The 239,940-nt window shown below is 43.7% G+C and overlaps 4 protein-coding genes across 9 annotated transcripts; all 4 read right to left on the reverse strand.

Moving 5' to 3' along the window:
- Positions 1–18,796: 18,796 nt before the first annotated feature.
- On the reverse strand, positions 18,797–29,883 carry c1qtnf5 (C1q and TNF related 5). The gene is made up of 4 exons (XM_033049507.1): positions 29,871–29,883; positions 26,965–27,093; positions 23,450–23,684; positions 18,797–19,506 (listed from the first exon to the last, which is right to left on the reverse strand). The coding sequence occupies exons 2-4, from the start codon at positions 26,965–26,967 to the stop codon at positions 18,989–18,991; spliced, it is 756 nt and encodes a 251-aa protein (XP_032905398.1). The 5' UTR covers positions 26,968–27,093; positions 29,871–29,883; the 3' UTR covers positions 18,797–18,988.
- LOC116991164 (membrane frizzled-related protein) lies at positions 29,881–63,443 on the reverse strand. Its single transcript, XM_033049533.1, has 14 exons — positions 63,327–63,443; positions 61,987–62,100; positions 59,093–59,195; positions 56,747–56,875; positions 55,158–55,352; positions 54,233–54,461; positions 51,846–51,976; positions 43,310–43,432; positions 41,668–41,744; positions 38,104–38,252; positions 36,831–36,961; positions 35,096–35,230; positions 32,472–32,599; positions 29,881–30,575 (listed from the first exon to the last, which is right to left on the reverse strand). The coding sequence occupies exons 2-14, from the start codon at positions 62,047–62,049 to the stop codon at positions 30,348–30,350; spliced, it is 1,821 nt and encodes a 606-aa protein (XP_032905424.1). The 5' UTR covers positions 62,050–62,100; positions 63,327–63,443; the 3' UTR covers positions 29,881–30,347.
- Positions 63,444–69,958: 6,515 nt separating this feature from the next.
- usp2 (ubiquitin specific peptidase 2) lies at positions 69,959–185,331 on the reverse strand. Of its 6 annotated transcripts, none has more exons than XM_033049978.1 (13): positions 185,217–185,331; positions 141,589–142,328; positions 86,133–86,183; positions 84,138–84,261; positions 80,592–80,703; positions 80,312–80,422; positions 79,253–79,317; positions 78,318–78,421; positions 77,620–77,700; positions 75,566–75,644; positions 74,760–74,867; positions 74,075–74,195; positions 69,959–73,027 (listed from the first exon to the last, which is right to left on the reverse strand). In XM_033049978.1, the coding sequence occupies exons 2-13, from the start codon at positions 142,285–142,287 to the stop codon at positions 72,940–72,942; spliced, it is 1,743 nt and encodes a 580-aa protein (XP_032905869.1). In that variant the 5' UTR covers positions 142,288–142,328; positions 185,217–185,331; the 3' UTR covers positions 69,959–72,939. The 6 variants fall into 6 exon arrangements, with proteins under 6 accessions (XP_032905869.1, XP_032905867.1, XP_032905868.1 ...); XM_033049976.1 differs by lacking the exon at positions 185,217–185,331 and adding an exon at positions 173,998–174,142; XM_033049977.1 differs by lacking the exon at positions 185,217–185,331 and adding an exon at positions 171,699–172,003.
- A 15,102-nt stretch (positions 185,332–200,433) lies between these two features.
- On the reverse strand, positions 200,434–210,483 carry LOC116991145 (thy-1 membrane glycoprotein-like). The gene is made up of 4 exons (XM_033049511.1): positions 210,384–210,483; positions 206,015–206,091; positions 203,599–203,943; positions 200,434–201,230 (listed from the first exon to the last, which is right to left on the reverse strand). The coding sequence occupies exons 2-4, from the start codon at positions 206,046–206,048 to the stop codon at positions 201,109–201,111; spliced, it is 501 nt and encodes a 166-aa protein (XP_032905402.1). The 5' UTR covers positions 206,049–206,091; positions 210,384–210,483; the 3' UTR covers positions 200,434–201,108.
- Positions 210,484–239,940: the final 29,457 nt, after the last annotated feature.

A 239,940-nucleotide genomic window follows, 5' to 3' on the forward strand; every position in this document is an offset into this window, starting at 1 on the left:
CCAACTTGCCCACACCGGCCAACCTGTCTCAGCTACACTAATCCCTGTGTTTGGTTCACATTCCTCCAAACTTGTCCTATCCATGTATCTGTCTAACTGTTTCTTAAACGTTGGGATAGTCCCAGCCTCAACTACCTAGGGAATACCCTAAGCCTCTGTGGCTACTGCGTGGGTATTCCCCAAGCCCCTGGTTTCCTCCCACCACGATGTGTTAGCTAGTAGGTTAATCTGCTGCTGTAAATTATCTCTTGTGTGTGTGAGTGGTAGGAGATTCAGCACAGAGTCACATACATCAGCGATCATAGAAAAGTACAGCACAACACACCCTTCGGCCGCAATGTCAGAGCTGAACTTGATGCCAAGATAAACAAATCTCATCTGCCTGCACGCGAGTTGATGTGTAGATGGAAGATCCCTTGACTGGGAAATGAATGGAGGAAGGGGATTGCACTGAGAGGTAGCATAATACTGATGGGCTGAATGGCCTCCTACGTCCCACGGATATGTAAAGAGAGAAATCAAAGGAAAAACGGTGACTTTGAGGTTTGCTTCTGGAGACTTGATTGCACGATATCATGGAGAGATGGCGGCTGTTAACTGGTTCTCTGACTCTGGAGCAGAATTAGCCGACAGTTATACTGTGCAGTAAACAACGTTTATTTTGTCAGACACAACTATACAAAAATATACTTCGTCCTTGGCTTTTCTGTTTTCCTGTTATTACCATCGACTATACAGGTATTAATTATTTCATTAATCATAATATACTTTTTGTTTATGTTAATCTTATTCAACAACAGATGATTAACATGTCAAACATAATACAAGGGCATCTTGACATTATTCTGTTTCATCTTTCAAGCAGACCCCCACTACCCCCTCTCCGAGCCGATCAGAAGCCCCCATTTACTGCAACGTTTCTGCGCTGCTAGAGGCAGACGGCGCAGGTGGTCTACCCAACTATTGCTCTTGTGTTTACACAGTTAACTATTGTGATCCCGCATTCAGTAACTTTCCACTGAAAAACAGGCTTCCTTATCTATGCAGGAAGATTAGGGCGTCTCAGTGTAGACTTGAGTTTACAAGCTCTTCTTTGTGTTTAGCGAACTTGTTTTCTTAACGCTATTGGCCAACACCTGCACCAGGCCTGTTTAGCCTAGCTCTGAAGGGTACATTCACATGGCCGGAGCTGCAGCGAGCAACTCGCCAGCCTGGCAAATACTCGCCAGCCCGCAAACACTCACCAGCCCTGGCTCCCCGTCCACATCTGCCCCCGCAGCTGCTTCTGCTCCCATTCCTCCCTCCGCCCCGGCTCTCCAACACCCACAACCCAGGTTGCTCAGAGCACAGCAGCACCTCGTCCAAAGCCGGAGATATTAAAACATGTCTAGCTGCAGCCCCGCCCCCCCCCCCGGTTCCGCGGCCCATGTACCTCTCTCCTGCCGCTCGCCGACCTCGCTCATGTCAGCCACTTCCCGCAAATCCTTAAATTCGGACTGCCGCCGGGAGCAGGTCATGGCCTTACTTGCTGTGCTGTGTGACACTCATTCACTGCCCGTTCAGTGTCTTTCAATGTAAATTTGCATGGGGACATGCTTTGGAGGTGTGTGGCGGTTCAGTCAAGTGAGAATAACAGAGAATAAGTGTGCCGCTGTCTTGTCAACCGACGTGCACACAAGCAGTTGATATTAGTTTTGAAATTTTCGTTGATCATAGAATTTCTCACGACAGAGCGTGAGAAATTCTGTGATCAGCGTGAGAGCGTGAGAATTGGGCGAAATGCGTGAGTGTTGGTAACTCTGATATACAACAATGTTATCTAACCAGGAGCCAATGTGGGCCAAAGAGCACAATGCATTCTGGAAAAAAACCTTCGAGTTTCTACACACTTGTCGCCAAATTCTGCTGAAGCAGAGAACGTTGACCACAAGATCTCTATCACTCCTGCGAAACAGAGGTTGCTCAGTTCTATTTGAGGTTCTGCTTCCCACTCCCCAGTTTTATACAGCAATAAAACAGAAAATGCTGAAGGCACCTGGCAGCTTGCTGCTGTAACAAGATAGATAAATCTCTCCACTGATTGACCTGACTTCAACCTGGAAAAAGTTAACTTAAACTGATTTATGCTGCATTTTATAAGGCATGAGGGTGCTTTGCTCCCTGCTGATCCCAGTGATTGCACCTTTCATTCTCAGAGTCTGTGAATCATCTCTTCTCAAAAGGTGTTTTCTGCATCTCATTGAAAGTCAAACCTGTCCTCCCAATTCCTCCGCCTACGCCGCATCTGTTCCCAGGATGAGACGTTCCACACCAGGGCATCGTAAAATGTCCTCGCTCTTCAGGGAACGGGGATTCCCCTCCGCCACCATAGATGAGGCTCGCACCAGGGTCTCATCCATACCCCGCAACACTGCTCTCTCTCCCCATCCCCGCACTCGCAACTAGGGCAGAGTCCCCCTAGTCATCACCTTTCACCCCACCAGCCGGCAAATACAACAAATAATCCTCCGCCATTTCCGCCACCTCCAACGTGACCCCACCACTCGCCACATCTTCCCATCTCCCCCCATGTCTGCCTTCCGCAAAGACCGCTTCCTCCGCAACTCCCTTGTCAATTCTTCCCTTCCCTCCCATACCACCACCTCCCCGGGCACTTTCCGTTGCAACCGCAAGAAATGCAACACCTGTCCCTTCACCTCCCCGCTCGACTCCATTCAAGGACCTAAGCAGTCGTTCCAGGTGCGACAAAGGTTCACCTGTATCTCCTCCAACCTCATCTACTGCATCCGCTGCTCTAGATGTCAGCTGATTTACATCGGTGAGACTAAGCGGAGGTAGGGCAATCGTTTCGCCGAACACCTCCGCTCAGTCCGCAATAAACTACATGAACTCCCGGTGGCTCAGCACTTCAACTCCCCCTCCCATTCCCAATCCGACCTCTCTGTCCTGGGTCTCCTCCATTGCCAGAGTGAGCAACACCGGAAATTGGAGGAACAGCACCTCATATTTCGCCTGGGTTGCTTGCGTCCGGATGGCATGAACATTGAATTCTCCCAATTTTGCTAGCCGTTGCTGTCTCCTCCCCTTCCTTAACCCTCGAGCTGTCTCCACCCCCCCGCCCTCGGGCTCCTCCTCCTCCCTTTTTCCTTCCTTCTCTCCCCCCCACTCCCCATCAGTCTGAAAAAAGGTTTCGGCCCGAAACGTCGCCTATTTCCTTCGCTCCATAGATGCTGCTGCACCCGCTGAGTTTCTCCAGCATTTTTGTGTGCCTTCGATCTTCCAGCATTTGCAGTTCCTTCTTGAACACTTTGTCATCATCTTGTGGCTAAAGACAGAATAAACACTAGAATATCCTCCATCTACCAAATCTTTTCCATAGGTCATGTGTTTTTGAAGGCATGGACATACAGCATAAACATACCTGGGTAGGATAATATTTACAATGCCTGTAAATAGTTCCTTCTTTGTGCAGGTTGAGAGCATCTGAGAGACTTGTTAGGCCACTTCAGATTGATTGCACGTGTCAATGGATTTAGCCGCGTATTGATAAGAACAACAGACTTCCTAAAATTCAAAACTATTAATGAACAATTTTATCTTGTGCAATGGTAGCTATGGACTCACGGATTCAAAGTTCTTCAGTGGCCACAACCTAGGCTCTAATGCAGTAATATAATAACTGCATCCAGTTAGATAGAGCTCTAGGGGCTAGTGGAATCAAGGGGTATGGGGAGAAGGCAGGCACGGGTTATTGATTGAGGATGATCAGCCATGATCACAATGAATGGCGGTGCTGGCTCGAATGGCCTCCTCCTGCACTTATTTTCTATATTTCTATATTCCTCACCTGTATAGTGGTACAAGTAGATGGTTCATGCCAAATGTTTAGAACATTTGTAGAATCGTATTAGAGAAGTGCAGGCCTTTCAGTCCACAATGTCTCCACTGAGCATGATGCCTAGACCAACTCTTACCTGCTTGCACCTAATCCATGTTTGTGTGTCTGAAGACAATAGGTTTACAATCATGCACAACAGCTCAGGCTTGACAGTGTACTGTTGAATACTGATTGTTGGAGCTGGCTGCTGCGTTCTGTATATTAACGCATTGGCTAAACCTCACTGGGATTTGAATTGCAACGGGATATTCTGTGAAAGGTGTGGAAAATACAATTCTGCATTTTTATGTTTCTGCAAAGATAAATCCGTGACTAACTTGGAATACAACTTGAAGACATTAGTCATCACTGCTTGGCTGCGCACATGCCTGATCATTATTCCAATGAAATTCCAGTGAAAATGGCAAAAATCATTCCCAGAAATGAATGCCATTTATTAATGTAAGTTATTGGGGCAAATCCTCCAAAATTATGCAAGAACTCGGATAAGGACATGGATATTTTAAAAAGACAGATTTGCTGGCTGCAACGGAAAACCCCCCAATCCACAAAGAAAGAATCAGTTTCAAGTTTCAAACCTGTCTGGCCTGTGGACTTGGGCATCATACAACTATGCGAATGGTGTGGGCAGGAAAGGCTGAGACGGAGATAACGAGATTATCTTGGATACACAAAGGAAGGAACCAAGCCTCAGCAGACGGTGGTAAACAGGCCACCACAAGCACAATCACCATCTTGGATGACCCATCCATCGAGACAATAGGAGCCTATCCAGGCGATGGGATAACGATCAGGCTGAGGGATCATGACATCAGCAAACCCCTTATCATCGGAAGCCTATTGTTCATGCCAGATCGAAACTGGGAATCATCAAAAGAACCCTTTTATCCAGAGGACCACCTGGGGGTTTCAAAGGAATCTCAGGTAGAAAAACAGGAGTCAAGCCAGAACTCGCTCTCTTTCTGCTCTGCTGGACAGCTCGTGGGCCTGCATCGACCTAGCTGTAAGTATCCCGGTGACCTGGTGAAATTCCCGAAATAGGATAGTGGTTGAGAAGGGGAAAGGGAAAGGGGAGTAAAATTGTGTAAAGTAAGTTTCACGACGTGCCCGATAGTTTTCCGTCCATAGTCTTAGTTTAAAGCATAAGTTTAGCCACGTATTATGTAGTGTTGGTGAGATTCGATTTCTCATTGTTTAATAAAGCCTGTAAATTTTAGACTTGCTTTGAGTCCATCTTGGTTTCTGTTTTCTCTCATCAGCACACTCTGGTCAATTCAACCTTTTTATCATATCCCACCATTATTCCGAGGTCTAGAACCTAGGGGAATCCCTTTTGTTGTATTCTCTCTCTTGGAAACCGCTCGAGTGGAGTGGTGGCCGTTTGACCCTTCGACAAGGGAGAGAATAACTCGGGCAGTTGGGCCCGAAGTGGAGTAAAGGGAAACGCAAAACCCCTACAGAATGGCGACCGCGGCAGGACCTCGGTGGTTTGGGATATGTGATTTGCCAGAGGGGGTAAGAGAACGTAGCAAGATGGAGGAGAGAATCTCCTCTTATCTGTTTAAAAAGATCAATCTCACCAAACAATGGGTGATAGCATTGTTGACAGCACAGCAGCCTGCAGTAGCTGCTGCTCAATGGACGGAAAGCAAAGCGTATAATAAAGGGCAGGAAAAGGCAGTTTGGCTAGCGTGCCTATCACAGCAGGTAGCCAAAATGCAGAGACAGGTAGATAGACTGGAAGAGCAACTGAGAGAAGCTAGGGCCAGCGCTGAAGAAAGCGCTAGAGAAGGGGAAGGGCTATCTGAGGAATGCAGTAAAGCCAGGCAGTGTATCTTGCAGGCGAGGGAGTCCCACAGAAATGCCCAGGAATTCCTCCAATGCCAGGTGGTAGAGGCAAAGGAGAGGGAACGGAACGCCCAGGAACTCCTGGTTCAGAGTACACAGAAGTGCAGGGAACTGGAGGGAAAGTTCCAAGATATCCAAGCAGCATACAGGGTGGCCCGTAGCGAGCTAGGGGATAGTGATCACGGGCCTTGCTGGAGGAGACTCTGTCCAAGACTAGGGGACGGGTTCACCTGGTAGGACCAGGGGGGTCCCCCGGGGGCAGAGGGCTTCCCTCAGCAGATGATTCCCCAGGGGCAAAGGGGAATAGACCGCCTCTTGAGGCGCCGGGGATAGGTCCGGGTCGGCAGGTGGGGTTCGGGTTGTCCGGGGAGGGACAGGCCCAAGGAGGGGCGGGAGAGCATCAGTTAGCGGCTTCCGCGCCATGTGTAGCACACCACGAGGTGGTGGGATTACCGATCATGGTGGGAAAGCCGGGGGTAAATGGGCAACAGCCCTGGGTAGGGCAGATGTGCCCGGTACGGCAAAGGAAATATGGTCCCCCGGTAGGGCAGGCAGATAGGGGGCCCATAGAGAGTGATATCATCATTCCCCATGGGGCACATGTGCTGAGGGGGATGGTGGCTCACGTTCCCAAGTTAACCAGGGCGGGAGACCCGTCATTGCATTTTATGGAGGTGCAGCAGGCAGCCGACATAAACGATAGCGATGAGTTAGAACGGGTAAAGCTGCTACTGATGACCCTAGATTCATACCTATGCAAGGCGGTGACCTCCAGGGAAGGGGGAAGACCTGAAACATGGGTAGCGGCACAGACAGCGGTTCTGGAGGCCATGGGGTTGAATCAGGGTAGTCCTTTCACCAGGGTGGGGGAGACGAAGCAGCAGGTAGCTGAGTCCCCGGACATGTTCGCAGACAGGCTGTGGGCAGTGTATGAGGGAGCGTGTGGGATGTCTTTAGATAGGCAGAATTTAGATGAGAGAACAGCTCACTGGCTGAAGACTCTGGTGGCGAATTGCCTCCCGCGAGTTAGGGCAAAGGCCGAGCACTGGTTCGACCCAGCTGACCCAAACCTTAACGAGGCGGAGGTGATCAGGAAGCTCACCCTTGCATACTGCAATGGGGAGAGAAGTGAGGAGAAGCCCTTTAAGGGCAAGGTGCACAAAATAGTACCGGCACCCCCCAAAAGGAGGCAGTGGAAACAGGAAGGCAGCCAGACCTCTTCCGAGATGAGGCTGGTGTGCTACGGGTGTGGGAAGCCCGGGCACTACAAGAGGGAGTGCAGAAACCCAAGTAGAGCAGTGGGGGATAGGACCCCGGGAACAGCCGACCCAGCCCCGAAGGTAACAATAGATATAAAAGATCTATTGAACTATTTGCAGTCAAAGGCGGGAGGGTCCGGACAGGTAGCCATGGCAACAGGCCAGGGTGCGCCCGTATCCACGCCCCCGGCACCTTTATGACTGCCAGCGAAACAGCCCACATTCCTATGCCCGTTAGAGTGTGGCCCATGTGGGAGACCCTGGGTCAAGATGGAGGTCCAGGATGTGGTCGGGAGTTATCTGCTGGACATTGGTGCTTCCAGTAGCATTGTCCATACGGACAACCCCCGTACATCCCCTCTATCTAGTAGGGCGCCCTATAGTCCACGAGGCGAGGGAAATCAGTTGGCCAGAGAAGGAGCCAGGAGTGGGAAAGCATGGGACCCCTATGAGGAAGGACAGGTAGCTGCAGCCAGGAAACAGCCTCGAGAAAAGGAGAGTGCGGGAGTGGTTTTGGCCCTGGACCTGACCACGGTCCAGGCACAAGACCCTATTTTAAAGGCTGCCTCAGCAACCATTTGCAGGCAGGAGAAAATAGAGGGACTATATGGGGGTAAAGACATGTCAGTAAAGGAAGGCATGTTATTCAAGGGAGATAAGTGGGTAGTGCCTTCCCTGTACAGAAGGGAATTTTTAAAACTAGCCCATGAGGGTCCAGGGGCAGGTCACCCCGGGCCAGAGGCCACATGGCAGCGAGTAGAGATGGCAGGATGGTGGCCAGGGCTCAGGGAAGACGTTCGCGACCTTTGTGCAAGCTGTCTGGTTTGCGCAGCAAACAACCCAGACCCCCAGAAAAGGAAGGTTTCCATGGGACACATCAGGAGGGTGGAGGGGCCATGGCAGTCGATTCAAATCGACTACATCGGATCCCTTCCAACTGCTCAAGGGGGTTACAAGTACTGCTTAGTCCTTGTGGATGTGTTCTCAAAATGGGTAGAGGCCTCCCTTGCAGAGCAGCCACCGCTATGGGTACGGCAAAAATCCTGGTTAGGGAGGTGTTCACCAGGTGGGGACTCCCACAGTTCGTGGAGTCAGATCAGGGGAGCCATTTCACAGGACGGGTCATGCAGCCCACCCTTAGAATACTGGGCATCAAGGCCAAGTGGCATGTGGCCTACCACCCCCAGTCCTCAGGTCCGGTAAAGCGGTTGAACCGGACAATAAAGGAAAGGATAAGGAAGGAAACAGGGGACTCACCCAACCGGTGGGTGGAGGTTTTACCCCTGGTCCTTTTGGGGATTCGGGCCAGCCAGTCCAGGAGTACGGGGTACTCTCCCCATGAGCTGATGACGGGCCGGGTCATGAGAACGCCTATGCACGTTATGGTCCCAGCCCTAACAGAGGGACAGCTCAGGGAAGTGAACCAGGACAAGTTTGCCAAGAGGCTATTTGAACAACTTAGGCAGGTTCACTGGCAGGCAGCCAGAAACATGGGGGCCCAGCACCAAAGAAACAAGCTACTGCTGGAGCCTCGCAGGCATTGCGAGTGGGCAGTGGGAGACCAGGTAATGGTCAGGAGATATGCTAGGGAAGGGGTGTTTGAACCCTTGTATGCGGGCCCATACAACATAGTGGACAAAGCCAGTCCCATGGTGTATGCCATTCAGCTTCCCCGTAGAGTCAAATGGTTCCACATCAACCAGTGTAAATTGTTTGACCCCACAAGGGCAGGGAAAAGTAAGAAAGGGGTACATGTCAGAGAACAGGATCAGGAACAGACCCGGGTTAATGTGGAAACCGTAGGGGAGCCAGGCGAGTCCACAGGTAGTCAGCCTGAAGTAGCCGGCTGTGTTCCAGGGCAAGGACTGGAAGCAGCGGAGAAGGAGGCTGACTCCAGCCCTCCGCAGGCAGGTACCGTAGACTGCCTAAGAGAGGCAGAACTAGCAGAAGCAGAGGAGATGGAAGTATCACCTCTGGTGTGGGAACCCCCGGTCAGACGTAGGAGTGACAGGGTCACTAAACCCCCAGTAAGGTGGTCCCCATCCTTAAATAAACCTAGGGCTAGGGCCGGCCACAGGAGGGCCGGGAAGGAGAGTGGCCAAAACAGGGCACTACGGAGTGCGGCTGGAGGGTGCCCAGTCTCCACAGGGAACGTAGGGGTATCTCAAAACCCCGTAGTGCACAGGGAGGTGAGGGGCAGTCAGGCCCCTCGACAGGAGGAGTTCTGGCCTGCACGGGAGGGCCCAACAGAGGGATGGCCCCAGCGTGACGGGGACCAGTTATGAGTTGGCCACCCGGAGACGGGTGGCGTTGTATATAGCATTGGTTTGTGTGTAAGTAGATGTAGTTAGCGTAATTAGATATAGGGTTTTGTATAGCTACAGGGGAGTACAGGGACAGACAGTACGGGATCGAAGGGATGTGCTGTGGAAAAGTAAACCACAAGAGACAAAATCAAAACCCCAAATGCCATTTTAGGCGGAAAGCTTTGTGGAGGCAAGGAGGTGTTTTGCTTTGTTTTCCAGATGGGTAGCCCCGCCGTATGGATGATGGCAATGATGTGCCTCCGGATGTGCGTGGCGCGTCGCGGGAACACGGAGGAGTCCATCGTATATGGGTGCTCAGGGGACAGAGCACCCCTCGTGTCTACTGGGCAAGGAAACCTGGTAGCGGATAGCCAGGCCGGATACTCCCATGAGGGGAGATGGCCTGTGTGGCTGGGGTCGAACTCGACCAGGTTCTCCAGCCACAGGAGCTTCGCCTACGGGGAAGCATCCGTACCCTGTGCCGAGATACAGATGGCTACCGACCGGGTTAGGGTGACTGAGGGCAGGTGGGTGTGTTTAACCTGTAAGGGGGACGTTCCTTTGGGGAGATGGTGGTGGCTCAGGAAGCTGAGCTCGGACATGAGGGATCGATCCTCGGACTGGGAAAGACTGGACAATGATACCTACCGGACCATCACGGGGTCACCGGGAGGGATCACTGTATGTTGGGACAAATGGTGGGCCTATGACCAGGGGCTTTATTTATGTCTATGGGGGTCTGCCAAGGTGTGTCCGGTAGGGGCATCAATCACTTTCGTCAAGTGGTGGCAGGACCCCGGGAACGGGATAGATTGGGACCGCAGTGGGCAGGCATGTGTGGCCCCCAGGACTGGGATGACAGTAAAAGCCACCGAATTGCTGGTTCAGGTGAAGAAGCCCCTACCCACAGCCCAACCGATCGACCCTCACAACTGTCCAACCACCACCAAAGGGCCGGAGAATGGGTTAGCACTTGTCCCAACCAAAAGGGTGCTGTACCAGGGAGTGCATTACGCTGTGGCCTCAGTAGTATTAAATTTGACTGAAGTGCGGTTACCCGCATGGTGCCCCCGCGAGACGGAATTATTATATCAGGCCCTGCTAAAAGACATGTTCCAGAAATTCCACAACCTGGATTTTGGGGACATAGACATAGAAGAGATGTACCGCGGGGGAGGGGATTTCACTTTGGGGTCCGGTAGGCAAAGACGGGTTAACGACGGGTTCACAGCATTTAACACGGGGACGTCTATTATTAATAGCATGGACAACGTAAAACTGGCCCTGCAGATCAATCAGTTGAAGGGCCAGTTGCGAAAGGTTCTGGGGGAGGAAAATGCGGTGGTAGGATCGGGACTGCACGAAGAGAATCATAGCACAATTGGAGACACATGCAAAAACGATAAACGCTTTGATTAAAGAGGACCGGAATGCGTCCGATCAGGCTGCACAGAATGAGGTGTGTGGGCTGTATGGTGCGTGGTTGTTGGGGGAGGGGAGGAGCAACCTGGAAGACCTGAGGCAAGGTCGGGTCCCCTCCTGGATAAGCAACCAGCACCTAGCAGCGCTACACCCTTATAACAGCACTGTGAGTCCTTGTCAGCTTCGTGTGGCCTCCGAGGCCTACCCGGTACCGGTGGATTGCGGAAAATCCAATCACACCATAATGGGAGTGGTCGTAAGAATCCCGGTGATGGGAACCTCGGCACGACCAGCTCCTCTGTACCGAGTGGAGAACGTGGGAGTAGTTCGTGGGGGGGGTGCATATTCGCTACGGGAAGGTCCCGCCCTATGTCATAGTGAGGGAGCAAGCTGTGACAGGCATTGACCTTTTGGGTTGTCGGAGCCAGGGAGCACAGGTATTCCTGTGTCCCCAGCACATGGGCGCTGAGGCTAGGCCTCAGTGTGGGTTCAGGACTGTTGGGGCACAGCCTATAAACTGCACCATGGAGGCGATGGCGGCAGACCATGTCCCTCCACAGGTGGCGTATATAGGCAGTGGGACGTACTGTGTCACCACAAGTGCCCAGCGGTATCAGCACGGATCACAGCTGTGGTGCCCAATACCGCACAGCAGCTTCTGCTTTAAACCCAGGGCAGATGTCCATGTGGCACAGCAGCGAATATTACCCATCCCGGAACCTTCTTCGGTTCACCTCTCGGTACGAGAAAATGTAACTGACTTATTTAACTATGTTGCCCATTTTGGGTATGATATTCCCCCAGTGAATGAAAAAAATTAAAAGAATTGCTGGTGGCGGTCGAGTTGTCGCACAAACACTTCTTCTCCCTGGAACAAAAGACTCTGGATATCGCCAGGGAGATCGAAGAGATCAAGTCTCCACGTTGGTGGGACCTGGAGTCCTGGATCATAGTTCCAGCATGGGTCCGCATCGTGTCCCATGTTCTGATCATCTGCCAGATGATAATTGTGGTGTATTTGCTATGCATTCATTGCAAATTTAAAAGGCGGAGGAGGATGGCCAAATTACAACAGCTGGTAAATCGAGCCGCCCGACGTCACCGTAACGACACCCCATCACTGTAAAATGTCTGTACTCTAGTGCAATAGTTTTTGTACATATGTTGTAATCCCTGCATTTTCAGGGAATGGTCGTGAGGGTACTGTATGATTTGTGGGATTGATGTAAAGTAAAAGGTGTATAGTGTAAGTTAATGTGCTTCGAGGGCCTAGTTAGCAATTAAGGGGGCTTTCGGGGTACATAATTTCACCTTCTCACCAGGAGTGTTTACAGCTCTTGAGGCTGGAGGATTGCCCACTAACTTTGCCAATCGATACAGTCCGTGCAAGCCTGGACGTATCGTAGGGGCATGTAAGTTATTGGGGCAAATCCTCCAAAATAATGGAAGAACTCGGATAAGGACATGGATATTTTAAAAAGACAGATTTGCTGGCTGCAACGGAAAAACCCCCAATCCACAAAGAAAGAATCAGTTTCAAGTTTCAAACCTGTCTGGCCTGTGGACTTGGGCATCACACAACTAAGCGAATGGTGTGGGCAGGAAAGGCTGAGACGGAGATAACGAGATTATCTTGGATACACAAAGGAAGGAACCAAGCCTCAGCAGACGGTGGTAAACAGGCCAGCACAAGCACAATCACCATCTTGGATGACCCATCCATCGATCAATAGGAGCTCATCCAGGCGATGGGGTAACGATCAGGCTGAGGGATCATGACATCAGCAAACCCCTTATCATCGGAAGCCTATTGTTCATGCCAGATCGAAACTGGGAATCATCAAAAGAACCCTTTTATCCAGAGGACCACCTGGGGGTTTCAAAGGAAGCTCAGGTATAAAAGCCGGAGTCAAGCCAGAACTCGCTCTCTTTCTGCTCTGCTGGACAGCTCGTATGCCTGCATCGACCTAGCTGTGAGTATCCCGGTGACCTGGTGAAATTCCCGAAATAGGATAGTGGTTGAGAAGGGGAAAGGGAAAGGGGAGTAAAATTGTGTAAATTAAGTTTTACGACGTGCCCGATAGTTTTCCGTCCATAGTCTTAGTTTAAAGCATAAGTTTAGCCACGTATTATGTAGTGTTGGTGAGATTCGATTTCTCATTGTTTAATAAAGCCTGTAAATTTTAGACTTGCTTTGAGTCCATCTTGGTTTCTGTTTTCTCTCATCAGCACACTCTGGTCAATTCAACCTTTTTATCATATCCCACCATAATTCCGAGGTCTAGAACGTAGGGGAATCCCTTTTGTTGTATTCTCTCTCTTGGAAACCGCTCGAGTGGAGTGGTGGCCGTTTGACCCTCCGACAAGGGAGAGAATAACTCGGGCAGTTGGGCCCGAAGTGGAGTAAAGGGAAACGCAAAACCCCTACATTAAGGCACCTCTTTGCCACGCAAGCCCAAGAGCTGCTCTGCACAACACCGGCTGATGCTTCCAAGGCCGCCAGGGTCAAGACGAGATGGAGAGACCAGTGGAAGTCTAGGCTACACCATCCAGGCTACACCATTACATCAATGACCTCATGGACGTCCCTGGCCAGGACCCGCCCCGAAAGCAGTGGACAACCCTCAACCGCTTGAGGACAGGCGTCGGACGCAATGGAGTAGCGATGAAGAGGTGGGGCCTCGTGGACAGCGCCTCCTGCGAGTGTGGGGACCCAACACAGACAGTGGAGCACATCGTCACCAGTTGCCCCAATCACCAGCCACCGAATGGTGAATGAGGTCTGATTGACCTGGACGATGACACATTGGCCTGGCTCGACTCAACCTGGAGCTGCAGGTCTAAACGACACACGACAGAAGATGAATGCCATTTGGGATGTCATGCAAGATAGTTAGAAGTTAAAACCAAGAACTCTTCATTCATCCTGCTGTTTTTGATGTTGATTGACTCAAAGTTGGAACTTGGGATATTGCAACATAACAAGGTAAAGAGGTCGGAGCAACTCGACAACTGAACTCATGTAAAAATGTAATAGGTTCAGAGAGTAATACCATCCCTATGTCAACCATTCAGTAGCAATCTTTCCTAATTCCACTTATTAGCACAGGGCTATAAATTTGGCATTTCATGTGTTTGTCAGATGCTTCGTCAGTGTTGCGATATTACATAGTGCACCACTTTCACATTGTACAAGTATCCAACATCTGCAATCTCCTGTATCTTTAAGAATAAGATCTCTACCAAATGAATGATAGTCACTGCCCCAGGAAGCATTTAGAGTAGGTGCATTGAAAGGGTAAGGAGGATAAGTGCAAGGCTGGGAAGAAAAGGATGGGGGGCAGCTCAGGTAGAATTAAAGATAGTGTGGCTATTTAATTCACCCTCTTCAGTGCTCCATTTAGGATTACCACTATTCTTCATCACCAAGTATGTTATCTTCAGTCTCCAGATTTAGTCTTAATCTTACCACAAACTCCAGAGAGATACCTGGATAAGAATAATTGCAGAATATCTTGGAGTCAGCAGCAGCCTGTCTCCAAAAAGCATTCCATTGTACACGATGAAGCTATATTTTGTCCTGGAGCTCCCTCTCCTGGTTCACCGAGGTGGAGGCCCAGAACATTGAAAACGTATATCTAACACTTAAAGGGCTGCGTGTGTAGGAAGGAATTGCAGATGCTGGTTTAAACCGAAGAGTGACACAAACAGCTGGAGTAACTCAGCATGTCAGGCAGCATCTCTGGAGAAAAGGAATAGGTGACGTTTCGGGTCGAGACCCTTCTTCAGACTGAGAGTCAGGGGAAAGGGGAAAGGGAAACAAGAGACATGGACGATGATAGAGAGAGATAGAGGACAAATGCATTTATGTATCAATTTTCATTGCTTAGGATTCTGGGCCTGTGTAATGCATTTCCAGTTCTAGTCACCATTGTAATTCCTGTTGAATAAATCTTTTAAAACATCCAATCCAACGTTAAACTAACGGGCTAAAATCCAGCCCAAACAATCATATTTAATTCGTCAAGATACATCATATACCTGCTTTGAATGCATATAGTTGTTTAATTAGTCAGTTTAGGGAATTATTTTTTCTATATGTGTACACACACACACACACACACACACACACACACACACACACACACACACACACACACACACACACACACACACACACACACACACACACACACACACACACTCACAAACACACACACGTACACACACACACACACACACACACACTCTGAATATTTTTTTTCTCTCATTTATTATATGGTTTACAATGTTTACATATTCTGTTGTGCTGCTGCAAGTAAGAATTTCATTGTTCTATCTGGGACATATGGCAATAAAACACTCTCGACTCTCTCTCTCTCTCTTGACTCTTGATTCAATCTATGGATTTGAGCCCAGCAACAGTTAGGCTGTCGCCTATGTGAAATTACCAAGGAGGTCTGAAGACGAGTCCCGACCCAAAACATCACTGATTCATGTGCTCCAGTGATGCTGCCTGACTTACTGAGCTATTCTTATTTTGTAAACCTGCATCTGCAGTTCCTTGTGGCTCCATGTTTGTCCAAGCTCTCATTACACCTAATACCCTCTAATCAATGCAGCACGCTGGTAAATCTCTTCTGAACCCTCTCCAAAGCCGTCACATCCTTTCTGTAATAGGGCAAACCTGTTTTCATCAATGTTTTGTTGTTGATTAAAGAGTACCATGTTTACATATCTACTGTGCTGCTGCACACTAGAATCTCATTGTTCCTTTTAAGGCCACATGATAATAAAACACTCTTGACAAACTCGATGCCCTTATATTTATTTTATTCCACCTTTTAACTTTGAATCCCCGTCTACAGTATTAACCTTTCCCAAAGGCCTGTTTCCATGCTATCTTTCATTAAAACCTTAAGGTTCTTAGAAGGATCATTGGGGTAAATGCTTAGAGTCAGAGTTATACAGCATGGAAATGGGCCCTTCCACCCAACCTGTCCATGCTGCCCCATCTAATCCCGTCCCACCTGCTCGCATTTGGCCCATATTCCCTCTAAATCTTTCCTGCCCATGTCCCAGTCTCAATGTATTTTAAATGTTGTTACAATATCGGTCTCAACTACTATGGAATGTTTAACCCCCAAGAGGGTACACAACTAGGTGACATGGTCCCACAAGGCAAGGCCAGGCCAGATGTGCTTTGATAACCATCTTCACTGTCTACATTAAAATGTTACTAATCATGCTTTTCACATTCTCTTCTAAATCATTCATATAAAATACAAATAGCAATGGGCCCCGCACCAATCCACCAATTCCCTTTTTCCTTCCTTCTCCCCCCCACCCCCCATCAGTCTGAAGAAGGGTTTTGGCCCAAAACGTCGCCTATTTCCTTCGCTCCATAGATGCTGCTGCACCCGCTGAGTTTCTCCAGCATTTTTGTGTACCCTCCCGAGGCACATGGCTCCAGTCCGAAAAAGTCTATTACCATGCTCTGCTTTCATGCTATGCAGAGTGGTGCCAGAGCATCACGACTCTTTGCATGCCCGTCCCCAAAGGGAATCTGCTTCCTTTCATGAAGCCAATTGTGTATTCAAACAGCCAGCTCTCCCTGGATGCCATGCAATGTAACCTTCCAGAGCAGCTCACCATACAGAACCTTATCACAGGCCTTGCTGAAGTTCATATAGACTACAGCTTTGCCATTGTTAACCTTCATGGATACTTCTTCAAAAACACCACCAAATCCATGAGACACAATCTCCCATGACAAACCACCTTATCTATCCCTAATCAGCATCTATCTATCCAAACGCATATATCTCTTATTGCTCAAAGTCCTCTGCAGTAACTTACCTGGCACAGATGCTCAGCTCCCTGCTTTATATTTTCAGAGCTTTGCAATGAAGCCTTCAATGGAAGCACAACATTAGCCACAGGTCGGATAAGGTGGGCAAATGACAAGAGGAGAGAGGCTGGGGAAAGCTGAGATGGAAAGTGAAATCAGCAACAATTAGTTAATGAAGATGCTGAGGAGGAGGAGGGGGGGGGGGGGGGGGGAGGGGGGGGGGGGTAGATAGCTTGAAAAAATGCGGTTGGCCTATGAGGGATACAAAGGAGGTGATGATCTTGAAAGTGAAGGATGTAGAACAGTAAAGGGAATAAATGAAGTGTGACTGAACTGATATGGTACAGCAATACAACTGCTGATATAAATCAAACCACTGGGGGGAGCCCTACACTAAAGAGGATGCAACACCTGTCACTATACCTCCTCCCTCGACTCTGTCCAAGGACCCCGACAGTCCTTTCAGGTTAGGCAGAGGTTCACTTGCACGTCCTCCAACCTCACCTGCTGTATCCGTTGTTCAAGATGCGGACTCTTATACATCGGCGAGACCAAGTGCCAACTGAACGATCATTTCGCAGAACACCTTCGCTCAGCCTGCCTGAACCAACCTGATCTCCCGGTTGCTGGACACTTTCATTCTCCTTCCCATTCCGACACAGATCTTTCTGTCTTCGGTCTCCACCATTGTCAGAGTGAGGCTAAAGGCAAATTGGAGGAACAGCATCTCATATTTCGCTTGGGCAGCTTACAGTCCAGTGGAATGCATATTGATTTCTCTCACTTCAGGTAGCCCCGGCATTCCCCCTCTCTCCCTCTCTCTCTCTATCCCTCCCCCACCCAAGTCACACTAACTTCTCATTTTCATGCTACAAACAGCTTACAATGGCCTGGTTCCTTTATCATCGTTATGCATATCTTTCATTCATTGTTCTTTATCTCTCTACATCACCATCTATATCTCTCGTTTCCCTTATCCCTAACCAGTCCGAAGAAGGGTCTCGACCCGAAACGTCACCCATTCCTGCCGCCTGTCCCGCTGAGTTACTCCAGCATTTTGTGCCTATCTCCGGTTTAAACCAGCATCTGCAGTTCCTTCTTAGACTGAAGAGGTTTGGATCAGCCAGCTTTACTTTTGTGAAAACTTTCAAGTTTTTGCGTTTGAGAGTTCACAAGTTCTTTGACAATGATAACGTGGAACTGTAGTCATTTTCCCCACAGTGGTATCTGGACCAGTCAGTGCCTGAGGTGTTTGAGGCAGTTCGCCTTTGGATGTTCCTTTAGATCTTGCAAACACCTTCCAGTCATCATACTTGTTCATTCTCATTCCACTTTATCTGCACGTTATGTTCGCTCCTCACGACATTCTACTTTGCAAGGTTGGGTCGTTCACGATTGTGTTTTCCTGTGCCCGATTATAGTGGTCCTAGAATTATACAGAAGAGAAACGGACCCTTTGGCCCATTGAGTCTTTGTTGACCATTTATAACCCTACGACCACTAATCCCACTTTATTCTCCCACATTCCCATCAACTTTCCCCAGATTCGATCCATCACCTTGGAGACAATTTACAGTGTCCAATTAAACCTATCAACTGGAGATATTTGGAATGTGTGAGGAAGCCAGAGCGCCCAGAGGAAACCCACGCAATTACAGGGAGAGGAAGCAAACATCACACAGATAGCTCCAGAGGTCAGGACCGACTCCAGATCACTGGAGCTGCAAGGCAGCAGTACTACGAACTATACCACCCAAAGAGCATTTTCCTGACTGTATATCAAACCTGGATTGTGGTAATTGGGAGTGCTGAAACACTTCTTCTTGCCATGATATTCCCCATCATGAGCCCAATGTAGGCTCCAGCTTACGTTCCCCACTGAAGAAGTGCTAAGTGTTAGCAATATAATGCCCCTGTCCCACTTAAGAAACCTGAACAGAAACCTCTGAAGACTTTGCGCCCCACCCAAGGTTTCCGTGCGGTTCCCGGAGGTTCCCGGAGGTTTTTGTCAGTCTGCCTACCTGCTTCCACTACCTGCAACCTCCGGGAACCGCACGGAAACCTTGGGCGGGGCGCAAAGTCTCCAGAGGTTTCCGTTCAGGTCTCCTAAGTGGGACAGGGGTATAACTCTCCACATCTTGTCTTTGTACTGATATGGAGATGAACTGTGCAAGAATAACATTAGGACCAACAAATTGAGACAAGGAAGTAATTGAGAATAAACATTTCATTTTATAATCAGACATCAAGTCTGCTGTGCATTTTAGGCAAATTGGACAGGTGCTGATGCTCTGATCAGAGATACAGTACATCTCTAACGACAGTGTATCTAATTATAACGTTTAAAATTCAGTTTTGATGCAATAATCCATGCAAGGTGTAACAGCAAGCGAAGTGGTGGATATTAATACACTAAATGAGCATTTTTCCAGTCAGAATAGAGGAGAAACCCAATAAAGCTGCTGTCTGTCTTTGTGCTGGAGTAAATCCCGTTGTACTCTCCCACCACCACCTGCACCCACACCTGCTCCCCTGGGTTCAGGTGGGTGAGGGCTCCACCCGATAGCGAGACTGGCTTTGGCCAGTTGGCGAAGTACTGGAAAAACGAGGAGATGGTCACATTGTTCTTCATGATGTCAAACTGCAGGCTGGTTCGGAAAACAGTGGAGTGCACCACAAAGTAGTAGAGGCCAGGGATCTCACAGGTAAACTTCCCCGTGGCTGGGTTGTAGTGGTGCTGATCATTGTGCAGAACCACATCGAACTGGACCGGCTCGTCAGTCAGGGGGAAAATGTGCGTCTTGGAGCGTTTGGCGCTGAACGCGGAGTTGAAGCTGGGGGTGCCGGCTCCTTTCACTCCCTTCTCCCCAGGTATCCCATGTATCCCGTCATCACCCAGCTCCCCCTTTGGCCCAGTGTAGCCTGGAAAACAAAAGCATCAATTAGATTATTACAATCAAATTCTTTGGTTCAACCCATCCACCTTGGTGTCCCCATCATTAGGGAAGCGAAGGCCAGCCAACTGGGGATGAAAGCTACTACAATGTTCTATCTACCCATGTCCATATCTCTAAGTCCTCATTATTGATAGGTTTTTCACCTCTGATGCCATGCTGTAATAACCCTGCTCTTTTTCTGCAACATTGACACCTTCTCTAAGTGGCCAGCCAATACCTTAGAACAGAACATTTCCACACAAACAAATTAATCATTTGTTTCATTCATAATGGGAATAGTAAATCTATTGGATGTACCGAGAGCGTTTCATGTAAGGAACTAAGTGAAAAATTTTAGATTGCTGTCACTTTCCTCAGTGGATGAATATTGAAGGATAAGAATTAATTGGATTAGTTTCCCCCAGTAACTTGAGCAGTGGGTTTGTTCAACTGACAATGCCTGAAACTCAGCATTTACCACATTCATAACTTCAGGATCAAAACTACATTCATTTAAAATGCTCAGTGGCCACATTTTACCAATTCACGGAGCGTTGGGTTGCACAGAGCAGGAATTAAATAGATTGTGCTCCAAGTCAAGATAGAATTGATACAGTTGTCTTCAGTTGTCGCAGGCTCAGGTAGAAAGTAATTCAGGTGTACACATCTGTTAGATGTGGGCTGTAACTAGTTGTGGGGATGATGCAATTCAGTCAAATAGCATAAAGAAGAAACTGCAAATCAGCATTGCATCACTGTGTTTAACTCCAAAAGATGAATTAAATGTGCAATATGATGCTTTATAAGAAATGGGGCTGGGTAGCATCAGGATCCCTATATTCCTTTAAGAGCTCTGCTTTCTGTCAATCCAGGACTCCAATGCGTCTCCACTCCCTCCACCCCGCCAGCAGTAATAATGCCTTCAGCTGCCTGAGCCTCAGATTTGGAATTCTTTCTGAAACTCTCCTCTGTTAAAATGCTCTTTAAACATCAAACATTGATTGAACTTTTGGTCAGTTTTTACCATCTTCTAAAGAGAGAGAACATCAAATTTGGTTTTACAGTTTGCTGCTGCTGTTATGTGGCTTTAGGCATTTTATATAATTCAGGGCACCCAGCGTACAAATGCAAGCTATTGCTGTTGAATTGTTAACTTGGCTTTACAGGGACTGACTAGCTAGTTACGTTCCAGAAAACCATGTTCTTATTCCACCATCAGGGAAGCTGGTAGCTTGAGTCATCAAACATCAGATGCTTCAAAAACAGGAAAGGAAAAAAATCAGTTTTCTTATAATTAAAGTCTCAGGCTTTCGGTAGGCGGCGCGACTCTCGTCTGCAGCGGCCTCTGCAGTCCGTCTGCGTTTTTATTATTTTATGTCTATGTTTTAATGTAGTTTTTGTTATTTTGTTGGGGTATGTGTGTGGGGGGGTGGGGGTGGTGTGGGGGGGGGGGGGGGGGGGGGGGTTGGGGGGTTGGGGGTAACTTTTAAATCTCTCCCTGCACGGGAGACCCGGGTCTCCGTTGTCGTTGGGGCTGCAACGAGGAGCGGCCTCCAACAGGAAGACCGGGGGCTCTAGTGCCGACTACTCACCTCACCGTCGCGGAGCTGGCCGAGTCCAGAGCGGGTGGAGCTGTGGTGGACGCTGCTGCGACCCGACCCCCGGAGATTCGGTGGCTGCAACTGCGGGTTTGGCGGACGGCACCGGGAGCCCGCGGGTCCCTGGAGGGAGTCCGCTTTTCGGGGCTTCCGCAGCGGCGACTTCTCCCGCCCGAGTTGCGGGGTTGAAGAGCACCTGGAGCGGGGCCTTACATCACCGCCCCGCGCAGCTTGGAATGGCCGCGGGAGTTTGCGAGCGCACGCCGGGGGCTCTAACATCAAGAACCCGGTGTGCGACCTTGCATCACCCGGCGTGGCTTAATGGCCACGGGACAATTCGCCATCGCCCGCCGGGGGCTTTGACTATGACTCTGACATCGGGGGGGGGGGAGAGTGCAGTGGAGAGATAAGTTTTTTTGGCCTTCCATCACAGCGATGTGATGGATGTTTATGTAAATTATGTTGTGTCTTGGGTCTATTTGTTTGTAATGTATGGCTGCAGAAACGGCATTTCGTTTGGACCTCAAGGGGTCCAAATGACAATAAATTAAATTGTATTGTATATTGTAGGCTGTCTGTGTAAATGAGTTGCACACAAATCACAATGTCCAAGTAAAATTGTAGTTTTAGTTTCAGTTTTAGAGATACAACTTGGAAACAGCCCTTTCAGCCCGCCAAACCTGCACTGACCAATAATCCCTGTACATTAACACTATCCTACATGCAAGGGACAATTTACAACTTTTATCGAAGCCAATCAACCTACAAGTCTTTGGAGTGTGGGAAGAAACCGGAGCATCCAGGCAAAACCTACGTGGTCACGGGGAGAACGTACAATCTCCTTACAGCCAGCAGGGATAGCCAGGGTCAAACCCGGGTCTCTGGTGCTGTGAGGCAGCAACTCTACTGCTGGGCTACCATGCCACGCCTAGAATGTATTGGATCCTTTGAAAAACGATGGGATCGGGGAACAAATAAAGCAGTCCCTGAGGCTTTTTCCAACTTCCTTTCAAAAATAAAATAAAAAGTTAATCACTCCTGCCTGGCCCCTCACTCCTGCCGACCAAGTTTTAAACTTCCAGCTGGATTTAATTAAGAACAGTAATAAGCGATCAAACCCTGATGCAATGTGGGGGATGGAAATAAGGTGTTTTATTTACAGAAGCTAGCTTTGAACTTGTGTTATAAAGTTGATGCAATCTCTGTTAATCCACTGTAATACTTTAGCCGTCTCTAGCAGATGGCTTCAGATTACATTGACTTATATGAAGCAATGTGTAATGGTTCCACTAGTGGGAGAGTCTAGGACTAGAGGGCATAGCCTCAGAATTAAAGGATGTTCTTTTAGGAAGGAAACATGGAGACATTTCTTTAGTCAGAGGGTGGTGGATCTGTGGAATTCTTTGCCACAGAAGGCTGTGGAGGCCAAGTCAATGGATATTTTTAAGGCAGATAGATAGATTTTCCGGTTTAGTCGCGCTTGCCGCATGCAGGTCGCATGCTCATGGGACCGGCTCTTTAAGCTGATGCCACTGTCTGCGAATGCCAAGCGACCACATTGGAATGCCATGGAGAATGAGCACTGGCAATGCAACACGTCATAGGAAACATGTCTGACATGGGAAGGGAATATACTGGACCTTGTGTTGGGAAACGATTCTGACCAGGTGACTGGTGTTTCAGGAGAAGGCCAGTTGGGGAAAACAATCACCTCAATAAGTTTTGTGATTGTTTTGAATAGGGAGAAGGCTGAATCTTGCATGAAAGTACTGAATTGGAATAAGGCAAACTACAACATTATTAGACAAGAGCTTTGGAGAATATTGTTATTGGGCATGTCTACATCTGATGTGGGCAAAGACCAGTTGATTGAAATTCAGAACGAGCACTTTTTTCCAAGGATGGAAAAATGAAATACGAGAGGGCATACATAGCTTTAAGATGAGAGGGGGAAAGTTTAAAGTAGATGTGTGGGGCAACTTTGTTTTTGTTTTTTTTACACACAGATGGTGGTGAGTGCCATGCACACACAGTTGAAACATTTATGATAGTGGCATTTAAGACTCAATTGGATATGCGTATGGATATGGACTATGTGCAGGTACATACGAATGCTCTTGGCGTCATGTTTAGCAGAGACAGTGTGGACTGAAGAGCCTGTTCTTGTGCTGTAATGTTCTATGACAATCGTGAGTACTATCTTCATCCAAAGAATGCAACTACTCTGAATCTTGCTGTTCTAAAATTACTTTGTAACCTCATTGAAGGGATTGTTTGCTAATTGCACATCTTACTTTTTATATTGCAACCAGGAATGTTACTGAAGCTTACCTGTGTCACCTTTCCCTCCTGGTATTCCAGGCATTCCATCCCTCCCACTTCGCCCATCCCGACCTGCCATCCCTGAATGCCCATTCCGTCCTGGAGTCCCTGGAATTCCTGGCTGACCAGCACAAAATCCAGTAAGTACATTGTCTGCATTGTTGGGCGATGCACATGATAGCAAGCAGAACAGAAAGGACATGACCAGGGGAGTCATGTTGAGGCTTGTGGAGGAAGTCTGACCCTGTAGAGATAAAAGGAACTACATTTAGGCCTTGGCAAGTGTATCTCCCTGCTCCAGAGATCAAATTCAACACCTGAGAAAGGCTACAGTGCAATGTTATGGTCATAGTACAGTATACAACATGTCCTTCATCCCACCTTGCCCATGCTAACCTTTATCCCCATATACACTGATCCCATTTGCCTCCTGTAGGCCCATATCTTTGTATGCCTTCCCTATTTAAATACCTGTCTTAATGTCTCTTAAACTTAGTGATTGTATCCAACTCCATCACCTCCTCTGGCCATGAGTTTCAGATATCAATCGTTCTGCATTAAGAAAGCTTTCTCTTCACATTCCTTTAAAACTCCTTCCTCTTACCTTATGCCTCTTGTTTTTGATATGTCTACTATGTGAAATTATTCTACTTATCGATACCCCTTATAATGTTAAATACCTCAATCAGGACAGCCCTCAGCCTCCTTCACTCCAGGGTAAACAAGCATGGTCTATCCAGCCCCAGCCAGCCCCCCCCCCCCACCCCCATAACTAAAGTGCTCAATTCAGACATCTTGATGACTCTCCTCTACATTCTCTCCAGCACAACCACTTCCTATTGTGGTGACCAGAAATACACCCAATGTTCCACGTTTGATCAAACCAGTTTTTTTAAGTTGTAAGATAACAACCCTACTTTTCCATTCTATGCCTCAACCTATGAAGGCAAGCATGCTATTTGCCTCTTTCACCACTGTGAGTGTAACAGGTTTAAAAGCTTACACCCCAGCAGTATGAACATTGACTTCTCTAACTTCAAGTAGCCCTTGCTTTCCCTCTCTCTACACCCCCTTCCCAGTTCTCCTACCAGACTTACTGTCTCCGACTACATTTTATCTCTGTACCACCCACTCCGCTGACATCAGTCTGAAGAAGGGTCTCGATCCGAAACGTCGCCCATTCCTTCTCTCCAGAGATGCTGCCTGTCCCGCTGGGTTACTCCAGCATTTTGTGTCTATCTTTGACATTCTTTCATTATGTGAGTGGAATTGTCTTATTTAACAGATTGCTCCAAGCAGGTCAAGGGGAAATTTCATAAAGATGTTTAGAATCATTCCGAATTTTGTAAAAGCAACAAAAAAGAGCTTTCTCTGGCAGGAGGGTCAGTAACAGAGAACACCATTTAAGAAACCAGCAAAAGAAGTAAATGGATGATAAGATAAAAAAAAAATTTAATCTGTCAAGTTGTTATGATCTGCCATGCACTGCGTGAAAGGTTAGCGAAGCAGATTCAATGGTTACATTCAAAAGGAAAGTAGACAAAATAAATGCAGTATAATGGGAAAAGGGCTAGGGTGACATGTCTAGTGGATAGTTCTTTGAATAAGCCTCCTATCACCTAAGTGTGAGAATAATGTCTGTACTGTGTGATATTGCCTCTCTTTTAGAGCATTTTAAAACATGTTCCACAAAAATGCATCTTCACTTGCCCATTTCCCCCGAATTTTGGGAAACAGGGTAATATAATGAAGGGGTTGTCAGCGTGGTGTGGTATCGAGAGTGATGCTGCCATTTGCAATCTTTCCTTCTAATGATGTGAATCCCAATGCCTGTTCCTGCCTCTCTGCAATTCATTCCACCCTCAATGCTGCCTGACCCAAATCAATGCAGCCCTGCTCCCCATTCTGTGTTGCTGGAGTCAAACCCCTGAATGCTGCCAATTCTTATTCGATCTTATCACAACCCAATGTTCAGATTCAGATTCAGATTCAACTTTAATTGTCATTGTCAGTGTACAGTACAGAGACAACGAAATGCTGGTCCCAATTTATTGCTACAATGCTGCCAGTGTGAATTCCCTCACCTTACAACTCCAATTCGTCAATCCCTTTCAGCCCAACAATTTGACAATGTCAGTCACATTCACCCTGCCCAAGCACCCCCCAACAAATGAACGCCCTGTTCTGATGATAGACACAAAATGCTGGAGCAACTCAGCAGATCAGGCAGCATCTTTGGATGAAAAAAAGAATACTGGACGTTTCGAGACAGAACCCTTCTCCAGACTCCCCCTGTTCTGAGGTCCTGCTCTTGACAACATTGTCTCAACATTGTCCATCCTTCAAATCAGCAATGATCTGGCACCAGGCCAACCAGCGGCCAGCCTCTTCCCTCACCAATGGTCCTGTGGCCATTGACTTTGGTAGCTCAGCTTTGGAAAAGGAGGAGCAGGTAGCACACATCTGGCTGAGCAACTGTGCAAAACCCGGTTGATGTACACCAAGTACAACGTAGCTAGCCAGTGTACAGACCTTCATTGGCACGCTGCATCAGTGCCGTTCTAGTGCACACTTCAAATATCTAAATATATTGACTTCCACTGTCAGCAAACACGAAGGGTGAGGTGAGGAGGGGGCAGGTGGATTTGTGAAGAGTGAAAACTGGGAGACTGTTAACGCTCATCACGTGATTTAAGGAACCGTCTGCTTAAACTAGTAATGATCTTTGATTTATCTCATCGGACGGCGATCAAAGAATTAACAGTAGGTAAGACAGTTTTGGTATTGCAACAAGCTGCTGTTCATTGACCGGGGAGCATGGCAGGAATCTGAACCAGGAGTAAGTTGCAGGTTATGAGCCCTCTATTAAATGACTTGAAAGCACCGTCTAACTGTAAAGCCGAGGCTCCTTAATTAAAGGAAATGCAAGCTCAACTCTTATTATTTCTTGTACTGTTTATGAAATGTTTTGACCAAAGCAATCTCAATTCTGCTAATATAAACTCAAACCTGCCACAAAACAAACATGAAACATTCAACTGCCAAAGGGAAGTTCAGACAACCATTTTAAACACATGTAGTGGGAAATAACACACCCAAATAGATCATTCCAACAATGTGCAAAACATCCATCAACATTTTTTTGCCTTAGAAATTAATGTAAGTATAACCATTAAAATGTTCTTCATGACATCAACTCCCAATCCTTTTACTATTAAGTGAAACAAAAACCCATGTATTAAACTCTTTCCATATTCTCAAATGTTTATTACAAACTAAAATACTTCTCTGCAATGGGAGTCCATGTATGCAACAGTTAAAACTCTTCTCTAAACGCCGTCTAACTTCAGTATATCCACAAAAAATATTTTAACTCGAGCCACGGCCAACATCTGGGACACAATCCCCAACAGCTGGAGCATGTTAAGGAAGTGCTCGTATTGTTAATAAGATTTAAGTTCCATTCTTTCCAATGCCATGGAAATCAAAGAAACACCCTTTAAGTAATACGTTAAATAACTCACCATAAATGTGCACAGTTTTACTTCTGGAAGAAGTGTGAGAGAGTTGATAGTTCTTTAATACCCACAGCCGGTGTCAGTATGGTTCTTAGCCGTCTCAAAGTCTCCTGATCAGATGGCTTCTCCACTCGACTCAGTTCAAAGGGAATGAGTAAATTTCTGCTCATAGGCTCAGACTCCAGGAAATGGTTGATGTGCTCAGAGGCAGAGCCAGGAATAGCAAAGCAAAAAACAGTAGGTCAAGAAAAGACACAGGGGCTGAAAACAGACCGAATTGCACATTTAAATGTGGAATTGAATGAATAAAAACAAATCCATTCCCACAGGGCAGTTCCTCTTTCAACATTTTGTTTTAAGATAATGGGTATGAACTAAAACAGATAATCAAAGCTGTTATAATCACATAACATTCTAAACCTACTGCTCTTTGACTATTCAGTTCTAGCCAAGAATTAATAACATATTCGAAGTGAACATCGCAATCCAACATGGAGGAAATGTTCTATTGACAGAGATGTTGTATTTTAAATGTTAAGCTGGTTCTTTCACCCAGGACTTTCTAAGGAAGTTAAAAATATTATTTGAAGTTATTTCCTTGTCCTGGGATCAAGATTCCTTGCTTAATAATCAAATAATTTATCGTGCACAAGGTGCTGGTGAGTAAAGTGACAGGACACTACATAAATGCAAGACAAACACAGAAGATGCAGGAAACAGCAGGTCAGACAGCATCTGTGGAAAATTACAGAGTTAAGGTGACAGACTGAGGAGAGCTTTTGGTTTTGTTTCAGATTTCACCATCTGTAGTTTATTTTTATACAAATGCAAGAACTTTTCAAAATTCATTCTACTTATTAGACAGTACGAGAGGCATCAAATGTCTAAATGCAGCCGAAAGTAAAAATGACCAGTAACTGAAACCACGTAAAAATAAAATTCATTTCTGTACCCAAATTTCATCAGTTATTTGAATTGGCAAAATTATGCAACGCAGCTAGTTTTCACCATGTTCAAAGTGGATTTGTCTAGCTATCTTTCACTCCACCATTTTCCACATTTCTACTATTCCCTCCTGATGTTGCTGACTATAACATTACTGAAGCCAAGTTATTACTCTTCATGTACATTAGCTGACTCTATACACACTTTGCATCATACCCAAAACCTCACTGGTATGTGTTGGCTTGGTGCCATCTGCTGAACTGTGGGGGCGATTGGTTTGAAAGACACAATAGAGATGGTTTTTAAAGAAAGATGCCGTCTAGGAGACTATAGTGCTAGATTTGCACTCCATGAATGTTGAAACCATATGATATAATGGACATAGCTTGGTCAATGAGATGGATTTACAGGCATAATCAAATGTCTTAAGGGCCTGTCCCACCAGCATGCGACTGCATGCGGCGAGCGTGACCTAACGTGGTCGCTTGCGCCGTACGGCCTCGCGGGGCTGGTCCCACTTCGATCGCCGGAGCCGTATGGAGTTGTGCGGGGCTGGTCCCGACATCGCGCGGGGCTCCGAAAAACTGACACTGTCCAAAAATTCCGCGCGGCAACGGCCTGTTGGCTCGCAGCCGCATTGAGGCCGTACGCACCGTCTCAACGCCATACGCACCGTCTCGACGCCATACGCAGCGTCTTGATGCCATACACAGCGTCTTGATGGTGTACACCTAGCGTGTGGCGTTGTGCGATGACGTCACCACCCGGTGTGTCGTTGTGTGATGACGTAACCGCCCGATGCCGTGCGATGTCCAAATTCAGTCGGCCCGCCTCCTGCCCAGCTGACTGGTGAGTATGATGTCGGGACTAGCCCCGCGCAACTCCAGACGGCTCCGCGGTTGGAAGTGGGACCGGCCCCGCGAGGCTGTACGCCTCAAGCCACCACATTTCGTCGCGCTAGACGCATGCAATCACATGCTGGTGGGACAGGCCCTTTACTCTCAGTGAGTTGTGTGAACAGTTTATACAGAGACTATATTAAAAAAAACAGCACCCATTCACGAGGTAATTCCAAATTGATTCAATGCATGTCCTTGACGAATCAACGGGTTATTCAGTGTTGCACAGGGTGGAAGTTAACAAGATGTGAGCCTGCAATTGCTCCAAAGAAAAGGCTGCCCAAAGGTACGGAAGGAGTAGAAAGTATCCCGGAGAGAAAAGGTGCAGCAGTAATGTCCAGTAGCAGAGCGATACCAACTGGAAAACAAATTGACTTTTTTCCCCATTTACCCAACATTTATAAACCGTCTTCCATTAAATTTTAAACCAACCTAATACACTTTGGCACTTTTCAGTCAAATCCCCTCTGTATGTGATATGCATTCGCTCAGAGGCTACGGGGTATGCATAGTGATGACTAAAGCATATGATAGTATAGATCACGCACTCAACATCTGTAAGGCAAACATCCCCCGGCCCTGGTTCCATCAACAACAGTTCACAGCGCGACCCCAGAAAGTGTGGAACACTTCCCACTTCTCATGACCTGCCTCTGAGCAAAAGCAAACACCAGAAATAAAATTTGCACCATATTCTCCCAGTCTTTGGTCTATTGTCTATTGAAGAAATCAGACGTGGCACAAAACGTAATCAACAAATCAGCAGTGATCCCTGCGTTCCTCGCAGCATCTTAGACCTATTCTACTTTCCTGGTCTTCCTACCTCGGTCTCTCTATCCAGTCATGTTTACCCTTTTTTGATTAGGAAGGGTGTCAGATGTTATAGGGTGAAGGCAAGAGAATGGGATTGAGAATGAAAGCTACATTGATTGAATGGTGGAGTTGACTAGAAGGGTACAAATGGCCTAGTTCTGCTCCTAGAACATATGAATTTATAAGCCCCTCACCCCACAATACCACAACTTTCTTCTTTGATCTCCATGGGATCTACCGATGATGAAAGATCACAGAGCAAACGTCTTTGTGCATGTTAGAGTATCAGCGCCAGGGGAAGCCCGAGATTTGCATGAGTTTTTAAAACAATTTCCATCTCACGGACACATGTTGTGGTTATGAAGACACCATATTTCAGATAATAATTGGTTCTCTGCAAATTCTTTTGCTGTAGTTTGCCTTGCCTTGGAACAAACGTTGTTCCAATACAAGTGTTCACAGTAGCTGTGATATTCCAGACCTGCATCCACCCATCTCCAACTGCAAGACCAACTCAGCTCGTGAATGCCGACTTTGTCTCAGCAAAGAAGGAATGAAACTTCAGATTGGGGGTGGGGGGGGGGGGACTTAAAAAAATTGTCCAAGTTCAGCAAAGAAATACATAGTTAGCATTTGACAAAACTTGTTCATGCAGTCTCCCAAATGCTGCTGTTAGTGAGTTGCAATTAAAACAATTTCTCTTTCTGGGTCCAAGACAGATGTGGCCGTGGGTTAGATTGGTCCCACGCATTCAATGGGGTCATCAGAATCTGGAAAAATGTTACAGTTAAAAGGCCACATGATGCCCAGAGACTCGAGTGAATGTTGGCATTGTTTCTCAGTAGATAGGCAGAGAGACTGACAGGGTGGCATGACACCACCATCCCATGTGCATTTGGGCACAAAGATACTGCAAGTCAGCACGCGAAGATTCTCATAGCAAACCAAGCCCGTCAGGAGCTGTGGAAAGGAAAGAATAGGCTGTTAGTGTTGTAATATCCAAGTTACGAATGGTTGAAACTGGAACCTTGACTGGATCAAACACCCAACTAAGATCATAAGGGATAGAGGTAGAATTAGGCCATTTGGCCCATCAAGTCTACTCCACCATTCAATCATGGCTGATCTATCTATCTCTCCCTCCTAACCATTCTCATGCCTTCTCCCCAACTATAAAGATGATAAGAGTGGAAAGGATATGAGAGGCCAAGAACCAAACAGCAAGAAATAGTGACTTAGCTAGGTCATGTGTTCCCATAGGAAGGATTTAGATAAATATTTGTCGGGAGCAGGATCTCACTATCTCAGCAACTCCCCCGCAGAGAAATAAATCACTAGATCTAGTAACTTTAGAATAATCGTGCTTCACTGTTTGAAATTACTGTTCATCCCATCCCACCCCGGCCATCCCTCCTCCTCCCCGCACTCATTGGGCAGAAGATACAGAAGCTTGAAAGCTTGTACCACCAGACTCAGGAACAACTTCTTACCATTATCAGGCTTCTGAACTGTCCATTCATAAGCTAGGGTTCTGTTAATAGAAACATAGAAACATAGAAACATAGAAAATAGGTGCAGGAGTAGGCCATTCGGCCCTTCGAGCCTGCACCGCCATTCAATATGATCATGGCTGATCATCCAACTCAGTATCCTGTATCTACCTTCTCTCCATACCCCCTGATCCCTTTAACCACAAGGGCCACATCTAACTCCCTCTTAAATATAGCCAATGAACTGGCCTCAACTAATTCACCTCTCTCTCTCTCAATGCGGACATTATCTCTGGGCCTGATGTGTTACAACGCCGGGAACTGTATTCTGCACCTTCCCCTTTGCTCCACCAATTATACTTGAGTTTGTCGGACAGCATCTCTGGAGAAAAGCAATGGGTGACATTTCGGGTCACGACCTTTTGTGTCTATCTTCAGTTTAAACCAACATTTGCAGTTCCTTCCTACATACTTGAGTTTGACGATTGTATTTATGGATAATATCTGAACTGTTTGGAGTCCATGCAAAAAAATATTTTCATTGTACCTCATTGTAGTTACACATGACAATAATAAACCTAAACCAACAGATCCCTCAATCTCCATTTCTTCCTGTAATCTGCTCTTAATGAATACTTGATTCACCTCATGCATTTTAAAAACGTCTTATCCTGATCTCTGGCTCTTATCCTGTGTTTCCAAGTGGAATGATGCAACTAAACTTCTGAAACTCATGGCCAGGGTGGGATAACTGCCTCTGAAGAACAACAGCAGCCAAGAGACTAACTACAGAGAAGTGAAATGGAAGTGTTTACGAATGTCTTTTGCTATCAAGATGTAATTGTCCAGAGTTGTCCATGGCATTGAATCAGTATCGGGTAAGGCTGCAATAAACTGATTGAATACATTATAAATATTTTATATTTTTCTCAAGGTAATAAAACTGCAAGTTGGTATCACATTTGAATATTTCAACGTTCCTAGGTGTTTGCCAGAATGGAATCTCTCATTGCTCATAATGTGATGGAACTTCAGGATATTTCATAACTTATTTCTACTATTCACAAAATCAAAGCAGCCTGGCTTTTCATTTCCCCCTGATAAGACTTTTAGCGCACAGACAAATCTAATGCACAACACATGTTGTTTCTCTTCAAAGTGTCTTGGAAGCGATAGTTATCAAAACAGCATTACTGATCTATATCAAACTCAAAGTCCACTAACTCAATGCACTTAGTAAAACATTTCAAAGAACTGGGAACTGTGCATTTTGGCAGACTCCGATGCTTGGTTATTTTACATTGAGTATTCTGCTCAGCATCTCTTGTCATGTCATCAGTATAGTAGGGACAACGTGCTCTCTTACCTTGTAACCCTTCAGGGTAGAAATAGCACTTCTCTGATCTGGAATCTCAAGCCAGATATTGGGGAATGAAGTTTCATTATAACCGAGTCCTTGACACATCTCCACTTCAATTTTCTCACAGGCAGTTTCTAGAAAAGAGGAGAAAAATATTCAGGCCAGGTTCCAGAAAAATCCAATTTAAATGTAATGATGCAGATCCATAAGTTTCTGTAACCACCTTCCTTCATTACCATTGGGTCTATATACCTCCGAGTACTGTCATTGATGAGAAGATACCAAGTTCAGTGGCTAGGGTATAAGTGGATATTTCAACTCTAAAGCATCATCAGCATAGATAATGTAGAAACAAGGAACTGCAGATGCTAGTTTACAAAGGAAGACACAAAGTGCTGGAGTAGCTCAGTAGGTCAGGCAGCATCTCTGGAGAATATAGGTGCACTCATTAAACTACTCCGGCACTTTGTGTCCTAACTTCTAGATACAAAGGAATAAAATATAAGGTTTACCATTTATGTTCAAAACATAGACTTTGTTTTAAGAGGATATTTTATCGAAGGCCTTCAAAAATCATTAAAACCTCATGAAACTCAAAATGCACTGCAGGGTTAACCTTTTATCCATTTTACACTCTCTCCTGGATATACTTGTACCTTTTTGAGGCACAAGCTATTCCAAGATGGAAGCGTAATTCTTTTCATAGTCAACATCCGCATTCAACATTCGAGTTTAGATGGCGATATGAACAAAATTTTGTCCAATATTATTTTTTAACTAAATGCAGGTAGGTGGAGTAAGTGACAAAGGCTAAAGGTGAAAAGGAGACAAAGGGTTTCAGTTAAAGAGATGAATTCAATATACAGCCTTATGGTGCATGAGGACAGGGTGAGGGGAAAAAATGGGGACAAATGGATAATAAGGCACCTGGGGTAAGAAAGACAGGAAAAGGGCACAGTAACTAGTGGGGCAGAAGATAGTAGGGGAATGGATGTCCACCAGAGTGGGGAGGCAAAGGAAACAGAAAGGGGTAGGGACGTATTACTTGAAATTGGCGCATTCAATGTTCATGCCATTGTGTTGTAAGCTACCGAAGCAGAATACAAAGTGTTGTTCCTCCAGTTGGTGTGTGGCCTCACTGTTGTCTTCATTCAGCACGAGTTTACAAAATAAAACACTTAATTTCTGAAGACACTGATAAACATTTATGTTATGAAATACATTTTTAAATACAGAGGCAGAGAACACACCCTGCACTTGAAGTGACATTTAAAATGAATCTGCGCATGGTTTCAATGAGAGCGTAGTCAAGTCTCCTCGTACAACAGATGTGGGAACTAGTTAGTATTAATTAATCCAAGTCCAAGTCGTATAACCTTCTTTCGGGAAATATTTTGGGATAAACCAAATGAATAATTTGACTCATAGCATTGTGGTAAATGTCGCCTCACAGGAAAAATCAGCGGATGGGGATCTATGATACGCAAATCTTTCCATCACCAAGTTTATCCCTGCCTTATTCATGGGTTTCAAGCTTAGACTTTAAACTTTAGATATTAGAGATACAGTGCGGAAAGAGGGCCTTTGGCCTACCAGGTCCGCGCCGACCCACGATCAACCTGTACACAAGCACTATCTTACACACGAGGGACAATTTAGAACTTTAGAACCCAGTTAACTTTCAAAACAAGCCTGTATACCTTTGGAGTGAGGGATGAAATGGGATTATCTTGAGAAAACCCATGCTATCACAGGGGGAATGTACAAACTCCATACAGACATCGCCCGCAGTCAGCATTGAACCCTGGTCTCTGGCACTGCAAGGCCGCAACTCTACTGCTGCACCACTGTGCCGCTTGAATTAAAGTTTCATACTTTACTGTGACATCCCTCCAATCCCATCAATTATTTACTTCCTTGTAATCTATTTTTTTCTTTTGTGTCCTTTATCTTCTCACACCAATACCTGGAGTAATTTACAGTAGCCAATGAACCTACAGCGTGTCTTTGGGATGTGGAATGAAGCCAGATCACTGAGGAGAAGTCTGCATAGTTATAGGGAAAACAGCAAACAGCACACAGATAATACTGTCCACTGGAGCTGTGAGACAGTGCCTCCCTTGTTATATACAAATCAATTAGGATTAATGCCCAGAATGAGTCAATAATGCTGTCATTGCATTAAGTTGCTACCAGGAAGGTAAAAATGAATTACATGGACCGTAGTCTTCACTTGCCCAGCAGTAGGGTGGCACGGTGGCGCAGCAGTAGAGTTGCTGCCTTACAGCACCAGAGACTTGGGTTCGATCCTGACTACGGGTGCTGTCTGTACGGAGTTTGTATGTTCTTCCTGTGATCGCGTGGTTTTTCTCCAGGTGCTCCGGTTTCCTCCCACAAGCCAACGACGTAAAGGTTTGTAGGTTAATTGGCTTTGATAAGTAATCAAATTGTTCCTAATATGTAGGATAGTGTTAGTTTACGTGGTGATCACTGGTTGGTGTGGACATGGTGGGCCGAAGGGCCTGTTCCCGTGCTGTATCTCGAAAGTGTAAAGTCTTTAAAGTCTAAGGTACTCAGTATGCTGGCTCTTACATGTCATGGTTCCATTTAAAATCTCCACACGCACATACCATAAGGCAGATGTGTGACGTTAGTGCAGTTCATCTCATCGCTCCCATCTGAGCAGTCGTTCCAGCCATCACACACCCACTGCATCGCTTCACACTGCCCATTTATGCAGCTGAACTCATGAGGACTGCATGCCACTGAGAAAGAAGTACCAAGGAAGAATGGTCAGGCTAAGTGGTTTTAACACAGTCTGACATGGCAGTCTGACATAAGGGCAGCACGGTGGCACAGCAGTTGAGTTGCTGCCCTACAGCACCAGAGACCCGGGTTCGATCCTGACCTTGGGTGTTGTCTGTATGGAGTTTGTACCTTCTCCCTGTGACCTGCGTGGGTTTACTCCAGGTGCTCCGGTTACTTCCTACTCTCCAAAGACATACAGTTTTGTAGATTAATTGGCTTGGTACAATTGTAAATTGTCCCTAGTGTGTGTAGGAGAGTGTTAGTGAGCGGGGATTGCTTTTCGGCGTGATCTCAGTGGACCCAAAAGGGCCTGTTTCCGGACTGTATCTCTAAACTAAACATCCTGTGAGCTACTAGGCCCGGTGCTTACAACTCGATTTGTTCCCAAATATCACTAAAATATAAATAGAAAGTCCTGGAGTCAAGATGAAAAGGATTTGAGTCAACCAAAGTCATAGCAAATCACAGACACAAACAAATCTTTAGGATACATCACAAAAGGTTGATTCAAAAAAGAAAAGGGACTTGAATTTTACATTTTGTATTCTATTCCTTTGGCTCATTCAGCTTTGAAGCTACATATCATGTCATATCCACTACATTCCTAGTGGAAGTGTTCAGCTGATGTCTTGCCCACTCCCCCCATCTCTGAGAAAATGCAAACTGCCAAGCCTATATTAAAAGAAGGGTCTCAATCCGAAACGTCACCCATTCCTTCTCTTCAGAGATGCTGCCTGTCCCGCTGAGTTACTCCAGCTTTTAGTGTCTATCTTTGAGCCTATATTAAAAGTGTTCACACCTCAAAAGTACTTAATGACTGAAGAATTCAGGAACATCATGAGATGGTGAAATGCAAGGATGAAGGTTTATTTTATCAAACCTCGTTTTCTCTTTCTCCATTTCCAGTTCCCTCTTTTTCTTTCTTTAAAAATAAATGCTGATGGATATGCAAAGAAGGGCAATTTATAGAACGAAAAGGAAGACATCAACTCAACATTGAAACAACATGACATGAAATAATGATACGACATTGCAGTGTTAAAATTGCATTCAGAAATAGTAACGTTTGCCTTTACCTGAAGAAACTGAGGTGAAATGGTCGGTTAAGCTCATAGTCCCTCACAAAACGTTCACTGACCTTTACTTGTGACATGCAACGCACAACATAGAGTTGTGGACTCGGACATAAATCCTGGACTCGGAATTCTGCATTTTGGACTACAGGGGAATTGGGACCAGGCAGGAACATGGCTGTGAAGAACGTCAGCCATTATCTTACTCAATGATGGACCAGATTTTAGATTTGGTGGGACCCTCACCTGCTTCGGCGAAGTAATAAAGATCACTTCTATGGATGACCTCAATTACATATCAGCAGTGGTGCAGAACAAAGCATCCCGAGAGAAACTCAAACTCTTGTTTTCTTTCTCAGGAACGTTGCAGAGCCAAGGAAGAAAGCATATAAACCAAAGATATTAAATAGAAGTGATTAGTAAATAGGACCCCACAAGGTATGTTTTGGGTGCAAGAACAAGAAGATGTTGCAGTCTTTCTTACCCTTGCTTTTGTTGACAGCCTGATAGGTGGCAAAGAACCCCTCATCTGATTCACCCTCATCAGCTACAAATATAACCAACATCTCGTGTTGGGGGGAAATCAGTATTGGAGGCAGGGAGTCCCCACAGTATCTTCAAAAGAAAAAGACCAGTTAAACATTGAGGATTTTTAGTCCAATTTTTGCCCATATAATCTTATGTCGCTGAGAATTCTGAAACCAATAATGCTTCTCTCCACCAAACGACCACTTTTCTCTGTACCTCCTCCTCCTCACCTCACTGCCCCCACCCTCCTCCACGCCCCACCCAGACAAAGCAAGCGAGTATTAGGAGGCTCTGGGACTGCATAGACCTCACGTGTCATTCCGAGCATCGTTCCCACACCTCTTGGAATTAAAGCATTGTTCATGGAGGAGTGAAACAGATTATAATTCTAACTGTCCTACGATGTAAGAGATTGTGTTTCAAGTCAGCTGCGGAGAATCCATTCTCCATCTGAACATGGAGAATGTCTATGGGGGTGGATCCAAATGCTGCAAGATGCTGGTCATATTTGAGACGTAGATAAAGTGAACAGCCAGTCTTTCCCCCCCAGCGTGGAGCCGTATAGAATGAGAGGACATGGCAGTTAAGGTGAGGGGGGGAAACAAATACTGAAAAAGGACCAGGGGGCAACATTAAGAGGTTGGTACGTATGTGGAACAAGCTGCCACAGTGGAGAGGCAAGTATAATCATAACATTTCTAAGATACTTAGACAGGTACATGAATAGAAAGGTATGGTGGGATGTGGACCAGGTGCAGGCAAATGGGACAAGCTCAGTTAAAGCCCTGTCCCACGGTACGAGTTCATTCCAAGAGCTCTCCTGAGTTTGCCCTGATTCGAACTCTGAGATTTACGGTAAAAATCTTCACGAGTCTTCCCGTGCTTACCTGCCATTAACGAGTCTTCCCGAGTACGTGCCGTTAGCGTTACGAGCCGTTAAGAGACGTCCCCGAGCTCCGATGTACCGGCTACGTTCATTCTCCGTGCTTACCACGAGTTTGATTTTTTTTAAACTCGAGAGAGCTCTTGGAATGAACTCATACCGTGGGACATGGCTATTAGGCAATGTGGTTGGGGTGGACGAGTTGGGCTGGCGTGCCAGTTTTCCTGTTGCGTAGATGCATAACCTTCCCAAGTTGAGACTAGCTCTCGTGCCCAATGGTGACAGGTCACTATTGCACCACATCCCTCCTTTTAATTTAACCATGTAGGTATTTTGAAGATCTTACCTGCCCATGAGTGTGCTGGGACTGCTGCTGGCTTGGTCATGCACCTCCACAAAATCATATTGACAGTCTCCAGCAGACTCCAGGCTGAAGTTGTGAAACATCAACTGGACCACTTGACCCCAAGTTACCGAGATGTGCCACACACACATCTGTACATTGATAAAACAGAACAATTAACAAGCTTGGTTGTATTTAGGGCTAAACCATCAATTAATGTTGAATGTTGCAATTCAAGTCATCACTCCGCTTAGAAAGGGATGTGCTGTCCAGTTTAGTTTAGTTTAGAGTCACAGCGCGGAAACAGGCCCTTCGGCCCATCGAGTGCACACCAAACAGCGATCCCCGCCCACTTACACTATCCTACGCACACTAACATAGAAAATAGAAAATAGGTGCAGGAGGAAGCCATTCAGCCCTTCGAGCAGTACTAGGGACAATTTACATTTATACCAAGCCAATTTACCTACAACCTGTACCATCTTTGGAGGGTGGGATAACACCGAAGATCTCAGAGAAAACCCACGCAGGTCACCAGGAGAAAGTACAAACTCCGTACAGGCAAGCACCCGTAGTCAGGATCGAACCTGGGTCTCTGGCGCTGTAAGGCAGCAACTCTACCGCTACGCCACCGTGCCACCCACTGAGCTCAACCATGAAATATTTGATGATGTGGATTGACAAGGGAGTGTGGAAAGATATCTTACACTGAAAATTAGATTGCATGTTGTCATGTACAATCATAGGACCAGCACTCCAGAGATGCAAGTTCAAATCTCATTACAGGCTTTTAAAAATTAAGTCTCAGTGATGGTGAGAACTAAACTACAGGATTGTTTTTAAACTCCACCTGGTTCACTGAAAATCCATCCACTTCACCTATGCCTTTTAAACTCCCATCCCCTGGGTAGTGGACATCGCTGTCCATGGCCAAGAGTGGCTCAGTAGCCCAAACACTGCCACAATGACATCCATAAATCCTGACTTCAGGGCGCATTCCAACACCCAACTCATGCACGTAACTGCTCACAGTTGATCCTCAGCCAGACTCCAACATCTGTCAATGACCTCCCCCACAACTTTTATGTGCCCCTCTCGACTGCAACATCATAGACCGAGCTACAACCCCATACTTATTTGGTTACCCTTTTCAAAGTGCAAGGGCATCTGGTACATTTGGTCAATTGCACCTGATGTCTTGCATCTCACAACTACTGAATTACCAAGCAGCAAGCTCTCAGTTAAAACCAGTGTTGGCATGTGCAACAATAATTTAATGCACATTAGCAAGTTATAAGAGAATCACAGGCCCCACTATATATAGCACCACTATGGACTTCAGGACATCATAAAGCACTTCACAGCCAATGAAGTACTGCTGAAGTATTGTTACTGTTGTGATGTAGGACGTGTGGCACCCCATTTGTGCACAAGATCCTGCAAAACAGCAATGAGATCATTTAATGATCCCGATGTTGGGGGAGTCCAGAACCAGGGGCCACAGTTTAAGAATAAGGAGTAAGCCATTTAGAACAGAGACGGGGAAACACTTTTTCTCACAGAGAGTGGTGAGTCTGTGGAATTCTCTGCCTCAGAGGGCGGTGGAGGCAGGTTCTCTGGATGCTTTCAAGAGAGAGTTAGATAGGGCTCTTAAAAATAGCAGAGTCAGGGGATATGGGGAGAAGGCAGGAACGGGGTACTGATTGGGGATGATCAGCCATGATCACATTGAATGGCGGTGCTGGCTCGAAGGGCCGAATGGCCTACTCCTGCACCTATTGTCTATTAATGATGCCAATCTAGTTGTTGATATTGGCAGATTACCAATTGAACCTCATCCTATCCACCACCTCTCCTCCCACAATCACAGCTGCTCTTCAAATGTTCAACATTTCTTCAAAATGCTCTTCAAATGTTTTAAAATGTCTTCAAAATACTAGAGTGATCTATTATATTAATTTGAGGGACTGATACTGTAATCTAGGAAACCATTCCCGCAATGCAGTGCTGAGGTGCCATCCTGGTACAATCTTTGGGCTGGGATGAGCTCATTCTGTTTCTTGTGGTATAATTGCCCCAGTATCTTTTGGTCGATGATTTGGGCAGTACATTTCTTGTCCATATTTAGTCTAAAGCATCTCTGGGAATAAAGCGTTCCCTTGTGCTTCCTTGTCATACCCATCATATTTAAATAGCCTATCAACACTCACAACCAGGTCCACACAGTGGCTGCGTTTTGCCTGCAACCTTTAAACTTGGCTCGATAAAGAATGAGTGTCTTCAGAAGAGGAGGATTAACTCGGATGAAAATTAAATGGATGGGTACAAAGAATGAAGCAGCAAAACATGTGGGCATGGAGGAAATCAGATTATTTTTATCTTTCCAGTTAGTCAAAAATCAGAGTTTACCAGAAAGAGAAGCATTATCCCAACCACACACATACTAGACCAAACAGTGCATTAATCACACACACATGAACATCTGGAGAATGTTTCAGTAGCATACTCCATATGACAAATTGCCTTGGTATTTGCTTCTATCTAACACCTTGTGCCTTCTCCATCAAAGCTCAGTTGTTAAAGACATCTTGTAACAAGGTTATGCAGGCCACATTACCGCAGAATCAATCTTCAATCTGGGCCTCAACACACAACATCGATGAGACGAAGGTCCTTTACCAATCTACCTCTGCTACACCACCCTGCCTTGCAATAACAAAGGGTCTACAACAAGATTATGAAAAACACATTTTGGATTCCACCTTCCTCTGAGAGCATGACATGGCTATCCTTAATTGGACTTTACTGGACTTTATCTTGCATTAAATGTTATTCCCTTTCTCGTGTATATGTACACTGTGGATCTGCAGTTCCCATATGTGCATCGTGGGCTCAGATTCTGGATTGGAAACAAATCATCTTCAATCTGAGGGACTGCTTAAAAGGAAGGGGGGCTGTTGAGCAATGCTGTGATATTTTCAGCTGAAACATAGAAACATAGAAAATAGGTGCCGGAGTAGGCCATTCGGCCCTTCGAGCCTGCACCGCCATTCAATATGATCATGGCTGATCATCCAACTCAGTATCCTGTACCTGCTTTCTCTCCATACCCCCTGATCCCTTTAGCCACAAGGGCCACATCTAACTCCCTCTTAAATATAGCCAATGAATTGGTCTCAACTACATTCTGTGGCAGAGAATTCCAGAGATTCACCACTCTCTGTGTAAAAAATGTTTTTCTCATCTCAGTCCTAAAAGATTTCCCCCTTATACTTAAACTGTGACCCCTTGTTCTGGACTTCCCCAACATCGGGAACAATCTTCCTGCATCTAGCCTGCCCAACCCCTTAAGAATTTTTAAAGTTTCTATAAGATCCCCCCTCAATCTTCTAAATTCTAGCGAGTACAAGCCGAGTCTAGACAGTCTTTCTTCATATGAAAGTCCTGACATCCCATGAATCAGTCTGGTGAACCTTCTCTGTACTCCCTCTACGGCAAGAATGTCCTTCCTCAGATTAGAAGGATCAGTAAGATGGATGTGAGTTAATGTTTGACTTGGTTACATACCTGTCTGTGTGGATATTGCTCAGGGTGTTTGGGAGTGGCCAGAGATCCTTCCGAAGCAGTCAGAACCCCTCCGCAATCTAAACAAATCAATGGGATACAGCTAATAAATGATCAATTACATAACCCTCAGAATCACATCATGGTTTTATATAGTGAGAAATTGTTTATATATTTAAAATGAGCTGGATAGTGTGGATGTGGAGAGAATGTTTCCACTAGTGGGAGAGTCTAGGACCAGAGGTCATTGCCTCAGAATTAAAGGACGTTCCTTTAGGAAGGAATTGAGGAGGAATTTCTTTAGTCAGAGGGTGGTGAATCTGTGGAATTCATTGCCACAGATGGCTGCGGAGGCCAAGTCAATGGATATGTTTAAGGCGGAGATAGATAGAATGGGGTAAGGAGGGAGAGATGATCAGCCATGATTGAATGGCGGAGTAGACTTGATGGGCCAAATGGCCTAATTCTGGTCCTATCACTTACGAACTTATGAACTGCAACTTTGGATACATGAAATTAAAGAAATAGGTGGCCTGGTTCAACAATTTGAACGCCCAGGAGCGGAAAAGACTGCAAAAAGTTGTGACCACTGCCCAGTCCATCACCAGCTTTGACCTCCCCACCGTCGAAGGGATCTATCGAAGTCCCTGTCTCAAAAAGGCAGCCAACATCATCAAAGACCCACACCATCCTGGCCACACATTCATTTCACCATTGCCATCGGGAAGAAGGTACAGGAGCCTGAAAACTGTAACGTCCAGGTTCAGGAACAGCTTCTTCCCTACAGCTATTAAACACGACAACAAATAGGCTCTGAACTGCAACAGACTATCATTATTATTGCACTATATTTGTTATTTATTGAGATTGAGTATCTGCGCATGTGTGTACACACACTGAACTTTTTTTCTTCTCCCGTAATGTACTATGTTTACATATTCTGTTGTGCTGCAGCAAGCAAGAATGTCATTGTCCTATCCGGGACACATGACAATAAAACACTCTTGACTATTTAATTCAGTGATTCCATATAGTTATGGAGTTATCATTGGCCATGAATGAATCCAGACTACATGGAAACAACCAGTAACCCTCACCCTGTGATTCAGCACAGTTACATTGAGGAACCCGTAACATGTTGAAAAACATCCATTTTGCATTTCTGTGCCAACATTAATCTAATCAAGCAGTTTTAGACAATAGACAATAGGTGCATTCGACCCTTCGAGCCAGCACCGCAATTCAATGTGATCATGTCTGATCATACCCAATCAGTACCCCGTTCCTACCTTCTAGCCATATCCCCTGACTCCACTATCTTTAAGAGCCTATCAAGTTATCTTTTGAAAGTATCCAGCGAACCGGCCTCCACCGCCCTCTGAGGCTGAGAATTCCACAGACACACAACTCTCTGTGTGAAAAAGTGTTTCCTCGTCTCCGTTCTAAATGGCTTACACCTTATTCTTAAACTGTGGCCCCTGGTTCTGGACTCCCCCAATATCGGGAACATTTTAGGCAGGATGATCACAGTATTTTAGTGGCCTTGCAATTGATATTTTTCTGACACCAGTGTTTGAATATCTACCATGCCGTCTGTAGAGATTTATATCAGACGATGCGGTTTAATGAGGAGAAAGGTAGTTACCATGATGCTGAGCACAATTCACCTCATCGCTCCCGTCTAAGCAGTCATAGAAATTATTGCAATTAAAACTGGCAAAAAGACATCGGCCCCCATCGCACAGAAACTCATCCCAGGCACAGCTTTCTGAAAGAGAAGCGGAGACGTAATGGCAATTCTCAATTATCGTGCAGAGTTAATAAAAGCCGGGGAACTTTAGAAAAAAAAACACCAGGTAACTTTAGAAAAAACACAGGTAACTTTGGTAATAAACACAATGCAAAAACCTTTGTCACGAATGAAACAGAACAGACAATAGCACAGATTTATTGAGGCAATGCCAGGTTTGATCAGCTTTGCTGACATTTTCAAATAAGAAATTGGACAGCAAATGAGAAGATGTAATGGGGCAGATTTTTCACTGATCCAAATATGACTTGCTGCATGCACCAGACGACACCATTTGTTTCAGTCTGATCCTGGTGCAGACTTCCTTCTTGGTTCTTGGTTTCTTGGTCCTCCAAAATATTCCAAATGGAATTTAAACTGCCATAACTTCCATATGCTGCCTGACTCCCAGCATTGCAGGGTGGATGGGTGAAGCATAAATCAATTGGCTCTCAGAACAGTCACTATTGTCTGGGCTACTGAATCCTTCATCAATGCTGAATCAAATACATACAGTAAACTTGAAGCATTTTGGATTATTAACATATTGTTTCAAATATTAACAATATCAAAAAATATGTTTGTACATTTAATACATTAAAATCACACATTGGAAGATAGTTAAAAACAATTAATAACAAATTGAAAAGCATGTGGTAACAGTGAGGGACTCTGATTAGTTTAGTTTCGTTTAGAGATACAGCGCAAAAACAGGCCCTTCTGCCCACCGAGTCCGCACCGACCAGCGATCCCTGCACATTGCTACAATCCTATCCACACAAGGGACAATTTACATTTATACCAAGCCAGTTAACCTTCAAATCTGTACGTCTTTGGAGTATGGAAGAAAACCAAAGATCTCAGAGAAAACACACGCAGGTCACGGGGAGAACGTACAAACTCCGTACAGTCAGCACCTGTAGTCAGGATCGAACCCGGGTCTCCGGCGCTGGAGGCACTGTAAGGCAGCAACTCTACCGCTGCACCACTGATATGCCAAACAGTGATTCAGAATGGATACAATGAATAACCTCGAACCTCCTGGACAACCATTTATGTTATATATCAGACCAGTGATCACATGTTAAAACCTGTAACCAGAGGAAGAGTTGAGGTGCAAACCATAGGCACTTGAAGAAAAGCTAATTGAACACATGCAAAGGGAATTAAATATGTTGATACTGTTAGTTGAAGAGGGACAGGAAGAGATTCATAACACAAGCTGTTCGGCCTGTGCTGTACATGCAACGTAGTTAGTAAGTTATTTCTCGCGAGATGCAAGCTTTGTCCCACAGAAACATATCTGCTAAACTACAAATTAAGCAATGAACCATCAGGGCTGCCAGAACCATCTTGCAAAAGAAGATGTGGTCTCAGATCTGCATCAAAATTATATTACTGCGTGCTACTCATCTGTCTAAAGGGTGATTTTAACCTTGCATTTAAATGTAACCTTTAAATCCAAATCCTCTGGAGAACATTTGAGAATTTCCTTTCATTTCTTTCCAAAGCCAAATTCTGTTCACAGCCAAGCATCTTGGAAGAGGATTGAAAGTGTGAAGCGTTTCAATCAGGAGTAGATCAAGAAATGTTGCTTATTTCAGCAAGGATGAGGTGGAAATACAATTGTTTGGTATATCCAAATTGAGAGGAGTTGACAGGTAGATTTTACCCACCCTCTACTGAACCTTCCACCGCAGTACCTGCTCCTTCAGAATCATCTACTTCTTAGACAGTCCCTGTGGATTGAGGATGACCGGCTTTCAGTTTTGTAGCTGAGGTGGCTAATAAACCCAATATGGGAACTAGAGACTCTTCGGCAGATGGGGCAAGCGAGTAGGTGGGTAGTTTATGAGGTGGTGTGCCCTTTTATCATTTGTACTTAGCTTCTGTGCTCCCTGAAGTGTGCTCAAACTCATCAATGGTCACCAAGATGCAACTCTTTGGAGATAAGTCACTGCGGAGGCTGGAATCCTGAGCAAAAAATACCAAAGTGCTGGAGGAACTCGGTGGGTCAGGCAGCATCAGTGGAGGGAATGGACAAACACCCTATCGTGGCCATTCTGAAGAACAATTCTGATCCACAATCTCATCTGTCCATCTCCTCCACAGATGCTGCCTGATCCACTAAGCTCCTCCAAAAACATTGTTTTTTGCTGTAGCATTTGAGATGTTTCCCATGTTTGTCCTGAACCTTGATTGTCACATATCTTTCTCCAGCACAGCCTCTCCCCCACCCCACCACAGTTTACACAGGAGTTACCCCAAGCCTCAATTTCCACTCAATAAATACAGCTAACAATTAAATTGAGTTAAAAATCCAATGTAACGCCATCTCAGCCTTAATAAGGCAAAAAAAGTAAACTGCAGAAAAGTAATTGAAATCTCTGCAGCATTTGAGTCTCTCAAAATAATTCTCAGTATCTCCAGTTACAGCCTCGTTCTCTCCACACATCATGCCATAACCACGCCTCCCCTATCAGGGATCACCAAGTCAGAGCACCTACCTCTGTCTCCTCACTACTGCTTGCCAACGATATGTTTGTGTGGCATGTAATTCATGTGCAGACCTCCGTGGATGTCTCTACCAATTATTTAAGCCCACAGACTCTTGCTTTAGAACCGCTGGCATGTAAATACAACCTTAGGATCAGGAACCTTTGTGTTTGCAATGACTGGGGATTGCCAAAGACCCGGAACCCCCGTTAATCTTCATGTGATCCCAGGGGATCCAGGGTAAATCTGGAAAGTTTGCATCTTAACTTTAATTAAAAGTACGAGATGAGTCACTCCATTTGGCTTGTGACAAATGCGATTTCTGGAAGACATTGATTGTATCTCTTTGGCTCCTCCTGCAATCTCCAAGCCTCTATCAGAAAAACAATTAATCTTAGCGATACTCAAAACAGCTTGATTTCTGACATGTTGCGAAGTATTTCAAGGCTTCAGGAATGTGGGTATTATCCCTCAAAGATACCCCTTTCTAATGAAGAGCTCAACCCAGGGCTAATGGTGCAGTTCAAGGGAGATTTGTGGCTGCTTAAGAACTGATGATCTGCCTGTCACCTTATCCCACACTGTAGAGCTCAGGTATTCTGGGAATGTGCAGCAGTCTGGAGCTATTAAAACCACATGGCAACACAAAGAAAAACTAAGATTTTAACCCGGATTTTAACCCAATGGCTTGTCATAAACTCGTTGAAATCAAAATAGATACATAGAAACATAGAAAATAGGTGCAGGAGTAGGCCATTCCACCCTTCAAGCCAGCACCACCATTCAATATGATCATGGCTGATCATCCAAAATCAGTACCCCGTTCCTGTTTTCTCCCCATATCCCTTGCTTCCATTAACCCAAAGAGCTATATCTAACTCTCTCTTGAAAACGTCCAGTGAATTGGCCTCCACTGCCTTCTGTGGCAGAGAATTCCACAGATTCACAACTCTCGGGGTGACATTTTTTTTCCTCAGCGATAGAGTTGCTGCTTTACAGCGCCAGAGACCCGAGTTTGATCCTGACTATGGGTGTGAAGAAGGGTCTCGACCCAAAACGTCGCTTATTCCTTCTCTTCATAGATGCTGCCTCACCCTCTGAGTTTCTCCAGCATTCTTTGTCTACCCGACTACGGGTGCTGTCTATATGGAGTTTGTACGTTCTCCCCGTGACCGCGTGGGTTTTCTGCGGGTGTTCTGGTTTCCTCTGACATCCTAAAGACATGCATCTTTGTAGGATAATTGGCTTCTGGAAATTGTAATAGGATGGTGCTAGTGTATGTAGTGATCGGTGGTCGGTGCGGACTCGGTGGGCCAAAACATCAGTTTTGGTGGTCCACGCTGTACCCCCCAAAGTCCAAAGCTGTAAAGGGTAACCAACTGAGAAACAGGCGTAAATGGGTAAAGGAGATTAAAGAGAATGATGAGAAGAGCGGCAACTGGGTCATGATGGAGCAGTGGCTATGATGGAAGGAACAGCAGTTATCGGAGATGGGAGCGATTTTTACTGATGAACTCTTCAATTCTTTTCAGCTTCGAACTTATCCAACAGACTTTTTTACTTCTTTCAGTTTTACTTACTGCTGGATAAAATGTGGTTATATTCCATTCCATTCACTACTGAAAAGCCTTTCCCCTCCCAGTCCTTTTTGTGCAATATTCCAGCTTTTAAAACTTATTTTAGTGACCTCACTCAGCACTGTAATCCTTTAGGTAAACACAAAATGCTGGAGTAACTCAGCGGGTCAGACAGCATCTCTGGAGAGAAAGAGTGGGTGACGTTTCGGGTCGAGACCCTTCATCAGACTGATGCCAGGGGAGGGGGCGGGACAAAGATAGAATGTAATCCGTTATTTGTTTTTAAAAGTCCATCTCATTTTGTTGGCTGATGGTTCGTTTGTTGATGCTTTATCTCCCCTCATGAGCTTACTCATGCATGACTCACGCCAGGGAATTAACTACATCAGAAAATGTCTGCTGTAATACATTGGACTTGTGGTTAGTTTCACAAACTGGACAATTGCCTCTTCTCTCATTCGAAGTTTACATCATGGACTCATGAATAAAGCTTGCACTGCACCACTATTCCAACAAGCTTGTGGGGTGTTACTGCACAGATTAGATACAGGGATCAGCTCCTTTAACACTTTCCCATCAAACTTTCCCAGGGCAGGCACTAATTTGTTCAGCTTCACTGAGGTTAGATTTCTCTGCATGAGTATATACCTTTCTCGAGGAGCTGCCACCACAAACCTCCTGGCACAGCAGAGAACACATTCCTCATAAGAAAAATCACTAGGCTGCTAAGACCAAAACTAACAAGCGGCACTTCCTGAAAAACTGGGAACATTCCCAGTTAAACTATAGAGCTGAACCCGCCCTTCACTGCTCTGTTAACATTAATAAAACACTTGATGAAAAGATGAATATGATTGCACCATGTGTTTCCTGCAGTTACAGCGTGACTCTTCACATCAGCTGTTGCATTTCACCACAGCAGCAGAAACCAGAGCAATCCCAGTAGACAACAACACTAGCCGGTGATGGAGCAGTTGTGATAGATCACTCCCATCTCCCTGAAGGCAAAGTGCCTACATTTGTTGCAAAGGGTGCGGTCAGTATTAGGCCAGTAGGTCATGTGGGGAGAATGAAAGGCGCTTCATGTGTGTTTGGAAACACTGATATGGGAATGTAAAGAAGGTGGAAGAACTTTTCCTATAAAGACCATTTGGCCCATCATTCCTTATCGTGTTTAATGAAAAAGCCTGAAGTAAAGGTAGCAATGTTACAAAATTTTGAGATTTTAAAAATCAAGTCTGTAATTTATCCCATCAGATAAAGCATAAAAATAAGTTTAATTTGACACCTAATTCACTTTCATATCTCAAGTATTTAAAAAGTTATGGCCATTTTCATACTGGGAAATGAGCATCTTGTTCCCTATTGATTTTCTATGGACATAACAAAAAAGCTGTGATCGTGAACAGTCAAAAGCCCATAACTTTCTTAAAAATTAAGAGAACTGAATGAAATTTTCAGTTATCATAGATTGAAGCATTCTGAAACAAATATAAAATAATCTTACTTGGATGACCTGAAATTAAAGCATATAATTAGTTAGTTACCTAATTGTAGCTAATTTCAGACTTCAATTACTAGATCTAAACATCTATCCATTTCTTAATAAATGATTAACATTTTTAAATAGCCTAAATGTCCAAATAATATTCACAAATAATTCACAATAAAACATGATTTTTAAATCTCATTTACATTAATTTATAGGCCAAATGGAAGGAATTTAGTGTTTAATTGCTGTAAATAAATGTCCATTTAAATCAGCTTTCCAGTGGGTCCCTGTGGAACGCGCTGGTTTAGAACGTTCACATTGCGGTAGATTTGTGCCCCAAATGCCGAGAAAAATACTGCGCGATATAATGGGCCCAAATTGAGCTACTCGCAATATTAAACTTTGTATAAAGGGATCTTTAGAAGCCCTTTTTAATGTAAAAATATACAACCTAACTTCAGTTGACTGCTTTATGAGACGCTGCGGTTGCTGGCGGTCGCGGGTTTAGAGATTGATTTTTAAACTACTATAACTATTATTCAAGGCCTTTAAACCTAATAATAGCTTTTGCGACGGGGTCTTCCAGCGATTTTTCGTTTATAATTAACTAGGCTGAACATTTTCGATTGGAACAGCTTAGAGAAAATCGCGTTTTAAACCCGCCCCCTCTAAACGGCGCCAAAATCGCGCACACCCTCAGCAGCAGATCTTCAACGACGCTTCAGGTAGGCTTTGCAACATACCTAGTAAAGGCCCCTTCTTTCCCGCAAACCTCCACAAAATTTCCCCTTCATATATCAAATTTTAGTTGAGTCTTAGTTTAGAGATACAGCACGGAAACAGGCCCCTATGCCCCACCGAGTCTGCACCGACCAGCGATCCCCGCACATTAACACTATCCTACACACACTAGGGGACAATTTACATTTATACCAAGCCAATTAACCTACAAACGTGTACGTCTTTGGAGTGCGGGAGGAAACCGAAGATCTTGGAGAAAACCAGGGGGGGGGGGGGGGGGACGTACAAACTCCATACAGACAGCACCCATATTCAGGATCAAACCCGGGTCTCTGGCACTGAAGCTCTGTAGGCAGCAACTCTATCGCTGCGCCACTATGCCACCCAACTTTTTTTTTTCCTTGCACTACACTGTCAAGCTGATTGCTTGTTCAGTAACATTCTTCCTGTTAATGCCAAGGACTATTGCCAATACTTGCAGATCATAACGACTCTAACTAAAAACTTCTCGTTTTGTTATACTAATTATGTTAACATTATGCTCTCTGGTTATCCATGGAAACTAGTTTAACTTGCTTAATCCATCAATAATCTTAATAATTGACATCCCTATTAAATATTTTCTTCCACTGCCACGACAGCAGTGGACGCTGGACAAAGGACCGTTGTCAAGGTGGTGCGGATGGAGGAGAGGATTGGTGCCGCCAGGACAATAGGCCTTTAAGGGCAAGATAAGACTGCACTCTTAAGAGCTTTGAAACTTTGTAGGCACCAGAAATGTGGCGACTCTTTGTGTACTGTCTCGGTGATGTCTATTATTACACTACAATTGTACTTTTCTACTTATCTATGATTGTGCTAATCTATACTATTACTTTACTGGGTTGTATGCAAAACAAATAATTTCACTGTACATACGTACATAGGTACTGGTTGCAATAAAGTATCATCATCATCAAGTGAAAATATTCATAGATTCTCTATTCCCTCCTGTAGTTCAAGGCTGAATGATCTAGACCACATTGACGCAGGATGAATTTCTAAACATGGTGGTTGCCGGAGGTTGCAGGTAGTTGAAGGTCTTACTCCATCAGGTCTTACTTACCTACCACTACCTGCAACCTCCGGCAACCACCTTCAACTAGCATCGCAACCGGCTTCAACTAAAAAATTACCGATTTTTAAAACAGCAACCAGTTAGTCGCGGCCAGTTTTGAATTTTTTGAAATAATCGCCGGAACATAGAAGAAACGGAAACCACTTTCGATCAGATACTGACTAAAACCTCTGGGAACCTCCGGGAACCGCACGGAAACCTTGGGAGGGGCGCAAAGTCTCCAGAGGTTTCAGTTCAGGTTTCCTAAGTGGGACAGGGGCATAAGGCTGCAAACACCTCAGTTGTAATATCAACATGTTCCAGGACATCATTGTTCTTGTTCATAAGGTCATATGGTAATAAGTGATAGGAGCAGAATTAGGCCATTTGGCCCATCAAGTCTACTCCACCATTCAATCATGGCTGATCTATCTCTCTCTCCCAACCCCATTCTCCTCCCCGTAGCCCCTGACACCAGTACTAATCAATAATCTATCTATCTCTGCCTAAACAATATCCATTGACTTGGCCTCCACAGCCTTTTGCAGCAAAGATGAATTTATAGAATCTCTTACGATTCTTCTTTACCTTATCTGCCAAGGATATCCCAAGTCCCCATTTCACACTTCTGATTTCCTTAGTACCAGGTGCAGTCGTGGCAATTCTCAGCTCTGGGAGTGTAAAGCTGTAGCAACTAATAATTTCATTCTCTCAGCTCCGAGTGCATTTGACAATGAAAAAGTGCCCTTGCCCTTGGCACCCTTGTCGCGATTTCAACAGTGAGAACCAGCCTGAGTTATTCCAGCACTTTGTGTCTATCTTTGGTATAAATCAGCATCTGCAGTTCTGTGTTTCTACATTTTGTCAGCTCTACAATCAGTTGGTGACCAATCCTCTCCCTGTGATCATTATCCAGACGTTGTAGATGAATGAGACCCCAGCGCTGGTTCTACATACCCGCCCGAACCGTCTGCAATAGACACTACTTACTGTCACTTGGAGCGATCATCCAGTATCGCGCAATAAAACCCCGTCCCCCAACGCTAGCGTCCGATACGAAGGAAACTTTGAGCCGGCTGGTGTTGGTATTGACAGTAGGAGGCGCAACATTCCCGCACAACCTGTTCAAAGGCAAAGCAAAACGTTTGGAGATGAAATCCAAACCCCAGCATTGACCTTCTAATGTTTGACCCGGGATCCAATTCCCATCAATATGGTGAATTGCTCCCAGCGGAGCGACTATTCCTGACCTCCTGCTCATCTGCAACTTACAGACAAGAGCAACGACTGAAAAACAAGTTGCTTCACTCGCCAGCGATGAAATGAAATGAAAGGTCCCGTTCTTATCTCCTCTCTTTCCCCTGCCTACACCCACCTTCCCACACCCCCACTCCCTTCCCTTCCCCAACCCGTCACCCTGCTCCTTTCCCCGCCCTCCACCCCCCCCCCCCCCCCCCCCCAATTCCGTTTTACCCCCCATTACAATCTCCGGCTTTACATTCACCCCTCTCCTTATCTGACAGTCTTGTTTCATTTTCACCTCCAGCCTTTGTCACTTACTCCAATTGCCCACCAGGCTCCTCACCTGCATCCACCTATCACTTTACCCAAACTACACTACTCATTTCCACCTTTCTCCCCCACCTATGCCAATCAGTTTGATGAAGGATCCCGAATCGAAACGTCATCTGCCTCTTCCCTCCACAGATGCCGCACGACCCCCTCCAGTTCCTCCAGCACTTTGTTCTGCTCTTTCCCAATGGTATTTGGCAACTCAAAAGCTGATTATTCCCCCCCCTACCTTAACTCTGTGGCTAAAAGTCTCACGTCCACCTAGTGCTTCTCGGAACATCAAATTGTAATTGCACAAAACAACCCTATTCTGCTCTTAAAAGCTCACCCACACCTCTAATGATAACAAATCGCTGCCATCCAACAGTTCACAGGACAGAGAGTTGTAAATAGAAGTTCATGTGCATAAGTGATAGGGGAAGAATTAGGTAATTCAGCCCATCAATCCACTGCCATTCAATCATGGCTGATCTATCTTTCCCTCTCAACCCCATTCTCCTGCCTTCTCCCATTAACCTCCGACATCCATACTAATCAAGAACCTATCTATCTTTGTTGAGTTGGCCTCCACAGCCTTCTGTAGCAATGAATTCAACAGATTCACAATCCACTAACTAAAGAAATCCCTCCTCATCTCCTTCCTCAGGGAACCTCCTTTAATTTTGAGGCTCTGACCTCTGGGTACAGGTGATCGAGTTAGATTAGGTGCAAGAGGTCAATGTGGGGGGAAAGAGATCTCCGTCTAGACTCTACATCTGCTGACCCTTCAATGCCCAGGTGACACGGAGTACAATTAGAACCCAAAACTAGAAATAGTAGGAACACGTTGAGAAAAGCGTTGCAAAGGATGTTGATGAGGGGGTGCGAGAGTCACTAAAACACAAAGTGCTGGAGGAACTCAGTGGGTCAGACAGCATCTGTGGAAGGAATGGATAGGTGACGTTTCAGGTCAAGATCTTTCTTCAGACTGCTGGTGGTCGGGGGATCAAATACAACTCTACTTTGGTCTAGAGAAACAGCATTGAAACAGGCCCTTCGAGTAAACGTCAACCACTGATCACCCGTTCACACTAGTTATTCCATGTTATCCACTCCCTACACATTAAAGGCAATTTGCGGAGCTCAATTAGCCTACAAATCCGCACGTGTTTAGGATGTGGGAGGATACCTTTAGCACCCAGAGGAAACCTAGGCAGGAGAACGTGCAAACTCCACACAAACAGTACCTGAGGTCAGAATCGAACATGGGCCTGTGGTGCTGTCAGGCAGCAGCTCAACCAACTGCACCACTGCACCATCCAAATGCTAGTTTTAACACCCTGCCCAATTTAGCTCTCCTACGGAGTTAGTTCTAACATTAGCTATCAGCTTAATCCTCAGGGATCCTACACAACTGGCTCAGCTAATATCACAGCAACATAAGTTTAATAGTTTTACATCTTCCTTGGCCGACTGACCTCATTTTATATTTAAAAAACAAAATTACTCTTTGCACTCGGCAGATCAGACGGCATCTGTGGGAAAAGAAACAAATATCTTCACCAGAACTGGGGACAGAAAATAATCAAATTGCAGAGAAGTTGGACACAAAATGCTGGAGTAACTCAGCGGGTCAGGCAGCATCCCTGGAGAAAAGGAATAGGTGACGTTTCGGGTCGAGACCCTTCTTCAGACTTCAGTTTCAGACTTCATACTTCAGCATTTTGTGTCTGTATTTGGTATAAACCAGCATCTGCAGTTCCTACCTACACAAGTTGCAGAGAGTTAGGGAGAGGGACGGACAGGTGGAGGGAACATAGACTGACCTAGCTAACTGATGCGTGTCGAACCCGTTTCCCTCTTCTTCATGAAGATCCAGCCGGTCAAAGTGACAAGGTGAGTGCCCCTCGATGTTTAGGGAGTCGACTTTAAACTGGATCACGAGCCCCGGTTCTGCCAAGATCCACCAAATGCACATCAGGTTCGCTGGGTATTGTGCTGGGTAGCGAGGGGTGGAGAACGATCCCTCAGAGTTTCGAAAGACCCCACCACATGCTGCAATCAGAGACCACAAGAGTCAGCCCACCAAGTCACAGTCCGAAAGGCTATCTTCATTAGATCAGATTAGCTGCACGAAGGGTCTCGACCCGAAACGTTGCCTTTTTCCTTCACTCCATAGATGCTGCCTCACCCGCTGAGTTTCTCCAGCATTTTTGTCTAGCTGCACGTTAAGGCTGTTTTTCATACATTATTCATAAATAAAATTGGGAATTGATGGAGTCAAATTGAAAATCAGAAGGCTGTCTATTTTTAAGCAGGATGAAGAAAGATATCCCAGGATAACTGACCAGGAATGGCAAGATGGAGACAAAGTGCTGGAGTAACCCAGCGGACCAGGCAGCATTTCTGGAGAAAAAGGATGGATGACGTTTCGGGTCAGAACCCTTCTTCAGACTGAAAGATCTTTCTTTGTTCTTTCAATCTGAAGAAGAGTTCCGACCCGAAACGTCACCTATTCCTCTTTCTCAACAGATGCTGCCTGGCCCGCGGAGTTACTCCAGCTGCTTTATGTCAATCTAGAGTCAGGTTGATGGTGGGACAACCAAAGAATATAATGAAAAAAGACACAAAGTGCTGAAATATCTCAGTGAGTCAGGCAGCATCTCTGGAGAACATGGCTGTGTGACATTTGAATGGGTCCATTAGCCTGTTTTGTGTGACGGAATATTATACAGAGGTAGTAACACTCACATGGTGATGGCATTGATGTTCTGGATGGCGCAGTCGCTGCTGGAAAACCAGGAATGGCCGGGACAATGTTCTCGGAGCTAGAAGCAGTGGCAGAGGGAGAGGCTGTAAAGAGACTGATGGACGTCTTGTTCCCATTGTTGGGCACATTGACCACTTCCCCAGAATGATTATTGGTTGATTTCTGAATAACCAGTTCTACAGAAAGAAAGAAAAAACATTGGATGGTTTGGAGAAATGTCAAGTTTAGCAATTATTGTGAAAGGCATTTCATCCAAAGTTGTGTGGGGAATTTTTATAGACTGAGATCGGCAATGGTTGGAGCAGGTTAGACTTGCCCCTCTGCTTGGTCCCAGCTTCAGGTTGAGAAATCTGTAAGCAGTGGGGGGAAAACTAGAGGGAAAGGAGTGTTGTTGCTAAATTGTTACTGAACCTCTCAGAAACTAGGCTAAACGGCGAACAGCCAAGGCCTAATGATTGTACTTTTGACTATGGGATGGGCAATGGTAGGGCCAAGCCCCAACTTTGATACAATACACAAAATCAGACTGCACTTCTTGTACAATACACTGGATGTGCTGCAGTATTGGAATTGAGACCCATCTTTCCTCTCCGATAGATGAGAACAATTCCACATCAATGTCACGGAATTGTAGAGGAGTTCTCTCCAGAGACTAGGACAAAATATATCACTGCCAACATCTCAAGCTCTTAATGGGAACTTGCTCTGCCTCAATTGGGACTCATGCTACAGTAAACTAGTGACTACACTTGGCCTTAGGACATTGATGCTGGGTTGGTAGCACACCAGTGTTGTTAGTACTGATGATATACAACCAATTAATGATTGCTAATTCATTGGAGGTAAACTGCTGGTAGACTTCTGTAGTCAGTGGTCTGTAGATGATCATTACACACTTACTTTGATATATTTGTTGAAGCACGGTTTGGGAGATATATAATTTAGCATGCGGGTGGAGTGAGCGGAAATTAAAGTTCAGTTTAGTTTAGGTTTAGAGATACAGAACAGAAACAGGCCCTTCGGCCCACCGAGTCTACGCCGACCAGAGATCCCTGCACACTAACACTATCCTACACACCTGGGCCAATTTACAATTTTACCAAGACAATTAACCGACAAATCTGTATATCTCCGGAGTGTGGGAGGAAACCAGAGCTCATATAGGTCACGGGGAGAATGTACAAACTCTGTACAGTCAGCGCTTGCAGTCAGGATCGAAACTGGGTCTCTGGCGCTGTAAGGCAGCAACTTTATCACTGTGCCATGAGGCCGCCCGATATATATCCAGTTATACTGAATAAACCAATTAGCAACACTGTACAATCACCTTCAATTGAGTGACTGGTGGCAGCTGATGTTGCCCTCAATGTTCACAGGGAACATTCTAAAAGGATTATTTGCTTCTTTGTGAAATGGTGATACGTGTGTGATAGAAGTACATCTTCCTCAGAATTTTCCTCAGAAAAGTGTGATTACTGGAGGTAAGTTCATATCACTTCCTGAGGTCACAGCTCAGGGTAAAGATTGTACTACTTACTGCCATCTGCCCCGAATGGATTCAAATACTTACGAATGGTGAAAGTGATCAAACTCCCTCCGATAGTCACCGTCAAGATTACAGCCAATCCTATGGCTATGAGCCACATTGGACCTGGGCATGCACCAGCTCTTCCAATGAGTGTTTCCCAGGAGCCATGCACTGGAGTTGAAACATTTAAAATTCATTAAAGCAAAACTCTTTTACTCGCAACTCACAGCTTGCACCTTACATTTACTGTTTTCCTCTTCTACTACCCTCCAAAATGTCTGGCAACATTGTCCAAGATGCTTTCACTTGTGGAAAAATCTCAAACAAGAAACATCGTTACAGGATTGGGGAATTGCTACTCACACACATACCACGTCTCTCACAACACTACAAAAATGCAATGGGCTGATCGACCTCCTTTCACCTATTCCGATGATAGATTGAAAAATAAAGAACTGCAGATGCTGGTTTATACCAAAGATAGACACAAAATGCTGGAGTAACTCAGTGGGTCAGACTGCATCTCTAGAGAAAAAGAATGGGCGATGTTGACTTCAATTGTGGGACTTCTGAAGAAGGATCCCCACCCATGTTTTTTCTCCAGAGATGCCGCCCAACCTGCTGAGTTACTCCAGCACTTTGTGTCTATCTACGATGTTACATGGCTTTTGTTCCCATTTACAATTATTCGCTGTTTCATTTGTTAAACGTTATGATGCAAAGTCTGCCAGTGTTGTAACCTTTTGCTGGTCATCAAATGTCCAAAACATATTGTTCACCTTCTAATGTCCTGCTTGTTGCTTAATGCAATGATGATGGAGTTATTGATGAAACATAGCAGATAATCTGTATCAATGAATGTGCTACAAAACCAGATATGTGATGAGGAGAACAAATACTGTAACAAGTAGTACTAAATGATTTTGCATGCCTTCAGCTGCTGAAGCCCTGGGTTTTGGAATTCCCTCCCTAATACTCTGCCTCTTGAGTTTGCTACAGAGCATCTCTTTCAGTAGATGATCATCAGGGATGTACCCCATGTGTCCTGGCAAATGAATATTTTGGTGTTGTTCGGTCTATTCTACATGGACTCTCAGTAGTTACTCTTCAGGTTCTCATTGATATGATTCATTGCATCTGGCTAATAGCTGCCTCTCAACCTCTCCTTCTGCTTAACATATGTCTTTAAACAAGCTTTTACTCATCCATAATAATACTTACGTTTGTGGCTCAGTGTCAAATTTTATTTGGTAACACTTCTGTGAATCGTCTTAGAATATGCCATCATGTTAAAGAGGCCACCTAAATACATTCCTCCCAAACATGTTATATCTACAAGTCGCAACTCAGTTCACTCATTTGCTGTATCCCAAAACATTATTTCTGAAAGAACCTGCATCATTTTCATTCAGATGAACCACTACTATCCACTTCCACCATCTCCCCAGTAAATCTGTTTCTAGACTGATCACGTGTTCACCAAAATAATGTTTTTGCAGATTTATTTCTTCCCTGCATCCACCCCGTGCATAATTTTCTCTCTATTTGGGCATTTATATTCAGCTGAATTGCTTTTTTATAATAAAACCCAGAGCTATGATTTTCACTTCCTATTAAGTATTAATATTTATAGTTTGGATTAATATTTGTATAAAATATTAATATTTATACTGCCTTTTTTTCATCAAACTACAAACCATCAACTCTGGACATTATTTTCTACTGCCTTGAGTCCCCAGGATTGACAGTTTCAATTTTTTCTAGTTCGAGCTCTCCCTGTCAATGTGACACAAGGTCTGTCATTTATTAAAAAAACTTTAATTAAATGCGGTGCTGAAATGATAACTTTCCCCAGAGTAGGTCTTATTGCAACATGTTTCTTCCGTGGCCTACCCATCAACACACCAGCTGATCTTTGCTTCGCCCTGATGTAGATCCAACCATTGCCTAAGGTTGATTTTCCCTCCCTCAACGAGCAACTTGGACAAGGGGTAGAATGCAGGTCCCTCAAGACCCACAACCCATTCCTGTATTTCATCACCTCTCCGAACACACTCCAGACCCCCTGCATACCATCTAGTCCCCATTCCCTCCCTAACCTCCTCCTTGTTCCTTGTTCTCCAATTCCCCTTATCAATGCCATGTCATCCCTCAGAGCTGGTACAACTCATTTCATGTACTCCCAATTACTTTCTTGACTTCTGACCCTGCCCGACCTTCTACCAACTCCTTCCCCTTCCTCTTCCACCCCACTAGACTTCCCACAGTTTCTCTCTTCCTTCCCCATGTCTTCTGCTCACCATACACCCCATCATGGGGCAATCCAGAATCAATGTTGGTCAAACCAGGATTCAACTTCAGAATATGGATGCACTAAACTGCACTCACCCGATTCATTCTGCAGGTTAGTTTTCAGGTAGTTTGCAGCTCCCTGTTCCCCATGGTCTTCATTCCCACAGTCTGGCTGGAACACTGGGTTAATGAAATCAGTCTGAAAAGAAACAAGTCACTCTCTTATCTCCAGCAGAGGAGGACCAGCAGAGGAGGACAAAGGGCTTAATTAGGAAAGGAAAAATAGATTATGAAAGAAAACTGGCAGGGAACATAAAAACTGACTGCAAAAGTTTTTATAGATATGTGAAGAGGAAAAGATTAGTTAAAACAAATGTAGGTCCCTTGCAGTCAGAAACAGGTGATTTGATCATGGGGAACAAGGATATGGCAGACCAATTGAATAACTACTTTGGTTCCGTCTTCACTAAGGAAGACATAAATAATCTGCCGGAAATAGCAGGGGACCGCGGGTCAAAGGAGTTGGAGGAATTGAGTGAAATCCAGGTTAGCCGGGAAGTGGTGTTGGGTAAATTAAATGGATTAAAGGCCGATAAATCCCCAGGGCCAGATAGGCTGCATCCCAGAGTACTTAAGGAAGTAGCTCCAGAAATAGTGGATTCATTAGTAATAATCTTTCAAAACTCTTTAGATTCTGGAGTAGTTCCTGAGGATTGGCGGGTAGCAAACGTAACCCCACTTTTTAAGAAGGGAGGGAGAGAGAAAATGGGGAATTACAGACCAGTTAGTCTAACATCGGTAGTGGGGAAACTGCTAGAATCAGTTATTAAAGATGGGATAGCTGCACATTTGGAAAGTGGTGAAATCATTGGACAAAGTCAGCATGGATTTACAAAAGGTAAATCATGTCTAACGAATCTTATAGAATTTTTCGAGGATGTAACTAGTAGCGTGGATAGGGGAGAACCAGTGGATGTGGTGTATCTGGACTTCCAGAAGGCTTTCGACAAGGTCCCACATAAGAGATTAGTTTACAAACTTAAAGCACATGGCATTGGGGGTTCAGTATTGATGTGGATAGAGAACTGGCTGGCAAACAGGAAGCAAAGAGTAGGAGTAAACGGGTCCTTTTCACAATGGCAGGCAGTGACTAGTGGGGTACCGCAAGGCTCAGTGCTGGGACCCCAGCTATTTACAATATATATTAATGATCTGGATGAGGGAATTGAAGGCAATATCTCCAAGTTTGCGGATGACACTAAGCTGGGGGGCAGTGTTAGCTGTGAGGAGGATGCTAGGAGACTGCAAGGTGACTTGGATAGGCTGGGTGAGTGGGCAAATGTTTGGCAGATGCAGTATAATGTGGATAAATGTGAGGTTATCCATTTTGGTGGCAAAAACAGGAAAGCAGACTATTATCTAAATGGTGGCCGACTAGGAAAAGGGGAGATGCAGCGAGACCTGGGTGTCATGGTACACCAGTCATTGAAAGTGGGCATGCAGGTGCAGCAGGCAGTGAAGAAAGCGAATGGTATGTTAGCTTTCATAGCAAAAGGATTTGAGTATAGGAGCAGGGAGGTTCTACTGCAGTTGTACAGGGTCTTGGTGAGACCACACCTGGAGTATTGCGTACAGTTTTGGTCTCCAAATCTGAGGAAGGACATTATTGCCATAGAGGGAGTGCAGAGGTTCACCAGACTGATTCCTGGGATGTCAGGACTGTCTTATGAAGAAAGACTGGATAGACTTGGTTTATACTCTCTAGAATTTAGGAGATTGAGAGGGGATCTTATAGAAACTTACAAAATTCTTAAGGGGTTGGACAGGCTATATGCAGGAAGATTGCTCCCAATGTTGGGGAAGTCCAGGACAAGGGGTCACAGCTTAAGGATAAGGGGGAAATCCTTTAAAACCGAGATGAGAAGAACTTTTTTCACACAGAGAGTGGTGAATCTCTGGAACTCCCTGCCACAGAGGGTAGTCGAGGCCAGTTCATTGGCTATATTTAAGAGGGAGTTAGATGTGGCCCTTGTGGCTAAGGGGATCAGAGGGTATGGAGAGAAGGCAGGTACGGGATACTGAGTTGGATGATCAGCCATGATCATATTGAATGGCGGTGCAGGCTCGAAGGGCCGAATGGCCTACTCCTGCACCTAATTTCTATGTTTCTATGTTTCTATCTCCCTTTTGAAATTTTGCTCAGTTTTAGTCTTTATTATTCCATGGTATATCATAGCACCCAGACCCCTCCGTACATGCAATTAATATTAGGGATGATTGTTGCAATGTTTTTGAAGAGCCTTATCAGTAGCGAAGTGTGCAATCATGAGTATGGGTTTTATAATTAGTTTCAAATCTGCCAGGTTACAGAGAGGCAGAATCGGATGGACTGTTGTTTTTGATATTATCCAATGACTTGCAGAAATGCTAAGAGGAGGTCAGAACTGGGCTCAACTGTGGCAAATTTCCATGTGGAATATTGAAACAAAGAACTGCAGATGCAGGTTTATACCATAGATTCAAAGTGCTGGAGTAACTCTGCCGGGTCAGGCAGCATCACTGGAGATGCTGCCTGACAAATGACCTAAGGTAGGACAGTGCCTGGGAGGTCCATTGTTGGCTTGGGAAGGTGCGATCTCAAGGTCCACATTGTTTCCCTTGTGATCACACCTTCCCTATCCAACAATGGACCTCCAAGGAACTGCCCTGCCTGGGGTCACTTGTGGCTGGCGCTACAATAGTCCTGATCTTTTCTCGCCTCAAGTTCTTCAACACACTGATGGCCACTGGCCACAAGGATGGCCACTATGGTTGTGTAAGATGCTGGTGCAATCACCTTGGAGGGGAACAATTCCACATGGAAGTCCAATATCAAAATGATTGAAGCCAAGAGACCCAACATATAAGAGATTAAAAAAATTAGTTTATAGATGGATTCTTCAATAGAAAGAGCTGAGATCTTAAGTTTGATTCCCAAGCCTTATCCTTACCTTACTGTCCTCTCTTTTGGGGTCATCCAGATTGATTTCTATAAACTCCACTCTTTCCCACATGTTTGAGGAAATCCAGAAGCCGCATCAAGAATCAGAAACTAATGCAATTTCCTGAAATACATCAGTGCAATAGGACATAGGTGGATCAAGAGAACAAATGTTTTGATCTGCGTAGGAAGGAACTGCAGATGCTGGTTTACACCGAAGATAGACACAAAATGCTGGAGTAATTCAGCGGGACAGGTGGCATCTCTGGAGAGAAGGAATGGGTGGCGTTTCGGGTCGAGACCCTTCATCAGACAGAGTCAGGGGAGAGGGTCTAGAGATGTGGAAGGGCAAGGTGTGAAAACGACAGGTCAAAGCAGACTATGATAGGGAAATGGTTCATTGTTAGCTGAGGGGAAGGTGACAACGAGGTTTATAACCAGTAACATTAATTAGGGCAGTGAAATTAGTCAGAAAACTAGGGTGGGGGAGGGGCAGAAAGGGAGGGAAAGCTGGAGAATTGTTTTGAGCTACTGTTCAGCTTCAAAACTCCATACATTGTATATTTCATTATTAAAAATATATATATTCATTGTCTTACTTTGTACATGCCAGATTTCCAATATATTATTACGAGTTTTTTGTCTATCATGCCCCTTTTCCTCCTTTGCCTTTCTGCCATTCACCACTCTCCTGCGAGCAGGTCGGTGTACCCTGCAGTATCGCATTTACAGATCCTGATCTCACTCACTCTGCTTGTCTCCCCGTCTTCAACCACCCATAGAAACATATAAACATCGAAAATAGGTGCAGGAGGAGGCTATTCGGCCCTTCGAGCCAGCACCGCCATTCATTGTGATCAAGGCTGATCGTCCCCAATCAATAACCTGTGCCTGCCTTCTCCCCATATCCCTTGATTCCACTAGCCCCTAGAGCTCTATCTAACTCTCTCTTAAATCCATCCAGTGATGTGGCCTCCACTGCCCTCTGTGGCAGGGAATTCCACAATTTCACAACTCTCTGGGTGAAAAGTTTTTTTCTCACCTCAGTCTTAAATGGCCTCCCCCTTATTCTAAGACTGTGGCCCCTGGTTCTGGACTCGCCCAACATTGGGAACATTTTTCCTGCATCTAGCTTGTCCAGTCCTTTTATAATTTTATACTTTCTATAAGATCCCCCTCATCCTTCTAAACTCCAGTGAATACAAGCCTAGTCTTTTCACCCCCTGTATCTATTGCACCCCCTCCCCCCCTCTCTCGTTTTACCTTTGCCACCCTTTCTCTCTCTCTCTCTCTGTTTCTATCTTTGTCTCTACATGTCTTTCTATTGAAGTCACCGATCAGAGTACTCACACGTTTTCAAACATGTTAAATCCTGTATCAACTGTCTTCGTGTTCTCGTCACCACATGTTCGACATAGTGAATGATAAAAAATACTCCAAGATTCAGATCCACAGTATAAATGTTCCCACGACTGTGTGCGCGCCAAGTACCTCTGAGCTCTGAACTCTAAAGTTGATCAGCAGTCTCTTTTGATCCTTATTCCCAGTCACATGTGGCACTGCAGCTAAATACCTCGAGATTTATCCTGTTCCTTTCTAAATAACGTGGGGGGGGGGGGGTTATTTTAATCTCAGTTGAGACTCTTGGAGTTAATAGACTGTGACTGACTAGGGGAGAATTAAACCGAAAAACAGGTTGAGAATTTTTGCGAGAGAGAATCAGACTGGGAAATCAAATGAAAGACGAACAAAACTCGAGGGAGAATCGGAAATAAGGAATCGGACTGGGAGAAAATGAGAGGGAGTCAGAGAATCGCCCCTGAAGAGGGATTCATACAAGTGACGAATTACCTCAGAATAAAAGACTGGTGGAGGAGACACAAGTACAGAACACAAAGTGCTAAAGTAACTCAGCGGGTCGAGCAGCCAATGTGGAAGACATGCATGGAGGGCATTGGAGGACAAGCGACTCCAAAATTAAGCAGCACTCATTTTATCCTTATTGCAGTCAGATGAGGCACCACAGCCAAATACCTGGAGATTTATCTTGCCTTTTGTTTTAAATGGCGTTGAGTTGTCCTTTAATCTGCGTTGTGGGAGAGGAAGTACACAGGAGTCAATTGTACAAAACTGAAGACACATCAAAAAGGGTCTCCACCCGAAACGTCACCCATTCCTTATCTCCAGAGATACTGCCCGGCTCGTTGAGTTACTCCAGTTTTTAGTGTCTATCAATCTTCTATACAAAACTGTTTCTCAATTTTATTCATTCATTCTTAGTACGTTTATTTGAATCCCTAAGCATGTCATCCCCACTGGTTTAACGTGACAAAGCTTCATGAAGCCGCTGTCCCTAGCCCCTCTCCTTGGCGAGGAGAGGAACAATGAAAAGTGGGGCCCACCAGCTTGTAGCCAAGAAGCAGCGGTGGAGGGTGGTACATTCGTTGCCAGGAGCCAGTTTCCTTTTTCCAATAATTTATCCTACTATAGATGTACAGCTGACTACCATGTAGCTCTCTAATTTATCCCCCTCGCTTTTTTTGAATAAGGAAACAACATGTGTTGTCCTAGTCTTCTTGTGCATTATCCAAGATAAATAAGTTGCAAACATCCATGTTAGAGCCCCAGCAATCTCCTGCCTTGCTCCCGTAACATTCTTGGATAGGCCCTGGGATTTATTTTTGAACGCTTCCTCCTTCCTGAAACAGGTTCCAGAATATCAGTGTACAACTCTCTGTCCTCCACATACTTCTTCCCGGTGAACGTGAATGGGAGGTATTTATTTAGGACCCAACGCATATCCGATCATACCTGATTCAGTACAGAGGAGATATGAAGCGACCTAATCTCTCCCTGGCTATCTTTGGGGGATTTTCCTTAACCCTGCTTGCCAAAGCCATTCCATGTTTTCCTTTTGCCCTCCTAACTTTTAATTTTTTTTAATTTCTCTCATTTTCTTTAAACTTCAATGGATCAATATACCTGCACCTGACATATGCTTCATTTACTGATCAAACTTTCATTTTTAAATTTTTGTTAACCAGGTTTGAGCATCATATATTACTTCAGTTTACACCTCTATTGTAATTATTCACACTCTCACCCGGGAACCAGTGGACCCAATTAGTCAATAAGGATTTCATATGTGCTCTAAATAATCAGGATTAATTATTGTTAAATCCATTCACATGTACATTCCTTTCTCTGAGCTATGCCTGTGTTATTCTAAATCAGATGCTAAATTGGAACCAATTGAAAACCTTGTGTTTAAAGATTTGAGGATTCAATAGTTACAACATTGGTAAATAAATTAATGCGAATAAACTACATCTGTTTGGAAGTTTTTCTCTCTTCTCAATTGGCATCAAATCAGGTCTAACCGTGCTCTTGAGATTTTCTGAAGTAGAAGTCAATGCGTTGTTTTCCAGATTGGACGGCTGTGACCAGTGGTGTGCTGCACGGATTGGTGCTGGGTCACCTATTTGACATATATACATATATTTTAAATATTGGATGGGAATGCTGATGGCAGGTTTAGTAATTTTGCAGATGACACCAACGTTGGTGGTTTGGTGTGGTGAACAGTGAAGGTTTTCTAAGGTTACAACAGGATCTACATCAACTGGAATAGCAGGTGGAATTTAACTCTGACAAGTGCAGAGCAATGCATTTTGTGCAGTTAAATTAGAGCTGGCTGTACACAGTGAATGGCCATGGAGAGCATTGTAGAACACGATACAGGTACACAGTTCCATAAAAGTGGCAACACAGGTAGACAGCGTGGGAGTCCAGAACCAGGGGTCACAGTTTAAGAATAAGGGGTAGGCCATTTAGGACTGAGATGAGGAAAAAACGTTTTCACCCAGAGAGTTGTGAATCTGTGGAATTCTCTGCCACACAAGGCAGTGGAGGCCTATTCACTGGATGTTTTCAAGAGACAGTTAGACTTAGCTCTTAGGGCTAAATAAATCAAGGGATATGGGGGGGGAAAGCAGGAATGGGGTTGGTGTCTGTGGATCCATTGGAATAGGTTTGAGTCCTTCGAGAAGCGGCAATAATACTAATGTTCATGTGCAGTTTTAAGATTTGAGTTTCTCAGTCTCTATCCATAGATTTTGAGGCAATGTTTTTTTGTGTATACTTCTTCATGGATATATGGAAGGTGTTGTCAGGAGAATGACCTTGACTTCAGCACTTTGTGTCCTGCCAGAGGAGGTAGTTGAGGCAGGCACTATAACCACATTTAAAATACATTTGGACAGGTTGAGAGGGATATGGGGCAGGCACAGACAATTGAGACTTGTTTGCATCATGGTTGGCATGGGCCAAATGGCCTGTTTTGGTGCTGTACGATTCTATGTTAAAGAACAGATCAACCTTTAACAGTGCTTCCACTGACAAGCAGGACCACACACAGTGAACCAGCAACAATAGGAGTGAATCAAGTGATCATGTGCCACAACCATGTGATTAGGAAACCTGGCTCACACCTTTGAAATAAACTGAACCAGGATAGAAGCAAAAGGCAGCAGTTTATTATTCAGTGTTTTATTTTCAAAAGTGGTCTTAAAAAAATACATGCGCACGCCCTTTAGTGACCTCAAAATTACTGCATTAAACTTACTAACCATCGCTGCACCGCTTTAATAGCAAAATGCAAATTCGGCGATTTGTTTTTTTTTTTACAGAACATTCCAGTTAGAAGAAAACCATACAAGAAATTAATACCGATGGTTAAGGAGTATGGACCAATGAGGAAAACCTGCTGATTCACTTGTAGCAATTTTACGGCACTCAAGTCATTTGCTATTCCCACCTCCCCTTCATCATTGCAAATCCGGGCTCCAATTCCGAGCCCCGAGGAGATATGTTGGCTATTTCCTCTCTCCCACTGTAAGAACCAGGTAACGAGCTTCCTGGTGCTCTGTGGTCAAGCAGAAATAAGTAACCATCATGGAAACCCCAACTACGTGTTCCTGGGACAACCTGTGGACTTTGATGCAATGCAAATGCCTTGTATCTTGTGTTACTGGATGTGCCAAATTGGTGCTTCCGTGTATGGACAAGAGTGGACAATTGGGTTTTGGTAACATTTTGGACAGAGAAGGCAGCCATTGGGTCCACAATGTCCCTGCCTGCCCAATCGGCCCAATCCCACTTTCTCGCTCCCGGTCCCAACCTGTAGGCCGCGGTTCTACAATGCACAACAAGGAGTTTTTAAACATTATAATGTTTCTGCTTTATATCACTTTCGAGGCAGCAAATTCCAGATCTCTACCAATCTCTAGGTTTAAAAAAAACTCTCATCCCCCTTTAAATTTAGATGTTAACACTCTCTGGGAATGACAGATTAAGATAGACAAAGTTTCAATCAACAGCTCACAAAAACATTTTTTACACAACAGTTCCTACTGTCTGCAAACTTTCCCTGGGATTACCTAATCTGCCTTCTGAAAATTCAGATTATTGCTATCTAAATCCACTTTGGCTCGGGACAGTTAGAAGTCCTTCAATCGGGTCATAAGGACAAAACACAATGTCCCGAAGTAACACAGCGGTTCAGGCGGCTATTGAGGATACACGGCCCATCTCCATATTCATGACATGGTCTTTTCTCGATAACTTAAGGCGTGAAATGTTGAGGACAAATCGGAACTGGTTATAATATCGTGACTGAAACAGCCAGGAAGTAATCAATATATATATTTCACACGTTATTAATCTTAGGCAGAAGGATCGGAATCAGATCTAGGAGATTTAAACAAAATAAATAATGCAGAGAGAGAAGAAAAACAATTTCAATGCACCGTGACCTCACCTGGCAACAGCAGCCAGAGCTGCCTGCGCAGTCACTCAAAGCACATTATTTAGGAACCAGATTGTGTCTAGTTTCAAGAGGAACATTCTTCGTTTAAAGTACACAAACACCAAACAGGTTTCATATGATATCAAGGTTAAAGATCACTGTTTAGCACCCAATCACCAGGCTGTCAACTCAAGACACAAGTTATATATACAGTACCCTCCATAATGTTTGGGACAAAGACCCATCATTTATTTATTTGCCTCTGTATTCCACAATTTGAGATTTGTAATAGAAAAAAAATCACATGTGGTTAAATTGCACATTGTCAGATTTTAATAAAGGCCATTTTTATACATTTTGGTTTCACCATGTAGAAATTACAGCAGTGTTTATACATATTCCCCCCATTTCAGGGCACCATAGTGTTTGGGACACAGCAATGTCAAGTAAATGAACGTAGTCATGTTTAGTATTTTGTTGCATATCCTTCCTTTGCATGCAATGACTGCTTGAAGTCTGCGATTCATGGACATCACCAGTTGCTGGGTGTCTTCTCTGGTAATGCTCTGCAGCATATTCAGCATATAAAAGTCATGCTCAATTGAATTCAGATCAGGTGATTGAATTGGCTACTCAAGAATTGACCATTTTATAGCTTTGAAAAAACTCCTTTGTTGCTTTAGTAAGGATCATTGTCTTGCTGTAGAATGAACCGCCGGCCAATGAGTTTTGAGGCATTTGTTTGAACTTGAGCAGATAGGATGTGTCTATACACTTCAGAATTCATTATGCTACTACCATCAGCAGTTGTATCATGAATGAAGATAAGTGAGCCAGTACCTTCAGCAACCATACATGCCCAGGCCATAACACCCCACCACCGTGTTTCACAGATGAGGTGGTATGCTTTGGATCTTGGGCAGTTCCTTCGCTCCTCCATACTTTGCTCTTGCCATCTATTGTCTATTTGCGATTAGTAAGCTCACCAGTGCTCTCTTTCTTCTAAATGATGTTCCAAACAGTTGATTTTGGTGAGCTAAATGTTTGGCTGAGGTCTCTGACAGTTGTATTCTTGTTTCTCAGTCTCATAGAAACATAGAAACATAGAAATTAGGTGCAGGAGTAGGCCATTCGGCCCTTCGAGCCTGCACCGCCATTCAATATGATCATGGCTGATCATCCAACTCAGTATCCCGTACCTGCCTTCTCTCCATACCCTCTGATCCTCTTAGCCACAAGGGCCACATCTAACTCCCTCTTAAATATAGCCAATGAACTGGCCTCGACTACCCTCTGTGGCAGGGAGTTCCAGAGATTCACCACTCTCTGTGTGAAAAAAGTTCTTCTCATCTCGGTTTTAAAGGATTTCCCCCTTATCCTTAAGCTGTGACCCCTTGTCCTGGACTTCCCCAACATCGGGAGCAATCTTCCTGCATCTAGCCTGTCCAACCCCTTAAGAATTTTGTAAGTTTCTATAAGATCCCCTCTCAATCTCCTAAATTCTAGAGAGTATAAACCAAGTCTATCCAGTCTTTCTTCATAAGACAGTCCTGACATCCCAGGAATCAGTCTGGTGAACCTTCTCTGCACTCCCTCTATGGCAATAATGTCCTTCCTCAGATTTGGAGACCAAAACTGTACGCAATACTCCAGGTGTGGTCTCACCAAGACCCTGTACAACTGCAGTAGAACCTCCCTGCTCCTATACTCAAATCCTTTTGCTATGAAAGCTAACATACCATTCGCTTTCTTCACTGCCTGCTGCACCTGCATGCCCACTTTCAATGACTGGTGTACCATGACACCCAGGTCTCGCTGCATCTCCCCTTTTCCTAGTCAGCCACCATTTAGATAATAATGGATTATTTGACTTTGATTGGCACAACTTTGGTCCTCATGTTGATAAACAGCAATAAACGTTTCCAAAGGTGATGGAAAGACTGGAGGAAAGACTGGTTGCTGAGAGCTCTCTTTTACCTGCTTTAAGGAGGCAATTAAACACACCTGAGCAATTACAAACGCCTGTGAAGACAAGTGTCCCAAACATTATGGTGCCCTGAAATTGAGTGGGGGGGGGGGGGGGGGGGGGGGGGGGGGGGGTGAGGGGGAGGGGGCAGCTGTAATTTCTACATGGTGAAACCAAAATAGCCATAAATAAAATCTGACAATGTGCACGTTAACCACATGTGATTTTTTATATTACAAATCTCAAATTGTGGAGTACAAAGGCAAATAGACAAATGATGGGTTTTTGTCCCAAACCTTTTGGAGGGCACTGTCGATATATTTATAATGCGCATGTGTACACACGGCTGTTATTCTAGATACTATATATATAGTTAAAATTTCTTATGTACAACTCCTCACTGTACATAATATAAAATAAATCCAGCGCTTGTTTACACGGTAAACAAGATAAACCCATAAACCCACGACATATCAAAATAGAACAGTCATCACGTCTCCATGCATTAGTTTATAGAGTTAAAAATGAACACGTTTGAAACTCGAGTCTTCTTTAGTAAGATATCTTATTTTTAAAAAGCCCTCTAGAATGACGAGTTTTGAATGGGAGTAATAGGCGAACACATTGCGTTGATGTTGCAGACATTAAACTTAACTTAATTTGTCCACTCCTACAATAGTCGGAGATGCTTTGAAGTTTTGGGTGGAGAGAAGGAAACACAGGGGAGGGAAGCAGCAATAGCACGTTAGTCAACCTGCACATTGTAATCCGGGGTCTGTAGAACAATCAGAGGGACTTGGAGACGGAGTGGATAAACATACACAAAGCGGCAAAAAAACGGCAAGACAGATAGTCATTCCGAATGCAGCGAGAGACAGGAAGCACTGTTATGGTAATGGAGTGAAAGTAGTTGATATTTTTTAACCCATTCTCCCCAATTTAAAAAAAAAGACCTAGTAAATTTCTACAGGGATGGCTGCTTTTTTTCTCTTTATTTCATTCATGCCGTGTGATAACAGTGTTACTAGCAAGATAACTGGCAAATGTTACTGGACAGTGAACAGGTTTCTGAAATCACCACGGGACAGATCAGACCTCAGTTTGAGAGCAGCAAAAACAACAAATCCCGATCACAGAATATCAGGGAAAGGAGATGCTTCAACTCACTTCCAATATTGCAATCTCTATAATCTATTTTATCTGAACCTAATCTCTCCGATTCCATTTGACCTCTTGCCTCACCAGATCAAATCAACATATTTACCACCAGAACTGTAAGCCACTGGAAGCAGAGCCAAAAATCAAGCAAAAATGTTAAGAATGCAACATATAAATCCAGGAAAAAAAAGAGTTGATGGGACATCTATTGCAAGTAGTTGGTTAAAACAGGAATCATGAAGGTATGCAATGCCAAGCCCCAAGAGGCCCTGGCATGGTTCAAATGTAGCACTGGCCTAGAGATGTATTGGGTGGAGATTAGCTAAATTCTTAATTCAACCTTGCATTCTCCCGAATATTGTATATTAAGGGAATTAGACCTGTCGGACATATTGGGGGATGTGTAAAAACAAAAGCCGTAGAACAAAGAGCAAAAAAGAAAGGTCACTATATAATTGCAATCTAGTTTTTTTTAAATGTGATGTCGCATAGTCTTTCAGAAGGAGGTAGGGTGGCTGAATAGCTGAAGAATGAGGAAGCAGGAGACAAGAGGCTGCCAATAGATGAGAGATGTTCATGGTTGAGTGTTTCCCCATAGTACCAAACATGGGCTTGAGATGAAGAAAGATTCTTTGCCCGCATTCTGCAGACATACCATTCAATATTGAGGCTGCCAAGCTTTTGATTGGGAATAAATTAACAAAACTTGAACCATTGACCCAATAAGGTGGAAACTGCAGATGCTGCTTCACACAAACGGATGCAAAGTGCTGGAGTAACTCAGCCAGAGCATCCCTGGAGAACATGGATGGATGACGTTTCGGGTCAGAACCCTTCATCAGATCGAAGAATGAACCCGGCCCAAACATCACTACATTCTATGTTTCTATGTCTATCACCTATTCATGTTCTCCAGAGATGCTACCTGACCCGCTGAGTTACTCCAGCACTTCATGTCCTTTTGACCCAATAAGGTAGTTGTTTTAATACCAATTTCAAAACCAGAAACTCAGGATTCTCGTCTGAAATGTCAAAGCTTGTTATCAAGAAGGATTATCGGTTGTGAAAAGGGTGGGTCTTTATTAATGATAATCAACTGTGATAGTTCAGCTCCAAATATGGATCAGAGAAAATATTCTGCTGGATTCAGAGATAGAACTCAGGCAAATAAATGTTACTCCTGTCAGTCCACATAAATAGAACACATCTCTCTAGGTAACACTCAAAGTTAGTTCAGTGTTGGTTAATTCTAACTTAAATCAAAAAAGGCATTTCAATGTATCAGGTGTGAGAACATTTTCATGTTGTTAAAATGCATGTATGACAGAAACTGCTGGAGGGGACAATGTCTTAGTTTGAGAAAGCAGAAAGGATCACTTGTCCCTCAGATGATGATGGCTCTAACCAATGTGCCACAGGCAAGTCATTGCACAGAACCAAAAAAACATAAATAAATTTAAATATTCTCCTGAACCTGATTCCCTTGCAACTCGGAGCATTTTAAATAGCAACAAACCGTCTTTATCCCGCTCTGTAACAATTTGTGGTTTTAATGTTTCAAAAGACTTGCAAGAAAATTTTTGCCTCTGAAAATAAACATACTCCAAGACAGTACAGAGAGGAGATGCTGGTGCAGACTCAGCAGCTCCAGCAGCTCGCTGCTGCGGGCGGTCTTTCATCAGTAGGTTGTTGATCCGAGCTCAGGTTGCTCTGCATCAGATGCTGGTGTGTTCTTTGAAAAATCTGTCAATGGCTGCAGGACTGGTGATCCCTCAGTTTCAAAAACAGCCCTTTGTGTAACCTTCTGCCAACATGCATCCACACCTCCACCACTTTCTCCCTCTCACTCCCGGTGCAATCCATTCAGACATTAGCTGGTCTCCTTGGGGTCGTTTCCTTGCTGTCGGCATGGATTTTATGCTGGTTTACGATATGAAGATCACAAGGGATCACTTAAGAATATTGCCATTGTTGTCAGACAGTTTTTGTTTTAAGCTGCTTTGCTTTCCCCGTTCTTTCATGTCCGGAGATTGTTATATCCGAGAGGAAGGATAAGAAAGTTCATAGAATAAAACATAGGCATCACTTGTCCTTATCTGGCTCGATGACACTGGGGTCACCCTGTAAAAAAAAAAAAGGACCATTTATGAATTATGCCTCCTATTTTATACCTGCCTCTTCCATTGACAATATATCGACTGAAGATGCTTGACAGCTGCTCTTCAGCCTGCATTAATGTCATTACCCAGATTATTTTGTTAATCTGTTTGTTATAGAATGTGGCATCACAGGCAAAGCTTATCTCCAATTGCCCATGCACCAATGGCTTGCCTGACTATTTCAAAAGGCAGCTACATATCAAGAACATTGCTACCGTCGCCAATCATGAAAAGGCCAGACTTGTACGAGGATGACAGATCCCTCCTCTGAAGGACATTAGTAAACCAGATAGCTTTTGCAACAATCCATTATTTTCCAACCTAGCTTCTCTCCCTGAATTTCATTACTTACAGGTCGTCCCCGGGTTAGAGCCGGTGCGTATCCCGAACAGTTCACAAGTTGAAAATGCACCCGCGAACCGCGATCCCACATGGCAGAAGGTACCTGCAGCTGCCAAATCACCAATCTCCCAAAAGGTAATTGCTATTATTGGGCAGTACACAAGTCATGGTTTTGAAAGCTGGGGAGGACCTGTCCTTGGATTTGTTAGCTGTCATCGATTCCAAACTAATTTATCTTCATGAACAGTCCATGACTCCAGGGTCTCAACCCAAAACTTCACCTATTCCTTTTCTCCAGAGATGCTGCCTGGCCCACTGAGTTACTCCAGCCTTTTGTGTCTGTCCTCCAAATACTAGGCCACACCCTATGTTACTGTACTCTATGCTCTCACCCAATGTCCTTCTTTAGGAGGGTAAATCCTAGAAATTCAGGACCAGTCCATGTGATTGAGGTACTAAATATTTAGTTAACACAAACTTGCTTGCTTCATTCCCATCACTTGTTATCAGGTCAGTTGGCTTCTCATCACAGGCCAGACTGGAAGTATGGAGTTTTGGAACTGGTATTTGTAGGATGTGGTTGCATTAGTTTTGGTGAAGTGGAGAGGGAATGAGGATGGGGTTCAAGGGAACAGCTGTGCTTGGCATGTTGAGAGTAAGAACTCACCTGGAGTCATTGAAGTTGTACCACTCTCCAGACTGTGGGTGCTTGCAGTAAGCAGTGTAGTGACCACCCATGGTGGTGCCCGAGTGATTGGACACAGCATAGAGATTGTAAACTGCATGAACTGTGAGGGGAAAGATTGAAAGACAAAGTAGTTTTATCCAACCGTTCCATAGCAATTGATCCAATTTAACTAGTAACGATAGAAAGAATATCTGAATATTCCATGACGAAACACTGACAGGAATATAACTCTCAAAGCCAGCTTAATCCTTTCCTTTCATGTTCTTGATTAAATTTTTATCCTTTTTCCATCCACACAGATTGGATTGAGAAACTGCTGAATTTAATCCATTTCACCTCTATTTCCAACTTTTCATTCTCCTTTCATCCACTGAACTCCAAAATAGGATGTGTCCATTTAAAGGGACAGGATAAAATCAGCAATGTTGGTAGGTATACTAGAGAATCAAGAGTAATAATCACCATGCTGCCGACTCCTAACTTGATGCAAGTGTCTGAGCAATTGGATTATGACATTATCCTACCACTGGAGGTGGCCAATACCACAGTGGCACATCTAGGCCATGCGGTGACATGTCAATAGAGCCCCATGATGACAATTCAGAATCAAGAAGTAACAAAGCAGTGCAAAGAGCAATGATTTAACACACTGTACGCAACTCACCACTGCTGTCAGAACTGAACTCTCGAAGGTCAAGGTCCTTCAGGGGAAAATTTACAAAGGTAGAAAGTTTACTAGTACGGACCCGTGCCTCAGAAAATCGCTTCAAATCTAGAAGAGACATTGAGTTAAGGATCACAGATCGAAAAAAAAATAATAATCAAGTCTGGTCTTGTGATGAGAAAAATAACCAAGGAAATTGAGCAGACTGGAGCCAGGAAACCATATTACACAACAGCAAACCTTCTGGTTTTTCTGCTCAATGAGATTAACATCAATTTACCTGCTAAATAATGATCAGTGTGTGGAAGATGATAGAACATTTAGTTTCATCGCTGCTCATTGCTGGGGAAGAAAATCAGCTAGACTCCTGGATCGTGACACTAGTCCATGATAACACCTTCTGGGTGACAGTATGATTAAGCTGGCATGTGGCTGAGACTGAACTCAAACATAATTGTTCTGCCCCCAATCTCAGTTAAATAATGGCCAGTTGTTGAGATACCAAAGACTACTCCGCACCCTAACTACTGCACTCACAGATAATCAGTACCCAGGGCTACTGACTTTTATGATCCTTGGGCTGCTAAATGCCACTGGGTTGACATCAGGATTGGTTCAGTGTGGACTGGAAATGAACTGGGGCCTATAGGATTATTCCAATTCAAAGTCAGTCAGACCCCACATTCTGTTTCACTTTTCAGTATCTAACATGTTAAATGAACTCCCACTTATGAAACACCATGTAGAGAACTTTTCAACCAGAATACAAAAATAATATTACAGAAAACTATTGATCAGAAGGATACGAAGCACTAGGATCTTTGGAAATTTCTGGATTGTGAATTTCTTAGTACATTTTCTTCGGACTTTGCATCTGTAACAGGTCTGGAACACAGAGGCACTAGAGTTAGAACCAGGAAGCTAAGAGAAGGCACATACTATAATTCACTCAAAACAAAGTAGGACACTCACAAGTCTATATGGATCTACAAAACATTTAGGTAGGTCATTCCACTCCTCCATTCAATTAGACTATGTTATATAAGATCATCCATTTTTGCCCATGCTTACTGTTAATCTTGTTCAACCGTTTGTGTCTTAAAAATACCTAGTGTCCCTCACATCCATAGTTTGAAAATTTGTTTGCTGCTTTCACTTTTGAATGACCTAGTTTTAACATTAAGGAACTTTTTCTCCCCATTGTTCTGTGCTCTCCACCAGAGAGATACCTTCTATCTACATGATCTACTCTTTCTGCGGTTTTAAAAACGTTGATCGTATCATCACTTAATTGTACATATTGAGGGCATGATAAGCTGATCTACAAATGAACCCTCTGAGGCTGTGTAAGATTAAATCGAGTTATCAGATCCGTCAGAGAGGCAACTGGGCAGGGCAGTCATGTTTGGTCATTGTTCCATGACTCATGCTGGCGAGGGCAAGAAGGATTTGTACTGATGTGATGATGCCCTCTGGGTAGAACTGCCATTTGCACGCCGCATTTATTTCAATAATGGGCAGATGGTGACACCCTTACCCCAGGAGCAAATCAATCATCAATCAGAAGGTACAGGAACCTGAAGACTGCAACGACCAGGTTCAGGAATAGCTACTTCCCCACAGCCATCAGGCTATTAAACTTGGCTCGGACAAAACTCTGAACATTAATAGCCCATTATCTGTTTATTTGCACTTTATCAGTTTATTTATTCATGTGTGTATATATTTATATAATGGTATATGGACACACTGATCTGTTCTGTAGTCATGCCTACTATGTTCTGTTGTGCTGAAGCAAAGCAAGAATTTCATTGTCCTATCAGGGACACATGACAATAAACTCTCTTGAATCTCGAATCTCAAATCATCTCGGTAAAGAAGGGAAGGAAATTTGGTTGACGAATATTAAGCACTAATTGAACATAAAATATGTTAACCCCCACATTCCAAATTTCTAATATTCCTTGCCAGCAAAGCATTGTTAGTTCCTATTAAATTGATTTTGCCATGCATCATTTATAGCATGGTTTTTTTACCTCTATTTTCTTTTGATTGAATAAATAGTTTTAGAAAATAAGGTGGAAACAAGGAACTGCAGATGTTGGTTTACAAAAAAAAACATAAAGTGCTGGTGTAACTCAGCAGGTCAGGCAGCATCTCTGGAGAATGTAGGTAGGTGACATTTCAGATTCAGTCTGAAGAAGTGTCTCGACCCAAAACGTCACCTTTCATGTTCTCCAGACATGTTGCCTGACCCACTGAGTTACTCCAGCACTTTGTGTCCTTTTTAGAAATTTTGTTTTTTTGATTTAATCTTTAAAACATTTTAACCACTAAAATGTAGTTTCTCAAGACCAGAGGCTCAGGTGTAATTGAACACTGGCAGATATTTGAGGTGAAAAAATGTTGGAAACAAATTATTTCTTGCTTTGAAATTTGAGATGATATAATTATAGTAAAGGAAATAACATGAATCAACATAATTATTTATAATAGGGAAATGATATCTGATGTTCAATAGAGCTCTTGAGAATGTAACACATACGATACACAAGGAACAATCAATGAATAAAAGAGTTATTTCAGGTTGGCATGTTGCTACAAGTGGGTTACCTCAAGGAATAGAGTTTGGGCCTTTTAGTTACAATTTATAATCTTGATAATATAGGGTCAAAATCTAATATATTCAAGTCTGCTGTTGATGGAATGCGTTTGGGAAACTAAACTGAATGACTTTCACGGAAAATTACTTGGAAAACATAGTAAATGACATAAAAGATGCTGACAGGTTAGGTGACCTGTTAACCCTCACATGCATTGATGGAACTCCAAGTAATCAAAGCATCAAGGATCAACTTACTGGCTTTTCATCTCCATCCAGAACATCCTCTTTGGTGAACAGTCGTATACAATCCATCAGTGAAACTTCTCCATAGCTTTTCTGCAAAACCATCAACAGCTGGAATTAATAAGTAACTCAGAACATGTTTTATAAAATACTGATAATGATAAAATATCAGTAGAAATGCTACAATGTAATTTTATGTAATCACCAAAAATAGGCTGCTAATAGTCATGAGAACCCTTAACTCAGTTTCCTACTTTTCCAGCTTCTACCCCTAACTCCAATCTGTCTAAAGAATGGATCTGCCCAAAACATTGTCTGTCCATTCACTCCACAGATGCTGCCTGACTCGCTCAATACGTCCAGTACTTTGTGTTTGTCTCAAGCTTCCAGTATCTGCAGTTGATGGTGTCTCCCTATGCCCCCACTGTTGTCAGATTCTATCTGAACATCAGCAAAATGATGGAGGGCGCACACTCCTGCTGTTGCCAGATGATGTAACCTTTTCTGTATCCCTGCTTTCCCGAGTGCAAGAATGACACTTTTGGAAGCCTGAATTTAAACCTGATGCAATCAAATTCTGTAAAAAATCTCTGTAACTTTGGGGAAGGTTTAAACATGTAGAAAAATAGTACTGGGGTAAATACAGGAGACAAGAGAATTTTACTTCTTGCCATGAATCGGTGGCCTGGAATTGAACTGTACTTTCTCACCTTTGAGATGGGTAGTGACAGGTCCCAGAAGGGGTCAAAGACTGTGGAACAGTAGCCGCACTCACTGCAGGTTAGAGAGCTTTTTAATTGGCCCACAAAATGATCTGAAAAAAAGGAATTCGGAAAATTAGATGGAATTTAATTTAGATAAATGTGAGGCGTTTCATTTTGCTAACACAAATCATTGCTAGACTTACACAGGAAATGATAGGGCCCTGGAGAATATTGTGGAACAGAGACACCTAGAGATACAGGTACATAGTTCTTTGAAAGTGGCAACACAGATGGATAGGGAGGTGAAGGACGTATTTACCATGCATTTCTTCATCGGTCAGGGTACCAAGTACAGGAGTGGGGATTTAATGGTACAAGGCAATAGTAACACCACCTTTGGAGTACTGTGTACAGTTTTGGCCACCCTGCTATTGGAAGATGACAATAAACTGGAAAAGGTACAAAAAACTTTACAATGATGTTACAATGACTGGAGGGCGTGAATTATAAGGAAATGCTGGATAGTTTAGGACATTTTGCCCTAGAGCATAGTAGGCCGAGTACTGACCTTATGGAGGTACATAAAATCATGAAAGACATACAGTAGCTAAATTGAATAGTCACAGTCTTTTCCCCAAGGTAGGAACGATAAAAGCTATGAGGTATAGGTTTGCTGAGAGTGGAAAGATTTAAAAAGAACCCGAGGGGCACCTCTATCACACAGAGGATGGTGTGCACAGGCTGCCAGAGGAGGTTTTAAAGGTGGGTACAATTATGACATTTAAAAGACACCAGGCCAACTACATGAAAAGGTGGTTTTGGAGGAATATGGGCTAGGCTCAGGCAGATGGGATGAGCTCAGTTAGGCAACTTAGTTAGTACATACTTAGACATTTGTACTTGACGAAGTGCATATGTCAAACTAAATGTTTAACACTTACCTACAATCCGACTGTCTTCCCTGTCGAGGTATTTCTTCCACATTCTTCTACCTTTTTCATCATCACTAGAAGGGGACAGCAATGTTTAAATTAAGATACGAACAATTGAATAGTAACAATTTTCAACATAAACAACACAAAATGATGTACTTGGTGTAATCGATGTTCTGAGTTTTATATTAATTCTAGCTTTTCCTTCATTTTTGAAACATTTGTCAGATTAAACAGCCCAGACAAAATGAGACAGCGCCAATGCACGGATAGCTGTTCAAGGGAATTAGATTTGGGTGGCATCTTCATCTCGCACTACTAAATATGGGAGATTTCTCAAGCTTCACAATAACATCAGGGAAATAAGGAACAGAAGTTATTTTTAATCACCGTCTCTGTAGCTGAATGAAAACTACAATCAACAGTTTAATCCCACCATTGATGTTCATCCATCCACGGGTGAACATCAGGGACATCGAGGAAGATGACCGACTTTGGTGCCTTCCCTCACAGTGGGAAACTTTTTGATTCTGCTGTGTGCGGATGTTTTATGTTGGACTCTATTGTGTGTTGTGTCTTTATTTTATTGCATGGCTGTATGCATAAACAAATTTCAGACCTCGGTCTGACAATAAAGTGCCATTGTATCGTATTGTATTGGTTAACTGTGAAGATTGCCTAGAGGAAATTAAGAACTTGTTCACCATGTGGAGATATTCCGAGAAGAGAAAGGAAAAGTTAAGAGTAAGTTGTACCTGGGAAGGTACGGGATTGGAATGGATTGTACAACTTACTGGAAATTATTCTGGGTAATTGGAACAAATAATTGACGAGAAATACATGAGGAAGAAGTGGAAAGAAATAAAATTAGAGAAGGCAAGATAAATTAAGGTGAAGTGATCCATGTGGAGCCAAATGGTTCGTTAGAATCGAAGGAGGGAAGTGAAGCAGTAAGTTCAGGAATGGAACTCAACTGCTTGGCTCAATCCATCCACACCAGGGTTAAGGCTATTGAGTAATTTGTGAGCAGGCGATTAATAAAAAGGCATCGATCACACTTCTACTTACTTGAGATGGTCCAAGTCCTCCACTGTAGCCTTGGTCCGCACTGACACTCGGTTCACTTCATTGTGGAGTCCGTCCAGCAGGAAACGGAGAAACTCCTGTGCGTCCTGTTGACTGAGTGAGTAAAAGGATTTACAAATACAATCCGGTGACGAAGAATGGGCAAACTTGCATTTTTATAACACATTTCACAACCACCAAGACATAGAGATGATTTAACACAAGGAAGAAAATTGTGATGGCTGGTTTCAATAGTATTAGATATCATTTGGTCGTCACTTACTTGTAACCCACAAATCGTGGCGCATATTTCTGGATTTGCGTTTTGAACTCAGAAGGACTGATGGGGTCATTACTGGAGGATGACCAAAGAGCCTGGAGCAGCTTTGCAAATTCTGAAAGAGAGAACAGAGGGCAATGAGATTCAGTGGGATTATTCCGTGCAGTTTGAAGTGTACTCAAATTATTTTAGATGTTTTTGTAGAATTGTACAGAATGAGAAGCTTTGGCTCTGCAGCCCTGCACCCAAGAGTCAAGAATGTTTTATTGTCATATGTCCCGGATGGGACAATGAAATTCTTACTTGCTGCAGCACAACAGAATGTGTGAATATGTAAACATAGTTCATAACGGGGGAAGAGAAAAAAAGAAAAAGTTTAATAAATAACAAATATAGTGCAATAATAATATAGTCTTTTGCAGTTCAGAGCTCAGAGCTTATTCATTGTTGCGTTTAATAGCCTGATGGCTGTAGGGAAGAAGCTGTTCCTGAACCTGGACATTACAGTTTTCAGGCTCCTGCACGTTCTTCCTGATGGCAATGGTGAGCGGAGTGGAGTGTGTGGCCAGGATGGTGTGGGTCCTTGATGATTTTGGCTGCCTTTTTGAGGCAGCCACTCCGATAGATCCCTTCGACGGTGGGGAGGTCAAAGCCGGTGATGGACTGGGCAGTGGTCACAACTTTTTGTCATATTTTTCACTTCTGGACGTTCAAGTTGCCGTACCAGGCCACGATGCAACCAGTCAGAATGCTCTCTACCGTGCACCTGTAGCAGTTTTGGAGAATCCTCTTCGACATGCCGAATCTCCGTAATCTTCTCAGGAAGTAGAGTCGCTGATGTGCCTTATTTATAATTGCATCAGTGTGCTGGGTCCAGGAATGATCACTGGAAATATGCGGCCCAGGAATTTGAAGTTATTGACCCTCTCCACCATCGTCCCATTGATGTGAACAGGATTGTGGGTCCTCATCCTTTCCTTAACAAAGTCCACAATCAGATCCTTGGTCTTACTGATGTTGAGAGCCACGTTGTGCTGGCACCATTATACATGGCACAAAACTTTCCAATAGCTTCACTATTCTACTTTTTCCTTAGAGCCCCCAAAAAATGTATCTTTCAATTCTCCTATTCTGCCTCAAACATTCTTTCAGGCTGGGTATTTCAATGTAATTTGGTGTTTGAACAAATGAGCCATGATGGTGCCTGCAGTCCCTTTGCTTTGACTTCAATTTGTTCCCTCTTTTTATTGACTCTTCTGCCTTGGAAAGTGTTTCTCCTTATTTCTCTGGAGTGCACAGTGATCCTGTTGGTTGTAATGTTGCCTCAGTTTCAATGATCCATGTTAAATCCTGATTTCCATTGCCATCAGTGTGTGGTTTGCTCGTTCTTCCTGTTGACTACATGCTCCAGTTCCCAACCCCATATCCTGAAGACATGAAGATTGGTCATTTAAATGGCCAAAGTAAATTGTCCCTATTGTACAGATGAGTGGCAGAGGCCCGGAGAGTTGGAGGGAAGGTATGGAGCATTAATAGGCTTAGTGTAGGATTGGTGTAACTGGGTGCTTGATAGTCAGCGCATTGAAGGACCTGTTTCCATGCTATGCAACTCTAACACTGTGAGAGCATCTCTTAAATGTGAGTCACTCAATAACCTTCTCTACTCCAAGGTGAACAATCCCCATTAATTTCAAAAGACAAAAAAAAAAAGAATCAAAACTAAAACTCCTGCCAAGAGAAAAGCGATTTTTGGACAGATTGCTGATGGGATGTTTCCTGGTACTTTACCTCATTCAGGAGGAAATCAAACCTACAAACACTGATTTTACAAGAGAGGATGTAGAGGGAAGCAAACAGAACCATTCTAGGCAGATCAAAAGCAAGATGAGCCCAAAATATTAATTCTGTAAAACTATTTAATAGTTCCCTTCGTTTGTCAGTTCCTTTTGTCTCAGTACAAAACTGCCACTACAACAGTCTGGAAATGGAAGCTGATGAGCGATGACACACAACATGTGCACTGCACCACCAGGGACCTTTGAAATTTAGTGCATTTATGAAACGCCTGAGATTGAGTGTCAGCTGTCACTTTTGCAAGGCCTGTGATGCAAATCACGTTGGAACTCTTGGTGATATGCAGCTGATTTATTTTTGCCGCACATTGCTGGATGGTTTACATGTGTAAAGTGCTTGGCAGTAAAACCATTGAAATTTTGGAAGCAAATATATTTCCCGAGGTACCTCCAACGTCGACACTAATGCTGATGTATGATCAATAGGCAGCAGTTGTGATGGTAAAAATCTGGGTGCAGTATTCAAGAAACCTTGGGTGCTGGGAATGGAATTGCTACACATTTTGCAACACTTTATTTAGGTATGATGAAAAGCCTACCTGAAGCGTCGCTGAAAATCTGTCGCTGCGGGTGTGCGCGATTTTGGCGCCGTTTAGAGGGGGGCGGGTTTAAAACGCGATTTTCTCTAGGCTGTTCAAATCGAAGATGTTCAGCCTAGTTAATTATTAACGAAAAATCGCTGGAAGACCCCGTCGCAAAAGCTATTATTAGTTTTAAAGGCCTCGTATAATAGTTATAGTAGTTTAAAAATCAATCTCTAACCCCGCGACCACCAGCAACCGCAGGGTCTCATAAAGCAGTCAACTGAAGGTAGGCTGCATATTTTTACATTAAAAAGGGCTTCTTAAGATCCCTTTATACAAAGTTTAATATTGCGAGTAGCTCATTTTGGGCCCATTATATCCCGCAATATTTTTCTGGGCATTTGGTGGCACAAATCTACCGCAATGTGAACGTTCTAAACCAGCGCGTTCCACAGGGACCCACTGGAAAGCTGATTTAAAATGGGCCTTTATTTACAGCAATTGAACACTAAATTCCTTCCATTTGGCCTATAAATTAATGTAAATGAGATTTAAAAATCATGTTTTATTGTGAATTATTTGTGAATATTATTTGGACATTTAGGCTATTTAAAAATGTTAATCATTTATTAAGAAATGGATAGATGTTTAGATCTAGTAATTGAAGTCTGAAATTAGCTACAATTAGGTAACTAACTAATTATATGCTTTAATTTCAGGTCATCCAAGTAAGATTATTTTATATTTGTTTCAGAATGCTTCAATCTATGATAACTGAAAATTTCATTCAGTTCTCTTAATTTTTAAGAAAGTTATGGGCTTTTGACTGTTCACGATCACAGCTTTTTTGTTATGTCCATAGAAAATCAATAGGGAACAAGATGCTCATTTCCGAGTATGAAAATGGCCATAACTTTTTAAATACTTGAGATATGAAAGTGAATTAGGTGTCAAATTAAACTTATTTTTATGCTTTATCTGATGGGATAAATTGCAGACTTGATTTTTAAAATCTCAAAATTTTGTAACATTGCTACTTTATTGTAATTAGGGGATATAAACAGAACCTGCTGAAAATGCACAATGGGGATCAGGTGGCATCTCTGACATGAGAAGAAGAGGTTTCAGTGCAGTCTCATTACTCTAATAGGAGGTTTAGCAGGAGTGCTTACCTTCCATGAGCGCTGTGTTGGTGCGACTCCGGTTGTTGAGCTCTCGCCGGTAGTTGTTCTGAATACAATAGTCTCGCAGTTCCCGGGTGTTGCTCAGGCATTGCAAGATGGAGTTCATGAAGCACTGCAGCAAAAGTGGAGATGGAAAAAAGGAATGTTAATGACCACATACATCAGAGGCAATAAAAGGTAGAATGACTCAGAGTTATTCTGCAAACAATAACTAAGACGCTGCTATGGATCCCAAGGGCAGGACAACTTTGCACTGAGGAGCCACAGTCTGAAGAAGCGTCTCTACAGAGATGCTGCCTGTCCCGCTGACTTACTCCAGCATTTTTTGTCTCTCTTTGGTTTAAACTAGCATCTGCAGTTCCTTCATACACAGATATCAATGACTTGCTTAACTCTAAACAGCAACAGAAACAAAAGATGGGCCATAGTAACTAGGTGATAAAAATATTCAAGAGATGGAACAAGAGAGATAAATCTAAAATAACAATTCCAGGGATACTAGGTCAAACTGAAGAAGGGTCTCGACCCAAAACGTCACACATTTCTTCTTTCCAAAGATCCTGTCTGTCCCGCTGAGTTACTCCAGAATTTTGTGTCTACTGTTGGTTTAAACCAGCATCTGCAGTTCCTTCCTACACACTATTGTGTCCCCTGTCTTCCTGTTTTCCTCCTTCTTCTGGTCATCAATGCATAAATATGACTTCCTAAACTATGACACCAGCCTTTGACTGCAACAGAAGCCCTGTCCCTATCAGAACATCTTGGGTTTGAATCCCAAACAGACCCAGTGAATGGAGACCGCAGCCCCAACTCTGAGCTTCATCAGAATACTTACATCTGTCAGGATTGAGCCTGCCAAGGCCAAAGAAAAACTCTAAGGATTCAATTCATATCAGGCATGAGATTCGTTGTCATCAAATATGATAAAGGATAATTAAAGCAAGACTACCTCAGCCCCCTTCACCACCTCAGCCCCCGTCACCACCTCAGCCCCCTTCACCACCTCAAGAGGCAGCGGCAGTTTTGTCCCAAGTTATTTTCCTTCATAACAGTTCACTAATCCCCCACCTGCAAGCTTGAGCCGAGGATTTGCTTTGAAGAGCTGTGTTTAAACATAGTTTGAATGAGCAACTTCAGCTCGTTTATACAACAGAGACAAAAGCAGGTGTCTTGGGTTCAGGTGGGGCTTGTAAATCCTGTGCCACCATTTCCACAACATGGAAACAGTGAGCCAGTGTTTAATCAACAAGGGCTGTTTTGGGTTTGGTTCACAAACTGTCTTGAACTTCTACCGTCTCACCTTGTGCCATTGATAACACTGGTGAATTAATACCCAATGCCCACACAAATATTCCAAGGTGTCTTCCATTCCAGCCCTTTACAACCAAATTCATCACCCTAACGCCCCTGTCCCACTTAGGAAACCTGAACGGAAACCTCTGGAGACTTTGCGCCCCACCCAAGGTTTCCGTGCGGTTCCCGGAGGTTGCAGGTGGTTGCCGGAGGTTGCAGGTAGTGGAAACAGGTAGGGAGACTGACAAAAACCTCCGGGAACCGCACGGAAACCTTGGGTGGGGTGCAAAGTCTCCAGAGGTTTCCGTTCAGGTTTCCTAAGTGGGACAGGGGCATTAAGGGTCAGATGATAAACATATTACTGAGCACCCATAATCAGGATCAAACCCACATCTCTGGCGCTGTGAGGCAGCAACTCTACCGCTGCGCCACCATGCTGCTCAGTGTCCAGTGAATGCCGTCATTATAGTCACTTAACTAAAAGTTATTGCAGTGAAAGAGTCACTCTAATGCTGCCAATTCTCCAAGAATGGCTTGGACTTTCCAAGAATTAGCCTTTATACTGCACCCCAACTGAGCTCCCCTTCAAATCAATTAAAATAACTGCAAAACACATTCCTAAATGAGTGCCAACTTCTGGGGATTATCCAGAATCAAGTTAATCTTTTTCCAACTGAAAATAAAACTTACAGTGTTGCCCAGATTCCGAAGTCCCACAAGCCCCTGGTTGGTTTTAGAATTCTGTAAAACAAAAATCGGGAAAAAAAGATTAAATTGAAGATTTTTAATCTTCCGACAAATAATAGTCTCACAGATGGGAGTCCAATTGGGCTTTGAATTAATTAGTAGGGGAAAAACATAAGGGTGGAACAAACACCTTAAGCACAGTTGGCGTAAACAGTAATGCCAGTAATCCCAGCACTCAATGTTCTCACATCCTTGCACATAACAAAAGAAAGCCAATTAAACATGTTCTGACATGGATACTTATTAACCCGACATGAAGCTGAACGTTTAGTTTTTAATCAAAAGTTCCCTCTTTCCCTCACCTAAGCTCTTGATTACCAATTCTCCCTGGGATACAAGTACCACATGTACAGATTCTTCATGGGTTGCAACAGGTCCCACCAATCTCTGGGGTATGAGTTCCCTGGTGAGAAGGGGGTTGGTACAACGCATGAGTGGCAGGATTCATCTCGACTAAGCAACCATCAATGTCCAAATGTCTTTGAAGTCATGTCATTGTGCTTGCCTCAACCTCATCCTTTGGCATCTCGTTCCATATGTATTTCACCCTCTGTGTGAAAAAGTTGCCCCCCCCCCCCCTCCAGATTCCTATTAAATCTTTCCTCTCTCACCTTAATCGATGCCTCAAGTTCTTCATGCCCCTACTCTGGGAAAAATACCGTGTGCATGCACCCGATCCATGCCCTCGTGATTATATATACCCCTGTAAGATTATCCCTCAGTCTTCCACATTCCAGGAAGTAAATTAATTCCTCCACAACTTCTTTCCCCAACTCATTCCTTCAAGTTGTGACAACTTCTAAAATAACCTACATCTTCTCCATCTGGTAATTATTATATGCAACAAAAGAAAGGAGCCTTAGAATGGCAGTAACATAAAACAATGCCATCAATTGCTAGGCCGTAAACAATTCACATCATCATCAGGAATGTCATTGAAGTTAATTACAAACAAAAATAATTTTATCAATAAACTATTCTTACCAGATGTTTCCAAACAAGAAAAAATGACTTAGGAAATATTACAATTCATCTCATGTGTGGGGGATTCATCCAAAAAGCATTCAACTATGTACTGTGAATGTTTTTTTGTTTTAATTGATTGTAGTTTGAGCATTGGGGGGTAGATCATGTTTAATCCATCTTTACCAAGGCTGGATTAAGCATGACAACCAAGCTCTGGCAGTCACTATAATGATCTGCAAATGGCAGCTAGGTGTTAGGTATTGGAGTCACGTGTGTCGAGGAACAGTGTAAAGCTTGTCTTTGCACGCTGTCCAAAATCTAGCCATAATCACACTACCCAGTTCCCACAGCTGCTGCCCACATTCAGTGAAGAATCTTGATATAAACAAGTTAGTTAGTGGCTCACATGGATCAGTAGAAACAAGGCCCACCATAGTGTCCTTGGCATATTTTGCAATCGATAGGAGGGAGAGATAGACCAGTCATGATTGAATGGCGGAGTAGACTTGATGGGCCAAATGACATAATTCTACTCCTATCATTTATGACCTTATGACTCGTGTGTAAACCCACACCACACACCCATCCCTGTCCTCTACGTTTCTGTGACCTGGACTCCCTAAAGCTGGGACCTCAAAATATTTGAAAATACCACCATGCGGTATGATAAGCAGACCAACCTCAATGTCCTATTCCAGGTCAACCTATACCTTGAGGCTCACGTTGCACTTGGTCAGTGACTTTGGGCAGGTCATGTCATATATGGCCAACACCAGGCACATGAAACAAACCCAATCTCCATTTGGAAGGTAGACAAAAGTGCTGGAGAAACTCAGCGGGTGCGGCAGCATCTACGGAGCGAAGGAAATAGGCAACGTTTCGGGCCGAAATTCTATTTGGAAGGGATGACCACATTGTCAGAGCAAAAGATTCAAGGATGTGCTCAAAACTTGCTTGAAAGAATATGATATCCCCACTGACTCCTATGGATTTTCGGCCCCTAACTGTTCAAAGTGGAGAAGGAGCTTTGGGGATGGAATTCAGAGTCAGCATGGCCCTACATTGAGAGCACACACAACCCTTGCCTTCCCGGGCTCCCTTACAGATATCTCCCGCCTTGTGTGTGGAAGAATCTGCAGTTTCTGCACTGGTCACATTAACCACTTCAGAAACCACTGTAGCAAAGTAGAGGCAAGTCATCCTCAAACCTGAGGGACTGCCCACAAAGAACAAGCATCCAAGTACAAGACAGTGAGACCACTGATCCAGTCTGGGAGAAATACCCACACAAATCATGTGCATGAAGGAACTGCAGATGCGGATTCACCCCAAATGGTGAAGTAACTCAGCGGGTCAGGCAGCTTCTCTGAAGAAAAGGAATAGACGACGTTTCGGGGCGAGACCTTCATCAGACGGATCATACAAATTACTTTTGAAGTCCTATAATGACATTTTGTTGCTATTTTATGTGCTTTGAGAATCAACAAACATCCATTAATATTTGTTCGTTAACAAGACTGTTCCAAACTCTGGAGTGGGACAAGGGCCCATGACCCCCAGATTAAGAGGCAAGTTTATTTCACTGTGCATGTGACGAATAAATCTGACTGTGACTATGAAGAAAGAGTGAGCTGTGCTAGATGATCCACCCGTCAGTAGAGTCCGTTTACTGAAGTGCCACGCGTGATTTGAACAAGTGACAATCTGCAAGTTGTGAATTTAACCTTGCACCATTCATTCTGACCAATCAAGTTACCAAGGCTCCGAGCTGGTTTATCAATGCTGACTTTAAATTTTTGAAAAATCACGAGATATAATCAGTAATTCTAGGAATGGGGATCAATGGACTGGGAACAAAGGACCAAACAGATTTTAGAAACATAGAAATTAGGTGCAGGAGTAGGCCATTCGGCCCTTCGAGCCTGCACCGCCATTCAATATGATCATGGCTGATCATCCAATTCAGTATCCCGTACCTGCCTTCTCTCCATACCCTCTGATCCCCTTAGCCACAAGGGCCACATCTAACTCCCTCTTAAATATAGCCAATGAACTGGCCTCAACTACCCTCTGTGGCAGAGAGTTCCAGAGATTCACCATTCTCTGTGTGAAAAAAGTTTTTCTCATCTCGGTTTTAAAGGATTTCCCCCTTATCCTTAAGCTGTGACCCCTTGTCCTGGATTTTGAAATTCCTTTTACATTTGTTCTATGAATGGGGATGATTATTTCTGCTTCCCTACACTATAATTCCATGTCATGACTTTCCATGCTGCTATTTAATTCCATTAACAAAACCCTATCTAGGAAATACTAATCCTTCTGTTACTAAACTACCCGGGGAGTAACCCTGCAATTCCCCGTGCCCTCTCCAGAGTAAAATAAACTGTATAAATTGCCTGGCGTATTGACCATTCTCTGAACAAAAGGTTCTGAAATATTGCTTGACAATGTGAACATGGTGACCAAGCCCAATTCTCCCCCACACACAGAAAATACAATAGGAAACGTTTGCTTGGAGATCAGTTGCAAGGACTCTGGCCAACTAAATCCCATCTGAACCATGGCTTCAACAACACTGCTCCCACTCCAGGTATGTCCTGTTCCAAACCCAATTAACTTGGTCTCAGTTCAAACTAGCCCATTCCTGATCCAAGCCCGATGGATCCCGAGTCAGCAGGTTGGTTTCGAGCACGAGTTGACAATGTAAACACTTATGTTATTTAGACACAAAATGCTGGAGTAACTCAGCAGGTCAGGCAGCATCTCTGGAGAAAAGGAATAGACGGAGTTTCAGGTTGGAACCCTTCTTCAGACTCATGGCTGTGGTTAATGGGTCGGGGTTAAAACGTGGTCGTGGAGCCAGAGAACAGTAGGAATCACAGAGGGAGAAAGTGAGAGAGGGTGTTACAGAAAGAACTCCCTTCAAAGTAGGCATTCCAACCAGAAATGTCACCTATTCCTTTTCTCCAGAGATGCTCCAGCATTTTGTGTCTATCCTCGGTATAAACCAACATCTGCAGTGCCTTCCTACATACTATGGGTACTTGTTCATTTGTGAACCAGTCAGGACTATGAAGGTTCAGCTGAGATTTTCACTAACCTGGGACATGGAGTTTATGACAGAAACATAACTACCTCTGTGACAAGGATATCAGTTGAAGCTGATCCATGTGACTTGATTGATGTGATCCATTATCTGTGCCATATCAGTTTAAGCTTATCTATGTGCCTTCATTGGGGTAAACCCTGATCTTTGCCTCTGGCCACAGAGCACCATGTGAACAGCTGGGCAACTACCCTGCAAAATCAGATATAATGGTGTCATGTCAAACCAGAACTGTCTGGATATCTGTAGCAAGGGAAGCAAACTACTACTGCTGATAGATAGTCAGTCACCAGCAGTGAAATGATTTGGAATAAATGACCCAACAAGAAGTCAATTCCATTTTGTTTACAACACAGCGTGGATCCTGGAAATCTACATTAAAAATGAAAAAGGGTGGAGATGCACGGCCGATCACATCTATCTATGGGGAGAGGATATAGTTAATGTTTCAAGCCAAAAGGAGAAACAAAGTGTTGGACTAACTCAGTGGGCCAGGCAGCATCCCTGAAGAACATGGATAGGTAACGTTTCGGATTGGGACCCTGCTTCAGACTGATTCAGGTCAATTACCTTTTATCCAAACCAAATAATACTTACATGTATTTCCATTGGAAATAAAAACTAAAAAAAGTATCAATTTCCTTGTTTTACAATATAGTTAATAAACCAATGATAGACCTTGCATTCTAAACCTTGTGGATCAATTTGAGCTTGGAAGGTACATAATGGGGGATATAACTGAACTTTTCCAGTTAACTGTTCGATTGGTTTGCCCCAAAATCTGTTTCTGGCATGTGGTTATCTTGCAACTGGTTATTGGAACCTCTGCCCAGCATTCATGGACTGTGTGAGACCACCTGCTGAAATTCTTTACTTTTCACACAATCCGGCTTCTCCGCACATTGAGGAGTCTTTAGCATGTAATGGAAAGCCATCCGACGTAGTTTATCACAGGTTAAAACTTCACTATGACGTTCACCGACACAATAACAGACTTCCCTCAAACACTTCACATTGAAGTGTCCTTTATACTCAAATATATAGGGCTATTCATGTAGCCTATTACTAGAAGAGCCACTGACTATATGAACATACAATAAAGCAAGTCATAACAAGCATATAGTCTTCTGAGTTGAAACTTAGGTTTAAAACCCACTCCACAGCATAAAATAAAGTCTGACACTGCTGACTGAGAGTCAGAGAGCCAATATTCACAGGGCAGCTACAGAACCAGAGTTCCAGTACAGAGTATGCTTTGTGTTGGCCTTCAGATCATATGTCAAATGGTGTACCCATTTTTTCTCCAACATCAGGGTTCTACATCTAGCCTCTAATAGACACCCCTTTTCAGCTGATTTATCAATACGAGTATTTCCAGCATTCCCTTTTCTTTTAGATCTCCAGGGACTCTACCCTACATCTCAAGGTTCCAGTGTGTCCTTTTGTTTGTTTGCCCTTTCACCTATTAACCGGACAACATTGAAGCAATTGACCACCTTGTCCCCACTTTCACAACATTGTCTCTGTTCGCTCCCCACCTCTCAGCAAGTTAAAGCAAACTTTTCCTAAAACTCACTTTTCAAGTTCAATCGAAGGATTCTTTAACTTTGTTTCTCTTCCCACAGATGCTGCCTGATCTGTTGAATATTAACAGCAATTGCTGCGCTGTTTCCTTCGACCCATTGCTCTTTGAACAAATGGTCCTGCTGATCACTCTAGCTCCCCACTGTCTCTAGGTTACTATCCAGGTAACCTACACCATCAGATTTCCTGCTGTCCCTTTTTACTTTGCTCATCCCGGAAAGGTCTCTCCCTCTGATGCCAATGTGTGATGCCCTTGTTATTGTTCTTTACGCTGCACAAGAAGGGATTATCCTAAATTTGCCACCTTTATAAAGTGTCGTTTTTCCTGGTCATGAAACTCTTTTGTAAATATCCATTCCTGCCTCTGCTGGTATTTATTCTTTGTACATCTTGGTTTAGTTTATAATTGTCATGTGTACCGAGCTACAGTGAAAAGCTTTTTGTTTGCCTGCTATCCATAAGACATGATTACTATCAAGTGCACAGATAAAGGGTAAAGCATTTAATGCATGATAAAGTCCGGTAAAGATAGTCTATCGTCTCCAATTAGATAAATGGGAGTTCAAGGCCACATTCTAGCTGATGAGAGGAACATTTAGTTGGCCTGATAACAGCTGAAAATAAACTTTCCCTGAAACACTCTCCTCCCACCCTAACCAGTTTCCCTCAATCTTGAGTGTTCATTAGCTTCCCTTACATTGCATCTCTGCTATTCACTGCAACTCTTGCCCGTGGTAGCCATATCATTCATGATGAGACAAAAATATGTATTTTGTTAACTACTTAAATGCATACTGGTAAGTCATATGTAGCAGGAACAATTTAGAGGAAAAGCGCGTTGATATTTGACTGAGGTCAGCTTCTGCTTCAGTTACAAGCTCCCATGGCGACTTGACTGTTAAACAGAACCATCACATTGATTATGGTAAACCACTGGCTTGTCTCTCCCCGCAGCAGCCCAGCGAGACCAGAAGCTTGTGTCAACTGTGGGGGCGCGGCAGGGCCCAGGCGGACCCACGGGAGCTGTGATCATACACGTTTAAGAAATAACTGCAGATGCTGGAAAAATCGAAGGTAGACAAAAAATGCTGGAGAAACTCAGCGGGTGTCAGAAGGGTCTCGACCCGAAACGTCACCTATTCCTTCGCTCCATAGATGCTGCCTCGCCCGCTGTGGTTCTCCAGCATTTGTGATCAGGACACGGTTCAGATCCGGACTGACGAAGCTGATTTACCCACTGCCGCTGCACCGGGGGGGGGGGGCACACGCCGGTAACCAGGCCAAGCAGATCAGAAATAGCCACCGAGATAGTCTGAGGAGTGCGGCGCCGCTGAGAGTAGAAACACAGCTTCGATCCGTGGATAAGGTGACAGGCAACTGCAATGACGTCCCCGAGCCTTTGACACGACACCGCTGCCTCCGACTGGCACCATTACACCAACGTGACGCGCATCGGAACGGCTCTGTTATTCCCTGGTCTGTGGACTGGACCGTTTAATCTTTTATCAAGTGCACTCCGATTATTCTGCCATTAATTTCCATTCTCTCAACGATAGTCTGACCTCTGATTAAAAAAACGTCCCCAATTCTACATGTGGCTCGCGGTTTGAAGCCAAATAGAGAGAAACGCACACAGTCAAGGTGGATGAATACGAGATTAGAGGGATTCCTCACCAAAGGACTGCATTCCTCCAGCATCAGTCCCCCCCCCCCCCCCAAGAAGGGTTTCGACTCGAAACGTCGCCTATTTCCTTCGCCCCATAGATGCTGCCTTACCCGCTGAGTCTCTCCAGCATGTTTGTCTAGCAACGATAATGGAGTTGCAGGGGAGAGATCTGGTGCTTTGTAATAACACCTCAAGTATCAAACAGCAAAGAAACAGCCCCTTCGGACCATCATGTCCAGGTCGACTATCAAGCACCTGTCTACGTTAACCGCAGCCCCCAGCACCCTCTCCCCGGATATGGCACTCCCCCGCCGGGATGGGAATGTGTGGTGACACAGTGCCTCTGCCGCAGGGCAAAGCTAGACCAGTGCTGTTGGCCTTTGGAACGAATGTGCTTCCTTTGAATTGATGGGAACTGACGAAACCCAGATATGAGCTCCAAGCACTATTTCGTTATTACAAGGACAGTCGCCAAGAAATTTAAAATTATATATTTTTTTTAAACACCCTCTAGTAGTTCATTGCTCCAGGCATATTTAATTCTGTTATCAGTGATCTAAATTGGGATGACTCCAAGAAGAGCAACCAGACAACATATTTACCCAAATGCCTCCACAGGTGTTGTCACGCGTGGAGAGTACACTGGTGTGGTATGGTGAGCAGAGGTATGTTGTTCACACAAAGCATCCCTTGGGTTTCTCTGGGAACAAGATCACCAGCCATAAGTAGCCTCAGGTTTTGCTCCTAGTAATGTCAGGACATTGAATCAGTTATGTTTCCTATTTCTTATAGAAGAGGGTAAGGTACAGATTTACACACCTAATCAACCCCACAAATTATCAGTCTCAGAGGATGCTTCATATTATTATTGGATTTGCTGGTGTGCCGAATATAGAAGAGGAGGATGAAGGTGGGTCAGCTTATACCTGCAGTAGAAACGAAAATGCTGGAAACACTCAGCAAGTCAAGCAGCATCCGTGGAAAGCAAATCAGAGTTAGTCTTTCAGGTTGAAGACCATTCATCACAGCTGGAAGCTTCAGTTTTTAAATTCTGGGTTTACAATTGAGGTGTGCACTTGTCTACACTCTGAGAATCACCATAGGCTGAAATCCAAGAGTGTAAATCATATGTAGATCTGAAACCCACTAGAGTTAGTCCCTTCAGAGAGCAGGGTCATATGGCCTAAGATGGCACCCTGCATTGTAACCAGTGACCAATTATTGCAGGTTCCAAGCTCTTGGGTCTCATAGTAACCTTTATCATGCCAGGCATCATCCCTTGTTGGACACATCAGCATGGCCGCAGCTTTCTCACAGGTAGGCTAGCTGAAGGAGTGCAGGGGACTTGTAACTCACTCAAAGCTGACACAGTGGGCAGATGGTTTGAATGCATGTTTTACTTAAGGTCAGTATGGATGCATGTGAAGAAGGATGAAGGAGGAAGAGGAGGGCATCCAATTCAATGCACACACCAGCAGAATACACACAGGCTCCTAAATTCATCCACCAGATCAGAGATATTTCAGAAATGTGTACACTAACCCTGCCAAGGAATCCAGCTGTACCATCACGGGATTTGACAGCCACTGATAAGATCTGCTGATGAAATTGCTCAGTTTGTATTGAGTGTAGGGGAATGTGGAGAAACTTGACAACCAGAATACAAGTTCCACAAAAGGGTTAACATTGTTTGGAGATGCAAGAGTCTACATGTGCTGGAATCTTGAGCAAAACACAAGGTGCTGGTGGAAGCCAGTGGGCCAATTCCCTCCCCAGAAGCTGCCCGACTGACATACTGAGTTCCACCAACATTTTTGTTGAAACTATACTTCATTTCTGATATCAGATCTTTATGACAGGATTTTTTTGCCACAGAAGGCTGTGGAGGCCAAGTCAGTGGATGTTTTAAGTTGCAGAGAGAGTGAAGCAGGGGTGGATCAGACCAAGTGAGGATCTGTTACAAGGTGAGGTCAGGGCTGCTGAGATGATCCCAATGTTTTTACAGAGCCATCTGATTAATGAATTGAGTGAAGTAAGATGCGAGAAAAGGGGGGGGTATGTCAAAACTGTGAAATAGGTGACTACAGTCGACAGTGGCAATAATTTGGGTTGTCGTAGGTTCTCGTAGGTGCTGTCGCCAGGTGACATAGGTTGTCGCCTAAAAAAATCGCCTAAGTGGGACAGGCCCACAACTCCAGCTTTTTGTGTCTATCTCCGCTGGAAATGTTTAGCAGGTCAGGCAGTGTCTATGGAGAGAGAAAAACTACAAGTGCATTCATTCTAATACTTGTAACACAAAATAGTGGACAAACCTTGGATCATGGATAGAGACTATCCCAATTTGTTAATGCTGCTTGACTTTCATTAATTATTAGCAACAAGCTTGGTAATAAAAGTGGCATCACTGGCTGGCTGCCCATTGCAATTGGACATGGGCTAATCTGGACTGGGCTTCACCACTCACTCACAACATCAGCTTGACCCTTTCAAGTCAACAGATGGATGGATTCATCAGAAGCAAATAAAAAGGAAATGGACAGAGAGGGAGTTCGAAATATATTGTCCACATACATATACTGGAGATTGAATTGATAGTCAATGTCATGGGGTGATGGATAGAGATATGTCTTTACAGAGAACACGGGCTAGAGAAAGAGAGGGAGCAGAAATAAAGTCAGGAAAAAGGAATGTCGAGGAAGATAATACAAGCCCAGACACTAACATGTATTGATTTGTTTCCAGCTGCTTCTTCCCCCACTGGATCACTAAAATGTCACCTGGGACCAATTAATCAAAGTCCCAAGCTCTAAGAAACTATTAGGTTGCTCTCACAGTAATCATTGCCATATCAGGCGGCGCTCTCTTTTTGGCACAGGTCTGCCAGAGGCAGGTGCAGTGTGACGCTAAGCTGAGCATGGACAACAGAATCCAGGTCCCCTCATCACTTAGGAAATCAGACCAGGTTCAATCATTTGTTACTGCCTACAAGATCTGCAGCAACAGCAGCAAGAGCTAAACACAGATAAAGGTATCCCGTCAGTCCACATTGGGGAAGTATACATCTATCTACCAGATGCACAGACTGGCTTCATTTCTGAAAGCCACTTTCTCTCAGAATTCCCACTTGCCACCTCCTCCTCTTCTGGAGGTGGATGACGGATGATTTTCCACTGTCTTCATTGACAAGCCAACGCAGACAAAGGTGGCCGGGTTAATTATATAAGGAAAGTGCAATTGATTATGTTAAGTCAGCCGCTTGCTTCAGTGCACTGGCACTGGATATAGCACCTCGAGGGGGGGAGGGGGAGACATGTAGAAATAACTACCATTTCAAAGGGTGGTTAGATAGTGGATACATGTTTGAATTGGAAAAAACAAAACAATATCGTAGCAAGGAAGTGGAACCAGAGAACAAACAGGCATAACGGGACTAAGACCAACCTACGAGGTTACGAGGTTTTAATGTAATCCATCCCGCCTCAGAAAATGGATGCAATGGTGCTTAGAATTTCTGAAATGTCGACCAGCATTTCATAGTTCCCCAGGATAGAAATTGTGTTCAGCGCCAACTGACAGCTTCTACCTGGGGTCAGGTGTCCGTGAACTTCACCTGCCTTCCCCAAGCACCTACGACCCCACGTCTCTTTAGGGAGGCGTGACTGGGAATGGGGGGAAAACACGAGTTAAGATGAAAAGGCTCCCACACTATCACCTCCGGGTACTGACATTATCGCCGGACGTACTTTCATCCCGCAGCCGGCACCCTTCCACACTGCCCGCTATCCAGAACTCCCTTACCTTCGCCTGGTTGATGAGGAGTCCGACGAAGGTGGAGACGAGCATGGAGCCGGAGACGCTGGGACTCTTCCTGCGGATCTCCTTGCTGAAGAGGCTGAGGACCGGCTCCTCGGGCATGGTCACCGTGTAAGACTGCCGCATGCTGGGCATGACCACGACCGAATGCCGCTGCACAGGAATCGCCACCCCCGTCCTGAATCCTGGCGTCTCTCAACACTCCCCCCTGAGGTGGTTCCGAAGAGCGAGCAGCAGCCGCCCGGATCCAAGGTTATATCCAGCCGGCCTCCCACGTCAGGTGCCGATGTAGCCAGTGTGCGAGGGAGGGAGGTGGAGTTTGGCTCCAGTCCATCTGCTCTGCATGCACGCCTGGCCCCGGCGCTGCCTCTCGGAATTCAATATGATAAATCAAATACCCCAACAGCACGCAACACCGCCGAATTATTCCAGTAAACACTGCAACACCGAGAACTGAATAAAATATATTGCTTCAATTCTGTCAGGACGAGTTTAGTGACGCATGTTGCCTATACAAATTGTTGCCCGCCTCACCAATCATATCCCTCACTCCAATCGCCAGCCTTGACCGTGACCATTCACCCCAACAAGGCTCTGGCTTTACCCCTCATTCTGCACTAAACCTCCAATGTCAAACACAACACCAACAACCAATCTCACCATCAACAGTGACATTGCCATGGGGGCCACTAATTATAAGTTTGAAGAAGGGTCTGACCCGAAGCGTCTCCTATTCCTTTTCTCCAGGGATGCTGCCTGGCCCGCCGAGTTACTCCAGCATTTTGTGTCTAACTTCAGGGTAAACCAGCATCTGCGGTTCCTGCCTACACTAATTCTACTCAATGGATGTCACGACACATTGTGACCAGATGAATATTGCGGTACTAAAACGAGGCCAATCCTAATTCCAATAACTAGTGGGATCTTCCCGAATGCGGCCGATGGTCCAGTCGTATAGCACAGAAACAGGCCCTGAATAGGCTTATCATGTCGCTGCCGACCATTATACCCTATTATACCAATCCCATGTTTTGGTATTTAGATAAATGCCCTACTATTTAAGAATAAGGGGTAGGCCATTTAGGAGTGAGACGAGGAAAAACATTTTCACGCAGAGAGTTGTGAATCTGTGGAAATCTCTGCCACAGAAGACTGTGGGGGCCAATTCACTGGATGTTATCATGAGAGTTAGATACAGCTCTTAGGGTTAATGGAATCAAAGGATATGGGGAGAAAGCAGGAACAGGGTACTGATTTTGGATAATCAGCCATGATCACATTGAATGGCGGTGCTGGCACGAAGGGCCAAATGGCCTACTCCTGCACCTATTTTTGCTATGAAGTGGCGATTCAAATGCCAGTCCAGAAATTCAAATTAAAAGTTGTGCAACGTAAAAGTCAACTCTATTTCCCTCCCCTGCATTTTTGGTTTTATGTCAGCATGTGCAACGTTTATATTTGGTTCTAAATGTTTCACCATTCAGATTGCCGTTCCGGCAGTTCCACATATCTCTGGGATATCACAGATGCTGCCACATTTGTTACAAAATTACAAAATTCTTAAGGGGTTGGACAGGCTAGATGCAGGAAGATTGTTCCCGATGTTGGGGAAGTCCAGAACAAGGGGTCACAGTTTAAGGATAAGGGGTAAATCTTTTAGGACCGAGATGAGAAAATCATTTTTCACACAGAGAGTGGTGAATCTCTGGAATTCTCTGCCACAGAAGGTAGTTGAGGCCAGTTCATTGGCTATATTTAAGAGGGAGTTAGATGTGGCCCTTGTGGCTAAAGGGATCAGGGGGTATGGAGAGAAGGCAGGTACAGGATATTGAGTTGGATGATCAGCCATGATCATATTGAATGGCGGTGCAGGCTCGAAGTGTCGAATGGCCTACTCCTGCATCTATTTTCTATGTTTCTATGTCACTGCCCACCTTTGCTGAGTATCTGGCAGAGTTCAACGCTGGGTCCCATGCATGTTGGGGTTCCTCAGCACCAAGTCGGACCTTATAATGGAAACCAAAAACAACTGCAGATGTTACAAATACAAAATAAACCAGAAAATGCTGCAAATATGCAAGTCAGGCAGCATCTGTGGATACAGAAACAGAGTTAACATTTCAGGTGGAATGATGCTAAATGCTGGAGTACTTCAGCGGGTCAGGCAGCATTCCTAAAGAATATGGACAGTTAACATTTCAGGTTTTCAGCCTTTTCAGACTCGAAACGTCCCTATCCTGACCCAAAACATCACCTATCCATGTTTTCCAGGGATGCTGCCGAAACCACTGAGTTACTCTAGCACTTTGTGTCTTTCGTTGGTAAACCAGCATACGCAGTTCCTTATTTTTACTTAATAATTCGGGTGGATGTTTTTGCTCGGAAAATTTTGAAATCAGGACAGATTTACGCTGTGGATAAGGCGGACGGGTGGAGAGAACAAATGAAATGCCTGTGAGTAATGGAACAACAAAAGTGTGATGGTGCACACAGCGAGCACAGTGAAGGTTTGTTCATTGCAGCTGTTCTATCCGTAGGAAATGCAAATAGATGAATGTAAACACAGAAACACTGTGGGAACAGTGAAAGACAAAATACCACTGTTGCTGGCTATCGGGAAATAAGGTGCTGGAGATACCCAGCAGGATGGGTAGCACACCTCAAACAAGAAGAATGGACTTAATACTGCAGGTGGATGACCTTCAACAGAGCTAACAGTAGTAGTATAAACATGACAGGTTGGATGAAGGGATGTGGTTTCCCACATTATGTTGGATTTTGCTGGGCAGAAGTGCAGACAGAACGGGATAGGGAATTAAAGTGAAAGGCAACTGGAAGCTCAAGGTCACCCCTGCAGACTTCAAGGTATCTGCAAGACCATCATCCAATCTGTGTTTGGTTTCTTTAGCGCAGAGGAATCACCATTGTGAGCACACAGTTCAATACTCTAAAGTGAAGGAAGTACAAATGAATCATTGCACCACTTGAAAGAACCATTCAGATGCCCAAATGGTGGGAAAGGGCTAAAAAGGCAAGTTGTACATTTTCCACATTTCCTGCAGTTGCACGAGAAGAGGAAGGGGAGTGCGGTGGCGATGGAAAGGTGAACCAGGGATTCAAGGTAGGAATGATACCTGTAAAATGCCGATAGTGGAGGGGAAAAATGTGTCTGGTGATGGCACTGCCGTGAAGGTGATAGAAATTATGTAGATTACCGGAATAAAACACTACTTTCCTCCTTCATTTCCACCCCACATGTTTAAATTATAACTTTTCCTAGATCCGAAGGTAGGTCACTGTCCTGAACCATAAACTGTTTCTTTCTTCACGGACGCTGCCTGACATGGTGAGCATTTCCAGTGTTTTTAAGCACTTATTTCAGGCATGATGTAGGACGGGAGACGAATCATTTCAAGCAGAAGATTTGCCTATGAAATAAGCTTTCCCCCCCCCCCCCAATTCTGTTATTTCAGTTTAGGTTTCAAGTGGTTTCTAAATGGTTTAGTAGATTAGTAAAACATGTTAATTTTAATATCTTTTAACTTATTTACATCAAATTTAATGGTTTAGAAATGTTTCTGAATATCAGACACTTAAACTGAGAAAGCCTCCTAGTCTTGACCAAAGTCAAAGCTGTGTCCCCAACTTTGCCTTCTCTCCTAGCTTATTCCAGGTAATAACCAGCAACTTCGGTTTGCTCTCTGGAATGAGGGCTTGCAGGCAGTGACTGTGTCGGCAGGCTGGGTCCAGGTAGAGCCAACCGAATAGGTTACGGGACAATATCATGGGCTGGAATTCAAGCAACAAGGTCATTCTATGAAATACAAAGGAAGACGTTCATTTATTGGTGCCTCTCACAAGCTTATCAAATCTCAAAGCAGTTTGCAACCAGTGAAATGGATTCAAACTTGCCAGCTAATTCTTGTACAGCAGGATCCCATGACTAGCTTGGGGGCTACATGCTGACCCAGGTATTAGGGGAAGCTCTCTTCCCCTTTATGGAATATAGCTCATGCAATCCTTAATATGCAATGTAGAAAGCAGTCCGCATCTCAGTTTAATGTCTCATCCATAAATAAAGCCACACCCGATAGTACAGCATTCTCTTCATTCTACAGAATGAGATGCAGACTAGATAACAAGATTAGCGATAGTATTTCGATCAGGATTTGAATTTACAATATGCAGACATGGAAAATAGTTGTTTTTAAAAATTACAGCACAGACAGTAAATACCAAAAAGATGAAGATCAGTACCATATAAACAGTAAGAAAAATCTGGAATAGCTTAGCATGTTCGGCACTTAGTTCCCTGCGTTTTAAGGAGTGAGTTCTGGTAGCTGGAACTTAAAAGACAGAGCTGGCCATTTTCACAGATACTGCCTGATCATTTCTGCATGATCTGTTGTCAGTTAACAATTTCTAACATCTGCAGTATGGAGTTTTATTTGTGCACAGCACGGCCATGGTTGAGCCGCAAGAAATGCTACTTCGCCTCCAGACTCTACCAACAAATGGCCTCACACTGAAGCACCAGGTTTGGATCTTCTGTTCAGATACTAGTTCCATTGGGGAGCAAACCTAGGCTGTTGCCAATGAGTTTGTGGAACAGAGTCAAGAGTCAACTGCACTGGGATCAATGAAATTTCAACTTGCTGCAGTCTTCCAGGCACAATAAATCCAACAACACAATAAATAATTATATAATAAGTTATCAGCTATCCCAGATAAACCAGACTATGATATAGTGGCAGCCAAAGTACATAGAGCAACCTTGAGTGGTGCAAAAGTCCATAGCTGTCAGTGCTGAGATAAGGTTGTGTTTAAGTGGTGCAGGATGGTTCGAGAGCTGAATGGTTGATTAGAAGAAATTGTTATTTAACCTGGAAGTAAAGGTTCTCGGCTCCTATACCTTCTCCCCAATGGTAGTAGTGAGATAAGAGTGTGGCCAAGGTGGTGTGAGTCTTTGATGATATTAGCACTTCCTGTAGATTCCTTTGATGGCGGGGAGGTAAATATCTGCGATGTGCTGATCAATATGTACTACTTTCTGCAGCCTCCTTTCTTGAGCATTCAAAATACCAAACGAGGGTGTGATGGTTGGTTTTCCACTGCACATCTGTAGAAGTCTGCTGGAGTATTCAGCAACATGCCACATTTCTACCAAACTCTGAGTAAGCAGAGGCGTTGGTGATTTTTCTTTGTAATTTAATCGATGTACTGGGCTCAGAACAACTAATCACAGATGGATATGCCCAGGAACTTAAAGAATTTGACACTCTCCCCTGCCATTCCACCGATGACATGATACCTCAGCTATCCTTTCCTGAAGTAAACAATCAGATCCTTGTTCTTGCTAGATTGTCGTTCCAACACCACTCAACCAGATTATTGATCACCTGTAATCTAATTTAACCCACATTGCCCACTATTTGTTCAATGACGGTGATATTGTCAGCGAATTTAAAGAGGACGATTCTTGCCCTGAGTAGCAACCTATAATTGCTGCAATTGTTCATGTGTGCATGTCCCATAAAGAGAAGATCAGAGTCAACTGCAATGCCCCCTTGTGTGAAACAATGCATTGATACTTGGCATTTGAGTTTGACTACCAAGAAAGGCTTTAGGTTAGACAGTGGGTCAATTGATTTCCAGGGACAGGGAAAATCAGTGGCAAAAGAGACTGAATTATTAAACAGCAAAATAATGACTGGGATAATGGAAATAATGCTGATATTACAAATTCGACATTTAAAATTAGTCTATTTTTAAATGGAACCACATGTAATCACCCAAAATTGTCTCCTTACGCAATCAAAATTAATAATCCCTTTCTCATTACTGCTCTGATAAGTCTGACTGTCAATCATCAAAACTGTGTATGATTGGCTGGCGTTGTCTGGTTGGCCTGTTGGTGGGGGGGGGGGGAGGGGGGGCGGAAGAACTAGCAATTTAAACGAATTACCGCAAGATGCACAGGAGGAAACCATTTTGTCCATCTTGTGCGGCCATGTAAATCTATGTAAAATGCACCCAGAGATTCTTTGCTCCTTTACCCAATTTAGAGTGTGACAGTTTTGAGTGGCTAAATTACCTACTCGTGTTTCTCCAGTCAAAGAGAATTTGTAAAAATAACAGAAAGTGCTGGAAATTCTCACAGGTCAATAAACAACTGTGAAACAATATGAAAAATTAACACTTCAAGTCATGACGTTAATGAAGAACTGGAAAATATTGGATCTAAAACAAATTTCATGATAAAGAAAAAAGGCAGAGAAGGGGAAAGAACAAGAGGAATGGTCTGTGTGGGAGGGGAAGGCGGAGTATTCTTGTAGAAACAAGGAACTGCAGATGTTGATTAATAGGAGTAAAAGGACATTAAATGCCGGAGTAACTCAGTAAGTCGGGTAGCATCTCTGGAGAACATGTACAACGTGTCGGAAGAAGGGTCTGACCCAAAACATCACCTACCCATGTTCTCCAGAGATGCTACCTGACCTGCTGAGTTATTGCAGGACTTTGTGTCCTTCTTGGAGTTATTTTGCAACTAAGTTCTTGCAGATAGTTGCAGTGTGACTCGTCAAATGATTGCCTGTTTAATGATTTGTGCTGTTTCTCAATCTCTGAAGATGAAGGTGGCAGTGGCAGTTGATCTCTGGCAAGGTTGGGACACATTTCATATAAGCAGCTGAACCTTCCTTGTGCTTCAACCGAGTGACTTCCCTTCACGTAAGTTTGACAATGTGAGATATGATGCACAAACCTCGATCCATCCAAACTTAACATTCACAAACCAATAAGGAGTTGGTTTACCTGATTTACCATCTGATTTACCCATAGGTTTGAAGCGATGATACCACCTGTGCCATCCTAAAATGCACTTGAACAGATTCACAAGGACAAAAGCTGGAACCTAGAAATTATTTTGCTTGCCAATTTTGCCTTATTACCCACCATGCTTTCTAAAGCAGCTCAAAGACATCTTGTAATTAAACAAATAAGTTGGATTCAAGAATTTGAATTACATTTTCAAAATCAGCAGACAACACTAAACGGGAGTCTAATTGATAGAAAGATTCATTGCAGCAAAATATAGTAAGACTAATCTACTTACAGAATTCATTTTGTTGGAGATTTAATTTCAATATAGGCAAGTTAAGAGATGGAAAAGAATAAAGGGAGCCATGTTTTCCTTAGAAAATAAGGCTAAATTTGGCAGAGGAACTTAAAAGAAATAGTGGCCACAGATACAGTAATGGCCAAAGGTCACAGTAGATATTAATAAGGCCATGAAAATAGTAAACAAATTGATTTTGGTTCCATGAGGATAGAAATGAAAAGCAAAGACATTACACTGAATTAACAGAGAAACTTTGTTGGACCACAACTGGGATACAGGGCACAGTACTTCATTTTTTTATAATGCAAAAAAGCAATTGGAAATACTCAGAGAAATGGAGAATGTTTTTACAAAGATAATGGACGGAGAGAATGGATCTCCAAGAGGAAATACTAAAAATACAGACCTGGCTGTGATGAATGGGGTGGAGGAGAATGAAGAGAGCTCTTTAAAATGATAAAAGGATTTGAAATGTAGTTATAAAATTTTTACTTACACTTGCAAAACAATCAATAACCAGGGACCATAAATAATGAATCGTTAATAATAATTAGGTGCTTCAGGAAAATCTTTCCACATTACAAACAAGAACTCAATACTGCTTGGTGTATTTGAAAATAATGGCCAAAAAACACTTAAGGAAAAGCTAAATGCACGAGTGAAAGGGTAGAAAGTATTTGTTGTTAGGGTGAAATGACGATGGTTGAGGAGAGTTTTATGTGCCATATAAATGTCAACATGGAGCTGTAGACTTAATCGTATGAATCGATTTAATTGACAAGAAACCTTTTTAAGCGATCAATAACTAATAAACATGGGAAAGGTCAATTAATTCACCGAACAAGAATCTTTGCTGTGGAAACAAATTATTTTGTTTATTCAAACACCATGGCGATAGAGGAAAGAGAATGGGCTTGCTTTACACAGTATCTATCACAACTTGTGATTTCCCAAACGCTCTATAACCATTGAAATACTTGAACTTACTGCTTTAACACTGGAAATGTTACAGCCATTTTGCAATAAATAAGATTCCATAAACAGCAATGTGATGAGCAAAATAATCTGTTTTGATAATAATGGATAAGGAATAAATTGTGACCAGGGTATTAGTGACAGTGCATGGCATCTTGGTACAGCACTGCAATAAAAGACTGGATTTGTTGAACAACAAGTACAGTATATAAGTCAACTAAATCTGGAGAAGCTCTTTTGAAGAGGCATTGGTCCCTGTCATTCCCAATTTCCCTGCAATTTATTAATTTTTATTCTGAAAGCTACTACTGAATTAGTAACAACTCTCAAGTAACATACAGTGCCCTCCATAATGTTTGGGACAAAGACCCATAATTTATTTATTTGCTTCTGTATTGTCAGATTGTCAGATTTTAATAAAGGCCATTTTTATACATTTTGGTTTCACCATGTAAAAATTACAGCAGTGTTGAAACATAGTCCCCCCCATTTCGGGACACCACAATGTTTGGGACACGGCAATGGCATGTAAATGAAAGTAGTTATGTTTAGTATTTTGATGCATATCCTTTGCATGCAACGACTGCTTGAATTCTGCGATTTATGGACATCACCAGTTGCTGGGTGTCTTCTCTGGTGATCCTCTGCCAGGCCTGTATTGCAGCTATCTTTAGCTTATGTTTGTTTTGGGGGCTAGTCCCCTTCAGTTTTCTCTTCAGCATATAAAAGGCATGCTCAATTGGATTCAGATCAGGTGATTGACTTGGCCACTCAAGAATTGACCATTTTTTAGCTTTGAAAAACTCCTTTGTTGCTTTAGCAGTATGTTTGGGATCATTATCTTGCTGTAGAATGAACCGCTGGCCAATGAGTTTTGAAGTATTTGTTTGAACTTGAGCAGATAGGATAATAATAATAATAATTGTATCATCAATGACGATAAGTGAGCCAGTACCTTCAGCAGCCATACATGTCCAGGCCATAACATCCCCACCACCGTGTTTCACAGATGAGGTGGTATGCTTTGGAACTTGTCAGTTCCTTCTGTCCTCCATACTTTGCTCTTGCCATCACTCTGATGTAAGTTAATCTTCATCTCATCTGTCCACAAGACCTTTTTTCCATAACTGTGGTTGCTCTGTAAGTACTTCTTGGTAAACTGTAACCTGGCCATCCCATTTTTGTGGTAACCAGTGGTTTGCATCTTGCTGTGTAGCCTCTGTATTTCTGTTCATGAAGTCTTCTGTGGACAGTGGTCATTGACAAATCCATACCCGACTCTTGAAGAGTGTTTCTGATCTGTTGAATAGATGTTTGGGGGGGGGTTTCTTTATTATAGAGATAATTCTTCTGTCTTCAGCTGTGAAGGTCTTCCTTGGCTTGCCAGTTCCTTTGCAACTAGTAAGCTCACCAGTGCTCTCTTTCTTCATAATTATGTTCCAAACAGTTGATTTTGGTAAGCCTAAGGTTTGGCTGATGTCTCTAACAGTTTTATTCATGTTTCTCAGTCTCATAATGGCTTCTTTGACTTTCATTGGCACAACTTTGGTCCTCATGTTGATAAACAGCAATAAAAGTTTCCAAAGGTGATGGAAAGACTGGAGGAAAGACTAGGTGCTGAGAGCTCTCTTATACCTGCATGAAGGAGGCCATTAAACACACCTGAGCAATTACAAATACATGTGAAGTCATGTGTCCCAAACTTTATGGTGCCCTGAAATGGGGGGTCTATGTATAAACACTGCTGTAATTTCTACATGGGGAAACCAAAATGTATAAAAATGGCTTTTATTAAAATCTGACAATGTGCTCTTTAACCACATGTGATTGTTTTCTATTACAAATCTCAACTTGTGGAGTACAGAGGCAAATAAATAAATGATGGGTCTTTGTCCCAAACATTATGGAGGGCACTGTATAACAAATTATGATCCACTCCTGTGCAAAAGCAAATTTCTCATAATATTCTTTCAATTTACTTTGCTAGTAACCTTAAAGTTGTGGCCGGCTTATGAACCCTTTACCCACTTGAGCTAGATATCCTTAATTTATTTTTCTAAATCCTGCAAAACATGAAACATTATCAAATCTGCTTTCAATCCTCTCTACTCTATGAACAACACTAGTTTCTACAGCCTTTTGAAGTGGGATTTAAACACTTTACCAACAAACTCAAAGACTGAGACACCTGTAAGTATGCAGCTATTACATAAGTAAGACTGGATTTAAGTATAAAGCACACCACCACTCTTTAGAATGTCCAAAGTCCTAACTTCCATTGCAACATAAATGGGTTGGCACACTGCTGACCATTGAACTGGCAAACTATCATACAAAGGGAAATTTTATAATTAAGCCCATAAAGAAATAAAACAATTTGCTGAGAGAGAGAAATTTAGCAGCTGAGCCCTGGAGGTGAAATTCCTCTCTGCCAGGTGATTGCTTCAGGGTCTGTTGCTCTTGAGCCGGAACAGAGTTAAATATCTGACACTGGCTTGGAGGGCATTCGCCTTGTGAGCACCACCACTCCACCACAAAAGCCTCCAAGATCCATACCCAGGATCCGATGACGTACCTGACCAGGTCTGCGGCAGTGGCAAGGCTCTGGGTGCTCTCTGAGTAGTGAATGGTTGTTTAGCAAAGCCAGCCTGTAATTCAGCAGACAGTATTCCCACCTCCGAGTCAGAAGATCCGGAGTTCGTATACTCCTCCGTAGAGTCCTGTTGAGTGGAGACTGAACTTCCAGCTTGCAATTCCTCGTTGACATCTTCAAGCCCACTGGGTGTGCGAGTGGATGAACTTCCCTGCTCACCCATCCCACCACCCCCATCATGTGAATTGTAGGAGGCCATAAAGCCCTCCCTCTACATCATACTGCTTTGCAAGGCAAACACATGAAGGGACTAAATGACAGCCCTGGCCATAAGGACATTAACTACAGGCAACAACAGGCTTAGGTTTAACCTAGGAAGACAGTAAAGTGGCTGCACAATAATTGTTTTTTAACCCTGTAACCCAACGGTACTGATCTATCTATTAACATCCAGTATCCCATAGAACAAACTTTACTTGATCCATTGCAAGAGATTCTATTTTGTGCAATTTATCTTTCCCTTGTGAATTATGTTCCTCTTTACCAAAACAATTATTAATGATTTAAATATGTTATTTCTAGCATTTAACTGTGATATCTTTGGATGAAGGAAAGGAGGAGAAGAGTTAGAAGACAGTGAATCATTGTTGCTGAAACAATCAACCAGAGTTCAAGACAGCAGAATAAGAAGCAAGAGTTCGGTGGAATTACATTTGCAGATCCAGCACTGGGGTTGGGCGCACTTTCATTGCCTTTAATACCATGAATTCAATTCTTAATAATAGGCAGTCGCACATGTATGATTGTGTAGGAAAGAACTGCAGATGCTGGTTCAAATTGAAGATAGACACAAAATCCTAGAGTAACTCAGCGGGACAGGCGGCATCTCTGGAGAGAAGGAATCGGTGACATTTTGGATTGAAACCCATCTTTACACGTGTGTCAGATTGTCAGGTGTCAGGAGCTGAAAGGGTTAACCAGAAGAGCTTCTGTTCTTATCTCTTGAAAGTTTTGAGGTCAACGATCTTGTATGTTATTTTGCAGAATGTTCCAGCTGATGCCAAGCAAAGCCAATGTCTGATTAGTTGAATAACTGGTAGAACACATTCTGAACATATTTTTGTTAAATGCCTTTGTTTAAATGATGCTCTTGGAAAACAATAAAACACAGACAGTCACGTCCATGTGGCAGGGAAGCAAGCTGACTTTACGAGTTGCAGTGGCATATTATGCTAAATTACATTTTTAAGACTGGCAGATTCATCCATCCCTGGAGAAAGTATCAATAATGATTTTAAATAAAATCAGAAAATGAGTTCTGACAAAAGGTCATCAACCCACAATATTAATGGTTTCTCTCTGCACAGGTTGCTTGACTTGCTGTCATTTCCAGCACTGTCTTTTACTTCTAATTTGCCGACTCTACATTGTTTTACCTTTTTTTTAATATAATGACGTGATTGCTTGTTCCATTGTCTAACAAAGACTAGTTGCATCGTTCCCTGCAACATGCAAACTCCACTCCTTCTTACCCATATGGCTGAGGCAGAAGATTCGGACTCATACTTCAAGAACACCAGCCTACTATTGAGGCTGTCATTCTGAACCGAGATATTACTTGAAGTTCACTCTTTTGAATTAGATTTTAAATCAAGGTCATCAAATGGATGGAAAATATCCCTTGGCACATTCAATGAGAAATGGGTAATTCTCCTTGTATCCAAGTTACTATCTATGCCTCCTCTAGTATCTATCATTAGAGTAATTTATGACGTTATTTTTACTAAGAACTTGCTCTGTATACATTGGCTGCTTGGTTTCTCGCATTATAACCAAAACACAAAATGCTGAAGAAGAGTCCAGACCCGAAACATCGCCTGACCATTCTCTCCAAAGATGCCACCTGACCCACTTTGTGTTTTGCTCAAGAATGAAGCATTCTTTGTCTCTCCATTTTGTATTGTAACATTGACTACATTTCAATTACTTTCTTGGCTGAATAGGTGACATACTAACGAAATGCCAGTTTTTTCCTCAAGGAATCTCTGGTTACCTGCACTCAGATGATACACTGGTTCCTCCTCCCGTATAATATCGAACAGAGGGAGTACAAGTTTGATAATGCTCTCGCGGTTGCTGCTCTGAGCAGTCCTTGGTTTGATGACACTCCCATTATGGTGTAAGGTGGGCATTTCTTAGATTGTGACCTGGTATCAATTTCACAGTGCCAACACAAAACACAGGGAAATGGTTTAAAAATCCACCAACTGCAATCTCATGATGAGAGAAAGGCCAAATCAGCTAAATTCTGATAATTAACAAATTGCCAAAAAATGTCATTTACCTTCATTGTTAGTCGAGTTTGTATTATGTTTTGGGGAGCATCTTGAAAAATAAGATTCTCAGGATATTGGGACTGTTGGCAAGACTGACATTTATTCCTTGATATAACCGGTAGTTATAACAAGAGCAAAGAGCAATTAAGCGATAACAGTTTGAATGTGGGGTCGGAGTCACAAAGGGCTGCCTATGAAGGAGGATAGGTTTCCTTCAGTTGGGATGTAACAAGAATGCGGCAGTTTCAAGGTCACTTTTAATTTTACCATTTTATTTCCAAGCAGGGTTTGAACTTGGCTTTGTGGATTACAGACGGTCCAGTAATGTCCCGTTCCGGGTAGACTGAGCCGCCTCCAAAGGCGACAGATCCACCTCCCGCATTGCCACTGCCGTCAGAGTTTCCAATAGCAACAGCAAGGAAACGACGACATTAGACGGCAGAGCGTCGCTGATTGTTGTCCTGCGTCGCCCACTGTCAAAGCGCTTTGCTGCACCCGGCGGCGCAGATCATTAAAAACCTCAGAGAGGGGGCGAGGGTGGGTAGGAGCGGCGGGGGGACACGCGGGATAAGGGAGTGGGAGAAAGGAGACGACACACATGCAGGTGGGGGGAGAAGATTGATGGGGAAAGGAGAATGGTGGGGAAAGGAGAATGAGGGCGAAGAGGCAAGGCAGGCAGGGGATGCAAGAGGCCAAGAAACGAGATTGTGAAACGGGGAGAAGGCGAGAGAGGGTCGGGGACTGTGACCACAAGCCTGTTCCCCAGTTCCACCGCCGAGATGGGCTTGAATGTACATTGGAAAGACTGGCTGCAAAGTCACGGTCAAACAGAATGATACTAAAGGGAAAAAGAAAATAATGAAAATTCCACACTCATGTAAGAGTGCACCGTGCTGACGCCAGCACCGACACTAATGCAAACAATCCGGATTTTAATTTAAATTTAAATGCACACTGTGTATCTTGTAACACGTCACACAGTAACCCTCAAGACGCTGCGCGTGTGGGGAGAGAGAGACAGAGAGTGCGATAAGGTGATTAAAGCACCATTTATAGGATGATTAAATTTAGGTGCATCAGATTTACAACATCTAATTATATATATAATCTTATGCAACACACAGCCCTCATTTGGCCTGGGTTAAACTCTACTTGAGTCTTCGATTTTAATCCTATCAACACAGCTTTCTCCCAAATGCCCCTCTTCCCCTCCACTCTAAACACAGGTTGTAAACTAGGATAATTTTTCTTTACATTTGCTCCACAGTGCTAGTAGAAACGAAGAGATTATAATCGCTCAACATAGGGTCACGGATCATTCTTATCTGGGTCAGTCCTTGGTTACAAAATAGCGGCCAGTGTTATTACAGGGGGTAAACATAAATTAGCTAGGAAACAATATTTTTGTGAAAATAATACAACTATTAGATTACATAGTTATAGTGAGGCCAGGATCAATAATGAGAATTTCAATCATTAAAAAATCTCAAACTAAAAATCTGTTAACAGAATAAAGACCACAAGGCTATTATATTGTCTTAAAAGTTGAAACCACTAATTAATACATGCATATTATTTAGAATATCTAAAGTTAGATTATAACGTTAAGAATATCTAAAGTTCACAGATCAGAGAAAATGCGTTATGTGTATTGGGCAACACAGGCAAAATATCTAGCAAGGCAGTTACAGCTTGCACTATGAGCATGGTCTTAGGTGCCTAAAAATAAATCATACTCTGAAATGCATAAGCCCAGTGTTACATAGATCCAGAATTAGAATCACAGAAAGATTACACCAGGGGAGGGCACTTGGTCCAATATGCCAATACCGGTCGGGAATGAAGCACCCAGACTGATCCCGGCTTCCAGCACTTCATCCTCAGCTCTGCAGGTCACAGATCACGGATTCGATCATAGAGCATAGAAGCCAGCCTTTCAGCCCACTGAAACCATGCCTTGGATATAACTCTTAGGGCAAACGGAATCAAGGGATATGGGGAGAAAGAAGGAACAGGGTACTGATTTTGGACGATCAGACATGATCATATTGAATGGCGGTGCTGGCTCAAAGGGCCGGATGGCCTACTCCTGCACCTATTTTCTATGTTTCACCCATTCTTGTACCAATGCCAGTTATCAGCACGTGGTCCATTACTTGCTATGTGTTGCAGATTCAAGTGTTTGTGTAGATACTTCTTCAATGTTGCAATAGCATGTGCCTCTACCGCCATCTCATGTGGTGCGTTCCAGAGTCTTGCTACCGCTTGGGTGAAAAAGATCTACCACAGATCCCCACTGAACCTCTGATCACTTGCCGTACACCTACTGTATGTCCTTTCATTTTAAATACCTCATATTGAATGTCTTATTTGCTTTTACCATACTGTCAGCCAGTAAGTTCCAAATACCTATCACCCTCTAGATGGCAAAACATTTACATTTCCCTTGCAATTCTTCTATCAATTGCTGTTAATTAATTCTCCCCAGGCCTTTAACCCCTTAGTCAAGCAAAATAGATTCCTCTTATTTATTCTGTCTTAAGTCCGCAATTTTATACAGATCAATTAGGTCTCGGCAGTCTCCTTTATCACCTCTCATAAAAAACCCTGCCTACACGACCCAAAAATCCTACCCAATCTTTCTTCATGGCTCAACATTTTCAGCCTGGGCAACATTCTTGCAAATCTCCTCTTTACTCTGTATGGTACAATCACATCTTTCCTGGAAATACTCCAGAATTATATTTCCATCAAGCATTAAATATAATTTAAGTTTAAGCACCCTGTCCTTTTATTTTATGCCTTTGCTAATAACAGATAGGATTACATACACCTTCTTAACCAGCTTACCTACCAGTCTTGCTAGTATCAACAATAAACACTCCTGTCCCACTCGCTCCCCTCCTATTAACTGTAAATTCCAATACCTTACTGCATCATGTTTCTCTGCACTAAATTCCATTTGCTATTATTCTGTCCAGCTGACCCAACTGTCTACATCCTTGAGCCAAATTATTTGACGGAATCAGACAAAGTTCTTACAGCTAAAAAGATCAAGGGATATGGGAGGAAAGCAGGAACAAGGTATGTGATTTAAAGATTAGCCCTGACCATCTTGAATGGCCTACTCGTGCTCCTATTGTTTCAACTATGAAGTTGAAAGCTTTCCTCTTCCCGATCAATCATGTGGCCCGTTTCAAGTCTTGTGGAAGCCAGAGCTTCCCAGTCACAAAACACCTCTCAATCATTATTCTCTGCTTTAGGTCACTGAGCCAATTTTCCATCCAACTTGCCATTTTCTTATGAATCTGTAGTTATCTTACTTTTTTGAAGGTCTGTCATGCAGAACCATGTAGAAAGCTTTACTAAAGTCCATCTGGACTAATGAAATAGTGGTCTTTACCTCAGGGGGGTTTAAATATAAAGAGGTCTACTTTAATTGTAGGGAAGCCTTGGTCAAATCACATCTAGTGAATCCGTTTTCTCAGTCCAGCCAAGGGGTTGTAAACCTCAAGTTAGAGGCACCCATTCAGAAATGAAATCAGCAAACACAAAGGATAATGAAACTCCACAATTCTCTTACTCAAAAGACAATGGATGCTGGATTTCAACTGAATCTCAAATACCAGTGATTTCTGTTAGATAAAGTTGTTAACAAATGTGGATCAAAGGTAGAGACGAAGAAACAAGGAACTGCAGATGTTGTTGAGGCACAGAACTAACCGTATTATATCACAGTAAGTGAGATCTTGCTTTGCATAAATTACCCTCTTGATTCTCTTGCATTAGAACAGTGACAACAGTTTTTAAATATTTCATTGGTTGTAGTGTTTTTCTTTCCTTCATTGATGGAGAGTGTTTCCAGATGCATGAGTTTTAGTACAAGATTCAAAGAGCATGGAGCAACATCATGAATGTCACCTTGCAAAGTACCCAAACGGGGACTGGAGAGGGTAAAAAATTTTGTACACAAGAACAGTAAAAGAAATCGGCTACATTGCAAGCATTCTTTCCACTTAGTACATTGACTGCACAGCCAGTTACTTAAAAGAAAAAGAAAAAAAAAAAAAATTCTTAGCTTGCAACAGTTCAATTCTGCTTAAAATAAAACCCTTAGAGCTATACTGATAAGCAAGTTCTAGATACTGCGGAAATCAGATTATTATTTGTTGCATTCCTCATCTCTAAACGTAACCTCTTGGGTCAACTTTGATTTGCTTTTGATCGGATGATGTGTTAAATAAGTGGTTTACGTCAGTCGTGGTGAGCCGAGGTAATTAGTGCAGCAACTCAGGAGCAGGTGACTGATTACAGTAATGATTCATAGACGCACAGGATCAAGTGCTTTGCAAAAGGAACATCCGAACAGAGGGCAACCTGCAGGGAACAAACCTGGTACAGATGCAATATGTGTGTGTGTGTGTGTGCCTGAAGTGGAGGGGGTGGGGGGGTGAGGTAGGGAATGTTTTTTCAGAAAAATTGAAAGGCAAGAGAAGGTTAGGTACATAAGGTTATAGTAGAGGGACTTGGTGGGGTGTAAGAAAGCAAGAAAGAGACGGAGCAAAAGGTGGGAGGAGACTGGAGATATGGGGGAAGGGAGAATGGAAAAGGGGGAAGTGTGGTTGAGAAAGCCTGCATGACAGGAAGGAGAATAAGTAGATGGGCAAAGAAGTTGAAAAGGTACGGGGATTGCTAGGGATTGGGGAGGGGAGGGTCGAAGGGAGTGTAACGGTGGAAGATAGAATTGAGAGATAATGCAACATTGAATAAGAAAGCCAGTGTGAATTCTTTGTACTCAGACCTCCCAACCTATCTATGCCTCTCATAATTTTATATACTTCCACCAAGTCTCCCCTCAATCTCCAATGTTCCAGAGAAAACAATGTATGTCTATCCCACCATTCCCTGTTGCTGAAAACCCCCAATCCAGACAGCATGCTGGTAAACCTCCTCTGCACCTTCTCCAAATCCTCCACATCTTTTGTGTAATGGCCGACCAGAACTACACGCAATACTCTAAACATGGCCTAACCAGAGATCTATAGAGCTGCATCATCTCTTCTTGACTATTATATTTAATGCCCCAAGCAATGAAGGCAAGCATTCTCTACACCTTCGTTACCACTCTATCTACTTGTGCTGCCTCCTGCAGTGAGCAGTGGACTCCAAGATCTCTCTGCACATCAATGCTGTTAAGGGTCTTGCCATTCTCTCCCTTGACATTCAACCTCCCAAAGTGCAACACCTTACACTTGCTCGGGGTGAACTACATCTGCCACTTCTACACCTGATCTACATTCTGCTGTATCTTCTGACAGCATTCCTCATGGTCAGCAACTCCTCCAATATTGGTGTCATCAGCAAACTTACTCACCAACCCATCTGCAGTTGCACCAAGGTCAATTATATATCAGGAACAGCAGAGGTCCCAGCACTGATCCTTGCGGAACTCCACTATTCACTGACCTCCAGCCAGAATATCCACCTTCCACCACAACCTTCTACTTCTATGAATAAGCCAGTTCTGAATGCATACAACTAAGTCATTGTAAATATCATACATCTTAATCTTCTGGATCAGCCTACCATGAGGGACTTTATCAAAAGTCTTACTAAATTCCATGTATACAACATCCACTGTCCTCCCTTCATCAATCTCATTTGTCACCTCCTCAAAAAAAATGAATCAAGTTAGTAAGTCATGATCAGTCACCCATCGGGCTGTGACCCTTCTTCAGACTGAAAGTAGAGGGGATGGAACTGGAGGGGAAGGTACCAGGAGTCTGAAGAAGTGACCCGACCTCAAATCATCGCCCATCCTTTTTCTCCAGAGATGCTGCCTGACCCGCTGAGTAACTCCAGCACTTTGTGTCCATGTGGACCGCCGTAAGCAACATCTCCGGGCTGCGGGTTTGCGGAGCGGAGAGGCGGCGTGCGGAGAGACGGCGTGCGTAGAGGCGGCAAGGCGGCAGTGAGGAGAGCGGGCGCCGACTTTTTCATCTGGAGCCTGGGAGCGCCAAACCGGCGCGGCCTTGTCGGCTTCGGCAGCCGCGGGCTCCAACCAAGAAGCGGCCGTTCCAGGTGGCCCAGCCGCCGAAAGGACTCTCCCGACGCCGGGGCAAGACCACCCGGTGAGAACGGCCAGGGACATCGGGCCTCCGTAGAGGCAACTGCGGTGGCCCCAATAGGCCTGACTTTGGGGTGAACATGTGGTGGGGACTGGACATTGTGCCTTCCTCCACAGTGCTATCCACTGTGGGGGGATGATTTTTTTTGTCTAACTGTAGTCTTGTAGGTCTGTGTCCAAGATGGCTGCCGTGAAGGGAGAGTGGACGCTGGCACGATTTGGTTGCCGCTGCTCTCTCTTCACACTGTGTTTTTGATTTTCTGTTTTTGGATTGAATTCTGTTTTTAATTTGTGTCATTGTGATGTCTTTAATTACTTGTTTTACTCCGATTATATGTTTTTATTCCGATTACTATGTAAGGTGTCCTTGAGATTTTGTATGAAAGGCGCCCATTAAATAAAATTTATTATTATTATTATTATCTTCGATATAAACCAGCATCTGCAGTTCCTTTCTACACTCTTATTGGACTTGCCCAATAACAACTGCAATCTCCAAAACTAAACCTCTAAAAAAAGGTAGTGTTGTGGATTGATGCTGTATATATTGAAGCCAGGAGGTAGTGAAACCAGTAAAGTTCCTAAAACTCCGTTAAAGGGCTGCATGCAAAACTGACAACATGATACAAACTGGAAATTGGGACTTAGCACTAGGTTTACTAGGACAGTTACCAAATGTGGAACGCAAAGACTAGATTGTTGGGTTGTTTAAAGGGGAAATAGAAACATTGTTTGAAAGACCGCAGAATTGTGGGCAATGGGGAATTGGCCCAGAAGAGGTGAGGAGACCTGGGAGCAAATCAATCATATTGAATGGTGGGGCAGATTTGAGGGGCCATATGATCTACCCCTTGCTCCTATTTTCTTTAATTCTTACGATCAATATTTGAGGCAAAAAATTCTGCATTAAAATAGAGATGGGGGATGGAGAAAAGGGTGTTGAAGCAGGTCAGATGATCGTAATTATACGTATTTGGGCATTTGGAAAGTAAATGCCAAGGTGACTTTGAGGTAAATCACTTCTTCCTGCATTGTAACTAATGTTTAATTGCACTCCAGCCAGAATTAGTCGCTTCTGAAAAGACAGGAATAAGACTGGAAATAATTTTTAAAACAAACAGCCAGCCAAACTTAGTAGAATTCCTTGCACTTGACTGTGCTGGCACAGGTTCTAGCTGCATCCAGTAAGCCTGGTGCCTGCAGGTTGATGGCATCCTACACAGATAATAGAAGAAGGGTTTCGGCCCGAAACGTCGCCTATTTCCTTCGCTCCATAGATGCTGCTGCACCCGCTGAGTTTCCCCAGCAATTTTGTGTACCTACAGATAATAGAAAGCAGTTTTGCCAGTGAGCACAGGAAGTGGCTACTGTCCCACAGTGCCTGTGCTAATTCCTTCAAATGAGATATACAATCAGTCCCCAACCTAATTGACTGGCCCAGACATTTCGTTTTTTTAGTTTAGAGATACAGCGTGGAAACAGGCCCTTCGGCCCACTGAGTCCATGACGATCAGCAATCACCCGTACACTAGTTCTATCCTACACATTAGGGGCAGTTTTTTTAATAGAAGCCAATTAACCTTCAAACATCTTTGGAAGGCGAGAGAAAACCGGAATAGCCGGAGAAAACCGGAATAGCCGGAGAAAACCCACACAGTCACAGGGAGAATATTCAAACTCATTACAGACAGCACCCGTAGTCAGGATCAAACTCGGGTCTCTGGCTATTATTTTTGGAATGTATTCAATTCTCTTTAATAAGTTATTATTGGATCTAATTCTACTTCTAGCACAACAATCCAGGTCACAACTTGCTCCAGAAAAAAAATCTTATTCCATAGAAACGTAGAAAAATAGGAGCTGGGGTAGGCCATTCGGCCCTTCAAGCCATTCAATCTGGCTGATCATCTAAACTCAGTACCCTATTGCTGCTTTTCCCCCCATATCCCTTGATTCCTTTAGCCCTAAGAGTTTTCCCCCTCAGCATTGACAGTCTGCATTTTGATTCCTGATCCTCTTGTCAAAGGAAACAGTTTATCCTTATTTACTTAATCAAATCTATGGTTTTGGACACCTGTTAAATTTTCTCATCATAGACAAGACAAGAGACATTTATTGTCACATGTACCAATTGGTACAGTGAAAGTTGTGGACACCATACAGCCATCATCTTCTCCGAGCTGAAAAAAATGCAGCTTCTCAAATGTATCCACAACTTGAATAGTTTTGATTTAAAAAAATCATTGAACATATTTTCTTCCTTCCTCAGGTATCTCAATCCCACCAATGGATTGGAATTAGAAGGTAGCATTGCACTCAGCTCCAGTCATTCAAATACAGTCACACTCCCACAATATAAATCACTCCAGTTTCAGAACGTCGTAAGAGTAAGATTTGAAATTAAAAGATAGAATATTTATGAACATTGAAAGTTGGAATGGTAATCACAACTTGAATGAATTGTCTACAATGTATAGTACCTACTCTACAGGAGAATCCGAACAGCTGTTAAACATACTGTTTAAGCCTGGTGGGGAAGGGAAGGGAGGTTCGATGGCAGCCTAGACCAAACTAAACATATTTTGTACAAGGTATATAATTAGAACGATTTAAAACAGTGGGATAATCACAGGGTTTGACTTTGGAAATAAGGATCTCATATGACCCAGGGAACATTACATGACAAGGGAGAAAGGTACTGGCACCACTGAAGATTAAGAGCCATGCTTCATGTAACTTGTTCAGTCCTTTGTACAGAGACTATGGGTACAGTACCTTCACTACCTAGCTCATAGTACTGACTGTGCTGGGTCAGCTCCATTATATATAGCATTGACCTGTGGTTAAGCTTTGTATGGACAACCGTACTGTAAACAAACAATGCCACACACACTGCAGACTTGTACCACAGAACATAGACACAATCTCTAAGTATAGAAACTTGGAAGCACTTTCAATGGCTGCATTAATCAGTTGTTTAATACTCTCCTCCCCTTTCTCTTTACCTGAAGCCTAACTCTGGCAGAGACACACCTTGATCCCTTTCCAATATAGGCCACGCAATAAACACTTTAGATGTTCAAGATTAGATGCAGATGTTACCCTGCTATTCAGTTGTATAGGATCTCACAGCAGCTGAGCCTACTCTTGTCCCTATCTGTCATTCATGCATGGTGACTTTCACAGGGATGGAGATCAAGAAACAAATAGAAACTGGCATTTTCACATCCTTTAACCTGGGATGCACTAACCCGATTGCAAATCCTTCCCTTGCTACGTTAGGATGTTAACATTGGCTCACTGGACAACATGCTTGATTCTAAATTGGAAGAATACGAGTTGAAACTGCAGTGGTTTGACAACAGAATCCAAGTCACTGTTGCAATACTGAGAAATTACTTTTCCAACTTTAAACGGAGAGGACGTCAGATAGATGCAAAATATTTACGGTTAATTGGTTTTGTATAAATGTAAATCGTCCATAGTGTGGGTAAGCTATGGACAGCTATGGTAAGCTGTGGACAGCTTCTTCCCGGCGGCTGTCACTCTACTCAACAACGTACCTCGGTGACTGCCAATCACCCCCCCACCCCCCGGACACTTATTATCACTTATTATTATTTATTTAAATCATTTGCTATGTCGCTCTTCCAGGGAGATGCTAAATGCATTTCGTTGTCTCTGTACTGTACACTGACAATGACAATTAAAATTGAAATTGAATCTGAATCTAAGCGTACAGTGGATTGCGTACAGTTTTGGTCTCCTAATCTGAGGAAAGACATTCTTGCCATAGAGGGAGTACATATGAAGAAAGACTTGATAGACTCGGCTTGTACTCGCTAGAATTTAAAAGATTGAGGGGGGATCTTATAGAAACTTACAAAAATCTTAAGGGGTTGGACAGGCTAGATGCAGGAAAATTGTTCCCGATGTTGGGGAAGTCCAGAACAAGGAGTCACAGTTTAAGGAATAGGGGGAATTCTGGAGGGTGGTGAATCTGTGGAATTCTCTGCCACAGAAGGTAGTTGAGGACAGTTCATTGGCTATATTTAAGAGGGAGTTAGATGTGGCCCTTGTGGCTAAAGGGATCAGAGGGTATGGAGAGAAGGCAGGGATGGGATACTGAGTTGGATGATCAGCCATGATCATATTGAATGGCGGTGCAAGCTCGAAGGGCCAAATGGCCTACTCCTGCACCTATTTTCTATGTTTCTATGTAAGATAGTGTTAAGGTGCGGGAATTGCTGGTCGGTGCGGACTCGGTGGGACGAAGGGACCTGTTTTCGTGCTGCATCTCTAAACTAAACTAAAAAGAGCATGATTGAATAAAAATAATGTTCAGAGATAATTAACTGTTGGGTCACATCTACTGACCTGAAACTTAAAATAACTGTCAAAGCCCAATGCTGTTTATTCAGAGAATTGGGGTTGCTGAACAATTTGCGATGCTAACAGAATCCTCCATAATCTTTTATATGCAGCTGCTCCAGTTATGATTTCTGAAGTAATTAATACAATTCCCTCCTCCAGACGTTTGTCGTCCTGCTGCATTAACTATATCCCCCCCTCCCCATCAATGCCCCTTGCATCTGTCATCACACCTACACAAGTTATAGCAGTAAAATTAGGCCATTCGGCCAATCAAATCTACTCTGCCATTCAATCATGGCTGATCTCGGTCTCCTCATCCCATTTTTCTGCCTTCTACCCACCCTTGACACGATACAATAAGATAGAACTTTATTTCTCTCAGGAGGTTAATTCCTGTTCTAATCAAGAGTGTGTCTATCTCTGCCTTAAAAATCTCCACTGACTTGGCCTCCACAGCCCTCTGTGGCAATGAGTTCCATAGATTAACTACCCTCGAAAGAAGTTCCTCCTCACCTCTTTTCTAAAAGAGCACACTTTAATTCTTAGGCTATGCCCTCTGGTCATTCTGAGGCTATGACCTCTGCGCATCCCTCTGCAATTGGATCCTCGACTTCTTCATTCACAGACCACAGTCTGTTCGTATTGGTGGAAATGTGTCAGCCTCGATAACAATCAGCACGGGAGCACCTCAAGGCTGCGTGCTCAGCCCCCTGCTGTACTCACTCTATACTCATGACTGCGTAGCCAGTCACAGTGCGAACTCCATCATCAAGTTCGCTGATGACACCACTGTTGTGGGGCGTATCACTGATGCGGATGAGTCAGAGTATAGAACAGGGATCGAGCAACTGTCCATATGGTGCCAGCGCAATAACCTGGCCCTCAACACCAGCAAAACCAAGGAACAGATTGTGGACTTTGGAAGGAGTAGGAGGGGGAGCCACAGCCCCATTTATATCAACGGGTCGATGGTTGAAAGGGTCAAGAGCTTCAAATTCCTGGGCGTGCACATCTCTGAAGATCTTTCCTGGTCTGAGAACACTAATGCAATTATCAAGAAAGCTCATCAGCGCCTCTACTTCCTGAGAAGACTACGGAGAGTCGGTTTGTCAAGGTAGACTCTAACTTCTACAGGTGCACAGTAGAGAGCATGCTGACCGGTTGCATCGTGGCTTGGTTCGGCAATTTGAGCGCCCTGGAGAGGAAAAGACTACAAAAAGTAGTAAACACTGCCCAGTCCATCATCGGCTCTGACCTTCCTTCCATCGAGGGGATTTATCGCAGTCGCTGCCTCAAAAAGGCTGGCAGTATCATCAAAGACCCACATCATCCTGGCCACGCACTCATCTCCCTGCTACCTTCAGGTAGATGGTACAGGAGCCTGAAGACTGCAACAACCAGGTTCAGGAATAGCTACTTCCCCACAGCCATCAGGCTATTAAACCTGGCTCGGACAAAACTCTGATTATTAACAACCACTTTCTGTTATTTGCACTTTACCAGTTTATTTATTCATGTGTGTATATATTTATATCATGGTATATGGACACACTTATCTGTTTTGTAGTAATATGCCTACTATGTTCTGTGTGCTGAAGCAAAGCAAGAATTTAATTGTCCTATACAGGAACACATGACAATAAACTCACTTGAACTTGGTCCTAGACTATCCCGCAAGTGGAAACATCCTTTCCACATCCACGCTATCTATGGCTTTCACTAATCTGTAGGTGTCAATGAGGTCCCCCCTCAACCTTCCAAACTCCAGCAGGTACAGGCCCAGTGCTGTCAAAGGCTCATCATATGCTAACCAACTCCTTCCTGGATCCATACTTGTAAACCTCCTCTGGACCCTCTCCAGAGCCAGCACATTCTTCCTCGGATATGGGGGCCAAATTTGATCACTGTACTCCAAATGTGGCATGACCAGCACCTTATAGAGCCTCAGCATTTAATCTTCTCCTAGCCATGACCTAGTTATAGGACTGTTTAAGAAGGAACTGCAGATGCTGGAAAATCAAAGGTACACAAAAATGCTGGAGAAACTCAGCGGGTGCAGCAGCATCTATGGAGCGAAGGAAATAGGCAACGTTTCGGCCCGAAACGTTGCCTATTTCCTTCGCTCCATAGATGCTGCTGCACCCGCTGAGCTTCTCCAGCATTTTTGTGGTACCTAGTTATAGGAATCTGATTAACCTGGATTCATGCCCTAGGTTCCCCAGAAGCCAATGTGGCCTGGTAGTAATAATAATAATAATAATAAATTTTATTTAATGGGCGCCTTTCAGACATCTCAAGGACACCTTACATAGTAATCGGAATAAAAACATATAATCGGAATATAACAAGTAATAAAGACATCACAGAGACACAAATTAAAAACAGAATCAAAAACACAGTGTGAAGAGAGAGCAGCGGCAGCCAAAGTGCGCCAGCGTCCACTCTCACTTCACGGCAGCCATCTTGGACACAGACCTACAGGACTACAATTAGACAAAAAAAAAAAGAAGGATAATTGCTCCGCAGAGAGTGTTAAGTCATTGGGCGTACTTGAGTCAAGGTCAGAGAAAGGGGCTAAAGCCTCACCACTGTCCATTATTTCCATTACATCGTAGGGAATATGTTCTGATTGGCAAATGACAGTAAAATTCCATTCCACATGGGGCTGATTAGGGAGAAGGAAAGATTCCTGGAATTCGGTCTCGCAGGGTGCTTATACAGCGTGCCTGGTCACAGGCTACAAGAATGTTTTATACTTGCGTCAAGTATATTTCCTGCTGTCCACACTATAGAAATGTGCAGGATAGAATCTGGTCAATGGTGGAAAAAGTAATAACAAATGAATAACCTGATGGCTTGAAAATAATGGCTCATCAACGGCTTCCCAGTAAACTCTCTCAGAATTTTACTACTCTTCACTTTGTCTCAGTGTTCACTTCACCATGGGAATGTCAGTGTCAGCCGTGGTTCAGTGGGTAACATTCTTATCTAAATTAAAAGGGTTGCAAGTTCAAATTCCATTCTGGATGCTCAAGTCTATAATTGCAGCTTACACCCCATTGTAGTGTTGAGAGTGTGCTACATGGTCAGTGATGTGGCCATTTGTATGATACATTAAACTGAGACACAACATGTGCCCGAATTGATATACAAAAGCCACTATACCTTTACCAGAATGGTGTGCAGATGACTAGAATCTGTTTGGTTCAATGCCACAATCAGGAAGAACCAAGAACATCCATTAACTTAAGACCAACAAGAACTTCCAACGTTACAAAACAATATAGAACAACAAATACAAAAGAAAATCTAACACTCCACAGAAAGAAAGTAAAAGCAAGTGTAAGAGGAGTAACACAACTGGAGAATTACGTTGTGGCTCACAGTGGTTAAGAGATTACTGACGTATGCTGAGTGATGGTTGCTGCTGAGTGCAATTGATTTGGTAACACTGCTGGACTAGACCACCTCAACCTCAATTTCCTCAGAAGGCTCAAATCCTTCAATGTGTGTAAGGATATGCTGCACATGTTTTACAACACAGTGGTTGCAAGCGTTATTTTCTACGCTGTTGTCTGCTGGGGCAACAGCATTAGTGCAAAAAACAATAGGAAGCTGGTCAAACTGGTTAATCGAGCTGGCTCAGTGCTGGAGGGGAGAGTAGACTCTGGGATGGAGGTGCTTGAGAGGCGTATGAGGCACAAGGTGCAGGTCATCCTGAAAAACCCCGGGCATCCCCTCCATATAATTCTGGAGAGTCAAAAGAGCACTCGGAACAACAACCGGCTCCTCTCCCTGCCCTGTAGAACGGAGCGGTTCAGGAGATCCTTCACCCCTGCAGCCATTAGATTTTATAATTCGGACCGCTAGGCTGTAGGGGGATGCATTTTGCAATTATTAATTTTTAACTGTTAATTATTGGTCTTTTTAAGTATTTATTGCTCTCAGGTAGTGTCCACATTGTATTTTATGTATTTTCTGGCTGCGTTCGTTTTGAATCTGTGGGTTTGTTGATTGGGAGCTTCTGGACATCTGAATTTCCCTGAGGGGATCAATAAAGTATTTATTATTATTATTATTATTATTATTTCACCACAGGTAGTTCTGTGTTCCTCCCCCTCTCCTGCATCATCATCCCTCATTTGATTAGTAAGGGTGTCAAGGGTTATGGGGTGTATGTGTAAACAATGCTGTAATTTCTACACAGTGAAACCAAAATGTATAAAAATGGCCTTTATTAAAATCTGACAATGTGCACTTTAACCACATGTGATTTTTTTTCTATTACAAATCTTAAATTGTGGAGTACAGAGGCAAATAAATAAATGATGGGTCTTTGTCCCAAACATTGTGGAGGGCACTGTATCATACGATAAGTACTTCATAATTGATTAAGAACCATGGAGCTTTTACAAGCAGCTTTAAATTGATCTAATCCCAGGGAATTGCATTCCAGTTTAATTTAAAAATAAGGTATCCTCTTTTGTCTCCTAGCTTTCTTTCACCACCCAACCGTCTCCTTTGGCAAATCATGATATAACAGTGTAAAAAGAACCCATGATCCTTCATGTCATCTATGGCTTCTGAAGAACATGCCTGCCACCTCCCCTTCACTCTTTCCCCCATATCCCTCTTTCTTATCAATTCCATTTTGATGGCAGTTCATTGCAAATCATAATCTTTCTGGTTCTGTTTCTCTAACCTTCATATATCAATGCATTTTGAAGCCTGAAGTAAAGCCCTTTCGTTATGGTAATTTATTTAGTGTGTAATTCTGCGTTTAAAAAAAGTCCTTGTTGACCTACAGTGCCTGGTATCCAACTTTCTTGAAAACTCATTTCCGCTAACTCGCTCACCAATTCCTCAAAGTCTGTCCTCTTCAAATCTGGTGACCTTGCTTTGTACTATAATATTATTCATTCTATGTGCACCTTAAATCTTAGCTCGAGGAAAGCGCTCTTATATTTATTGAATCTATTCTATTATCAAAAATTAGATTCAACAACATCCCTGCACCTTCAAATCCTTATGGACAGGCTGTTTGAAGGAGACTGCTGGACATATTTTAGGAATTTTCCTATGCCTGTTCACAGTATTCTTGTTAAAGTTCAGCTTTGAGTCGGAGCTCAATCTTTCCAATTTCATTTCCTAAGATATAATGAATGTCAGGCTGTTATTCATTGATTACAGCTCAGCATTTAACACAATCATCCCCTCCAAACTGGTTACCAAACTCGCAGAACTGGGTCTCTGCGCATCCCTCTGCAACTGGATCCTCGACTTCCTCGTCCAGAGACCACAGTCTGTTCGTATTGGTGGAAATGTGTCAGCCTCGATAACAATCAGCACGGGAGCACCTCAAGGCTGCGTGCTCAGCCCCCTGCTGTACTCACTCTTTACCCATGACTGCGTAGCGAACCACAGTGCGAACTCCATCATCAAGTTCGCTGACGACACCACTATTGTGGGGCGTATCACTGATGGGGATGAGTCAGAGTACAGAAGAGAGATCGAGCAACTGTCCATATGGTGCCAGCGCAATAACCTGGCCCTCAACACCAGCAAAACCAAGGAACTGATTGTGGACTTTGGAAGGAGTAGGAGGGGGACCCACAGCACCATTTATATCAACGGGTCGATGGTTGAAAGGGTCAAGAACTTCAAATTCCTGGGCGTGCACATCTCTGAAGATCTTTCCTGGTCCGAGAACACTAACGCAATTATCAAAAAAGCTCATCAGCGCCTCTACTTCCTGAGAAGATTACGGAGAGTCGGATTGTCAAGGAAGACTTGTAACTTCTACATGTGCACAGTCGAGAGCATGCTGACCAGTTGCATCGTGGCTTGGTTCGGCAATTTGAGCGCCCTGGAGAGGAAAAGACTACAAAAAGTAGTAAACACTGCCCAGTCCATCATCGGCTCTGACCTTCCTTCCATCGAGGGGATTTATCGCAGTCGCTGCCTCAAAAAGGCTGGCAGTATCATCAAAGACCCACACCATCCTGGCCACACACTCATCTCCCTGCTACCTTCAGGTAGAGGGTACAGGAGCCTGAAGACTGCAACAACCAGGTTCAGGAATAACTACTTCCCCTCAGCCATCAGGCTATTAAACCTGGCTCGGACAAAACTCTGATTATTAACAACCACTTTCTGTTATTTGCACTTTACCATTTTATTTATTCATGTGTGTATATATTTATATCATGGTATATGGACACATTTATCTGTTTTGTAGTAAATGCCTACTATTTTCTGTGTGCTTAAGCAAAGCAAGAATTTCATTGTCCTATACAGGGACACATGACAATGAACTCATTTGAACTTGAACTGGGACACATGACAATGAACTCATTTGAACTTGAACTTGAATAATCTTGGACAGGAGTAGAAGTTTCCTTGAACACCCAGAGCTTCTTTAAAAAATCCCTGTGCTAGCTGTTTTGCAGCAACGTTTACTAGGTTACAAGGTCTTCTCGTACTAATTTACTGGGGTACAAATTCCCAGAGCAGTGTTTGCTCAATGGAGCTCTTCAGACACTGTAGCACTCCCTAATCAATGCCCACCCCCCCCCCCCCCCTCCCCCCCATCATGTTCCCTTGCCTCTGTCCGTCTGATGGGACATTGCCCCTCAATAACAAACTTAGTAGTAACAGTAAAAAGAGTAACTGTCCTTTGAAAGTACAATCCACCTTCTGAACATTCTTTCATTATTATACTGAGTATATCAGAGATGATGTGCAATGGACGATAAAGGCATCCTTGCCAGCAACACCCACCTCTTGTACATAAAGATAAAATCTAATCATGGATAGAGCTTTAATCCAAAGGTGAGAGAGTATATTAAACTGATACTAGCTGATATACTGAACATACTAACCTGAACTAATTCATATCAATCTCTCCTATTAGCCCCCCTCATCAGAATTCCGAATGGACAGAAATATTGATCAGGAGTTCATCATATATAGGAATATTCCTCACCTTCCCTCCTTTGGCAACGGCTTTTGACCCTATTAATCTGGAAAGAGGTTACTGAAACCCTGCAGGCAATGCAAAATTTGCAACTCATTCTGTGCGAGAGCAGGTTAATAAATAACAAGGAACCTTGAACTCTGAGCAGCTTCATTGAAAGAAGCACATCAAAGAATATCATATCCATTTAAAGTCAGCACAATTCCACATCAATAAACGTTTACACCCCTACTGACACTCTGCCACCTCTCACTCTTACATCCCAAAGTCTCCATTTGGCACTGGCTTCATAATGTGCTGTACATCACCTGGGGCGTGAAGGACTCTTGCTACAACCCTCCAAATGGCTATTTAATTGCCCTTCACAACACACCAGTCATTCCCCACCCAGTTCATCTAGAATGGGTTTCTTTGGACAGCACTAAATGGAGGGAATAAACAAATAAAGCAAACGAGAAAATAAACACAGGTTTTGACCCAACTATCTGCACCAGATCAGGAACTAAGGCAAAGTGGGAGATTGTTGTTGATCTGGTGCTTTGGGCTGGCACACTGACAGATTCAACCAGTAACTGGTGTGGGGATTCTGCCTCAAACCAGATGCTGATCTTGAACAATACAGGAAAGCAAGTTCAGCAGTCAATATTAGAAGCCAACCATTAAAAGAAACATATTTTAATAGTGTTTTGATAACCTCAGTGTTACAAAGAGCTTTACAACTAATGAAGTACTTTTGAACTGTAAAGTGTGAAATTGTACACAGCAAGGTTTTAGAGAGTCATAGAGTCAGAGCATGGAAACAGGCCCTTAACTAGTCCACACCAACCATCGTCCCATCTACACGAGACCCACCTCCCTGTGTTTGGCCCATATACCCTCCAAACCTGTCCTATCCATTTACCTGTCCAATTGTTTTTTAAATGTTGCAATAGTACCTGCCACAACTACCTCCTCTGGCAGCTCATTCCATATATCCACCACCCTTTGTGTGAAAAAGTTGCCCCTCAGGTTCATTTTAAATCTTTCGCTCTCACCTTAACCGATGTCCTCTGGTTCTCAATTCCCCTGCTCTGGGCATCTACCCTCTAATGATTTTGTACACCCCTAAAAGATCACCTTTCATCCTCCTGCACTCCAAGGAATAGTCCTGGTCTGCTCAACCTCTCCTTATTGCTCAGGCCCTCGAGTCCTGGTAACATCCTTGTAAATCTTCTCTGAACCCTTTCCATCTTAACAACATTTTTCCTATAACATGGTTCCCAGAACTGAACACTATACTCTAAATGCAACCTCACCAACATCTTAAATAACTGCAACATGACCTCTCAACTTCCATATTCAATACTCTGATGAAGGCCAATGTGCCGAAAGGCTTTTTGACCACCCTATCTACCTGCTGTACAAGTATTTTCTTTCAGATATTTTAGAAGAGAAACCTATTGCAAAATCTTGTTTAATTTGATTCAAGAGCAAGTCTTGATACTAACCAGTGATTATGACATGCACAAAATAACAGATATTCATAAATAATTTACAAGTTTGAATCTGAGTTTATAGTGATTATACATGGAAAAGTACAGCACAGGAATGGGTCCTTCAGCCCACAATGACTGTGCTGGACATGATGCCAAGATTAACTAATCGTATTTGCTTGCACATGATCCATATCCATCCATTGCATGTGCAGGAAAGAACTGCAGATGCTGGTTTGAATCGAAGGTAGACACAAAATGCTAGAGTAACTCAGCAGGACAGGCAGCATCTCTGGAGAGAAGAAATGGGCCTTCTTCAGTCTGAAGAAGGGTCTCGACCCGAAACATCGGCCATTCCTTCTCTCCAGAGATGCTGCCTGTCCCGCTGAGTTACTCCAGCATTTTGTGTCTCCCTCCATTCCATGTGCCTATGTAAATGCCTCTTACCAAAGAACTCTCATGCAGTATGCCATAGGCGAGCATATGTTTTCGGGTTATTCTGGAATCTGGAAAGTGCATGTGTTGGTACGCAATATCTTGATCTGTGTCTTTCATGTTCTAAGCGGAAAAGCAATCGGTTGTAAAATTCCACTCAGACCAAAACTGACTCAGTAAAGTTCCAAGATTTTTAGTGCATATTTATCACCGGCAGAAAAATTGAGGAAAATTTCCACATGGGGTGTTTCTAGTGGTGCTTCTAAAATACTGACTGTATTATGATGCAATAAACAAATTTTATCTAGTATATGATAGAAATTGAGCCCAATTATGGAGCATTGTTTGTATTGTTGTTAGGATAATGCTGCAAGAGTTCTGTACCATCAGAGGTCTGAACATGCGATCCGTAACCCAAACTCATCTGGCCCGCAGGCGGATTTTTATTCCCGCAATCATCCGGCCCGCCGAGTGACCCGATCTCGCAGATTTGTGAGAGCTTATAGAAGGCATATTTACAGCGGGCAGTAGCACCCAAAAGAAAAAAGCACATCATTGCTTGCAGAACTTTGAGACATGCTGTGGGCATATTACATGAAAGTAAACAAAAATGCTGGAGAAACTCAGCGGGTGCAGCAGCATCTATGGAGCGAAGGAAATAGGCAAACCCTTCTTCAGACTGATATAGGGTGGGGGGGCGGGGAGAAGAAAGGAGAAAGGAAGAGGAGGAGCCCGAGGGGCTGAGGGAGAGCTGAGAAGGGGAGGAGGCAGCAAGGGCTACCGGAAATTGGAGAAGTCGATGTTTATGCCGCTAGGGTGCAGACTGCCCAGGCGGAATATGAGGTGCTGCTCCTCCAATTTCCGATGGTGCTCACTCTGGCCATGGAGGAGGTCCAGGACAGAAAGGTCGGATTCGGAATGGGAGGGGGAGTTGAAGTGCTGAACCGCTGGGAGATCAGGTTGGTTAATGCGGACCAAGCGGAGGAGTTCGGCGAAATTATCGCCAAGCCTACGCTTGGTCTCACTGATGTAGATCAGCTGACATCTAGAGCAGCGGATGCAACAGATGAGGTTGGAGGAGATGCAGGTGAACCTCTGTCGCACCTGGAACGACTGCTTGGGTCCTTGAATGGAGTCGAGGGGGGAGGTAAAGGGACAAGTGTTGCATCTCTTGCGGTTGCAAGGGAAAGTGCCCGGTGAGGGGATGGTGCGGGAATGAAGGGAAGAATTGGCCAGGGAGTTACGTAGGGAGCGGTCTTTGCGGAAGGCAGACATGGGGGGAGATGGGAAGATGTGGCGAGTGGTGGGGTCACGTTTGAGGTGGCAAAAATGACGGAGGACTATTTGTTGTCTGTGACGACTAGTGGGGTGAAAGGTGAGGACTAGGGGGACTCTGCCCTTGTTATGAGTCTGGGGGAGGGGGGGGATGGGGAGAGAGAGCAGTGTTACGGGGTATTGAAGACACCCTGGTGAGAGCCTCATCTATAGTAGGGGAGGGGAACCCCCATTCCCTGAAGAATGAGGACCTTCTTAATTACATGAAAGTAAGTTCTTTCAATTCAGTCTGGAGCTGCTGAATACCACAGAGAGTAAAATAAAAATCAGGAAGCAGTCATGAACTGTGAAAGGAACAAAAGTCCCAGACAATAAGGTTTTAGAATCTTAGTTTTTTGAAAAAAGCTGACCTTTAGAGCCCCCTGTGGTCATTTTCCACCACAATTTCAACATTTACTCCACTTTTTAAAACAGCTCAAAACCATACAAATACACTCATGCAGCATAGAAGGCAATCATTGAACCTTGTAAGCCAAATATGGGCTATACAACTAGTCCCCCACCCCCTCCTTTCACATGACATGCACATTTTCAGCATCATGGAGAAAATGTGAATTGCTACAACCCATTTTTTATGTTTTTGACAAAAATGATTAAATGTTGACCGCAACAGTAACCTGGTGCTTTACACAGATAGTAACAGATTGGATGGAGCACACTGTCCATGTGTGGAATACTGTGAGCAGCTGTAGATCATGCTTGGGTCCTGACAGACACAAACAAGATGGAGGTAGTTTTGATTCTGTGATTTGTGCAGAGTCTGACCTGTTGGGGAGCTGCCAAACTTCATAAGCCTTCTAACGAAGCAGAGGCGTTGCCGTGCTTTCGTGACCATCGCTTCGATGAAGCTGGTCAGGGACAAATTGCTGGTGATATTTATTCCTAAGAACTTGAAGCCCTCGACCATCTCTACTTCGACGCCATCTACGTGCATGCAGGGTGCGTGTACTGCTTCGCTTCTAGAAGTCGATCACAATCTTCTTTGTCTTGCTGACATTGAGGGAGAGCTTGTAGTTTTGGCACCAGGTTACAAGGTTACCTCATGGTGTTACAGCCTGTGAGGTTATTTTCAAGTGTAATCACTTGTAATGTAGGAATCCCAGCTTCTCTCATCTCTCCACCTAATGTCACTGGTTACATTCTCATAAATCTCCACGGTCTCCCTGGCATCGTTCCTGACACACCCTTCCTGAAGTGTCACGCTAAAGGTAACTCACATATTTCCACTGAGGCTAATCAATTAACAGAACTCACTTGCTTTGATACTCCATACCCCTCGGACTGAAGCCTGGGATCTCAAATAACTTTTTTACAGCTTTCCAAACTTAGCAGTCAGATTCATGACTTGCAATACATGAAGATTTATCATCTGCATATCCTTGGGAGAATTCAGTAAGAGAGATAGTTAGGCATGTTCAGCCCTGTGGAAATCCAAGTAGTTTGGACATCTGAGTGACTGCCGCTCGTAACCTTTTCCCATGTTTATTTTGAAATTTTCTGGTACATTGAGTTCGATGTTTCAGTGAATAAAGAGGAGGGAACTGGGTCACAGGTTTTCACTGGAGGATCTCCAGTTGACGGCAGTCCAGTCCGACAGGACCAGGAAACCACAAGCTCACACAGTCCCATATCGTCAGGACATCAGTGAGAAAGGGCAACTCCATTCAATCAATTTCTCACTCTTTGTGCCACCAAACGCAAAGTAAAATTTAGCTGAAGGTTTTTTTTCTGATGAAATGTGGAAATATACATGGGAATATTTCCAGCGGACAGAAGATTGAGGGAACAGATGGCAATAAACAAATCAGTTAGCGAGTGGGTCTTCATGTCTAATGCTGCTGACTGATAAAGTAATGAAGCAAGTAGATTGACATCCGTAGAGATATAGTTAATGGAACAGGGCATGAAAGGGATTTTTACATATTAGCAGTATGAAAGAGCAGTATTAACATTAGCAGAGATACGGTTATAGACCAGAGCTCATGGACTTTTGTTCCTCAGAGCCTCCCTGGATTTCCTGATTGGCAGACCGCAGTTAATTAGAATTGATCATAACATTTCCTCCACCCTGATCTTCAATCCTGTTGCCTCTCAAGATTGTGCATTTAGTCCCTTGCTCAACTCATTGTAGAACCGTGGCTTTGTGGCCTAGTACAACGCCAACTTGATTTTAGTTTCCCCAATGATATCACTGTTATCAGCTGGATCAGCACCAACAATGAGACAAAGTATAGGAAAGAAATTGAGAATCCAGGGCAACAACCTAGCAGTTATTGTCAGCAAAATGAAAACATTGGTTGTTGACCTGAGGAAGCGAGGGACAACCCTGTCCTCATTAACACAGCGTCTGTGGAGTTGGTTCTAGGCATCTATATCCCCAACAACCTAACTTGTCCCTTCACGCTGATGACATAATCAAAATAATGTATTAGCGTATATACTTTCTTAGGCATCTGAGAATTTTGAGTATATCCAGGAGGATTCTATCTAACTTCTACGGATATGCTATAGAAAGTATTCTGACAGGATGCATCTCAGTCTCACCCCTTTTACAAATGTTCTGTGTTTGACCGCCTGAACCTGCAGAGAATGATGAACACAGACCCCTCCAACACAGGCTGGTCACTTCCTTTCATAGTCCATTTTCTATGTTGCCTTGCATTACGAAGGCTGGAAGTATTATCACGGATGCCTGCCACCCTGACCATTTTTGTCCATCTCTTCCTTCTTCTGGGAGAAGATACAGGATTTTGAAGGCCTAGATGTCCAAATTTCCTCACTGCTATCAGATTCCGAAAGCAATCATCTTGATCACAATTCCCCTTCCCAGAAGTGCTGCCACATACTCTTACCCTTAACTCTACCTCGTTTGGTGATTTCATTATTGTACAGTTAACACTACTCTGGATTGCATTACAATCTTGCATCATTCTACTGCGTTGCACTTGTCATTGTATTTATTGCTGTATGTATCATTACTGTATGTGTACTGTTTAATCTGAGAGCTTCATGCAAACAAGGAATTCCATTGCACCTTGGTATATATCACACTGAACAAATCTGAATTGTGGAGAGGAAGGGATTACTATGAAGAAGATGAGGAGTAACACAAGTGGGCGTTGTCAGGGCACACACGTGGGCTGAGAGGTTGCTGGTTGAACAAGTAATTTTAACATTATAGGCTTCAAGGCATGTTAGCATTGAAGAAAGCTTTAAAAAAAAAAAAAATTAACTACACTATCTCGCTGTGAAAGTAAAGTGGAAACAGAGCCACAAGACTGGAGACATTCACCAGTCTCATGTTCCTTTCTACAATATAGCGACCTCTATTGGAAACTCTGTGTGTCAATCAGCCCAACTCACCCCCTTTCCAAAAAACTAAGTGCTGGAGGAATTCAGCAGATCAAGCAGCATTTGGACACGCTAGTGGCAGGAAACATGTTCCCGATGTTGGGGGAGTCCAGAACCAGGGGCCACAGTTTAAGAATAATGAGTAAGCCATTTAGAACAGAGACGAGGAAACACTTTTTCTCACAGAGAGTGGTGAGTCTGTGGAATTCTCTGCCTCAGAGGGCGGTGGAGGCAGGTTCTCTGGATACTTTCAAGAGAGAGCTAGATAGGGCTCTTAAAAATAGCAGAGTCAGGGGATATGGGGAGAAGGCAGGAACGGGGTACTGATTGGGGATGATCAGCCCTGACATTGAATGGTGGTGCAGGCTCGAAGGGCCGAATGGCCTACTTCTGCACCTATTGTCTATTTGTGGAGGGATTCGACAGATATTGTTTCAGGTCACATCCCTTCCTCAACACTTTGTTTTTTGCTCAAGCTTCTAGCGTCTGCAGTATTTTGTGTCTCCCCAGGACCAAATCCCTATCCAAGCACAATCAAGATTGAGGGGACTTAATCTTAAAGTTAAAACTAGGCAATTTAGATTGTGATTAGGAAGTAAATCTCCACTCTTCAATTTTATCCCCTCCAAAAACATGCCATGAATATTGCGGGTTTAGATGTGAAGGGATCTCAAGGTTTATATCGATAAGAAGGGTATTAAGAAACCTGGAGCAATGTCTGAGTAAATGGAGAAACAAGGAAACAAGAATATTCTGCAGCGTGACTTTAGAGAGCTCGGAAAAATGCTGAAAAGCAGGACCTCCAGGGTTGTTATCTCCGGTTTGCTTCCAGTTCCTCGTGCTGGCGAGAGCAGGAACAGGGAGATACGGGACCTGAACGTGTGGCTGAGGAACTGGTGCACGGGGCAGGGATTTAGATTCTTAGATCACTGGGATCTGTTTTGGGGTAAGGGGGAACTGTACAAAAGGGACGGATTGCATCTTAACAGGTGTGGGACCAGCATTCTGGCAGGCAGGTTTGCCACTGCTACACGGGTGGTTTTAAACTGAATAAGGGGGGTGGGGTGTCGAATGGGCTAGTAGAGGTTGGAGTTAAAGGGAAAGGGTTTCTTAAATGTGTGAGCGTAGAGACAGAGGGGTGTAAAATGAGGGTAGAAGCAATAGGTAGCAAGGTGAAAAGTAAAAGTGGCAGGCCGGAAAATCCAGGGCAAAAATCAAAAAGGGCCACTTTTCAACAAAATTGTATAAGGGGTAAGAGTGTTGTAAAAACAAGCCTGAAGGCTTTGTGTCTCAATGCACGGAGCATTCGTAATAAGGTGGATGAGTTGAATGTGCAGATAGCTATTAATGACTATGATATAGTTGGGATCACGGAGACATGGCTCCAGGGTGACCAAGGCTGGGAGCTGAACATCCAGGGATATTCAATATTCAGGAGGGATAGAGAGAAAGGAAAAGGAGGTGGGGTAGCGTTGCTGATTAGAGAGGAGATTAACGCAATGGAAAGGAAGGACATTAGTTTGCAGGATGTGGAATTGGTATGGGTAGAGCTGCGAAACACTAAGGGGCAGAACTGGTGGGTGTTGTGTACAGGCCACCTAACAGTAGTAGTGAAGTTGGAGATGGTATCAAACAGGAAATTAGAAATGCGTGCGACAAAGGCAAAACCGTTATAATGGGTGACTTCAATCTACATATAGATTGGGTGAATCAAATTGGCAGGGGTGCTGAGGAAGAGGATTTTTTGGAATGTATGCGGGATAGTTATCTAAATCAACATGTAGAGGAACCAACGAGAGAGCAGGCTATTTTAGACTGGGTATTGAGTAATGAGGAAGGGTTAGTTAGCAGTCTTGTTGTACGTGCCCCCTTGGGCAAGAGTGACCATAATATGGTTGAGTTCTTCATTAGGATGGAGAGTGACATTGTTAATTCAGAAACAATGGTTCTGAACTTAAAGAAAGGTAACTTTGAGGGTATGAGACGTGAATTGGCCAAGATTGACTGGCAATTAATTCTAAAAGGGTTGACGGTGGATATGCAATGGAAGACATTTAAAGACTGCATGGATGAACTACAAAAATTGTTCATCCCAGTTTGGCAAAAGAATAAATCAGGGAAGGTAGTGCATCCGTGGATAACAAGGGAAATCAGGGATAGTATCAAAGCGAAGGATGATGCGTACAAATTAGCCAGAAAAAGCAGCATACCGGAGGACTGGGAGAAATTCAGAGACCAGCAGAGGAGGACAAAGGGCTTAATTAGGAAAGGAAAAATAGATTATGAAAGAAAACTGGCAGGGAACATAAAAACTGACTGCAAAAGTTTTTATAGATATGTGAAAAGAAAGAGATTAGTTAAAACAAATGTAGGTCCCTTGCAGTAAGAAACGGGTGAGTTGATCATGGGGAACAAGGATATGGCGGACCAATTGAATAACTACTTTGGTTCCGTCTTCACTAAGGAAGACATAAATAATCTGCCGGAAATAGCAGGGGACCGCGGGTCAAAGGAGTTGGAGGAATTGAGTGAAATCCAGGTTAGCCGGGAAGTGGTGTTGGGTAAATTAAATAGGATTAAAGGCCGATAAATCCCCAGGGCCAGATAGGCTGCATCCCAGAGTACTTAAGGAAGTAGCTCCAGAAATAGTGGATGCATTAGTAATAATCTTTCAAAACTCTTTAGATTCTGGAGTAGTTCCTGAGGATTGGCGGGTAGCAAACGTAACCCCACTTTTTAAGAAGGGAGGGAGAGAGAAAACGGGGAATTACAGACCAGTTAGTCTAACATCGGTAGTGGGGAAACTGCTAGAGTCAGTTATTAAAGATGGGATAGCAGCACATTTGGAAAGTGGTGAAATCATTGGACAAAGTCAGCATGGATTTACAAAAGGTAAATCATGTCTGACGAATCTTATAGAATTTTTCGAGGATGTAACTAGTAGCGTGGATAGGGGAGAACCAGTGGATGTGGTGTATCTGGACTTCCAGAAGGCTTTCGACAAGGTCCCACATAAGAGATTAGTTTACAAACTTAAAGCACACGGCATTGGGGGTTCAGTATTGATGTGGATAGAGAACTGGCTGGCAAACAGGAAGCAAAGAGTAGGAGTAAACGGGTCCTTTTCACAATGGCCGGCAGTGACTAGTGGGGTACCGCAAGGCTCAGTGCTGGGACCCCAGCTATTTACAATATATATTAATGATCTGGATGAGGGAATTGAAGGCAATATCTCCAAGTTTGCGGATGACACTAAGCTGGGGGGCAGTGTTAGCTGTGAGGAGGATGCTAGGAGACTGCAAGGTGACTTGGATAGGCTGGGTGAGTGGGCAAATGTTTGGCAGATGCAGTATAATGTGGATAAATGTGAGGTTATCCATTTTGGTGGCAAAAACAGGAAAGCAGACTATTATCTAAATGGTGGCCGACTAGGAAAAGGGGAGATGCAGCGAGACCTGGGTGTCATGGTACACCAGTCATTGAAAGTGGGCATGCAGGTGCAGCAGGCAGTGAAGAAAGCGAATGGTATGTTAGCTTTCATAGCAAATGGATTTGAGTATAGGAGCAGGGAGGTTCTACTGCAGTTGTACAGGGTCTTGGTGAGACCACACCTGGAGTATTGCGTACAGTTTTGGTCTCCAAATCTGAGGAAGGACATTATTGCCATAGAGGGAGTGCAGAGAAGGTTCACCAGACTGATTCCTGGGATGTCAGGACTGTCTTATGAAGAAAGACTGGATAGACTTGGTTTATACTCTCTAGAATTTAGGAGATTGAGAGGGGATCTTATAGAAACTTACAAAATTCTTAAGGGGTTGGACAGGCTAGATGCAGGAAGATTGCTCCCGATGTTGGGGAAGTCCAGGACAAGGGGTCACAGCTTAAGGATAAGGGGGAAATCCTTTAAAACCGAGATGAGAAGAACTTTTTTCACACAGAGAGTGGTGAATCTCTGGAACTCCCTGCCACAGAGGGTAGTCGAGGCCAGTTCATTGGCTATATTTAAGAGGGAGTTAGATGTGGCCCTTGTGGCTAAGGGGATCAGAGGGTATGGAGAGAAGGCAGGTACGGGATACTGAGTTGGATGATCAGCCATGATCATATTGAATGGCGGTGCAGGCTCGAAGGGCCGAATGGCCTACTCCTGCACCTAATTTCTATGTTTCTATGTTTCTATGAACTGCAGAAGCTAGTTTACACAATAGGACTCAAAATGCCGGCATCACTAAGCAGGTCAGGCAGCTTCCCTGGAGAACATAGTCAGGCAATGACTTGGGTTGGGATCCTTCGTCAGACAGATCAGTCTTCAGTACTCTAGCTCTTTGTGACCTTCTGGGTAAATGGAGTTACGGTGGCATTGGTCATGACCTAAATAAACGATGGAACAGACTTAAGGTGCCGATTATTTTTTGTTTGTTCCTTTTTAATTGAGGCAATAAAAATAGGTTGCATTTCAAGGCATGAACAGGATTGGTTTGAATTGCTACAGTTGAATCCAGTACTCAAGTCAGTACTGAGAACATGCAGATGACATTGTAATATCCTGCCGGTCAAACCCATATCCCTTTCCTCTCTGCTAATAAGAAATTGTGGCTGTTTCAGATTCATCAGATACCAAGCTGGAGGCAGAGCTGAATGTTTAATTCATGCATGGCCATTACTGGCAGGTGAATGATTGCCTGGAATGTAGAACAAATCAGGACAAACAGAACCAAGTTAGATAATACCTGCCGGCCCCCTACGTTTCACAAGTCTGTCTTCATGGTCAGAGGCAACTCATTTAGCTCACTTGTCTCTGGAATTGAAAGCCCCTGTCACAAGGCTTGAAGCCGACACTGGTGTAAAATTGGGAAGTGGTACTTCATAAAGATGCCATCATTCAGATCAGAGGTTCATTTAGATCTGACTGGCTACTTAGATAATTTTTAATTATTTCAATGTGCAACATGAAAAAATAGGCAGTTTTGTCCACCATCCTCACCATTAAAAACCAGAAAGATAGAGAAAGAAGCATGTGAGAAACTTTCCTTATAAAATTCCTTGTTACCTGAAGCTTGCATCAATATACACAGATTTTATTTTGATATGTATATTGGTAAGTCTGATCAGAACATTTTCCTCAGGCATTGTTCTGGGAAACTACTGTGAGTCAAAAACGTCAGAGAGATATAGTGGGGAAACAGGCCCTTCAGCCCTTTGAGTCCACACCAACCATCAACCACACATTTATATTAATTCTATATCAACCCTATTAATAAATTCTCCTCACAGATAGTTACGGTATAGCATTCTGCACAATTCTTACACTGAATCTCTCAGCAAAGAGCAATGAATGCCTCAGTTTCCCTTCAAACACTGGTTTGGATTATTTGCCTGTTTAAAAAATAAATTTAAGTGATGGAAACATCACTTTGGTAGAAAATGACACAGGCATCAAAAAAGAATGAGGACCTGCAGAGAAAATGTAGAGTGCTGGGCAAATGAATAAAAAGCAGGGCCTCGAGGGTCGCAATCTCTGAAATACTCCCAGTGCCATATGTCAGTGAGGTTAATGTTCTAAGTTGGGGCACGGAGATTTTTGATGGTATCAGACAAGAGGTCACAGAAATTGAGTAAGTTGTTTGTGGGCAAATGGACACCTGACAAATTGGGAGGATTGTAAATGTGAGATAGCGAGAGTTCAAGATTTGCATGTTATTGATAGAAAAAACAAAAGACTGGCTGGAAGTGAAAAGCCTCGATGATGAGAGATATCGGTCAGAAAAAAAGTCATGGGTCAGGTAAAGGCAGCTGCGATCAAGTGAATCCATGGAGGAATACAGGGGATGTGGATGCATACTAGTGGATAACAGGAGGAAAAAAGGGGAACATGAGATAGCTTTCACTGACATGATTAAGGAGAACCCAGATAGAGGAGGCCAAGAACAGAAAGGTCAATATGGGAATGAGAAGGGGAGTATGGTTCGCCATTGGGAGCTTCAGCATGCCTAGGGGACAGAGTGCAAGTGATCCCTTACTTCCCTCCCTACCTACATCTTGCTTGATGATCTTAGCAGATCAAGCTTTGAGTGACAGTATCAATGCCACAGTGAAGGACATTTTTGTATTTTGAACTTTTTTGGGGATTCTAGAGCACAGTTCCCTCAATTGGATTGTCACCCTCAATCTGAGGTAAGGATAAGTGGCCATGGACAGACCATATGCAGAATTCAGGTCTCAGCAACCAAAGATTGTAGTTTAAATTGGATTATGTTTTAATTAACTGGCTACAAGACCAAAGCCCTGGTAAGGAAGGGAAATATTTGATAACCAGTCTTTAAACTGTACCTTACTGTGGAATTAAAGACTTATATAACACCTTTCATAACATCTCAGAATATTTTTGAAATGTAGTCACAGCTGCAATTCTGGAAAGTACGGCAGCCAATTTATTCCCTGCAGGCTCCCACAAAATATAATGACATTGATTAGATAATCTGCCTTTCTGATGCTGAATAAACATTGTCAGGTCACTGGGAAACAAGTTGTGTGTCTTTCTTCAATATTGTGTTACACCACCAGAGGGCAGAGCGGCTCTCGGTTTAATGCCTCAGCCAACAGGTAATATTCAGAGTGCAACATCCACTCGCTATTTATTTAAACATCCACCAAGACCATTGTGTCCAAAAAATTGGAATAGATTTTGAACTACAATAATCTGGCTAGGATGCGAGAAAACTAGCAACCGTACCGTAGTTGATTTAAAACAAAAATACTCCAGGAAACAGAAAACATCGGAAGGGGCCAAAGTCTGGAAACAGGGTTCATGCTTCAGACTGGGAAAGGTCACCACCTTGCCAAGCATCTGCAACATTTTCGGTGGGTGCCCCTCCACCCACCTGATGTATACGGACTAATCCATACCCATGCAAGCACCACTACTCCCAGACATACCAACCATTAACAGTGCAGCTGTAATCTGAACAAATGTATACATTGCAAATGTTTTAAACTTCCCTACTTCTGAATGAGTCAACTCCCTACAGAGGATTTTTAAACAGACTGAAAGGGCTGTGGGAAGAGATTCAGAAGAGGAATGGGCATATACATGAAAAGGTGAAAATATAAATAAAAGCTGCCTATGATTGCATCCACTCAGCAGTTTGATTTTTATGCCAACCCCACACTTACTGGTGTGTCTCGGACGGGCGACCCACAGCTGCTGCTGCTCCCACTCCTCTCCCAGGCTGGGCTGAAGCGGTCCGTGCTTTTGAACGAAGCGGTTATGGTCTCTTGGGTCACACTGCGTGGCAGGCCATAAGCACCAGAGCCCTTGGTGCAGTAGGCATCTCCAACCTCACTCCTGCGGGATACCTGGTGGGGGTCTGCGTCACGTCGACTGAGCGAGGGGCTCTTCACAGTGTTCAGCTGGTACGTATCCACCATGTGGAGGTTCAGCAGGTCCCGGTTTAGTTCCGTCTGACTGATGGATTTCCTTCGACTCAGGGACAACGCGGGCGATGTGTAAGTGGAAGGGCTGCTCCCCGTGCTGTAACCGTAGGTGCTGGAGTACCCTCCGCTTAGTCCAGCGGGGAAGGCCTTGAAGGGAGCCCGGCTCAAGCTTTCACTGCGTCTACTCAGCACCTCGGGCCGAGGGAGCTGTCGGCCACGGTCGACCTCCAGGGAATACTTGTTGGCCACCCTGCCCGAGTTGGCGCGGGGGACGTAGCTGGTGTACATCGGCTTGTAGAGCAGTTTGTCCTTGTCCACGTAACTGGTGCCCAGGTTGGGGCTGTAGCTGTGGTACGAGGAGCCATAGTGGGGGCTGGTGAAGCTGCTGCTCGAGTAGTTCCCGATCCGCTTGGTGGTGGACGATGAGACCCGTGACATGTCAACCTCAACCTCACACAGAAGGCCACACCTCGCATTTACTGCCGGTAAAAGAAACACACGTCAGACCATTAAAGCATTTGCCCCCAATTCCCCCCACTCCCACCCAGCCTCTCTCGTGCAGGGACCAATAATATTCAGAGTGCTTGTTGTAACGCCACTTTCTGGCCAACACCCACCTTGTTTGGGGAAGTCTCCCACATTACCATGGATGACCTTAGCCACTCCAAAGCCCATCGGTGATGAGACCTTCACTCAAAGGGACCACTCTGACTCCTCGCTCTCTGCAGCACAAGTTCAAACCTTATCGCAGCCAATCGGGAATCTAACTTAAATAATTTAATAATTGAACATTCCAACAGCGAGCAGGAAACTGACAGATTGTTGGTAAAACCCTGACTAATTTCATTCAAGGAGGAAAACTGGCCGGCAATCTTCAACCTGTGTCAGTATCTCCTCCTCACTGACCATCAATATAATTGGATCCCAAGGCCGAATGCTTAGCCCCCTGCTCTACTCTCTTTACACCCATGACTACGTGGCTAAATGTAGCTCCAATTCCATCTACAAATTCGCCGATGACACCACTGCTGTTGGCCAAATTACAGAGGGTGATGCGTCGGCTTGCAGGAGAGAGATAGAACGCCTGGTTGCGGCAACAACAACCTCTCGCTCAATATCAACAAGGCCAAGGAGCTAATTGTTGCCTTCAGAAAGGGGAAGCTAGGAGACCATGCAACAGTTTTCATGGGTAGGATTGCAGTGGAGAGGGGTGGCAAAATCTTGTGCGTTAACGTGGATGGCCTGTCCTGCAATGAGCACATAGCTGTAATCACAAAGAGCACATCAGTGCCTCTACTTAGAATTATAAAGAGGTTCCGCAGGTGACTAAAGAGTCTTATAAAATGTAGAAAGTATCCTGACTGTTTAGATTGGAGGTACAGCATGGAAACAGATCATTCGGCCCACCGAGTCCAACAATCACCCATACACTAATTCTACTATCCTACACACTCGGGACAATTTGTAGAAGCCTATTAATCTACAAACCTGTACTTCTTTAGAATGTGGGAGGAAACCAGAGCACCCAGAGCAAACCTGTGCGGTTCACAGGGAGAACGTACAAACTCAGTACAGATAACACCCATGGTCAGGATCGAACCCAGGTCTCTGGTGCTGTAAGGCAGCAACTCTATCATTGCACCACTGTATCGACTGTTGCATCATGGCCTGGTACAGAAATTCCAACATACAGGAGCCCAAGAGGTTGCACAGAATGGTGGACACACAATGCTGGCTAGCTATTGATGCTCACATCTCTCCAGGATCTCCGGTTTCCTCCCACACTCCAAAGACATACAGGTTTGTAGATTAGTTGGCTTAGTATAATTGTAAATTGTCCCTAGTGTGCGTCGGATAGTGTTGATGTGCAGGGATCGCTGGTTGGTGCGGATTCGGTGGGCTGAAGAGCCTGTTTCCGCGCTGTATCTCTAAACTAAAAACATAAACTCAGGTAGAGGACCACAGCAACAAGACCACCCTGTTGGTCTATTTGCTTTATCCCTCTATCCAATTACCTCCACTCAAAGATGGTCTGAAAACCTTTGGATGCGTTTTAAATGACACATGAAGTTGGAACATTCTGTTTCGTCTACTAGTCAACCCTCTCTTGGCATCAACTGAACTAAACCACATTAGATGCAGTTAGAATGCCTCTTCATCCTCAGATAAGTTGCCATTCTCCATCACAAAAACTCCTGTGCAATTTCACCTACTGTGAAAACTGCCACAGTCATCTATTGCCAAAACCATTCTCCACGTTCCCAGGCTGAGCTGTCCCCATGTTCCCATGCTGCTCTGTCACCACCCACCCTCTTAAACCTGAGCTCCTCCAAATCTCTGCTGCCAGTATCCTAATTCATATCAAATGTTCTTCACCAATTACCCCTGTGATTAATTAGCTGCAATGGCTCCCAGGTTAACAGCAACTCAATATTAAAATGACAGTCCTTGGGTTCAAATCTCTCCGCAGTTCAACCCTCCAAGCATCATAAACTCCCACAACTCTTCAACCCCATCTGCACTTTTATATTTTGGCCCATTATGCATCCTGATCTTTCACATTCGACTGATGGAAGTGGAAAAGAGGAAATGCATTTACTGGATGGTTAGAATGAAAAATATATACACTATATCTCCACATTTCATTTTACGTTTTAATATTTGAACTATTTTACAAAGCCCATATAATAAGCTGCTATAGAAGGCCAAGACACATGGGATCCAAGGCGAGCTGAGTAATTGGATCTAAAAGTGAGAGGAGGCAGAATGTGGGAGAAGGATGCTTTTCTGATTAGAAGTCCACAACTAGTGGTGTGCCACAAGGATAGATACTGGGCCCTTGCTGCTCGCAATATGTTAAACATTTGGTTAGAGCTTGGCACAAAACTTATAGAATGGATGGATGCAAGAACAGTGCAGATGAGATTCTCCAGGATATTGCCGGGCTGGAGGACTTTAGTAATGGAGAGAGACTGGATAAGCTGAGCCTGTTTTCACTGGAGCAAAGGCTTCTTATTTACAACACGGAGAGCAACTGATACCTGGATTGTGCAGCCAGAGGTGGTGGTGGGGTGACATACAACTGCTATGTTGTATGTAGACAAGACATAGAAGGATGCAGTTCTAATACAGGAAAATGGGACGGTTATAGATCGACAGTAAGATCAGTATAGGTATGGGGCGCTGAAGGGCCGTTTTCCGTGATGTACAACCCTGCGAGCGTTTCTTAATAAAAAAGTGAGGCTAGAGCTCCATCTAATGGCCAGATGGAAACATGCAGAAACCAGAATTACGATCATCAGCGAGTTCAGTATTTCAACTAAGAATGCTCAGGTCATAGGTCACTCGAGATAAACATTCTCGGCAGCTGAGCTGCTGCATGTGAATAGACCTGCGTTTCATCTGTAGCCAGGATCTAACTCGGGTCTCCAGCGCTGCAAGCGCTGTTGAATTGCTACTGGACCGTCCCCAGTCCCATCCCGAGTGTCCCATCACTGTCCGGAGGCAGCCGGAGATGTCCGGGGTACCCCTGGACTGACGGGACACCGGCCCGGAGCAGTGGTGGCCCCAGGCTTACAGCCAGCGTGGAGAAGAAGCGCTAATTCCAGCTCAACTCTGCTCCAACTCCCGAGGAACCCGTTCCCCGACGGGGCGGGGACCATCAGCTGCACCTCTCGCCTTATCCAGTAGCTGTCGGTTAACCCCCTCGGTGCTGGTGAAAGCCGAGCACTATTCATCAACACACAAAATGCTGCAGTAACTCAGGCAACATCTCTGGAGAAGGTTCTCGACCCTAAATGTCACCTATTCCTTTACTCCAAAGTTGCTGGGAGAGATTCCCACCGAAGCACAGGAAACATCTTAATCCCCACTTGGTTATTCTGCAGCTAGGTTTGTCAATTTAAAATGAACCATTGTCCACTCAGGGAAAATGTGCCCCACTGTTTTGGATTACAGTATTCAAAATGACTCTTCAGCCTTCAAAACACTGTAAATTTATATGACTCCACTCAAACATTTTATGTGCAATGATGTACACAATTATCACACAATTGTAATGCGGGAAACATGGTTACTGGCTGAATAAATATGCCATCCACAGATAGGAACATGAAAACAACAATACAACTTTGTGTATGATGTTGATAAGTAAGGGCACAATGCACAATAGACCTGAGATAATTCCCAGCATTTATTTTAGGCTGTGCTGCAAAACTTCATGTTTGTCTGAGAAGGAACAGTAAGTCTTGGTTTAATATTTATGGAAAGGATTAGTGCGATATGGGTCAAGCTCAGATCTTGGTCAGCATGGACAAGGTGCGCCAAAGAGCCTGTTTCCATGCCGTAGGGCCATTTTATTTGTTGGTACTGCTGTCAATATAACATTCCCTGATATGGACTGGCGTGTCAGACTGGATATTTATGTTCAGGGATTCAAACCTTCAGCGTTGTTGCTTTGAGGCGAATATACAGTATTACCAACTTATAAATGCCTAATACCAGCAGCAAGTTCCAGTAGATGATGGATATAGACAGCTTAACTCATTCTCAATAGTACAGTCATCAGACCCATCATCATAACACTGTTTATTCTCTGCCACAGAAGGCATTGGAGGCCAATTCACTGGATATTATCAAGAGTGTTAGATTTAGCTCTAAGGGCTAACAGAATCAATAGATATGGGGAAAAAGAAGGAACGGGGTACTGATTTTGGATGATCGGCAATGATCATATTGAATGGCTCGAAGGGCCGAATGGCCAACTCCTGCACCTATGTTGTATGTTTCGGATTCCCACATCTAAATATTTACCAGAGGAAACACTTTTTGTTAAACCACTGTAACAAATCCTATAAACACTGTAAAGGCCCCAACTGCATCCCTTTAGCCTTCTAATTACACAATGCTCCTCAGAATTTATCCTGACCATCCATGGCCTTCCTGCTATAAAATCAATGTCAGCTGGACTTGATGAGACCACAGATGAGGAGAGAACATGCATAAACCTCCAAAATACTGCGTGCAGAAGAGTAAGAACTCAAACAAAGCAGTTGGATCCAGGAATCACAGCTTCAATATGTGCTTTGAAAAGCCTTCTAAAAGTACTGTATCTTCCATTTCCAAATGTCAGGCAGAGAGCATGAAGCATTGTCCTGTTCTTTCCGAGATTCAAGTTCACCGTCCACCAAGTTGTGCAGAGAAATGTCTCTCATGTTAGCTCCGAGTCAAGTGTGCGTGGGGGAGGCAGCGGAAGAGAGTGAGAGTGGCATAACCTGTTACTCTCAGCTGCAAGATACTGTGGTGAATGGGGCAAGTAGAACTGCTGTTTCTGCACTGGTGAGCACCATTCAGGTGCTGTGCCCCTTAGCTAGGCCAGTGCGGAGGGTGCTTTAGTCTGCATCTAGCATGGTGTGTGCCCATCCTGAGAATGTTTCTTGGAACAGTATAGAGGATCTAATGTTATCCTGTTGTTGTTATTGTGTCTGGCACACGGATGTCCTATGGGACAGTCCAGAGGGAGCTTTACTCAGAGTCTAGCTCAAGATGAACATACCCTGCGAATCTGTGCTGGCACTGATAAACACAGAAATAAATATGCAGGAATCAGTCCCTCTGAAGTTAATACAGAACTTTGTAAATTACAGCACAGATCAGAGACTTTGCAGTATGTACAGAGAGAACAAAGATTGGGATGAGGAAAACTGAATAAGTCAAAAAAACCTACTTCCATTTCTCATTCTTCTCTCGATATCAGGCAGCATGTTCATTACTTCCAACATAGCTAAACAGCTTCCTGTGGTCACTATGGCAACTGCTTTGATTACAAATATCCCAGACTACACTGCAGGACAACACAGCAGCGAGCGAGCGTTTACAGCAAAGATCATAGATCTTCGGTTTACAGAGAGAGGGAGTCATGTTTACAGGCAGGTCTGGGCTTGTTTGCTACAACAAAATGACCTTATAAACATGCAGAGCGAAATACGGATACAAGAATAAGCTATTGACACACATAGAGAAAAAAACCAGACACTTACACCCACAAATACAGTATACGCAAACACACAGTTTAAGAATGGAGACTGAGAAACCGTTTTTCTCAACATCTACCATTCCCATATAATATATGGTAGACAATATAAAAGAAAAAGTACGACATTGGAACTTTGACATTAAACCCGCAAAAAATTAGAAATACTCCATGAGGACCGAGAATAATTAACGTCTAAGGTGGATGCTCTTTCATTGGAACTGTCACTGAGCTGAAGTGATAACCCAGTTTCGCTGTACACACTGCCCGACCTGCTACAGCTTGCTGCCCTTTATTAATATCTCCCTGTGTGGGTGCAGCTAGCAAACCACCAAGGCAGTGATGGTTTAAACCGAAGATTGACACAAAAAGCTGGAGTAACTCAGCGGACAGGCAGCATCTCCGGAGAAAAAGAATGGGTGACGTTTCGGGTTGAGACCCTGAAGAAGCCTGCCTTGCTGAGTTACTCCAGCTTTTTGTGTCTATCTTCGGTTTAAACCAGCATCTGCAGTTCCTTCTTACGCAAGACAGTGATTGACATCTTCTTCGCAGGGCTGGTGTGACTGGCCTTGGTAAATCCTGGTTTGCAAAGTGGAAGATTTCAGCCAGGCTTTTACTCTGACCACTATCCACTGGCTCGTGGGTGGGTGGAAGCGTGTGGATGAACAGGACAGGGCGGAAGAATGTGCGTGGTGAACTCCTGCTGGCTGTAGCAAGGAATGGGATTTTAACATTTATACACGGAATGCGAGTGAAACTAGACAGGCTGTAATTATTGCAAAGAGAGTCGCAAAACACTAGAGTAACTCTGCAGGCAGGCGGCATCTATAGAGAAAAGGGGTAGGTGACCTTTCCGGTCAGGACCCTTCTGAATCAATCTGAAGAAGGGGCCAACCCGATAATTCACCTCTCCATACCCAGATGCTGCCTGACCCACCAAATTCCTCCAGTATTTTGTGTTCAGATCACTAATGGTCTTCAGAAATGAAAACTGCTGTCCCGACTGATTTAGGCCTACAAACGACACCACTTCCAGAGTGACATGGCAGACACAAAACTCACCCCCAAACTGCTGACGCAGGCAATGTCACTACATTGAACTATTAATAACTACATTGCTCCCGTCGTGCCTTTAAATTACTGGGAAACAGTACAAAGAACAGCACAGCACAAGAGCAGGCCCTTTGGCCCACAATATCTGTGCTGAACATGATGCCAAGATCATATCTCGCCATTCCAAATGAAAAGACAATTGTCAGAGATATAAATTCTAATTCAACCATGGCCGGAGGAGATTTTAAATTCAAATCGAGTTGATTTTAATGTCATATGCAGAAGTGCTATGAGGATCGGTTGTAAATTGAGCAATTAGTTAAAATGGAAACCAACTTTAGTTTTTAAATAGATTATAAAGTCCAATTTACAAATACCCTTCAGGAAAGGATGTCTGTGAACATTACCAACTTATATCAAATTCGAAGGTTCAGATCAATTTTTGGTCAACAAGGATGAGATGCAAGAAATAAAGAGGCTTGTTGTCCCCTCTATACTACTGAATGGCATCATGGCTCATCTAGTCTGGGCCCCAATACTACTCTCCCAATCTCTCCTCATATCCTTTTTATTTAAATGGGTGCCAATCCCGACCATGAATATATTCAGCAAATCCAAATAAAATCTCTATCCATGTAAGAGCCAGGATTTAAGCAAGAAAAGAATGCATGTGTCCTTTGATTGCAAATTTAAAAAATGGTCTGCATCTACCCTTTCAAATATCCACGGCCATATTAAAATGTTCTAATCACTGGGTAGGGGGTACTGCTGCTGTTTCATTGCTCCAGCTCCAGATTCAATCCTGACCTTCAGTGTGGAGTTTACATTTCCCTTGAGAACACATAGGTTTCCTGCCATATCCTAAAGTTAAGTAATTGCCGACTTTGGTTGATTTAGGGATGGCACAGTGGCGCAGCGGTAGAGCTGCTGCCTAACAGTGCCAGAGACCCCGGTTCGATCCTGACTATAGGTGCTGTCTGCACGGAGTTTGTACGTTCTCCCCGTGACTGCGTGGATTTCTCCGGATGCTCCGTTTCCTTCCACAATCCAAAGATGTACAGTTTTGTAGGTTAATTGGCTTTGGTAAAAACTATAAATCGTTCAGAGTGTGTAGGATAGTGTTAGTGCTCGGGAAGCTATGGACGTGCAAGGGAGAATACAATGCGGGAATACTAGGAAATAGGGAGGGAGATTGGGATTACTCCCATGGGAACTGGCATGGATCCAGTAAACTAAAGAGCCTCCTTCTGTATTGCTACAAGAAAACTTCATCGCTATTGTGGCTCTTTCTGTACACAGATTGGCTGCTAAATTCACGACACTCCAGTGGAAACAACACCTCAAGACTTTTATCAACTCTACAACAATTTCCATTGATACAGCATTCTTAAATTAATAAAGAGTGCAAGCAAACAAAATTGACACCACACCACGAGATTGTGGACAAGTAACTAAAAGCTTGGGCAGTAAGTAGGTATGAAGCAGAACACCGACAGAAAAAGAGTGAGAATAGGAGATTTATGCAGGGAAATTCCAGCAATCATGTGTTGGCACAAAGCACGGTATAGGAAGTGTATAGATTGCTTTGAGAGTAGCAGGGCTGAGGAGGGTAGGGAAGTGCGGTAAAAGCTAGGGAGGAGTGCAGGAACGAGGGTTTCAAAAGTTATAGGAATTAACCTGCGTTGCTGGAGCCACCCGAGTAGCTTCAACTTGACAGCCTGAAGTGGGTCAGTGAAGGCACACGCTATCACAAGTGAAACTGAATCCTGGTACTGCCCTGGTTCGATGGAATGATATTCAGCTTCAAGTAAGTGGAGCCCTGCAGTGAGCTGCAGCCAATGGGAACATGAAACTGGAGCTTGCTCCTTTTAAAACAAGATAAGAAAGATATTTCCTTACAATTAACGACACTGCCCAATAGAATATTGTCCAAAGCTATTTTTACTACACTTTTATCTCAAACTTGTTCACTCTGTCCTATGGGAGCTCACTGCCCCCCTCCCAGAGGAGCACTAATGGTCCAGGTTCCACTGCTATTTAACCCAGCTGAACACGAGCCGAAACATTTGCTGCTTTTTATGGTATTGTACAGTGTAGGCTTCACCCTGCCCCAGACTATGGTCACACAAGCCAGCAGGGGTCACTGGATGGCCACATTATTACAGCATTTAGCACAGCATGGATCGTACATTAAACCCAGGCCTGTGCGCACACACAGCAGCTGATTCAAATCTTCATCCTAGCATTTAGTTTCACGTTCCAAAGAAGGGGAATGGACTGTAGCCAACGTCTGCTCACAGAGGCTTAGTTTCCGATTCAATCACTCTCCCTCAGCTGACACCATGACTGCAGAGGGTGCAGTGGTTCTGACCAAATCCAAACGGAATCAGGAGTGGGAATGAGTGCTTGGGACGCTCGCCTGGGGAAACTGGTACTGAGGACTGACATTGCATGCAATACTGGGAGTCACTGTCTTGTTAGAGGGGGGAGTACTGGGCGTAGAAAGCATAGGACATGGAAGAGTACAGTGCAGGAGCAGTGCTTCAGTCCATGACGTCGATGACAAACATGATACCAAGTTGAACTAATCCCTTCTGCCAGCACATGAACCATATCCCTCCATTCCCTGAATATTCATGTGCCAATCTAAATTCATCTTAAAAGCCACTATCGTGTCTGCTTCCACCACCACCTCCGCGGCCCGTTCCATACACCTACCACTTTCTGTGTAGACAAACTTGTCTCACACATCCCCTTTAAACTTTCCCCCGCTCATCTCAAAGCTATGCCCTCTAGTCTTTAACTTTTCCACCTTGGGGACAAGGTTCTGACAGTCTACCGCATCCATGCCTCTGACGATCCAGAGAAAACAATCTAATTTTGACAACCTCTCTTAATAACGAATACCTTCCAATCCAGACAGCAATCCCGTAAACCTCCTCTGCACCCTCTCCAAAGCTCCAACATCCTTGCTGTAATGAGGTGTTCAAAACTGCACAGTATATTCTGAAGGTGACTTAAGCAGTTTTATAAAGCTAAATGACTTCCTGACTCTTATACTCAATGCCCCGACCAGTGAAGGCATCAGACCACATGCCTTCTTTACCACTCTATCTACTTGTGTTGCACCTGTCAAGGTGCTATAGGCTTAGATATCAAGATCACTCTGTACATCAATACTTGACTTTAGCTGTCTATATTTCCCTTACATTTGACCTCTCAAGTGCAACACCTCACACTTACCCAGATTACATTTCAGTCCAGGTTATATAATCACATACATCAGGGATCCCAGCAAAGAATAGATGCTATACCTTGGGGTGGGGTGGGTGAATGTTCCTGGTGAGGGAAATGTTGGCTCTTGAGCGTGGAGCAGAGTGGACCACCACTGCATGCTAGACATGGTAGTGTTGAGGCGTGCAGCACTGAGGGTCAGATGTGAAGGATGTCAATTTGCCTTTGGCACCACCTTACACTGTCTCTTGCTCAGCTGCTCCACAAGTCACCACACCCAAGACTGGAAACAATCATGGTGACTTATTGAAGTGAAATTATGGTGTCTTAGCCAGCCAGTGCCTTGTTCATACCCCCTTCGCAATTTCTAACCTTGGTTTCACGGTGCTGCTATTCCTACACCTCCGCACAGCTCCAGGACTCTGCAGCTTCCCGACTTTAAGTACCACAGTTTTTCTCGTTGCCGAATGATTACCAACAGGGGAGCTGCGACTGGCACAGGCCACGTAACCTTGGAAACAAGCTGTTGCACAGAGAGCACGAGGCAGAAGCCAAAGTAAAGCTGCCGAAAACTGTGTGCTATTGTAACAGTGCCAAAAAGCTGGCATGGGACCTGGACCTGAAGCGAGAACAAACTTTTGTCAACAAGAGACAGGATGGTGGCTGAAGACTGAAATTCGTCAGAGAACACTCTGGAAGAAAGAGCCAAGACCCCAAGAAAAGTTTTGAAAGTGTCAGGCTAGTTCCCACTGGAACTTCAAACACAAGCTACTCGAATGAAACAAGTAAGGTGCAGGTTAAACTGCACAAGGAGCAGGAATTCGTACTAGGATGGGCAGGCAATACGATATTGGAGGCTGGAGAGTACGGGGGGGGGGGGGGGGGGGGGGGGGTGGAAAGAGTATGCGAGACAGCCAGACAGTTTGGAATGGGGGTGGAAGAAGGTTGGGGCGATAACACAAGTTGGGAGGACCAGAGAGAGAGTGAGGAGTGGATAGGGAGTGAGGAAGACAGGAAAGAGGGAGGATGCGGGAAGGATGGGGCAAGCGACACAGTGGGTGAGCGCAGAAGGGAAGGAGAGTGCCCCACGGAGGGACAGTGCAAAAGAGAGATTAATTGACAGATGAGCAAGAAAGTTTTAAATAACTTCTGTGAGAACTTCAGGAGTAAACACTAACTTTCATCAACTCCCAATGTTCTTCTGCAAAACATTACCTGGAGACTAAAACATTTATTAGATACAAGGCCTAATCCATCCCAGCAAAGGTGTAGTTAATATAAACATGAATATGCTGGAAATACTCAGCAGGTCAGTCAGCATCTGTGGAAAATGAATCAGACCAAATGGGTCACACTAAAAGCACCTTCATCAGAACTGGGAGAGTGTGAAAGCAGATTAGTTTTCAATTGCAGGCAGACTGTGTGGGTGGAAGGATAGGACAAAGGAACAGGGCAAGGCCTGGGTTGCCATGGTGATGCACCATTAACAATGCTGTCTGATTGATACGTCACTATGGGCTGGGATGGAAAGTAAAGGAACGTGAAGCATGTGAATTGGAAGTCAGTACTGCTGCCGAGAACAGAAACCAAAAGGAACCGAATAAATTGGCAAGGCGGGTGCTTTTGTAATTTAGTGACACAGCAGTAGAGTTGCTGCCTTACAGCACCAGAGGCCCCCAGTTCGATCCTGACTATAAGTGCTGTCTCTCTGTACAGAGGTGGTATGTTCTTCCTGTGACCGCATGGGTTTTCACTGGATGCTCTGGGTAAATTGTCTCTAGTATGTAGCACAGAACCTGTATATTGGTGATTACTGGTCGGTGTGGACTCGATAGTTCAAAGGGCCTATATCTCTAAACATTAAACTTCAATCGCACGGAACACAAATGTCTTCTCTCAGTGATCTCCTCATACCATGACCATGACCCCATCATTCTTCATATGTTCAAGGAGCCGAATTGGGCCATTCGGGCCAGCGAGCCTATTCAATCATGGCTGATCTATCTTTCCCTCTCAACCCCATTCTCCTGCCTTCTCCCCATAACCCCTGATACCCGTATTAATCAACAACCTATCAATCTCCACCTTAAAAATATCCATTGACTTGGACTCCACAACCTTCTGTGGCAATGAATTCCGCAGATTCACCACCCTCTGACTAAGGAAATTCCTCCTCATTCTTCGCCTAATTTAATGCAAAAACAGGCTATTGGAAGAACTAAGCGGGCCTGTCAGTATCTGTGGAGGGAAATGGACAGAAGCCATTTCACGTCAGTATCCTTCTTCAGACTGATGGAGTAGAGAGGCAAAGGATCACTATCATCTCATGTTGTGGTCTCCTTCACACTGGAGAAAGTTTTGAGCAGAACACTTGTTTAGTCCACTGGTATGACCCGAGCTTCCAATCCCCTATCACTTTAATTCTGCATCCTACTGACACTCTCTGGACTCCTGCACCATTCCAATAGGTGCAAGTTAATCTTGAGAACAGCTCGTCACTTTCAATATGGCATGTTGCAGCCTTCCTGGCTCAAATGTCAAATTTAACAATTTCAGATAATTTGCTTTCTCTCTCTCCGTGTCAGAACTGGCCATTGGTGCTGAAAGTTTATCCATTTGCGCCATGAACTTGTTTTTTATCCCTCCACAGACGCTGCCTGATATGCTGATCATTTCTAACATTCTTTTGGTTTTAGTTCTCTTCAATAGTTCTGACCTGCATTTCACTGCCCTCATTAATCTAACATCAGACAGCTTTGTAAACAATGTATCACCCCCAGCAACCCTGGCAACATCCTACCAAAATATATTTCCTCTGTCCAATGCATCCCTGCCCCGCATTCAACTGCAAATTACAACCAACTTGTTTTCTCTTTTTTTTCAGTTCCTTTGAAGGAGTTTTGGCCTGCTATTTTAACAGGTTTGTCTTTTACCAGATGCTGCCTGAAGTACTGGATGTTTGCAGAATGTTCAGTTTTTATTTCAAATTTCCTACATCTGCAGTTTATGACTTAGAACTTGTTTAATATTACAAATTGTTACCATTTTAATATTGACACTAATATCTGCCAGTGGGAAGTCATCAATTGTCGCACATGCGTTTACTAATCAGGTTTATTTCCACATTTTAATCCATTATTCGTTGAGCAAAATGTATGTTGATATTACAAAATATATTGCCAACATCAGTCTTATTAATGTTAAAAAACAAATTCTGAAAAAGATCTTCGAGTAGTTCTTTGGTTATTATCTTAAGTAAGATGTATTAGATTAATATGGTTGTATAAAGAAATAAAACGTATAAAGAAATTTCAGATCGCCCTTGCTCTCTCTCCATCCCCTTCCCAGTTCTCCCACTAGTCTTACTCTCCGACTACACTCTATCTTTGTCCCACCCCCTCCCCGACAGTCTGAAGGGTCTCGACCCGAAACGTCGCCCATTCCTCTCCAAAGATGCTGCCTCACCCGCTGAGTTACTCCAGCATTTTGTGTCTACCTTGTATAGAGAAATAGATCTGCACCCACTAGTAGCACTGTACCCCAGTATAAGAAGAATAAACCAGTCTCAGTAATATTGTACCCCATAATAGATTCATACTCACTAGTAACATTCTTTAGCATTCTAGTAAAAGACCTGTATCTGCTACGATCTGTCGTCGTAGTTTAATCACTATCGTTGGCAACTGTCTTGAGGCTGAATCAGATTGTTTGTAACCATGGCATCCCCTTGGCCTCAAGATAAATTTCAAATCACATATTTACACTATTTTAAAAATGCCTTATTACATCTCCAGTGCCTTCTTTCCACTAGGTTCGCCTTTAAATTACTCTCTCTGATCTGTTTTTTAATTAATCCCTATCCTGATTGCTTTGGGATGCTGAAGGTGTTGCATGAATGCATGTTGCTTTACTGACGAGTACCCCAGCATTACATCAAGACCCCTTTACATTCACCAGTACTCTACCTTAGTATTATGCAGTGTCAGATCTGATCCCACCAGTACTGCATTGCAGTGCTGCACAATGACTGATCAGTGCCTTACTAGTTTCAGGTCAGGTACAGTACTGATTATAGATGATATTAAACTCTTTCTTTGTATTTCTGGTTCCTGGATTTAATATATTTGACAAATCAAAGCTTACAGCATTAATGAATAGATCATGGAGAGGCATGTAGATATCTGAGTGAATGCATGAAGGTAAAAGTATTAAATTAAGGAGCAAAGCAAGTTTCAGGAGAGGAGAAATTTTGTTTCAGAGTTGAACGTACAAATTCCCTTTATTATGCATCTGTGCACTGTGGATGGCTCGATTGTAATCATGGATTGTCTTTCTGCTGACTGGTTAGCACTCAACAAAAGCTTTTCACTGCACCTCGGCACACAGGACAATAATAAACTAAATTTCCATAACTGGAATAGTTATGCTGTGGTAAGGCAACAACTAAAAATGTAAGAGTTCTACTCTTATGATCCATTCCGGACCAGGATTATGGAACCCAAGTGATGGTTCAGTGTCAGACATGAAACATCGGAAAACTACTGTCACTGGAGACAACTAAAGGTGAACAAATGTTACAGGTTGCAGCCTATCATCAAGGGATAGATATATTCATGCACTCTGAACTCTGTTTAGAACAGTTCACATAACTTGTACATTGACAGTAGAAACAGAGTTAGGCCAGCCAAGCAGTGCAGCAGGTAGTACAGATCCAGTGATCCAGGTTCAGTCGTGACATAGGCGGGGTTTGTGAGACGGGATTTGCACGTTCTCTCTATAACCACGTGTCTCTCCCGTGTGTTCAAGTTTCATCCCAGATCGCAAAGGTATGTTGGTTGATAGGTTAATTGCTGCTGGTGTAGGTGAGTGTCAGGAAAATCAAGGGGAAGTTGATGGTCACGTGAGAGAAGGTACTGATGGGGAAACAAGTTTGAGAAGAAAACTGATGGGTAGGCTCTGAATGTGGGCATAGACTCAGTGGGTCAAATCTCACCTCCTGTGTCCCGAGACTGAATATTGGGATCACCAAGAGCAAAACAATGTTAAATAGTTTACTAGAATAGTTTTACAGAAGATAGACGCAAAAACTCAGTGGGACAGGCAGCATCTCTAGAGAAAAGGAATGGGTGATGTTCGGGTCGAGACCCTTCTTCCGACAGAGCGGCAGTACAGTTAACTCAGAGAAAAACAGAGCTACAGTGCAGTTGGCAGTGATGCACAATCCCAACATTAAGATATGTTCCATAAAGCAAGCAGGAGAGGAAAGGAAATAAGCGAGTTCGGTATTACAACTGCGCATGCCCAGGTCATGGGTCATTCGGGATAAACATTCTTGCCAGCTGAACTACTGTGTGTGTATGGACCTGCTCATTCATTTCAATGAGATTTATAAATAAATTTATCCGTCAAATATGTCAGCAGTAGGCCACTGCGTACTGCAGGCTGCACAAACACACAATTTCATCGATTTAAATTATTGACTGAATACAGCACCAGCCTTGAAAACGCAAGAATGCCTGGAACGAACCCGTTAATTATCAAATTCTCTTGCATTAGCCTGAGTCACAGCCATTCATATTCGATATTGATTTACACGAATTACAAGTTGTGTGGTCAACTAATTTGAGACAGCCCTTACATTCCTATCTAAACAACCTTCCAGGATTGAAGGAAACGAGGAGAATGTGCTGTGTGGGGGGTAGGTTGGAAAGTTCAGATTGGATTCCAACAGGCTGGTTAAACTTGAGGTGGGTTGGTTTAAATAAAGATGCTGTTGCATTAACCTCTGGGGTTGGTTCCAGTCTGTCAGGGCACACAGTTGGGAGCTGGGTCCGGGTGACTGGGCGGTGATAATTATGAGAATTTGCAGCCATTTGAACCAGAGCCAAACTAGAGGCTTCACTCAGGAGTGGGTTGCAGCTCCCTAGTTGAGGGGACCTATTCTCGCTCTCTTTGAAGGAGATGCCGCCCGCCTCAGCGAGTGGGCAAATGTGGAGCCAACCAGTAATACGAGTGGGAGCATTTTCTCAATCAGACTTTGTCGACAGTTGGGGTGTGGGATCTGGGAGAGAGAGAGAGAGAGCTGGCGATCCCGCACAGATGGAACAGTTTAATAATGACCCATTAAAATCCATCCTTCAGCCACTCGGCAACCTGGACTGATCTGATCTGCCAGCCCTCTCGCTAGCTCGCTGCGTGCCCGATCCTAATGCAGAACCTCCACAAAACCATTGGGCTTCGGGTAACACCTGCACAAAGAGCCTCTGCTAACAAGGGCTGGCAAAGTGTGCTGGTCAACGTGCACTGGGTGAGATAGCTGGGGAAAACACACCACAACCACCGCAAACTTGGAACAGCACAGACCCTCCACTCAATCTATCCAATACTAAACGGCAGGCATTTCGCAGTTAAATGTCCTATATCGGATTGCGGCTCCTTCACAGGGCCAACCCTGTACTCGGTTTTCTCAAATATTAATCTTTTCCTTAACGGTACATTCACACTGCCTGTAGGTAAAGCATCAAGCATCACACTGATAGTCGCTGCCTGCCTCAGATTAAATATATTTTTACACATAAATTATGAATAAAGATAAGAAAAATTTTCAAACAAGTAATATTTTCTTATTCCAGTAGCAAACACATTAAGGATTAAATGAAAATAATAAATTCTTTACATTTTTGAATATCTCATAATTGCAGATTAATGAACTGAACAAGAACTGGCACTGTGAAAGTAGTGTGTGAACAGCAGAAGAAAGGAAGCTATTGAGTTGACAGAATTCTAGATTAATTCCTTGGTAGAATAGTTAACAATTTTGTACACAGTTTATACAGCGCTGCATTCGCTTTTTAAAATCCCGAATGGCCTGTGACAAATCCCATGATTCCTTGCGTTTATCGAGATACCGAACTCGCTTATTCTACGTGCTGCAAATTACAGCAATGACATCAATTCATTTATTTTTCTACAAGAGAGGATCTAACTGTAATATTTAAAACTGTAAGGACACAAAGGAGTTGGGTAAAAGCAGAACACAAAGGTTTCTCAGTCAGATCCACCATTCAGTTCGCTTTTCAAAGTCTCAGTATTGACTTTTAAATGGGTATTTGTGGGGGTGTTCATTGGTGTAGCTGGATATCCATATTTACCAGGAAAGGTTTATCCATTTCTTCACATCCATTCGATCAATAACTATGTTCAAGACAGCAGGAACTACTTAAGAAAAACACTTATATTACACAAAGTAAACTTTAATACTGAGACAGCACTGACTCTTAGTGATATTTGAGTTTAAGGTGAATTCTTGTGGGCGGCAATGACTAAAGAACAGTCATTATTACACAAAGTCACAGTGAAGTGGATGCAGTTCTGATCCAATTTTACAAAAACAGTTATCAGAAAGCATTACAAACAGTTTGGTACTGATGCTTTCATCAGTCCATTTGCTGCAAATGACAACATATAATTTGAGGCATGAGAACAGCTCATGTATCTCCAGTTTTACATCAGAGACAGTGACTATATTACCTCCCTCCCCCACCACCAACCATACTTTCTGGAACAGATTGTTCTGAGAGATCTGAACAAACGTAGATTTAGTATTCATTCCAAATCAGGACAAACATCCCAGATATTAAACTGCAGAATCCAAGACATCAGACAAGCAAAAGTATGCATTCAGATGACTGTTAGCATCTTGTCTGAATCTTTCTTTATATAAAAAATTACTCTGAATCTGAAATTCCACCAGACTCACAACCCAATAAGTGATGAAGTGCAATGAATAGCAGGATTCAGTAGGAAATCAGTCAGATTTGTGTTAGGATTCTGCAGACTGTATGTTCCAATCTAACTTTTATAAATTTTAAGTAAGCATCTTTTTTTTACATGTAGAAAGTAAGCAAACTGTTTTGAGCAAACAGAAACTATTTATGCAAAGTGACTAACCTCATGATTTTTAAACTGTTACAGATATTATCCCTATTTGCCAGATATCCACAAGAAACTAAATACATTCTAAAATGGTGAATAGTCAGAAGTGAAACACAGATGAGATTTTTTTTTTTTTAAAGGGTTTTCAAATGGAATAACAAACTCCCATAGATTGTCAGATGAAATTTATTTGAGGAGTTTAAAAGGATATTCAGGAGTTACAAGCAGGAATCTAATCAAGGAATGTTAGTGCCTTAGAGTAATAGATTTTTGGGGAGAAGTTAAAGGACAGCAACCAAGTTGTTTGGGTGGTTTATATTACAGAATGACAGATATCCAGGATGTTTTGAGACTTTTTGGTGTAATAATCTTGCATTATATTCATAAATAGCACTGTGTCATTAATAACGCTGCAATTGATTACTGTATTGAATCTGTTCATTTTATGCAGACAATGGTTAATTTTCTATTGTCTCTGCTGTACCTACACTCTAAGGCAGAAGATTGAGGGTTAGAGGAATGGATAGAAACAGGCTACAGAGAAATAGACTGCGTGTACTTCTTCCACATTCACTCACTTGATCCAACCAACAGTTTCAGTAAAACGAAAACTTAAACACTCCTTGAACGGTTGCTAGATTGCAGGGAGCAAATCCAAGTAGAACCTATATCTCTTGGTGTTAGTTTGAACATGCATTCATCTGGAGATGTGTTAAATTTAATACACCATTCGGCTTCGAGTTCAAACCCTAAACCGTTCTAACCATTGGGTTTAGCCAAGTGACAGACACATTCCGAGAATTAATTATTATAAAAGCTAAAAGTGACAGTAATTCATACAGCAAATCATTCAGCCACACTAGCATTTTGTTATGCAATAATCAATCTGATTTCAGAAACAATTCAAAGGCCCATGCACACAAGCAATTCACAATATCTCTGAATACGCCCACATCAACACCACATCATACCCCAACCTTAGTTGTACATCAAAAGAAGGGCCATTAATCTAATCTGATCACCAAAATCTTGCACTTTCCATTCCTTTTTTTGTTATAAAAGAGAATCCAGTAACTATTTCTGACTTACTGAACTAATACGTTTCTCAGTTGTGTTAGATTGCTGTCGATGGCATACTGTCATGTCCCCAAGACAATTGCGGTTTGATTATATTACTGTGCATCACAGAAGGGAGTCATTCAATTTATTAAACTGTGATGGCTCTGGGAAAGAGTTTTGCAACTCAGCTCAATCCACTACTCCTTCCCACTGGTCCTGCATTTGAACAAATATATATTTTTTAATTTACTACAGGATCTGCTTTCACCACTAATACAAGCGATACAATCAAGATCATTAACAATTTTTTTTTTGCTGGAAACATTTCTGATCATCTCCACAACTTTGTTCAGCAATTGTCTTTGAATTTGTGTCGTCTGGTTCCAAGTCCTTCCATTCTTGCAAATAGTTTCACATTTCCTCTATTAAACTAATGTGGCAGGGGGATGGGTACAAGAGCAGAGAGGCAGGGGGGTGTAAAATGAGGGTAGAAGCAATAGGTAGCAAGGTGAAAAGTAAAAGTGGCAGGCAGACAAAACCAGGGCAAAAATCAAAAAGGGCCACTTTTCAACATAATTGTATAAGGGGTAAGAGCGTTGTAAAAACAAGCCTGAAGGCTTTGTGTCTCAATGCAAGGAGTATTCGTAATAAGGTGGATGAGTTGAACATGCAGATAGCCATTAATGATTATGATATAGTTGGGATCACGGAGACATGGCTCCAGGGTGACCAAGGCTGGGAGCTGAACATCCAGGGATATTCAATATTCAGGAGGGATAGAGAGAAAGGAAAAGGAGGTGGGGTAGCGTTGCTGGTTAGAGAGGAGATCAACGCAATGGAAAGGAAGGACATTAGTTTGGAGGATGTGGAATCGGTATGGGTAGAGCTGCGAAACACTAAGGGGCAGAAAACGCTGGTGGGTGTTGTGTACAGGCCACCTAACAGTAGTAGTGAAGTTGGAGATGGTATCAAACAGGAAATTAGAAATGCGTGCGACAAAGGCAAAACAGTTATAATGGGTGACTTCAATCTACATATAGATTGGGTGAATCAAATTGGCAGGGGTGCTGAGGAAGAGGATTTCTTGGAATGTATGCGGGATAGTTATCTAAATCAACATGTAGAGGAACCAACGAGAGAGCAGGCTGTTTTAGACTGGGTATTGAGTAATGAGGAAGGGTTAGTTAGCAGTCTTGTTGTACGTGCCCCCTTGGGCAAGAGTGACCATAATATGGTTGAGTTCTTCATTAGGATGGAGAGTGACATTGTTAATTCAGAAACAATGGTTCTGAACTTAAAGAAAGGTAACTTTGTGGGTATGAGACGTGAATTGGCCAAGATTGACTGCCAATTAATTCTAAAAGGGTTGACGGTGGATATGCAATGGAAGACATTTAAAGACTGCATGGATGAACTACAAAAATTGTTCATCCCAGTTTGGCAAAAGAATAAATCAGGTAAGGTAGTGCATCCGTGGATAACAAGGGAAATCAGGGATAGTATCAAAGCGAAGGATGATGCGTACAAATTAGCCAGAAAAAGCAGCATACCAGAGGACTGGGAGAAATTCAGAGACCAGCAGAGGAGGACAAAGGGCTTAATTAGGAAAGGAAAAATAGATTGTGAAAGAAAATTGGCAGGGAACATTAAAACTGACTGCAAAAGTTTTTATAGATATGTGAAAAGAAAGAGATTAGTTAAAACAAATGTAGGTCCCTTGCAGTCAGAAACAGGTGAGTTGATCATGGGGAACAAGGATATGGTGGACCAATTGAATAACTACTTTGGTTCCGTCTTCACTAAGGAAGACATAAATAATCTGCCGGAAATAGCAGGGGACCGCGGGTCAAAGGAGTTGGAGGAATTGAGTGAAATCCAGGTTAGTCGGGAAGTGGTGTTGGGTAAATTGAATGGATTAAAGGCCGATAAATCCCCAGGGCCAGACAGGTTGCATCCCAGAGTACTTAAGGAAGTAGCTCCAGAAATAGTGGATGCATTAGTAATAATCTTTCAAAACTCTTTAGATTCTGGAGTAGTTCCTGAGGATTGGCGGGTAGCAAACGTAACCCCACTTTTTAAGAAGGGAGGGAGAGAGAAAACAGGGAAACTGCTAGAGTCAGTTATTAAAGATGGGATAGCAGCACATTTGGAAAGTGGTGAAATCATTGGACAAAGTCAGCATGGATTTACAAAAGGTAAATCATGTCTGACGAATCTTATAGAATTTTTCGAGAATGTAACTAGTAGCGTGGATAGGGGAGAACCAGTGGATGTGGTGTATCTGGAATTCCAGAAGGCTTTCGACAAGGTCCCACATAAGAGATTAGTATACAAACTTAAAGCACACGGCATTGGGGGTTCAGTATTGATGTGGATAGAGAACTGGCTGGCAAACAGGAAGCAAAGAATAGGAGTAAACGGGTCCTTTTCACAATGGCGGGCAGTGACTAGTGGGGTACTGCAAGGCTCAGTGCTGGGACCCCAGCTATTTACAATATATATTAATGATCTGGATGAGGGAATTGAAGGCAATATCTCCAAGTTTGCGGATGACACTAAGCTGGGGGGCAGTGTTAGCTGTGAGGAGGATGCTAGGAGACTGCAAGGAGACTAGGATAGGCTGATTGAGTGGGCAAATGTTTGGCAGATGCAGTATAATGTGGATAAATGTGAGGTTATCCATTTTGGTGGCAAAAACAGGAAAGCAGACTATTATCTAAATGGTGGTCGATTAGGAAAAGGGGAGATGCAGCGAGACCTGGGTGTCATGGTACACCAGTCATTGAAAGTAGGCATGCAGGTGCAGCAGGCAGTGAAGAAAGCGAATGGTATGTTAGCTTTCATAGCAAAAGGATTTGAGTATAGGAGCAGGTAGGTTCTACTGCAGTTGTACAGGGTCTTGGTGAGACCACACCTGGAGTATTGCGTACAGTTTTGGTCTCCAAATCTGAGGAAGGACATTATTGCCATAGAGGGAGTGCAGAGAAGGTTCACCAGACTGTTTCCTGGGATGTCAGGACTGCCTTATGAAGAAAGACTGGATAGACTTGGTTTATACTCTCTAGAATTTAGGAGATTGAGAGGGGATCTTATAGAAACTTACAAAATTCTTAAGGGGTTGGACAGGCTAGATGCAGGGAGATTGTTCCCGATGTTGGGGAAGTCCAGGACAAGGGGTCACAGCTTAAGGATAAGGGGGAAATCCTTTAAAACCGAGATGAGAAAAACTTTTTTCACACAGAGAGTGGTGAATCTCTGGAACTCTCTGCCACAGAGGGTAGTTGAGGCCAGTTCATTGGCTATATTTAAGAGGGAGTTAGATGTGGCCCTTGTGGCTAAGGGGATCAGAGGGTATGGAGAGAGGGCAGGTACGGGATACTGAGTTGGATGATCAGCCATGATCATATTGAATGGCGGTGCAGGCTCGAAGGGCCGAATGGCATACTCCTGCACCTAATTTCTATGTTTCTATGTTTCTAAAGCAGGTCAGCAATTCTGCTTTCAGTCTACTCTGCTTAAAGGATATTAATCACATAGATTCCAATTAGACCTCATAGTTCAAGTCCTTCAATCCTGAAACTAATCTGGTAAAGCTTTTTTGAAACATTTCTAAGGTTTTGTCGTCCTATTTCCAGATCTTGCTACTAATGGCTACATCACAAAAATTTAGCCAAAAATGGGAAACATTTAGCAGCTTGAGTTTAAGATGTGACCGTCAGCTGAGGCCAATCTCAAGGTCATGCTCTTGTCATAAGGAATTTGGCCTAAGCTTTCAACTACTTCAAATTTGCTGGTTCACAGGGTCAATACCATTCATAAATAAAATGTAAAGACTCTTTCAGGAAGATTCAATGCAATGTGGCCTTCCGCTTTATGCTTTAAATGATCAAAATCAAAACCAATCCAAGGGCAGGGAAATAGTGACACAGAAATTCCTTTACAAAATTCTTCATTAAGTTATCTTATTTGGGTCCTGATGAGACTTCAGACTGTTAGGGTGACCCACAATGCTACTTCAATACTATTACAATTTCTTGGCCAGTTTCTGTGCTCTTCCCTGTGCTCTCCTGATGTACTCTCCTCTCTGCATGTCTTTTTAGCAGACAGTGATCGCAGGTGGCGCAGCAGTAGGCGTTGCTGCCTTACAGCAAAATGCAGCGCCAGAGACCCGGATTCAATCCTGACTACAGGGTGCTGTCTGCATGGAGTTTGTACATTCTCCCCGTGATCTGCGTGTATTTTCTCCGAGATCTTCAGTTTCCTCCCACACCCCAAAGATGTCCAGGTTTGTAAGTTAATTGGCTTGATAAATGTAAAAAATGTCCAGTATAAAATTGTCCAACTTCCAGTATAGTCCCTGGTGGACTCTTCGGAAGGTATAAGGTACAAGGAACAAGTGACATGACAAAGTGAGGTTTCTTTTAGTATAACTACACTATTTTTTGGATGATGCAATGAAGCTTCTAAAAGAGATGGGACAAGATATATTTCAACTGACACTTGAGATTCAGCACGTCGACACTCTATAGAATTTTGACAGATGTACATCAGAGACCATTCTAACTAGTTGCATCAGGGCTGGTTTGGTGACTCAAATGCCCAAGAATGAAAGAGTCTGCATAATGTGCTGGATATTGCTCAATCCATTACAGGTGCTGACCTCCCGACCACCCACAGGACGTGCTGCATCAAGAAGGCAGCTTATATCAAAGACCAACAACAGCCTGGCCACGTTGTCATCTCACTGCTATCATCGGGGAGGTGCTACAAGAACTGTTACCTCCAGGTTCGTGAACAACTTCTTCCCTTCAACCATCTGGAACTTGAATTACCTTGCACAACTCTAATGACACATTACGTCAGAACTGAACTATTATGGATTGGATGGAACTGTAGATGCTGGTTTAGAGAAAAGAAAGGTGTGAAGAAGGGTTCCAACCAGAAACATCACTTGTTCCTTCTCTCCAAAGATTATACTATTGTGGTCTGTTTTCCTAGTATAACTGATAATTTACTGTACATTTATTTGTTGTGTTGGTGCATTTAATGTGCCTGTAAAACTGCAGCAAGTAAGAATTTAATTGTTCCGGACTCAGTGCATATGACAATTAAACACTCTTAATTATCGACAATGAATGGCCTTTAACAATGGGGATAGATTAGAATTAAGTGTAAAAGGCTTTTAACATGTTTTAAGCAGAAACAATATCCTATAGGTTGTAGAGAACCCATATTGTAGAGAACCCATATTATACTTGGGAGCAAATTGGTGACATAAAATCAGAAGACAGAAGCAGAATTAGGCAATTCGGCCCATTCAGTCTGCTCTGCAATTCCATCATGGCTGATATATTCTTCCCTCTAAACTCCAATTCTTCTGCTTTCTCCCAGTAACCTTACTAATCAAGAACCTATCGATCTCCGCTTTAAAAATACCCAATGACGGCCACCTGTGGCAATGAATTCCACAGATTCACCACCTTCTGGCTAAAGGAATTCCTCATCTCCATTCTAAAGGTACATCCTTTTATTCTGAGGTCGTGCCCTCTTGTCCTAGAGTCTCCCACTACTGAAAACATTATTCAAGGTTAGTTTAGCTTGGGATCAGTAGATGTGGATAGGGAACAGGGCAGCTAATTATGTGTTAGCCTCAATGTTGACATGAACTGTTGAGCTGAACTGCCTGTTTGTTTAATAAAATATATTTCCATATATTTCTCCATTTCTTCCCCTGGTGCAATTACAATTTGAAAACAGAATGCAAGGAAACAGTGTCTAATATATGGAGGGTGAGAAAAGCCTCACAGTGGATGTGACAAAGAGCAGGCACAGGGTAGCCTCTACCTTTAAGTGGCCTCATCAGCTGCTAAAAACAGTTTGTCACATAGTTAACCCACACTATCACCTTCTGTTTAATGGACAATACTAGAGTAAAAATACTAACCATGCATATATGACGTGGACGACAGAACAAAGCAGACGATATGTCTGCAGGAATCACTGCCTGCTATTCAATGGTCCAGATGGAAAACTAACAGGATTTTTACTGGGAAATGTGTGCCAACCATCATTGTTTATAGTCTAAAGGGCCTGTCCCACTGTACGAGGTAATTCAAGAGTTCTACCGAGTTTTCCCCTGATTCGAACTCGGAGAATGTCCGTAGCGGGTCCGTAGGAGTTCGTGGATGTCTCGTAGCGGCTCGTAAAAGTGACAGTAGGTACGCGGGAAATCCGGTAAACTCGTGACTTTTTTTCAACATTGTGAAAAATATACGAGCCGCTACGAGACTAAATTGTTAGTCTGTTTAAAATGTTTGTTTTTGTGGTCTTTTAGTCTTTTTTATGTGTGTGGGGGGGTGGGCGAAGCTCCACCCAGCTCGGCCTGTGGACTTCGGGAGCCGCGGTCTCCAGTAGGAAGTGGCCGATTCGGAAACTCCAAGCCGCTGAGAGTGTTCTTACGTTCCGACGCCGGAACTCCATCATCTCGGCGAGTGGGCCTGAAACATCGGGCCGCCGTTGCGGCGACTGCGGAGGCCACGATAGGCCCTGACCACGGGTGAACGGGAGGAAGATGACTGGACTTTGTTGTCTTCCCTCACAGTGGGAAACGTTGATTCTTCTGTGGGGAATGTTTTTATGTTTTATGTTAAATTCTACAGTATTGGGTTTATCTTATTTGTGTGCTGCATGGTAACTCAAATTTCACTGCACCTTATATCCTTTGTCCTTTTGTCGTTTGTCCACATGTTTACAGTTTAGCATCATTTTTATCATTTTTGCAAAGTGTTGTATTAATGTAATTCCACTGATGCATATTACAAGTGCAGCTTCAGAGGGGGAGTAGTACCGAGAAATGCGATGCATAGGATGTCTCAGATGTTCCCAGAGATCCTACCCTTAAATTCCATTAGTCATACAACATGGAAACAGGTCCTTTAACAAAACTTGACCATGCTGACGAAGATACCCCATCCACACGGGTCCCACCTGCCCGTGTTTGGCCCATATCCCTCTAAACCTTTCCTATCCATGTACCCTCCCAAATGTCTTTTAAATGTTGTTATAGTACTTGCCTCAACTACCTACCCTGGCAGCTTCGTCCATACACCCACCACCCTGTGTGAAAAAGTTGTCCCTCCGGTTCCTATTAAATCTTTCTCCTCTCACTATTAAATCTTTCTCCTCTCACCTTAAACCTATGTTCCCTGGTTCTCGATTTCGCTACTCTTCCACGTGAAAAAGACTGCATTTACCCTCTCAATTCCCCTCAGGATCTTCTACAACTCTACAAGATCACCTCTCATCCTCCTGCCCTCTTATAAGCTGAAGCTGAATAATTTTTAGACTACAACTATTTCTGAAACACATTTTGCTGTGATTGTTTTGCAGATGGAGTGCATCTTCAGAATATCTATGTTTCTTCAGATTGCTTCCTTGGCACATACTGCAATTAATTTAAAATTTAATGCTGCACTGATCTTAACTAACCCTGAATTCCTACAAGCAATAAAGGTGGCAATTTCATACAGGTTTGCTGCAGTACCCTGCTGATACTTGGCCTGCATGGGCAAATTGGGCCAAAGGGCCTGTTTCCGAGCTGTATGACTCACGTGCTTGACAGTGAATTGAAGCCAATCAGTTACTCGAGTTCATCAATATTTTATTGGAAGCTTTTAGATGACTATTGTGTTGCTGTGGAATTGAGATGAATATGACTTTCAATGGAACTCAAAGTAAATGCCAATTACAAAAAAGCCTTAACTAGACTGGCAAAGAAAGAAACACTTGCATTTATATAGAGTCTTTCGAAACCTCAAGGCATCCCAAAACACTTGAAGCAATAACATATTGAAAGATGGTGTTTGTATCTCTTGCCGCCCAAGTGGAGCACTCTGTGGCTTTAAATAGATTGTGTACAACAGGTCCAGTTACAGCAGCTAAATCTCTCACTATTTCCTTACAAGCAGGTTTGGAAGGTTAACACTTTCAGTGCTCTTTGTATGGCCCTAATAACAAACTGACATCCACGCAGTTCCAAGCGTGGATCAGATCTGAAGGAGTATTTTAAATGGTCGATAGCAGTCTCTTTTACAAGGCTGAAGCTAATTTCCTTCTTCAGTCTATTCAATGTGCTGAGTTTATGATCTTACCCCTGGTGATGAAGCTAACAGAGCCCAAGTGACTTGTACAAGCAAAGGTATGGGAGTGAAAGAGAGGGAATACAGGGAGAGACAGCAGCCAACACCTCTGAAGCGTCATTTGCTGTAAATGAACCTGAGGCCCATTGCTCCTTTCTAATGTACAGCATTCACCACAATCAGAAAATGTGATGTCACTTCAAATCTTAACCACATTGCTGTAGGGCTCATGTGACACTTAGATGAGAAAGATTGTAGGCTTCCTTCTCAAAAATAATGTTTCTATGTGAGTTTATTGTCACATGTACCAATTAAGGTACAGTGAAATGTTATGATAACCTAATTGCTTCCTTGTCTTTATTATTGATCAAAACTATTTATTTTCAGATTTCTTTTAAAGATTGAATTCTGAATCTGAATATGCCATTTTTTTAAAATACTTTCTGGATTAATACTCAGTAATAAAGTTGCAAAATAAGCAGATTTTTTGTATTGGTGATTACAGGTGAATGCTGGTCTGGGTGAGATTTCATTTTATATCAGAGCAGACTACAATCTTAAAATTCAGGCTGGAAGTGGTATAATGGAATCACGCCAGTTTATAAAGAATAAACCATGGAAAGAAGGGCAGCAGTTTAGCACTATTTGAAATTTGAAAGAATGAAATGTAATATTTAATCTCTTAACAGAGCAGAACCACACAGGCAACATGAGCAATGGGTCGCCTAGGGGACTGGCTGTGCAGTGAATTAGACATCACTCCTCAACCTGAAATTAAATTCTGGCATGACTAATGGACCCAAGGTATCTTTATGCTGCTGTTGGTTTAGATGGTATCAGCAGATAAAACATTTAACCTGAATTTCTCATTAGATTGGTAGAGTCATAGATAGAATCATATAACACAGAAACAAGCCGTATGGTTAACCATGTCAATGTCAATCATAAAGTACCCAACTATACTAATCCTATTTACTGGTACTTACAACTCTGGCCATCGAGTCCTAGATGATTCAATTCCTCATCCTGATTTTTATTCAATGTTAAGAACATGGACAGTACAACAGGCCATTTTTTGCCCATAATATCTGTACCGGACATAATGCCAAATTAAGCTAGACCTTTTTGCCTGTGCATGATCCATATACATCCATTTCCTGTATAACTTTCCTGAGCTTATCTAAAAGCTTCTTAAATGTCACTATTGTATGTCTCCACCACCACCCTTGGCAGTGCACTCCAGGCACTTCTCTGCACTAAATACTACCCCTCACATTTCCTTAAACTTTCTTCTTCTGATGTTAAAGCTATGCCCTCTAGTCTTTGACATTTCCACCCTGGAGTAAAGGTTCTGACCATCTACTTTATCTATGCCTCTCACAATTTTATCAACTTTGAGTAAGTCTCCTCTCAATCTTTGACACTCCAGGAAAAAAAAATCCAAATTTGTCCAAACTCTCCTTATAGCTAGTGCCCAGAAGGTTGGAGAGGCCAAGTCAGCGGATATTTTTAAGGCAGAGATGGATAGATTCTTGTTTAGTACAGGTGTCAGAGGTAATGGGGAGAAGGCAGGAGAATGGGGTTGGGAGGGAGATAGATCAGCCATGATTGAATGGCGGAGTTGACTTGGCCGGCCGAATGGCCTAATTCTATTCCTATTCCTTGTGACCGTATGTATGTATTTATTTATTTTTTACACACACTATTTTCATTCCATTAATTTCACTTCATATTGCTTTGCCAAAACTAGTGTTTGAAGAGCAATTCTGAGGTTGAGGGTGAGGCACACAAGCAGCCTTTCTCCATGTCTGTTTGATACTGGCACAGAATGCTAAAGATAGGAAGTGATCTATTTTCCAGCACCAACATCTTGCTGTTCTCTGATCCATCTTGAATGTAACTTAAAACTAAAAAAGACGATCAGTTCTTCAGAGGTATCAACGTATGTGCAGACCCTACCTCAGATCACAATATTCACAAAATGGGAAGAAAATCGGTCTCAAGAAGTATAAACATAAGCAGATTACATCCATGCTATAATAAGCTTCTAATAAAAGATGTAACAAATTTGAATTCAAGTTAAAAGATTTCTAAACTCATGTGTTACATCAACCGATAACAACATTGTCCAACTACATGCAAGTGCAGCAAGCAAAATATATTTCGCAGAACTAATCCCTGTCACAACCATAATTTGAACCATGAAGAATTAAAAAGTCAAAACTTAAAGCTAGCCCATGAACAGAAAAATAAGCCCTTGTCAGAATTAGAGGGATATTTTAAATGTTTTCCCAAGGAAATATGGAGGAACATTTTACCATAGAACATGTATGAAATCATTAATTCTGAATTAAATTATGACTCTGTTTCGCAAAACAAACAGCACAACATAAACTCACCAATTCTAAATTATTCTAAATTCTTGATCATTCCAATGTTAGAATCCATGAAACATGAAAGGAAGTAAAGAGACTTTGCCATCTTGGATCCTCGACGACCAGAGTTTTCAGCAGCAACAGCATATTCACGGGTGAACATTTTTCTGCTGCTGACCCCCTCGTAATATGGACACAGGAATTCAAACGCAAGAGTTCAGATGACAAGCACATGCCACAGCAGTGATATCACCTGGAGTTGCGGTTAGAACTGCAGCATTTAGTTTGAAGGGTAGTTTTGTTCCTCTCTCTACTGCTCCATGTTTCCAGCTCTGGTCGTTCTTGCTGATTCTAGGTTACATTAGACCCAGCTGGCTAAATAGAAAAGAGTTAACCAGGGCTTAGCTATCTCAACACAGTAAAGGAATGCGAATCTAAAATTATCCTCTTCCCCTTCATTTCCTGATAAGGAATTCAAAATCAGATGAGGCCATTCAGTGTGGCACTAACCACCAGCAGCAGGTTCCAGGGGCAATAACTAGCACTTGTCAACAGCCGGTTATTCAGTTTCCAGTCACCATTTGCACTCGGCCACATGAAGAAGAAATGTGTGGCAGACTGCCAGAGTTTGCTAATAAAATCACAGGATTTCTCTCTTTTCTTGAGATTTGCACAGAATAATATACTTGCCCCATAACTTGTTATAAAACATCGAACCAATAATCCCAAATCAAAAATACAGTGAGATATTCCCAATACTCAGTCACAATTTGTATAGGTTAACATTCAACACTGTAAACTAGGCAGATATTTGAAATCAGTCAATCTTTTCCATATAGTCCTAATGAGGATTGCCTATATTTATTTAATCAATTCTCACCACCAATGATGCAATCCTAATAGCGAAATTCAGGTTAAATTCTCAAAGACAATCTGTACAATACAGAGCATCAATGTCTTTTGAAATATTAATTAAACTATAAACTCTGCTGGTCTCAACTTTCTCCTGGCTTTAGAGCAACAATTTGATTTTTTCCAAGAACAGTGGAAAGGAGTAAATTAGAGCCAGGGTGATCATCTTCCAGCCCGAGTCCAGTACCCTGAATATCCTTAATTAACGACATATGAAAATCTGACATTTTCAACCTCGGCAGCTTTTTCAGGTGTTCAGGCTAGAGAAAATTTCCACTTCTTTTTATTGGCCATGTTAGAAATGCTTTTTGACATGTCAGTATGAGTAGAACTTACAAATGAGACCATTCAAATGAGATTGCTGCCTTTGCCCTTCAACATTATGAAATCATAGGTTTATAGGACCTCATACGAGGTCCCCCATAGGTTTGTGAGGTGCTATATACTCTTGCTGAATATATGCAGTACATTTTGCAGACAGTACACACGCAGAGACCAGGAACAAAAGCATTTACAACATGAATTGGCAAGGGCGGGGTCCTTGTTTAGATCTCATCACCTGCCACAAACATAGTTTAGAAGCTAAATATTTCAGATCTATCAATGTCAGTGTTACCAAGCTACAGTTGACAATAAACAATGAATCCCCAACACAGGACAATGGTGTCCCATTTTCAGTGCTGCTTTCAAGTGTTGTCCAATAAGGAGGAAAATGGGATTCATTGATGACATAGGTTATCATGGGATACAGAGGCAATGCTAAATTAGGATTTGCAGGGCCATTCCTTTGCAACTAAATACTTCTCTGCTACCATAACTAATGAACCTGCTTTACTGGATATGACAGAGGTTCCCAGAGACCACGATGAGAGGTTAAAAGACAGTCTGTGAGGTAGCTCTCCAAATGTGAACACCAATCCCCAGATATTCACATGAACTACTTCTGTGATTGATTGGATTGAGAATGTCTTTGCCACGTGATCTGCTCAGTTTTCTTGTTATGTTTTAACATGGAAATATTTGACACGACTTGCTTGCTAAGCCAGTTACAACGTAACCAGAATGGTGTGGGTCTGGAGTCATAGATGAGCAAAACCATGTAAGGGATGCAGACTCTCTTCTATTAAGGAAATTAGAGTAAACCAGATAGTTTTGCAGCAAGCATCACAGACACCAAGTGGCTAATTTCTGTTTAAAAAATCTTGAACATTTTACAAATCGGAACTTAAATTCCCCAGCAACCAAGCTGGAATTTGAAACCATGCATTCAAATCATTTACCTTCACTCTGCCTCTGCTCCCATGTATCTAACAACCCCTCCCAACCATCAACATTTCAGTGCCTGGCAAATATCTAATGTTCTGGCTGAACATCGCCCAGCCCTCCCCGAGCAAAACAGAAAACAGCTCACGGTTAGATGATCGAGGACATCCAGTTAGATTGAGAACAGACCAACTTGAGCCAAGGATATTGGAGGCACCCATGGTGCTGGCAAATTAATTTATGCTCATCGTCTGTTGGGAGTTACTAATTCAGTTAAATTGCTTCTGAGGTGTAGAAACAAGTCCGCCTCAGAAATTGACGAGCAGTAGCGAACAATTACGTTGAAGGCCACTCCCATTGATTCAGTTCCCAGGCTACAATGTCCAAAGACCGGATTGGAACCTAAAGCTAGCAAGCAAATTCCTCCATGCATCCACTTTAATATGTCTTGTCATCGTGTCACATAGCTTCAGGCTACCACTCCCCTGGTATGCATGCATAACTCACACCCTAGGAAAGTATGAATATTCCATAGAGAGAGTGGAGAGACATCAGCACAAAACAATAGTTTAAGAGACATTTGGGTGTTTTGAATATAATGGAAATAACCTCAAGGTTAGGAAGAAATTAAAGTCAGGCTAGAAAGGTTTGGGTTAACTGGGGTGCATCTTTGCAAATTGAAACAATCAATCCATTCTCAGATGGATGGGGATAGTTGGCTTGCAATATAGAAAAGTTATCCATGATGATTCTAAGGTTTTGACAGAGACTCTGGTTGTCATCTTCCAGGATTCAAAAGGTTGAGCAATCGTTCTTGTTTAATGATCACACCATTTAAGAAAGGAGAGAGGAAGAAAGGGATGAACAAAGAGAATTATAAAATGGAATCAGTGCCGGTTTGTAACCCTGCCGATCAAGTTCCACCCAGGAGGCTAGCCAACAAGGTTAGTACATTGAATCGGGGTTAATGTATGGACATGGAAAGAGAATTCAGTAATGCACATGAAGCAAAGGAATGGGAACAACCAGATCCTTCTTAGTTTGACAGGCATATAGAGATCGTTTTTTGCGCCTATTCCCAATCTATACCAAAAATGTAGCTGAGGTGCTCAAATATCTTATTTCTAAGTTTGCTGTAAATATTTAACTAGGCGGAAGCATGAGTACAGAGGAATGCGTAAAGAGGCTTCATCGGGATATCAAAAAGCTGGGTATGAGGGCAAGAAAATAGCAGATGGAATACAATGTAAAAAAAAACATGATGTTATCCACTTTGGTGAACATAACAGAAAAGCAGAGGATTTGCTAACCAGTGAGAGATTGGGTCGTGTTGATTGGGACTGGGACTGGGTTTGCTTATACACGTCACTGATGACCAAATGCAGGTACACCAGACGATTAGGGAGATAACAAAATGTAGCTTCAGTAATGACAAAAGTAAAGAAGTATAGTTTGTATTTGCATATGGCCTTGGTATTACTGCAGAGTGCAGGTCTCCTTAAAAGGCCCCTCTACCATGAGTACCCCAGAATACTACATATGCACACCATCCATAACACCAGGAAGGTACTTCACACACTGTGAACTCCTGCAGTAAAGTACCTCATAATATGTACCTCCATCAACACAAAAGAATGGTGGGAGATTAACTCTTTATATGATTCACAACATATAACTCTGGGGGTGCTGTGGGGAGGAATGGGACAATCTAGAAACAAAAGAACTGTACCTACTGGTTAATACATAGAATGACACAAAGTGCTGGAGTAAATCAACAGGTCAGGCAGCATCTATAACATGGATAGGTGATGTTCAGGGTTGAGAGCCTTCTTCACACCTACTTTGATGATCTATCTTAGATGTCGCATGGGAGGATTGGGGTTTAGTTTAGAATTACACTGTGGAAACAGACCCTTCGTCCCACCGAGTCCGCACCAACCAGCGATCCCAGCACATTAACACTGCTCTACACACACTGGGGACAATTTAAAAAAATATTTATACCAAGCCAATTAACCTACAAACCTGTATTTTTGGAGTGTGGGAGAAAAACGACGATCTCGGAGAATACCCACATAGATCATGGGGAGAATGCACAAACTACGGACTGACAGTACCCGTAGTCAGGATCGAACCCGGGTCTTTGGCGCTGTAAGGCAGTAGCTGTACCGCTATGCCACCATGCAGCCCAGATAGTGGGTTATCTTCCACAGGGATAATTCAATACCAACAGAGCTTGAAGAAAAATAAATTACTTGTAAAACATCAGTCCATTGCAAAAACATAACAATTCTAAACAGTCTAGCATAATTATTTACCTCCTACATCCTCCTCCCTAAATGGGTCATAAAGCTAGTTGCTATAAGAACTGACGGGCTACAAAATTGCTTTTACTGGAAGGAACTGTTTGCACATTTAATGCAAACTAGTTCACACTTCACACTGACAATATGTGGATTATATACAGAAACTGCGCAAAGGCGCCAGCTATATGCATCAAATAAAATAATTTCTCAGTTTGTAACTTAAATCCACGGAGGTTCTGTGGACTAGCAAAGGTAAATTTGTCCAAACCATCATTTGATCATTATAAACAATAAAGGTATGAAGTGAAATTGTCCTAACACTGTATCTCTATTTAAAATTCTTTGACCACAAATCTTGTATCTCACAGTTCACATGTTGGTCCTTTTGCTTGTTTATACCTGATAATACAGATAATTTATAAGCATGTCAACTATTTGAAAAACATATTCAAAGCAAAACATCACCAACCTACATAAAGCAGCAAGCACGGGTGCAGAATTATTCCCTACTCTATAATCTATCCATATACTTGCCTCAATCCTATTACATTCACACTGTAAAAGATCATTTCAACAAAATTACATCCCCAATACTTGTAGATTATATACAAACTCACCCATGCAGTATTTTCCTTCAAAGTTAATGGCCATACAACTCTGTAAAATTGTATCAAATCGTGTGCTATGAGCAAGATGATTGTTTAATATACAGTTGTTTAAGAAGGAGTGCAGATGCTGGAAAATCGAAGGTAGACAAAAATGCTGGAGAAACTCAGCGGGTGAGGCAGCATCTATATACAGTACATCTTTCCAGCTGTTTGCTCAAAGGAGCATGTCCAATCCCCCGAGAATATATCAGCTCTTCAGAAATGTATCATGATAGCTTAGCATTTGGAAATCACAGAAATTTGGCCCATGTTTATGTTAATGCTATTGAATTGGAAACTATCAAAGTATTAATTTGTTATGGTTGGTTCTGTATCTCTCATTCAAAAGCACAAATAGAATTTTATGTTATGCAGACAGCATGGTTAGTTTTAGAGTTTTAATACAATGAGATTAACCTGAACACTTTATTGACATTTCATTCTGCAACAACTTCTAGTTGTGTCAATATCCATGAAAGTGCATCAGAATATTATACAATAATTAGGATAATCTTAAAAACTAAAAGGAGGAAACGGAGATAACATAGGATTAAAAGTGATCTAATTAATAACATATTTTCTTTTTCATACTGTCCTTGTCATTTTCAGCTCTTAAGAATACACATTTTGTGTTGTTTTAATCATTTTGTTCAATCCTAGTGTACTTTATTTCCATTTTCTCTAATAATAAATGGAATTCAAGCACAAGCCATATCTGGGGATTTGAATAATTACCCAGTCAATTGCCTTTTCCAGGCAAGCACAGGACTTGACTTGAGAAACTTATTTTGGAGATGTGCCTTTGAAGAGGTGTCATTGGTATTTGCAATGACCCGTTATGTTATCTCTTATCCATTCCAGAGAGACCCTTCTTCAATCAAATGGTGTGAAGGGTCTATATCTGAAATGTCACCCGTCTCTTCTCTCCAGAGATGCTGCCTGTCTTGCTGAGTTACACCAGCATTTTGTGTCTTTCTTCTGATTTTATCCTCAAGTTCCCATTGTGCTTGCCAAGTTAGTTTAAATCCTTACCATAAGCACATGCAATTCATCCCCTGCCATTCAGTGAGGATATTGGTTGTTTTTCTACTAAGATGCCACCTGCCTAGCTTGTGGGGGGTTCCACATCCCCCAGAGACAATTTTAGTTCCCCAAATATCTAAAACCTTCCCTTCACACATGCATCCACTTTCTGGATTTCTGGAATCACTCCGTGATGGGTGAATGGAACGAGCTGCTGTAGGAGATAGTTGAGGCAGCTACTATAACAGCATATAAAACACATTTTGACAGGTACACAGATAGGAAAGGTTTAGAGAGATATGGGCCAGAAGTGGACAGGTGGAACAAGGGCAGATGGGGTATCTTGATCGGTGTGCATGAGCTGGGTCAAAGGACCTGTTTCCATGCTGTATGACTATGACTGGCACATGGTACTAGTTGTAATCTGGAAACGTTTATATTACACCCATCGGAGAGATGGTTTTAACATCATCTGAGTATCATACCCCACAAGTGCTATATTCTGAGCAAAAGCCTAGACCTTGCGCTCAAATCTAGAATTGGGATTTGAACTCCATAAGATCTCTCTGACTCAAAGAGAGAGCTACTCTTAACAAGTCGAGTCAAGACAAGTCTAGTCAAGTTTATTTGTCACATACGTACACGAGATGTGCAGTATAATGAAAAGTGGCAATGCTTGCGGATTGTGCAAAAAAAAATACTACAAAACAGAATAGAACAGAATCAGTAATTACATATTTGTGAGAAAAGAACAGCAATTTTAAAAAGACACAACACAACAGTAAATTGGTACAATAAGTTAGTCCCTGGTGAGATAAGAGTTTACAGTCCTAATGGCCTCAGGGAAGAAACTCCTTCTCATCCTCTCTGTTTTCACAGCATGACAGCGGAGGCGTTTGCCTGACCATAGCAGCTGGGGTGGAAGGGGTCCCTCTGGCTCTGGATCTGCACCTTCTGATGTATAGTTCCTGCAGAGAGGCGAATGTAGTTCCCATAGTGCGTTCGGCTGAACGCACTACTCTCTGCAGAGCCTTCTTGTCCTGGGCAGAGCAGTTCCCAAACCAGATTGTGATGTTGCAGGACAAGATGCTTTCTACAGCCGCTGAGTAGAAGCACTGGAGGATCTTCAGAGAGACTCTGAATTCCCTCAGCTGCCTGAGGTGGTAAAGACGCTGCCTTGCCTTGCTCACCAGTGCGGCAGCGTGTGATGTCCATGTCATATCCTCTGAGATGTGGACTCCCAGGTAATTAAAGCAGCTCACCCTATCCACAGTAGCCCCATTTATCTTCAGTGGCGTGTACGTCCTCGGATGTTGTGCCCACCTAAAGCCCACGATCAGCTCCTTCGTTTTCTTGACATTCAAGAGGAGGCTGTTGTCCTGACACCAGAGTGCCAGATCAGCCACCTCTTCCCGGTAGGCCTTCTCATTATTTTCGGTGATCAGGCCCACCACCACAGTGTCATCAGCAAACCTGATTATAGAGTTGGAGCTGAACCTAGCCACAAAGTCATGTGTGTACAGGGAGTACAGTAGAGGGCTGAGGACGCAAACCTGGGGGGGATCCTGTGCTCAGGGTGAGGGTCTTCGATGTATTTTCTCCCATCTTGACTACCTGGGGCCTGGCAGTGAGAAAGTTCAGGACCCAGGCACACAGGGGGGTGTTCAGCCTCAATTCCAGCAGCTTCTCAGCAAGTCTGGTGGGGACTATCATGTTGAAGGCTGAACTGAAGTCAATGAACAGCATCCTCACATAGCCCCCTCTTCTGGCTGTCAAGGTGAGAGAGAGCAGTGCGCAGAACCTGGGAGACCGCATCGTCCTTGGATCTGTTCGGACGGTATGCGAACTGTAGCGGGTCCATGTTGCGAGGGAGGAAGGCGCAGAGGAAACCCAGTCCCTTTTGTAATTAATCCCTCTCCCCCATGATTCACAAAACATCCATTGGTATTAATAATAAACCAAACCCAAGGGTTTGCTGTGCTGGGAGGAAGAAGTGGTATTCATTTTTTTAATATTCCCTTCCTGATTGTATACACCCCTGTAAGGTTATCTTTCTGCCTCCTACACACGGAGGTCTTTTACACCATTCAATAGACATGCCCATACTCCTCCCCCAAATACCTTCATATCCCAGATGCACTCATCCACATATGTGCACACACACACCGCAAACACAGGCATACCCAGCCTATCCCTGCACACCTTAGCCATGCCCGTACAGACCCTAACCCCATTGATTGTGCATGCCTAATCCCTCTCACTTCTGGTGCACCTATGCTGAAGTGAATTAAGTTCCATTACTATTTTAGACTGCTACATTAACCCTGCTTCTGTGCAGTCGTACAAGGTATGAAAACAAAACTGTAGGTTGTCCCACTTACTGCTTTATTCCGTCTCCCTGCAATCTTATTTCAAATCTGCCAGAAGAATCTGAAATGTTCAGCTGCGCAAAGATTGTCCATCGAGCTGGAATTGAGATCAGGATTTGATCTGCTTGAGGCCCCGTTCCCCTCCCACAGTCTCCTCTCACACCGTCATTCAGTCGCTGAGTGGTTCACTCGTCCTCGCTCCTGCAACTTGATCCAGAATTTTTTTTTAAAAACAAACGTTGCTAAAACTGCAGCTCCGTAATGGCAAATGGTCACTCGACACCAGTGTTAAGTGACCCATTAACAAAATGAAAAGCTGGCTCTTATACTCTGGAACAGAATTTATGGATGCATGAACCCTAGAAAATCAGATGAGACCTGGGCTCGTAACCAAGCTCAGATTAATAATTTTCCCATTTAAAAAGCTAGCCTCTGTGGCCCGGCTTACAGCCTGGTCAAAACAAAATTCCATGTCCTGCACAAACAAATTGAACTCACAGCCCACAATTCCAAACTAAATTTAACTCAACGCTACGTCTGTCACATGGGTAGAGGTTGTTATAATTTACCTACCGCTGCAGTACGCTTGAAAACATTACAAGTTCCTATTTCTAATCTGTGCAGATAAAAATTAATTAAAAAAGCACCAGAGCAATTTATATGGTCCATTGGCTATTCGCTGTCAACTATAAATTCCAGCCTCAACCGTTACACCCTCTCACACCTCATTCCCAGAACTCATTACCCGAACTCATTACCCGAACTCATTACCCGACCTGTCCCATTTCATTAAACAATTTATGTGTGAGAGTTTATGGATGACTCTTCGCCTCTTATATCCCATCTAAAACACAATGATCCCTATTTCAGACCCTGTGCTTTGGGAAATAGATTAATAGATCCTTCCCATTTACACAATATAAGCAGCTCATAATTGTATAGATCCCAATTAAGTCACCATTCAGCTGCTACTAGTACAAGGAATACAATTCTAGTTTATCTAATCTTCTGTCAAAGCTACATTTTCCAGTCCTGGCAACATCCTCAAATCTCGATTGCACTAATTCCAGAGCAATCACATCTTTCCTGTTACTCTCACTGTGACCTCAGCGGGTATCCCATCCCAAGGACCATTAATCCACATGCAAGCTTCTTAAATACGTCACTACAACCCATTTCTGGTGTATCTTATCCAAATATTATCCCATCAACATCCCTCATTTACACATTGACATCTTATCCTTTTGCAAGTATTTTTTTTTTCTATATAGAAACCCAAAGGCTAGCAATTAGATTTAAGTCTGTACCTCAAGCCAGGGTACATGTTAATAAGTGTAGGAAGAAGCTGCAGATGCTGGTTATACACCAAAGATAGACACAGATTGCTGGAGTAACTCAGTGGGACAGGCAGCATCTCTGGAGAGAAGGGATAGTGACGTTTCGGGCCAAGACCCTTCTTCAGACTGTCCGTCTGTCCCGCTGAGTGACTCCACAATTTTGTGTCTATCTATATGTTATTAACTATAGAAGTGTTCGATGTTCCTCTCTGGAACCAATCAGGTCTTTGGAGGTGGAAAAAGCATTAGTTCTTTCACTCAGAACTTCCCTCATACACCCAGTCCCATGTTCAGACAATGAAAGGCAGAATGTATCTTTAAGGTGCATTAAGGCAGCTCAATCAGTAAGAGCTGATCTACTCGGGTCAGTCAGCTGCAAGTATCATTTATAAATCAGGATGAATAGTCTTAACACTGGAAGATAGAAACTGGAGCCAAACAGCCCCAAAGTTCTGAATAGACTCTGCAAAGTCAGAAAGCATGGGAAAGGTGTTGTGAAAATTGGAATATCAAGCACAGAGTGAGTAGACCAGGGTGGAACATTTCACAGCCCCTGAAGCTCGAGCCAAACCCAAACTCACTCCTAAAAAATTGTATTCCTTGAGACTATGACTCTACGATAGGATAGGTTTAGAGGGATAGGGACTGGTTTGGGTGGGGTATGTTGGTCGGCATGGGCAAGTTGGGCCTAAGGGCGTGTTTCACACTGTATGACTCTCTGTATTGATGAGCACGTACTTCACGTTGATGAGAATCAAAATTCTCCAGATAACGCAACTGCAAAACTGCTCGGTAACTCCCTAATGGGCATAGTTACTCCCTAGAAATGAGCAAATTCAGATTGTTGCAATACTCTTATGAATCAGCACCATCTGCCAGAATATAACCATTTTTGCTCAAATCACATTTTTTAATTCCTGCCTTGCCCCATGTCTGATTATCTTCAAATATGCTTCGTGTTCCTTCCTAACCATGAAAACAATTTCTCACGAAGACCCACACTTTAACAGTGGAGTCCTCCACTCAGTCAACTTCCTCCAACATTCAGCACAAACATTCAGCTTCATTTTGGAATTTCCCTTTATTCTTTTACTTTAACTCTGGCAGCTGATCCAATGAATTCCCACAGTTAAAAAAAATGCACAAAGTGCTCCACCTGCAGGATAAGTTCTAAAACAAATATTACAAATCATCTCCTTCCAAACTCGCATCGTGTTAAGAGGACATTTTTAGCTCTATGACACTTGGTTAAAAAAAGTCTGCAATTGCTTGAACACAGTACAGGTCTGACAAGTTATACCATTAGGGTGTAGCACGTGGGTACCGAGCTATTACAGTATCACAGAGGGCCAGGAGCTCTGTCTGGTACAGGGATACAATTGTGAGACATTGGGGCTTTGGAGAAGTGGGTACAGATTTTACACCATGGAATTTGGGCAGATTCATAAATGTTTTAGGTAGGTGGGTGGAGGTCTTTCACTAATATCTTGACATGCAGGTCTGTCACTGTGCAACAATGGGGAAAAGTACTGGTTATTATAGGATCAGTCATTCAATAAAATCTGAAAATACCGCAAATACTCAGATCTGTGACAAGGGAAACAGAGTTTACGATCCAGGCCGGTGACCTTTCTTCAGTTGCATGGATTCAGTTGCCAGAATATTAACGTTTTCAGTTTTTATTTCAAAAGTCTGTATTTTGCAGTATTTTGTTTATGTCAGTGAATCACGTTGAAGTGAAAATATATGGATAGCTTTCAATTCGCAAACACGGAGTCGATGGGTCGAATGAACCACAAGGTTCAATGATAATCTTTCAGAAGTAGAGCCAGCTCTCTCAGATTGTCATAACATTATCTTTTTCACAGATTCAGAAAAGAGTAGGCAGACGAATTCAGTAAACACAGAAGGCACCTGCTACTGCACCGTCATCACATGCAAAAAGCAGCAAATAGAAACTCTCAGACCCTTCCAACTGCATCGAATTAAAGCCATATTCACTCACACAACAGGGTCATACAATTCACTTCAGTCTGTAGAATTGGGAAGGTAAACATCAGCCTGCCAATCCAACTGAAAGGCACTATGCAGTATCGCTTCATCCATACTTCATGGACCTGCAACTATACCTGGCATATCTGGTCAATTTCTGTTTCAATGCCTCTTATAGTTAAATACCCTGATCTCACACATGAAGAACTATCACCAGGATGAGATGATTATGGCACTGGGAGATGGGAAAGTGCACAAACTGAAGCATACTGAATACCAATCCTTGGTACGACACGGGAATCCACCAACAACATACTGTGTGCCATCCTGTTCCTTCTCAAAAAAAAAACAAATCTGGGCACCTCCTGATCCTCACTTTGTACCCAGCCCCTGCACACGCACCTACTCCACATGTGGGGGAATTAAGGGATGTGGAGCCAGTGCAAGAAAGTGGCAGGATGATGAAAGATCATTTTATTTTCACGAATGGTAGAAGAGGCTGGAGAAGCTGAATAATCCACCCAGCGTCTATTCCTCACACTCCCTACTTTATACCAAACCTTGGGCACAGAACCTGGGCAGAGACCCAGTTCCATTATTGTGCCCGACACTGATCACACTCCATGATACCACCTCACGTACCCAACCCGGGGCAATACACCCCCACTGCCTAACTCTGCCCCTTGTAGCCAATGTTGAGTGCACCCAGTTTCCCTCTCTGGTCCCAAACTTGAGCGCATCCTCTCTCCTTTCCCTTCCATCTCCCCTCTATTTCCTGTCTCCTCTCTCCATCTCTCCCCACTCCCTCCACCATCCCTCCTCCACTACATCCCCACCCACCCCCTCCACATCCTCCTCCTCCTCCTCCCCCTCCTCCACCACTTCCCCACCCACCCCCTCCACATCCTCCTCCTCCTCCCGCTCCTCCACCACTTCCCCACCCACCCCCTCCACTCCCCCACCCACCCCCTCCTCCTCCTCCACTTCCCCACCCACCCCCTCCTCCTCCACCCCTCCACCTCCACCACTTCCTCCTCCACCCCCTCCTCCTCCACCATTCTCCCTCCCCCTCCTCCACCACTTCCCCACCCACTCCACATCCTCCTCCTCCCCCTCCCCCTCCACTTCCCCACCCACCCCCTCCTCCTCCTTCACCCCTCCACTTCCCCACCCACCCCCTCCTCCTCCACCTCCACCCCCTCCACCTCCTCCTCCTCCACCACTTCCCCACCCACCCCCTCCTCCTCCTCCTCCTCCTCCTCCTCCACCCCCTCCTCCTCCACCAATTCCCCACCCACCCTCTCCTCCTCCTCCACCTCCTCCCCCTCCACCACTTCCCCACCCACCCCCTCCTTCTCCTCCTTCTCCACCACTTCCACATCCACCACCTCCTCCTCCTCCACCACTTCCCCCTCCACCTCCTCCTTCTCCACCACTTCCACATCCTCCTCCTCCTCCTCCTCCTCCTCCTCCACCACTTCCCCACCCACCCCCCACTTTCTCCGTCCCTCCCTCGGGCTGAGGCTGGGTCGCTACAAGTGTCCGGGCTCTGGGCTGTGTGAGTATCGGGGCCGCAGTGAAGTGGACCTGCAAGTACATCTGTACCTGTACCTGGACCTGCAACTACACCTGTACCTGGACCTGGACCTGCAACTACACCTGTACCTGTACCTGGGCCCAGACCCGCCTGTACCTGGAGCGGCTCCTCTTCTCGCTGTTGCTACACCGGCCGCTACAATGTTTCCATTTCTTTCCACTGTAACAAAACAACTGGTTAATTCAAACGTGTGTCTGCTGCTGCTGCTGCCGCTGCTGTTGCCGCCAGCGCCGGATAGCCGAGGGCGCCGCCCACCGCCATTGGCATCGCACCCTGGTCTCCAGGCAACACCCAGGGGTGGGGTGGGGGTGGGGGGGGGGGGGGGGAGACGGCGGTCCTCCACGGACACCGCCACCCACCGGAGCTGCCCCGCACTGCGCAGCGGCCACCCCGGCCGGAGCAAGCAAAGTGCCCGCACACAATGACCGGTTCCCTCCATCCACAGATGCTGCCTGTCCCGCTGAGTTACTCCAGGTCGATGCGTGTCAAACTTCAGTTTAAACCAGCACCTGCAGTCTGAAGAAGGGCCTCGACCCGAAACGTCACCCGATTCCTTCTCTCCAGAGATGCTGCCTGTCGCCCCGCTGAGTTACTCCAGCTTTTTGTATCAATCTGCAGTTAGTTCCTTTCCACACAACCGGTGAAAATTCACATCTCAACGCACTGGCGAGTAAACACAGCACATACAATGCCAAAGTCAGACAAGCATAACTCAGCGGGACAGGCAGCATCTCCGGAGAAAAGGAACGGGTGGCGTTACGGGTCGAGACCCTTCTTTAGACTGAGAGTCGGGGGAGAGATAAAGACTGCGACAGAGAGAGATGTAGTGCAAACTAATGAAAAATATACAAAAAAAACACCTAGCCAACAGCTACAACTGAACGTTTCCTTGATCGGCGTTACTTGTTTACATAGAAGGGGTGCTGCCTGACCCACTGAGTTACTCCAGTTTTTTGTGTCTATCTTTGGCATTGCATGTGCTGTGTTTATTGTATTGTATTGTATTGTATTTACTCGCCTTTTGCCCATCTTCGGTTTAAACCAGCATCTGCAGTTCCTCCCTACACGTGGAATACCAAATTGTGCAACGTTTTGAATTTATTAAAAATCTTTAAGTTGCAAAAGCATCGCACGTTACAGCGGGGAAGCAGATGGTAAAGATGCAGAATTTAAAGGTGCCATGTGTTCTTTTATCTCATCTCAGCCCGCATTGTTATGAGCAAAACACAAAGAACTCTGCGGTTCTTGCAGCATCTGTGGAGGAATTGGACAAGCGACCTTCCTCGTCTGTCCATTCCCTTCACAGATGCCGCCTAGCAGACAAATCCATCTAATGCCGGCAATATTTAGGCATGGATTGATGAGCGTGGTAATATTCACATGACAACATTGTCTGCCAAAGATTATCTTCAATCCACCTTGTTTTGAAATTCAAAGGCATTACCATTGTGGAGGGCCACACCATCAATAACCTGGAATTGAACAGGAACAGCCACACAAATATCGTAGCTATAAAAGCAGTCACAGACTAGTCATTCAGTTGTCAGAGAAACTCACCCCCTGACATCCCAAAGCTGTTCATCACCTACACAGCACAAGTCAGGAACATGAGGGATGAGAGTCATAGAGTTATGCAGCACGGAAACAGGCCCAACTCGTCCATGCCGACCAATATGCTCATCTAAACTTGTCCCATCTGCCTTCATTCCTCTAAACCATTCCTATGTACATGTCCATGTATCTTTTAAATGCCATTGTAGTACCTGCTTCAACAACCTCCTCTGGCAGCTCGTTCCATATACCCACCACCCTCAGGGCAGTCATGGTGGCGCAGCGGTAGAGTTGCTGCTTTACAGCGAATGCAGCACCGGAGACCCAGGTTCGATCCCGACTATGGGCGCTGTCTGTATGGAGTTTGTACGTTCTCCCCGTGACCTGCGTGGGTTTTCTCCGAGATATTCGGTTTCCACCCACTTTCCAAAGACGTACAGGTTTGTAGGTTAATTGGCTTGGTAAATGTAAAACTTGTCCTTAGTGGGTGTAGGATAGTGTTAATGTGCGGGGATCGCTGGTTGGTGGGTGCGGACCCGGTGGGCCGAAGGTCCTGTTTCCGTGCTGTATCTCTAAACTAAACTAAACTCCGAGTGAAAATGTTGCCCCATACAACTTTAAATCCATGACCTCTTAGAAACATAGAAACATAGAAATTAGGTGCAGGAGTAGGCCATTCGGCCCTTCGAGCCTGCACCGCCATTCAATATGATCATGGCTGATCATCCAACTCAGAACTGCTGTAGTTTTGGGAGCAACAGCAGCAGGAGTTTAGCAAGAGATACGACTGATTGGCTCTAGCCCAAGTGGGAGGAGAGAAGTGAAAACAGTTAAAGTAAAGGCCAAGGACAGGCAGACTTGACTCAGAACTGCTGTAGTTTTGGGAGCAACAGCAGCAGGAGTTTAGCAAGAGATATGACTGATTGGCTCTAGCCCAAGTGGGAGGAGAGAAGTGAGTCAGTGTGGGAAAACAGTTGAAAACTGAGGAATTTGGTTTGTAAATTGGTAAATCAGGCAATTTATCAGTCAATTTAAGCAAGACTGCTCTTAGCGAGCGGCAGCGAGGGAAGTGCCCTGTGAGGGAAGTGCCCTGTGAGGGAAGTGCCCTGTGAGGGAAGTGCCCTGTGAGGGAAGTGCGAGTCTTTGGCTCGAGAGTCTTCGGAGAGGAAACGAAAGAAGGAAATGTCAGGCAAGCTGATTCAGTGCGATGCTTGCAGTATGTGGGAGGTCAAGGACACCGTTAGTGCCTCTGGCTGCTACAAATGCGAGAAGTGCATCCAGGTAGAGCTCCTGAAGGGCCGTGTTGGGGAACTGGAGAAGCAAGTGGATGACCTCCGGTTCGTCCGAGAAACCGAGCCGTTCCTCGACAAGTCCTACAGTACGATTGTTACACCTAAGGTTCTGGAAGAGAGAAGGTGGGAGACAGTGAGAACGGGAGGGAAGCATGGAATGCCAACGTCCCCGGGTGTTGTACCTCTTGTGAACAGGTTCACCCACTTAGAAGCTGTCGGGACAGAAGAGGTGTTTACACTGGGCGACGGACTGGCTTGTGATGCGAATAGGGCTGTTGAGCCCAAACCAAAAAGGCCTAAGGCAGGCAACGCCATTGTAGTGGGAGACTCCATTGTGAGAGGTACGGACAGGGGTTTCTGCGGCAACAGACGGGATGCGAGGATGGTGTGCTGCCTTCCTGGTGCCAGGATCCAGGATGTCACGGACAGAGTGCAGAAAATCCTCAAGGGCGAAGGTGAACATCCGGAAGTGGTAGTGCATGTCGGCACAAACGATGTCGGAAAGAAGGGGATGAATTTTCTGCAGCGTGACTTTAGAGAGCTCGGAAAAATGCTGAAAAGCAGGACCTCCAGGGTTGTTATCTCCGGATTGCTTCCAGTTCCTCGTGCTGGCGAGCGCAGGAACAGGGAGATACGGGACCTGAACGTGTGGCTGAGGAACTGGTGCACGGGGCAGGGATTTAGATTCTTAGATCACTGGGATCTGTTTTGGGGTAAGGGGGAACTGTACAAAAGGGACGGATTGCATCTTAACAGGTGTGGGAACAGCATTCTGGCAGGCAGGTTTGCCACTGCTACACGGGTGGTTTTAAACTGAATAAGGGGGGTGGGGTGTCGAATGGGATAGTGGAGGATAGAGTTAAAGGGAAAGGGTTTCTTAAATGTGTGAGCGTAGAGACAGAGGGGTGTAAAATGAGGGTAGAAGCAATAGGTAGCAAGGTGAAAAGTAAAAGTGGCAGGCAGACAAAACCAGGGCAAAAATCAGAAAGGGCCACTTTTCAACATAATTGTATAAGGGGTAAGAGTGTTGTAAAAACAAGCCTGAAGGCTTTGTGTCTCAATGCAAGGAGCATTCGTAATAAGGTGGATGAGTTGAATGTGCAGATAGCTATTAATGACTATGATATAGTTGGGATCACGGAGACATGGCTCCAGGGTGACCAAGGCTGGGAGCTGAACATCCAGGGATATTCAATATTCAGGAGGGATAGAGAGAAAGGAAAAGGAGGTGGGGTAGCGTTGCTGATTAGAGAGGAGATTAACGCAATGGAAAGGAAGGACATTAGTTTGGAGGATGTGGAATCGGTATGGGTAGAGCTGCGAAACACTAAGGGGCAGAAAACGCTGGTGGGTGTTGTGTACAGGCCACCTAACAGTAGTAGTGAAGTTGGAGATGGTATCAAACAGGAAATTAGAAATGCGTGCGACAAAGGCAAAACAGTTATAATGGGTGACTTCAATCTACATATAGATTGGGTGAATCAAATTGGCAGGGGTGCTGAGGAAGAGGATTTCTTGGAATGTATGCGGGATAGTTATCTAAATCAACATGTAGAGGAACCAACGAGAGAGCAGGCTATTTTAGACTGGGTATTGAGTAATGAGGAAGGGTTAGTTAGCAGTCTTGTTGTACGTGCCCCCTTGAGCAAGAGTGACCATAATATGGTTGAGTTCTTCATTAGGATGGAGAGTGACATTGTTAATTCAGAAACAATGGTTCTGAACTTAAAGAAAGGTAACTTTGAGGGTATGAGATGTGAATTGGCCAAGATTGACTGGCAATTAATTCTAAAAGGGTTGACGGTGGATATGCAATGGAAGACATTTAAAGACTGCATGGATGAACTACAAAAATTGTTCATCCCAGTTTGGCAAAAGAATAAATCAGGGTAGGTAGTGCATCCGTGGATAACAAGGGTAATCAGGGATAGTATCAAAGCGAAGGATGATGCGTACAAATTAGCCAGAAAAAGCAGCATACCGGAGGACTGGGAGAAATTCAGCGACCAGCGGAGGAGGACAAAGGGCTTAATTAGGAAAGGAAAAATAGATTATGAAAGAAAACTGGCAGGGAACATAAAAACTGACTGCAAAAGCTTTTATAGATATGTGAAAAGAAAGAGATTAGTTAAAACAAATGTAGGTCCCTTGCAGTCAGAAACAGGTGAGTTGATCATGGGGAACAAGGATATGGCGGACCAATTGAATAACTACTTTGGTTCCGTCTTCACTAAGGAAGACATAAATAATCTGCCGGAAATAGCAGGGGACAAAGGAGTTGGAGGAATTGAGTGAAATCCAGGTTAGCCGGGAAGTGGTGTTGGGTAAATTAAATGGATTAAAGGCCGATAAATCCCCAGGGCCAGATAGGCTGCATCCCAGAGTACTTAAGGAAGTAGCTCCAGAAATAGTGGATGCATTAGTAATAATCTTTCAAAACTCTTTAGATTCTGGAGTAGTTCCTGAGGATTGGCGGGTAGCAAACGTAACCCCACTTTTTAAGAAGGGAGGGAGAGAGAAAACGGGGAATTACAGACCAGTTAGTCTAACATCGGTAGTGGGGAAACTGCTAGAGTCAGTTATTAAAGATGGGATAGCAGCACATTTGGAAAGTGGTGAAATCATTGGACAAAGTCAGCATGGATTTACAAAAGGTAAATCATGTCTATCGAATCTTATAGAATTTTTCGAGGATGTAACTAGTAGCGTGGATAGGGGAGAACCAGTGGATGTGGTGTATCTGGACTTCCAGAAGGCTTTCGACAAGGTCCCACATAAGAGATTAGTTTACAAACTTAAAGCACACGGCATTGGGGGTTCAGTATTGATGTGGATAGAGAACTGGCTGGCAAACAGGAAGCAAAGAGTAGGAGTAAACGGGTCCTTTTCACAATGGCAGGCAGTGACTAGTGGGGTACCGCAAGGCTCAGTGCTGGGACCCCAGCTATTTACAATATATATTAATGATCTGGATGAGGGAATTAAAGGCAATATCTCCAAGTTTGCGGATGACACTAAGCTGGTGGGCAGTGTTAGCTGTGAGGAGGATGCTAGGAGACTGCAAGGTGACTTGGATAGGCTGGGTGAGTGGGCAAATGTTTGGCAGATGCAGTATAATGTGGATAAATGTGAGGTTATCCATTTTGGTGGCAAAAACAGGAAAGCAGACTATTATCTTAATGGTGGCCGACTAGGAAAAGGGGGGATGCAGCGAGACCTGGGTGTCATGGTACACCAGTCATTGAAAGTAGGCATGCAGGTGCAGCAGGCAGTGAAGAAAGCGAATGGTATGTTAGCTTTCATAGCAAAAGGATTTGAGTATAGGAGCAGGGAGGTTCTACTGCAGTTGTACAGGGTCTTGGTGAGACCACACCTGGAGTATTACGTACAGTTTTGGTCTCCAAATCTGAGGAAGGACATTATTGCCATAGAGGGAGTGCAGAGAAGGTTCACCAGACTGATTCCTGGGATGTCAGGACTGTCTTATGAAGAAAGACTGGATAGACTTGGTTTATACTCTCTAGAATTTAGGAGATTGAGAGGGGATCTTATAGAAACTTACAAAATTCTTAAGGGGTTGGACAGGCTAGATGCAGGAAGATTGCTCCCGATGTTGGGGAAGTCCAGGACAAGGGGTCACAGCTTAAGGATAAGGGGGAAATCCTTTAAAACCGAGATGAGAAGAACTTTTTTCACACAGAGAGTGGTGAATCTCTGGAACTCTCTGCCACAGAGGGTAGTCGAGGCCAGTTCATTGGCTATATTTAAGAGGGAGTTAGATGTGGCCCTTGTGGCTAAGGGGATCAGAGGGTATGGAGAGAAGGCAGGTACGGGATACTTAGAAACATAGAAACATAGAAATTAGGTGCAGGAGTAGGCCATTCGGCCCTTCGAGCCTGCACCGCCATTCAATATGATCATGGCTGATCATCCAACTCAGTATCCCGTACCTGCCTTCTCTCCATACCCTCTGATCCCTTTAGCCACAAGGGCCACATCTAACTCCCTCTTAAATATAGCCAATGACACCCAGGTCTCGCTGTATCTCCCCTTTTCCTAGTCGGCCACCATTTAGATAATAGTCTGCTTTCCTGTTTTTACCTCTTGTTTGTGATTCCCCTATACCCTGAGTAAAAGACTCTGCATTCACCGTATCTATTCCCCTCATGATTTTATACACCTCTATAAGGTCACACCTCAGCCTCCTATGCACAAAGGAGCCTGCCTTACCTCTCACTATCACTCACTGCCTCAAACCCTGGAAACATTCTCATAAATACTCTCTGCACTTTTTCCAGCTGAATGATTCATTTCCATAGCAGGGTGACCAAGAGTGAACATAATACTCCAAATGTGGCCTTACACTCAACATCTAGTACAACATCTTGTACATAACGTCCCAAATTCTATACCCAATACCCTAACTGATGTAGGTCAATGTACCAAAGTTTCTTCTTGACCACCCTATCTACCTGTGACACCACTTTCAGGATCTGCACACCTAGATCCCGTTGATCCACGACACTTCCCAGGGCCCTACCACTCACTGTGGAAGTCCTGCCCTGGTTTGACTTCCCAAACTGCAACACTTCGCACTTATCTGCAATAAACTCCATTAGCCATTCCTCGGCCCACTTGCCGAGCTGATCAAGAGCCTGCTGTAATTTTTGATGACTACTATCTATATCTATAAATATACTATCTATATCCCCCACTTTAGCGTCGTCTGAAAACCTGCTAACCATGCCTTGTACATACTCATCCAAATTATTGCTAAAAACCACAAACAGCATTGGACCCAGCACCAATATCTGAAGCACACCACTTGTCACAGGCCTCCAGTCTGAAAAGCAACCTCCACCCTCTGCTTCCTTCCATGAAGCCAATTCTGTATCCAATTAGCTAGATCTCCCTGGATCCCATGTGGTCTAACCTTCCAGAGCAGCCGACCATTCGGAATACTCTCCTCTTACCTCGTTGAATGCTGCGCCTACAATTTTATGAGGCTAGACTAAAACCATGACAACGCATCCTCATTTAGTGGCACCCTATCCACCAGCCAAAACATTAAGGTGTAGGAAAGAACTGCAGATGCTGGTTTACACCGAAGATAGACAGAAAATGCTGGAGTAACTCAGCGGGACAGGCAGCATCTCTGGAGGGAAGGAATGGGTGATGTTTTGGGTCTGAAGAAGGGTCTCGACCTGAAATGTAACCCATTCCTTCTCTCCAGAGATGCTGCCTGTCCCACTCAGTTACTCCAGCACTTTGGGTCTATCTTCAACCAAACTATTAACTCCCTCGATCATCAGTGCACAATATTCGCAGTGTATATATTTACAAAAATGCACTGCAGTTACTTGCCTAGACTGATCCAGCACTTGTATTTTGCTCCTGATTATTGCTAAAGATACAGCATGGAAACAGGTCCTTCGGCCAACTGAGTCCACGCCGACCAGCAATCACCAATACACCTGTTTTATCCTGCGCACACTAGGAGCAATTTAGAGCGACCAATTAACTTACAAACCTGTATGTCTTAACATCTTAACATCTGCTGTCTATAAAGTCCCAACACCTATATTTTATAATATTTACAGTAGCTGCGTGTTGAGATCCCACTTATGGTCTCTCCATCTTCGTTACTCCAGCCTGTCCTCTTGGACATCACAAATCTTGACTGGTCCAACAATGGTGGCTTGTTCTCATAGCCTGAGATTTTAAGTTCTTAAGTACTCTGCTTATATCATCTACCTCCTTACCCTCCTTTGACGTTCATCAAAACCTTCAGCTTTGACCAAGCTATTTGTCACCTGCCCAGATGCGCTTCTGTGTTCAGTGTCATAATACTTCTTCAAATATCTTGAGTTACTTTATCATTTTAAAAGCACTTTTTCCCCCCCCATAAATATCTGTAATATTCTTCATCACCACCAGATGGTGCCATGTGCTGTATATTCCCTTATCGAGCATCAGAACCACACCACTTATCTGAAGGGTACATATGGGGCACAATGTCAAATACTGTTTGCTTTTTGAAGTTCCCTGGGATATTTTCTGCGTTAGAGCTATATAATAACAAAGCACTATGACAAATTCCAAATGTTGCTCCAACGTAATATAATTCCACTAATATTAGAGTGAAATCTGAAGTCTGAAGAAGGGTCCTGACTCGAAACGTCACTCATTCACTTCTCTCCAGAGATGCTGCCTGTCCCGCTGAGTTACTCCAGCAGTTTGAGTCTATCTTCGGTTTAAACCAGCATCTGCGGACCCTTTTTATACATCTAGAGTTCCCACATATAGTATGCTGCTTGACAATTATCTGTCATTCTATATATTAATCTCATAAATGTTTTTCTCAGATTCCAATGTTTACCTTATTTGGGAGTGTCCAATGCCTTCGTCATCTTCCAATATTTGTCTTACTGCCCAAAGTGTCACGTGCCACTTGGGAGTCAGATCGATCCCCTGAACAAATGATTCACATTTTCACCCTGGGGCCAGAGTCCGGAATGGGCAGCTGGTCAGATAGGGCCAAGGGTCAGGGGGTAAATGCAGCTATGACATCCTGAATGGAACCAGGTGTTTGATGATGTCAATTGTTGTACAATAGATGTTAACCCGTTATCACAAAGGCATTTCAACAATCAGCTGGAGACCAATTTCCAACCATTATCAGAAAACTGGTTGTTGAGAAACCCATTCCTCTCTGCAGGGAAGTGAAAGATTCCACCTGGATGCCAATCCCCAGTACGAGCATTGAGAATCGATCCTTCTCCTACTTTTAGGCGTTGGTAGACATAGGACATCCTTCACGGTCGTTGGTCAAGACCCCCTTCAGAATGCAAATGTGTGATGTGCCTGAAGTACAGCTTCTGGTAAACCACAAATGAGGATTCATCTTAGAGGAGGTGATGAAGCCGAATAAAGTTACAAAAATAAGAAAAAATTAAAATAGGTTTCTGGGCTAGCTTACAGCTTATATTTAGTGTCAAATTAGGCTTGCCTCAGGTTGCAGTGTGTGGGATAATAAATACCATAACATTGTCTCCCAAGTGAGGAAGTGACAGAGAAAGAAACAGCTAGTCACATCTTTGAAGTAAGATGCCGTAAAGGGGACGAGGCAGCAAAGTCACGAATGACAAAGTCACCATCTTGAAACAATGGGCAAAATCATCAAGGGAATAAAATGTATCCAAGAAGACGATGTGGTCAAATGCCAGGAACAATATTGCCATTGAAGTTAGACACAATATGCTGGAGTAACTCAACGGGTCAGGCAGCATCTCTGGAGAAAAGGAATAGGTGATGTTTTGGGTTGAGACCTTTCTCCAGACTGGGAGTCAGGGGAGAGGGAGCCTAGAGAAATGAAAAGGTACAGAGCAAATCAGATCCGGTTCTGTACCTTTTCAAGCCTCTACTTCCCCTCCTCCCTGACTCTCAGTCTGAAGAAAGGTCTCAACCCGAAACGTCACCTATTCCTTTTCTCCGGAGATGCTGCCTGAACCATGGAGCTACTCCAGCATTTTGTGTCCATCTTCAGTGTAAACCAGCATCTGCAGTTCCTTCCAACACAATGTTGCCATTGCTGCTTGGTTCTTGCAGATCACCAGTTCGAGGTGAGGGATAGTTTAGATGTAGATCCACATATGGACATGGTAGCCTAGTAATTGAAGAGGGGATCCATGGTGAAGGGTATTTTGACCTGTTTAATGAAACCTCCTGTTAGACTTTTACCTCCCTGGGATGATTTCCTGTGCTGTGGGGTAACAAAGGAGCTTTTTAGGAACTGTTAGATTTACGACATCCATCTGTGGATACAGGCATTAATACGTCATCACAAAATAAACCAATTTTAATGTAGGTGAGAAGCAGCAAACTGTTTTGAAATGTAAAAGACAGCTTTGTAATCAAACAGCTCCATCTATAGAGCCCAGGCCTTGGTCACATCAGGAGGCTGTGCAAAATTCAGAAAGTATTCAGACCCCTTCATGTTTTCCACATTTTGTTACGTTACAGTCTTATTTTAACATGGATTAAATTCATTTTTTTTAATCATCAATCAACACACAATACCCCAGAATGAAGAAGTGAAGACAGGTGTTTGAAATTTTTGCAAAGTAATAAAAAAGAAATAACTAAAATATCACATTTATATGTATTCAGACCCTTTGCGATGACACTCAAAATTGAGCTTGGGTTCATCCTGTTTCCATTGATTATCCTTCAGATGTTTCTACAACTTGATTGGAGTCCACTAGTGGTAAATTAAATTGATTGGACATGATTTGGAAAGGCACACACCTGACTATTTAAGGTCCCACAGTTGACAGTGCATGTCAGAGCAAAAACCAAGCCATGAAGACGAAGGAATTGTCTGTAGACCTCCGAGGCAGGATTGTGTCGATACATAGATCTGGGGAAGGGTATAAAACAATTTATGCATAATTGCAGGTCCCAAAGAGCACAGTGGCCTCAGTCATTCATAAATGGAAGAAATTTGAAACCACCAGGACTCTTCATAGAACTGTCCGCCTGGCCAAACTGAGCAATCGGGGGAGAAGGGCCTTGGTCAGGGAGGTGACCAAGAACCTGATGGTCACTCTGACAGAGTTCCTCTGTGGAGATGGGAGAACCTTCCAGAAGGATAACTATATCTGCAGCACTCCACCAATCAAGCCTTTATGTTCGAGTGACCCGACGGAAGCCACTCCTCAGTAAAAGGCACACGACAGCCTGCTTGGAGTTTGCCAAAAGGCACCTAAAGGACTCTCAGACCATGAGAAACAAGATTCTCTGGTCTGATGAAACCAAGATTGAACTCTTTAGCCTGAATGCCAAGCGTCACGTCTGGAGGAAACCAGGCACCGCTCATCACCCGGCCAATACCATACCTACGGTGGTGGTGGCAGCATCATGCTGTAGGGATGTTTCTCACGGCAGGAACTGGGAGACTAGTCAGGGTCGAGGGAAAGATGAACGGAGCAAAGTACAGAGAGATCCTTGATGAAAACCTGCTCCAGAGCCTTCTGACTTCAGACTGGAGCGGAGATTCACCTTCCAATAGGACAACGACCCTAAGCACACAGCCAAGACAATGCAGGAGTGGCTTCATGAGTGGCCCAGCCAGAGCCCGGACTTGAACCCAATCGAACATCTCCGGAGGGACCTGAAAATAGCTGTGTATTGACGCTCCCCATCCAACCTGACAGAGCTTGAGAGCATCTGCAGAGAAGAATGTGAGAAATGAGAGAGAGAGAGAGGTGTGCCAAACTTGTCGCGTCTTGCCCAAGAAAACTTGAGGCTGTAATCGCTGCCAAAGATGCCTCAACAAAGTCCTGAGTAAAGGGTCTGAATCCTTATGTAAATGTGATATTTCAGTTATTTCTTTTTAATTACTTTGCAAAAATTTCTAAACACCTGTTTTTGCTTTTTTATTATTGGGGTATTGTGTGTAGATGGATGATAAACATTTTTTTAAAATGTAATCCATTTTATAATAAGGCTGTAACGTAACCAAATGTGGAAAAAGTGAAGGGTTCTGAATGCACTGTATATGGTTTGCAAACTGGCATGACCATGAGAGGTTCCTGAAAGGACACAAAGTGCTGGAGTAACTTAGCAGGTCAGGCAGCAGCTCTGGAGAACATGGCAGGCTGACGTTTCAGGTCGAGACCTTCTAAAGGCTGGTTGCAGGAGGTGAGAAGAAAGGTTGAAGAGGAGAGAGGCAGGACAAAGTGTGGCGTGCCATAAGTGAGGGGGAGGGCGTTGATGGGGAGATGGTTGGAAGGGTGTGAAACAGGATTGAAGAGTTTCAAATTGCAAAGCTAGATGGAGGAAAGTAGTGGGGGGGAGGGGAGAAATAGGTAGGGGTCTAGATGGGGCTGGGGGGAGAACAAGAGGGGGATTTTGGCGGAGTTTGTAGGAGGTTACCTAAAATTGAAGAATTCAATATTCATACCGTTAAGCTGTGAGCTACCAAGCAGATTATTCCTTTATCCATCAGCCTAATGTAAGACATTGAAGCTGTATTAATTGACCAAACCAGACATCAGATGCCTTCAGCTAAGTTATTTTGCACGATGGTGGGTGAGATCAAGGAAGGCTCCATTCTTGACATTGCATCACTGAGGCAAACTTGCTCCATCTATCAGTGGCCGGGATTGTGTGCATTCAGAGAGTCGGCCCTCACAGCACTAACTTTGGGCATCTGAGTTCTCAGACCCCGAAACCTTTTAGACATAAAAGGGTGGTGGGTATATGGAACGAGGCTGCAGGAGGAGGTAGTTGACGCAATGCTTAAGAAACATTTAGACAGGTACATGGATGGGACAGGTTTAGAAGAATATGGACCAAACGCAGGCAGGTGGGACATGTTGGTCGGTGTGGGCAAGTTGGGCCGAAGGGCCTGTTTCCACGCTGCACGACTCTGAGCATGTATGGGAATTACTTTGTTACACTAAAGGTCTTATCAGTTACAGTAGATCCATTTGAAGGACTCAAAATATTGAAATAAACAATGTCATCGTAGCTATTAAAATTGTATTGAATTACCTGCTGTTTGTTAGCCTTGTTCTTACAAAGTACTTTGAGTTCAGAGAGAGGCTGCTGAGAGGTCTCCAGGAGAATGCCTGTTTGTTGCTGTTTGTCAAATTCCAGTGGAGCGGGAAGGATCTCATAGGAAGGGCCCCCTCTCACCAGTTGCTGCTTGGCCGTGAGTTCAGGCAATGGGGCATTTCGTCAGACAAGCTGGGCAGTCTGCTCAGGGAACCATGTCACATGATCCAATAAGTCCTTGTCCTGCAGTGCCTGCACAATGTTTTTGTACTGACCACTGCCCGGTGGACTTGTGGTCAAAGGTGTTGGTTTGGAACAACCTTTAAAGACCTTTTCCATCCACCAGCTTCACTCTCCTGTGGCTCACAGACACAACAATGCCCCATGAGCACAGTGCTCCATGTTGTACTAAACTCTTGGCTACAATATCAATCACTGTGCTTCCCCATTGCTGTCCGACAATAGGGAAACAATCCCACAGGGAACACACAGGGAACATCAGCCTGGCTTTTGTCTTTGTGTGTAGAGTGTACCCTGGCCATTTGGGAATGAGGGTGCTGTCCACTGCTCAGGAGTCAACCTCGGGCTTAGGTCAATCATCCTCTACAGCACCTCAATGGTCTAGGATGGATGTGAAGCCAAACCTAGAGTTAAGGTGGCAAACCGATCCTTTCATTGTGAGATGAAAATAAATCAAATCTCATAGTTACCATCTCCTATTCCATGGAGAAAAACACCTCACCTGTGCTGTCTCTGCTGCAATAGGGACTCAAATTCAGCTGATAAACATCTTCGTACCTTCAATAATGTGGTCGGAACACAAGTGAAGGCAGATCTGACCATTATTTACTCTGACCTGGTCACGTGCTGAGCTGCAAACAAAAGCAACCACCCTGTTCAGTCACTCCCTCCTCGTCTGCTCGAGTGCAGTTGAAGTCTCTATCATCACCTCGCCCCATCCCTGGACCTCGGGACCTCTGACTGCTGCCATCTACAGCTTGCCCCTTCCATAAAAATGAAGCCCTTTGAGAAATGGAAGATTCGCGAGCCTCACCATTCAAACATGGGAGCCACTTTCCGTCATGTGTCCAACAGTATCCTTCGCTCCATAGAAGCTGCCGCACCCGCTGAGTTTCTCCAGCACTTTTGTCCACCTTCGATTTTCCAGCATCTGCAGTTCATTCTTGAACAGTATCGATATCTCTATCATTACAGTGAAAGTCACATGGACCACCCACCCTACCAATTCCCATGTCATCACTAGGCCAGGTATCGCCCAGGCCAGGACTGAGCATACCCGGAATGCTCCCCTCATACGATTGACTTCCACCAACTCTCTGAACTCCGCTTACAGATCATAGGGCATAGGAGCAGAATTAGGCCATTTGGCCCATCAAGTCTGCCCCACCTTTCGATCATGGCTGATCTATTTTTTTCCCCAATATCTCAACTTTAAAACTCCACGCAGCTCTATGTGGCAAATAATTCCACAGATTCACCACCCTCTGGCTAAAGAAATTCCTCTTCATTTCATTTCTAAAGGTACGTCCTTTTATTCTGGTCTTAGTCTCTCCCACTACTGGAAGCATCCTCTACACATCCACTCTATCTAAGCCTTTTATTACTTGGTGGGTCTCAAATCAGATCCCCCCCCATCGTAATCTGTAGCGAGTACAGGACCAGTGCCATCAAACGCTCCTCATACATTGATCCAATTGGCCACAGTTCCTGAGGCTTGCGTCATGCTTGAGAGTTTGTCGATATAACCTTCTCCCCATAGATCAGCTTCATCAATGCGAGGCAGGATAGGGTTATAGTGCAGGCGGTAATGTGGGTGGATGCAGAATGTGAATGAATAAATGAGTGAAAGAGGACTGAACCTGCATAAAATAAAAATCACACAATTCACATTTTCCATTTGAGAAAAGAAAATGAGCATTTATTTATTGGATATTGGCAATTAAAAAAATTTGACACAGTACTCAGCCTACATAGAAAATATATTCAACAGAGCTGGATTCCTCAATATGTACAGTAACTGGTATGTACCTGAGCAGGCTAGCGTTACATTCAATAGAAGCCAAAGCACTTATATTAATATTTTGCATTGTTCGAAAGAGTCAGAGTCATTGGAGCAGATCCTGGCTTGTGTCTTGGAGAATCAGTCAGGCTCTTGGGTCTGCTACAACAGTGCACATAACTAGTTCACTAATGCTGCTCCTGCCCTCATCCCTCCCTGCATCCCGTTATTCACCAGTAACACCAGTGTGGTGATGATGGGAACCGATTCACAATTGATATCAGCCATGGCCTTGAAAGCTCTAAGGGGTGAACCCTACGCTAACATCACCATTGATGCTACTTGAACGACAATGGAATTGGAGAGGGGAGTTTGCGGAGTGCACCAAACTACATTTGCAACTGTGACTGTGACTTATCGAAACTATATCTGCTTGAAATCACTGGCATGATGGGAAATTAACATAAAATAATCACGATTGGCTAGGGTAAAAACAACAACAGAACAATCGCTCATTCCACAGTGGAGATGCTGTCATGCCTGTTCTTTCTGTGTTGCTGATTCATTAGTTTTCATTTCCACAAGGCAAGTTCCCCAGGTTTTGAAGAACGGGAAGCAAGAGCAGTAGACTCAGCATCAAAGGGATGTTCAGCAGAAGCCCAGAGGCGCCGCACTTTGGAATAGTTTCTGCAAAGACATTCAATGAAACAAAGAGACAATTAGAAAGTCTGTCTTTGTACCCGCGATGACACACGGCAATAAGACAGTCCCCATTCCCCATCCCATCAAAGAAAATTGTAAGTTTCATCTTGTGATAGAAATGTATCCAAATATCTTCAGTGGAGGCACACACAAAAAGGCCGGAGTAACTCAGCGGGTCTGGCAGCATATATGGAGAAAAGCAATAGGTGACATTTCAGGTTGGAACCCTTCTTCAGACCCAAAGCATCACTTATTCCTTTGCTCCAGAGATGCCGCCTGTTCCACTGAGATACTCCAGAATGTCGTGTCAATCTTCAGCACAAACCTGCATCTGCAGTTCCTTCCTACACATCTTCTCCAGTGAACATTGCTCACCTTAAACGGATTTCTCGGTGTAAGTGTTTATGGTCTCAGCTCTTTTTGTCAGGGTGTAAAATGAGTGACAGCTGCCATTCTGCATTGACATCACCAGGAATAAATAATGGTGAACTGTATAAACTTTCTCAATCGCATGTTGCACACAATTGAACAACATCAAGCAAGATCAGTTTGTGTTCCCTCCCACGGCCCAGACTTCGAATTCTGTAACAAGTTCACAATGTTCATCTGTGAATGTTCATAGGCTTGTATTCACTGGAGTTTAGAAGGATGAGGGGGTATCTTATCGAAACATATAAAATTAGGACTGGACAAGCTAGATGCAGGAAAAACTTTCCCAATGTGGGGCGAGTCCAGAACCAGGGGCCACAGTCTTAGAATAAAGGGGAGATCATTTAAGACTGAGGTGAGAAAAAACTTTTTCACCCAGAGAGTTGTGAATTTATGGAATTCCCTGCCACAGAGGGCAGTGGAGGCCAAGTCACTGGATGGATTTAAGAGAGAGTTAGATAGAGCTCTAGGGGCTAGTGGAGTCAAGGGATATGGGGAGAAGGCAGGCACGGGTTATTGATAGGTGACTATCAGCCATGATCACAATGAATGGCGGTGCTGGCTCAAAGGGCCGAATGGCCTCCTCCTGCACCTATTTTCTATGTTTCTATGTAACACTACTCATTAACTTCCATTTGCATAGTGCATGCAGATCATCTCAGCAGCACGATCATTCAACATCGAGCACGTACAGACTTGCCCAGACAGCCCAGGTCACTGGTATGTGTTCAGGAAGATCTTGTAGAGTTGCCACGGTTGAAGTGGACGGAGAAGATGATATGTAGGGTTGAGAACACAACCGGGAGTGGGAGGGAACCCAAGTGTCCTTTGTTGAAGAATATACTCAGGCCCCTGCTCCCAATGGTCATCGAGTCTCATGATTCATCCATACAAAACCAGTTTCTGCACTTACTCAACATCGGGTGCCACCGACAACTGAGAGACAGACCTGGCGATAAGACTGGACTAAGAACTTTTGAAACTTTGTCAGTGACAGAAACGTGGCGACTCTTTGTGTAACAGCCTGGGTGAAGTCTGCTGTATGATTTTACCGGATTGTATGCAAAAACATAGCATTTCACTGGACCTAGGTACATGTCACAATAAAGTATAATTGAATAATTGAACCAATCATACACTTCCTAAGCTGCGCACAAGACAGCAAACAGGATTGGGATCGCTGGATAATCAGTTCATGCAGCACATTCTGGGCTGGGGTTGGTGTTCGGGGTGAGTAAGGTGCGGCTGTTCATTAGAAACCCAGAAGGAAATGTTGGGAACCCATTGAAAGGTCTCAATATTGCAGGCCAGGCACAACATGTTATGTACAGAACAAGACCCCCCTCTACATTTTGCTGGTCCCACTGAATAAGGAGGAAATGGGTCATTGATTGGCTTATATTTGTTACTTGGACCCACTGGCTGTCCAACTTTGTTTGTGGCCCCCTACTACCAACGGAAGGGAAGCCACAGCAGTGATAATGTACCAACCCCCCCCCCCCCCCCCCCCCCCCCCCCCACTGTGGTATCCAGTCCATCCCTAACAGGGAGATTCCTTGAGATTTGTAACTGCAAGCCAGGCCTTTCGAGAGACTCTTTGCACTGAAATGTTTAATGTTCTATGGAAGGGTGGAGCAGTGGAAGATCTGTTGCCTTTCAGCGCCAGAGACCCAGGTTTGATCCTGACTACGGGTGCTGTCTGTACGGAGTTTGCACGTTCACCTTGTGACCGTGTGGGTTTTCTCTGGGTGCTCTGGTTTGCTCCAAAGGTGGACAGGTTAGTAGATTAACTGACTTTGGTAAAAATTGGGCCTAGTGTGTAGGATAATGTTAGTGTACGAGGTGATCACTGGTCAGTGTGGATCCAGTGGGCTGACTGGCCTGTTTCTGTGCTCTATGTCTAAAGTCTAAGAAATATTCTTACCTTTAGTAACTGAAATTGTTTTGTTGTCGTCATGACCTGGTTCAGCATTCAAGCGAAGATGGCAAGTATACTTGCCATTGTCAATTGTTCCAAAACCAGTCACATTGAGCATTACCATATCATCTGTCTTGGTTACTTTGGCCCGTTTCTTGTAGGACGCATCCGCCTTGTTCTCTTGGATTGTGCTAATAATCACCAGCGTCTGGTTCTTTCGATTGAAGAGACTCCACTCGTATTTGATGTCTCCAGAGGCCTTTTTGTGTTGGCATTCGAGACTCAGATCATTGGTCTTTGTGGTGCAGGCAGTCAGACGTGTGATTTCTTGGCCTTCCACCAAAGGCAATGCTAAAAAGAGAAATAAATGTCATGATTCCAGTGGTACCGTTTAACTGCGTAACTTATATATTCTTGCAACTAAGGAGGGATGATAATAATGTGTAGGAAGGAACAGCAGATGCAGGTTTAAACCAAAGATAGACACAAAATGGTGGAGTAACTCAGTGGAACAGGCAGCATCTCTGGGTAGAAGGAATGGGTGACGTTTTGGGTCGAGACCCTTCTTCAGACTGAGGGTAAATAATGATAATTAAGTATTGTTGAAGCTTCATTCATCCAGGCATATGGAGAGAGTTGCATTAAACAGGATCTTGTGGGCTTTGGGAAATGACAAGGCGAACCAGTTCTTGCAGAATGTCTGGCTTCAATCGCCACAATTAGTGCGGTTAAAAATAAAAACTGAAATTTTGGGAAAACTTAAAAATCAGGAAGTCCTGGAAATAGTCGGCAGATCAAATACCATCCATACTCACTGCCTGAAATAAGTGTTGTTATTTTTTCCCCCCGTTAATGTGGTTGATCTAGCTGGACTTCGTTTCAAAGGTTTGGTGTTGCTTGTGTCAGTGAGAGTCACAAGGATGTGGTTGGATTTTTTGCTTGCTGGTGACAATGATTCTCAGCCTCTTGTATGGGAACCAAACCATCGCATGAGTCATTCTCTCCTTCCCCGTGTATAAATTAGCATGTCATGCTTACACCATTAGGATTTATTTCACTGTTATATAGGTAGGTTACAATACTTACCTAAATCTGCAGTTCTGCCACTGGCCGTGTGCGTGACTTTGGCGCCTTTGGGGGGGGGGGGATTAAAATGCCATTTTGTCCTGCCTGTCCGAGATATATTTTCTCGGGCTGCTAGCTGATGCTGAAAAATTGTTCCAACTTGCGTTCTCGGAAGTTTTTTTTTTAAATCGCGGGACAATTTAATTGCTGAAGTAAAATAAAAAAGAGACTTCTAACGCCGTCAATGCCGACAACGGGACGGATCTCATGTAGGGGACAAAATATAAGGTAAATCGTTTATTTTACATATAATCTTGCTTCTTAGGATGACTCTAATCAAAATTTCATTGGCGAAAATGTGATTATGGCCCCATACGAACCAGCAGTGTTTTTCTTGCCGATATGGCGTTCAAATTCACTGCAAACTGCAACGTTCCAGTTGATCGCATTCCACAAAAACCCACTCGCAAGATGATTTAAATTGGCCATTAATTTAAGGGAATTAAACATTAAATTCCTTCCATTTGGCCTATAAATTCATGACAATGAGATTTAAAAATCATGTTATATTGTGAATTCTTGTGTGAATGTTATTTGGACACTTAGGCTATTTTAAAATGTTAATCTTCTCATAAGAAATGGATAGATGTTTAGATCTTGTAATTGAATTTTGTAATTAGCTACAATTGGGCAACTAACTAATTATATGTTTTAATTTCAGGTCATCCAACTAAGATTGTTTCATATTTGTTTCAGCTATAATAACTGAAAAAATATTTCAGTTCTCTTAATTTTTAAGAATGTTATGGGCTTTTGACTGCCCTCGATCACAGCTTTTGTGTTAAGTCAATGGAAAAGCAAGAGGGAACAAGATGCCAATTTCCAAGTATGAAAATGGCCATAACTTTTTTTTAATACTGAAGATATTAAAGTGAATTAGGTGTCAAATTAAACTTCTTTTTGTGCTTTATCTGATGGGATAAATTGCAGGCTTGACTATTAAAATCTCAAAATTTCGTAACATTGCTACTTTACTTCCTCTAATAACGTATTAGAGGAAGTGATGTTATGAAAATGTTAAGATAGGAAGATAAACACTCTTGACTCACCCATAATTATAGCTTTTAAAGCTTTTTTCCAAAAGCCGGTGTTTAAGAGTCAGTAATGCAGGGATGTGTCTATTCTTATCAACAATTATAGATCCGCTCAGCAGTTTGAGGTATCTGTAAGCCAATTGTTATATTTTATGGTCTAATTGTCTGCACCTCCTGCAGACCCTGAATGAACTGTGGCAGACTTAGAGTACACTGATGCTGTTCATTCAAAGAGGAAACCAGATTTCCCGAGGAGATCATACCTGCCAGGACAGACAGTATCAGCAAATGATTCATCTTTGGTAAAGACCAGGAGCCTCCTACAATCCGATATGTGCACCTGAAAAATAAAAGGAGATTGTGTCAGGGTTATCCTGAAACCGAATCTATTTCATGGGCGGGTCAGTTCTTGAAACAAAAGGGGGAAGAAAAGGCTCTTTTCCAAAACAGACAAATGCAATGGAAATGATCCACATCAGCATTTCCAAATGGCTCCCAGTCTGGTTCCATTTCATGTTCTACGGCTCTCACAACCTTGGCTCGCTCATTAGTCAAGCTTTTCCATGTTGGAGTCAAATCAGCCTCACTCTGGGTCTGAAGACCCCATCAGTCTGAAGAAGGGTCTCAACCCGAAACGTCACACATTTCTTGTCTCCAGAGAAGTCTCGCCGAGTTACTCCAGCATTCTGTGTCTATTATCGGTGCAATCCAGCGTCTGCAGTTCCTTCCTACACACTCACTCTCGGCAGACATTCCAGCTAAAGAACCGCAGCAACAGCAGTACTCGAGCAAACCTCACCGGGCAATGCAAAAGATGCCGCACTATTTATTCCCAAAGATGCACACAACATGTAAAAAACATAGCACAAGTAGAATTACGTAAGATAGACACAAAATGTTGGAGTAACTCAGCGGGTCAGGCAGCATCTCTGTAGAAAATGAATAACATGATTACTTAATCAATCCATTCATTAATTAATTAAAGAATTACTTAATGGTCATCCTTTGACCAAGATCACCAACAGAGTTTGTCCGGTCTTTATTTCAATAATATTCCAACGCACAAATTGGGCATTGGAATTCTTATGTTGTCTCAGTGGTAATAATTCAAAATATTACCACTGAGCTTCGGGGCGGCCTAAATATTGCGCAAAAAAAAATAATCTTCAGCAGGTGGATAAAAAATGATGAAAAGGGAGACTCGCCCACACAGTCCCTGTCCGATCTCCCTTACCTTAAATCCCCCTCTTCTTTAAATATAATTGTTCAGCTAACAGCCGAGATCTCCGGCCAATTGCCACAGTGCCTGTGTTAGGTTTAAGCAATTCCGACAAACTCAAGCCGAAATCTGATAAAATCAAAGCGCTCAAACCACAATTGCGTCACCGGGCGAATTGGCAGATGCATCAATCTCACGTTGCATTGGCAGCAATGCTGCACCATAATGCAGGGAACAATACTGGGGGGGGAAACGACCACACTGACACTGAAAACATTTCTAAAGGCAAGAAGGAAGCCCCCGTGTAAATCTAAACAAACATTGCCAAGGATTACATATATCTTCCATCACATCATATACGTTGCAACACCACAGAGGCACAAATGCGTTCAAAGGAGCAATGAGTGACATCTGCAATCAAGAAATAAAACACTGCAGATGTTAGAAATCTGAATAACGGAAATGCTGACTCAGAATGTCAAACAGCATCTGTGGAGAGAGATATAGAATTAATATTTCTGGAGGGTGACCTTTCATCAAATGAAACACTAGCTCTTTCCCCACAGATCCTGCCCGGCCTGCTGCATTTTCACCTCACACGCCTTTCTGCAAAATTGATTTTCACCAGCAGAGTCACCATGTTGATTTGGGTGTGACAACCGGTGTCAAAAGGAACAGACTGAAACGTCTTTGTCATTGAGTCATGGCTCTTTTTTTATAATTCATTCCCTTTCAACAATTTGAACAGGATTCTTCAAAATGGGAAGCTAATTTCTATGGGCAGAACAGATTCCCTTTGTGAGCCTTGTGCCTTTCTGTGTTCTGATATCTGACTAATAGGATATAAGATCGGCATTACGTTACTTTAGTAGCTTGCAGAAGACTGAAGTGGTCACTAGACACCTGCAACTCAATTGAAAATATGAAGGAAGTGTTTACAAGACATTAAAAAAATGGCATTCAGGGTTAATACTCTATGGGGTATGTGGACAAAAGGCTTTTGTAGACGTTCTGGTGAACGATTGAATCAAAATTCGAACCCATTACACCGAGACTGGGTCAATAAAGAGAGGTCGGGCCAAGCCCAGGAGAGAAATTGGATGCTTTAGGTTCAAGTCAGGGTGGTTCCAAAAGGGAATTGGCGAGGAGACTTGCTTGGAAAAAGAAACGACGGCAAATATATTTTAGATCACTTTGACAGATGAGAGGAGGAGATTGGGGGTGGATAGTGAGGATAGAGTTTGCCCTGTCGGTAGCAGGGTGGGGCAGTGTGTTGGTGTGTGTGTGTGGGGGGGTGGGGGGGGGGGGGGGGGGGGGGGGGGGTAAGAGAGCTGATCTGCTCTGCTGAGGCGAAGAAGGTGGGTTGTACCTTCAGTACCCAATGTGGGGGCGACAGGCAAGTCTGCGTCGTCCAAGAACAAAGGCAGAGGGAAGGGATACTCGCCTGCCCTGGGTGGGGATGGAGGGAGAGAAGTCTACACACCCAGCATGGGAGGGGTGGGGAGGTGGTGAGGATGAAGTAAGGATGACACACGGAGACTGCAGATGCGGCTGGAAATGCTGAGTTCACCCGGCAGTGTGGGGTAGTGGGGGGCAGAAGTAACGCTGCTTGGGCGTGGCGGTGTCAGCGGGGGCACAAGCCGAGGAGCGGGGGGTCGGGGATGGGGCAAGAAGGGCGGGGGGAAAGGCTGGCGGTGGGTATGGAGTTGTTGAATGATTGCGATTCCTTCACAAAGAATGGGGAAGTAAGACAGAGGCAAGAGGGTTAAACAAACAGGATGCGGTGGGGTAACTGGACTGAGACTCGAGGGCGGCTCGTCTCGGTCACAAACCCCCTCGGAATCTATTCTCCCGCTCAGTTTGCAACCCATCCGCGATTTCCATGTCTCCCCCTCTTTCTCCGTTCTGCCGCCCACAGCTTTCTCCTGAATGTAATCTGCAGAAATCCGCAGCAACTTCCAGTCGCAGCGGCTGCGGTTTTCCCTGGGACACTGCATAAACAATCCCGCATTTTACCTGCATTGGATTTACATTTAAAGCGGTTCCCTCCCAATCCATACCCTGCGATTAATTTCTCTCGACTCTCGCCTGCAAACGATTCAAGATCTGTTTTCATCTTTTAAAGATTAAATGTCGACGATGCTGATGAATTTGATTTTTTTCTTTCCTTATTTCATCGCTTCCCCCCTCCTATTCCCCTCTCCCCCTACCCTCCCTATCTCTCCCCTTCCCCTCTCTCCCTCGTCCTCCTTTCCTCTCCCTTCTCTGACTGTTCTCCGCTTTAATTCATCTCTCCTTCCCCTGCTGGGTATTTGCAGAGCGGGTTCACATCTCGCTTCTCCCTGCAATAGGCAGCCGACCTCCTCCTCGCCCCTTCCTCAAGCCCTGCTCTCTCCCCGTCCATCGCTGTCCTTACCGGCAATGGTCTCGCCTCCCGATGCTACTGAAGGGTCAGCTTCTCGCCGCCGCTCCTATATAATCGCTTCTTGTTCTTTTGAAATCGGAAGCGACCCTGTGCAACCGTGGGTTTCCTGTAGAGAATTTAAAGGCTGTTGGAAGCGTCTCTCACTGCAGCACTGACTGCGGTAGCAGCTGACAGGCAGCACGCCCCTTCTTCCAGAATATGAAGTGATCCCACCCCCTCCACATCGCAGTCTACGCGATGGGCAGACGATGTCTGGGGACTAGGAGCTCAGCTAGAAGCTTCCGAGAAGCTTCAGACTAACCCCCCCCCCCCCCCCCTTGCTGTTCCTGCGGCTTCTCTCGCCGCGTTTAAAGATAACCCATTGAAAAAAAGGACCGACTACGCTGGAAACACTCAGCGGGTCGGGCAGCATCAGCAGTCTCTGGTCTGCCAGCCTGCGGCAACCATGGCTGGGGAGAGGACGAAATGTACAGGAAGATGCTGGTTTAAACCGAAGATAGACACAAAATGCTGGAGTAACTCAGCGGGACAGGCAGCATCTCTGGAGAGAAGGAATATTCGAATGGGCGACGTTTCTGGTCGAGACGGGTCTAAAGACGCTCTCCAGAGATATATACTGTCTGTCCCGCTGAGTTACTCCAGCATTTTGTGTCTATCTTCGGTTTAAACCAGCATCTTCCTGTACATTTCGTGTCTAGCTGGGGAGAGGATGTCGGTTTGGTCAGAACCCAGTGACCAACACCGGTTAGACAAAGAGCCGCCAGCTACCAAGCAGCGCACACATCTGACAGGCACGGGCTCACATTTTCCCTTCTCATGTGCCCCAACCTGCCCGCAGACAGGTTTCATTTGCTTTATCTACACCGTGGAAGATTGAATGCGTAGGGCGGAGAATTAAAAGCCACTGCAGTCTGGTGCTAGCACGGTGCAGATCCAGCCCACGGCTCAAGCTCGCCTCCCTGTTTGCAGCGCATTTCAGGTTTCCTACCATTTGCTGTTGATGTGGTGAATAAAATGCTGATAGACACTAGTTTGAAGAAGGTTCCCGACCCGACTCTCCAGAGTTGCTGCCTGTCCCTCTGAGTTACACCAGCATTTTGTGTCTATTTGCCCCGTTTAGACCAGCATCTGCAGTTCCTTCCTACACAATAAAATGTTGATGCCCGGTAGTGATCTGAGGGGGGGAGGGGAGGGGGGGGGTGTAAAATGTTTGCCCTCGGCGGTCGGTTGACCCTTATCAATCCCAACAGACACAGAAGCCTCTGCGTCGACCACGCTCTCTCTCTCTCTTTTTGGAAGGGAGTGCCTTAGTTCTGTTTATCTCTAATGGCAAAGTAAAGGCTTTTTATGCTTCACTTTAAAACCCAAACAGACTCAAGGGAAAGTGCTGGCTTCATTTTATGGCATGGCACTTTAAAAGGAAATTATTACCACCGTTTATAGAGCCGCCCAGAATGGAAACAGGCCCTTTTGCCCAACATGTCCATGCTTCAAGATGCCCCATCGAAGATAGTCCCATTTGCCTATGTTTTGCCCATATCTCTCTTCCTATCCCTGTACTTGTTTCAATGTTTAAAAAAATATTGTTATGGCTGCAACCAGTTCCTCTGACAGCTCGTTCCATATACCCATCATGCTCTGAGGTACAGTAAAAAGCTTTTTGTTATGTGCGATCCAGTCAAAGAAAAGACTATATATGATCACAATCAAGCCGTTACAGCGTGTAAATAAAGGGTCCAACATTTAGTGCAAGATATAATTTGACTAAAGATAGTTCAAACGTCTACAATGAGGTAGAGGGGAGGTCCGGACTGCACTCTAGCGAGTGAGAGATATTTGTTTTCAAGTGTCTGTACTTCTTACCTGATGGGAGGAAGGGGAAAAGGGAGTGACCGAGGTGATACTGATTCTTGATTGTGTTGGTGGCCATGTCGAGGCAGCATGAAGTGTAGATGGAGTCAATGGAGGGGGTTTGGTGTGTGTGATGGTCTGAGCTACATCCAAAACTCTCTGCAATTTCTTGTGGTTCTGGATGGAGCTGCTCCCAAACCATGCTGTGATGCATCCGGATAAAATACTTTCCACCGACCATCTGTAGAAGTTGGTGAGGATTATTGAGGACATGCCAGACTTACCAAACTTTCTAATGAAGTTGAGGCCTTGGTGTGCTTTCTTGGTCATCGTTTTTCCTCTCATTTGCCCCACAGATTCCTATTAAATATTTCTCCTCTTACATTAAACCTATGGTTCTTCATTTCCCCAACCCAGGTAATTCACCCTATTTATCCCCCTTCAGGACTTTATACACCTTTATAAAATCACCCCTCACCCTTCTGTGTTCTAAGGAATAAAGTCGTAGCCTGCCTAACCTCTCCCTACAGCCCAGGCCTTTGAATCCTGGCAACATCCTCGCAGATCTTTTCTGCACTCTTTCCATATTTAATATTGTCCATTATGCAGATTGCAACAGCAGTACAAAAGGAAAGGTGAGCTGCAATTGTACAAGGTATTAATGCTATGCCGTTCACTGCTGAGCACCCTCCTTTAGGAAGAATCACTGAAGGTTCACCAGAACTATGTCACGGTTTAATGAGTTAAATAGTAAGGCCCCATTACTGAACTAGGCTTACATTTCCTAGAGATTGGAAAATTAAAGGTTGATCTAATTAAGGCAATCAAACTCACACATCCAGTAGAAACTGGTGTCTCTGGTGGAAGAGACTGAGATAAGAGAGTTGTTTTTAAAATTAATGGAAGCACTTTTTCACCCAGAAGTTATCTCATATCTGAAATTACCCCTGAAAAGCTGTAAATTCTGGAAGCAAACTAACATTGTTAAGACTAAAGTTGCTCATTTTACAGAGTAGTGGAACAAACTGAAGGGTTGAATTGCCTCTGGTATCTCTATGCCCATGTTCTGGAATATACTAGTGTTCCTTTCCATTATATTGTTTCATTGCTTTTAGCTTTTAATATTCCATTATAAACTAAAAGCAATGAATGACCAAGGCAATATCCACAGATGCAAGTATAACATTTAATAGATTCCCGAACGAACTGGAGACCTAATTCAAACTCCAAACCTGATGATGTCGGTGAGAAAGTGGATCAATAAATATCAATCTTGTCGAAGCAGAGCAGAAAATGTGAGCACGGACTGTGTGAAAGATCATTCACATTAAGCACAAAGACTTATGCCAGAAATCTAAGCACATAAGTAATGTAACTGTCTGCCCCTTCAGCTGATAGCAGTGATCTGCGGTATCTTTAGTGCATTTATTGTAAATTGAACATATCATAATCATCATAAATGACCATTAGTGAGTGAGTCAGAAAGATTTGGTTTCTAATTCTATTCTATCAAAATGAGTACAGATGTCTCGGTTGACTCCCTGTACAGTACTGTATTAAATAAATGCTTCACTGTCAAAGAAGCTGTATTCCCACTTTGTCACACATATTGATAAACTAGGCAGCATCTCCCCTCTCAGGTGAGTGCTAAAATGGAAGATGGATTCTCTCCATTGTATTTTCCATTCATCCATGCCATAATTAACATTAAAAGTCACAAAGTGCTGGAGTAACTCAGTGGGTTAGGCATGCATTTCTAGAGAACACGGATAGGTGATGTTACCTGTTGGACCCTTCTTCAGACAGTCTGCCTGATCCACTTAGCTATTCCAGCACTGTGTGTTTTTTTGTAAACCAGCATCTGCAGTATCTTGTGTCTCCGTACTCAATGTTGTGCATTTCCATTAGCATTATGTTGCTCAACTTTGTCCCACCCTCAGATAATCCGCTGTGAGACCTCAGTGAAATGTTACCTTCAGGCTTAGCTGCTCTAATTTGGTCTGGCTTGCTTCCCTTATTCTGCTCTCCATAACCTTAGGATACAGAATGTAGCAACTTGTCTGCAAACATGCACATGAAGGATATGGGCCAGATGCAGAATAATGGGTGAGTTGGGCTGAAGGGCTGTTTTCATACTGTATGACTCCATGACTCTATGCATGGTCACCCGTGAATTCCTGACCTCCAGGAATGTCACCATTTAAAAATGATCTTCCATCCATCTGTGATCTTGCCTTTTCCCATTATTGGAGATCTTTAAACTATCTTTAATTGGACTTTATCAGACCTCAATGTTATATTTTGCACAGAATGTTAGTACCCTTTATCCTTTATCTGTGTATTGTGGACAGTTTGATTGTATTTATGTGTAGTCTTTTCCCTGACTGGATAGCCCCCAAACAAAATATTTCACTGTACCTCGGTACACATGACTAATGGACTAAGCTTAATTAAACTAAACAAAACTAAACTGTGCTTTAAATCTGGTCACTTATTCATTTGTAACTTAAATTGTTTAGCATTGTGCCTCCAAAGAACATGGTTGTAAGCTCTGGGTGTCTTAACATCTTTCCACCCCTTTCTGACTTTAAGACACGTTGAATCCTAATTTGTGGCAGCCTTTTGTTCACCTGCCCTAATATCTCCTCGTGTGTTTCAACGTGAGTTTTTGTTTTATGTTGCTCCTGTGAAAGTGCCTTGGGATATTTTACAGGTGGTATATCAGTGGAATTTCTTTACGTTGTGAGAGTCAATGTAGGAATGCAAGACATTGTTTTACGAGTGTTGAATTGCATTGGCTGTGATGCTGGTAATTTTCAGTGCAATTTTGCTCCGGTTGTTGCGACTCTAGAGTTTGTTCAAAGGTTGTGGGTTTGTGCCATACTTCCTCTTTTTTCCCCAGGTTGGTTCCCCAAGCAGCACATTCAAGTCGAGAGACAAGAATCGTTATAAATTGACACATGAACCGGAACATTGAAATTCTTGCGTGCAGCAGCTTTGGAAACACACCGGAAGCAGAAAAATTAACAAGAAAATAAAAATTGTTGTTCTAAGTAAATTACACCACAACAGTGCAAAACCAAAGTATGTAGAACAGAGAGAGAATCTTCAGTAAAGTACTCCATTGAAGCTTCAGGCATTAAAGACGCTTGACAAAGCAAATGCTCAGCAAAGAGCAGTGAAGAAAACAGAGCCCTGTCTACTACTGTATTTAACTCGTGGTTAATGCCTCAACACCAGGTTTGATTCGATTATCAGGATATCATGGTACAATGGTTCGATGGTTTTGTAGTATTACACATACCAAGATACAGCAATTTATTTGCATGCAGTTCAGTTATTACTATATATAAGAACAAGTCAAGATTAAGTAGAAAGTGTACATAAATAGCCCACAGACCGTATACAAAATGGTGATTGATGGACCTTGCTATGTACATCTGGTTGCTGGACCTGTGCAATTAGCAATATTTAATGAGTTATGAATCAATATTACAAAGTGTTTTCATGGTTTGAAAATGTAAGCAATATAAAAGAATGTTTTATGTAAAGGTTTCCTTTCGATATTTATACCTTTTGAGCCCACCAGCATCACAAATTGCATTTAATATGGTGCCCCACACAGGTCACTGGAGTGAATGGAACAATTGTTGCGATTCGTAAACAGTACTGGATCCGCTGCTATCTAAAACACAATGAGACATAAACCAGCACCGAAGCAAATGTGAGAAGTTGTGTAGCTGGTGAATCATGTAGCATTGGCTGTGTATTGAGTATTGTGTAAGTTGTGCATGAGAACCTACATATGAGGAACAGTGTGCAACGTGTGTGTGAGAAGCCATTTGTGACGAGCATTGTGTGAGTGGGTAAAAAGCAGGGTGTAGAAAACAATGTGGAGGATCCGTGTGACAAGTTGTGTAGAAGAGCAGTGGGCAAGGAGTGAGCAGGGAGGAGTGCTTGAGAAGGTGTTCTATTAGCAATGTGCAAGGAACAATGAGCCGTGTGCAAGAGTCACCTACAATCTGGTGCTGCAGTGAAATGGAAGATGAGACGGAAGAAGTGAGTGAAAATGTAAAGAATTAAAACGTTGATGTGGAACTGATGATATTTTTTAGGGTGATGATATAAGAACCTGTTGCCACATAGAAAAGTTGAGTGGTGAAGCAACAGCACAATTACAAGTTCGATGAACAAATGGAGGAGGAGCAAGCAGGGGAACGAGGGACAGGGAGAGGGAGAATGTAGGCTGCAGGCGAGGAGGGGAGTGGGACAGATGGGAGAGTGGTGTGGAGGCTAATAGGAGACTTGTAAGAGTGGAAGAACTGGGGGAAAGAGTGGGGAAAGAAAAGAGAAAGGGGGCGAGAGAACGGAAGAAATAGATTGTAAACAGGAAAGATGGAAAGGAGGAAGACACAGACTGCCGGAGTAACTCAGCGGGTCAGGAAGCATCTCTGGAGAAAAAGAATAGGTGACATGTCAGTCTGAGGAAGGGTTCCAACCCGAAATGTCACCAATTCTTTTTCCCCGGAGATGCTTTCTGACCTGCTCATTTACTCCAGCATTTTGTGACTATGTTTGGTATAAACCAGCATCTGCAGTTCCTTCCTGCACAAGGTAGAGAGAAAGTTGTGACAGAGGAAGCAGATGATAACGTGGAAGGTTTTACGTCAGAATGTTTGATGGTATTTAACAAGCCCTGAGCCCAAAATGAAGGGGGTGGGGAAGGGAGGGAAATGTTCATACCTCTCGTGCTCTTATTGTTCTCACTTCTACCTACCTTTCAAAATTGACAAAATAGTCAAAATAGTCAAAATTAGGAGAAAACAATGCAACTGAAGAAAGAGGCTTGTTGGTGGGACAAGGGGAAGTTCGAGGCTGTTAAATGACATTGTTAAACATGCAGCAATGCACATTATTGGAAGTTTCAAACTTAAGTTCTTTGAAAGAAGGCATGAGTATTTGTATTGCACTTGTTACAATTTCAGAGTCACAAACAACTTGAAGTACTTTTCATATGTAGTCCAATGTTATAATGTAGGACACAAAATGGAAAATTTGCATTCAACATCCTATGAAAACAAGCCAAAATTTGTGTTCTTTTGTGTAAACCGGCCTCTGTGGTTCCTTATTTCTTCAATTTGCCTTTGAATTTGAGTACTGATTGGAAAATTAGGAGTTTTTACTATTTCTTGAATTGGGACTATGAGTACATTCATGTTTGAATCAGGATGGGACCAAAGTTTAGTTCACCCTCAGTTGGACTTGACTGTCAGCCCGGAATATGGTCATAATTATTGGCTTGGGGAATCCGTGACCATTCAAATTTGGAAAAAAGAGTGCAACTCATGAACCGATATCTGACACCACTGGTGCAATGTTCTCATCTTCTCCCATCGAGTTTTCAAGGGGAAATGTCATACCTTGTTGCCCTTGACCAAACCTTCCCACCAACTGTCAGCATCCCCCCCCCCCCCCCAATCACTTATTGCCCAATTAGGATATATCCATTCAGATAGTAACTGGATCAACATTGAATGCTAGCATGGGAATGGAAGAGGAGAGGAGGGAGAGTGGGAAAGAAGGAACTTGAAAAACTCTAAGGAATTGGAAAGGAGGTCTTGGGTGCCAATAGTGTGATTGCAGAAATCCTAAACTGTACCAGCTGTGCAGTGAAATTCCAGCCATGTCTCTGGGAAATACCTAAGGAATATTAGAGAGAACTTAGAAAAGTTAGAAAACAAGCATGTTTTACCTGCAGAGAATGGAATAAAGAAGATATCTCTGTTAGGGTGGAAATCTAGAGATGTGGAAGTGGAGGGTGAGAGAGAGTGGCAAAGGCTTGTAATTTCAGTTAGAGTCACAGTACCTTCGACAAGGTACCGCGCGTCAGGCTGCAAGGGAAGATGAGTGTCCCTGGTATTAAAGGGAAGATTCGTAATAAGGTGGATGAGTTGAATGTGCAGATAGCTATTAATGACTATGATATAGTTGGGATCACGGAGACATGGCTCCAGGGTGACCAAGGCTGGGAGCTGAACATCCAGGGATATTCAATATTCAGGAAGGATAGAGAGAAAGGAAAAGGAGGTGGGGTAGCGTTGCTGATTAGAGAGGAGATTAACGCAATGGAAAGGAAGGACATTAGTTTGGAGGATGTGGAATCGGTATGGGTAGAGCTGCGAAACACTAAGGGGCATAAAACGCTGGTGGGTGTTGTGTACAGGCCACCTAACAGTAGTAGTGAAGTTGGAGATGGTATCAAACAGGAAATTAGAAATGCGTGCGACAAAGGCAAAACAGTTATAATGGGTGACTTCAATCTACATATAGATTGGGTGAATCAAATTGGCAGGGGTGCTGAGGAAGAGGATTTCTTGGAATGTATGCGGGATAGTTATCTAAATCAACATGTAGAGGAACTAACGAGAGAGCAGGCTATTTTAGACTGTGTATTGAGTAATGAGGAAGGGTTAGTTAGCAGTCTTGTTGTACGTGCCCCCTTGGGCAAGAGTGACCATAATATGGTTGAGTTCTTCATTAGGATTGAGATGACATTGTTAATTCAGAAACAATGGTTCTGAACTTAAAGAAAGGTAACTTTGAGGGTATGAGACGTGAATTGGCCAAGATTGACTGGCAATTAATTCTAAAAGGGTTGACGGTGGATATGCAATGGAAGACATTTAAAGACTGCATGGATGAACTACAAAAATTGTTCATCCCAGTTTGGCAAAAGAATAAATCAGGGAAGGTAGTGCATCCATGGATAACAAGGGAAATCAGGGATAGTATCAAAGCGAAGGATGATGCGTACAAATTAGCCAGAAAAAGCAGCATACTGGGAGACTGGGAGAAATTCAGCGACCAGCAGAGGCGGACAAAGGGCTTAATTAGGAAAGGAAAAATAGATTATGAAAGAAAACTGGCAGGGAACATAAAAACTGACTGCAAAAGTTTTTATAGATATGTGAAAAGAAAGAGATTAGTTAAAACAAATGTAGGTCCCTTGCAGTCAGAAACAGGTGAGTTGATCATGGGGAACAAGGATATGGCGGACCAATTGAATAACTACTTTGGTTCCGTCTTCACTAAGGAAGACATAAATAATCTGCTGGAAATAGCAGGGGACCGTGGGTCAAAGGAGTTGGAGGAATTGAGTGAAATCCAGGTTAGCCGGGAAGTGGTGTGGGGTAAATTGAATGGATTAAAGGCCGATAAATCCCCAGGGCCAGATAGGCTGCATCCCAGAGTACTTAAGGAAGTAGCTCCAGAAATAGTGGATGCATTAGTAATAATCTTTCAAAACTCTTTAGATTCTGGAGTAGTTCCTGAGGATTGGCGGGTAGCAAACGTAACCCCACTTTTTAAGAAGGGAGGGAGAGAGAAAACGGGGAATTACAGACCAGTTAGTCTAACATCGGTAGTGGGGAAACTGCTAGAGTCAGTTATTAAAGATGGGATAGCAGCACATTTGGAAAGTGGTGAAATCATTGGACAAAGTCAGCATGGATTTACAAAAGGTAAATCATGTCTGACGAATCTTATAGAATTCTTCGAGGATGTAACTAGTAGCGTGGATAGGGGAGAACCAGTGGATGTGGTGTATCTGGACTTCCAGAAGGCTTTCGACAAGGTCCCACATAAGAGATTAGTATACAAACTTAAAGCACATGGCATTAGGGGTTCAGTATTGATGTGGATAGAGAACTGGCTGGCAAACAGGAAGCAAAGAGTAGGAGTAAACGGGTCCTTTTCACAATGGCAGGCAGTGACTAGTGGGGTACCGCAAGGCTCAGTGCTGGGACCCCAGCTATTTACAATATATATTAATGATCTGGATGAGGGAATTGAAGGCAATATCTCCAAGTTTGCGGATGACACTAAGCTGAGGGGCAGTGTTAGCTGTGAGGAGGATGCTAGGAGACTGCAAGGTGACTTGGATAGGCTGGGTGAGTGGGCAAATGTTTGGCTGATGCAGTATAATGTGGATAAATGTGAGGTTATCCATTTTGGTGGCAAAAACAGGAAAGCAGACTATTATCTAAATGGTGGCCGACTAGGAAAAGGGGAGATGCAGCGAGACCTGGGTGTCATGGTACACCAGTCATTGAAAGTAGGCATGCAGGTGCAGCAGGCAGTGAAGAAAGCGAATGGTATGTTAGCTTTCATAGCAAAAGGATTTGAGTATAGGAGCAGGGAGGTTCTACTGCAGTTGTACAGGGTCTTGGTGAGACCACACCTGGAGTATTGCGCACAGTTTTGGTCTCCAAATCTGAGGAAGGACATTATTGCCATAGAGGGAGTGCAGAGAAGGTTCACCAGACTGATTCCTGGGATGTCAGGACTGTCTTATGAAGAAAGACTGGAATTTAGGAGATTGAGAGGGGATGTTATAGAAACTTACAAAATTCTTAAGGGGTTGGACAGGCTAGATGCAGGAAGATTGCTCCCGATGTTGGGGAAGTCCAGGACAAGGGGTCACAGTTTAAGGATAAGGGGGAAATCCTTTAAAACCGAGATGAGAAGAACATTTTTCACACAGAGAGTGGTGAATCTCTGGAACTCTCTGCCACAGAGGGTAGTCGAGGCCAGTTCATTGGCTATATTTAAGAGGGAGTTAGATGTGGCCCTTGTGGCTAAGGGGATCAGAGGGTATGGAGAGAAGGCAGGTACGGGATACTGAGTTGGATGATCAGCCATGATCATATTGAATGGCGGTGCAGGCTCGAAGGGCCGAATGGCCTAATTCCACTCCTGTGACTTGTGAACTTGTGAGTATCATAGAGTCACCCAGCATAGAAGCAGGCCCTTTCGCCCACTGAGTCCATGCCAACCATCAACTGCTCTTCATGATAATCCTACACTAATCCCATATTCTAGTCTCCTCACATTCTCTTCAAATCTCTTGGATTCTACTATTTGTCAACACGAGGGGAAAGTTGGTGGAAGCTAACCTACCTGCCTGCACATCTTTGAGATGTCGGGTTGGGGGTTGCAGAATACCCATTGGAAATCCACAGGGAGAGTGGGCAAACCCCTCACAGGCGGAACCAGCGGTCAGGGTTGGGCTAAGATGCAAGAGGTGCCAGGCAGCAGCATTAACTGGGTGGCAATGTGCTGCTGATCCATCAGGACGAGATGCAAATACAGGGAGATGTACAAGAATAGCAGAAAAATAAAAACAAAAGCTATGAGATACAGAACACTGTAAATGCTGGTAATATATAAATTAAAAAAGAATATTGGAATTGCCTCACAGTTCAGGCCATTTCCAAAGGGAGATAAAAATTGTTCACATACAGGTTTATCTTGAGTTTTATCATAACTGGTGTCCTCTGAGAGAAACTGGAAAAGCTGATTATCTGAACCCCTGATACCTTGCTCATTCAAAAGATGACGTTTGTTCCTGGAGTTTGGATTGGGCCTCAATGGAATCATGCAGGAAGTTAAAAACTGGGAGAGCAGAGTGAGACTCAGAATTAAAGAAACAGGCAACTAAAGGGTCAGGTTCTCCCTTGCATACTGAATGGAAGGGCCCTCTGTTTCATTTCTCCAACCTGGGGGAGATAAACCTTTGTCAACAATATGAAGAGGAATCCACAGTTAAGGAAAAATTGCACATCTTGGAAGCACTTCCACAGTCCACTGCTTTGCCCGTCTGTGCAGGGATCCTGTGCTGGGACTTCTGTTGCTCCTGACATTATAAATGACTCAGACTTGAATGTAGATGGTTAGTAAGTTTGCAGATGACACCAAGATTGCTGTGGTCACAGCAATGTGTACTGTACGGAAGACGGTCAACGTATATAATGAGATGCAGATCAGCTACAGAAATGGGTGGAAAAATGGCAGATGGAGTTTAATCACAAGTGTGAGGTGTTGCAATTTGGGAGGTTGAATGTAAGGGGAAAATATACAATTAACGGAAAATCCTTTAATAGCATTGATGTACAGAGAAATCTTCAGGTCCAAGTCCATAACTTCCTGAAAGCAGCAACACTTGTAGATAGAGTGATAAAGAAGGCTTATGGTATGCTTGCCATTCGTTGGTCGAGGCACTGAGTATAAGAGTTGGGAAGTCATGATCCAACTTTATTGGATGTTGTTTGACAACATATTTGGAGTATTGCGTGCAGTTCTGGTTGCCCAATACAGGAAGGATGTGGAAGGAAGTCAGCCCACTGTCTCCACCTCTTCCTTTCTTCTTCCCGCCCCCGCTCCCTCCCCCCACCCTTACATCAGTCTGAAGAAGGGTCTTGACCCGAAATGTTGCCTATTTCCTTCGCTCCATAGATGCTGCCTCACCCGCTGAGTTTCTCCAGCATTTTTGTCTCTTCGATTTTCCAGCATCTGCAGTTCCTTCTCAAACAAAGGTATTTGCCACAATATCTCTCATTGTAACTCCTGTGCCCAGAAACGTCCTCTTGTACATCAAAGCTCTCTGCACCAAAATCACAATCTCTGCACCAAATTTCACAATCACATTGCTAATGTAAAGAATTCCTCCAATTTGGCATGTTACTCACTTGCATTTATACCCCTTGTTTCTGAACAGATGTTCTTTTCTCTCAATTGCCCCCTTGGATGTTCCTCAGTAACCGAAGAAATCCCATTCGTTTTTCCTCTTTATCTTTTTAAGAAAGCCCCGTCAGTCTTTCCTGACAGCACATCATCTCCATTTTATTAGCGTCCTCATAAATCTTTCCTGCACTTTTTGCAATGTCAAAACAACCTTTTAGCAGTATGGATAAGAGTGCAACCTGATATAAATTGAAATGTACATTCATTGCCTGCTTACATAGTTTATTTCTCTGGAAATGATACCCAGAATTTTACTCACTCACGCTATCATTGTGTACTGTTGCATTCTTCAACTCAGCTGTCCCTATACTCTTTACTTCTCCACCTCACTAATTTTCCTATATTCTCGGAAACGTGGCAGTATTATTCCACTTAATGCACTTAAATTGCAGAATAATGCAATATTCTTCTGAATAACAGTCCATTTTAAGGACATTAGATTTTTAGACTTTAGAAATACAGCATGTAAACAAGTCCTGCAGCCCACCGAATCTGCACTGACCAGCGATCACCCCATACACTAGCACTATCCTACACACGAGGGACAATTCACAATTTATTTTACCAACACTAATCAACCTATAAGCCTGTACATCTTTGGAGCGTGGGAGGAAACCGGAGCTCCTGGAGAAAACCCACGCAGTCACAGGGAGAGTGTATAAACTCCATTCAGACAACACCCGTAGTCAGGATCAAACCCAACTCTCTGGTGCTGTAAGGTAGCTGTGCCACTGTGCCACCTGCCTCCCTGAGTCCATGCCAACCATCAACTACTCTTCATGATAATCCTACACTAATCCCTTATTCTATTCTCCTCACATTCTCTTCAAATCTCTTGGATTCTACTATTTGTCAACACGAGGGGAAAGTTGGTGGAAGCTAACCTACCTGCCTGCACATCTTTGAGATGTCGGGTTGGGGGTTGCAGAATACCCATTGGAAATCCACAGGGAGAGTGGGCAAACCCCTCACAGGCAGAACCAGTGGTCAGGGTTGGGCTAAGATGCAAGAGGTGCCAGGCAGCAGCATTAACCTGTGGTGCCAATGTACTGTTGATCCATCAGGACAAGATGCAAATACAGGGAGATGTACAAGAATAGCAGAAAAATAAAAACAAAAGCTATGAGATACAGAACACTGTAAATGCTGGGAATATAAATTAAAAAAGAATATTGGAATTGCCTCACAGTTCAGGCCATTTCCAAAGGGAGATAAAAATTGTTCACATACAGGTTTATCTTGAGTTTTATCATAACTGGTGTCCTCTGAGAGAAACTGGAAAAGCTGATTATCTGAACCCCTGATACCTTGCTCATTTAAAAGATGACGTTTGTTCCTGGAGTTTGGATTGGGCCTCAATGGAATCATGCAGGAAGTTAAAAACTGGGAGAGCAGAGTGAGACTCAGAATTAAAGAAACAGGCAACTAAAGGGTCAGGTTCTCCCTTGCATACTGAATGGAAGGGCCCTCTGTTTCATTTCTCCAACCTGGGGGAGATAAACTTTTGTCAACAATATGAAGAGGAATCCACAGTTAGGGAAAAATTGCACATCTTGGAAGCACTTCCACAGTCCACTGCTTTGCCCGTCTGTGCAGGGATCCTGTGCTGGGACTTCTGTTGCTCCTGACATTGTAAATGACTCAGACTTGAATGTAGATGGTTAGTAAGTTTGCAGATGACACCAAGATTGCTGTGGTCACAGCAATGTGTACTGTACGGAAGACGGTCAACGTATATAATGAGATGCAGATCAGCTACAGAAATGGGTGGAAAAATGGCAGATGGAGTTTAATCACAAGTGTGAGGTGTTGCAATTTGGGAGGTTGAATGTAAGGGGAAAATATACAATTAACGGAAAATCCTTTAATAGCATTGATGTACAGAGAAATCTTCAGGTCCAAGTCCATAACTTCCTGAAAGCAGCAACACTTGTAGATAGAGTGATAAAGAAGGCTTATGGTATGCTTGCCATTCGTTGGTCGAGGCACTGAGTATAAGAGTTGGGAAGTCATGATCCAACTTTATTGGATGTTGTTTGACAACATATTTGGAGTATTGCGTGCAGTTCTGGTTGCCCAATACAGGAAGGATGTGGAAGGAAGTCAGCCCACTGTCTCCACCTCTTCCTTTCTTCTTCCCGCCCCCCCCCCCCCCCCACCCTTACATCAGTCTGAAGAAGGGTCTTGACCCGAAATGTTGCCTATTTCCTTCGCTCCATAGATGCTGCCTCACCCGCTGAGTTTCTCCAGCATTTTTGTCTACCTTCGATTTTCCAGCATCTGCAGTTCCTTCTCAAACAAAGGTATTTGCCACAATATCTCTCATTGTAACTCCTGTGCCCAGAAACGTCCTCTTGTACATCAAAGCTCTCTGCACCAAAATCACAATCTCTGCACCAAATTTCACAATCACATTGCTAATGTAAAGAATTCCTCCAATTTGGCATGTTACTCACTTGCATTTATACCCCTTGTTTCTGAACAGATGTTCTTTTCTCTCAATTGCCCCCTTGGATGTTCCTCAGTAACCGAAGAAATCCCATTCGTTTTTCCTCTTTATCTTTTTAAGAAAGCCCCGTCAGTCTTTCCTGACAGCACATCATCTCCATTTTATTAGCGTCCTCATAAATCTTTCCTGCACTTTTTGCAATGTCAAAACAACCTTTTAGCAGTATGGATAAGAGTGCAACCTGATATAAATTGAAATGTACATTCATTGCCTGCTTACATAGTTTATTTCTCTGGAAATGATACCCAGAATTTTACTCACTCATGCTATCATTGTGTACTGTTGCATTCTTCAACTCAGCTGTCCCTATACTCTTTACTTCTCCACCTCACTAATTTTCCTATATTCTCGGAAACGTGGCAGTATTATTCCACTTAATGCACTTAAATTGCAGAATAATGCAATATTCTTCTGAATAACAGTCCATTTTAAGGACATTAGATTTTTAGACTTTAGAAATACAGCATGTAAACAAGTCCTGCAGCCCACCGAATCTGCACTGACCAGCGATCACCCCATACACTAGCACTATCCTACACACGAGGGACAATTCACAATTTCTTTTACCAACACTAATCAACCTATAAGCCTGTACATCTTTGGAGCGTGGGAGGAAACCGGAGCTCCTGGAGAAAACCCACGCAGTCACAGGGAGAGTGTATAAACTCCAGTCAGACAACACCCGTAGTCAGGATCAAACCCAACTCTCTGGTGCTGTAAGGTAGCTGTGCCACTGTGCCACCCGCCTCCCTGAAGATGCTGGATTAGTGGTCAGTAATGTTCAGAAGTCAATGAATGAATGAATGAATAAGTGTATTGGCCAAGTATTCACATACAAGGAAGGAGGCACCTGAGGCATCTTGTTTATTTTCGAGCAGGAATTGATAGTGCAAGGGGCTGTCCCACTTGGGCGACCTACACCGCAACCTCTGGCGAGTTTGCCCGCGACCCATAGGTCGCCACGAGGTCGTAGGAGGTCTTCGTCGCTCTCCTTCATGGTCGAGAGTGGTCTCCGCGTAGTCGAGGCATCAGCAAGGTTGCGGCGTATTTTTCAAAATGTTAAAAATTGACCGCGACTAAAAATAGGTCGCCGTGGAAATTTAAAAAAAAAATTTTTAGTCGTAGGTCTAGTCGAAGCCGGTCTTAATAGGTCGTAATGCTAGTCGAAGATGGTCGAAGGTAGTCGAAGGTAATAGCTCCGGGGTGAAAAAAAGGTTGGTAGGAAGAAAAAGTTAATTCAAACAGCAGAACGTCACCTCTGTCACTCCAAGGCATGTTCATTCATAGCTGGAGAGTTTTTTGGAGAGGAGACTTGTGTTTTAGAGATGGCACCAAAAAGGCAGCAGCGCAGGGGGAGAACACAACCCTCAAAAAAACCTGCCATGCAGGTGTAGCCCACCCAGGAGGAGGAGTGGCAGGAGGTGATGCCACAGGAGGTGATAGTGCAGGAGGAGGTAGCCCTGCATGAGAGACCCCTGGAGGAGACCAGGGTGGCAGTATATGTCCCCACCACCACCCCATCCTTCACTGCTTCATTTGAAGGCAGCGAAGCAGCCCTTTCTCCTGTGTCTGACACAGCATCAGAGACAGATGCCCCATTGGTGGTGAGGGAGGGCTGGAGGAAGGCTATGCCCTACACCTGTCCCTGTACCCCTCATTTTCCTTTTCGTACAGGATGGCATTCTGCTGGAACCATTCCTCAAGGTCCTCCTTCCAGCAGAATGCCATCCTGTACGAAAAGGAAAATGAGGGGTAGAGGGACAGGGACAAGAATGGCATGCTTGCCATCCACTGCCCCACATGTGTGCTTAAAGTTCCATCTTTTGTCAAAGCCCTTAATGCCCCTGTCCCACTTAGGAAACCTGAACGGAAACCTCTGGAGACTTTGCGCCCCACCCAAGGTTTCCGTGCGGTTCCCGGAGGTTGCAGGTGGTTGCTGGAGGTTGCAGGTAGTGGAAGCAGGTAGGGAGACTGACAAAAACCTCCGGGAACCTCCGGGAACCGCACGGAAACCTTGGGTGGGGGCGCAAAGTCTCCAGAGGTTTCCGTTCAGGTTTCCTAAGTGGGACAGGGGCATAAGGATGCAGGTGGACAAGTTGGAACAGATTGATCTAGCCAACTGAGTGTGACTCATCATTCAATGCCTGTAAACATTTTTGCAAGTAAAATGTGTTGAAGCATTGCAGCTACTGCACAGCACAGGCAGTTAGCATTTCTTGCATAACCGGAATAGAATTTTAAATATTGGATTTTTCCTGAAAAGATTACAAAGAGAGAAGTTGGCAATTGGTTCAATCAGATGAAAACTGTGTTTGTGTTAACCCTGTCTGTGATATTCCATGCTGTCCCATTCAAATTTCAAGAACGGCATCATGTGTTGCCCCGTTCTATATGGAAATAAGTTGGCGTTGTGAGGCAGGTTTGTCTAGTAAGGAAGAAAAGCTTGATGGCAGCACTGTGCTGTTGAGGAGACAAGTGACACACGTGGTAAACTCCCTTTTCAGATTGTCCACACAGTTTCATTTCAAGCTTGTGAGTTTCTAGTTTGCACTTAAATCTTTGGTATTTTGATGACCTTCCAGCCTGAAGAATCTTTTATACAGATACTTTACGTATGTCCTCAGAATGAAAGCATATGGTGTGCTTGCTTTCATAGGTTGTGTCATTAAGTATAAGAGTGAGGAAGTGATGGTGCAGCTTTAGAGAACTTTGGTTGGGCTGCATATGGAGTATTGCATGCAGTTCTGATAACCCCATTATAGGAAGGATGTGGAGGCTTTAGAAATGATGCGGAGGAGGGTTACGAGAATAATGCTTGGATTAGGAGCCATTAGTTACAGTGAGAGGTTGGACAGATTTAGATTGCTTTCTCTGGAATGACAGAGGTTGCAGTAAGACCTGGTAGAGGTATATACAATTCTGAGTGGCATAGATAGGGTAGAGAGCCAGAATCTTTTTCGCAGGATGGAAAATTCAAATACCCGAGGGTATAGCTTTAAGCTGGGAGGGGCACGTTTAAAGGAGATGTGTGGGGCAAGTTTTTTTTTTACACAGAAGAGTGTGGTGAGTACCTGCAGTGTGCTGCCAGGAGTGGTAGTTGAGGCTGATACAATAGTGGCATTTAACAGAATTTTGGAAAAGGTAGGGGATGGAAGGATATGGATGATGTGCAGGCAGGTAAGTAATGGTCTTGGCATCATGTGTTGGAAGGAGTAGCCAATGCTGATTTATACCAAAGGTAGACATAAAATGCTGGAGTAAATCAGCCGTTCAGGCAGTACCTCTAAAGAAAAAGAATGGGTGATGTTTCAGATCAAAATCCTTCTTCGGACTGAAGAAGGATCTCAACCCAAACGTCACCTATTCCTTTTCTCCAGAGATGCTGCCTGATCCGCTGCGTTACTGCAGCATTTTGTGTCTCTCTTTGATCTTGACATCATGTTCGGCACAGACGTTGTGGGCCAAATTACCTGTTCTTGTGCTGTACTGTTCTAGTTCTCTCCTGAGATTCATCTAAGGATCCCCTGAAATTCAATCTGAGGCTGAATACAGCACTACTGTGTTTATTGACACTATCTTTTAATCTTTGTTTAACAAGGAATCAATATTGAAAATATATGTAAATTGGCACATACAGCCAAATTTCACAAGCCACAGATCATGATATGGTTACAGCACGGAATGAGATCATGATATGGTTACAGCACGCAATGGGGCAATCTGATCCATCAGATCCACCAAATCTCTATCCAATGTATCCCTTGCCTTCTTCCCAATGCACTGTTTTCAGATTTTTATCCAGCTTCCGTTTGAACTCTGTAATTAAATGTTTCCCTGGTACCCTGGCAACGTATTCCAAGCCTCAACTACTTGTCATAATTCTTCTTCATGTCATGGAGTCATAGACAGAAACTGACCCTTCGGTACATGCCAACGATGAGGTCCATAGCCTTCAATCCCTTTGCAATTCAAGAGGATGTTTAAATACTTAGAATCATAGCACATGAACAAGCACTATGGACATCCATGCCAACTGGGATGCCTATCTATGCTAAACTCATTTACCTGCATTAAGCCTCTATCCCTCTATTTCTTTCTAAACAAAGTAACTGTCCAAATGCATTTTAAAGATCATAATTAATAGTAAGATTAAACGAGAACTTACCAGTTTGAAGTTTGATCTGTATTTTATGAGGAGTTACGATGAGGGTATTACGTGAAGAACCCGCTCAGTGCGCAGGCGCGGCATACTTCCAAGCAGCGGTGTGGAATCACAGATAGACACAGTTATTTTGAAGTAAACATAGTAAAGATAAGGAGACATCAATTTATTAGTTTGATCCATATAATGAGGGTGGGAGCGGAGGGCACGTAATACCCTCATCGTAACTCCTCATAAAATACAGATCAAACTTCAAACTGGTAAGTTCTCGTTTAATCTTACTATTTTACTTCGGAGTCACGTGAGTGACTACGTGAAGATTTCAAAGCTCTGTGATTTCAAACCGTGTAACAGTTTCATTTCACTCACTGCCGAAGTTCTTGAGGGAGGAAGTGTTATCGTAATGAACCAATGAGTCTATTTGTAGAAAAACACAATGGTATTTTTTAAACAATAACAACAAAGAATTAAGTTGCTCCCCTGGGCTTAAATTAAATATTTGCAGTTCGTAAATCTTTACTGCAAATAAACCAGGTTTTGCCAACGGCTTATTATAAAATTTCTGAACGGTCTTTTCCCTTCCCACCATCCTGCTGTAGCCAGGATGTGGTCTATAGGCATGTCCATTCTTTAGCCGTCGACATGGATGCTGCCCTGGTGGAATAAAAATTGTACATGTTAGTGTTTATCCCAGCAGTTTCTAGCACCTGCTTGAGCCATCTCGCAATGGTTTGGCTCGTACCCCACCATAAGGTTTTTGTGACTGACCCACAAGGCTTTTCATCTCCCTCGAATATTCTGGTTGTGTCTATGTAGGATAGTAGGTGGGTCATGGCACATAACCGTGGTTCTGGTGGGTAAGCCACGACTGGATTAGGTGTTCCTGGTCTGCTCTGTTTGACCAGTCGCTGGATAACGACAGATCTGGTCTGGAGCTGTGATCATGTTGTCCAGTCGCAATAGGTGTAGTGACTGGACCCTCTGAGCGGATACAAGTGCCATCAACATGAGCGTCTTTAGTGTAGCTTGCTCGAGGCCGGGGGATCTGGCTGGTGGCCATTCCCTGAGATATGTCAGGACCACACTGATATCCCAAATATGGGTATACCTGGGCTTAGGGCTTGATATTGTAAATGCCCTTCATCGGTTTTACCACCAGTGGATGGGATCCCATCGCCTGTTGTCCTGGCGCTGGTTTGAGATAAGCAGAAAGAGCACTCTGCGCTGTGTTGATGGCACTGTAGCTGATCCCTACATCGTAGTGTAGATAGGCCAGGAACTCCAGTATGTTGGTGGCTGTAGCTGTTGCGTATGTTGTCCCTGTTTCCTGGCAGTACTTCTCCCTTTTTTGATGCTGGTTAAGTACTGCCTCTTGGTGGATGTTCGAAGGGATGCCGACATGGTGGTGATGGTTTGTTTGGACAATCCCAGTTCCAGGTAAGGTCTGTTCAAACTTGCAACCCAGGCGTTTAATTTTCTTATGGCATGGGTGTTTAGCTTACCTGGTAGGTAAGTAGCTGATAGCCAAATATGTCTTTCGACACACCATTGCCAAATCATGTTGACCAATTTGTCGCATGATAATGATTTTATGCCACCCATATGGTTAATATAAGCCATCACCTTAGTATTTATCAATTTGTAACCGAACATGCAAGTGCTGCATATTAGATACCTATGCTTTTAAACCATAAAAGGCGCTCAACATCTCTAGATAGTTAATGCCCAGTGTAAGTAGTAATGATGACTCTAGGTTAGTCCATCTACCACTTGTGCTGGATATGGAGTTAGTCGCTCCCCAGCCTTGAGCACTGGCATCTGTTTGAATAACTAAAGTAGGGTTAGTGATAAAGATAGGGCTGAAACTATGCCAAACGTTTTCTGCCCACCACTGTAGCTCTGATATTGCTTCAGTGGGTAAGTTCATGACACGATCATAGTGACCTGTATGTCGTTTTATTGCCCGTACCTTTGCTCTCTGTAAATTTTTTGATAGTGCAAAGGTCCGAATTGTGTAGCCGGAAATGCTGCTACCATTTCCCCAATTACTCTTGCTACTTGTCGAATAGTTGGTCGCTCGTTGACCATTAATTTGGTGCATGATTGTGCTAATTCAACCATTTTTGCCTTTGGCAAGGTAACAGTCATATGGACTGAGTTAATTGTGAAGCCCAGGTAGTCCATGATAGTGGATGGCTTCAACTTAGATTTATCTGGATGTAGGACGAACCCCAGAGTTTCGAGGAGCTGTTTTGTAGCTGATACTGCTGCCACAGCCAATTCCATCGTTTTCCCTACTATCAGAATATCCTCCAGATATGCCATGACAATATGTTTTTGTTTTCTTAGTATTGCCATGGCTGGGTTCAATATTTTGGTGAATAATCTTGGGCTGAAGTTAGCCCATAGGGCAATGCTTTGTACCATCCAGATAAATATTAGGTATCTGCGATGATCCTTGTATATGGGTACTAGATAGTAAGCATCTTTAAGATAAATGCTTGCCATGAAGTGTCCTTTGGAATTCAGTTGTTTGGCAGTAACATATGTCTCCATTTTGAAATGTATATACTTAACAAATTTGTTTAGTGATGTTAAGTCAATGATGATGCGACAGCCACCATCTTTTTTGGTTTTAGTGAATATATTCGATACAAATTCCAAAGGTTCATGTTTGGTCTTTTCGATGACCCCCTTTGGTTAAGTCTCACCAGTTCAGCTTGTCCCTCACGTTTCTCTTTGACGGAGGGAGAAATACCCTTTGGGGCCATTGTTGAACTGGCGGCGTTTTTTCTGACATGAATTGTATTTTATATCCACTAATGCTGTTGAGTATATACTTGTCACTCGTGACCATACCCCATGCTTCTTTAAACAAGTGTAATCTCCCCCCTGTTAATAAAGCAACCTTATTCTCTATATGCTGGTAGGGACCAGACCCACCTACCTCCATGGTTATTGGCGATTCTGTTTCTTCATTTTCCTGAAGATTTTGTTCTGACGTGCTGGCGATGTTGGGGGGGGGAGGCGCATTTTCCAGAGGGTCCGCTGCGGGCCCTGATCTAAAAGATCTTTGGGGATAATGTGCGGACCCCAAGCGTTCACCAGTCCCATATTGCGGACGTCGACTGGTGGATGCCGTGGGGTGCTGCCGCTTGGGTATCGGAGATCTTGGTGTGCTCGTCCCGGGGCCTGCCCTCATTAGGCCAAAGGTTTTTGATGCTTCCTGCATCTCCTTCAGTTTTTTATTGAAATCTTTCCCAAATAGCAGCGCTTCCGTCTCCGCAGCTGGGGCTTTACACAAGCCAGCAAATTTGGGATTGAGGGCAGGTCTTATGTTTCCCTCCGGAGATTGTTGATCTCAAATTGTGTGGTACACATTAATGCCAGCACATCCTGCTGGCAGGTATCCATCTCCGTGGTCTCCACGGAACGAGCAAATGCTGTGATGGCCGACGTCAGGAGCCTTAGGATCCGCTGTAGCTTGAGTTCTTGGGTCCGGATGTGTGACCCACATGCCCCCAGATTTGGCTGTGGACACTTTTTACTTTGAGGGCCTCACAGTTTTCTGGTGCTGTGTGTTGTTTCAGCACCTCAGCGAGCACCTTTTCCAGTAATGGTTGATGCTGGCCGCCATTCTTGGTTCAAGCAGTGCTCCAGCCCGTGGGGTTGCTACAAGCGGTCCATCACACCCAACAGCTCTTCATGTTCCTGCACCCCTGGCATACTCCCGAATTTGTCCGCCTGCCCCTGTTCCAGACCAGCCCAGCCCTGGTCACCAATGCTAGCCTCCAGTAATGAGGGAGCAGAGGGCAGTGTACAGAACACTGTGGAGGGGGTGCCTGACCTCCCTCCGCGAGAGCGCTCTTTCTGCGCATCTCGCTGGAGCTGCTCCAATAGCTGTTGGATGCAGCTCAGGCGGCTGTCTCTCCTCCATTTAGGTGGAGACATGTCCCCGTCCGACGAATCGGACGCCACCGGCCGGATGCCTGTTTGGATGGCTAGACATCCAGCCCGCAGTTCAGGCACTAGCGGGACTGGGCTCGGCGCGGTGATGGGGATAGCGGAGCGCCCGGTAATTGTTCCTACCGCCTTCTTCTGGAGCTTTTGTGCCTTGTAGTAGCGAGAGCGCCCCTCAAGCAGCGCGTCTCGCAGGCACATGCTCCGTGAGCCGCTCCAGCGGCTCAGGCGGCTCTCTCTCCCCCCGTGCGGGTGGAGAGACGTCCCGTCCGACATCGGGAACACCTGCCGGATGCCTCTCGAGTGGCTATGCATCCAGCCCGCTGCTCAGGTACTAGCGGGCTGGCCTCGCCACGGTGTCGGGGAATTACGGAACACCGGGTAACGCTCCTACCGCCTGTTGCTGCCCCCCTCCCCGACGGGAATACGTTCCTCCTTGAACGGGGGACAGTTTTGTTCCAGAGCCTTTTTCTCTGCCTGTAAAAAACACAAGCAGAAAAAGGCTCACCTGTAAAAGAAAACCCGACCTCAGGGTACTCACCTGACGGTCCGGTTCATTCTGTAACGGGAGAGCCTAACTCCCGTGGCAGCCGCTGTTGCACTGCTGGCGTAATGCCGCGCCTGCGCACTGAGCGGGTTCTTCACGTAGTCACTCACGTGACTCCGAAGTAAAATTATATCTGCCTCCAGTACTTGCTCAGTGTGGAAAATATATCCCTCAGATCTCTTAAATTCCTCCACCTTCTCCTTCAACCTGTGATCTCATGTTCCAGAGGCATATGTTTTGAGGGGAAAAGTCCATGACTATCTCTATCCCTCATAACCTTTTAATCCTGTCCTTTGGAAATATATTTGATGATTTGAAACCTGATAGGATGATCACTGACATTGAAGGTTATTGTGATGTTTGGTGGACTGTGTGGGGTGGGAAAACCCGTTGCTCCTCCCACCCCACACAGTCCACCAAACATCACAGTTATGGAATAAAAGATAATGTAGCAGAATGGATGTAAAACTGGACAAGGAAAAAGAAACAGGAATCAGTAATTCCAAATTTCCTTTGGAATTTTTGTCAATAACTTCCTAACCACTGACATGCTACATTTTAACACTTTTCTTGCCAATCACTTTCATATTTAAGTGTTTTATAAAGATTTCTAATGACTTCCTTGCTCTTGTACTCTGTGCTCATATAGAGAAAAAGCACAGGATCCTGGTGGCATTTTAACTACTTTTAACAGTCAATGCACATCTATCTCCCGTTCTGTAATGACAAACCTCCAGAATTATGGTCTCTGGTTTATATTGCATCCTTTCTTTCTTGTTGCTGAAATCTAACATTTTCCATTTCTTAGCATTACATTTCATCTGCCACCTATCTGTCCCACTGGTTCAACCTGACTAAGTCACTTTAAAGCCTATTTCCGTCTTCACATTTGCTATGATTCCACTTTATATACATAAGACAAAGCAATGGTCTTAGGGTAGCGACACTTGGGAGCTTCATTGTACTTTCCCTCCTTTCCAAAAAACATTTCATTGCTACTGTTTCTTTTTTACTTGTCTGATTTTTTATCTGTTCTGCTACATATTTTGGAAGTCCACATATACCACATCTTCTGCATTTCCCTCATAAACCATTTCTGTTATTTCATCAGAAAACTCTAGCAAGTTAGACATGATTTGCCTTTAACAAATAATCAATCCACCCTTGTCCAATGACTGATAATTCTGCCCCTAATGAATGTTTCTAAAATGTTGCTAAGAGATATAAACATTGTTGGTCTGTGGCTTTGGCTTATTTCATATCCTTTTTTTGAACAAAATTCTTAGAGATAAAATCAAATTTAGATTTGAAAAACAAATCTCAGTATCACGCACCGTCCATACCTGAATAACGCACAGAGATTTATTGGTTTAACTGAAGCAGTTAAAAATAAATTTAGTCTTTCAAATATTTCTATGGATTGAAGAATATGGAACTAAACATTACCGGTCTGTAAATAAAACCAGTCACAGGTTAAAACAAATATATATGTGTGGACCGATGAATGATCATTTTGTGTTAGAGCTGGGAGCTCATTTCAGAAATATGATCTCACAGTTTGTGGTGGTGAAAGGAACTCACCACGAACAAGCAAACTAACTGTGTGCAGCAGTTGGAGGGCAGGAGTTAGTGATCCAGGGGTTTAAAATGCTGTTTGACTGCACAAGGCTCACCAGCTTCAAACTTGTATTGATGTCCAAACTGAGGGAACTGCAGAAGACTGGGTGACGTCGTCAATGACCAGCTCACAAACCCACCAGATCTGGAATCTTGGCTCCAATCCAGCCCAGGTATGGAATTAGAGGAATAGTACTGGACTGGATTAAAAGCTACTTAAGTAACAGGCAACAGTTTGTAAATCTGGGTAGTCATAATTCTACATGCTTGGACATTGTGTGTGGTGTACCACAGGGGTCAGTGCTGGGCCCAAAATTATTTATCATGTACATAAATGATATTTGTAATGTGTCCAATGTCTTGAGGCTGGTTTTGTTTGCAGATGATACAAATATTTTTTGTTCTGGGGAAAATTTAAAACAGCTATTGGATAAAATAATAAAAGAAATGGGTAAATTGAAAATATGGTTTGATAGGAATAAAATTTCATTAAATCTGAGTAAAACTAAAATAATGTTATTTGGTAATTGTAGAATAAATACACTAGTAAGTATAAAGATAAATGGGGTGGAAGTTGAAAGAGTGCATGAAAATAAATTTCTTGGGGTTATAATTGACGATAAAATAAGCTGGAAATCACATATTAAACATGTAAAATTAAAATTGTCAAAAAGTATCTCTGTATTATACAAAGCCAAGCAAGCTCTGGATTACAAATCACTCCGTATTCTTTATTGTTCATTAATTTTACCCTACTTAAATTATTGTGCAGAAGTCTGGGGTAATAACTATAAAAATTCGATACACTCATTAACCATGATGCAAAAAAGAGCAATTCGTATTATCCATAATGCTATGTATCTGGGTCATACGAATCCATTATTTTTAGTCAAAATTATTAAAATTAGAAGATTTGGTTACATTCAAAACAGCTCAGATAATGTTTAGGGCCAAAAATAAAAATTTACCTGGAAACATTCAAAAATTATTTAACGAGCGTGTGGGGGTTAACTTTAAGAAACAAAAAGTCCGTACGACTAGAAAAACCTTTTGTATTTCGGTTTGTGGAGTAGGAGTGTGGAATAAATTGAACGGGGAATTGAAGCAATGCACAAACATGAATCATTTTAAAATTATATATAAAAAAATAATTCTCAAGGGGTACAGGGATGGAGGGGATGGTTGACAAGTGGGGGTTGATGTTTATCTATTGCTTTACTATTGTTTACTTATGTTTGGGTACTTCAGATATGAAGTTTGTATGTACATAATAGTTGTATGTATATATATGTCTGTAGGTATTATGGGAAATTGCCTAGGGTAGTATTATTATTAGTAATGAATTGATTTTTAAATATGGTAGAAGTGTTGGGGAAAAGGGGTGAGATTTAATAAGTTATTCTTCTTCTCACTCCTTTTCGAGCTTGTACAGACACAGAGTTGGACATTGGAACTTTGATTTTGTTCTTCTCATTGCTTTGTAAATATTGATTGTAATGTCCAATTGTTTGATAATTTCGGTTTTGTTAATATTAATGTCTTTAATGTCTTTACTTGTTCGGAATAAATAAATAAATAAATAAATAAATAAATAAAAGCTACAGGGACCAGGGTCTTCTCTTTCAACTTGCTGAAAGTGTCCAATATAAATGAGATTTGGTTTCACATCAACTGCTCATGGGCATGGAAAAGCGACTGCGATCTCACGCAGATAGCTTAAAAACCCAAACGATTGTGGGACATGGACCTTTGAATTGTACATTCATGGATACATTACTGTACACAGGCAGAACGCCCACAGGATTTTTGGAAATTATTTACAGGATGCAAGTTCTGTTGATAAGGCAAACATTTAATGGACATTCCTAAATGCTGTTGAAAAGGTGAGATGTGCAGTGTTATTGAAACTCTGCCTTTCCTTGTGCTGCTGTCCTTGTGTTCTGGGGGTTTGACTGATGAAGAAGGAATGGGAATATATTTTCAAGGTTTAACTGTGTTTGATTTGGAGTGAAACATGCTGGTGTTGATGTCTCTAAGTGCCTGCTCCCCATGGGTTTCTGGGAAGTAAAGATCATGGGTTTGGGATATAGAAACAAGGAACTGCAGATGCTGGTTTACAGAGAAAGATACAAAGTGCTGGAGTAAGCGGGTCAGGCGGAATCCTGGTTATTCACACAGGGCGGCAGCCATACCGCACCATTAGGTTTCCTCCCACACTCCAAAGACATACAGGTTTGCAGGTTAATTGGCTTTGTAAAATTATAAATTGACCCTGGTGTGTGTAGGATAGTGTTAGTGTATGGGGATCGCTGCTCGGCGAGGACTCAGTAGGATGAAGGTCCTGTTTCCATGCTGTATCTCTAAACTAAACTAAACTAAGCAGGCCTGGCCGCGGAAACGGGAATACACCCGGAGTCATCTGAGGCCCGTCTCCTGCTCAACCCCGAAGACCAGGAGCTGTGGAGGAGGACTGCAACAGCGGACAAAGGGCCATTATAAGGATGGTGGCGGATGGAGGAGATTACCAGTGCCACCACGACAATGGGCCTTCAAGGCCAAGATAAGTCTGTGATCTCAAGAACGCTGAAACATCGATGGCACCAGGTGTCTGAGGTTATGGAGAGAAGGCAGGAAAATGGGGTTAGGAGGGAGAGATAGATCAGCCATGATTGAATGGCAGAGTAGACTTGATGGGCCACATGGCCTAAATTCTACTCCTATTCCTTATGACATGACTCCTTGTGTACTATCTCAGCGAAGTCTACTATTACACTACAATCGTACTTTTGTACTTATCTATGATTGTGCTTATCTATAGTATAACTTCACTGGATTGTACGCAAAACAAAGATTTTCACTGTGCCTAGATGCATGGGTACATGTTACACTAAAGTATCATCATCATCAGCCCTGGAGACCATGGATCAGTGAAGTTTCAGGCAGGTCCTTTCTTCAGAACACGGATCCCAACCCGTCACTTCCCCTATCCATGTTCTCTGGTGATGCTGCCTGACCCACTGAGATGGAGTATCCTTTTTTTGTACTTTTTTTCTATGGTTTGGCAAGTGCTATTGAAGCTGTTGTGGTGAGATGCCGAAGAGAATCTTGCAATGCTTTGACATTGTTGAGTTGGTGTGCTTACACAGAGGAAGAGAATGTTTAGTTTAGTAGATGGAGTATCAGTCAAGCAATCATTTTTACCCAGAAATGGCTTGAATGCTGCGGTTGCAATACTTATCCTGGCAGATAACATATTCATTATACTGTTGACTTGCCCCTTCTAGATGGCTTTGTGGAGTCAGGTCACTGACTGCAGGATACCGAGTCTCTGACCTGCACTTGTAGTTGTAGTTTATGTGTGGCTGTTTCATTTAATTTTGACGGTGGAAGAGTAAAAAACAATTGTGTTATGGAGACGAGGGTAAATGTTTTTGTGTAGGAAATGGTCGCTGTTTAGCACATGGATGGCATTAATGTTGTTTCCCTTTGATCAGCTCATGCCTGAATGGTGTCTAGGTCTTCATACATGTGGCCACAGAGAGTGGTGAATCTGTGGAATTCCCTGCCACAGAAGGTAGTTGAGGCCAGTTCATTGGCTATATTTAAGAGGGAGTTAGATGTGGCCCTTGTGGGTAAAGGGATCAGGGGGTATGGAGAGAAGGCAGGTACAGGATACTGAGTTGGATGATCAGCCATGATCATATTGAATTGCGGTGCAGGCTCGAAGGGCCGAATGGCCTACTCCAGCACCTATTTTTTCTATGTTTCTATGTCATGGATTGCTCCAGCCACAGAAGCTGTGGGATGGAATATTGTCCCACAATCAGCAAACATCTCCGTTTCTAGCCTGTTGATGCAGAGAGGGTTTTGGTTGAAACAGCTGAGCTGATGGGGCTCTTAAGGTTGAGGCAAGGAACTCCAATGGCAACGTCCTGGGAGTTGAGATAGTGTGTGTGACAACCATCTTACTTTGTGCCTGGTGTGATTTCTGTTGTGAAGAGTTGTCCGGTTTATTCCTAATGATTACAGTTTTATCAAGGCTCTCTGGTGTCAAGAGGCTGTCATTGGCATCTCACCTCTGGAATTCAGCTCCTGTAGTACTTGCTTTGTCCTGTGTTTTCAGCCATTCGTGATATCTTGTGGAATGGATCAATTTGCCTTAAGACTGCCCTCTGTGATAGTGGGGGCCCCCCATCAGGAGGTGGAGAAGAATGTTGTCCCTCAAATGCTGCATCCAGACATTGTTGAAGGTGGATAGATTCACAAGTTGTCTTATCCTACGAGCTGTGTAATAATGCAACCCCATTTGCAGCTTAATGGGACAGGACTGCAGTATTTGAGTTGAATTGCTAAACTATGTTTATCAAATGCTTCATCTATCACTTAGCCTGATGGTCTGTATTGTAGCTCTACGAGGCTGTTTAGGTATGTCTTCTGTTGTCCCTCTACACTCCTTATCAAATCAGGGTTGGTCCCCTGGTTTGACAAGAGTAAGGAGCAGAGTGTGGGACGGGAGGTGGAATTCAACACCAGCACAAACTCCATCGGCTAGCACAATGGTCACAGCACACAACTCAGTGGAGCGTGTCCTCTCGATGAAGATGGTACGTTACGCTTGGTCTTCTGCTCCAGGTGTGTAATATGGCACATTGTACAAGGCTTTCATAGATCTGCACTTTGCTAGTGTGGTGCAGTGATCACCACCTCTTGTAGATTCTATCTGTCAGCTAGGAATGTCAGGATTTGTGTGCAGCAAAAGCAGCACCTGGCATACCCAAAGATGGGGCACCAGCCTGGCGAAGCTGAATCAGATAGAACATAGAACAGTGCAGAACAGGAACATGCCCATTGGCCCACAATGTCCATTGACCCGCAATATAATGCCAAGTTAAATGAATATTCCAGAAACATAGAAAATAGGTGCAGGAGGAGGCCATTCGGCCCTTCGAGCCAGCATCGCCATTCATTGTGATCATGGCTGATCGTCCCCTATCAATAACCCGTGCCTGCCCATATCTCCCCATATCCCTTGACTCCACTAGCCCCTAGAGCTCTATCTCTCTAAAATCCATCCAGTGACTTGGCCTCCACTGCCCTGAGGGCAGTGGAGGCCAAGTCACTGGGTGGATTTTCTCACCTCAGTTTTTTCTCACCTCAGTCTTAAATGACCTCCCCTTTATTCTCTGCTTGAATGTGATCCAAATCCCTCCATAAAGGGATACGTGCATGCTAAACAGCAAAAACATCATGCAATACCTACAGCTAAGATATTTTACAGCCATTGGATCAGATCACAGTTCTGCAGTCCTATCACAACT

This window comes from Amblyraja radiata, chromosome 33, assembly GCF_010909765.2.
Source record: "Amblyraja radiata isolate CabotCenter1 chromosome 33, sAmbRad1.1.pri, whole genome shotgun sequence".
NCBI classification, from domain to species: domain Eukaryota; kingdom Metazoa; phylum Chordata; class Chondrichthyes; order Rajiformes; family Rajidae; genus Amblyraja; species Amblyraja radiata.

Coding starts and splice junctions, on each gene's coding strand:
- c1qtnf5 (XM_033049507.1), bottom strand. Junction 19,507..23,449: donor AGGAGGGAAAGGTGACACAG/GTAAGCTTCAGT, acceptor TTTGTTTTCCAG/GCTACACTGGGCCAAAGGGG.
- LOC116991164 (XM_033049533.1), bottom strand. CDS start 62,049: ATGTGGGAAAGAGTGGAGTTTATAGAAATCAATCTGGATGACCCCAAA. Junction 51,977..54,232: donor GACACGCATCAGTTAGCTAG/GTCAGTCTATGT, acceptor GCCTTTGAACAG/GTTGTGCGGGAATGTTGCGC. Junction 36,962..38,103: donor CCCAGCACACTCATGGGCAG/GTAAGATCTTCA, acceptor TTTCTTTTGAAG/ATACTGTGGGGACTCCCTGC.
- usp2 (XM_033049976.1), bottom strand. CDS start 174,070: ATGGGTGCCTCCAATATCCTTGGCTCAAGTTGGTCTGTTCTCAATCTA. Junction 80,704..84,137: donor CAACACAGCGCTCATGGAAG/GTAAGCACTCCT, acceptor TCTCTCTTTCAG/AATTTGCAAAGCTGCTCCAG. Junction 75,645..77,619: donor TGGATGGAGATGAAAAGCCA/GTAAGTTGATCC, acceptor TCTGTGTTCCAG/ACCTGTTACAGATGCAAAGT.
- LOC116991145 (XM_033049511.1), bottom strand. CDS start 206,048: ATGAATCATTTGCTGATACTGTCTGTCCTGGCAG. Junction 203,944..206,014: donor GATACTGTCTGTCCTGGCAG/GTATGATCTCCT, acceptor TTCTCTTTTTAG/CATTGCCTTTGGTGGAAGGC. Junction 201,231..203,598: donor AACAATTTCAGTTACTAAAG/GTAAGAATATTT, acceptor ATGTCTTTGCAG/AAACTATTCCAAAGTGCGGC.